Raw genomic sequence first — 288,358 nt, forward strand, 5'->3', positions numbered from 1 at the left:
AGAACTTGCTGATGTAAAAAAAAAAAAGAAAAAAGAAAAAAAAGCAGGAGTAAGGATATAAAACCTTGAGACAAGAGGATGCTCCTCTCTCAAACCCGCTGCCATCTCAGTGGTGGAAATGTTGGAGTTGGGGAGGGTCGACTTTGAGGTGACATTGACGCTATGTAGATGAGAGTGAGGATCCTGCGCTCCATGTTACGTCCCTGCTCGCTTCAACTCAGACGGCGGCAGCTCCTTTCCCCGTCTTCTCTCCCCTCCTCTCTTTCAGCACCACTCCTTTCAGGACAGCACCTCGCTCTCAAAGACGCATTTGTTCGCCATCCTCCCCTCTCAGGATCATATATTGGCTCGCTGTCGTCGGATGCAAAGTTTTCGCCCTGGTTTTATTGTGTAAAAGTGCAAGGAAGTAACTTTTTTTAAAATTCGGATTTTTCCCATCGGGGGAAAACATTCTGGAAAATAAAAGGATTTTACTGTAAGTATTCTATCACACGGTATGCATTTCATATAAATGAGGGATATATTTGTGTTTTTCACGCACTTATTACAAGCGGGGACCATTGTGGAATTCGGCAAATGCAGATGCGCTGTTTTTGGCAATGTGCACGGATGTGCGACTGCACTTCACTTGATGGCGACGCGAGAGACTCATCTCATGAGGGTCATTAGCGAATATGATCCTTCAGTCCTGCAGCCAGATATTTCAAATATGCCAATTGTAAATGTGTTATCTGCGTGGGGAAAAATGTGCACAGAGTTCTTTGTGCACTAAACCCCAATTTGTCTAAAGGGTCTGTGTCTCTTTGAAGTCAAATGTTGCATGAAAGTAGAATACTATTAATAGACTTTATTTTTGAAAATACATTATTATAATATTGTTGTATAAAACACAGATTTGTAACCGTGTTGCTTCATAATGTTTGTCACAATTACGCACGAGAGCCTATCCGCAGCATTAAAAAAATGCATTTTATAAAATTAAAATAAATAGAAGTAAATAACATATTTTGTGTAAAATGATGTTTGTTAAAACGGTGTTGTTTGCATTAATGTTGATTATTTGGTATATTAAGGAAAATACATTAACCCAGTCTTTGGGTTTTGATGAAAATCTCCATTCAAAAACTCCAGTGAGTTATGAGCCTCTCCAGGTGATTCATTAGACATTACCGTCGCGCCTGACTCCTAAATGTGTTTAATTGCTCTTCTCTTGTACCGGAGCAGTAGGAAGTGGGCCATTGAATTTAGAGCATAATGACTCAAGGACAAGAGCAGGCTCTAAATTTCTGCTAACATGCATTCACTCCAGGCAATTAAAAGTGATTCTTATTGCATGAGAAGTCTTTATTTGATCCCGTGGGGTTCACGGATCGTGGGGCACATTTATTTCCTCTCCACCCTTGAAGAAATGTCATGCAATTAGAATGGACGCATGTATAAAAATCGTGTAAAATGAACAGTAATGTAAAACTTCTTTTTCAGCACAGGCCAGTACAATATCTACCTTAATAAGCAATTTGGTTACATATTTAATATTAAAATTATTTTTATTTTTTGAATGGGGAAAATAATTCTTCTATTGAACTGAAATTCAGAATCACATATTTGTTTTTCTCCCTATAATGGTAAAATTAAACAATTAAGGCAGAATTACGCAAATCAATCCTCATTATTAAAGCCTGACATTCGACTGCACAAAAGATGTCAAACAAGTATTTACATGGGGAGCAATTAAAATAGTATCATCTAATTGATGAAAAAAATGTCCAGTTAATTTTTATATTTATATGAAAAAATATTTATGATGTTTTCAGGTTCGCTGGACCACTGCTGAGCAGCTCCTGATCACTCTCAATACCCCGGCCATTCGTCTCTGCTCGGCAGTCTTCTGGGAGCTGGGTGCACAAGACGGAGACGCTGTTTGCCTGGACCGGTGCTGAAGCCCCCTCCTCTCCCCTGGTCAGGACTATCCGACACGCACAGTGACCATGGCCACCAACGGGACCAAAGCCTCGGACGGACACGTCTTAACGGAGACGGTGAATGACGCGCCCACAACCACGCCAAACGACAAACCCAAAACCTTGGTGGTGAAAGTGCAGAAGACGAAAAATGAGTTACCCGAGAGAGAAACGTGGGGTGGAAAATTTGACTTTCTTCTCTCTTGTGTCGGATACGCAATCGGACTCGGGAATGTCTGGAGATTTCCTTATTTATGTGGAAAAAACGGAGGAGGTAATCAGGAATTCTTGGCATTTTTCCATTTATCCATACACCAAAAGGAGTTCAAAGATCTCGACATCAAAAGCTGACAGTTTGCTCCAGGAGGTGTTTAATTAAAATAAGGCTAGAGTGTATTTCCCCCCCATCTAAGCCGTGCGTAATTGCGCACAAGCGAAAGCCTGTGTGTTGATCTGGGGCGCAGAGTGAAACCAAATATCCCCTTTTACCAAATATCTTTTCTGGATTATGATGAATGTTGATAGTAAATAATTGAGCATCACTCACACACATTTACCTCTCACCTCTCATTCAGGGGCCTTCTTGATTCCCTACTTTTTGACCCTCATATTTGCTGGCATGCCCCTGTTCTTTCTGGAGACGGCTCTTGGTCAGTACACTTCTATTGGAGGGCTTGGAGTGTGGAAGCTGGCCCCCATATTCAAAGGTAAAAGACACCGATATGTTATCCCTAAGGCCTTAAACTATACGTTTTATATATATTGGCTGCTTTATGAAGGCCTGGTTGATTAACAGACACATGCAAAGGTGGAAATTGGGGCTCTTTGTAATTACATAACAGAGGTCAAAGGTTTATCCTCTCTGAGTGACCAAGAATTAAATGACATAATTATTGTATTTTCATTTTACCATAAATATTTCAGCACAATTTAACATCACGCCTGTACTCTCCGGTTGTTTCAGGTGTGGGTCTGGCTGCTGCTGTTCTCTCCTTCTGGTTAAATATCTATTACATTGTAATCATTTCCTGGGCTCTTTACTATCTGTACAACTCCTTCACTACTGTGAGTATTTGATATTTATATACATGCTGTCCCCAAATAAAACTGTGTAATAACAGGATTTGAATACTTAAATTTAGGTGAGAAAAAAAAAAGTTGTTTTCCTGATTCCTACCATCAACAAAAAAAGGATCTTTCACAAGTGTTCCTTTAAATCAGAACAAAGCAGTTTTCTTTTTTTTTGCCCAGGTTGTATTTTTTTTTTAAAACATAGTAACCCTTTAAGTTATGTGGCAGGTTCTTTTTGCCAGCACCTCTTATATAAGGGTGAACAGCCCTTAACAGAGTATGACATTTATTACTTCCTTTCCCACATAATTAGCGCCTTACACAAGGTATTGATAAATGCATTTGGCGATGAGGCTTTCACTCCTCTTAGAAAAGCATGAAATCTCAATGAGTATCATGGTCTTGGCTGCTCGACAGCCAGAGAGAATGGGACCCGACGGTGGGAGAGTGGTCCAAGTAAAAAGAGCTGTCTGAGTGATTTTTCTCTCCTTTTTTTCCTTTAATTTTCAGGAGCTGCCATGGTCGACTTGTGGCAATCCCTGGAACACAGAGCGCTGCTTCACCAACTACAGCATCCCAGACACCAGGAACCTCACCAGCGCTGTGGTGGAGTTCTGGGAGTAAGCTGCACACAAGGGTCTGCTTAGATCACAGGAATACTGCTCAGTTCTGAACAGATTTAAGGAAGATCATGCACCTGCTGTGCATAATGAAGTATCAGGGTTGGATTTTAATATGGCTATTTGGATCTGAGGATTCAGCAGTTAAGCAAATCCTTTAATATCCATCTATCCAGATACTTTCAGAAGAGGAAAAATTGTCCACATACAGTAAAAACCCTTAAACAAACATAAGAAAAATAGATGTGCAAGCATGACTTGACCCTTGACCATGGCGCCTTAAAAAAGCTTTAGGGGTGAGAAAAGAAAGCCAGGGAGAGGGCTTTTTGTGAGTACCAGACACGTGTGTGCATATTTGTTTGTGCACCCATGCGTGCTTCATGTATGACATCAAGGATGCATTTATGCGTTGTAGTAAGACCTCTTTACTCCTTCCCTGCAGACGCAACATGCACCAGATGACCGATGGTCTGGAGAAGCCTGGGGAGCTCAGGGTCCCACTGGCTATCACACTCGCCATTGCATGGGTGCTCGTCTATTTCTGTATCTGGAAGGGGGTCAGCTGGACTGGCAAAGTAAGTAACGGGAGAGGTCAAAGACACAACCTAAAATCTATGATTAATTTGCATCATGGTAATGCTCAGTTGTGTTATATTAGCAGTGACATGACATGACAACTACATACTAGTGTAGTAGGATGCTAAAATTTGAGTTCAAGTGATGTTTTCATGATTTCATAAGGTTTACTTTCATGAAACATCACATAAAACAGCATTACAACATTTTACATGCAACTTCCCTTTAATCCAAAGCACCCCAACTATGACTAGCACCTATGCTTTCCACAAAGAGATACAAAGGCCTAACTTTACTCCTGTGAACAAAAACGGCAGATTCATCCTTGGCTTTAATACACGGCAGTAAGTGTGGGAGAAAATAGTGAGTATTATATCAAGTGATAATGTATCAATTCTCAATAACACTTTAACCTTTTTTAGTTGATGGTGCAAAGATTCATAGCAGAAAGATTGCACTAAAGTAGCACTTTGATGTTGCAGAGACTGATAAATACAAATGCAGATCGCAATATTCTAATTGCATTGAAAAAGAAAATAATAATTTCAACTCAGATTTGATGTAAATGGAAGTATTTTCTTTACACTTCACAGTTGTCCTTACATTTGATTTAAAAATACTATCATGACACTCCAGATTCTTGTCAATACAAGGACGTACATGCAGCCACAGTGTCAATGACAGTATCTCTGTTAGTTCATTCCTTATTCATTACATTTCCTCATGAGTGATCTGAACTGTGCTGACTTTGATAGCACAGTGCAAAATTACTTCAGATAAGGAGGGAAACAAGTGCACCGACAGTGTGCTGAACCCAAGCGTTCTGGGGTCATCTTGCCTCCAGGGAACGGCTGACTAGGTCACTGTGCTGCACTGTGCTGTGAGGATGCTGCCACAGTGCTGTAACACTGATCATGATGGCTGGAACAACTTACTGAACAACGTTTTCTCTTCCAACACAGTTTTGTTGCCTTGCAGGACAAATATTTAAGTGAAATAATGCTCGCTAGCTATGCGATTTAACAAGCAAGTTCTGGTTTGTCTATATAGAGCATATTCGTTTTTTCAAACAATGACTTTGTGTCACACAGGTGGTGTACTTCTCTGCCACATACCCTTACTTCATGCTGTTCATCCTGTTTTGCCGTGGCCTGAGTCTCCCCGGTGCAATGGATGGGATCCTCTTCTATATCACACCAGACTTTGAGAAACTAAAGGAATCTGAGGTTTGTTCTCTGTTCTCAGCCTACATTTCTCTTCAGGAATACATATAGCTCTTTAGTGACCGCCATAATAAAGGTGGCGGCAGAAGATAAGCTGAGCCCTAGTGGGAGGTGGTTTTTCTTTTTCTGTTTATAGGTTACCATACACTGTAAACAAAACAAACAATAGCTACTCAATAAAATTGAGGCAACAGATTGCACGCAATATTATTACTTAAATCTAACTACGTTACAAGTTTGGTTAATAACAACTTAACAGGAAGTGCCTGTCATTTAAAAACGGACTAATTCTATTGTGTTGGATTCATTCAAAATTCTCTTGATTTAGAATTACATACACATAAAGATTATATTTAATGTGATCAAAATAAGTAGATTCCATCACAAACATTTTTATATTAAAGTTACTTAAACAACTGCCTCAAAATCAAGGACGCATTTATATTTAATACATTTTATCAAATATATTAAGTAAAATGAAATGACTACAGAGTAATTTATTACAGTGTATTACAGTTATATCTCTTACTGTACCTGCATTTAGGTCAAGACTACTGTACATAGTTATTAACCTCCTAAAAGCCACCTAGGAGTAGGGTTTGCGTTAGCGACCACAAAACATACTAACTTTGTTTAAACTTTAGTAGTTTCAGTTGTGTCTTAGCTTACATGCTAAACAACTGCAGTAACTATGAGATGCTAACCTTTAAATGAAGGCTCATATATGCATTTTGGCCTTAAAGTTCTCTATTATAACTTTTTTTGGTTGAACCCTAACCTGTCTCACCTGGCAGGGGGTTTTGTGTACAGCATACAATCTTATCCAAATAGATTCTCAGGGAATAGCTAGTATATAAACATATAATATTGATTACAATAAATGTATTATATAAATCTATAGTAGCACACAGTTTTAAAAAAAAAAGGCCCCTTCACTATCAGTGCACGTTCCAAATGTATTTTCCCCCTATGCAGCAGAGCAACAAGCTTATAACAAGTAAAACTCCTACAATAACCATGCATATTTGTATGTATTATGGTGATACAGGCTAATCATAAAGTATTCAGTAGGTCTAACGTGGCTGTTGAAAGGCTTAAGTGTGTCACAGGTATTTTAGATGAAGCAGAAAAATAAAACCCCACATGACAGTATTGATTGTTTTCATGATGTTGTTCTTCATTCTGTAATGATTGTGAATAACTTACTGAGCCACATCATTAAAGCTGTAGAAGAATGTGAGATGAAGCTAGATGAGGTGTGGAGGGACATCATTAGACAGGGCCAGGTCTAGCGGAGTTAAGTCGATCAAGATAGGAGGCTGCAATGATCAGAGTGGATCAGACAGGACCAAGTGTAACATGACAGCACTGCCATTACATCAGAGGTTTACAAGAGATGCATCCGTGCATGTGACTTTTTCAGCTCAGCCAGTAAAACTGACTGAAAATGACAAACAAGGTCAAAAATAAATCTGTAAAAAAATCTCTATTGACACATGTTTATTCCAACACTTTTTGTGTGTGTGTCAGGTGTGGCTGGATGCTGCCACTCAGATCTTCTTTTCCTATGGACTGGGATTAGGCTCTCTGATTGCTCTTGGCAGCTATAATCCCTTCAATAACAACGTATACAGGTAGGTGATTATAATGTGTTGCATTTCAGGTTCATTTTCCGCATGAATTAAATACCTGTTTCCACACCGGTCACTCACACAGGAGAGAGACTGTGCAGATGTCTCTTTCTGGGATTATTTTTGGTTTCCTGGCAACATAGTGTCTGCTGTACCTGCTATTTTGGGACTATTTGAGCCTCCAGCTGTATCAGGCGTTTCATTATTTTGGCTCTAGCCTCTGTTTTACACGCCGAGGCGCAGACGTTCGGTTTGCCTCAGCCTCTTGTCACATTGTCGGATAAACACCGGTCTGCAGCCCAAAGACGTGCATTTTATGCTTCAAACTATTTGGAACTGCTCAAGCTCATTGCCATTTCAAATGAACGGGTCAATAGAAATGTACTCAGCTGCTGTGTTACTGCAGGATGCAAAATGGCTCCCTGCTGTCCCTTCCCCCCACGCCTCTCGTCAATGTGTGACGGGTTGATAAGGAATTGATATAGGCATGACAATGGCCGCCTTGTGCTTTGTCTCTCCCCTCCAGAGATTCTATCATTGTCTGCTGCATCAACTCCTTCACCAGCATGTTCGCTGGCTTTGTCATCTTCTCTATCGTGGGATTCATGGCCAGTGTAACAAAGAGACCCATCGCTGATGTGGCAGCCTCAGGTAATTGCAATCAATGTTGAAACTCGATAGTGACAATCGGCACAGGCAAGAGATACTTGCGACTGTGCAAAAATAAGCCCTCGAAATTGCTAGATGTTATTTTTTCATTGAGAAAGGAAGGGTTTAAGCCTGTCACTGTATGTCAGTTCTAATTTCTGGGTTTATTAGAATGGAAAGTTACACAGTGATTGTGCAAAAACTCTCTGTCCTCTCTGTAAATACTCAAGTTTGACATTCAGCTTTTACTCTTCCAAGGACAATGTGGATTTATCCAATATCACAGCTACACCAATTGTGGTTCAGTATGTGTGTTAAAATGCTCTTCAATCAACTTAATAACAATTTTTTAGACTTTATTTTCATTTATCAGATGACATATTTTCTTATCTTTGATTAGTGTCCCATTGTCAGCACACATCACCGTATCTATAACATTTGTCTTGTGTTAGGACCTGGTCTGGCCTTCTTGGCTTATCCTGAGGCCGTGACCCAGCTGCCCATCTCTCCTCTCTGGGCCATTCTCTTCTTCTCCATGTTGCTGATGTTGGGAATTGACAGCCAGGTAAACATCACCCAACCAAAATTGTCTCTGTTGTGGTTTTTAAGTGTGAATGTTGAAGCTTCTGTCAAGCAATACTTTGATCAACATATTCTCAAGAACAGGTGCATAATATTTCTTACAAAAGAATACAACACTGTTTATATGATATCCTATGCCTATGAAATAAGGGTTGCTGTTGTAAACACTTTTACATTTTGGCAACTTTGTGATATGCAACTATTTGGTCAGGTTTAGGCACCAACATAATTGTTTAAGTTTAGGAAAAAAATAACAAGATTAATCTTTAAATAAGATAAGATAAGAATAAGATAAGAAATACTTTATTCATCCCAGCAGAGAAATGTAGGTGTTCCAGCAGCCAACATACACACAACACAACACAACACAACACAACACAACACATGTATACATACATATTCCACCTATACAGAACATGAGCCCACAATACATAGCCTAGGATAGAGGAAGTGGAATGGATGGTCCATGTGCATTAGTAGCTGTTACTCATAGATAACAGTTACAGCAAGTGTGCAAATAAATAGGTGTGTAAATACATAAACAGGTGTGCAAATATACATGTGCAGAAAACATGTGCAAAAATAACTACTTACGTGCAAAACTGCTGGAGAACGTTTAGCGTCTCCTGGGTCAAAGCCTCCACCTCCCCTCCTGTCCGTCCTCAATATGTTTGTGGTCTGTGTGTGACATAGAGGGACGAAATGAAATTCACGAAATTCAGTGTATTACTTTTAAGATAATAACTACAGACCATTCATGAGAACAGCCAAGAATGACAAACAAAACATATCAATGAGCTGAAAGATGCTAAAACACTTTGCATAAGACTAACTATGAATCATTCATGAGAATAGTTTGATCTGACAAATAAAAGCAACAGTGAAAGAAATGAATAAAAATTTGATTTCTTAGGGCCAGAAGTTTGTTTCATGGTGAAAAGCTTTGTGATGTGTCATTTCCGTAGAAAAACATTACTGAAACATAATGTTATATGTCTTGCTGTTACGTTTTTATTCATGAAAGTTAATTCTAAATATAAGAAATTGACCTAATTGTTTTATTGTGACAACAGTTTATTACTTAATACATTTTTCCCTCTGCAACCTCTTTAGTTCTGCACTGTGGAAGGCTTCATCACCGCGCTGGTTGATGAATTCCCTCACGTTCTCCGAAAACGCAGAGAGATCTTCATTGCAATCGTCTGCCTTATTTCTTACATCATTGGCCTGTCCAACATCACACAGGTAAGATCTTTTCTTATTGAATAAAACACCAACACATAGAGACATTCCACATCCATAAAGCCTTCCACTAAATGACAAGACTGATTTCTGTTGCCATATTTGGGTCAATATTGACTCTGTTGATAATATCTCCAATTTATCAAGAAAACCCACTATAGGGATTTGCCCTCCTTTCAAAATATTTGCAGAATCTAGTAAAAACACTGCACAAGTTCAACAAGTTCACAACTAATCAGCTAAGAAAATACTTAAAATATGCAGACATCAACAGGCATCTGTAAACCATTTCTGACTTTGGCATTGTCATAGGAAAAAAAAACATTTTCCACAGGCTTGTAACGTCCCACGGGACTCCAGTGGCGTAACCTCAGCAGCTGACCCAGTAAAATGCAAGACTGTTATCTCAGCTAGGTTGTTAACTCAGCTTGCCAAGAGGCCCTCACATGAAATCCAGAGAGTATCCAAGTAAAAAGGTCACAGGGTCATACTCCCTCTGAGACTGTAGTTCCAAGCCAAAGTGGTTCAGGCCATTTAGCATCATGTTATGTCTGCAAACATGAAACAGCAGAAAACAAAGGTTCACAGCCTTGATTTAATTTCACTTATGTACCCGCTAGCTGCTGGACAAAAAACATGATGACTCGGTCTGCTGGTTTGTCTTGACACTTGGGTCCAGAGGAAGATGTCTCACAACTATATGCCAGATTCCCATGATGCTTAGTATTTCTAGTAATGGTGCCCCGACAGCGAGCTATTGTCTAGCGCCACCATCATCCTTAACCAATACTTCTGTTTTCTTCTGTTGTTGGAGGTTGTAGCTGTTTTAACACTGGTAATGTTAATACTGGTTACTGCTACTCTTGTTTGGCATTTCACAAACATTATATTTCTCAAACTGTTACACTGAATACTTTTCACCCTCTTTCTGAAATGCTATGTTTTAGCGTCTGTCTCTTTAAGGCCCCCCTCTTGAAAAAGCCCAGTCTGCTGTGATTGGTCACTTTTTCCGGGTCTTCCATATCTTTACTCTCGGTGTCTCTGCACTGTCATTGCAGCCAGGGAATTACTCATGTTACAGCACTTTATATTATAGTTTTGACATCACAATCTTACAGATGGCTCATTTAAAGGCACAGTTTCTGAATACTGATTGTATGCATTTTTCAATGGATCGAGCATCTAGATACTTTCACAGTATTTATTTATTTATATATTCTTTAGAATGAAGAGAATGTCCAGAGAATGAATCCTAATGCTTGTTGCTAATTGGGCAATATTTAAAAATGGCTGGCATATATTCATATTTGTTTTGTTGACTAAAGTGCAGCAGGTCAAAAGAGATGTTTTAAGCATTTTGTTTATAAAAAATGTACTACTGGCTACTGCTGCACAAGGTACAATTGTAGATTTGTCAGAATTTGAAAGTAAAAGGCAAAAGAAAACAAGTAAAGGAGCCAAGAGTCAGCAAAAAGGCTTCTGCTTCAGACTACTTACAAGCTAAAAATGATAGAATCACTGCAGCCTCGGGTCATTTTTGCAAATGACACTGGAAGACCCTGCATTGTCCCTTTTCTTCTGCCAAAGTGGATATCCATCACGCCACACACACAGAATGAAGAAGTAACACTGGTCCTGCCTGTGCCGCACACTCACAATCATACAGTTTCCACAAGGAAGTCTTAGCACCAATTCTGTCCTCACCAATGAAACGTCACTAACGCTCACCAGCCACAGCCGCCGGTGCTCTCGCCCTTGATGTTATTCCACTTGACCGATTTAGTACTGTCCCGCACATCCAATACTATAATTGCTTCTTCAACGTTTTCTCCTTCGCCTTATCTCCTCTTCTTTTGTTTTTCTCATTTCACAGGGTGGACTGTATGTGTTCAAGCTATTTGACTATTACTCAGCCAGTGGAATGTGCCTGCTCTTCCTGGTCTTCTTTGAGTGCATCTCTATTTCCTGGTTTTATGGTGAGCCACCACTCTGTTGCAGTAATCTTATTAAAGCTGGGGTAGGCAGATATTTTTATCATTAAGATGGTGAAAGCATATTGAGAAAAAAAAATTGCCTTTTTACATTAAAACTTTAATGAGGATTCTAATATAATTATTTTATATATAATTGATCTTTTTCTTGTTTTTCTAAAGCATCTTTGAGCTATAGAAAAGCACAATATAAATTAAATGTATTATTATTATTATTATTATCATTATTATTATTATTATTATTATAATCATCTTATTAATTCAGAAAAACAGGGCAAATTTTTTTTTTGTACGACAAAGATGCAGAAAATGGTCTTTAAACAAATGCTGCCAATAGCTTTGACTAACTGCAGCCAAAGGCCCAGGGCTGCTGATAATTCAAGTTCATGTTTATGTTGCTAACTAGAGCCTCAAATCACAATATGTCATCTTAAAGAGCTTTACAGGACATGTTTGCAAAGAAATCAGGACAGTTATTGTCATAGAACTGCTGCCACATGTGACAGAATCGTGATCACTAAAGTTAATGACTAGTACTAGTACAGGTACAGACTGTCAGAAGTATGTGCATAAGCCTGTGCTGGTGTTTTTGTTTGCTTTTACCAGAAAAGTGCCCTCCCCAGCTTTAAGGATGTTTTTTTCAATCTTAAAACATTCCTGAGCTTTGCTGCAGACTTATTCAGAGCTAAAAATCTCAAAATCTAACATAAAATCCAGATAAGAAGCATATCTGCTATTTTGATTCATGGAGACATCTGTAGTCGCACAACAAAACAAATATAATTGTATTCATCATAATTTTTCTCTTGTTACAGGTGTGAACAAATTCTATGACAACATTGAGGAAATGGTTGGCTACAGGCCCTGCATGTGGTGGAAGTGTTGCTGGGTGGTTTTCACTCCGCTCATTGTGGCTGTAAGTGTTATCTGTGGCTAACATGCACATTGTTCCAGACACCAACAGGGAATATAACACCCCATCAAGGACAATATTTACGCTGACCTGTATCAGGTGAAGTTATATATTGAGAATGATTGCTACAGTATTAGTTTTGTCTTATATGCAAAACTATGCTGTTTTTTTCTTGTCACTTCAGCTTGATAGTTGCGTGCATTTAATTACTTTTACTTACCGTCAGTGATACATACTTGATTAGCATATTGTTATGTTTTGGACTTTTTCTGTCTGCTGTGTCCCTGCACCTCTCCAGAGGCTGTAATGTAAATGAATGGCCAAGGAAATTAACTCTTCTGAGGAGGAGAAGCAGCTAGATCATCCTTAAATTCCTCACTTAACCCACAAAGAAAACCCCTTGTAATGCTTTCTCTTCCTACCTGCTCTCAGCTGTAAGGAAGAAGGAAAGAAGCCAGTTCCTTGCTTCCTTACCTTGCAGCGGATCTTATTTACATCTTGGCTGTAAATAATTTAAAAGAGTGAAGCATTAGCCATGGCCACAGTCCAAGCCGATGTTTTCTCAGATAACAAGCTTCTAATACAAGCAAGCTAAGATTTGTTAGTGGAGTAAGTTAAAGGCTGCTGGTCTAACACTGGTGAATGAACTGACTGCATGACCCTAAGAGTCCAGAGTACCTGACAGGTGTGGGGTTGAAGGGTTCATGGGGATGGCTGGGCTGGGTGGTAGGAAAGGCCGGAGCTGGATTAGGAACTGGAGGATCCGGAGCATTGGCTGGAACTCTCAGTAAATGGTAAATGGGCCTGCACTTATATAGCGCTTTTCTAGTCGATTTTGCGACCACTCAAATCGCTTTACACTACAGACTGTGCTCATTCACCCTTTCACACACACATTCATACTGGTGGCAGGTGGGACAGTTTAGGGTAGCCTCTGCCACCAGTATGAATGTGTGTGAAAGGGTGAATGAGCACAGTGGGAATTGGGAATTCATTCACACACCGATGAACACAGCATCGGGAGCAATTTGGGGTTCAGTATCTTGCTCAAGGATACTTTGACATGTAGGCTGCGACGGTCAGGGATCGAACCACCAACCCTTCGGTTGGGCGCCAACCAACTCTACCAAATGAGCCACAGCCGCCCCAGTTTGGAGAGAAGGGTGGAGACCTTGTCCATGCGGCCGCTGAGCTGAGATTATCTGGCAGAGTAGGGGAGTGAAGAGTAAAGAGAGTAAAGAGTTTTTTTTGTCAGGTTGATGGTCTGAGTGGAAACCGGTGTCCAGCCCACACCCCTGTCACACACATGCCCTGCAGGAGAAGGAGAACAGAAAGAGGAAATTAAAAACCCCACAACAAAACCCAAGTCCAAACAGAATTCCATACACATCACTTTACAGAGTGCCAAGAATTTAAACTGTATTAGATAAAGGCCATAACATGCACTGCAAAAAAAGAAAAGTTGGGTGAACTCAAAATTTCAAGGCAACAAACTTCGATAAAATTTTAAGTTGGACAATTAAACTAAATATTTTAAGTTTTGTTTTTGAGTTTGCTCAACTCTGAATTCAGATATTTGCACTTGCAATGTGCTGAATTGGCACGATTGTAACGCAGCTATGAAATGTCAGCTAATGTTGCGACCACAATTTTGAGTTAGCATTGATACGCTAATGGCTACTCTTGTAGCTGTAACAAGCAGCGCTGCTAGCATCAGTTAGCCGCTAGCTTTCGCTAATGACCGATTTTCACAACAAAGAAATAAGAGTTAGCAGAACTATTGTCCCTTGTTGTGAACCCCAACTTAAAGATATAAGTAACAACAACTCACCAACTTGTTTTTGAGCAGACAACTGGCTTCCTTTGTTGTGCTAACTTACATTATTGCCCTAAATGTCAGTAATTTATATTTCCAAGTTTTACCAACTTAAATCACTGTGTTAGGGCAAAAAATACAAGTTGGCTTTTTTTGCAGTGTGCTGATGAAGGTACTGAGATCTATTTCTTTGTCCCTCTTGTCCAGGGAGTCTTCTTGTTCAGCGCCGTGCAAATGGTTCCCCTCACCTTGGGCGAATACGTGTTTCCAGCCTGGGGCCAGGGCGTCGGGTGGTGCATGGCCCTCTCCTCCATGACTCTCATCCCCGGCTACATGGTCTACATGTTCCTCAGACTCAAAGGCACATACAAAGAGGTAAGATCATAGTGGATTTAGTTGATGCAGTTTGCTTAATAATAGCGTTTGAGTAAACTGCAAACACAAAGCAAATGTTATGTTAATATTTGACTGGCTTGCTGCAAAGTTGTTAGTGCAAACTCTAGCAACAAATGTTAACGATGGTGAGGAAACTCTCTGAGGAAGATAATTACAAAGAAAGAAATAGTTAAGAAGCCTCGGGCAAACACTTAGATCAAAGAGTGTCATCCTAAGGAAATATAAATCGTGATTTTTTTTTGCCACATTTTTTTATTGGCATCCTTTATCTAAATTTAAGGGCAGAGCTAAGTGGTTCTATACAACCGGGTACTGATTCTCATAACAAGGAGTACAAATATCTGCATGATAAATCTAAATACATTCATCCACTTAAATAAAATGTTATCAAAGTTACACGTATGTATACTGGAACATTAATACTGAGAGATTTGGTTGGTGTAATGCAAATGCGATAGCTGTAGATTTCCCAGAGCATATGCATCGCTGCACAAACCTCTGAGCGTTTATAGCTGGTCTGAATTTTAATCTGCAGTCGGCAGTGAGGCAGGCTGTGTGTTAAGAGTTTCAAGTGGATTAATCGGTATGCCAGATTTTTGACTCAAATATATTATTACACAGCGTTTGCGATAGACCAATCCAGCATAGGAACACAGTGGTGTCTTTAGAGGGGGCTGATGTTTTGTGAGGATAATATCATGTCATATGAGCCATGAGGATTTTACAGTTTGATGGAAGTTTGAATGAACATTTAAGGTCACCCTGTAGATATTAAACCAACAGTCTTGCTCAAATATGTTTACCATAATATACCAATCCTAACTTAAACGATAACATTTGCATAATAGCTGCCAATTTAAATAGTACCTGAGATGTAATTTAGCAGCAAAAAGACTCTTCACACTGCATGTTAAAATGCTCAGCTAAGCCCAGTGTGATTTTGCCCTGTGCATTATAATTGCACTGTGATTCAATGTTTTTCTAATGGGCAAAGAAGACGTGATAAATTGCCATGAAGAGTGGAGCAGCGATAAAAGGATTAGTAAAATAGAGTTTCTAATTAGTTCTCTTAAACCATTTTAGATGTAGTGTTGCTATACCAGCCACTGAGTTCTGAGTAAATTACATTCATTTATGCAGCAGAATGGCACGCCGCATTATTATTGATCTGATGATGCTAATCAATGGCACATAATACCTTTTCCGGCATGCCATTTACATTAAGAGTGCTTTGATATGCAGTCATCCACAATGCACTGAACAATAACCTTACATCTATACAGTCGTTACTGACAGATATAGCTATAAAGCCACCGCTGACAGAGTAAATGGGCCATAATTGCAGGCAGTGCAACAGAGGCTGTCAGAGGCGATGTGCAGGTGTCAGATCCTGCAGTACCAGCTGATGGCTGATTGTCTAATTGTAGCAATCAGCCAGCTGATTAATGCTCTGCATCCATGCGGAAGCTGAGTTTCACAAACACTCTATATAAATGCCTTCTGGATCTAACGAGACCCACAGCTCGGAACATTTGGAGGATTTATAAGTTTGGGCTGGGCTGATTTAGTTTTATGGGTTCAGTTAAGTTTGTCCCATGAGGCATTATTTAGTGTCAAGAACATTGGCTTTGAATTCGCTTCATCAGTCTAATCTCGCACTGATTCACTCATATAACAGCCTGGTGTGCTAAAACTTAACGTCAATTATATTTCAAGAGAAACATATTTTCTTACATTTGTTGTCAGGGGTAGACTCAGGCTGTCTGAGGGGCAGGGGCAAATAAAAATAATAATAATAAAAGCATCAGCTGCATGCTGTGAGGCACCAGGATGCAGAAAGTGTTCCAGCATGTCAGCCAGCCAATCTTCACTCTAAGACCACCCTAGAAGGAATATTTTCTCCATTTAAGGGAAACTGAAAGGAACCTAGATTATGTTTTAGCTGCCATGGGAGTATCCATGTAGCGTTTTTGTCAAACAATTCTAATCAAAGTGTATGGGTATTCCTTGCAAGGATGACAAACACTGGACAAGTTCCCGTCGTGTGAAAGCAAATGTCAACCCAAATCATGATCTTTTACGAAGCCTAACCAAGGTGTTCTGGTGCAAAAACCTAACCAAACTGTGACTGTTTCACAACATTAACCTAGTGTTTAAAACTGCAGCTGCAAGACACAAATTTCCCTTGAAACAAAAACAAATATGCAGTTTTGTTGTATGTGAATAGGGCTGGGCGATATGGCCAAAATCTTCTGCTTTTTGTCCCAGCAACAATATAAATCATGATATAGCATGTTTTCTGGCTATTCAGTTAATAAATTGTCTATATGAAATAACTATATTTCCATACTCAGTGTTAGCAAAGCAGCAACCTCGATGGTTCACTCCAACTTTGCCCCCACAAGCAAGGATCAAAACGTAAAGCACAATCTATATGAAGTAAATCTTGCCATAACGCAATTGGGCTGCTGGTTTCTGACATTGCGATACAAACATAGAAAAAAGCATTTTTGTATTGTTTAGGTGTTATATATTCTCATATTGCCCAGCCCTAGTGCTTGTTATAATCAAATTACACAATGTAATTTTGTATCACGATATGATGCCAATGAAAGACAAAATTATTGGGTAACACTTTACAATAACCATCATTTATAAATGGTAAACAGATAGTTTACTAATGTTTAATCATAATTTATAAACAGTTTATAGGCCATTTAGAATGGTAAATACATAATTTATTACTATTTAACTAACTAAATTATGTATAAATGGCTAATAGATGGTATATTAATGTATATTTATAATTAATTTACCATTAACAAACAATTAAATTATAATTAATAGTTTTAGTTTCACTCATTATTACATTTTTAACACCATATTTAGTATGTTAATGATTTTGAAATGATTCATATACCTTTAAGAAATTGGTTGAAACCATTTAAAGATTAAATATGTATAGCAATTTGTAAATGTTTAATAATTGGTTTATAAACCATCTATAAACATAACTTAGATGGTTATTCTAAAGTGTTACCAATTATTGTATTGAATTATTACCCAGCCCTATATGACAACATACATTTTAAGGAGACAGGGTTGCATATAACCATATATCACAACCGGAAAACTGTTGAAACATATTTTCTGAGAGTATCTGGTGGAAAGTTCACACTCAGAGCCCGAGGCTGTGCACTCATCAAGCTCACAGCTGTGTAGCTGGTGTGTTTTGTTGCAGCTTAATGGTTTGATCGCAAACATTGCAGCTGTTTGGTCCCTACTAATGGTGTATGGCACTATATCATTGTCATTTTGACACTATCGGTGGATTTTTCAGTCGTGTGATATCTGCACTTCTCCTCTTCAGCGTCTGCGGATGATGTTCAAGCCTGTGGTGCTGGCGAAGGCTCAGGAAAACGGCCCAGACCAGCAGACAGAAAACCAGAATCAGAACCCTGCCAACGAGGAAGCCTACATCTAGAAGCTTCTGCCTGTCTCTTTGTCTCGGCGGCCAGACTGGCGACCTAAACAGAAAAAGCATAATCAAGGTTGGGAACGACCACCAGACTTCCATGTCTGCTTTTATTCACCTACCTCCTGGGGACACGTGAGACCAACCTGATTACACAGTTATTTTTAGGGGTTTTTCTGTTTGTTTATTTGTATAATACAGAGTTATAAAACGTATGAGGAAAAACAAACTACCCAGCAAAATTGTTGTGATATTATGAATTTCATTATGCAAAAAAGTTAGTCTTTTTAGAAAAGGAAATGTGACTTAGGAAATTACTGTATATTGAATATATAATTTAAATTTGGAGGCCCGCGTTGATTCAATAGTATTGTGCTACTTTGAAGATATTAATTAATCTACTAAACTACAATTACTGTACAAAGAAAAATATTGGTTAAATGCATTTTGCTTGTACATGAAATAAATACATTAAAATGAATGCAGTGTAGTAGGTGAAAAAAATGCAATTTGAAAGTTTGTAAAGTGAAAATTGACCAATTTATGGCAAAGACAATATGGGAATGTGCAACAGGTAAGGCCAAATCTGCTTGTATGTGTAAAATATTATTTAGCCCGACTATCACTCCCTTTGCAGGATCCTGCAGTTCGCCTGAAATGTTTACCACCCATATCTGGGGCTACCTTTGAAAAGCACAAGAACAGTATGGAATTTTGAAGCGTCCAACTTTTCTTTTTATCGGCTCGATTGAAACTTGCGACAACAGCAAAAATAACTTACATAGGATACATAGCAAGAGACTGTTATAATTGTTTCTTTGTTTTCTAAAGAACAATAACTTTGTATGTCGTCTGAATCTTTTTTGTAGAATCATTTTTAGGTCGTTTTCTATATGTGAGAGTGAGAAGGACCAAAATCATACTCTTGTTTGAAAGATTGGTGCAGACAGTTGACCCGCTGACTATATATGGATTAAATCAAGCATCTCCTCTTGTCTCTCAGAAGAGAGTACAGTAGCAAAAACAGCATCCACCTACAAGCACAATTTGGATCTGTAAACTACCACCTCTAACAATAAAGGAGTAGACAATACAGAAATCCCATATTTGCATGTGTGTACAATATTTCATCTTGAGATTATTAAGAAAACATTGTTAATTCTTCTCCTGATTATCAGTTACAGAAGTGGAGTTGTGTTGCAATAAGCCAATGCTTATTCAGATCTATATTTTAAGCTGTGAGAGTGAATAAGCTGCAGTGGCTGCTGTGTTGGAGACCTTAAGATGGATTTCTATGATAGCTACCACTATTCTGACTGAAACCGTTTACTTGTATATCTATTTAGTAATCCACTCCTCAGGAACAAAGGTGGACGTGACCAAATTCTCTCAGATACTACCATTATACAGTGAAACAAGTAATGCTGTATTTTAAAAAAAACACAACTATCATTCAATTTTTGCCATTTTATCCCATTAACCCAACATGCTACCTTAAGGGGCAACAAAGCATGAACACACAAACCAGTAAATATAAATACATAGTTGGGCACACTTGAAAAGCTGATCCAAATTGTTGCCTCTTTTCTGTGTGCGATTCAGCTAGCATCATTTCTTTCAGTGTAAATTAGTGCTCGAAACAGTCCAGTACTCACCAGTACTGAATACCATCAGTTCTGATTTTTATCCACATGAGTACCCTTCTAATTTTGTTTAACGGTATTATTAATAGGCTGATATTTATACCAAAATAGACTACATAGCATGATTTATTTGGAGTAACCAAGAAATTATATGACAAATCAGACATTCAGCACCCCCATAGAGCCCAAATGGAACAAACCTTTTGTTTTTTGACCACATTTTCTTGCCACTGTGACAATTTGACTGATGTTGGCAGTCAAATTATGCTCCTTAGATGCAACTGTGGACTATTCATCATCACCCCTACAAGATATTAATATAAATATATCCACATGCTATGATTATGCCATGCAGCTGCTCAATTAGGGTAGTGGGTGGCACCATTTTTGGTCCAATTCAGGCACTGGTGTAAATGAATTGTGATGGCCTTCACATATTCATTTAAGTAGAAGCCATAGTGTGTTTCTATCCTGAATCGAGAGCAGGTTTCCAATATCAGACTCGGAGAGAGAAACTTTGGCTCGGTCAGAGGACAGAGCCGGCAAAAGCACTGTTAACTCAACAGGACATAGCAAGATGCTATAAACTGTCGGCCAACACCACTGAAACTACTCCTTTTCATAGGGTGAAGAAAAACCTATTATTACATATCACTTTTGCGTGGCAATATGAAAACATATATGTAGAAACTGACTTTGAGACAGACCACAGTTATCACTGTATTACTATGAAGGAGGATCAAGAAAATTTGCTTCTGTGGCAGCTACATGCGACAGGAATCAGGTCGAATCAGTCCCGTTTATTATCGTTTATCTATGTTTTTCTTTTTCAAAGATATGTGAATTAAAATGTGCAATGACAAAGGGTTCCGTGAATTTTGTATAAAGTTACCATACTGCAGTTTTCTCTCTTGAACGATGTTGTAAACTGGACTGTGTAATACATGTATCTGTGAATGTCCGTACAACCTGAGTTTTTCTTTTCTTTTGTCTAAATGTTGAACAAAAAAAAGTATATTATTTGCTGTTTTCTGCAATAATATTATTATCTCAGAAACTAAAGCACATATCTCTCTCAACTGTAAAAATTATAATTACAATAACAGAATAGAGTAATAATAAAGATGATGATAATAATAAGAATAATGTAATAGAAATGTCTAGTCAGAGAATATTGTTTTGTATATTTCTAGCTGTTTCATGGGCCTAATGTAAAATATTATATGTAAAAAAAAATATAATAAATGTCTTTAGATGGTGTTATATGAAAAAGCATGATTGCAATATATGTTATCTGCAAAAATAAATAAAGACCTATAGATTATAATGTCTGTGTCATGTAATGCTTCTAATAGAAGAGAGACAATATTTGTGTTCATTTTTAAATGCATACAATATTTTTTTTTAATCCTTTGATGCACAACATATGGACAACCCTCCTAATGCACAACATGGGTCAAAAATGACTCATTCATCCGAATTTGATTTAAAATTAAATGACCTAATACTATAATAATAGTAATTTGTTTCAACTAGTTACTTTCCACACTCATATATTTAATATATTTAACATGTTTATGTATCATTTTGTCACACATACAGTGTATCTAGAAGGTATTCACAGTGCTTCACTTTTTCCACATTTTTTATGTTTCAGCCTCATTCCAAAATTGATTAAATTCATTTTTCCTTAAAATTATACACACAATACCCCATAATGCCTTTTTTGACCCATGTTGTGCATTAGAAGCGTAGTGATAACAAAAGGTTTTTTGTGCAAAACGTAAGAAATGAAAAACAAAAAATTAGGATGTATGATGATCAAAAACAAGTTGATTGAGGAAAACCTGCAATACTGAATGATGAAATACATTTATTGCAAAAATATAAAAATTAAAATCTCAGTCGGGTCACTTTAGACCAGGGGTCTCAAACTCAAATTACCTGGGGGCCACTGGAGGCAGAATCAAAACGACCAAAAAACAAAGACACAAAATGACAGAAAAAATACACAAAGTGACCAAAAAAAGACACTAAATTATGAAAAAAAGACACAAAACGACTGAAAAAACACTAAATTACTTTAAAAAGACATAAAATGACCAAAAAATTCACAATTACCAAAAAAAGACACAATTATTAAAAAAGGTACAAAATTATTAAGACACAGAATTATTTTTAAAAAAAAGACAAAATTACCAAAAAAAGTAAAGTGCCATTCATATAAAATTCATTCATTCATATATAATATAAAACTCACATTAAACTTTCATATCAAGGTGGGGGCCACAAAATATCTTCACGAGGGCCACAATTGGCCCGCGGGCCGCGAGTTTGAGACCCCTGCTTTAGACCCATGTTGTGCATCAAAGGGTTAAACCAGCCAATGGTGAAGATATACAATACGTTACATGTAGAAAAAGCACTTTTATTTGTTAAATGAATGTGAAGTGCTGGATTAAAAGGTGTGGACATACTCTTCAAATATGCTTTCTGCATTGAAGAGAGAAATGGTTTGGCATCATGGCACTGACCTGCCCAACATTATGGTAATTCTTGATTTATTACATAAGTAGAAATGAATATGCAATCAGCTTCATCACCGCAGGAGATGCCGTCTGTAAACTTGTCTGATAGTTTCTGACAAATGGATTTTGCCACAGCAATATCCTTGTGACACCTGCACTCAGGGCTGTGCCAGCACAGACACTATAGCTGTCCTGGCTGACAGCCAACCCCTCCCGGTCACAATGCTCCATCCATCTCCCTCCCTGCTGTTCAGCACATGTGTTAGACTCCAAACAGCCAAATCACCACAAACTACGCACCACCAAAGATGTACAGAATGTGTAGACGTCTTTATTTCAAAGAATTTATGAAAAGTGAATGACTACATTAAAATCCTGGCGTTGCACATGAGAAAGGAAAAGGAATGGATTAAAAAGCACGTCTTAAAATAACATGTCTGGATCAAGGTTATAATAGTTTTGGATTTTTCATTAGTTTTAGTTTTAATTTCGTTGTGAATTTTTGTTTTCAAATTCAGTTAGTTTTAATTCATTTTTAGAGTGAGTTTTCTAGTTTTGGTTTAGTTTTTATTTTTTGAAAATGCAAAAAGCATGTGTTAATGCACACTTGAAACACTTAAATGAAAACAGGGTAACGCTTTATATTAAGGTCCATTACTGTGTGTTTATAAGCCTATATAAGTGTTAATAATAGCATTATAATACAGCTAATAGCAGGCTATAAGAGATGTATAATAAGAACATTAATAAAAGCCTCATGAGTAATCTTATAATTCTTAATAATAGCATTACAAACACCCATAACCCACCCATTATGTCTTTGCCATGCCTTTATTAATCTTTTGTTTGCTTATTGATATTAAAATATACTTTATTGCTCATCTATTATAAGTTAACTATGCACTTGTTAACAGTTAACTATGGGTTTTGCAGCTAAAGGGATCTAAAGCGAGAACAATGCCTTATTACTTGTTAATTAATGGTTATTACAAGGACCTTAATATAAAGCGTTACCGAAAACAGTGTATTTCCAGTTTTGTTCTTAACCATGCAATGATTCTATTTTCAGAGAAAAATATCCAGCCATGTTAGAACTTATTTGGCAATAATGCTTTTTATATCCAGCGCTCTTCAACTTTTTTTTCAACAAAAGGCAAAGGCAAGTGAGCATTTTATCAAAATTTGTAATTTCCATAGAACTTTTCTAGTGCAACACTTCAAAATGTGCATAAAAATGGGAAACACAAATACTGTTTGTATGGCTTGGTCCTCTTGTAAATCTTTTCTTTGAGGCTCTATCATCCCCCGTCATCCCCCAAAGGGGCATCACAAACGCAACACAACAAAGACTGGGGAATGACAATATTGCATTTCCCACGTAAAAAGGTTTCAGGATGCTAACCTAACCTAAGTGCTTGTCAAATAGCATAACAGCGTCTGAAACCCTCTCTTCAGCCGTGGAATTGTGGCTGGCTGGATGTGACAATTTGTTCTTTTTCCAAAATTGACAATCTGACTATCAAGCCCACTCTTAGCAGCGACAGAGTCAGTGTGTAGAGGTGTGAAAGTATAGAGTTTGAATTTCTCTGTCAAGCTCTTTTTCCGTCTCCACAAAACCATTTCTATTGCTTTTTGGATATACAACTGAGTGCAATACCAGGAATTCCATCCCCATTTTCTTTTAGATTTATTACAGCTAGGGTACAAAGACACGCAAGAGACACAGATGTCTTGGAGGAGGCAGTAGGAAGAAGCCAGGAGGAGGTCAAAAATAAAAGAGAACAGGCTTTGGGATTGATTCTCCAAGGCTAAAAAGCCATTGAAGTGTAGTAACTAGAATGGGAAAGACTGTCATCCATCCCTCTCTACGACAGCAGACTTCTTTCCCAACCTTCAATTGTCGCCATTTAGAACAGTTCTAAAATCTTATTTTGTATGAAATACTCAATTTGAAGCATGCTGGGGCTGATGAAAGGCTGTAACAAGTGGGAAGTACTGCACATCATGTTGGAGTGGCAGCAGACTGGAGTTGTCTTCTTGGACTATCTCGGAGGCTTCACTGCATTTCAGTGAGCCTAATCACGTGGAACAGATTATTATGTGAGTGCAGAATATGTATGGAGTTTATAATTGGCATCTTGGCTCTTACATCATTATTCCTTGCATCCATACCAAGCTCAGCAAGGCAGAGATCGGGGAGTGACGATAATCACATCCCTCCAAAAAACGCATTAGACTCAGAGCCCAAGAGCAGATATTATATGGAATCTTTTATATGTGTGCAGCCACTGCAGCAATTTCCACAGACCACATATTGAGGGAGCACTGGTGCTGGTAGCTTCGTTGTACGCGTCGGCAAGGCGACATATGGCCGTTCTCCTGCCGGACAATTCAGAAAATGAATGAGGTGAACATACATATCAACAACAACTGAGATGAAAACAGCTAAACTTAGCTATCAAGTAGAAGCGATGAAGTTTAGCTGGAGTTCAGTATATATATATTGTAACGGACTGTTATTCATTGAGTTGTTCAGGTTTTATTCTGTTAGTGTGCTGCAGTGTACGGGGAGACGCCGGAAGGTGGCGTTGTTAGAGGCTGTAGAGCCTGTCAGTTATGGCCGTTGCCATGGCGACTGGAGAGTTGGTTCTTACGATAGCCTGTTGCTGTGTGTTTTATTGTGTTGGCGTTGGCTACGGCCCACAGTAGCCTGTGTTATCAAACTGAGAATAAAGGCAGAGAAAACCAGCTCCCGATCGTAGCTCCATTCTTCCGGGTCGCTACAATATATATATATATATATATATATATATATATATATATATATATATATATATATATATACAATTTACACCCCAGTGGCCATAATACATGTTAGTACCATAGATTGGTTTAATTTCTGAGCAGCTGTAAACTGTTCTCATTCCCAACACATCAAAGACCAATCAGGACCCCTTGGCGTCACATTTTGACACACTGGGTCTTAGTGCTAAACATGTAGCTAATGTTGTGAATTGGCACCAAAGCTGCTTGGATATGATAGGCAACAATACTCCCTGGTACGGTTAGGGAAAAGATCAGGGGTTGGGTTAAAATAACTACTTCAAGGATTATTATTATTTATTTTTTTTTAAATCAACTACTCGACGCAGTTATGTAGGTGACATAGAGCATGATGTGGAATCTATTAAGTTTGGATGTTAATTTACAGGTTAACTTAGATTACCTCCCCGACCTCCTCCCTCCGCAGACTGCGATTCTTGCTATACTACGACTCTAACTTATATTGCAGATGGATGTAGTTAACTGGAAGAATGGTGCATCTCGAAAAGGTTTCATTACTCTACTGTAAAATACATTGGCACCGTGTTTGTAACCAAAAAATGATGTAATATATATACAAGCATCACTGTAATTTTTGCATTTATTTTTTGTAAAAATACTTTTTCTCACTGTTAAATGTACTAAACACCATATCTCTAACAAAAATATATAACAAAGTTTCTTTTGATGGAAAATCTTTTTATTTTTTACGGAAAGTAAGGAGTAAAATGCCAATCTTAAACGTGAAATCAAAAGTGCTAATATAATTTTACCGTAATGTTAGAAAAAGTTGCACCGTATTTATTACGGTAAAGTTCTGGCAACCACAGCTGCCGGTTTTTTACTGTAAAAACAACAGTTTTTTTACAGTGTACGATGCCAGCAATTTTTTCAGAGCAACTGTACTCAAAAAGGATCATGTTTCTGGGAGCAAAAAATACCAAAGCTGTGGAAATATTTAATTGTTTGGTACCTCATCAAGCAGTAGTGCGTTTGTTGTCTTTGGTGTACCTCATGTCTTTATATGTCAGACACATCCTGAGTTTTACTACATTGGTGATGACTGTGTTTTTAAGAATGTGTGAGCCTCTGTGCATGCACATGATTCAGCATGTCCTCCTGAGTATGCATATATATATATATATATATATATATATATATATATGCATATAAGTCTGTGTCTGCTCATCTGAGCATGCGGCGGTAGTAGAAGTGTTAGTTGTGGCGATGACACAGACATGAGCGGAGCAGCTCTGACAGCTCCAGTCTAGCAGAGGTAGTAGCAGCTCAGAAGTCAGCTCGAGGGCCCCAACAACACACACACTGTGGAAATGGTAATCTGTTTTCCCTCCTTGCCAGCTTGGCCAAGGCTCCCAGTTGCATGCACACTCTCCAACTGCATCACAATCATTGGGTGCTGACATGCGCAGCACGGTGGGGCAAAAAAAGAGAGAGAAGAAAATACTCTGTTTACTCTACTTATAGCTGCAAGGCTGTATTTTTCCACAGTTGTTTCATGTGAATGACGCAGTGAGGTTATGCAACTGACTTTGCGATAGGAGACAGGATATAATATTTGATGGTTATATTAATGGGACTTTTTTTGGGGGGGAGGTCAGCCTGTCAAACACACAGACATCCTTTGCTTATAAAAAGATTATTGGAATAATAATAGTTATGTCTGCCTCAGCAAGTTTTTACAATTAGTTTAAAAATTCTACTGATTGCATTTAGAGCACTTAAAACTCCAGAAAGTCAACATTGTTTTTTATTTTAACAGCCTTAATTCCCTAACCTTCACCAAGTGGTTGTTATTGTAACCAACATTAGGACCCAAATTACAAAGTAGTTATATTAACCCAAAATCTAATCAAGTCGATTTTATGCCATCCAAACACCAGCCATGTCAGAAATATTTGTTATTTGTCTCAGTTTCGGAAGGGTCAGAGAGATTATGGTTTCCTGATGATACAGGCATTAGATCATACAAAGCTTCTGTGTGCCATTCTAGGGGACATGGACAAACAACACAAAATATTTTGTCATTTAATTTGAATGCATTTCATTTGCCTGCAGCTCTTGCAATGACCCCAAACGTTTGAAGGCTATCGAGTGAACACTGCCAGGCCTTTCCTTCACCTAGGATCCCTTTTTCTCCAGCTGACCAAAGCTGAATCAGAATATTAGTGAGCCTTCATGGCTTTCCCTCTGTTCACCTTTACAACAGACTACTGATAGCGTATCTGCTCCCAGCAGACTGACAGACAGACAGGCAGTGAGAGAAGCAAATGCCCTTATCACTGCCTGCCATATGATGGGATTAGCTTGAGTGTTGTCTAACAAAGCATTAATGAGCACTTTTAATTGCCTGCACGGCATACCCTGCCAAACCCTGCCTGAACTACACACACACACACACACACACACACACACACACACACACACACTACAACACAGGGCTGTGACGCATATTTGTCCCATCTGAAATGGCGTCCAAGTGATGGAGAATTTGTATTCATCACTGGAGTACAAACACACACATTATTGCCGTCATTCCAATACATTGGTGTACAATTTGAAAGAGAATATTGGTTTGAAGACGTCTATTTAAACTCCATTCACTCCCTCACACAATACAGACTTAATTAAAATCAATAGATGTTTTTGATTATCTTGTGGTGCCATATTACAGTGCAGGCCACAGGACTTTAGCACTGCCGTGACCTGAAAAGCTGTCTGATTACAGCAAGGCAGAGGGCAATGTCTTCCACTCGATTTTGATTAAATTCTACAAGAACGCCATCTGGATCTACAGGCGCCAACTTGGTTTACCTCTGCCCATCTTTCCACTTATGATGGAGGCCATTTCTTAATGTTGCAGTGGCTATGAGGGGAAGGAAGATTGGGTTAAGTTGGCACATTATTCACTCTGCCATTTCTATGGCTTAATTTATGCTAGAATATTTTAACCCTCTATGGTACGGTGTTGCCCTCAGGCAACATATCAATTTTGCATGTTGCATGAACCAATAACAATGCTTTACTTTGTCACATGACCTCCAGGAGGCCATATTGAAACCTTTTTTTGCAGACTTTTCCAAAGGAAACAGCTTTGCCATTTTGCGCGACAAAAAATTGCTCAAAACGTAATTTCCTGGCCCTTTTCCATCTGGAAAAAATATATTCCTACTGATAGGTGAGTTAAACCTTCATTTTTGATAGTTTCATGCACTTAGACTATTAAAGACAATCATTCCAATGGGTTGTTGGTTCAATGGTACAATGTTTCCTACAGGCAACATTCAGACAGGAAACCGGTTAAAAAAGTTCCTTTTATAATGTTTTTAAATTCAAAATGTTTTGTATTGTACCCTGTTGAAGCTACTGAATCTTTTACACATGTTTATTAGGTAAATTATGTTAATATTACTTGTGGTACAATGTTGCCTACGGGCAACAAACCCCAAAAACTTCCAAAAGAAAAAAAGAATTATAAAATTTCTTCAGATTATGTTTATTTAGTCTATTTTAAGACAAAAAAACTAACTTTTTCCTAACTGGCATCATAATGCGTGCCATAGAGGGTTAACCAGCAGCATAGAAGGGCTAAGGACCTCAGCTATGTTCTTTTTTTAAAATTAGGTGTTTTTGTGAATAAAGTAATGATGTGCATCTGTGCCAGTCAACACACAGGGATGGCTGGCACACTGATGAACCCAGGTTGTCCTATGTCTATAAACTAGAACTAAAAGTAACACAGTTACAACATTTTTTAATCACAGTTGTGTAATACACTTAGTCAACAAACCCCTTTTTTTTATTTTTTTTTACTTCCAATAAAATAAAACTGAACTTTTACTCTTGACCCCTGACTTTAAGATATTTCAACATAGATGATTACGGGTCAGGAATACACATTTTTGCTTCTACATCCTTCAAATGACCAGGAAATATGTGTGTGCCAACCAACTTCAGTTTTCTCTGCTCCACAGTAAACACTTCATTTCTGTTTTTAAAATAAATATTGTATGTTTAGAAAACCATTTTCTATTCATTCATTAATTATAATAATTCAAGAACACAATTCAAGAAGTCTTGTGCCTAGAGCTAAATGCTAATGTCTGGATGCTAACATTGTCACAATGACATGCTGATGTTAAATGGGCATAATGTTTATACCATTTTATTTTAGTATACTAAAATTCAATAATTAACTAAGTAGTTAAATTAGCAATTCACTAAAAGTGCAGCTGAGGCTGTTGGGGATGTCATTAGTTTTGCAGGTATTTGGTCATAAACTTAAGTACTGAACCAATCAGAAGCTTGACCTGATGGTAATTTAAGTTAACAATATAATGGCAATCCATCTAATAGCTGTTGAGATATTTCAGTTTGGACCAGGCGGCAATCTCCGTGCCTGAGCATGGAGGCCAACCAGGAAGTGCATTAAGCCTGCAATCCACCGAAAATTCCAGTAGGGGGTGCTAAGTTTGGCTGCAAAAAAAATCTGCCCATTCATTTCAGTGCAAAATTTGAAAACTTCTCACTTGATTTATTACCTCAGAAATTTTTTTCAGGACAACATTATGGTCTCAATCGCTAGTAAAAAATCTTCTTCAAGACAATTTGATGTCAATAGTTCTAATAATGGCCCCATTTAGAAGAAAATAGAAGATAAAGAATCGTATGATTTGGGGCGTTTCTAGCTTTGATTGACAGGTCACTAACAAGGCGAGCCGTCACCAGGAGAGAAGCAGAGCAATGCGTATCCACGGCAACGTGTCAATGAAGTTATATATAACGTTATATAGATAGAAAAGCCGATTGGTCTCATAACTTTGACCCTTTCACTGTATTTTCACTTAATGACAGTTTATTTGAACGTTTTGTTCAGTAAAAATGTCTTGTTCAGCGTTTGGTTGGACTAACAGACACTCCAAGGAGTCGCTGCTCAGTTTTCTGAGGTCAGAAAGATACATTTTGCTTTTGTTTTTTGCTAGCCAAAACTAACATCCCAGTTAATGCTCCAGTTAATGCTAACATGAATTAGCAGCAGCTTCTCTCAGTCGGGTTGAGGTGTAGAGAGGCTGTAGTCAGTGATCAGATCCCTCTCCTCCTCCACAGTCCAGATATGGTCTGCTCCGCATATCGGAAACAAGATGGCGACGCAAGATGGCGACGAGTATAACGCTGAACTCGAGGCTTCCAATGGGCCACAAACCAATGGGTGACGTCACGGTGACTACGTCCATTATTTATATACAGTCTATCGTTTGGACCGAAGGGGCCAACCACCTGACAGACCGACAAAATGTTTGGACAAAAGTCCCTCAACATGCTTGTCATGCAGTGAAAGGTTTAATCAAAGATTATGCATTCCCACCCAAGTCCTATGATCCCCAAGTGACAAGTTTGAACATGCAGAGTCAGGCAGGGAAGTGTACTGTAGTTTATCAGGATCAAACTATCCATTCGCTGCAGTACTTTTCTCATGGCTGCATTTTCCTTGTCAATCGCTTAAGGTGGCTCAGTCTGATAATGTGCAACTAGTCACTGTGACACAAACATCCCAGAATGGTCAGCAGCCGCTGCACTCCACCAATCATGCTAATAATTAAGCAGATGGTGGCAAACTATGCGGCTGGTCTTACTGCACAGCACAGGAAGACACAGCATGTCTCTGTAAAAGCACAGGCTGCACACTGACCCAGGAAGAGGCCAGAAGTACCCCACACTGCTCAATCAACACAAGGTTTAGCATAGCCATAGGTGAAGAAAAAGTGCCTAGAAGCAGTTATTTTGCAAGCAGGGATCTAACTTTACTGCTACCTAACAGCTTATGGAGAAAAAAAATCTGAGGAAGACCATCTGTGGCCAAAATGTGAAACACACAATGTCAAAACTGGGAACAAGAAAAGCAAAAACTGGATGAGAGTTACATGTATTATAGTGTTCAAATTGCAACAACTAGTTATGAAGTAGGCCTGGGTGATTATATGATCGTGATTACTGATCCCAAGAAATTTCAGGTCGATTACGGTGAGCATAGCTGTGAGCATATTTACGCAATCAAAAATGTCTGAAATGTGCATGACAACAGCCAATCAGAGTCGACCTTTTCCTGCTCGGCTTCTAAGTTGCCGGAGAAGTAAACAGAAAGACCAAACGTGGAGCTAAACGCGGAGCTGAGGAAAGCGAAATAGGTGTCAGTCATGAGCAATAAAACCAGGGAGGTACAGGTGAATGTTGTGAAAGAGCAAAGGAAATTACAATCTATCCACCGCTGTATCGAAAGAAAACTAACATTCAATAGCGTTGGAAAATCTGAACACTTACAGAGAAACAAGTTATTACTGAATGGAACTTAGTTCAACAAACAAGTTAGCAAAAATTTTAACAGTGTGGGCTTTCTAACAACAAATCACAATCACAATTTGTTTATTTTGGGTCTTGCATACCTGCAAAAACACTCAGGACTGCAAAGTAGTTCATTGTGTTATTTTATATTTTTCTACATTTGTTGTACTGTTGACTAAAAATTGTTTTAATATTTTTCTATGTTCATCTTATTTAATTTGCTTTGTAATTTACTTCTTATGTTAAAATATTTAACTTATCTCTAGTTTTCAATACAGATGCTTTAACCCATAAGAACCCACGGTGACACGGGTGTAACAAACACTTTAAATCTTCTAGAATCTCCCATATTCAGCCTTATGCTTCACCTTAACTCATTAAATCCCAAAGCAACACATACTTAACACCCTGGGTGTGACTGGAAACAGAAATCTAAAGAAGTAGTTTAAACCCATTTAACAATTCTAATCCGTTAGAGTGTCCTTTATTGCATTTAACCCTATTTGGTTTGTTTGTTATTTGTTTTTATTTATTTATAATTTATTATTATTTTGTTACTTAAAACCAAATCTGAAAAATTATTTGTTGTTACACTATTGCACTATTAATGTCACAATTTAAATATATGTTGTGGAGATGCAGAGAAAAAGGCAAATTTGTGTTTCTGTAAGCAGAAAAGGTGTGTGACATATATGTCACAATGTGACATATATGTCACATCGCAGATCTTTGACATTTAGGGGTAGTATTTTAAAAAACACAACATCATAAATGTTCACTTGGTCTGTGGTATATCCCCCATAATTTTTGTTCAAGGATAAATAGGTCTGGGTTCTTATGGGTTAAAACTGGAAGTTTAAAAACAATATAAAAAATCGTGATAATCGAGATATGAAAAACATGTATCGTGATCCTTTTTTTTTTTTGCCATACCGCCCAGCCCTATTATAAAGTAATAATCAGTTTTATGTGCAGGTAAGCAGCATTTTGAGGCTTGAACCAAATGGTGTTCTTCAGACCCTCTCTGTGTTTTGGTGATGAATGGAGACAGAGGAGGCCTGTGTGACAAAACAGGGAGCGTGACTTCCAGCTGGAAACAGCTCCTTTCTCCTGGCACAAAAGAGTAAAGAGCCCCAAACAGAGCCCAGCGCTCATTCTCTTTGCTCTCCTCCTCTCCTCCGTACTTGGTCTCAACTGCCTCTTCCCCATATATTTTGCTCTTCTCTTCTCTACGGTACTGTAGAGTGAGTGATTGCCATGCCAGAGCCTCAACCAATGAACCCATCCTATCCCTTCCAGTCTCTGGGGTCTTTTGCCACGCCACATTTATCACCAAATGTACCAGGAGTGCTGGCGTTTTGTTGCATCTCAAAGCTCAGAGGCAGCTCCTTTTCCTTGAGGCATCTTCTTCGACACTGAAGCGGAGAAAACAAAATTGAACACGTACAATATCAAGAAAGCGCATATTGAACCTGTGACGGAGACGGTAGAGTGGTAAAAGGCTGAGAGTGGAATTAAAATGTTGGTTTCCCTTTAATTTAGCAAAAGTTTTATAGTCATGCACATCAATTTGACAAAGCTCGGTGTCCCTCCAGTCCTGAAAAACAATGTTTCTGAGCCAATGTTGTTGGACACACCGTGCTAAAACCTCAGGAGGAGTGGAAACAGGAGGTTTTCACCGAATCTGAAAACCGTATCTTACTTACTAAAGGTAGGTAATTAATGTTCCCTTTGCTTTCAAGAGCCATCACCTCATCAGCCCAGCACTCTCTAACTCAGCCAGGTTGTTAATGGGCTTGTGTCTCTCAAGAAACATCATGCACTTGACACCATTTTCTGAAGAGTACTACCCACACAAATGACAAAAAGGCTAAAATGTAATCAAAAGTATGTCTGTTCACAGAGGAAAGGAGAAGCGAAATGGGAGAAACTAACAGTTTGTGCAATGAATGTGACAGCTGCTTGTTTGATATTTGGTCACAGTTGTCGCTGTGGGAACTCTGTGAAATCTACCTTCACATGTGTTTGCTTTCAGAAAAGGTTGCAGCACCACCTCACAGCAAGAAACAAGGACTGGTACATATTGTATCATTAACTTGGTGTGACAAAGGAGCTGTATACTTGAAGTTTCGAGGAGCCTCAGCACTCTGGTGGCCACTAAAATCCTTTAAATCACAGATAAAACAACATTTCAAGTTCAGCTCAAAGGACAAAAAACAATACATAAAACTCTAACTTCCTTTTGGGCAATGCACACATATTTAAATTGTAATCATGTTTTCCACTCTCTATGAAATCTGGCTTTTCAGTGTGGACATTTGGAAAAATTATGAACAGTTAGTTCTTTTTAAGCATACACGACCCCAGGAATCTACAGCCTTGATATGACCTCTTTGAGGCTGACATCAACATGCCAACAAGTTCACAGTGACAATGTTAACTTGATTTTGGTTTAGTAGGTTCAAATATTTTATCGTGTTAACGGGCTGTGGGTCTGATGGTAGAGGGGTCGTGGAGGTCGGTGGTTCGATCCCTGAACATGGCAGCTTTCATGTCGGAGTATCCTTGGGCAAGATACTGAACCCCGATGCTGTGTGTGAATGAATTTCTGATGGTGGCAGGGTAGCCTCAGCCACCAGTGTTTGAATGAATGTGTGAATGAGTGAATGAGCGCCTTCTGTAGTGTTAAAGCGCTTTGAGTGGTGCCGTCCATTTACCATCTTAGTTTATAGTGTGCTATCATCAGCGTTGGGCAAAGTACAATGTAAAATATTGCATATTTCACATACTCTATAATATTACTGTCTTTGAGTTAAACTACACTTGCTCTACTTCCACCAAAATAACCACAGAAGTACAACTATGCATTATTATATTACAAACCAATACATTTTTTGGTGAAGCGTGCATGTTTTGGGACTAGGCTCATTGGCTATTTCCAACCAAGTTAGTTAAGTCATATGCTCTGCCGTAGTGTACAGTATGTGGTTGCAGCTGTAAAATAGCTGTATTGTTCTGGGCATCACCACCCCTGAGACATGTCTTGGTCAGTTCGGTGAGATAAAATTTGGAAAGATAAGAAACGTAGCACAATTTTATTAGTTTATCCTCATTTCAAGCTAGCATATGATTAAAGCAAATGTAAACCAGCTTGGCCAATGGAATACCACTTCTTCTTCTTCGGGCTCCCAGATGCTTAAAGTCGCCACTGGCCATCCCCTCAAATAATATTTTCCACTGAAACTTCAACGCCTCAATTTAGTGTCCTCTCTACAGCCTTTGTGTTTTCATGTTTGTGATCAACCATCAAATGCCTCATTTCATTTCTATGCAGATGATACAGTCATTTATTGTTCATCCCCTTCCCTAGTTCAGACCCTTCAATACCTGCAATCTGCTTTAGATGTGGTTCAATCCAATCTAGCTGAACTCAGATTGGTATTGAATGCGGAGAAATCAAAACTTATTATCTTTTCAAATAGTAAAGACTTGACATCCAATTTGCCAAAGATAATTACAGCACAAGGTGAAGAAATTGAAAGGGTCACGGCTTATAAATATTTAGGGATCACTATTGATCAGAAGCTGTCATTTAAACCCCATATTGAAATATTTGATTTCTGCAACTTTACTCTACCTCTACTGGACTACGGTGATCTGCCTTTTATGAATGCAACTAATCAGAGCCTTTAGAAGTTGGACTGTGTTTATCATTGTGCTCTGCGTTTCATTACCGGCTTGGGAAATCGCACACATCATTGTACTCTGTATGCCATGGCTGAAGCGCCATCTTTGTATTTTTTCAGGCTCTCTCATTGGCTAGTTTTTATCTATTAATCTATTCTTGAGCTGCTTTCCTCATACTTGTGTGCATGGGTTGAAACAAAGCTCAACAAAGAAAAATTTGCAAAAGGACTTGAAACTGTCTGAACTGATCACAATCAGTGAATTTAAATTGATTCTAAAGAACAAAGAAACCGCTTCCCTTGGTCAGTGTGACTGCTCATACAGTAAGTCGGCTACTGAGGCTCCTTCAGTGTTGTTGTGATGGTTGTATTTGTATTTAATTGTTTATGATAACTGTGTTTAAATGTTGTAACTTGTCTCTTTTTATGCTACTTTCTTGGCCAGGTCTCTCTTGGAAAAAATATTTTTTTAATCTCAATGAGACTTTTTACCTGGTTAAATAAAGGATATATATATATTTGAAGTGACTGTGTCGCATATGAGGGCTAAAACAGATGCTAAAAGGATGTATCCTTGAATAAATGTCCTCTACGGTGCAACGATTCATTGCTCAACAGCACAGCATCCAACCAAGGATGCATCATATGTCAGCATCCCCCAATCTCTCTCTCTCTCTCTCTCTCTCTCTCTCTCTCTCTCTCTCTCTCTCTCTCTCTCTAATGCTGCTTATGCAGAAAGGAAGAAATCTGATGTCATGCCTGCCTGCCCTCGGCTGTCAAGCCCTCTGACACACACAAACACACATACATACACAGACAAACGTTATTTACAGTATAATTACTTCCATGACAGTTCAGATGCAAGCCCATCACTCAGTATTATCAAACTATTGAGGCGTGTAACAGTCTATATATAATACAGATGGGGGGGAAAAAAGAAGAGTTCTATTACAGATCCACACACACGACCAACGACACACCCACTGTAATCCACCACATTTCTACTAAATGTCTATGGGCATCTCCGGGAAAATAAATGTTGACTGTTTTTGTTTTCTTATAAATAAAACTATGAGGAGATACACAAAATCCTGCACTCATGAACCCTTGGGAGCCAAAATAACCCATCAAAACTGTATACTTTTCCTCATCCTATCCATTATTATTCAAATGCAGACTAGTGTGCAGAATTTGGCAGGAAGTTGCAGGCAAAGGATATACAGTTACTATGCAAATCCAGTGCAGATGACTGAGTGATTGCACAGAGACTCACCCATCCTGCTGCTCTCTTTCTTCCATTCCGCATAACCTGAGCCACCGGAGCAGAACATGCACTTGTCTTTGCTTCATGCTTCAATTTTAACGTTGCCGAGGGGCGTGCTGAGAGAAATCAGATGCAATTAGGTGGATGTTTGAGAGGCAGTTGGATATTAACATGGGTTTCACTACTCAACATGGTGTTGAATGCCAGGCGCACATCTCCTGCAGTCACTTTATGTTTGCAGACAGATGTTCTTTAAGGACCCCCGACCTATCATGAAATTGTGGCACGTAAGCACTAATCGTAGTTCTTGTACACATTTGTAACAGAGATAATGTAGTTTGGAAGGAAGTTTATGTCCTGTTGTTTCCTGCTTTGAGAGAAGCTTAATCATAAAACTATAGAAAACTACAAGTTTATGAGCTGCACTAATAATCCCATTTCCTATAAACTACACTTATATATTATCGAGCGATCTTAACTTGTCATGGGTTAAAAAAAAAAAAAGATGCAAAATAACGTCTTCTGTCAAGACATTTTTTAAATTCCAGCTTTAAAATTTCAATTTACAGTAAATTTTAGCATGAGGATGTATGTATAAACTCACCATAGAATAAATGTACTCTGCACTACAAAAGTAATGTAAGATAACACCAAAGCACACATTTTGTTGCACAATTTTGGTGTTCAAACTTCTCCTCTCTGGTACACTACGCCAAAACTACCAAACACAAATATATCAACTTTACCAGTAAATTATATAGGCTACAATGAACATTGCTGAAGTTATATGCCTCCCTCAAGTATATAAAGCAACCTGTTACATTAATTATTCCATACTATTCCAGCACCCATTGCACTACTGTATCATTTTTAACAAATGATACAAACATAAACATATATCACACACACACACACACACACACACACACACACACATAGGCTACTGTTTATAGATACTTTATACATCTGCACACAGTAGTCAATTGTTTACCCTTGTACAGTTTTGTTGTCCTTGGTTTTAGCTGTATGTATATTTCAGTACATTGACAGCAACAAAAAACGGCAGTTAAATGTCTTGTATGTTTGTGTAAACACTTTCTTGGCCATTAAAGCGGTTCAACAGAATTATTTAAAAAAATAAACTCATGAAACAGGCTTGGACAAAAATGATGGTACCCCCAGAAAAGACTGAAAATAATGTGACCAAAGGGACATGTTAGATCTAGGTGTGTCCACTAATTAGCATCAGATGTCTCTACAATATTGTAATCAGTCAGTGGGCCTATATATAGGGCTACAGGTAGTCACTGTGCTGTTTGGTGACATGGTGTGTACCACACTCAACATGGACCAGAGGAAGCAAAGGAAAGAGTTGTCTCAGGAGATTAAAAAAAAAATATAGACAAGCATGTTAAAGGTAAAGACTATAAGACCATCTCCAAGCAGCTTGATGTTCATGTGACTACAGTTGCACATAATATTCAGAAATTTAAGATCCATGGGACTGTAGCCAACCATCCCTTCAAGCTCAAGGAACATCAGTGTCAGATCGCACCATCTGTCATTGTTTGAGCCAAAGTGGGCTCAATGGGAGACGACCATGGAGGACACCATTGTTGAAAACAAGGCCCCGTTTACACGAGGACGCTTGCGGGTAAAAACGACAAAATATTTTATCGGAAGTGCCTTTCGTTTAGACGGTGACGCCGTTTTTGGGGCTTAAAGACGCAAAAATCTGAAACCACCTTCCAAAGTGGAAAAGTTGAATCCGCTCCGCTGTAGTGTGTCCGTCTACACTGACAAGACACAAAACTCTGATCTGATCTGCTCACGTCACGTATGTGTTTACGTCACATACATGCTCCAGTACAGGAAAATAAACAAACGTGGGATTATTTCTATCCGTCTGACCTTCAAGCTGCTCTGGCAGCTCTAATAAACTTACAGGAGTCTTTCCACCAAATGTACAGGATATGTAGAGATAGTATTAGTGAACAGAGAAGGATCTGGAATTACCTCCATCACATTTTGGATGCAGCAATTCGTCGGAGGCGAGCCAGACGGCTGTGAACGAGACCTGGGAGATCTAGTGATGGTGGAGAACTTTGTGGAAGGAGTAGCTGATGAAAATGTGTGGCGTGAAAACTTCTGCATGCCCAAAGATGCTCTTATCGCTTTAAGTGATGCCGCCTGGCTGCATACAATCGAATTCCACACACTTTTGCGTCACCGTGTGCACGCAGATTTCCTCCCGAAAATGCTCGTCTAAACGAGGAATAAAAAGTGAAGACGCGACGCCACTTTTGCGTCTTCTGTTCAGACCGTCCTCATGTAAACGTAGCCCAAATCATAAAAAAGCCAGACTGGAATTTGTTGACAAGCCACAAAGCTTCTGGGAGAATGTCCTATGGACAGATGAGACAAAAATGGCTATTTTTGCCAAGGCAGACGAAAAAATGAAGCATGTTAAGAAAAGAACACTGTCCCTACTGTGAAACATAGTGGAGGCTCTGTTATGTTCTGGCCTGGGGCTGCTTTGCTGCATCTGGCATAGGGTGTCTTGAATCTGCACAGGGAAATCTCAAGACAATCAAGGGATTCTAGAGAGAAATGTGCTGGCCAGTGTCAGAAAGCTTGGTCTCAGTCGCAGGTCATGGGTCTTGCAACAGGATAATGACCCAAAACACAGCTAGAAACACCCAAGAATGGCTAAGAGGAAAACACTGGACCATTCTAAAGTGGCCTTCTATGAGCCCCGACCTAAATCCTATTGAGCATCTTTGGAAGGAGCTGAAACATGCCGTCTGGAAAAGGCACCCTTCAAACCTGAGACAACTGGGGCAGTTTGCTCATAAGGAGTGGGCCAAAATACCTGCCGAGAGGTGCAGAAGTCTCATTGACAGTTACAGGGATCATTTGATTGCAGTGATTGCCTCAAAAGGTTGTGCAACAAAATATTAAGTTAAGGGTACCATCATTTTTGTCCAAGCCTGTTTCATGAGTTTATTTTTTAAAATAATTCTGTTGAAGCATGGTTGAAAAGCAATGTCTGACTTGCATTGGTTAATTTTCATAGAATTTTTATTTATTATTACTTTTGTCAGAATCAAGTTATTTCTGTGCCCATTATGAGTTTTTCTTTTATTAACCGAGGGGTACCAACAATTGATATTGCTGAAGTTTATTAAGATATGACTAATGACAAATCTGTAAAGGAATCTTTTGGTGTGAGAACAATGCCAAAATAGACTTTTCAGCAGTTTGTGTTAAGGTCTATTTTAAATGTCTGCATGTAGTGATTGGCAGGATAATATCAGTGATTTTTAGTAAAGGGCACCTCCTTAACTTTATTTAAAACTAGGGATTTATGAAGACGCATCCAAACCTCCTTCGAATATATATACACTACCGGTCAAAAGTTTTAGAACACCCCAATTTTTCCATTTTTTATTGAAATTCAAGCATTTCAAGTCAAATTAACAGCTTGAAAGGGTACAAAGGTAAGTGGTGAACTGCCAGAGGTAAATAAAAAAAGGCAAGGTTAACCAAAACTGAAAGATAATGTAGGCTACATTTCAGAATTATATAAGTAGGCCTTTTTTCAGGGAACAAGAAATGGGTTAACAACTTAACTCTATGGAGTCTTGGGCTATTTTGTCCATTTTTTAATTATTTTCATGTCTTTTTTGGTCATTTTGTGTCTTTTTTTGTCATTTTGTCTCTTTTTTTAGTCCTTTAGTTCAACATAAAATGTGATTTTGAATCAATTTTTTTATTTTCAAAACACTCATGCTCAATAAAGAATTTTAAATGTGCATTAATTTCAGAGTAGACTGAGACATTAAACTGCATCATTTTCAATTAAATTCTGGAAAAGTTGGTGTGTTCTAAAACTTTTGACCAGTAGTGTAATTTACAAAAAAATAAACAGTAAATACAGGCCTCCTCTCAATATACTAACATCACAGACTGCTACACTGGGGTCTCAAACAGTCCTTAAAATTGCAAAAATTGGGTCTGGAAAGCTGAGACTCTTGTTGATTGAACGAGTCCAATGGTATTCACTTGTGATGAGCCCAGAGTAGTCATTTCATTGTAGTGAAACCATTTTTTGAAACTTTACAACCACAGACATTCAGAATATGTATGTTGTATGTTATAATGGCTTTATTGGGGCTTCTCAGCAGTCTCCACCCACCTGCACCAATTATATACTACAGAGCCACATTTCGACTGGCCTTTAAGTATTCTTATTATGATTTAATGTAGTCTATAATTATGTGATTTTTAAGCTATATTTACCTTTGCAGACTGGTTGAAGACAACAATAATATTAGATTTACCATTTATCATATATGCCAGGCCCACAGTGACATGGCCTTAGTAAGAATATTATGTCTTTTATTCTTACTTGTACTACTTTAGAATAAGCTGAGCACTGTTGTTACTGATAGGAGTGCAACTGAGAAGAAAACAAGACTGACAACAACAACAAAAGAAAAGTGAATAGGACATGCTTCGAGGAAAAATGGCAGAGACAGATTACAGATTAAGCGTGCCACATCCAGCTCTCTAACTGTCCTCTCTGTCTCTTTTCTCATGGTAAATGCTTTCCTTTTCTCTGTTTGGAGAAAGTAGTGGGAAACAGTGAGTCAGGCTGGAGTGCTGAGAGCTGGACCGGACTGTTAATGCTTCCCAATGAATTAAGAGTCGGTTCTGCTAGTTTACCATTTGAATGACTGGGAGGCTTGGGAAGGTAGCGAGCTCTGGACACAAAGAGATGCTTCACAGCTCGAATGCACTTTGGTTCACATCTACATGTCTAAATATTTGTTTCCAGGGACACAGCATGTTGTGCATAAGTGGAAAGACATTACACTGTACAATAACACCAAAAGAAAAAAATACCTTTTTAATTTGTTCCCTAATTTGGATGTGCATGTGGGGTAATCATCATATATATGTATATTTTTTTAGGCCTAATCAGACATATGCATACATTTTTTTTCAAATAAACACATATTTTGACATGAAATTATGCAGTTCAGAACGACTGGTATGGGCCCAGCTGAAACGTCTGCCTTTAACTAACCAACATTATTATAAGCATTATTAAGCATTAATGCCTGGGAGACTTTCTTTCCCCTAAAGGTATTTTCTCAGGCAGCGCTTACTTCCAAGCTGTGTATCGCCTAATTATGTAGCCATCTATCAGAGCCCTGTTGCATGGCGAAGGTCCACCTAGTTCAGGAGGTGGAACTGTCCATCATGTCTCGGCTGTTAGCTGCTTACAGAGCGTTTCCGCTGTTACTCCTGCACGAGTGGATTGTGGTGATGGTTCACATAGTTTGACTTGGTTGAGGTTTTTTTTTTACAGTGTCCCAGTGGTCAGCCTACAGCTGTAAGTCAGGCTGTGGTGAAGTGTTAGTGCTCAGCTTTTTGTAAACTACCAGGTCAATCAGGGAGAAGCCTGTGAGAAATAGATCACAGGTGTCTTTAGTAACCCAAGAACTGGAGGTCTGTGTGAACTGGCAGGAAGCTCTGACCTTTCTGTCCTGGCGTTCCTCAAGGCATGGACCTCAGCACACCAGATTTGAGTCATTTATATATCTTTATATTATTATTTATATCTATTTAACCCTCCTGTTATGTTCATCTCTCAGGAACAGCAATAATGTTCCTGGGCCAATTTGACCCGGGGAATGTTTAATTATAACAAAAGTGTCAGAAACCAAAAAAATCCCAATAAACAGATTATATTTCAGATTCATACTCTTGTATTTCTGTGCGTTTTATAATTGTTATTGCAACTTTGAAAACTGTAGCTTTGTCCAACTTCAATCCAGAAATGTTTCACTCTTCGGTACATTAATTTGGACTCCTAGACACTAATGTAATGTTTTCTTGTTTGGCGATACTTTTAGTCAATATAAGAAAAAAGTAAGAAAATAATAATTGCAGCCGGGCTATACTGTGATGTAATGGTTAGCACTACAGCAAGCAACCCCCCGCAACCCGATAGCAGATAAGCAGTTAAGGATAATGAATGAATAATGAATGTTTACATTAAGAATTGACCCCAAAGCAGTTTACATTAATGTTCTTTAACATGAATACACAGCAGCTATATACCATGCAAATGCCTTCTCCACTGGGCATTGTTATGGATCAGACGTTCTTGCAGATTGCGTGTCATGGTGATATCTTCTTTTGTATTGGAGATTAGTGGTATATCAACAATATTTCACCTCCAATTTATACATCTTACATATGGTTTTGCTTTTGTCCAGCTCTTCTCTGTCTTTATTGTTAAATTGTTAAATCCACAACACAACCAAACATCTGCCTTTAGGCTTAGCGGTGCCTTCAGTGGAGCAGCTCACGGCATGTTTTCAGCTGAGATTCAGTCGTCTCTCACGTGGCCAGATATTGTTTGGCAGAGATGCAAAGGCTGGGCATGCGAGACTAACAGTGTTAAAGCTTCATGCATCCACATGAAAAGACAAACATTAAAAGTGTTTGGATTTTATGAATCGTTAACCGATCACTCAAATGAAGATCCAATTGAGTCAGTCAATATTTTAACTTTTTAAACCCATTCTTATTCATTTAATAGTCTATTTGTGCTCACAGGACACAATGTGTACCCACTTCTTTTTCTTTCTAGAGACTTTTTTTCCACGCTGATTATGGGTTGTAGGGAGTGGGATGGTTGTGTGACGGAAAAGTGAACAACTCAAAGCAGGTGAGCACTTTATTCCCCACCGAGAGCTTTCACAAGCCTTGTCATCAGTGAGGCGAGCCCATCAACCGAGTCCTGATTACAAAGAGAGCACTTTACTGCAGCCTTCCAGGAAACCCACTGAGGGTGCTATTTATAGAATACAAAAGTCATATTTCAAGAGCAACTTTTCAAAGTTTACAGGGAGAATCCAAAAGGCAGTTTGTGATGTAACCGTGGCCCATCTCCAAATAAACCACGGAGGCTCTAATCAACGTGATATCTTCGTGCTTTGTGAGAACAAGATCCTTAACACCTCAAAGAAGAAAATTGTAGTACTGTTTGGTATAAGATTATGCCCTACTGATTATATTAAAACACTAACCCTAACCCTCTATAAGGAGATGGAAATGCATCCTTCTTCTAAGCTTGAATAGAGATCATGGAATGATGGCGACTGCTACTCACTTATAAGAAAGGAGGCTGACATTAGAACAATTTAACCCTCTGGAGTCACCAAAAAGCACCAAAGCATGACATCTTCATGACATCCAGACGTAAAAACAAAGCAGCATCGAGCCCTACCATGAATTTACATTTACATTTAGTCATTTAGCAGACGCTTTTATCCAAAGTGACTTACAGGAAGAGTAAAAGCAGACAATGAAGGTATATTTACCTCTAAAGACTTGGCTTGAAACTCCATGCCAGTTTTAGTTTGATGATGATATACCAAGTAAAACTGGAGACAAGGACAAATATATTTTGTAAAAATTTAGAACTGGATGTAACCCTCTTGTATGATATATTTGCAAACTGTGTTCACATTTGCAACGTTTCAAACTCTTCATTGAGCAAGATAGTGTTTTGGAAGTTAAAAAAAAAAAAAAAAAAATTCATAATCACATTTTATGTTGTTTTTTCTTTGTTTCTTTTAGGTTCAAACTGTTGATCCAGTAAGTCAGGATGAAAAAAATAATTATCATGTCATATAGGTGAGGTTGTGCTGAAAAAAATTGACCAACATGGCATTTAAACATTTTTTTAAGTGGTGTATACAGGCAGGATGAAAACGATTAAAAAATGACGAAATAGCTCCGTAGAGTTAACACAAAGCAAGTAGATTTGTGCACCAAAAAAAACACAGATAAAATTCAATGATCTCCCTGCAATGTTTAACCCAGAAACCACAAAAACATAAAATGAAGACATTATGGATCAGCGTGATCCAAATAGCGTGGAACTGGTTGCATCTGCTAATGGCACAATTAATCATACAGGCCACCGCGTGTGTCACATACTAGAACAACACATTCTTTTCATTTCCACATGGCACGAAATTCCCCTCTCCCACCGACCTCGCTTCCTTGTCTGCAGCAGGAATATCTCCAGGCAGCCTTTGCAAGACAATGGCGCACAATTACCCGGAGCAGAAAGCACTGTGGCACTGACAAATGTAGTTTTTACTGAGCAGGAGACATTATGTCCTCACATCAGAGTTAAATACCTCCTATTTATCTCAGCCAAGGCGAGGGAGAGAAAAGAGCAAAATGGAAAAGGAAGGCAGGGAGAGAGACAGAGAGAGAGAGAGAGAGAAAGTCAGAGTGATCAAGACAGACAGGGAGAGGGGGAAGTAAGCCGTGGGCTGCCGAGACATTGCAAGACGTTCCATGACAACCGAGCAGGAGGATTCTGAAGCATTTCGTCCTATGTTCCTATTTGGAAAAGCACAGGGAGAAAGTGCAGCAGCGTAATGACCTATAGCTTATTTCTCACGCGAAGATAAATGGCACGGCCTATTTTGTGCAGCTCAACTGAATTGAAACTGAAGTAATTCAGACGTGTTGAAAGACATTTTTATTTGAGTCACATTGAAGGTTTTGGCGTAATGAAAAGTTTCACTCACAAAATGTTTAATCTCCTGCATTTAATTGCAAATTACACTGCTGCATGTGCTGTACACTGATTGAAATGTGTAGCTAAAGAGAAAGGAACATTTCTTTTTTTGGTAACACTTTACAATAACCATCATTTATAAATGGTAAAGAGATAGTTTATTAATAATAATCATTTATAAACTGTATAAAGGCATTTATAATGGTAAACAGAAAATGTATTAATGTTGAACTATAATTCATAAATGCCAAATAGATGGTATATTAATGTCAGTTGATAGTTACTTTACCATTAACAAACAATGCCATTATAATTATTAGTTTATTAATAGTTTTGCACTCATTTTAACCTTTTAAACACTATATTAAGTATGTTAATGATTTTGAAATCATTCATATACCTTGAAGAAATTGGTTTAAAACATTTAACGATTAAATATGTATGTAAATGGTTAATAATTGGTTTATAAACAATCTATAAACATAACGAGTATTGTTTTTTAAGAAACAAAAGTCAGTACATTTACTCTAGCAATGTACTGAAGTGAAATTTTGACGTACTTTACTTTATTTCATATTTCTATTTTCTGGGCCTTCAGACTTCCACTTCACTTGTCTGGAAGAAAATGTATAAAATACATATTATTTTTCCAATAAAGGCATTCGCAAAAATGTACGATGGGGGATACAATCTTTCATGTCCTATAACCCCTGACCCGCTCTCCCACAGATACTATCATACAAACAAACACTGATTTGACAATTAAATAAATCAAGAAAAGTCTTTGTCTTTGTATTAATTTGCATTTTTTCTATGATTGCCAAATAATAATACTACTAATAATTATGCCATCATCATAATTTGTTTCTTTTGTTTCTCCAGATGAAGCATTTTATTTATAGAAATCCAGCATCAGCGTTTGTTTAGTCAGTGAGAAATAAATGAGACATCATTTTACTTCCAACAGAAAGCAATCTTTTCTACAAGAGAAGTCAGTTACATGACGTCAGCATAACTATGTGTCACAGGGAAAAGGTCACAAGGTTCTAATGAGCATGCAAATCAAATTAACCTTACATCATAATGTAGAAGGATGTCAGGCTGTTCTCGTCAACGGATCGTCGTTTCTCCCACAAAAAGTAATGCACTAATGCCATAGCTATCATTCAGTTTATGCCAGATGTTTTGCCTTCACAGACAAATTAAGTGTAAGCAGAAACCCAGGATTTGATCCAGGAAAATGATGTTTGTGTCCCCTTGGAAATGTCACCAATATCATATATATATATATAATCCATTTTATTTATAAGCGCCTTTCAGAAAACCCAAGGTCACTTTACAAGAAAACATAAAATAATCTAAAAATATATATTAAGATCATAAAGCTAACTCAAGTGAGGTGATAAAGATGATATTAAGGAGTTTAATGTTTTATATTTTAGCCCCCGAAGAGGCATGAGGTTAGTTTTCACAGTAATCTTGCATATTTAAGTGTGTTTTGTGTTTAAATAAGTTTTGGATGAAATTAATCTCATGAATTCATGCTATTAAGGTTTGATTACGGTAAGGTAGTTTTGCTCAAATGAATACTCTTTTTATTTTTGTGTGTTTTATAATTGTTATTGCAACTTTCAGTTTGCAAACTAGCTTTATCCAACTTAATTCTCAGCTCTTTGGCTTATTCACATACGGCCGCAGAACTGAATGCTCAAACAGTTCATGAGTACTGATACATAGTCATAGATAAAAATTAAAATTCCACGTGATTGACCAACCTCCTAAACAACCATTAATCGATCCGTGATTCATTATTCCCATCCCTATCCTGTACGTCTGTATAAAATAAGTTATTTTAGGCCTTACCCTGCTGTTTTTTTTCCTAACCATAAACATGTAGTTTTGATGCCTAAACCTAACCAGGTAGTTCTGTATCACAATGTTACCAATGTGTTTAAAACAGCAACCAAATATCACATGAACCACGTTGCATAGATTTAAAAAAATAAATTATGCATGAAAATACATTTGTAAAAAGGCACAGATTAATGGAGAATTTTGGATCTAAGCAGTGTTGTAATGGAGGGTATGCTCAGTTTACAGTAAACCAATATATCAGCCAAAAAGCCTATGGAATATATAACAGAGTACACCCACTTCCTCCTCAGTAACCTACACTGTAAAGAATAATCTGTCAAATGTACGGTAAAATACCGGCAGCTGTGGTTGCCAGAACTTCACCGTAAAAAACACAGTGAGTGGGTTTTCTACTGTAAATTTAAATGTAAATATCTTTATGTAAATAACTTTACATAAAAATGTTATATTTTTACAGCAAATCTGTGTGTTCCTAAAGTTTATGACAGTAAAAGTTAAAGTTTTGTGCTATTCTTTGATTTACGGTAATTAAGAGTGTCTACTACGGTGATACGCAATTTTCAAATGTACGCCCTATTTCTCATGAAGTTTGACAATGTATTACTGTAATTTCTGCAAACATTTTTTACAGTGTACCCATCTTCACAGTAGTACATTTGTCTCATCAACTACCACTACACCACTGGGTCTAAGGTAAATCAGCTGTTCCACAGGTCTGTTTGACACAATTTGCATAAAGAAGCTGTTGGTAACTGTTTAGTTTCATACAGAACTCAAACATATATGAATAGATGAGTTGATGTTCTGTGCACCATGTTTTTAATGTTGCTGTATGTTGTTGCCGTGTTCTCTGAGGTGGATCTGTTGGGTGGAGCTACTGCCTCCTCCTTACTACCCACTGATTCATGTATCAAGGTGTTTGTGTTGATGGTGACCAGCCATTTGGAAAGAGGTCATTTTGGGGGTCAGGGTTATTACTGGCTGAGTGAATTATTGCTTTCTTTGCCTTCATTTGGACCAGTGCCTATATTTTGAGGTCATTCATATTAAAGAAGTGTGTTACATATATCATTAAAGCAATGAAAATGTGTTTTTAACTGGTTATGAAGCTGTGCCAGTTTAATACTGATGCCTCTATATGAGCTACATAAGCAAATGAGAGCATGAGCAATAAGACTGGCTATTTCATAGTTAATCTTAACACACCGGGTTATCTTGTCAGATTCCTCACAAAATCACAAAAACTATTTATAGCCCCTTTCAGACTGCCATTTCAAGCTGTGATATTAATGCCTCTGTGACTTTTTGTCTGCAATCTGAACACACAAGAGACGTGATGGAGGGATCAAGTGATCCCGGTTCTGTCCCGGCTTCAGAGCAACAGAGGCGGTGAACTGGCGAGACTGATCGAAGTGGGATCAATGTGAGCCTGTTCAGCCAGCAAGACGGAAAATATGCAGTGGTGGAAGGAGTATTCAGATCTTTTACTTAAGTAAAAGTACTAATACCACACTGTAAAATTACTCCACCACAAGAAAAAGTCCTGCATTCAAAAATTACTGAAGTAAAAGTACAAAAGTATCAGCACAAAAATGTACTTAAAGTATCAAAAGTAAAAGTACTCATCATGCAGAATGGACCCACTCAGATTGTTTTATATGTTCTAAATATTTTATTATACTATTTGTATTGATGCTTTTATGTAAGCAGTGCTTTAATTTTGCAAAGATGGGGCTCATTTTAACTATTTATTATACTGTTATGAGATTTAAGTTTTTTTTTTTAATTACAAAAACTACAAATTGATCATGTATTTTATGTTGAATCTCTATCTGTAAAGTAACTAAAGCTGGCAGCTAAATGTAGTGAAGTAAAAAGTTCAATATTTGCCTAAAAAGTGGAGTAGAATTAAAAAGTTACAAAAAATGGAAATACTCAAGTAAAGTACAAGTACCTAAAAATTGTACTTAAGTACAGTACTTGAGTATATGTACTTAGTTACTTCCCACCACTGCAAATATGTGAAGTATCATCAGAAACTCGCCTCACACTTGACATTAATCAAATCACGTTAATTAAAAGGCAGAAAAACTTTGCTTGGATTTGTAGAATCTCTACAGTGAGAAACAGCTTGACAGGCTATTTTTTTTCGTCACTATTGTTTTGAATGCTGCTGTTGCGTATTGTGCACAAACTGCTGCAGTATATACATACTGTACCATGCTACTGTGCAGCACTGTCACTGCTCTGTTTCACGCCACTACCGTCTCCTTCCACTTGGTTCCACGATGCCCGACTGCAATGTGAATGGACGCCAATATACAGTTGAAACCAGAAGTTTACATACACTATATAAAAAGATGCATATGCTTTTTTTCTCACTGTCTGACATGGAATCAGACAATCACTTTTCCTGTTTTAGGTCCGTTAGGATTACCAAAATTATTTCAATTTGCTAAATGCCAAAATAATGAGAGAAGGATTTTTTTAGACAATTTTTCATTGCTTTCTTCAAAGTCAGAAGTTTACATACACTAACATTATTATGCCTTGAAACAATTGGGGAAAGCCCAGATGCTGCTGTCATGTCGTATGTGTCTTTTTATATAGTGTATGTAAACTTCTGGTTTCAACTGTAAGGCCATTGAGAAATCAGAATGAATGTCCTAAGGCAAAAAGCCAGCACAGCTCATTAACCCTTTATCAGGCGAAGAACCGTATTTGGTCACAGATTTACGAGAAAGAAGTGGGGAAAAAAGCAACTTTTTTTCTCGTAGATTCACCACTTTAAATCTCATAAATCTTCGACTTTTTTTCTTGTAGATTTGCCACTTTAATCTAGTAAATGTGCAACTTTTTTCTCGACCCCATTTTGATATCCACTGAAGTTACCAAATAAAGTTCTTCGCCTTATAAAGGGTTAAGGCAATATAGCGTGATTTTTGCAGAAACTCAGTCTGAAAGGGGCTTATGGCACACACCAGAAGAGCTGACGTTTACATTTTCCCAGACAAAGTTTGGCTGTGAGTATGTTAATAAAGAGCTAAAACTTGTAGTGGCCAGTGTGTGGCCTAGAGGTTAGGAATGGGGCTTGTAACCGGAAGGTTGCCGGTTCCAGGACTGACAGGCCAAGGACTGAAGTGCCCCTGAGCAAGGCACCTAACGCAGAAATGTGCTCCTTAGCATGGTGTGTTCACTGATGTGTAGAAAAGGAGGGGTTTAATGCAGAGTTTGAATTTCCCCATTGTGGGACTAATAAGGCATTTGTTATCTTAAAACAAAGTTTACACTGTTTCATGATTGTTATATTACAGTTATCAATGTTACAGAGCCACAAATAGACACATTACCCAATCACAATAATATTAAAAAGATTTTGTGTCTTTCTTTTCAACCTGGTCTCACAGAAATCCGTGAAATAGCCACGGATTTTGCTTAACTCAAAATCCGTGGAATAGCCACGGAATCGCTCAAATTTCCGTGAAACTGACACGGATTTCGCTACAATGCAAGTTAAATGCATATCCCGTGGCTATTCCATGGATATTTTTTCCTATTGGTTTGTTCCAAGTCACGTGACTTTCAAGGTTCCAGCGGTCAGAACAAAAAACATGGCGGACAGTTTTTTATGTATGACATGACATTGACATTTTTAGCGAAAAAATCAATATTTTGACTTAGTTTCTGCATAAAAATGGATTTTGATCACATTTCTAGCGAGAAATATATGTTTTATTTTCTAAATATTCACTCAGTGAATGTACATAATCACTTTGTGGTGAAGATCTCGCCAGAAAAATATGACTGTCATTAACTTGCATTGTAGCGAAATCCGTGTCAGTTTCACGGAAATTTGAGCGATTCCGTGGCTATTTCACGGATTTCTGTGAGACCATGTTGTTCTTTCACTCACTTCCAAAACAAATGCATTCGCTAGCCAGGTCAAGATCTGCACGACATGAGGCGGTGCTCATGGAAACACTACCACTTTTGTCCACAGGAGGCGCCAAACTCAACACAGGATCAAAGTGCCTGGTAGTTGCTTTAAGCACAAATAAATAACTAGGAAAAACAAACACGTGTATGTACGTTTACTTTCACAAATTCAGCCACTTAAATTTCAGCGAACTGCAAGCACTTAACCAGATCCTGAAACATTATCTCCACATGGTGCCTTGACTCACTGGCCTGCAACATTATGATATTTATAAAGACATTTGATTCCAAAGGAAACTAAATGCATCTTGCTTTGTCTCCGAACAGGTGACATCAAATTGAATGTCACACTGTAAAGCGTGACTAGATTTTCTGGAGCAACCAATTTCACAGTGTAGCCTGGACGGCCTGTCTCTGTGGTCTTTCATTTGTGAAGGTTATCCAAATAAGACTGAGATGCTTCACAGGAATGGCTTCTGTTTGTGTGTTTGCTTGCTGGCTCTCCAGCAATCAGAGGTCCTCTCTCTGTTGTCTTGCTTTCATTTCAGGAGCCCAGCAGTGATTGTGTGAGTCTGGCCCCAGTAAATTACCAGGGATCATGGCAGGTTCAAGGTCACTTACAGCTTTGGGGGAGGTCGCATGGAGGGGGGAGGGTGGGGCAAAGGGGGGTCGGCGTCTACTGTATCTGTATCTTTGCCCATGGCTTCTGTTTTCTTAACAATATTTCTAGTATATGGCCTGTTTTCTCTACTTCACCAAATTATTTATTACTTATTTTATTTTTATATTGTTTATTATCTATTATTACATATTATATTATATATACTCCTATTATCATTATACCGGCCTTATTTATTATTATTATTATTATATATTTATATATTATATATATCATATTATATATTATATATCATATTATTGTATTTATAATTTATTTGTTTATTTTTATTTTATTTTATATTGTTACGATTTATTATTACATATTATATTATATATTATACACTGTACTATTATTACAATTATATACTGTCTAGTCACTATAGCATTGTTGCCATCATATCACCAGTCTAATTACATCATCTTGCCATCCTACCAACTGATCTTCTTTTTTTAACTTCCTAAGTGTCCTTGTTCTATTCTGTGTTTTTTTCTATTGTTGTTTTTATTTATTCTACCTCAGTATTTTATTCTATTGTATTTTATTGTACTTGAATACCGGACTGCTGTGACAACCGAATTTCCCTTCGGGGATGAATAAAGTAATCTATCTATCTATCTATCTATCTATCTATCTATCTATCTATCTATCTATCTATCTATCTATCTATCTATCTATCTATCTATCTATCTATCTATCTATCTATCTATCTATCTATCTATCTATCTATCTATCTATCTATCTATCTATCTATCTAAGGTCATTTCATCAGTTAAACATCATCATGTTTTTTTCCTTTAGCTGCAAACACTGTCAATACCATCATCATATACTGCTGCCTTTAGCCTCAATTTTCACCTTCCATCTCTGTTCCCACATGACTTCTAGGTCTATTAAATAGACTGTTCATTTAAATTGAATTTTCCTGCAGCATGATCTTTTGAAGCCCTTAATGGAAGAGGTGCGTATCAGCTCTACCTCAGGTTTTTTTCTCTCTTCGTGGTTGCCATTTTCATTTTTTCATTTAGCTATTATTATTTTTTGCAAATGCAGCTATATTTCAATTGTTCCTTGAGTGCGACTGTAAAAGAAAGCCCACAGCTACATACCAAACATACAGTAGTCTCTCCCAGAAAAACTGACATTTGGACAAGTCTTTTACACAACGGTCATCTTCAGTACAGAAACCCGTCTTTTATAATCTCTGTGTCACTGTGTCACAGATTGTAAGGCTCTCAGGGCTCTCGGTGAGCTGAGGCATAACGCGAAAGGGGCTGAGGGCGATGGGTATTTGAAAAGAAAGCTCTCATAGCATTCAGTCTTTAGCATTTACTGCATTTCATAGTGCAGTGGGCACCAGGGGGCTGGAGGAATTAATCCATGGCCCCTTTTCATAAAGTTAGTGAATGCCCTGAGTGGTGCTAGGAGAAAAGCACAAGGCCCGGCAGCGTTTGGAACTGATGATCCATGATGCCTTTATGCTATGCTGGTCTGCATCACTATTCCTCCTTCTTCATCCTCTTCATCGGCTGTAGCTGTATCTGCTGAGGGAGAAAACCTGACTGCACTCCATGAATACAGAGAAGCCGTCCAGAAAGCATCTGCTCAAAGACCCTCAAACCTGAACTTCTTTGTCTTTCTTTCTTTCTGTCTGGTGTTCACAGCTCACTAATGCACGGTGGTGTGAATGATTACAGTCAGGTACATTACCCTCACTGTAAACACTTCACTATACTTGAGCGGTAGCAATATTTGGTATGCTATAAGTTAGCAAAAAGAATTGTCTATTCACTACATCATGTCTGTAGGGGAACTGGGAGCACAATGAAGGTTGAAGACAGGTCTTTGTCTTTGTCTCTGTCCTTTACTGGAAGCAATTGTGACTGTTACATAAGTTGTGTTTCCATTAACTTCGAAGCGAAATTTGCAAAGAAATTTTGAAATGTTGCATTAAAAAAATTTGAATTACGGATGTTTCCACCAACTGGTTTAGAGAGAAAAAACAAAGCTGCATAAACATACTTGCTGTCAGAAGTCAGAACTGTCAGAAGATGGCAGTGTAATGTTAGCCTGGCTAACACCAGACTATTCTCAAATGAGGGCTAGTCTGGCAACGAGCAATGTATTTTTCCGTAGAGGAGGCGTGGTTTACGATCCTCCGGAGCCGTTTATTGGGCGCTTAGAATGTCTATCAAAAGCGTCTGTAGGTAGCTCTTAGCCAATCAGATCAGTTATACCAGATGACGTAGTAGAGCAACAGAAATGGATGTTTGTTGTGTGTGTGTCTGTGAGAGTGTTGCTTGCTGCTTTGCTTCTCCAGTTCTCGCTTTCTGCAAGATTATTTATTTTCACGCTTTATTCCCCCTCATGTCATTCAGCCACACACATCCACTGGTTTTATGGGCAATAAACAAGCTGCTGCGGGCCTCTCGGCGGCTCCGCTGTCCGCAGTAGCGGGGCTATTAGCCGCTAGCGGCTATTAGCCGCTAGCGACGCTAATAGCCACTAGCGACGCTAATAGCCCCGCTACCATAACGCCGGTGATCTCAGCGGAGCCGCCGAGAGACCTTTCGCCTTTCAACTTTCGCTCTAAACTATTTAAAACACCATCTACAGCTAAAGAGAGTTTCGTGTCTGCAGCAGCCATGTTGGATCCGGAAAACTACAAGCTTCCAAGTGCCGAGTAGTACGCGTCATCGTCTTGCCGTCCCTCCCCGCTCTGTGATTGGATCCCGAAAACAGGGCTAAGAATCCTTCCTGGATTCCAGACTCCGCCGCAGTTCGAAATTAAATTTGAGCGTGCAAGGCAGTCTGGGTATACCCAGGCTAGTGTAATGTATTGCTGTAGGCTAATCCGTCAGGAAACAGTAGAAAAAGTAAAGAGAAAAAACAAGAACAAAAAAGAGGATGCTAAGCGGACAACATTGGCCACCCACGGTAGAAAATGGAGAGAAGTCTTGGATTCAAGATTCAAATTCAAGATTCAAGAGAATTTGACTAAACTGGGCAACTTATAATTATTCTTGTGTCAGCTCGTCTTCACCGGCTGAGCAGAAACAGCTGATCAGTCACGTCAGTTAAATGTTCACAGAACTTACAAAAAAGATAAAAACCACCTCAAATGATTGCTAAAACCTTTATGTGCATTTCTGAAATCACAATTTTTATCATATTTCCATCAAGCTATTCTCATGCGAATCTTCAAAATGTGCACTATAGACTGTTGCACAATCAACACATCAGCTTGTATAATGGTTACCAAAACCTCAATCACAACACAGTTATAAAGAAAAAAAAGAGCTCACTGATTATACTCAAACAATGACATATTGCACATTTCCAGATGTGTTGTAGCTGGCTGCAATGGGATGCAGAAGTCTTGATTTTTTTTATGAACCAATGCCTTATAGAGCCATATCTTAATCCCCTTTGCCTGGTCCATACATAAAAATTAGCCAAGCTAGCATTAGTAGTAGAGAATAGTATTTCACTGAGCTGTGTGACTCTGTCAACCCTCCGCCACTTTACCTCTCTTCCATTGTTGCTTTTCTGATTTTTACAATTCTTTAGGCTTGCCATGTCGAGTTGCTCCTTTTCATTTCTCCTTTTCTTTCTCTCTCATGTTCTCCTGAGCACCAGGTGAACCTATTGCAACCTATTTTTATATGAACAACACAGCTGAGAGGATCACAATGGCTTTATTGCGAATGTGCATTTTGCAGCTCAGTGTGCTGCCCTAAACAGAGACACTTCTCCAAATTTCCCCATTTTTAGACCCATTGACCCAATGCTGCTGGATTCAGATAATACCAGCAACCTTTTCCAGGCTGAAAGGATTACAGTTACAGGAAGACAAAGTGTCCTCCAAAACAGTACGCTTGCAGTTATAGCCTCCATCGCAAAATACACAATAACAAAATGCTTCTTTTCACCAGCCGTGTCCATGTGCAGAATTAAGATGCTGTTCGATAAGAGTTCTTTGTGATGTGTTAGGCTCTGTGTAACTAAAGTCTATACCAGTCAACAGTGCTTCACTCAAGAAGGATTCACTTATTTTCTAATCCACAGAACACGATTTGAGTTTGGTGGAATTGTTAGCTGACATAAGCCATTTCCTTCATTTCAAAGGGTTTCTAAACGCTGCAAAGCCCCGAGATCCTCAAATGACCTAAATGTGGGAATGTGGAGAAATGTCACAGCAGTTGTTCAAATAATAGTCCTGACTTGGATGGAAATGTTTTGTTATCATGTCAGACAACTTTACATACCATGGATGAAATATAGTTTGGATGTTGATTCTGACAAAAGTGTCAGCAAGGTTTTTATTGTGATACATTACATAGAAATCTGTCTGCATACCAAAATGTGCTACAGCGAAGGCAGTTTTCTTTAAAAAAATAATTTCTTCTCGCTGGAGGACAAATCAATTAAAAGCCTGTTATATTCAAACAACACACATCAGTAAACCCCAGTCTGTTTTACTCAATAGTTTTGGCCCCATGGGATGAAAAGAACTGGATAACTGATACATTTTTCCATTATCACAAAATCATATCAAAATTGACAATTAAATTTTTCTAATATACAATGCCTAGACATAATCATGAAATCAGTAAACACGACCTCCCAATGCCTGAGGCACAGCAAGTGAGATAGCAGCACTGTTCATTTTAATGATCTCATGCTGCAGTTAACTCATTACTCTTATTACTGTTTGCAGGCTGCTGAATCTTCCAGGCTCACGGGACCTTTGCTTCAGGCCACTGTGCAGAAACGACAGTAGTTGTGAGCTAATTTACAGTAGGATGTGTCGCATATTGTAATGTACATATTTCCAGTTGGGAAGCTGACCTGTGCTGGTCAGGGCAGATGTTATCCCAGCTGCAAATGTTGTGAGTCAGTAAAGACTCTTGTTGGTCTCTGAGCAGACTATCTCCCTAAATCAGTGCAGCCTGGATCTAAATTAAATTAAAAGTTTCTTACGGAGTGACTTATGGGTCAGACGTGTAGTCAGGCAACAAGTGGCTAATCAGCTGTGACTCAACATTAGACCATGCTCTTTTCACTAGTAATTATAGGAGGAGAGGTGTTGGCGAGGCACCAAAATATGAGCCATGTCTGACAAATTCTGCGATGACATTTAAAGCAGAAGTCATGTATCGTCTGCAGAAGTCTATTTTTTCTCCATTGCATTAGCACTGTGCCTTTCATCAACTTCCCTACTGAAAGTCACACATAATATGCCAAGACATAACTCAACTCTGAGCAGCAGACATATACAGAGGATATACTGATGATAAATTAGGGGCAAATGCTACATAAATGAGTGGCGAGACAGGTCCTTCCACACAGTGCACAGTGGGTGAAAGAATAGTTTGGAAATGACGCTTTGGTGCCCAGTTTCATGGAGGTAGGAACCAAGGTTATAATAGTTTTGGATTTTTCATTAGTTTTAGTTTTAATTTTGTTGTGAATTTTTGTTTTCAAATTCAGTTAGTTTTTAGAGCGAGTTTTCCAGTTTTAGTTTAGTTTTTATTTTTTGAAAATGCTTAGTTTTAGTTTAGTTTTTATTAGTTTTAGTGTTAGTTTTAGTTTTTTTGTAATGGGGTATTTGTTGGGTGCGTGATTCAAAGAGGTCATAATAAATGTTTCCTTTATTGGGTGTTTTGAATTTTGGTTCTAGTGTAGACATCCCAGTCTCAGTAAACATATTTACCATGTGTTGCATGTTCAAATAGAAACACTGAATTATGAATGAAAAAAGCTGACAAAAACGAAAACTAAGGACATTTTCACTATAATTTTAGTTAGTTTTAGTTAGTTTTGTAACCACACAATACAGTTTTAGTTAGTTATCATTTTTTAAAAACTCTAGTTTTTATATTTAGTTTTTTACATTTAGTTAGTCTAGTTTTTATTTCAGTTAACGAAAATGTTTTTTCAATTCTAGTTTTCGTTATTTCGTTAGTTTTCGTTAACTATAATAACCTTGGTAGGAACTAGCAGCAAGACCAGCATTGGTTTAGTATGTGCAAAGTGATTAGTAACAGCTGTATTGTCGCTCTAATTGCCATCTCAGCCACTAGAGCTGCAAAGATTAGTTGATCAAGAGAAAAGGAATGGCCATCGATTAATCAGAAGTTGTAGTTGCACAGAAATGCTGTTTTCACCTTCTTGCATTGAGTGACCAGCCCCCATTGCAAAATTCTCCCTCAACTGGGTCCATTACACATCCAGAAAGGTCAACACTATTTTGCCCTCACCACAAACCGATGACCCCACCAGCTCTGGGGACAATCAGTCATGCTCCTCCAGAACCTAAGACACAGCAATATAGGTCATTTATTCCATGCATGTATTCTGATTAATATTATATAATATATTAGCATTAGACAACGGGACTAATGGAGGCTGTTGCCCTCAAACAATGCACTGTCTGATATTTGTGAATCTACTATGTGTTTGTCTGTGAACTGTACTAGAACATAGAGTCTGCTGGAACTGATTCAGTCTCCAGTGGACCAGAGGATCCAGACTAGCCTTACTGCCTCTGACTCACAGAGAGAGAGAGAATATGACCTCGAGTCTCCCCTCCATCCATCCCTCACCATTCATCCATCCATCCTTAATGGGATACTCTAACCTGGCTGTTTAACACACATTAACATCAAAGCTCCCCTCAGCTGGAAGTCTGGCTTTGGAAGCTTTGGGCTATAATGGCTTGTTTGGAAGTCATTACCATACATGTTTGGAACATTATTTTGTTGATTTGAAAAGGACGAAAAATTGCGTGGGTGTGATATGAATTCAGACGTATTTGTAGAAATGCATACTTGTGTGTTCATACACAGCTATGGTCTTATTCGATCATTTATTCATGTCTTTAAAGACAGTTCAGCACAAAATCCAAAACACATATTTTTGCCCTAAACGCATTCTTTCTAATGGCCAGTAGGAGGCGACTCCACTAGTTGCAAAAAGAAGTCCAATTGTATGTAAGTCAACAGGAAAATTATCCGACTTTTTACTTGATTTAGGAACTCAGTGAACATTTTCCTTATGAGTTCATGGTCTCTTCGGACTTTGACCTGTTTCCACTGTGATTTCAGTTCTTCAAAGTTCTTCAAACTGTGACATTTTGGTCTTTTTCAGTGGACTTGGACTAAAAGACTCTCCAAGCTCCTTGCTTACCAAGCTAACTAGCTAGCACTCATGTTAGCTGATGATGTAGAGTAATGCCAAACCAGTATTTGCTGGTTGCAACAAAACAATATGACAACAGACAAAATTCCAAACTACATAGGCATGATTACCTGTAGTCCTATTATCAGTCTATATGTTTTGGTGTGAGTTACCAAATGTTGAAGATATCAGCTATAGACTTTACTCTAATATAATGGAACTATATGACACAAAAAAATGTCTCTTTGCAGAAATCATGACCCGATTACTCAGAATAATCCACAGACCTTGTTGTGACCAGTTTCACCTCCTTTCTAGTATAGTTCCTACATGATAGTACTCATAATATTTGTATCTTCGTTGTCTTATTGGCTAGCTTCGTAGTACCATGTAGTTACATTATATTTGTGAGAAGGCAGGTATCTCTATGGCTTCAATCTCCAACACTCTGCAACTCACACCAGAACCATTTAGACAGATAAATAGAACTACAGGTAAGATGAAAATGGTTTTGGGGTCAACTATCCCTTTAACAACAGGACTTATGCAGAATAAAAGTTTGTCATAGGCAGCAAATACACGTTTCTCAAAGCAGACATTGTAAACTGTTAGATGCAGGTGAAACTAAGATATCAAAGGCTTTTTAAAATTAATACATTTATTGGAAAAAAGGCATATAAGAGGTTTATATTCAGGCACATAATAGGCAAAGAAATGTTGAAAACCAAATTTGCATACACATAAAACTTTGATACTAAAATATATAGCATGTAACACTTAAATGCTAAAAGTTTTCTATGGGTAAAAAAACGTCATGTTGGCATTATTGTGAATAGCTACAGTATGAACCAATTAACATTCCCATATAAAACACTACAAACCAGTGCAAGCAATGAGGCAAGACAAGTTCCCATGTTTGTTTATCTATTAATGATGAATATACATTTACTGAGGGCAGAATGAAATGAAGTGCTGCTTGACACAGAGTTCATTAATCTGTAACGAGAAACAGTGGGAGAGTGGTTATTGAGAACACGGCTCCCTGCTGTTAAGCTGTTCTGGTTGGCGGGCGTAATGATGTTAGTTTTACATTAACTTGATAATATTCTCTCCCAGAGGCATGACCGAATATGTTTCCATCAGGGAAGATTGTGATGAAACTAATTCTCACTGATGTTGACAGTGTGCTCGTTCATACTCCATTTTTTTCTTCTTCTTCTCCTTTTTGTTGAGATTTTGTTTTATAGTTGCATTTTTTGGGCATTTGGCTGCACGGATACAGGATTAAAAATCAACATCAACAACAGGCAAATTCAGTTATTTCCATCATTACTGTTGATGGTTTATTTCTAACATAAACCATACCCAAAACAGCAATGACATGCATAACATAAGGCTGGCTAACAACATTGTGTCTGATCCCAACCATGTCTTGAATAGTGAATATGAATTGTTACCATTAAATCAGAGATACAGGGTTCTACTTTTTATAAAGGTTCTCCTGAAGCACTCATTTGTGCACCATTCAATCCTGGAACCAAATATGGAGCTTAATCCCAGATCAAATGTACATTTAAGGGTCTTTAATATATCGTCTTCAGTGACTGTAGACTTATATTTAATGTATGTCTTAAAATTTTTCTTTGTCGAAAAGCATTTACATTGTCAAAAATGTTGATTAATACATGCTGTCCCTTTTCAAATTGAGAATTTAATTGAAAATTGCAAATGGAGCCTCTGTGATGCAAGAAAAAAAATTGAGACTAGATCTGACAGTGGTGGAAGAAGTATTTAGATCCTTTACTTACTTAAAAGTATTGATACATACAGCAGAATTACTTCACTACTACAAGTTAAAGTCCTGCATTCAAAACTTACTTCAGTAAAAATACAAAAGTATCAGTATCAAAGTGTACATAAGGTATTGAAAGTAAAAGTACTCATTATGCAGAATGGACCCACTCAGATTATTTTATTTATTCTGAATATATTATTATATTTTTATATTATGATTATTGATGCATTTATGTAAGCAGCGTTTTACCGTGGGCAAGGTAGGACTCATTTTAACTACTTAATATACTGTTATGTGTTTTAACTTATAAAAATTTGTCATCATTTAAATTGATCATGTTTTTCATGTTAAATCTTGAGCTGAAAAATAACTAAAGCTGTCAGCTTAATGGAGTGGAGTAAAAACTGTAATATTTGCCTCAAAATGTAGCGAAGTATAATGTACATACTGGCACAAGAACCTCAAAATTGTACCTAAGTACAGTACTTTTATTATTATTATTATTATTATTATTATTATTATTATTATTATTATTATTATTATTATTATTATTATTATATATACTGTTGCTGACATTACTATTATTATTATTACTATATACTGTAATATACTACTATTATTATTATACCGGCCTTATTTATTATTATTATTACTTTTACTATTATTATATATTTATATATTATATATCATATTATATATTATATATCATATTATTTTACTTATAATTATTTTATTTTTATTTTTTTATTTTATATTGTTACTATTTAATATTACATATTATATTATATATTATATACTGTACTATTATTACAATTATATACCATCTAGTCACTATAGCATTGTTGCCATCATATCATCAGTATAATTATAATTACCATCATCTTGCCAACCTACCAACTGATCTGCTTTTTTTAACTTCTTGTTTAACTTCTTGAACAAGTGTCCTTGTTCTATTCTGTGTTTTTTTCAATTGTTGTTTTTATTTATGCTACCTCAGTATTTTATTCTATTGTATTCTATTGTACTTTATCATACTTGAATACCGGACTGCTGTGACAAGGGTTAGAGTAACTTTAAAGTTAAAGTAATCTATCTATCTATCTATCTATCTATCTATCTATCTATCTATCTATCTATCTATCTATCTATCTATCTACTTGAGTAAATGTACTTAATTCCATTCTGACAATAAAGTATCGTCATCATCCTCTAGGAACATGCTGCTAGTAAAATGTAAAAACATTATAGTGTTTTTATGAAGCGTCTCAAACCTGTGGCCCAATGGACAAATTGCTTGACAAAACAATTAAGGGCAAAACGGAAAATCTCCATAAATCCACACCTCTCTTTATCCTCACATTTGTTCCCTTTTGTCCCTATAAATTACTGCCTCGTCTTTGTTGAATTTAGATCTTACAGTGGTTGTTTTTAATCCGTGCTGCCTCTCTCAGCTCGTGTTTGATTAATTTGAAACTTTGACTTCCACCACCCATGGGTACAGATACTCTGGTGTATTCAGGGCTGAGCAGAAACCAGCAATTAATCTGTCACTTTCAAAACAACTCCTTTGTGTATCAAAGGGGCCAGCGGGCTACCACAACACACCCCCAGTCCACACACACACACACACACACACACACAAATCCCTGTACTCCTTAGCGAGGTTACCTTCCACCAGCCCAGTGTTTAGTAATGTGTGTTATTGTTCCAGAGAGAGACAGGGGCTCCCCTGGTACTCCGGCTGAATGGCCCCCTTTGGTTTATAGCAGGTTGCTGCTCTCCTCTCAGGCCCTATGATTAATGGTTTACCACCATAAATGTAGGTCACCAATGACAGCGTTATTATAACATGATATGAATAGATTGCCATTATTTATTTAAGGAAAATGAGCTGTCTGTGTGGGAATATTGAGCATGTGGGCAGCAGACCGATCATGCAATTGTCAGGTTGTCACAGTCGCTCTATAAGTAATACTAAATGATGCCATATTTTATAATAAGAAGACAAAACAAAAGGGGGCCTTTTTGTCTGTGAGGTAAGTTAATGCCTTAATATATCCGTCATCTCAGTAATGTCACTTTAACGTCTCTCACCATCATTGAAGCTCCACAGTGAAGGTTTTTTATTTAGTATGTGATTAGGGGCATGGACTTAAGTCATTTTAAGGTGGATGGTTTTTCCTATCAGGAGTAATGTAACTAACTGACTGTACATTCAGTCATAAGTTAAAATGTTGGTATCAGTGATTTATTTGACTTCCGGTAAATATTTTAGGATGTATAGAAAAATATCCAGTTGTTTTCAATGTTTTCAATGTGCATACAACAGTTATCGTAACTGTGATTTTCTGTTGGTGGTTGCATTACTGTAATAGTCAGAAATTATGTTGTGTTTTTACCTGCATGAAGTATAGCTCGTCTGAAGTTGTTCACATTGTATAATCAAAAATGCCAGTAAGTCGGACATATTGTGTGAAATCGGAAAAATATTTGGTGAAGATCTAGAAATAGATCTAACATTTGATTTTGGGCCTCCCTGACTAGACAATTAGCTCACAAAAGATTATATAACATCCTCATATTTAAGCGTACCTTTAAAGTTAAAGTGTGTTTTGAAGCATGTTGGCTGCAGTGGTAAATTTAAGGAGAAACATAAATAATGAACATAATTTATACTGTTATTGTCATAGTTTAGCCTCTTCCCTACAATTGATGAATACATGGACACACTGGAAGTATAGACTGCTGCGATTCATTCCTGACTGTTGACACTTTATTTAGCTTAAACTTTGTCTTTATTACTGTTAGCCCTTAATAGGGCACTCATTGAAATACTTGCATATTCCAAATTTCAACCCTAGAGGATACTGGAGAATGTTACATGAAGCCAAAATGTGTAAAAAAAAAACAAACAAACAAACATACGGACCCGGGGCAGGGGGAATAATATTTTGAGAAAAAAGTTTACAAGATTAAAGTGGCAAATCTAGGAGAAAAAAATGTGCAGATTTATGAGATTTAAAGTAAAGTTTAGTAAGTAAGTAAGTAAAGAGTAAATTTGCAACTTTTTTCTCGAACTGTTCTCTCTTTTAACTGGGCTGAATATATAAAAATGAATTAATAAATACATAAAATCATGTGGTGGATTATCCTCTGACCTGTATAATGAAACAAAATGAATGCAGTGGTAATATAAAGTGGTAAAGGGCAATATGGCATAATCAGACTTAATATGCTTTTGCAGCTTTATTTAAGTTGTAGTAAGGGACCCTAAACATCAATGTTAAAGTTATAAAATGTTACTGTAAAAAAACAATATTACATAAACCTAATTACAGTTATTTCTGTTTTTGCCACAGTATTTTCTGGCAGCTCAGTTTACAGGATGAAAGACCAAAATGTTCAAAAGTGTGGCTATCCTTGTTGCCTGCTTACAATTAAAGATAATGTTAATAATTGTTTTTCCTTTGCTCCTATTTTTGCATAATTAAGCAAATAAGATTAAAGGTCAGGCTAGAAAAACAGTGGGTTTTTTTCTTTTTATAAGTCTTACGGTGCAATAGCTTGTGCCTTTTATTTTCATTTATGAAGAATTTACCCTTTTTTCTTTAAACGTCACATAGAAGCTGGATGCAATATGGAACTAACAATAAAATGCATGAAGAGGTTTGCAGCTTGCAAGGCCTAAAGGATCCTCACGAGACTTACAATGATGAGTTCGTTGCCTTGAGACATATATTAGGTCAGCCAACCCATGTGCATACCACTTCCCAAAAACGTCAGCATGGTTTTAAAAAAAAAAATCAGGCGCATAATACTAATGGTTTTCAATCATGTGCCATTGAGGCTCAAGAGTCTGCTGGTTTTCATTTCAGGCAACACTATAGCAGCTGATTTCACTGATTACAGTTTCAAACTGAGTCACAGAGCATTAGGGCTTCCAGTATGTGCATTTTGTAGCATTTTAAATAGATTTCTGATGTTGTTTTTTTAAAACTCAATTAACATTAAACATTGCTTATTCTGTATAAGTTGCATGTCATATAACAGTACATACTGATAGGATCTAACGCAGGTTTTAAATGCTTATAAGTTACTTACTTACTAACTTAAAAAAAAAAAAAAAAAAATCTAAATCTAAACCTCACACAATTAGCAATGCATGAATTGTACTGATAACACTTTACAATAACCATCTTTTATAAATGGTAAACAGATAGTTTATTAATGTTTAATCATCATTTATAAACCGTATATAGACCATTTAGAATGGTAAATACATCATTTATTAATGTTTAACTAACTTCATCATTTATAAATGGCAAATAGATGGTATATTAATGTAAGTTTATAGTTACTTTACCATTAACAAACAATTAAAGTATAATTAATAGTTTATAAATAGTTCTAGTTGCACTCATTTTAACATTTTTAACAACATATTAAGTATGTTAATTATTTTTAAATGATTCATATACCTTTAAGAAATTGGTTGAAAACATTTAAAGATTAAATATGTATAGCACTTTGTAAATGGTTAATAATTGGTCTATAAACCATCTATAAACATCACTTAGTTATTATTGTAAAGTGTTACCATTGTACTTTGCATTTGAGAAAACTAAAATGCATGGTTGCAAACTGTTTATACTCTTTTGACACAGGCTGTGATTGTATATCTTACAGCTAACAGGAAATCCCTCCTGCTTGCCCCGCAGGGTGGTGCTGAGTGCTCTTCTTTCTGTTTATCAGGCCATAAACGAGACAAGCTAGCCAGCGGACCCTGCAGTCCCTCCGCCTCACTCTCTGCTGCTGAAACTATTTTGCCCAGAGGAGAGCGGATGCCATCTCTGGGGAGTTTCAGTTATCACTGTTGCAACTTGATTTCAGCCAGCGCAAACCCCAGCATTGGAGGTCACGGAGGGCTGGCGGCCAGCGGCTGCGCTGGCTTATAATCTGTGTAACGGCAGCAACAGCAAGTTTGCTCATCAGAAGTTCGGGTGGTCTGGGATTAGACCCCCAGTGCTGCGGTTCGCTCTGGCTGAATTTGAGTTGTGACAGCCGCCCACAAACTGAAGGTCTGTATTTGTTTTTTGTCTTGTTTTGTTTTGGTTTTTTTGGCCCACCACCACCCCCCCACTTTTGGAGGACAACTTTATTTTTATTTACATAACAAAAGAAAGGTCAAACAACTTGAACAGAAAATCAGGTAAATAATTTTAAAAATAAAAATAAAGAGTTGATATTTACAACACCAGTTGTTGTTTACATTGATTTCTGACAGTTAGTAGGTATGAGGAGGGTTATTGTGTGGCCATACATATATGCTGATGAGCAAATCAGCAGACTGACAGACAGACAGACAGACAGACAGACAGACAGACCAATGGGGGGATTTTATGTAAATGCTACAGATGTGTGTGTGGGTGTGTGTGAAAGTGTGTGTGTACTTTGTATTTAAGAAAGTGTTTGTATATATATGTGGATTTTTCAGGGTGAAAGAAGGAGATGTGTTGAAAAGTTATGTGGAATTGGGATCAGGCATTTGTAGAGGTGAATTTTTTAATAAATGGAGACCAAGTTTTGTTGAATCGAGGTATATTGTGATTAATTGATGCTGACATTTTTTCCATTGAGATTTGGTCTATTAACAGATTCTTCCAGTGTGTGATGTTCAGTTTTTTTCTTGTTTTCCAGTTTAGGAGGATTGTTTTCTTGGCGACAGGTCTGTATTTGTGACTGTGGTGTTCCAATCCAAAACAGTAGGGGTGCCGAAATAACAAAAGGATTAATTATTGTGTAATGCTGCTAATGTTAATGATAAGATGAAAATTAGAAATACAATTTCCAATGTGTTCTTAGTTTGCAGTTGGAACAATGAAGTGCAGCAAATTGTGTGATATTGTACCCAAGAGGTTTCTTAAGTTGTACTATTAGACAAATAAAATGACGATAAGCTCACACACTTAAAAAAAACAAAGTTAATTTTGCTGTTGCTGAAACAACACACTGATCTGTAGTTAAGGTTAGGCAATTAGAACATGTGTTTAAGGCTTGGGAAACATGATTAAAGGTAACATATGTAGAAGAAGGCAACATGGTCTCACAGAAATCCGTGAAATAGCCACGGAATCACTCAAATTTCAGTGAAACTGACACGGATTTCGCTACAATGCAAGTTAATGTCAGTCATATATATTATGTACATTCACTGAGTGAATATTTAGAAAATAAAACATATATTTCTTGCTAGAAATGTGATCAAAATCTATTTTTATGCAGAAAGTCAAAATATTGATTTTTTCACTAAAAATGAGAGAACTGTCCGCCATGTTTTTTGTTCTGACCGCCGGAACCTTGAAAGTCACGTGACTTGGAACAAACCAATAGGAAAAAAAATCCAAGTCATTAACTTGCATTGTAGCGAAATCCGTGTCAGTTTCACGGAAATTTGAGTGATTCCGTGGCTATTCCACGGATTTTGAGTTAAGCGAATCCGTGGCTATTTCACGGATTCCTGTGAGACCAGGTTCAAGACAGGACACAAACGCTTTCAGATGCTTTGGACAACCATCCACTCTGCTCACATATCTGTGTGCTTTAATTGTATCACACTGTGTCCCACTTTGAACAAGTTTGTTCCTTTATTCTCCACTTTGACACCATCTCCTCCCGACCCTCCTGCAGAGAGAGCTCATGTGGTCCCTGACCTCGGGCCATGCAGACCAACAAACTATTTTGAAAGTAAGGTCAGGATGTTATTTCATACCCCTAAGTTCTCTGACTTTCTCTGTCAGCTGTCACTTTTGGTCTTATTTGTTTTTAAAGGAAATCTGCCTGCAGAAAGCATTTCTCATTGTCCTCTCTTTAAAAATAACAACATATCCAACCAGCGCCCTGAACAGTTACATCATTAGAGGAAGTTGTACTCGTCAGGCGCTGACTCATCACCTGGACATTCAGGGAGAAAGCCACCCTGAAGCAAAGTTGTTTGAAGGAGCCTCCTAATCTTTGAAAAGTGTCAATCCTTGGCTGTTACACAGCTTTTGAATGGGATACTGACTGATGGGATTTCATTGGAATTTTGGATTGTAATATCACAAGTGAAATGAGTATTCTTCAGTCTGTTGCACCAGCTGTGTGTAAGTTGAAACAAGTTAGCTTGATACTAAAGCAGTGCTGATGTTTGGTTGCACCACAGACACATAAAGTTAATCTTAGCTACTCTGGCATAAAGTCCACACAAACCAAATACTGTCACAGAAAATTATGTTTTAACTTCCTGTGGCCAATCAGTATAAATTCCATTAATGATGGAGGATACGGCTCAGTTTCCTGCTACTGTACAAAAATGAAGCCAAAATATCCCAGATACAGTAGCTGCCATCTTGCACATTTAGAGCCAGAATCTCTGCTGTAGTGAGCAGCCGGTAAAGCTGGTCACTACAGCATATAAAAGCGCCTTTCCAATCATGAGTCAATCACAGCTGTCAATCATGACGTGACACCATTATATAGCATTACATAACTAACTACAATCAAACTTAAGAAAATCGGAAAAATGAACACTTGGACATGTTTACATCATGAGCATGTTTAGAACTACCTAAAATGACAAAAATAACAATTTGGTAAAAAAAATAAAATAAATTAACATGTACTTTTAGAGAGCCATCATGTTGTCCATCTTTATGTACATTCTATGGCTACCAGGTTAAGTCATCCCAACTTTTAAAATAATGGGCTGCCATGCCAACTGCTACGTTACAGAGGCCTTTACACCTACTCAGGGCTAGGTGTAGCCTCAGTCTTGCTTATCCTGCAGTGGTTTAGAGAGTTGGTTGTGCATGTCCACAGAAATTTATGCTACGTGCCCGTGAGATGAAAAATGCATATAACCATTAGGAGCAGTGTAGGGTTGTATGCACCGGTATGTCCGTGCATGGTGGAAAATTATGGAAAAACAGACTGGGACTGTTGCTGATGTCATGTTTTGTCCACCAGTCATCAGATGCCTGAGCTAGCTTAGTGATTTTAGCTTTTACGCCGATGTCATCTGAGAATTAACATTAAATCAACCCCCTTGAGTGTCAGCATTGTTTGTTTATATTCGGAAGCTCTACTTCTGTGTTTCATTTGAGTCCTTACGCGGTCTCATTTATCTACTCCCAAGGCAAGAATGTGAACATTTCTGTTGACGATGCAGACAGTTGTCTCATGTAGGAGTAGTTCAAAATATATACACTACTGGTCAAAAGTTTTAGAACACCCCAATTTTTCCAGTTTTTTATTGAAATTCAAGCAGTTCAAGTCAAATGAACAGCTTGAAAGGGTACAAAGGTAAGTGGTGAACTGCCAGAGGTAAATAAAAAAAGGTAAGCTTAATCAAAACTGAAAAATAATGTACATTTCAGAATTATACAAGTAGGCCTTTTTCAGGGAACAAGAAATGGATTCATGAATTCTTTTCATGTCTTTGTAAGTCATTTTGTGTCTTTTTTTGTCATTTTGTGTCTTTTTTTAGTCCTTTAGTCCAACATAAAATGTGATTTTGAATCTTTTTTTTTACTTTCAAAACACTATCATGCTCAATCAAGAATTTTAAATGTTGCAAATGTGCATTAATTTCAGAGTACACTGAGACATTAAACTGCATAATTTTCAATTAAAATTTTGGAAAAGTTGGTGTGTTCTAAAACTTTTGACCAGTAGTGTATATTTGAGCTTTTAGGTTTAAGATAAATCTGATGCCTATGTCGCAACTTGTTTACCTGGTGCACCCTTTAAAATGTTAGCACATAAGCTAAGTTAGCAATTCCATTTGAACAACGTTATGTTTAGATGTAGGCATAGCTAGTGCAACCCAGTGCAGAGCCTTTTACTAAAAGTAGAAATACCACACTCTAAAAACTCACATGTAAAAATCCTGTCAAGTCCTTGATGTGGTTAGGTTTTTGTCTCTTGGCATCAATGATTATCTTTGTTCCCAGTCGTTTTTCATATTGAACTCATGCTGTTCACTTTTATGTCAAAATAGGTCACAGGTCTTGTTCTAAACACCCTGCGGTCTCTCCTCACACATTTTATCCTCTCTTCAGCTGCATATTTCTATATCGACCTATATAACACTCACATATGATAGAAAAATATGAAACAACTTGTGTTTTGCTTACAAATACAGCTGAGTTCTGTTCCTCTGCTACTGTATGCAAACCATCTCGATGTGTTCTTTACCTTTTTAACACAAGGTCAGAATGACAACCATCCATCATCCTCTTCATTATTATGATAAACAGTCAGTATAAAATATGCTGAGTGCTGTACTGAATAGCACAGGGGTGCCGTTTCAAGATGACAGAGCCATTGTTGATGTGGAATAAAGCCATAAAAGGTGATAATTGAGTGTTTCCTTCTTCTTCCTCAGCCAAGATCTGAGCTCAAACTGACGCACAACAAAACGTTATAAATCAAAGTGTCAATCTGTAGAACAAAGATGAATTTGATTGCACAGTAAGGATCACTGACTCTGGGTGTGTGACAGGAAGAGAGCGAGTGCGTTTGTGTGGAGATGATGGATATGTGTATATTTGTGTGAGCATGGGTGGGGGTCGTGTGATGTGTTTTGGTGTGTGTGTGTGTGTGTGTGTGTGTGTGTGTGTGTGTGTGTAGGTGGGTTGTTTCTTTATGTGTTTGATGAAGGGATTTCTATGCATCTCCACATTTGTATTTGATAGGTCAACATATTCTCATGAACTCTATGTATGATATATTATGAAATATGACCTGTCTATTTCACATGTGGTTAACGTTGTAAAACAGAACCTCGTGATTAATTTAAGGCAACAAAATTACTTGGTTAAGGTTAGGAAAAAAGATCATGCTTTGAGTTAAACTTATGTGCAAAACTAGTGGAATAAATGACATAGACATGCTGTAGAATGTGACATATTTACGTACAGAAGTTAATTAACAGGCTAGTTTAAAATAACAATGTTATAACATTGGGGACACAAACAGCTGTCTTATAGGTTACATATATATATATATAATATATATATATATATATATATATATATATATATATTAAAATTAAAAATGAATTATATATATTAAAGGTTATAGGTTTTTATTTTATTTTTGTATCTTTCGGTTTATATGAAATGTCGTCTCCCTTTCTGTTTTGAATCTGTACTAACCAGGCGGCAACCTCCTGGTCTGAGTAGGGAGGCAAACCAGGAAGTGCCTTAAGCTGCATTCTACCAACATTTCCAACAGGGGGCGCTGACGGCAGCTGCGGAAGCATTTGGGTCCATTCATTTCAATACAAAATGAGAAAACTTTTCACTTGATTTATTTCCTCAGAATTATTTTTTAGGACAAACTATGGTCTCAATCGCTAGTAAAAAATCTTCTTCAAGACAATTTGATCTTAATAGTGTAAATAATGGCCCCATTTAGAAGAAACAAGAAGATAAAGAATCCTATGATTTGGAGTGTGGCTACCTTTGATTGACAGGTCACTAACAAGGCAAGCCGTCATCAGAAGAATATATATATATATATGGACTTCACGCTGACTCAAATTTGCGTACACGAGCTGAGAGCAGACGTGAGATCTGATCCTCCGCTCACGTCCAAATTGATAAATGCCGTGCCTTGCGTAGAAATGATCTTACGCCCACTTTGAGGGCTAATGAAACCTTGAAAATACGGTCTCACCATGAGGTCCATCCATTGAGTCTTAGTCATATCACAATACTTTCATCAGCAAACAGGTTTTCCCAGTTATCATGGAGTCCACAGCTACTAATCCCAATCCCAATCCCAATTCAGCAACAAATCCACTTCAAGATCCCACTCATCACTTACAAAGCCCTCGATAATCTCGCCCCCCTGTACCTTAAGACCTCCTCCAGCATCACTCACCCGCTCGCCAACTCAGGTCTTCCGATGCCAACCTTCTGACCTCCATCACCAGGACCAAGCACCGCACCGTGGAGGACAGAGTCTTTGAGTTTCAACCCTGTGGAACTCCCTCCCTCCAAACATCTGAAATTTAGACTCACTCCACTCATTCAAAAACTGACGCAAAACCTTTTTAAGAAAGCCTAACCTAAACTGTCATAAACTATTAATTCTGTTTTTGTTCTTTGTATTTTATATTTGTATTTAATGTGCTTGCTTAGCATGTGGTTAAAACACGAACTAAACAAACAAACAAAAAGCTTCTTTTTTTTGTGTCTACCTCTAAGCCTACTGGGCACATATATTTACTACATCACTACTGACATACTTACAAACAAAATCATATTTTTTGTTAGATGTGAGCTATATGGAGGGTTGTTAGTTCCTCGTGAACACATTTTTCTATCCAAAAGAGAAATAACTAAAGACGTCTTGTGACAACTTTTCTGTCCACAAAACAATTTGTCTTGTAAATCTTTAATTAACAACTCAGACACACCTGCAAAGTAAATTCACATTGTCTGCTCATTATAGTTCATTGTCTCAGAAATGAAAGAAAAGACAAATAGAACAAAGTCAGCGCAATTAAATGAGAAATGAATGAAAAAAGCCACTGTCTTCCTCAACAAATGCACCAACAATAATCACTTCTTCTTTGCATATGCGCAGACAAAGAGAACGCACCATTCCTCGCTCCCTTCTTCTTCCTCTCCAGCAGGTCTTCAAACCATCAATAAAATTTGTTACGATCATCTGTCATTTTACAACATTTGTCACAGTGCTTTGCCAAAACAGTAGAAAAACACACAGAGCAAATCAGTTTTGTTTTTTCCCTTCAGTTTTCCCCTCCTTTTCAAACATTACTGTAATGAATTGGCATGAATGACAAGAAGGCAGTGTAGTGAGAAGCCTTTTCCTTGTCTCCATTAGCAGGTCCTGTGTTTCCAGAGAGGCATCAAAGAGAGGGGAGCAGGAGAACGCAGGGGGGGAGGCACGCTGTAAGCTTCAAGCTGCACACAGAGATAAAGACCAGACATATCTGCGAGTGTGTGTGCATGCGTGTGTGTGCATGCGTGCATGTGTGTGTGTGTGTGTGTGTGTGTGAGGGATTAGGCTGACTTTGACTGGCTCTGCTCCATTGTGACAGCAGCTCCTAAGAAGCTGCACACTGCCACATGACGGACAGGGCTTGAAATTGCACAGATAAAGTCTGCCTCTCTCTCTCTCTCTCTCCCTCTCTCTCTCTCTCTCCCTCTCTCTCTCTCTCTCTCTCTCTCTCTCTCTCTCTCTCTCTCTCTCTCTCTCTCTCTCTGTAGTGTCTGTGTGTGATAATGTCTCTTAGCCCCAGGACGCTTGAGCTTTACAAATCTGTGCGGCTGGAAAAACATGCAGTATGGGCACTGAAGGTTATTGGCTCTTTCAATTGTGCAATTACATACATTTAATTCTCTATTTGTGTGAGTGTTTGAGAAAGAAAGGAAGAAAGAAAGAAAGACAGTGTGCAGGAAAGGGTCAGTAAGACAGAGAGCATGCACGTCATGAGATAGAACTGAGGTAGTATTGTTTTATGTGTTTTTGCAAAGATGTTGTCTGTTGTAGCTGCATCCAGAGATTCCAATTCCAAATTCAGTAAATATCTGTCTGTTAGCTGTCTGTTTTGTTTGTGTGCCGAAAAAAAATCCAGTGTTCATACACAGCCTTGGCTCTGTAAATAGGAAACAAACAAAGTGACTCGGACCAAGCCACACAACACTAATCTAGCCAAGACAGGGGAAAGGTTATGGATGGTACATCAGAGCTTTTGAAGGAGGGGTGCATATGTTCTAATATCAACAATCTTGCATAAGAATCGCTGACACCACCTTTATAAAGTTGTAAAAAAAAGAAAAGAAAAAAAAAGCTTTTGCCTGCAGAGAGATGCTGCGCAATCAGGTGATGTCACTGGAGCGGTTGGGTTGGTTGGGTGTGAAGAAAAATCTGGGGGTGTGGAGTTAGGAAGAAATGAGCCAACTCCTTGTCCCCCTCCACTCAGAAATGTATTTCTTATGTTTATGTCAGCTAAAATCCTAACCCTAACCCTAACCTTGATTTTAATGCCTTTTGCTCCATGCAATGTGTCACTAGAGAGGCTGAAGGGGGAGATGTGACCGCACATTCAAACATTCACTGAGCCGGCTACATCGACGTCACTTCTTCAGAAAGCCAACCAAAAGCCAGAAAAGAAACCTGAAACTTTAGTGCAGAGCGGACTTACATAGAGCGAAAACACACTGTCACATGGTAGCAGATATTATTCACAACAACTAACGCTGTGTCAGCCACTGCCAGTTACAACATGACAAGCTAACAAACGACATCAGCGAATGAAAGATGCAAACTACATTTACCGTGACCGATATGACCAAGTTAGGTTTATCTGAGTCTGAAGGCTTAAACGTGTTTGACTAAATCTCAATTATGTTTCCTCTAACACAAGAAATCCTGAGATTGGTCTCCCCTCAAAAACGACAATATAGGAAGTTTGTGCAGGCAGCAAAATACGACTCATATTTCCATTTTAGACTTTCCTCCACGGCCATCATGCTGACGTAGTGGTAATGATTGACGGTGATGCAGAGTTTTAATGGCAGATGCCACAGTCAGGGTGGGAAGGGAGGTGGATGAGTCGAACAAATGACTTTCACCCAGGAGAACAGGGTTTATGTCCTGTATGAAAACAAAAGTAAACGTTTTTTTATATAACTTCAGTGGCTCACATTTTGTGAATCACATTTTCTTTTTTATGTACGTAGTCGCGTCACCCTTGTAACTAAATAATACACTGCATTTTCTGCAGGTAAGAGTTTTATACTGAAAAAAAAATGAAAAAGAATGACAGTAAAGTGTTTATTCTTCATGTCAGCTCGCTTGGAGCAGTTTCAACGACTTTACCATAAATATCACAATACGGGCGCACTACATGTATTATTATTATTATTATTATTATTATTATTATTATTATTATTATTGTTATTATTATTATATAGGGGCGGCTGGTTTGACTACAGAGAAGCGAATGACGGCTCACTTGACCGCAGTCAAACTTCCGGGTCACGTAAACCCGACCAATTAAATATTAAAATCAAATTCAGTCCCTGTGCCTGTTTTTCCATTTCATATTTTTGACCTGAGCCTAATATTGAAATATGTAAAAACAAGCATTTTTTTCATTTTTTTGTGTTATAATAAAAAAAAACAAATAACAAAATAACCACTCAATATTTCATTATTTGATTTTTGATTGCCAATTGAAAATGGAAAGAACAAATGATACACGGATTAAAAATTATGATATTTCTGGTTTTCAAACCATCCCTTGTGACTCAAACAATAATATAGTGCACTGCTAAATCAGTGGAGTCTTCTATTACACTGTATGTTGAGTAACAAAGTAAAAGAAGAAGACAAGAAAGACTATAAAAAGACGTAGAATGGGAAAAAGACGCAGCAGAGAGAGCGAGACGAGACACCGTTTGAAGTGTAATGAAATATAAGAGAAACAGACCAGACAAGAACTGAAAGGGTGATGCTTTAGACGTAAAACCAGCCCAAATAAAGCTCCTTCTTCTACTCTTCCTATTCTCTTCGCACAAGTGCATTAGACATTACTTTCAGAGTTTTCTTCAGTGCTTTAGTTGGAATGACATAAGCTCGTTTTACTGGTCAGAGTTTTAAATGTTTGACTATAAACCCTCTGCTAAGTCCTGCCACGCCTGACCCTCCTCATTACCTTCATCACTAAATGAAATCAACAGTGACACACAGTGTAATAATTCTGCAGCTGCCAGAGGGAGCGGATGCTGCTTTGGGCCTTTTTCCGCTTACATTACTTATCCCTAATAAAGTAGGAGATTTTCTGAATGTATCAGGTTTAACAAGACCAGGTGCCAATAAACAAATATCTTGGTGTTGTTTTTTAACTAGAATATACCGTCAAGAGTACTGCCACTAAATGCCAATGATTAGAGGGCATATGTAAAATTTGCCACTCTTGTGTGTCTTGCCAGTCTCATTTCAAATGATCCCACGATCAATGATCTGGGACATTCAGTCTTTTATTCCTCAATCTTATTCTTCAAAATCCCAAATTAATGAATGTATTATTTATCCACTATTATGTCTTTAACTGTAGAAAAAAGGAAACAAAACATACATGGAAGATGCATAATGATTCTTCCAAAGCAATGCTACACTGTAAACAATTGTCTTGTAAATTAACAGTAAAATACTGGCAGCAGGGTTGCCAGCATTCTACTGTTAATTTTAGAGTTCATCTACTGTTATTTACTTTACAGTATGTTACTGTGATAAAACCACATACTCAATTACAGTAAAATCCTGCATTTCATTGATTTTTACAGTAGACAAAAAACACAGTATAGCGTTGAAGCTAGTTGCAATATTGTTGCAGTAAACAATGCAGTCATTTTTTGTAAATAGAGCATATTACTGTCTGAAAGGCAATTACTACGAATTAAGCGCTGTCTTCACTGTAGCCTCAGTAATTTTAATAAACCATATACTAAATGAGTAAAATACAGCCATTAAAAAGAGAAGACAAAAAGAAAAAAGAAAAACAAGAAGAGCAGAAAAAAAAAGAATATATACATATATATATATATATATATATATATGTATATATATATATATACATATATATATAGATATGTATGTATGTATATATATATATATATATATATATATGTATATATATATATATATATATATATATATATATGTATATATATATATATATATATATATATATATATATATATATATATATATATATATATATATATATATATAGTATGGGAAACTGCAAGCTACCTACAAACATTGCCCGGAATGCATTGTTTTCTACAGTATAATACCTTTTTAATGAAAAACAGTATGTTACTGTCACAATTTGGCTGTTTTCTTACAGCAATCTGTTACAGTGTAGCTGTCACTTTAACTTGTACTTTTTTATGTTTTATATAAAAAGGTAACATAGTTTTGTATTTGTTGAGATGATGTAATAATCCCATATCTTACAAAATGTACATACAAATGCATTTTGCTTATTACAACCAATAATTTGTGATTACTGCACCTGTGGTTGAATTTGCTATCTGAAACACCATGCATAGATCATTGTTGTTTTATATACTGTATATATTGTGTTGTTTTGTGTCTAATGTTTTATTGCAATAGCTGTATCTATGTTTTTAATGTTTTGCACTGACTTGCTGTGTTTTATCATTGGAAAAAGTTCTTAATTGACTTATCTGGTTAATGAGGGTGAAAAAAAAATGTTATTTTATATGTAATGATATCAGTTTGACAATAAATTCATTATATAATCATTCAGAATACATAGAGGGGTTGTCATGCAGCATGATGCCGGTTGGAAATCATTAACTGGACTATCTCCCAGTGTCATTTCCGCTGTATCATCGTGACATCGTGCTTCCCCTCCAGAGCCTCATCATATGTGGCTTTATCAGTGGCGTTTGACATGCAGCGTACTACTGAGCTCAGAGCTGCAGCAGACTCTTCGCTTGAAAACACATTTCAGCCTGCCAGCGGTTGCGTGACAGTGAACTAGAGTCGACGGCATGCGAGTGACATCAGCACCACCAAATCATGGCGTCTTTCTGCTTTGATTTGGACATGCACAACAGTCAAATAATAATGAAAATAAAAAGCTATTATAAGATGGTTGTGTTGGATTAAATGTGCACTAAACTTCCAAAATAAAATCTCTTGTGAGCAAATTGTCACTTGTGACAACTACATTTGAACCAATGGAGACTTGATGAGGAAATGATTCCTTGTTTCATCCTGTTTCACTGAATTTTAACCTTCAAGATTTTTTTTTTCTGTGTAACCTGGAGCACAGAGTCAGGAACAGTCCTGTGGACACTTACAGCTGTCCAGTCCAATGAGACACTGAAGTGAAGATCTCTGAAGTCTCTCTGAAGGACGTTGGGAGCGTTTTCATTCCCTGGCACCATCTCTGCAGTGTGACAATGTTTAACCCTGAAAGAAATGACAAAGAAATGGCGCTTGTTATTTAAAATGGAATCATATCTATGTACATACAAGCACAACAATACAAATTCCTGCAAACAGAGTGATTTTCTTTTTCAAAATGTGTTCCGTTTTTTTTGTTTTCCTGCACAGTTTGATTGTTTATATATCTGGAAGAGACCTCAAAACATGAAACAATCATGCTACTCTTTGCATAGACATGTTTGTGCATATGCTTTGTGTGTAATGTTTGCCCTATGTGTGTGTGTGTGTGTGTGTGTGTGTGTGTGTGTGTGTGTGTGTGTGTGTGCGTGTGTGTGTGTGTCTGGAAAGCTGTGTGAGAGCCCAGAAACTGTTAATGGGGCCTGAAGGGTCTTGGGCATGTGTTAAAGGTGCATTTGTGTCTGTGTACAATGCACCAGTATGCATGCATGTTTGTCGTGTGTGTGTGTGTGTGTGTGTGTGTGTGTGTGTGTGTGGGCCTTTGTCTGTGTCCAGTGCAGTGCATTATTCTTCATTAGAAACAGATGAGTGACTCTGTCTATTCCAGGACTGCCCCTGGGTTCAAGTCAATCCACCACCCAGGCACCCACACACACACACAGACACACACACACACAAACACACACACTCACATTATACTCAATGTCTGTCTTGGACAACGAGAACTGAGTCATTCAATAGAAATTTGCATTTTAGAATTGTATCAGCCAGCATGGCAGATTCATCTGTGCATGTGAGGACAGACAGAGTGTAGTGAGGTACATCAGCATTTCAGTGAACTCCTTTTTTTCATTATGTAACAAATAAAAGAGGGAATGAAATGGTCAACCTTGTCTGCAGTTATTGTAGTTATTATTTAAAAACAATACAAATGACTGAATATGTGTCGAGAACCAACATGGTCTCACAGGAATCCGTGAAATAGCCACGGATTTGCTTAACTCAAAATCCGTGGAATAGCCACGGAATCACTCAAATTTCCGTGAAACTGACACGGATTTCGCTACAATGCAAGTTAATGACAGTCATATCCCGTGGCTATTCCAACATACAAAGTGATTATTCCCTGAGTGAATATTTAGAAAATAAAACATATATTTCTCGCTAGAAATGTGATCAAAACCAATTTTTATGCAGAAACTAAGTCAAAATATTGATTTTTTCACTAAAAATGAGAGAACTGTCCGCCATGTTTTTTGTTCTGACCGCCGGGACCTTAAAAGTCACGTGACTTGGAACAAACCAATAGGAAAAAATATTAACTTGCATTGTAGCGAAATCCGTGTCAGTTTCATGGAAATTTGAGTGATTCCGTGGCTATTCCACGGATTTTGAGTTAAGCGAATCCGTGGCTATTTCACGGATTGAACTGACATTTATAACGTATTCTATTAATTTTCTCAGATTAGATGCCATACTCTAAACACTCATTGATCTGGGTCTTGATTACTATTTCCACGCCATAAGCACATTCCTGACAGGCTGTACGTCTCTTCTGCCATTGTTAAGTGACTGTTGCACAGCTTATGCACAAAATTGTTGCATCTGTTTCTGTGAGGTGTGTATCTTATATTTGAAATATCAAACAAACTAGAAGAGCAATCAGAGAGTCCAGACCCCGCCATGGCCAAGTCACAATGTAAACAAAGATGAAACATAATTTGTGTATCCGCCCTGTGATTTGCATCAGCTCAGCTCAGAAGTTAAAGAGTTCTTCCTCGGCCCATGCTACACTCTTGCACAAACTTTCATAAAATCCTGGCCCAGTAATTTTTCTGTAATCCTGCTGACAAACAGACAAACAAACCAAACTGAGATAAGAAAAAAAAAAACAGTGACTGTATTCAGAGTATACGGTCGACCATAAAGTTGGAATGCTTTTGTTTTTAGACACAATCCTGAGAAGTGATTGATTAATAAAGTTGTAGGAAACTATACACTTTATCTGTCAATAATAAGTTACATTGTCACAATCATTTCATGGAAAGAAGTAAAAAATACACTACTGGTCAAAAGTTTTAGAACACACCAACGATAGTGTTTTGAAAGTTAAAAAAAGATTCAAAATCACATTTTATGTTGGACTAAAGGACTAAAAAAAGACACAAAATGACAAAAAAAGACACCAAAAGACACAAAATGACTAAAAAAAGACACAAAATGACTTACGAAGACATGAAAAGAATTCAAAAATGGACTTACCTTTGTACCCTTTCAAGCTGTTCATTTGACTTGAACTGCTTGAATTTCAATAAAAAACTAAAAATTGGGGTGTTCTAAAACTTTTGACCGGTAGTGTATTTTATTCTAACTTTATGGGCGACGGTGAACTACCAGTTACTTTGAGTAAAGCTACTCTTATTTGTAGTTTATATACATAATCCTGTTACTTATAGTCCATTTATCCCCAGTCTTGTTAGAATGAAAACATCTTGTGAAATGATCAGTTTGAATAAGTGAAGTGATGTGAAGTGATTTGTAGTAAGAAGTTTGATTATTATTATTATTTATTTATTTTTTTACATCATATCTAGGTTTGCATTATCTTCACATTTGGAGTCTCAATGATGAATCATCTCATATAAAAAAGGTGCTTCTGGCAAAAAAATACTAAAGTTAAATGCAATCTGTGCACTTTTGCAATTATTTATTTATTTACATACAATTCAGAATATCACATTCACACAATCTATAATACAATAATTCCCTATTTGGGGAGCTCATATGCTGAAATACCTTAAGTCCCCAGTCAGCCAGTTGTCATTCAGACCAAGTTTTCCTGAGATATAACTGGAGGAATATAAATTGAATTTTTAGTATGGATAGACGTGCATGATGAGCCTCTCTGCTATCTATCAGGCGGCTTTGACTGAATATTGCCTACCTCCACATTGCCGGCTACTTGGTGGGATGGAATTATCCAGTATGCTAACACCTCACTATTTTTGCTTACTCAGGACGGATAAAGCTTTCGCATTTGTTTGGGTTTTCTTTCCCCCAATATTGAGACATTTTTCAACTGTAAAAATGAATTTCAGCATAATATCTTATTCAAGCATAGGAGGAAATGAGACTGCACGTGTGTATGGGCAAATTATTTGGAATCATTTGACATTTAAAATATGTACTTTATGATATAAGAAACAGAAAAACAACACAAACAGATGACATGCATTACAGTCTGCATTTCCACATAAAGACAAGGGGTGAATTGTACTTTTGTAGCCCCGACTTTATTGTCAAATTAGCACCACAGAAAGACCGACAGAAATAAAAAGAGACAGTATGGAGAGAGCACATTACATAAGTCCTTCACCTCACATGCCTGACTATGTGACTGCAAAATGCCCAAGAGACTGAGGGATGGAGGAAGGCAGCGAGAGGAGAGGAGGTGGGGGAAGCGGAGTAAATTGGAGAAAATTAAGTGGAAGAGGGGAGAGAAGAGGGATTTGAGAGAGAGACGGGGCGAGCGAGAGGGAGAACGAGGGAGGGAGGCTGATGAGAGGTTTATAAAAAGGACAGTGAAGATGATGTAGAGGGCGTATGAAGTGGGCCTCTGTCATTCTAGTTAATGCCAGTCGCCTCGCCTCAACGACGGCAAAAAGACTGCCGCTAAAGAGGGCTCTGATATGCAGCCTGACAAAAGCACTTATCAGATCCAGCACAGCTTGGGAAATGCTGACATGCAGACAAAATGTTGAAATCAAGTCAACTGGGAGGTGGATTGATGACCTTATTTAAATTGTCTGGCTGATGCAATGTGTCAGGGAATATGTTGTTTTCCACATTTTCATTCAAAAATAATTCAAAAATTATATATATATATATATATATATATATATATATATATATATAGATAGATAGATAGATAGATAGATATACTTTATTTATCCCAAGCTGGGAAATTACAGTGTAGCAGCAGCATTACACACAGAGACAATGACAACACAATTAAATAAAAAGAACAACCTGGGCATACTTCAAGCAATAAAATATAAAAATACAATAAAATATAATAAAAAATAAAGTGTCTAAAGAAGGAGTATGTATTAAGGAGTAGAATAGAATTCCAGTGCAGAATAAATATGAATATACAGTATAAAAATGTTGGTGCTATGAAACAAATAAGGTGCAATGAACAGTGTGCATAAAAAACACATAAAGTGCATAGACAGTATGTAATGAACCAGACTATTATTTGTTATTGTAAAGTGTGATGGCATGTGGCATGTGGCATGTATATATATATATCATATAACATGACTAAGTCCTGAAATGAGATGTGAACGTGGTTTTCTCTTTTAAGAGATTTTGTTCATGCTGCACAGCTACACAGCCTCTGTTGCAAATCCAAATCACTGCTGAGGATTAAGTGTGTTGCTCAAGGACACTTCAGAAGGACAGATGTTTTTTTCAATTCCTCTGCATGAAGAAAGCTTCCCACCAAGTACCTTCACTCAAGTACTGTACTTAAATAGAAATTTGAGGTACTTGTACTTAAGCATTTCCATTTCATATTCCATATATTTATACTCGTACTGTTCAGGACAGATATAGATATTCGACTTTTTATATTACTGCAAGTTTAGCTACAATTACCAGTTACTAATTAGAATTTCACATATGAAACATATCAAGAGATCATAAAATACAATGCATTTTTATAGATTAAATAAGAAAAAAAGATGATCAGATTATACACAGTCGCCCAGAAAGTTGGAATAAAATATGTTTTACCTCTTTCCATGAAATGATTGTGACAATGTGATTTATTCTTGACAGATAAAGTATACGTATATCTTCTCTAAACTCTATTAATCAATCTCTTCCAAACATATACCAATGAAAATGAATCACGGTTAACAGAGAATTGTGTCTGAAAACAAAATTATTCTAACTTTATGGGCGACAGTATCTTTAAGTTCATATTTCTATTGTATATTAAGCATGGCTTCTATATCGACTTACTTTTTATTGTCTTACTTTTACATGTGAGTTCATATTTATAGATTTTATATTGAGTACTGCTGAAATTGGACTTACTTTTATATTGCATTACTTTTTAATGTTCTACTCTTATATTTAAGTTCATATTTATATGTTTTATATTGGTTAGCGTTCCTGTTTTGACTTAATTTTATACTTGAGTTGATATAAGTACTGCTCCTATCTTTGCTTATTTTTGGTATGGTAATGTTTTATTGTCTTACTTTTATATTTAAGTTTATGTTTGAGTTTATGATTGAGTTTCTATTTTGATTTCAGATTTTATATATACCTGGTTTGTTAAAAATCAATGTTCCCATGCAACTAAACAAGACTGTCAATTACATTTCTGAGGGAAACAAATTTTATCAAATTTTTTTAAGTTTGGGGTCGATGGGTCAAACAAACACTAACGCAAACCATGATCTTTTACTAAACCTAACCACATAGTGTTGCTGCCTAAACCTAACCAAACTGCAACTATTTCCGGGTATTAAAACTGTAGTTTTGTTTCAAATCTCAACGTTAACCATGCGGTTAAAACTGCAACTGCAATCCAGTTGAATATCTGCTTCTCTTGAAACATAACTCAGGCTGCAGTTTCACTGTATGGGGACATCATTTTTATAAGACTGGGTTAAAATGTCATGCTTTTTCTTGCCTAAAATGACAGTAAACATATTGGAGATTTTGACTCTTGATTGGATGAGACAAGCAAATCTGAAGATGTCACATTGCACTCTGGGTAATCATGACGAGCATTTCTCACTATTTTTGTGACGTCTTACAAACCAGACAATGAATCGACGAAACAATAAGCAGTTTAATACGTAATGAGAATAACCATAAATTGCAGCCCTATATAATAATTAGCTCTATCTCAACCAAGCCTGACAGAAAAAATGCTGCTTGGACATAATTGTGTAATAATAATAACAATAACATTCACAGGGGCCAATTTTGTCAATCAGGCTTAAATACTTTTATCTAAGCAACTATTTCAATGCAACATTTATTACAGTGTGGCATTAGATAAGATATTTTTACTTAAGTAAAGGATATGAATACTCCCACCATCATTGCCTCACTCTGCTGTGTCACTGCTATTATATTTGATTGCACGCTGGCTGAAACAATGTGACAATCTCTAATTTGTTTATGACGTTCTTGCAAATTCTTTCTGAGACTCTTCTTTTTTTTCATTCAAAGTGACAGAAAGAGAGTTGGACAGAAAGTAGCAGCTGCAGTGGAAGAAGTAAGGAGGTGTTGAAATTGGCAAGAGAAAACAGAAGAAGAAGAAGAGAGGGCTGGAGGGAAGAACATGTGAGGAGGAGTGAAGGATGGGGGAAATGAAGGTCACCTCCATTTTTTGCAGTATACACTGTAAAAAATGTTTGTAGAAAATACAGTAAAACACTGTCAAATTGCATCAGAAATACGGCAAAAAAATAAAAACTGAATATCACCGTAGTAGACGGTTTTAATTACTGTTAATTTAAGGAATAGTGCAATTTTTTTCATGTAAAATTAAAAGAGAAATACCATAATGTCACAAGGTCCCTAAAAATTAAGGTACTTTTCAGTCTAAATTAAAGTTTTCGCTAATATTTACATTTAAATTTACAGTTGAAAACCCACTCACTGTATTTTTTACGGTGAAGTTCTGGCAACCACAGCTGCCGGTATTTTACCGTAAATTAAACAGATTTTTTTTTACAGTGTATATATATTGTAAAAAAAAGAGGATGCACCACTGTCTCAGCGTAATGACTGGCAGTGTAAAGTTTACCTTTCTGTTCACCGTTGAGGGCTGAACAAAGGGGTTACAAAGTCAACTCACACTGCAAACAGGAGAGTAAATCCCACATGTGAAGGGAGATTAGCCTGAGATTTTCTCCTCTTATTATTTGCAGAGACACTGATCTACTGAGGACTGTGATTAATAGAGGAGATTATATGACTGGTCTTGAGTTTACAAAGGCTTTACTGAAGGTTGTGCCATTTCCACTGACTAAAGAGAGCTTTGATTTGTTTTGTGAACCTGTAAATGCCAAACACAATGATTGCTACATTGGCTTTTATGCTTTTATGGCAGCAGGTCCAGACTTGACCAGCAGATGTCAGTGTTGGCTTACAAAACACACGAAACACAGACACAGATGCATTGCTTTTTTCAAGCATAGAAAAGATATTGCCTAAAGTCTGACAAAAATGACCCAATCAAAAGCTTGTTAATGTTCATGGTAAATGTTTCTGTTTTAATCTGAGGTCTAAGAGGGGCTTGAATATTCAGTTAAGGCATATAATTTATGGAAATTAGTAGCATAAATAACAAAAATGATGTCGGTGACCAGCGATTGACTTCCATTAGAAACATCTGGCCTAAATTGAAAGATATAATTACCCCCACACTACAATGCACTGTAACTGGCCTGGTTCTTTCCTTACACTCTGTAATTATGGACTATTATAGATTCCCACTGTGCAGATTCACCTTAATGAAATTAGGAAGACCTCTGACGCACTCATTCACACACACATTCTCACATTCACGTGCACTGTGTAGTACACGGGCAGGTGTGTACACAAACGCACAAAAGAAATCAGATTACTCACCCACAGCTGTGGAGCAGAAATAGAAAAGCTGCAACACATTCATATCACAGTGTGTCAGTTTAAATCTGCAGTACAGTTTAGATCATGGTGACTACATTTTGCATAGACTTTATATGAATAATAGATTATATAAATATGGATTGATGCATATAAAATCCCTGGCAGATCATTTATTCCGCAGCTGTTGTCCTTCTCATAGAGGGAAACAATTTTTTTTATCTTTATCCAGAGGAGAAATGAGCACTCAGGCTGTTTGTAAACAATGGCTGGCTTCCTGCTTCATGAATTCATTGAAGCTGCCCAGTTTTTGGCCACAGAGCAGCTCTGCCAGACTACCTTGATGGTGTTTGTTGAAAAAGGATTTTTTTTCCCAAAGGGATGCAGGAGTTCAATATCTGGATATCTTGTGGTCATAAGGACATTTCTGACACCACCTACTGTTCCTTTCATGACAAATTTTTCAATTTAGGTCACCATTTCCTCCTCATCTTATCCTCTCTTCACTACACACACACAAACTGCTGCTTCCTTTCTTCAAGTCTTGCTTCCCCATTTCATCTAATCCTCCGTTTCTCCCTTTCACTCTACCCTTCCTCCCTCCCCCTCCCTTTCTCCCTTCCTTCCTTCCTTTCTTTCTTTTCATCACCTCTTCACCCGCAGCTTTTCCTGTAGGGGAGAACAGGGATGGTAGTAACACTTTATCCATTTTCCCCCAGTAATCCAAAAATAAATGTGTTAGTGCATCCAACCGTTCATAGCAAGACTAATATAATTCATTCTTACGACTCTCCTGCTTGAACAGGAGCAGGTGTGACACAATGTATACCTGGCAAATTAAATGTCCTGTTTGCTGTTACACACTGTTTCACCAACATATGTCAACTGTGACTTTCCGCCATATAACAGCTACACTTTGATTCCATTTTTACTTGTACAGCAGCTGTTCACACTTCATGTTTTATGCACGTAACTGTGACCAAGAGCCTCTATTAAACTTGTGTCATGCTACTTGTGTTCAGCAAGGTTGCCACAGTGCAGATTGTGCTATTGCAGTCAAGGTGTGCAGAGGGTCTGAGCACTGAGTGGTGCATCTTCAACATTTTCTAACAATGCATGTAGTTGCACAGACCGCATTGCAGTGATTGGCTAACTACAGGACCCCAAAGTGGGTTTAGTGCTTGTCTCGTCGATGTCATGCAATAAATTGTAGAATGAAATATATTGATGAAGTGACAGCTCCCCACAAGTGAGGCCAAAACATCTGGATTGCCCCCTGGTGGCCGGATGCAGTATAGGTGGTAACACTTTACAATAACCATCATTTATGAATGGTAAACAGATAGTTTATTAATGTTTAATCATCATTTATAAACCGTATATAGGCCAATAAATAAATGGCTAATAAATGGTATTTTAATGTAAGTTTATAGTTACTTTACCATTAACAAAGCAATACATTATAATGAATAGTTTATTAATAGTTTTAGTTGCACTCATTATAACATTTTTAACACCATATTAAGTATGTTAATAATTCTGAAATTATTCATATACCTTTAAGAAATTGGTTGGAAACATTTAAAGATTAAATATGTATATAGCAATTTGTAAATGGTTAACAATTGGTCTATAAACCATCTATAAACATCACTGAGTTGGTTATTGTAAAGTGTTACCGTATAGGTTATAAATGTGCTCCACTGTTTGAGTGAAGGGACATGAGCCACACTAAAAACTCATAGTAGAGCTCAAATACATTTTTTCCTGAAGATGTTTTTTTCTGTAGGTAGTTCTTATCACACTAATGTTTGTTTCAGTGAACTTGATACTGTCTCTCCACTCTTCGTCACGACTGTGCAGACTCTGGCTCCATGTGATGTCACCATCGCAAGATGGCAGAACCCTTATCCAGGATATTTTGGCTTCAACGTTGCACAGTGGGAGGATGTGGAGACACGCCATCCATTTTATACACAGCCTATGCTTGAAATCAAAACAACGCCATATTGGCAGGAAAGCTCTTGCAGACCAAATGACTGCTAGCACCCACTTTTTTTTAAATTGTGTTATTACCGGGATGCCAGAGCAATCCAGTACAAGTCAAATGGCAAGATGGCAAAATTTATCCTTGCAATAAAAAGAGCTGGAAGCGAACAAATAAAAACTGAGCTGTGGGACCTCACAAACAGCGACGGCCTGAAACGCATGCTTATTTTTCCTGCCAAAGTGGTAGTGTGAACAAAATGAACCACATGGCGTCTGGAGTTCTCTACCCCGTCGGTTCAAACTAGTCTACATCAAAAATGCAGGAATAAAGAAGAGGAGTCCGTTCTGTAATAAGTATAAGCAGCCGTCTGTGGGGACAATGTGTGCCACCTTGCCAACCGTTCTGACGCACGAAGAACGGAAACAGGCATTCCAGGTCTGACAGCAGACTCACAGCTGCTGCTGTTGTGCTGGTCACATGTTGCTTTCACAGCACAGCCTGTATGTAGAAAAGGTGTCAGGCTGAATGATTTAGAGATCCTGTCAGACTGAAGTTGGGCAGAGTGACAGTTACATTACAGGTTTGCTATGGTCGCCACACTCTTGACTCCTGAGGTGTTGATTTGTGTCGGATTCTAACAGGTGCAACAAAACAAGCAGGAGAGTGAGGATGGAGAGTCAATGAAGTGCAGCATGTACATGGAAAGGTGTATTCTGCAGACACTTGAAATATCCTATATCATTTTATTTATTTCATCAAAGTAAAGGGGCCAATGTTTGCCAAAATGTTCCATTTAGCTGTTGTGGCCTTGCCAAATGGTACATTTGCCATAAAAAACAACAATAAAACACCCATGTTTGACTTTTGGGAATAGTATGTCAAATAAAATAATGAAGCTTTAAAGCGTTTTCAATCTCATCTTAATGTCCCCTTCAGCCAGTGGGACAGGACGTGTTGTCCTGTCCCACCAGGACATGATCTATACTGGGTAAAAACAAATATCACAAGTTGTAGTTATTACTCATCAAATACCAACAGCTTGCACTATTTGATTGAGTGGAAGTGTTTTTTTAATTGTGATGGTATAAACAGACAAAAATAGAAAATGTATGATATATATATGATGTTAAAGATGTTGAGTGTGGATGAGATATCTAACATTTTCATGTCTACTACAGAGATTTACCCTTTCGTCATGATCAGGCAAAGCTCAGCATAACCAGTTATTTATTATGTCAAGTTAATAGAAAAATTAAGTCTGACCTCAAACTAATAGGCGAAGATGGAATTATGACAAACCACAGCTGCCCTCTGCTTCCTTGCTGTTCTGCGTCAAGGAGATGAAACGGTATGAAAATTTCACGATTATAGTGTCAAAAATGATCAAGGTTATTGCAGTTTTGTTAAATGTGCTGAAAAATGTTTAAGTGTTGCCCTCTTTTTCTTTCTGCTATGTTCTTCGAGCATGTTTTTTCTGCCGCATTCTCTTAAAAATCTGCTCTTAAAAGCCTGAGAATCCTTGAAGTGCTGTCACTTCCTTGGGCCATGTTTTCACTGACGCAAAACAAACCCACGTTGCATGCTGTGTCTGTCTGGCAGACAACTTCAAATCTTGGCTGATGATGCACGGTGGTAAATGTCAGTTTTTCAAAGTGCAGGAATCAAACACACACTGTTAAAAATCTTCGTAGAAATAACAGTAAAACACTGTCAAATACATCAGAAATAGGGCGTAAAATAAAAAATTGTATATCACCATATTAGACACTTTTAATTAATCAAAATCAAATCAAAGAATAGCACAAAACTTTTACTTTTTTCTGCCATAAAGTGGAAGAAACACACAGTTTTGCTGTAAAAATATAACATTTTCATGCAAAATTTATGGAGAAATACCATGATGTGTGAATGAATGACACAATTACCCTAAAAATAACAGGAATACTAAATTACAGTTTTTGCTGATATTTACATTTAAATTTAGAATAGAAAATCCACTCACTGTAATTTTTACGGTGAAGTTCTGGCAACCACAGCTGCCAGTATTTTACCGTAAATTAAACAGATTTTTTTTACAGTGCAGTTATAATGATAATTAAAATTTTAAGCTGTAAACTATCCGTTTGGAAAGCTTATGGTGAAATCGTTCAGTGTTTTATCTCTAGGTCAGTAATATTAGAACTATCCCAGTATGAACCTCAGGCTCTGCCAAGGAGATTTGTTTCGATATTGACTTTGGCCAGAGTGGCATAAAAACACAGTAAATACAGTCACACTGCCAAGCGAGGACTTCTGTGTCTTGTAACACCACCATTAGGCCAAAGTTTGTATTTTTCAATATTTCTGTTTCCTGACCTGTTGCTTTTATACAGACCAAAAAAAACAGCATCATAGTTCACACACCCAGCTGAAGAAACATGGGACATATTTAACAAACACAGGGTTAGGGTTTTTTCTCCCTAATTTTTCAAGACTATTGATTGTTTGTTTTTTGCTTGTTTGTTTGTTTTTTGCTGTCTAAAAATTTAAAACAACCCCTTATTACCCCACCCCCTACTTTTGTACTATACTGCACTGTAAACTCGTTTTATATTTTTGATGTCTATTGTCTATGTATGAAAACACTTTCTGCTGCTACACTTCTGTCCAATATAAATATCCTATTTTTACAGTTTTATATTTTTATATTTATACTTTATTCATCTTACATTACAGATTACAATCACTGTGAGCCAATTGCATTGCAATTCTGTTCAATGTGAATATTTGTATGTACAGTCATAGAAAAAAATGAACAATTTTAATGCCTGGTACAACTAAAGGTACATTTGTTTGAACAAATATGCTATAACAACAAAAATAGCTCATAAGAGTCATTTTCCATGGTTTTCTTGATAACGAATTTGGTTATTATCAAGAAAACCATGGAAAATGGCTAGATATCAGCTCTTAAATTAAACTCTTATAAGCCATTTTTGTTGTTATCATTATATTTGTCCAAACGAATGTACCTTTAGTCATACCAGGCATTAAAATGAACTTGAAATTAACTGTTGACCATGGCTGTATAATGCCATTTAAGTCTGTTTCTTTCCGTCTCTCTCAAAGGTTGTGCTGTTTTTTCCAAAGTATGTTTGTTTAAAATGTCAAGACTTGAGACCAACCAGAACAAATGCATTTTCATTATTATACTAAATATAAATAGTTGGGAATAAATGAGTGGAATCTTTAAGTGCTTATCTCCTGACACCTTAGCATAAATACTTGCAACAACAGGAAACAACTTGCGCTTTCTGACCTCATGAACTTTCCCCCACAGTCACCACGCTGCACACAGGAACACACATCACAATTCCCTTTTGGCAAAGTAATTATACAAAGGGTCAAAGCCCAGAGGAGCCCCTCCTCAGCAGCAGCAGCACATTAGCGGTAGCATCAGAAGCCCCATCACCCCACAGCTGTGTGTCTGCTCAATGCTATCAAACATACTTGATATTTTGTTGCAGCTCAGTGCCTTCAAGAGTTCACGTTCACACAGATTATCTGAAATAGCAGTTTAAAGCGTCCTCTGATTGGCCTTTTGGTAAACTGTTTAATCATCTGCTCAGAGACATGTGGACTGTGGAAGTAAGAGCTGTAACTCAACATCGTAAAGTTGAGTGCATCTTTATCTTTATTGCTCGAGGACCAAGCTGAGACTTAACGATTCTTTAAAGCTGCAGAAATTAACTTTGCATAAAAAAGGTGTTTAGATCAAATTTACAACTAATGTAGGCTGTAATTATTATAGGCATATTGAAATTCTAAGCAAAACCCTGTGGACAACCCACAAAAACAAGTAGGCTATAAATATTTATGACACAGTTTCTGCAATAAAACTTTAAAACAGGCTGCAATAAAAACGTTGGAGCATTAACAAGCCGTTCTCTCCAAACTTTCAAAACTACAAAACTACAGTCTACATAAATGATATGTAGACTGTAGTTTTGTAATATACATGGTAATTGTAGTTATGTTTATAATATTTATATATATATATAGTAATTTACAATATACATGTATAGGTATTTATAATGTAATATAAATTGTTTATAGTATGTATGTATATATATAATTGTTTATAATATTTGTATGTGACTATATTGATTATTCATATATATATATGTATATAGATATATATATCTATATACACACAATTGTTCATTATTTCATATACATATGCATTAATATAGCTTTTTACCATACTGACATGTTAATAACATAATACTAACTATCCAAGTCAAATTGATCTGTTAAGGGGTAGGAATAGATACATTTTTTTACTTCCTCCTACCCCCTTTGGAGCATGTAGAAAGTGTTTTTTTAATTTTTTTGCTTTTTTGTTTTGGTTTTTATTTATTCATCTATTAATATTTAAACTTGTTTTTTTTATTGCTTGCATGTTCGAAATAAAGACAATCAATCAATCAATCAATCAATCAATCAATCAATCAATCAATCAATCAATCAATCAATCAATCAATCAATCAATCAATCAATCAATCAATCACTTTCTACTTGTTAACACTGCAGCTTTGATTCATTAAATGTACATTTTAATTAATGAGAACTGATACCTTCTGAAGAAACTTTACAAAAGCCATACTTTCTTTATTAGCTGATCTGTGACTTAAGTTCAAAACAGACTGTTGACACACACCAAAGATAAACCAGTCATCCTTATGTGTGTGAACCCACACACTTCACGTGGGGAGACACAAGACAGCAGGTGAGCCGTATAGCTCGAGCGGTTAGCTCCTCAGGTGAAGGAATCAAGTGAAACAAAATACTCATGAAAGTGACTCAGCAGCAACCAGCATTCACGTAATACTGTAATATTGGGCTTGCTGAGTGAACCTGATGACACCAACAGCAGTGTGTTTTGGACTCGGCAGGAAGACGCTGCTTGGCACATTGTATTCTGATCATTGTGTGTTGTGATTGGAGGAATTCATGATGTTACCATGGTCCCCTGTTATTGCTGTCCTTAGCCGCCCCTACTAATAAATCATTTATGATCCTCACCTCATCTCTCACTGATACAAGACTAAGAAGTGTAAAAAAACGAATGTGTTTCACAAAACTACAGAGTTCAAACATTTAAACCCAATATCCATAATTATACCCATGTGTGTTATACAATAATGTCCAGATTTCCTCTTATTTTTTACCCTCTAACCCCAAAACCTGTCTGGCGGGTTTGAATGAAATCGTCAAAAATAAAGCATTTATCATAGAAATACACTGTAAAAACAGCCATTATTGTCTGATTTTCAACTTTCCAATGCTCCTTGAACAGATCTCGTGTGACTTCTGTCAGGAAAAAGTAACAAAACAGAAGCTTAAAATTGTGAAATTTAGGCATTCTATTCTCAGATGGCTTGAAAAAATGTGCATATAGCTGCTGTAAATAGGACGAAAATATCCCCAGACCCCCCTAAGTTTGGGCTAAGATCTGGGTTTTTACAACATCTGGATGTGTCCCTGTTCATGACATGGAAGAAGTTACATCCTCTGGCCGTATGATACCTTTATTGATACAGGGGTTGTGGTTCAGTATATGCCAATATATTGTGATATTGATAGCAAAGCGATATATTGTGATTTTTTAATATAATGTTAGAAAAAAGGTCATAGTATAAAGAACATACCACCATAAAGTCGGGAAATGTTAAGGGAACTGACATCATGATGGATGATGATATCATCTCTGTCCCAACTGATCGAATCATATGGGCACAAAATTCACTACCAGAGCTATATCAACCATTACATTACATAATAAGAGGATGTCTGTCATCTTATCAATTCTGTTGTTCTTTCATCCCAGATTGAGTGTGTTCCATATAGACTGTAAAAATAAGTGCATTGGAAAAGTGTTAACTGTTTTTCTTTCACAGTGGATTTGTTCTAATTTGATTTTGTGAAAAAGTGTCAGCCAGTTGGCTTGGACTATCAGTCTGCGCAACATTGTTAAAACCATAGACTGTATAAATAACGGATGTAGTGACGGTGACGTCATGCATTGGTTTGTGGACTGCCTGTTGGAAGCATCGAGTTCAGCTTTACACTGGTCGCCATCTTGCGTTGCCATCTTGTTTCCGATACAGGAAGCAGACCATATTTGGACTGTGGAGGAGGAGAGGGATCTGAAGACACTGACTACAGCCTCTCTACACCTCAACCTGACTGAGAGAAGCCTCAGCTAATCCACGTTAGCATTAACTGGGGTATTAATTTTGGCTAGCAAAAAACAAAAACAAAATGTATGTTAATTACCTCAGAAAAAATTAACAGCAACTCCTTGAATTCGCTGTTAGTTTGTTTACCAAATGCTGAACAAGACATTTTTAATGAACAAAACGTTCAAATAAACTGTCAAGCGAAAATACAGTGTGAAAGGGTTACAAAACCAAACCAGTAAACGTCCTTTTTCATATCTATATAATGTTATATATAACTTTATTGGCACGTTGCCGTGGATACACATTGTTCTGCTTCTCTCCTGATGACGGCTCGCCTTGTTAGTGACCTGTCAATCAAAGGTAGCCCCGCACCAAATCATACGATTCATTTCCTTCTAAATGGGGCCATTATTTGAACTATTAACATAAAATTGTCTTGAAGAAGATGTTTTACTAGCAATTGAGACCCTAGTGTCCTAACAAAAATTTCTGAGGTAATAAATCAAGTGAGAAGTTTTCTCATTTTGCATTGAAATGGATGGACAGAAATGTTTTTGCAGCCACACTTGGAATTTTCAGTAGAATGCAGCTTAAGGCACTTCCTGGTTTGCCTCCCTGCTCAGACCCGGAGTTTGCCGCCTGGTTAAAACAGAATAGCTACTTCTTTCAGCATACAATGAATGCCACCACAAACAAACCATAAACCATGAATCCGGTGTTGGTGTGGTCAGGGGGTGTGGCTTTGAAATTACGATATTGGGTGACGTTCTGTAACGTTCAGGATGATTTTGATGTTGATAGATACATTGATTCTTCACAGTGTAACTACACCACTTAGTAGAGGTTTAAGGAAAGCAGTCACTCAGCGAGACCGATACAAAAAGCATGCCTGTACCATAGACTGTATATAAATATTGGAAGTAGTCACCATGACGACATCCATTGGTTTGTGAACTGCCCATCTGAAGCATCAAGTTCGATGCTACGTCTGTCGCCATCTTTGTTTTTTGAAACCGGGAGAGAACATATTTGGACTGGAGAACCGAGAGGACGGGTGTATCTAAAAATAAAGTCTAAACACTAAAACAATATGTAGGTTAACTAACAGAAAAACTGAACAGCTGACTCCTTGGAGTGTCATTTAGTACAACCGAACGCTGAACAAGACATTTTTAAATGACCAGAATGTACAAATAAACTTTCATGAACTGAAAACAAACTGTGAAAGGGTGAAAGTGAAAGTTCTGAGAAGGAAACACGGACATCGACAACAGGTTTACGGATAATTAGATGTCCTCAGTGCCATGGATAAGCATTGTTTTGGCTTGGCTCCTATCCTGATTGACAGCTTGTTATTATCAACCTGTCAATCAAAGGTAGCCATGCCCAAATCATAATCTTCTTCATCATCTGTTTTCTTCTAAATGGGACGTTATTTACACATCATATTGTATTAGAGAAGACTTGAAACTTGCGACACCTGTTGGATTTTTTAAAGAATGCAGGCTTAATATAAGGACTGCTGCAAGTTAATAGTTTGTCTGGTTCTCTACCACTTGACAGAAACATTACACCATATGCCAAAATCTAACAAAGTAAAGCAATTTTCCTTTATGCGGTCCCAACCATGGTATCTTTCTTTGCCTTTATCACAGTGCCTTCAAAACCCAGCTGCTGTCTGATACAAGTATTTGCATGTAAACTGAATTAAATTCCATAGTGCTTTTTTTTTTGTTTGTTTAGAATTTTATCAGTATCTCAAACTCAACTGCATCACTATTCCCTCTACTGTTCACCGTCTGTATCTAACTTTACAGTGAGTCATCACCACCAATCACAACGCAACACTCCATCTGGTGAAACCATAGGGTGAAACCTATTCCTGTAATAAGGTAATATTTATGTCTGCAAACTCCAAAGTAGAGAGAGACACAGAGACAGAGACAGAAGGAGAGAGAGAGAAAGAGAGAGAGAGAGAGATAGACACAGACACACACACACACACACACACTGAAAGAGACAGAGAGAGAGAGAGAGAGAGAGAGAGAGAGACAGAGAGAGAGAGAGAGAGAGAGACAGAGAGAGACACAGAGAGAGAGAGAGAGAGAGAGAGAGAGAGAGAGAGAGAGAGAGGCAGGCTTTTTCTCTGCAAATCCAACCTCTGTCCTTTACTCGTTTCTGATGTCCAACAGGAATACAATACAAGCTGGATTTAAACGGTCTTTCCTGGAAATTCATAAACATGGCTGGTAAGAAATGTCTACCTTTGACATACATTCTGCAATAAGTCACAATGTTACAAACTTTTTTTCCTTAATTTTTTTTTTTGTATTAGCAGTTGACAAAAGCCATGTCATTATCCGCCTGTTAGAGAATATGTTTGTGTCCGGTGAAAAGTTTTCCTGCGGCGGCTCAACAGGTGGCTCCGCGCGCACTGACTTGTAGTATTTCGCACGAGAGCTATTATTCATTTTTGATGGATAGGCTCCATCAGGGCTCAACAGGACAAAGGATTAATGTGTGTTCCCGCTCTTTTGTAATGAAATCAGAGGGGCAGTGGTCATTACAGATAATCATATTGAACAATTAGTGTGGGATAAATATCCTGTCCTTTTGTGGTGCGATAAGACGAAGTGTGCTGCACAAAACGCGCAACGGTTCCTGACATTCATCCCCTATTTTATCTTGTTATTCTTTGCGAATTCGGTGAGTAATATGGTTGCTAAATATTTGTGTTGCGGAGGCAGTTATTGTATAAACACAGAGGATATGAACACAGCGAGGAAAAATGTTTACAATCGCACATTTCGCCTCAGATTTACAATCACAGCCAGAGAGATTGATGGAAGCTAATGATAAAGTGAGTGTCTTCAGTTAGAGTTTCATATGTCAGTTTCACATTCAGCTTTAAGTGTACACATACAAGGAATTTGTCCCTTCACTGCTCTCAATACACAGAAATAGACATAGCAGATAAGAGCAAGGATCACAAAGCTGAACAAATAAAGGAAGATAATAGACAAGACTATTATGTGCTTAAGTATGTGGGGAAATAGATAAATATATAGGTTAAATAAAGAACCAATGACCAACAGCAAATATAAAAATAAAAGGTCCATATACAAGTCAAGTATATATAGTCAAAGACATAAAATGTGTCCATAACATGTCATTTATATTCAGTATATACAGCATGCAGGTTTTATATTAAAAGAGATAATAAATGGTGCATTGTGAGGTGTAAAAATGTAGTTTTTCTAACTAATTGATTGATTGATTGTTGGTTGCCTGTACAAGAGTGTTTTAGTTTGTCCTGCCTTGTCTTTTTATTCTGCAATTATGCACTTGAATTAGTGTAAAATGTGAAAAAAACAACGAATTGAAGCTTTGACTGTTGGAATATACCCCTGTCAGTGTTTCCACCTGATGAATGATGAAGGTGGAAGTATCATCCATCAGCATCCGCAGGATAGAGTCACAGTTTATGAAATGCCTCTCATACTTTCAGTTTCCATGACATAGTTATTTATTTAACTGTTGAATCGGTGGGGACAAAGAGACGTCAATGGAGGCGTTGGAGACGCAACATTGCCCCATTTTAATATCAAAACCATGATGACAGTGAGACTGCGTCACTTACCGAGGATGCTAAATAACCTTTCAGCTAATCACTAGCCACTAGTGAACTCCTCCTGAGTGTGTCATCTGTGAGTAAGCAGACACACATAGGCACAGATTTAAAGATTAAACACAGAAAGAAAAAGATACAGACAGAAAGATATAGTCATATCCGCTGGATAAATAGAGAAGAAAAAAATTAAAAGGAATTATAACTTATGTAACATGATTAAATCAATAAGCAATATGTGTTTCCTTCCTCCCTCTCTCCTCTTTTACTTATAGCTTATGTTTGCATATAGATGTCATAGATGACGTGACATGACGTGCAACTTTTTATTGTTTTTCTAATTTATTTATTTAACTGGTTGGCTTTCACTTTACACCCAGCAATTTATAGTTGTTTTTTTTGTTTCTGTGAGGAATGATTCAGTATGAGTGGGATGTGTGTCTTACTGGCAAAATAGCACACATAATTACCGGTAGTCTATTCTGTTGGATAATAAAAACATTCAGATCATTTTTTCTACTTTAGTGTGAATTTGAGGGTCTTAAAACGGCCAAATTACATTTTAATTCACACATGTATCATAGAGACAAGTCTGCACAAGCCCACCTGCCTCCATGGCAACAGGCTGATTGCAGTCTACTTTCTATACACCAAATGGTCAAGCTAAGTGACAGTAGCATATGGATATAGTATTTTGTGCTTTACAGATTGAAAATTATCACACATGGTGCTGTGTAGGATTTTATAAATCCTACAGTATAGATTAAATTACGCAAAACCAGCAGTGTTTTAGTGCCTCCTTTTCTCCAATTGCACAGTTTGTCTACTGCTGTGTCGTTGATGGGATTTGCCACCCTCCCCTTTGTGTGAGTGTTAAAGAAAGCCAGCTGGACAGCGAAAGAGAAACAGCGAGAGAGACTCCAGTCAAATATTACTGTGCCGGCAAAGCAAAAAAGTAAAAAGATTACAGGAACGTGTTTTTGACATTTCATCCCTCACAGAAATAACTGGACTAAGCTACCTAACTTTAGCTACAACTAGCCACCACGAGCAGCTACACCTGTTGTTTGATATAATAATATATGAGATAATATATGAATATATGTTAAAATATAGGATGTTTATTTATCCTCTGAACCGCAAGCTGTTTCAGGGCTCTTTTTGCTCTTTTTACTCACTGTGGCCTTGTATTTCACTGCAATCTAGTATAATATACTGTAATATAAGTCCTGCACCTGTATGGAATCAGCACAATCATGCCTAGAAGTGGAAACAACTGACAAATGTATTTTATGCAGAATAACACAGCTTTATTGCCATACATCATAAAAAAGAAAAAGGCACGAGTTGAATTTCTTTGATGAATGATTTTGTAAAAATTGGAATAAAATGGAATCTATATTTAAAACACTTTACCAAGTGCCCACAAGTGTCATGAATATTGTGTGTGTGTGTGTGTGTGTGTGTGTGGGGGGGGGTCTCCACATGCTATACATAGTGAACTATTTGCAGTTTAACATCCTCTACTTGCAACATCTCCTGTCCTCTCCTCTCTGCTCTGTGTAAAGAGCCTGCAGGTCGGTCTGATTTTCAGTGAATATTTGTCAAGTGACGTTGGTCTCAGCAGAATCAATCATGGCTTCACAGTTGCACTGACGACCGCAGAATTTACTGTTTTTAACAGGATCTGGGTAGTAAAAACGCCTAAAATTTGGTGATGTTTTAAATGAGACATGTAGAATAAAGTGATTTTGACATTTTTAAGATTTGTTTTGGTTACTTTTTCGAATGAAAACTTTTAAAAGCTATGATCCGTTGAATGACCGTTGAAAAGTTAAAATTTCGACGTTAATGCCCGTTTTTCCTGTATTTTTCTACGTTAAACAATATAATTTTTGCGATCTGAGAAAGAAAAGCTACCAAAAGCTTTGAATAATGCATTAAACGCAAGTAAAAGTATTCCCTCCTTTTGTCTTAAACACTCCATTTCCGACAGTTTCTTCTCCTCTCAGGTCAACTCTTAATGGATTATTATGGTCATCTGCTCCAGACATGTTACTGCAGTGTTTACATTACAAACACTGCTACATGTAACTACTTGCTAATGTCAGCGAAACAAGTAATCCTGGCTGGATGTTGTTCATTTTTAATTTCTCCCCAATTTTGGATCACAGTCCTGCTGGAACATGTTTGATTGTTTAGTGTATGTTTAAGAAGCTTTTATTGGTGATTTGTCCTGGTAGAAAGTGCTGCTTTCCTCTGTCCTGTTAATCATAGCAGCTGAAAGAATGAGTGTAACAGACGGGACGTTACAGTGGAGTGTTTGGGTAAAGAGGTGCAGCAGCCTTGGGCAGTATGGGGGCGGAAATAATGTGTTTTTTGAACACAAAAGCCTGGAAAATTTGTTTTATTAGAATCCCAAAATCCAAGTTTGAATCTGAAAAAGAGCATAACAGGTCCCCTTTAAACTATATGACATATTTAATGTGTTTTTATTTGTTTTCCAGGTGATAACACTTTGGATGTATATAACAAATGGACTACGGGTCAAGACAATACTGATTAACACCTAAAGGATTACCTTTTTTAACATAAATGTGCACTGGTTGTTATGGTGAAAGTGCTGGATCCAAACTGACTAAATACACCTTCCTCAGCTCAATAAAACCTCCATACATGTTTTGGCCGACAGTTTAAGACACACTGATATGACTGGATCTAGAGGTGACCATCTCACCTACCATGATGGAATCTGGTCTGTCGACTCCCACAGACCCGCTCCACCTCAACACTGTCAATAGCAGCAACATCAGCTGGAGTGGCGTCCTGGATGCTGACTCGCTGCGCAGCAACAACACCCTGACCTTGCATGGCCAGCTCCACAACGCCCTGCTGGGGGTCTGTCTGGGACTTCTCTCTCTCCTCACCATCATGATGAACCTGCTCGTCCTCTACGCCGTGAAGAGAGAGAAGAGCCTCCACACCGTCGGGAACCTGTACATTGTGAGTCTGTCTGTGGCAGATCTGATCGTGGGGACCACAGTTATGCCTCTGAACCTGGTGTATTTGTTGGAGGATGAATGGAAGCTGGGGCGGGCTGTCTGCCAGTTTTGGCTTATTATGGACTATGTTGCTAGCACTGCCTCAATTTTCAGCTTGTTTATCCTTTGTTTGGATCGGTACCGCTCCGTCAGACAGCCACTTAAGTACCTGAAATATCGAACGCGGGGAAAAGCCAGTGTAATGATTTCTGGAGCCTGGCTGCTTTCGATGATGTGGATTATTCCAATTTTAGGATGGCGGTCTTTCACACATGTAGACCTTAAACCCGAGGAGGAGAACAAGTGTGACACGGATTTCCGCTTTGTCACGTGGTTCAAGGTTATTACTGCTGTCTTTAACTTCTATGTACCCTCAATTTTGATGCTGTGGTTTTACACACACATCTACTTGGCAGTAAGGCAACATCTCAGGGACAGAGAGAGAATCATTCATCCGACTGACTCATTTGGGGAAAACGAGAATGGACAAAATGCCCGAACGCCTGTGAAAAGTGACTCCAAATCATCCAAGAGGGAATGTGGCGTTCCAATAAAAAACTCTAAAAAACAACGTTTGTTGGACCAGAACACGCTGGACCAGCCATGTTCCCTCGAGGATGCTGATAAAACTAAAACGGCTTCATCCAGATCTCACAGAAAAATTGGCGTTAAGTGCCAGAAGACGTCATTGCTTGCCATGACAACAAAACGACTCCGAATGGCAAAAAAGGTCAAAAGGTGCTCGTTGTCTCCCGAGGAAAGGCAGACGAACATTGACATTCCGCTTAGTCGACCTTCGTTGCCACAAGACGTCATTTGCGCTGACGGCACTAATGACAACAAACTTCAAGCGTCTTTAAATGAATGTCACGTCACAGTGCCAAAGTCTGTGAGTGGTGTCTGTGACATCAGTCAGGTTTCAGACGTGCAGAGATACACCTCTGTGCTCTACAACAACTACGACTGCACTCATGCTCTGCCCTGGACTGAGGAAGGGGTCGAAGATGCAAAATTGGACCCGGCTAATGCAGTGACTCTGAGACAGACGTGGCAAAGGTTTATTGACCAATCACGTCAGCGCATTCAGAGCCTGAGGATCCATAAAGAGCACAAGGCGGCCAAGCAGTTGGGCTTCATCATCGCTGCATTCTTGTTGTGCTGGATACCGTACTTCATAGCTTTCATGGTAATGGCGTTCTGCAAAGAGTGTGTGCACCATGACCTTCACATGTTCACCATTTGGCTAGGCTACATCAACTCCACTCTAAACCCTTTTATATACCCACTCTGCAACGGGAACTTTAAACGCGTCTTTAAAAATATTCTCAATATTCATTTGTGACAGATAATGAAAGGCGGAGCAAAGAAGCAGAACAAAATCATGGGTGTCTAAACCCTGCTGATATTCACAGAGCCCCTCTACTTAAATAAAATGAATACATCTTATGCAATACTAGCCAATTTGAAAATACTTCATGGATGTTGCAGTGGCTATGGTGACTGCTTTACACTTCGAAAGATGATGAGATGTTGCACACTGTCAAGCCATGATTATGCACAGCAGATTAGCTGGTTAAATTTTGTGCAGCCGTCATCACACTGCTGTAAAATATTCACAGAGCCCCCTGTGCTGATGTGCATATCAAGCATGACTGTTTTATCCTTCACACTTCCTTCTTTACATCACCAGGCGTGTTGGAGCTGACACATTAGAAACATTTCCGCAGCTCCAAACACATCCGTTCCTACCATCTGGCATCTCCAATCTTAACTTGGGTAATGGCTGTGTGCTTCACCTTTTTATAAATGAGTAATGTCGCCTGATGATGTCGAAGGGATTGTTTCGGATTCAAAACTAAAGTTAAACAATAAATTCTGCCCCAAGTCCCTGTCAACAGTACGTTTCCTCTGAGGAAAAGTCCCTGCAGGATTTGCAAACTGCCTGTGAGTCATAATGGGGAGAGCTCTGTGATTAAAGGGAAGTAGTAGAGAATCTGATAAGCCTTGGCTGTCAGTCTTTAATGCACCCATCCGCTGTATATAAATGTGCTCTTACTGATCCTCATGTCCAAGTGCTAAGGGATCCTGGCAAAAGGGGGCGGAGTCATATGTTTTTGAAAATGTCCTTCGGTTTTTTTTTTTACAAATTGCACACTGGAGAGGGGACATCTGTTGCATTAATGAAAGCCCTGAAACACCCTTGCATGGGTGAGCGTATTAATTTCAAATTATACTGTAATTGTTTTTTAAAGCATTGGTTATTTCAGTTAATTTTAAATCTTATTTTGTATCTTGCTGCCGTCTGATTCAGACTCGTGGCAGCAATTAAGGATAATTTCTGACTTTAATGTTATTTATTTTGTCCGCGTTATGCTTATGATAGTACAGTGTGTCTAAGACCTCCAGAGTTCTTTGAACTCAAAAGAATTTGATCTCTCACCCTCTGTAAACAGGAACATTAATCTTGTATGTTGGCTGTGGTTCAGAACTGAGGCAAACTATGTTGAAAATGTGTCTTAAAGAAATATTTGTATTTATTTATTTTTTGCACTATCAATGTACAGACCCGAAGATTTAACATGATACAAAATATTGAACATTTTACAAACATGAGTTTGTGAGCATGTCACATTGTTTTCTCACAATTACAACAGGATATGGGAAATTAGTTGTGCTATCTGATGTCGGTCCAGGAAAAACACACATCTTGCCAACTGTCTGCTCAGCTGTGACTTGGCTGTTTTTGGATCTGTTGAGTTGTTTTTAAATTTTCAAATGATTTCATTGTGTTTTAACACATTAAAATTGCCATGTTATTAATCTGTTGAAATCTTCTGGTCTTGATTTACCTGTTTGAACTTTGGCAAGTCTTTACTATCAAGTTCAATATGTGTATCAACATAACGTGAAGAAAACAGAGTAACTATATCTACACACACTAATATAGTATATGCACTCACTCATCGACTGAATGTGTGAATCACATCTTCACACTGTCAATAAAAACAGTGGTGTGTTTGCATGGCAACCACTTCAATCCTTCTGACAAATTACAGAGGTAATTTATTTTGCTTTTTACTTTCATCTATTTTATGATGACGAGCAGCACCCACCACTTTTCATGCCATTAGCCAGAGAGCAACACATCTTATTCCACAATGCTGTGGCTAATCTAATGCACTCGTATTGATTAAATATTTGGGAAAAACACAAAGTGCATCAGCCTCTAGAGGCAAGGCATTACAGAACAATTATGTCCCATTAGAAAAGAATGTCTACCATTCTGTTGTTAAAAACAAAGTGAAACAGTTAACATGGTACCACTGCGAAAAAGTGTTCAGATGTCTGTCTTATGTCTTGTATCATGCCACGTATTACGGACCATTAATGTATTTATAATATGTGAATTATACAGTCTGACATAGGGTTGTTATGTATTAAACTGACATGACTTTGACAAAAGCTAGATCAAGACACGCTTCATGTTTCCTGTGTGTCCAGTGAACACAGACGGGTTCTGAGTCACTACTTTGCCAAATCAAACAAATCAGAGGGGAGTGGAACGGAGCAGGAAGAAGTGTGATTGCACCCTGTCATCTCTGCAGTGCATTTCTGTCAACAAGATGGAGGTGTCAGGATGCTGTTCAGGAAAAACAATGTTTTAGATGTTCTTTTTAAACTTTCTTTCACAAAAAATGTGAAAAAACAAACAAACTCCCTCACCGTCTACTAAGGTATCTGCATATTTTGTCCCGCTCATCATGTGACCACTTAACGTTTAGATCAGGGGTGTCAAACTCAAATACACAAAGGGCCAAAATTTAAAACTTCAATAAAATCGCGGGCCAACATTGAACAAATAAACCTTTTAATATATACCAAACATGTTTTGCTTTAACATTAAATATGGAACCAGCAACGCTTATAAAGATACAATATATAACTAAATAGTGCAGACATGCAAAATCAAATTTCAAATAAAAAACACATCAATGTCTTTAATTTATTAAATAAAAATCGTATGCCTCTTTTCTATTTGCATCCTTCTGATTTAAATATCAAAATAAACTTTTTCAACAGGTTAATACATTTAAAAATAATATTAGCAGTAAATGCGCTGTATAATACCGGTGGGTCAGCTTTCATAGTACAATAATAATATAACAATTTGGTATTGCCTCGCGGGCCAAATAAAATTACACTGCGGGCCAAATTTGGCCCGCGGGCCAGAGTTTGACACCCCTGGTTTAGATGTTCATCTAAATCATTAGGACATTCCTTCAAGTATTTTCAGTTTGGACACAAACACAAACTGCTGCATGGATTCATTTTATTCTCCCAGAGTTTTATTACTGACAACAGAGAGCAAAGGTCTCAGTCTCACTCTCTTGTTTTTAATAATGTTGCTTGTTATGACTACCAGAGCACATCTTTCATGGAGTGAGAGTTGATACTCACCCTACCCTTCAAAATAAGTCAATATATGGGCATATACTGTGTCTTTGAATACTCTATTATGCACATGAAGGTATTTTACATATACAGTCATGGAAAAATTATTAGACCATTGTTTTCTTCAATTTCTTGTTCATTTTAATGTCTGGTACAAATAAAGGTACATTTGTTTGGACAATGATAACAACAAGAATAGCTCATATGGGTTTAATTTAAGAGCTGATATCTAGCCATTTTCCATGGTTTTCTTGATAATAACCAAAATCATTATCAAGAAAACCATGGAAAATGGCTAGATATCACCTCTTTAATTAAAATCTTATGAGCTATTTTTGCTGTTATCATTATATTTGTCCAAACAAATGTACCTTTAGCTGTACCAGGCATTAAAATGAACAAGAAATTCAAGAAAACAAGGGTGGTCTTATCATTTTTTATGACTTTATGTCTGGACTAACCTCTCTGGGGAGACAATTTGATGTTGAGCCCCTGTTGCAGTCAAGTTCCCATTATAGACATTTTTTTTATTTTGACGCGATAACTACTTGAATTTAGATTTTCTTCATGGGAATTTATGTTAAATTAATTAAACACACTTTTATTAGGTAATATATGCGGCATGTGAGTGCAATATGAAAAAGGACAACTGAGCCTTTGGTAAGTCCCACCCCTTGAATGAAGACTGGCCAATCAGGGACGAAAGTCCTCTGGTTGCGTTGCATTGACAGAAGTGAAAGTATATACTGGCAACATATACAGAAATTCAGTAAAAAACCTATACTGACTGGGCAGTAAGAGTTTTTCAGCTGGGGTGGTCTGAATCTCTCCGAATCTTTTCTGTGATTAGCCTAAATCTGCATTCCTTTCTGAATTCTGAGAATTCATCTCTGTGAGGGCAAGTGAGCAATTAAGTGGCCATCTAGGGTTGGTAACAACCCCCAGGTGTGAGCAATTTTGCACTTCAATTGGAAATTCCAACCATTCACAGCTCTGGCAGAGGGTGGTCTACACCTGTCACAATCAGCATGAATGCGAGAACAGCCGCGTTCTATTCCAGTCACAGTATAATAACGGGCGTTTGCTGAAGCGGCAGCCGTCCTTGGCTAAGACGGACGAGGCTAAGACAAACAAGTTTACCTGTGCAAGTTAACTGAGCAAAGGGAACCAGTCCTATTCCCTCCCCAGTCTTACAATATGTGCCACTCCATTCCTGTTGTTGTCTCCGGTCTACGCAGAAATCTTGCCAAAAGGTGCAGAAATCTAACTAACCTTCGGCCCCTCAAACAGTCCTCACACACTGTCACTTCCTTTTCCATGGGCCTGTGGAACTGCCAATCCGCAGTTAACAAAATCGATTTTATTACGGCTTACACAAACCACCTCTCTCTTCAGCTCCTTGCTCTCACTGAGACCTGGATCAAACCTGAGAACACAGCCACCCCAGCTGCTCTCTCCACTAATTACACCCTCTCCCACACCCCCCGTCCTTCTGGGCGAGGAGGTGGACTGGCCTGCTAATTTCCAATAAATAGAAATTCACCCCTCTGCTACATTCCATCAGATATGACACTTTCGAATACCATGCCATTACAGTAACTGCTCCTGTTAAAGCCTACGTTGTTGTCATTTAGCGTCCACCAGGCCAGCTGGGTGGCTTTACAGATGAGCTAGATACCCTGCTCTCTTCCATACCTGATCATGACTGTCCGCTGCTTGTCCTGGGCGACATGAACATCCACTTCGACAGTCCAGACTCTAATAACTTCATGTCGTTAATTCATCCCTTTGACCTCCAGCTGGTCCACAGTCCTCCTACTCACAAAGCTGGCAAGAACCTTGACTTAATTCTCATCCGTAACTGTGCCACAGATGCACTGGTGGTAACGCCTCTCCACCTGTCAGATCACTTTTTTATCCAGTTTAATGTCACTCTATCAGAGCAACCCTCTGCTCCTGCACCAATGGTTACATTCTGCCGTAACCTCCGGAACTTATCCCCAGCCCACTTCTCCTCTATTGTCATCTCTGCCCTACCTCCGCTCAGCACATTCTCCTCTCTGAAGGCTAATGATGCCACTGACTCATTCTGCTCTACTCTGAGCTCATGTCTAAACAGGCTATGTCACTCATATATATGTCACTCAACTGAAACTGCTCTGTTGTCTGTGACAGAAGCCTTAAAAGAAGCAAGAACAGCAGCAAAGTCCTCAGTTCTCATTCTGCTTGACTTGTCAGCTGCGTTTGACATAGTTAACCATCGCATCCTCCTCTCTACTCTCTCTAAAATGGGCATCTCTGGCTTGGCTCTGTCCTGGTTTGATTCCTACCTGAAAGGACGCTCATTCAGTTGTCTACTTTGCATTGCCTCACCACAGGGGTTCCCCAGGGTTCAGTGCTGGGACCGCTGCTATTCGCTATCTACACCACCTCTCTGGGTGAGGTTATCCGCTCACATGGCTTTTCCTATCACTGCTATGCAGATGACACTCAGCTCTATCTGTTATTTCCTCCTGATGACACATCGGTCTCTGAACGGGTCTCTGACTGCCTCTCTGACATAGATGAAGGCACATCAACTCCAGCTGAACTGCTGGTCCTCCCTGCTTAACCTACAATACACCACAACATCAACATCAAAATTGACTCCCTGTGTCTTGCCCCCACCAAGGTGGTGCGAAACTTAGGGGTGATGATTGATGACCAACTCACTTTTTCCAGTCATGCCGCTTTGCACTTTACAACATCAGAAAAATCAGACCTTACCTAACTCAACATGCCACTCAACTCTTGACACAAGCTGTTGTCATGTCAAAACTTGACTACTGTAACGCCCTCCTGACAGGCCTGCCAGCCTGCACAATAAAACCGATTCAGATGATCCAGAACGCGGCGGCGCGCCTGGCCTACAACCAGCCAAAAAGGTCACATGTCACACTGCTGCTCATTGAGCTCCACTGGCTACCTGTTGCAGCCCAAAGCATCAAATTCAAATCTCTAATGCTGGCCTACAAAGTTGTCTCCGGTACTGCTCCTACCTACCTGAATGTCCTGATTCAGACATATGCTACCTCACAACTGTTGCGCTCTTCCAATGAACGGCGCCTGGCTCTGTCCCCCGTTGGTCCAAGGCAATCCAGACTCTTTGCATTTCTTGGAACACACTACCAGTTCCAACCAGAGCAGGGGCGTCCCTCTCTCCCTTTAAAAAACTCCTGAAGACCCAGCTCTTCAGAGAGCATCTTCTCTCCTAGCACCACACGATAATTCTACTGCTCAAAGAATTGTCACTAGCACTTATTGATGCACTAATAGTTCTTATTGCACTATACCTTGATTGTTTGTTTTTAGCTGCATTTGCTTTAAATGATTGTGCTTAAAGACCTACCCTACTTTACAGGTACAGTGTAGCTCCTTATGTAAAAGTCTGCTGTTACCGGTTGGTAAGTGGCACTGCAGCATGGTGTGATCTAAAAATCAGCAAAGTTTTCTTTAATGAGCAAAACTTTTCCTCCAAAGCATACTTCTCTCTAAATTGCCAGATGATGTGGTGACTCATTTAACACTGCAATCTGTATGCTATATTTTTTATCTTTATAATTTATCCCATTTTACCTGCAGATTCAATTTAACATCCTGAATTTGTCCGTCAAATGCATATTAGACAGTTTTCCAAAAATTAGAATTGAAATAATATTTCTCTGGGCAGTGCAGTTAGTGACAATGTGGGCTCCATGCTGCTGTAGCTTCAACTGCTTGTGGCCGACAACAATGGGGCTGGCCTTCATCAAGGGTCAATTAAGGTTTCGGAGATTTAAAGAGAACTAGACTTTGAGTCAGAGCTGTGCTACCAGAAGGAACAATATGATTTTGTTATAGTGCAGGTCTGGGGCAGCTGCCCAGTCAATCTAAATAGCCCAAAACCACAAATCACAACATACAGCACATTCTATTTTTAGACCCTTTATTTGAAGTGATTGTAGGCAATCCACACAAACCATCCGAACATATCAATGCAGAAAAGTGGCACAATTCTATGTTTTCAACCTTTGCTGGTTGTAACCATGGGAATAGTAAAAACTGGCACATTCACAGCTGATTCTGATAAACCTGACAGATCATATACTGTAGGTTGTAAAGGAAGCAAAGCACTCTGTTAGTTCTGCAAATACAGCTTGCAAGTGCACACTTGCCAAAACCAACACGAATGGTAATAAAAAACGTGGAAAGCTCAATGGCAATCTGAAACATGGTGTATATGCCCACTTGAACAACAAAATCAATTGTAAAACAATTTAATGTGATAAACGTGGTGAGCTTGGCATTCAGGCTATCTGCACCTCACAGTGCAGGAGTACATTGCTTGGCAGAGGGATGACATATATTTGACTTTTTTGGCAGAGAAACCACAGGCTGTTATTATGTCAAACAACCCGTACTACTAGCACTACATGTAGCATAGACGTGCAGAGCATAGAGGCCATAGCTCCAGCTCAAGCTCTCCTCTTGACCAAATAAACATAATCATAATTCATACTTTTGTGAATGTTATTGCAAGAAAGCATGCCAACCTCTGATCTGATGAAAGATAACATCATCACTTTTAGTGTCTGCCTCCATTTCTTTTAGTGAAGACCTTTGCACCCTTTCCCTCTTCATCTTTCTTTTTTTATGGATGAACAGGATGGAAGTGGTTCCTTATTATTGTGTGCTTTATTTATGGTAGGTGATTTATAGTTTTCATGTTTGCCAAACACTAAGGTGCTCATTAATCAAACAATTTTTCATGCGTTATGTATTAACAGCTAGGGACGGCACAAGACTAATTTAACTGAGACTTATTTTGAAGGATGCACCTTGATTGCAATCTTGATGCAAAATCAAGAGGAGTTATTCCACTGGCAGTGAAATAAAGAGAAAATACAACAGGACAATGAGTGTAAAGCACAAACTGACAATAAACTGGAGAGCCATGAAAAAAGTAGATCATATGATATCTTTGTGGAATTTATACGACAATTGCCATATTTGCTGGAGATCTGAAATAACTTGGTTTAGTTAAAATGAGATTTGGGAAATTACATTTTTTATTCTATGTCTTTGAGGATTGTAATTTAGAGTGACCAACTTCAGGCTCCCTTACAATAAGAAAAATAATGATTTGATCATTTAACCCTTTTCAAATCTTAAAAAGAAGTATTTGCTACTGAAAATAGTTCCTGCTATTGAAGCTGGTGCAGTCGACTCATAAGCATGAAGAAATGCATCTGAACGCGACACAATCAAGCTGGTTTGACCGGCACTTCTCGGTGTATATACCTACATGAAGCTCACTGTCTGATTTGTTGCTTTGTTTCACTCAACCAGTGAATATGGCTCACAGAAAGTCACTGAACTCAAAATGACCCAGCTGCGTTTCACAAGCTTCACTGTTCACATGCAAACTGAATAGTAAAACACATCTAAATTAATTTCAAAGCAATACTCAATAAAACTTCCTGCTACTTACTTACTAGAGTATTTGTCTGCTGAAATTGTAATAAGTTAGAGTGTGTATGCTGTACGAAAACATTTAGTTTTCATAATAATAGTGATTACATTAAGATACATTTTAAATTTCCACTATTAGACTTAAAAACACAAATATTTGGGGTTAAATGATGGGTATTATAGAAGCTGATCAGATTATTTTTAGACTCATTATTTCTGTATTATATTTGTGTTTGAGACTTTTAAGACTAATAAAAGAAAAAATATTTCTTTAAATGATTTTCTCTATCAGAATGCTGTGCTCATGTTAAGAGGGCTTTGATCAGCATTTAGACCTGGGACATAATATGAAATACAACTGAATAGGTATATTTAAAAAAAGATATATAGAAAAAAAGACGTGTTTGTGAAATCATGACCTCTGTATCTCATAAATATTTGCTTCAGCCCTATGGCTATAACTTTTTTTATTTTGGAAAAAAATAAATAATAATAATACAGGATGACCACAGCGCCACCTGGCTTGATCTTTGATAAGCAGCTGGAAGCTGTTTTATTTTTTTATTGTTCTGTTTTTAATGCCATACTGTGATGCACTTTGAGCTGTATTTTATGTATGAAAGGTTCTATACAAATAAAGTGATTGTTATTAATATATGTTGTTTTTCACTTTATTGAGCTTTCATCAAACGTACCTGAAGAATAACTGAAAGCTCAATTAAGTTAATCACTGCATTATTCTAAGTAGCTATCTATTTATTTATAAAAATCAAAAACCTATCAATCGCCTCAAAAAAAAAAAATCCATGCTCAACTCCCTAAAATAATGGCTGATGTTATATATTAACCAAAATTATTATTATTATTTTGCCTAAATCATCTCCTCATGATGCTGGCCACCAGTTTTTGGTGTTTTTTGAAAAACCTAAAAATATACATATGACTTTGGTCTGGGATGGGACAACTACATGCATTTGAGCATGAAATATTAATAGTGCAGTGCAAAAATGCACAAAATAACTTCTTGCATTTAATGTTGGTCTGCTGTTCTTGCACTTAAAAAAAGATATTCACAGCAAGTGGTTCTTTTTTATTTGCGTCAAACCTTTTGTATTCCTATTTATACTGTTATGATGCATTTGAGCATGAAATATGTTAAGTTACTGCACTGTAAACATATTTAAAATTGCAGTTTCATCATATCTGGTGAAGTGCACGGTCCTATATGTGGCCCTGTGGTAGTGTCGATGAAAAATTGTGGCCCCCTCCAGCATTTAAGTTTCCCATCTCTGACTTAGGTTATTATTTTAACCCTATAAAGCCAAGTGTATCATATTTGATACATAAGTTTTTGAGACCTCTACATCATCAGTGTGATATTTTTTTCCTGGAAAACCTGATGAATACATGAATTGATGATTAAAAAAACTGAGCAACACATTTCACAAAAATACCAGATGTAACAAAAATGATTTGCTGGTTCCACTGGTGGATCTGTCATTGCTGTGTGAAAACTTCATATCAGCAGATGTATGATGTTGTTTTATATGGAAAAAAATATTTTGTATGTTTGAGGAAAATGTAAAAAGGAAAGTCAAAGTTTTATTTGGTTAAAAATATTAGGTTTTATGTGATTATGTGAGTTCAAGAAAAGCAAATTGTGAGCAAAAAATTGCACAAAAAGACCTGATGTATCAAATATGATCCAAATTAAATTCATATATGAAAATTGATATTGAATTTAAAAAAATGTTAGCCGGTTCAACAAACAATTATTTCACGGTTCAGGCTTTATAGGGTTAAGAGGGTGTCGATATCTGAACTTGGACTGATCATAAACTGTGCGTTTATTCCCAGCTGTGTAACTGGGAGACGGCCCCTAACTCATTGTCTCACAGTCCGGTTTCCGGGTGCAGACAATTTCTCATTTTACGGCATCATTCTGATAAAAAAATAAGCTTGTAACTTTTTTCCCCTACATTTCTGGTTATGCGGACTTCTTCCTGTTTGGGTTGTGACTTGCCTTGTTATAAACCGGTTTTACTGATGTAACAAACAGACATAACTACATTACTCCTGGGCGGCTCGCAGCTATAACGTCCGCACATATCTGTTCAATCCGACATGAAAAGAAACGGCACCTACAAGTTTTTGTCAGTTTTCTCGTTTTTCATCGTTTGTGCATTTTTGTTTTTATTTTGGTACTTTGTTTTTTACTCAATGATACTTGCACCATAGGACACTTCACGTTAGCAGCTAAGCTAACCTCGACTGGCTACTTACCCACAGTGCACCGCTTTATTGACAAAAAATCCCGCGATCACATGATCAACCGCACCAGGAAGTGAAGGATTTCTGGTAAGTGAACAAACCTCAACGTTTTGCAGTTTGACACACCACTGTGTGTTTAATGGTAGCCCCGATTTATCTGCTGAGAAAGACAGTAATAGCGTAACATTAAGGGTTGTTTCCATGGAGACGCTCTTCGTGTTTAAAACCGTTAGAGCAGTTGCAACACACAGTAAAGCAGCTGACTGTGTGGTTACAGTGAAAAACTGTCTGATTAAATCACAAATGTAATTTAATCAGACATTAACTTACCTGTGAAGCTTCAAAGTCCTGAAGAAGATCCTTAAGGGTGTTTAGGGTTAGATGTCTTCATGTTTGCTAAGAATATATATGCTAAATAACACAAGACTGGTTTCAGTTTGCATGTTTTGTTCATAAAAAACAACAGAATATACCATTTGTCATACATATGTTAACATTAGTGGTGTTATCAGGTGGCATAAGTGTATGATGTGCAGGTAGTAGACTATCCATTGTAGCTTAATCAATATGTCATTTGAATTAAACCAGAATCAGAAGTGATCCCTGGAGGGAAATTTGCTTTTAGTTACTCCAGCCACAAATAGATATAAATAGAATGGATATATAGTAGCAAAGTATACAGACTTAAGAAAATATATATAGATTCACCTGAGCACAAAGAAATGTGTCTGAATTGTTCATTTCTTTTGGCCAATAGTCACAAAGCGAACCAATAATGTCATATCGTAACTTACCTGTGAAGCTTTAAAATCCTGAAAAAGATTCCAAGGGTTGGAGGTCTTGGTGCTGCACTATAGGATGTGCAAGAAGTAGGCTCTATTGTAGATTAATCAACGTGTGGACTGATTTTAAATTTATTCTGCAATAGGCAATGACAAATGCCCAGCCCTAGTTACCACAGAGCACAAAGAATATGTCTGAATAGCTAATTAATTTATTATTCCTATGGTCTAAATATTAATAGAAAACTCTCACAAATCCAAAAAGAGTGTCAAAACCAAATTTTTATATGTCATTAAGTATAACCTGTGGGACTGCTCCTTTGACAATTAATTCATAAAGATATTATAATTAACACTGGGAGCACCCGGGTCAATGACCTGAGTATATGAGTATATTTTCTGTTTCTGTTACTTTTATGTGCCATCAGTTGATTTAGGTTAATGATAAATATTCAATAGTCAGCACAACTGCATTATAAAGATATCTAAGCTTGGGGTTGACTTCTTTCAGGATACAGTTTGTCAAATCATTTATCTGCATTCTTCTAAATTTTATTGCAAATGGCTTAACACTCTATACAGCATATAACACCCTCTATTTTTCCCTGTTTAATGATTTGAATATGTATTTTGATTAGAGTACAACTGTAATTTGATTTTCTTTGACATCCTGAATGGTTTCCAGAGAATTTAAAATATTTTTCATATTTCCATGTTTCCTCTTTCCTTAGAAAATGAGATGATTGAAGCTGCTGATCCTCTATACATTATAGAATAGTATAATTACATTATACCGAGAAATGTTACTAATCAGGTCAGGGAACAAAGAGTAAAAAAAAGCTGGAATGGCACATGAACAGCGTGACCCAAACTGCACCTCAACAGCTCATATCTGAGATTGATGAGCTGCCAGCCGACCAAAGTTAAATAAGTTCAACACTGAGATCAAGCCAGAATCACAAAATGACTTCACCGACCACTCTGACCTTGATAAACTGCAAAGCAAAACACCCTTAAAGTACATAAATAAATCAAAGTTGATTTACTACTGGAGGTTGACTGATAAGAGTATGAATAAAGACACTCTTAGAGACTCACAGTTAAATCAATTCAACTTTATTTGTACAGCCCTGAATCACAGATTTGCTGCAAAAGGCTTCGCAATCTGTACAGCATGTAACAACCTCTATTTTTATCCTTTTGAATGATTTATTTAATTTGCCAAAGAGAGATGCACGCCGTAAATAGGGTCATTTTCTATTATACAATGCACTGGTGGATGCAGCTGTTATTCATTTTGTGTTTTACAAATTGACCGATTGGTGAACTGACTGGATTAGCTCACTTAGTGTGCCTTTACTGTTTACAACACTGGGTTGTGTATTAAACAACAAGCTCCGCAGCTCAGAAGTTATACTATTATTATTATTTATCTGCTAGTTACAACCAAGGTTATTATAGTTAACGAAAACTAACGAGAGTTTTTAAAAAAACTATAACTAGCTGAAACTGTATTGCGTGGTTACAAAACTAACTAAAATTATAGTGAAAATGTCCTTAGTTTTCGTTTTTGTCAACTTTTTTCATTCATAATTCAGTGTTTCTATTTGAACATGCAACACATGGTAAATATGTTTACTGAGACTGGGATGTCTACTAGAACCAAAATTCAAAACACCTGGAACTGTAAGACATAATGACCTTATTGGGGCTGAGATGGATAAACCAAAGGAAATAAAGGCAAAATGTATTATGATCTATTTGAATCTCGCACCCAACACATAGCCCATTACAAAAAAACTAAAACTAACACTAAAACTAATAAAAACTAAACTAAAACTAAGCATTTTCAAAAAATAAAAACTAAACCAAAACTAGAAAACTCACTCTAAAAACTAATTAGAACTAACTGAATTTGAAAGCAAAAATTCACAACGAAATTAAAACTAAAACTAATGAAAAATCCAAAACTATTATAACCTTGGTTACAACATGAGTGTAAATGTATCTGTTAAAAGTGTGTAGACGTTATGACAGATTATGGAGCCTGCAACTGTTTTGTAACCTGCAACTGTTTCATTTCCCAGCTTGTTTCAGTACTTGTCTGTGCATCCTGTTGGTGAAGTTGTGATGGCGTCTGACAGCAGTGAAGCAGCGTCCTCCTCTCCAGACCTCAAGCTGCAGTTTGCTCCCTTCAGCAGCGCTCTGGAAGCCGGCTTCTGGCACCAGCTCACCCAGAAGAAACTCAACGACTACAGATTGGACGAAAGCCCGAAATGTATCAAAGGATATTACTACAATGGTGAGTGTGGAGGTCAGACGGTGTCATTTGTAACGACTATTCAGTCCCAGTTTTTTGACAGTTCTAGACGTTATATAATGTAAATAGATAGATAGATAGATAGATAGATAGATAGATAGATAGATATACTTTATTTATCCCAAGCTGGGAAATTACAGTGTAGCAGCAGCGTTACACACAGAGACAATAACACAATTAAATAGAAAGAACAACCTAGGCATACTTCAAGCAATAAAATATAAAAATACAATAAATTACAATAAAATACAATAAAATGTAATGTAAAAATAAAAATAAAGTGTCTAAAGAAAGAGTAAATTCCAGTGCAGAATAAATATGAATATGCAGTATAAAAAGTATAAAAATAAAAATGTTGGTGCTATGAAACAAATAAGGTGCAATGAACAATGTTATTCATGCATAGTCACATTAAGAAATGATATCTCACTATGGTTGTCAAGGTTGTTACATTTTTACAATGTAAAAATGTAAACTTTGATACAATACTATGCTTTTGTCTGCTTTGTCATTTATTTTCTGTGTTGTTCCTGTTTTTTAATATCTGTCTCCTATGGACCCTGAGTCTTGAATAAAATTTGATTGATTGATTGACTAGTATCATAAAAAAAACATACTAAATACCTCTTGTGATACTATCACAAAAATGAAACGGATAATTATTATTATTGTTACGATTATTATTATTATTGCTTGCAGCTTTGGGTTGAAAATATGATTGTAGGTCTGTTTTTTTATAGCTTTGGCACTTTCAATACGATAATTATTGAAGATTATTGTTGAAGAAGGTTTTTTTTTTACGCATGGTATTGAAAAAGTATCAATACTTTTGATGACTTAATGTTGCACAGTTGAGGACTATTAGCTAATATAGTGATCAGTATGTTTTAAATAACACCTTTGAAATATTGATAACTGCTCTATTCACATTTCTGTCCCACAGGTGATCCTCTTGGTTTGCCCACCCGCCTGACGTTGGAGTTCAGTGCATTTGAAGTGTAAGTGTGATGAGTCATTCAAACTTAGATAAAAGAGTTGAGCCACCAGCAAAAACACAATTTGAAACCTGCTGCCAGTCTCATAGTGATCAAGAACTCTTTTAATACAATAGACCAGTAGTTTTCAACCTTGGGGTCCGGGCCCCAATTGGGGTCGCGAGATGATTTCTGGGGGTCGCCAAATCATTTTGGAAGTCAGCTCTGTCTCCACTGTGTTAAAGTGTTCATGTGTTAATGTGTTTTAGTCATTTAATGTCTTTTTTTTTGGGTCATTTTGTGTCTTTTTTTTGTCATTTTGTGTCTTTTTTTTGTCATTTTGTGTCTTTTTTTAGTCATTTTGTGTCTTTTTTTGTCATTTTGTGTCTTTTTTAGTCATTTTGTGTCTTTTTTTTGTCATTTTGTGTCTTTATTTTGTCATTTTGTGTCTTTTTTTGTGTCATTTTGTGTCTTTTTTGTGTCATTTTGTGTCTTTTTTTTGGTCATTTTGTGTCTTTTTTTTGTCATTTCGTGTCTTTTTTTAGTCATTCTGTGTCTTTTTTTAGTCATTTTGTGTCTTTCTTTAGTCATTTTGTGTCTTTTTTTGGTCATTTTGTGTCTTTCTTTAGTCATTTTGTGTCTTTTTTTTGGTCATTTTGTGTCTTTTTTTGGTCATTTTGTGTCTTTCTTTGTCTTTCTTTGTGTCTTTTTTGTGTCATTTTGTGTCTTTATTGGTCATTTTTTTTCCTTTTTTTTGGTCATTTCGTGTCTTTTTTGGTCATTTTGTGTCTTTTTTTGGTCAATTTGTGTCTTTTGGTCATTTTGTGTCTTTTCTGGTCATTTTGTGTCTTTTTTGGTCATTTTGTTTCCTTTTTTTGGTCATTTTGTTTGTTTTTTGGGTGATCTGAACTGTGCGTGTGAGATTGTGTTCAGTGAGCGGGGGTCGCAGACAACATGCATGTTAAATTGGGGGTCGTGACTCAAAAAGGTTGAGAACTACTGCAATAGACAACAAGTAGCTATTATGAATGGTTTGTTGTGTTGGTAAAGGCTGCTTCTAAATAATTCATTTTGATCACTGCTGTTCAGAAATATATATATATAATATATCAGCAATTGTTTTTTTCATGTATATGTCTAAATAAATTAAAGTCAAGTTATATACAATACCAGTCAAAGGCTTGGACACACTTCACATTCATTTTCTTTATATTTACAGATGTGCCTTATTAGGAGTTAATTTGTAGAATTTCTTTCTTACTTAATATGTTTGAGACCATCAAAGCAAAAGGTGGCTACTTTGAATCTAAAATCTAAAGAGGAATCGAAATATAAAACATATTCCAGTTTGTTTAACACTTTTTTGTTTACTACATAATTCCATATGTGTTCCCTCATAGTTTTAATGCCATCAATATTAATTTACAATGTGAAAGATTGACTAAAGAAAACCATTGAATGAGAAGGTGTGTCCGAACTTTTGACTGGTATTGTATTCAAATATGTCTCAAAATGATGCGGTCACAAATGAAAAATGATATCTTTTGTTAATCTACACAATGTGCGGTAGACTACATGTTTATGAAAACAGTTAACAATTGTTAAAACTTTCTAAAGAAACACAAGAATAGAAATCAAGCTGCAGCTACTGTGGTGGTTTCCTTTCTTCGGCTTCTGAACAGTGTTTATAAAAGTTCAGTGAAGTTCTCATTGTTATGAAATAATTAATGGGCCAACTTCCTTTTGAAGTTTATCTGCCAGGTCAGTTTCGGGTTCAACTGAGTTTGGATCAGCTCTCGAGTTTGCTGTCATTTGTCCTAAAGCAAAATTTCCAGTTAGTACGTGTACTGACTAATTCCTAAAAGAAGTCTAGTACTGGTTGCTAATAAAGATGATTTAGTTTAGACGTGCGCCCAGTGCGCTCCGAACATATAAAAACAGAAAGTGCAATAATGTTTACAAAATATCTCGCTGATTTATTTTCCCGTCATACAGCGGCAATGACTTTAACTCATAATATACAAATGTAACAAAAACAACAAACCGAATTGTTTCTTATATCAAAGACCAAAAATACTAATAAATACTAGGCACAAACTGGCCATAAACTGGGCACGAACTGGGCACAGTCGAAAACTGTTTGGGTACGGTCGAATAGTCAAAAAAATCAGCTCCTAAGTCCTTTCCTAACCACTTTTCATTAACCTCAATGGAAAACGTCACGAGGTCAAGGAAAGATGAGAAGGAGAATTCATGAGGAGTTAGGAGAAGACGATCGCGGTGTTTAGAGAATCCGACTGCACTTACACTTAGTCTACGTCATCACGCCACGGCGAATGTTGATGACGTCGTTTCTTCTCGTGACCGGTCGGCCTTATATGCTGCTACCGCAAGGAATTGTGGGACGGCATTACCTCCTTTCCTTTCGTAAAGGATGGTCCGGTGTATCCTATGCTAAAGGAGATACTAAAGGAAGCATTGAAGCTCCTTTCCTTAACAGTTCGAGAATTCGAACAGCTCTTATCATGGTGGCTACGATAATACTTCCGGGTCATTTCACTCAGTTAGGAAGGTTCCTAAGCAAAATTGACTATTCGACCGCAGCCTTTGCTTCCCAAATCAGCAACACCGGTGTCTGGGTTACCCCAGGTTAAATGGCCCAACCCAGCTGACCCGAGGTCAGCTGAGCCACACAGCAAGCACAGCTCCCCCCAGTGGCATGGAGCCACATTGAAGTGAACATGACATGACAGGACATGAAATACAAAAATGAATATGGCTCATACAGTACGTACAGTTCAATGCAAATGCGTGCTGTGTTTTGCTGTCAGGGACGGTCCGACACCAGCTCGCTGCTGTCCAGCTGTTGGGACGCTGTATAACACCAACACACTGGACGCCTTTAAGACCACCGATAAGAAGGCTCTGCTGGAGAAAGAGGCCAAGGAGGTAAAAGACATACAACAGGAATATTCTAGGTTACACACACATATTTAGATACAGACACCTGGAAGGAAATGTCTGTGAAATAGACTCCAAGTCAGTAATTTGTGCAGCTGAGACCTAAACCCTTCAAAGAAAGCCATTTTTCACCTCCTGTTGTTTTGTAGATATGGGATGCTATCCAGTCTGGGGCTGCGGTGAGGGACCCATCCGTCCTCTGCAGATTCATTCTGCTGACCTTTGCAGTGCGTATGAACTATAAATGTGTTACTTTTGTATATAAATAATTTAATGTGTGACTATCTTTCACTGTTTTTGACATTTTTCTAAATTCCATTTTCTCACCATCTTATTTTCAGGATTTGAAGAAGTATCATTTCTACTATTGGTTCTGTTTCCCTGCACTCTGTTTCCCAGAGGCAATAAAGATTGTTCAACAGCCGGCTGCCCTGGAGCAAGTTTTCTCAGCAAAACAGGTAATTCTTTTTAAAGATAATCATTATTCAACTGTATATACACTACCGGTCAAAAGTTTTAGAACACCCCAATTTTTCAATTTTTTTATTGAAATTCAAGCAGTTCAAGTCAAATGAACAGCTTGAAAGGGTACAAAGGTAAGTGGTGAACTGCCAGAGGTAAATAAAAAAAGGTAAGCTCAACCAAAACTGAAAAATAATGTACATTTCAGAATTATACAAGTAGGCCTTTTTCAGGGAACAAGAAATGGGTTAACAACTTAACTCTATGGAGTCTTGGGCTATTTTGTCCATTTTTTAATTATTTTCATGTCTTTGTAAGTCATTTTGTTTCTTCTTTTAGTCATTTTGTCTTAAAACAGAATTTTAAATGTTGCAAATGTGCATTAATTTCAGAGTACACTGAGACATTAAACTGCATCATTTTCAATTAAATTCTGAAAAGTTGGTGTGTTCTAAAACTTTTGACCAGTAGTGTATATGTATATATATTTCGTAGTAATGATGATCTACATACACATACAGTTGCAACAACAAGTATGTGAACCCTTTGAAATTTAGTTTTCTGCATTAATTTGTCATAAAATGTGAGCTGATCTGCATCTAAGTCTTAACCTAATACCATGCAAACAATTATAATATTCCATGTTTTTATTGAATACAACCATTAAACATTCATAGTGATGGTGGAAAAGGTAAGTGAACTAGTCGAGCCTCCATTGGCAGCAATACCCTCAACCAAATGCTTGTGATAGCTGCTGATCAGACCTGCACAATGTTCAGGAGGACCATTTGGAATGTATTAGGTTAAGTGCGTTGTGTTTGTCAATACTTGGCAGTAAAATGCAGATCAGATCCAATTTTATGACAAATTAATGCAGAAAACTAGGTCATTTCAAAGGGTTCACATACTGTTTCTTGCAACTGTAGGTCATACGCATATGATACATACAGATATTTTAATTCCAGTGGAAGAAAATGAAATAAAATGAAACAGTTGATTCAGTTACTTCTATACAAATGCTTATATACATATACACTACTGGTCAAAAGTTTTAGAACACACCAACTTTTCCAGAATTTAATTGAAAATTATGCAGTTTAATGTCTCAGTGTACTCTGAAATTAATGCACATTTGCAACATTTAAAATTCTTTATTGAGCATGATAGTGTTTTGAAAGTAAAAAAAAGATTCAAAATCACATTTTATGTTGAACTAAAGGACTAAAAAAAGACACAAAATGACTAAAAAAAGACACAAAATGACCAAAAAAGACACAAAATGACTTACAAAGACATGAAAAGAATTAAAAAATGGACAAAATAGCCCAAGACTCCATAGAGTTAAGTTGTTAACCCATTTCTTGTTCCCTGAAAAAAGGCCTACTTGTATAATTCTGAAATGTACATTATTTTTCAGTTTTGGTTAAGCTTACCTTTTTTTATTTACCTCTGGCAGTTCACCACTTACCTTTGTACCCTTTCAAGCTGTTCATTTGACTTGAACTGCTTGAATTTCAATAAAAAACTGGAAAAATTGGGGTGTTCTAAAACTTTTGACCGGTAGTGTACATATAGGCTTTAGTTTAGAGTGGGAATGAGATTATGTGCAATAACGTGCAAAACCTAAAGTTCCACGTTATCCTCTAAATTTGTAAGGTATTTGACACAATGCATGTGGATTTCCAAAATGTTGATACTCATTACAAATGCTAGACATAAAAAAGAAATAAATTTGAATTACTGTATGATGTTCATGGTGAGTGCAACTGCAAGCTGATGATTTTCTATGACACATGTTGGCCTTAAAATGATTTAATATTTCCACATAATTTCCCCCTTTCCTTAGAAAAGATGATTGCAGCCCTTGATCCTCTATACGTTCTATATTAGGATGATTAAATTATACTGTGAAATGTTTCTAATCAGGTCAGTGACCAAAGAGTAAAAATGCCTCATTAAGAAAGAGCTGGAATGACGCATGAACAGTGTGATTCCAACTGTGCAGGACACAGTGACGGCATTTCCTCCATTTTTTTTTTTTTGGTCTCTCTCCCATATAAACATAAATTATCAGTATTATGTAACACCTCGACAGTTCATATCTCAGATTCATGAGCTGCCAACCTACCAAAAATCACTAAGATCAAGCCAGAATCACAATATGACTTCACTGACCACTGTCTCTGGCAGTCTGACTTTGATAAATCTATATATCTGTCAGTGGTTAATGTTAGGTGTTGGGCTTATTATATTTTTTGGGGGGTTTATTTAAATATTTTTCGTTTATTTTGGTTGAAAGGACGCTACTCTTTATAGAAGCGATGTTTGCCTGGATTCATGATGTCCAGGATTACAATCAATGATACTGGTTAAAGCTGTATTTTTTTTTTTTTTTTTTTCTTGTATTTTATTTGTTTTCTGATCAAATGCATTTGACCAATTATTCCTAAACATTTAATCCAAATGGCTATAATTCAATGGTTTGATTCTACAAACTGTCTTTTAAATTTGTGCTGCATTTTGTAATGAACTTTCGTGCTGCACTTTTCTAATGTATTTTGGAATGTATTTTTACTGTTAAAGTTGTTGTAGGACTGTTGAGTATTACTTGTTGGAATGTGGACCCCAGGAAGACTAGCGAACTGCCACGGCACAAGCTAATGGGGATCCTTTAATAAAACATAAAACATAAAACATAAAAAGCAAAGCAAAACACCCAAAAGTAAATAATTTAACACAATTTATTTTTTTCATCTTAGAGCGCACACGTTGTTGTCTTTATTGAGAATTGATAGAAATGGTCAACGATCCCTCCAAAATACCAAATTAAGATGCCAAGACCTTGAGGAACACCATAGTAAAATCCATGCTGTGATTTCATGACCTGGTTTATACCAGTGGATTCCCCAGGCCTGTTGTAGGTATCATACTGTGATTGCTGGTGTTCTCGCAGGTCCCAGAGTGCTAAAGAGTTACACAGCATGTGTTTATAATCACACAACTACTTCTTACAGCAGCAGTTGTCCATGTAATTGGTGCCATAATTCGCTTTCAGAGTTATAATAATAGTTACAGGAAAAGAATTCAGCTGACAATTATGCTTCAGAAAGCCTCTTGTGTGTTCTCACATCGGTGAGACTGTGAGTACAAGATTACACTTACAAGTGATTTGGAGGCTCGTTCTCAGAGAGGTTAAGGAGCTCTGAGTAAAGCCACTGCTTGCTTTTGCATTGAAAGGAGACAATTGAGGTGCTTTGGGCATCTGATCAGGATTCCTCCTGGGCAGCTTCCCTTTTGAGCTTTTCCCAGAGTAGAACCAGAGCCAGAACATGCTGGAGCGATTGTATGTCCTCACTGTCCATTTTTAAAAGTCATCTTAAAACCTATTTTTATTCCTTGGCTTTTAACCATGCATGAGACTCTGCTCTTGTTTTTAGTGTTTTATGGTTTGCTTTTATTTATTGTTTTTCAAATTGTCTTTTAAAAAGCAATGAATCTATTTATTTTAGTGTTTATTTCCTGTTTTATTTATTTTATTGTCTCTTGTTCTGTTTGTTTATGTACAGCACTTTGTTGCGGCTATTGTTGTTTTAAAGTGCTTTACAAATAAAGTTGAGTTGAGTATATCTGGTCTCTGGGAACGCTTCAGGAAGAGTACCTGGGCGACCTTACTAAGCCTGTTTCCCCTGTGATCTGCGATGGATGGATATTGTATATGATTGCCCTTTAAAAGTCCTATAAACAGTAAATGTTCGGTGCTGTCAAAGTACAACACAGAGCTTTCTATAACTATAGCTAACTCCGTATTATTTCTGTGTCAGATCGCAGCCCTGCAGGAGGCCTATGATGACCTGTGTGTAAAAGGAGGGACCACTGCAGTGCCTTACTTCCTAATGAAGTACACAGCTGACACTGTCAAGATGGCTCCACTTAGGGACTGGGACACATTCTTCACTGATACTAAGAAGGTACTACTTGAGTTATTGTGGGATCTTTTATAGTCTAATAAAATGTATTTTCTGAGATTAAGGTACTGTAAGATTGTTTTGTGCTTTACTTTTTGTGGCTCATCCCTACTGTCAGATTCAATTCTACTGCATTACACTCAGTCTCACACACACACACACACACACACACACACACACACTTTGGTAATGTAAATACACCTTGTTTGGGTTTTCTAGGTTACTGTGGGCGTCTATGATCCGTGTACTCTGTCTCAACATCCGGGCTGGCCTCTGAGAAATCTGCTGGTCCTCTTAGCTAACCAATGGTAAGCCCTACTTCTGTGTGTGTGTGTGTGTGTGTGTGTGTTTCATAACACATGTTATGTTTTTTTATTTTGCTATGAATGTTTTTCAGCATACACCGTCCAGTTCATTTAGGCACAAAGCCACAGAGTAAAAGACAGGAAGTCTCTGCTTAACTAATTTCCTGACTGTGGAGTGCAGGGAGCAGGCCACAAACATCACTGTGATTACGAATGCTGATATGGACTTCCAACGTTTGGGGCGTTCCTCGGATAGCTCTGTAGCATTACAAAAAATCTTGAAAAAGAAATAAAAGCTTTTCTTTCATCTTCAGAGTGATAAACAACTCTTCGGCTGTTGCTTAGCCACGATGGTGTCCTTAGAGTTTAACAAGGGTGAAATAAACTTGATGAATCACTTGTTCCTCAATGGGAACACAAGCTTCTAAAACATAACTGCTGCTGTTAAGATTGTGCAATTGTTCCTGAGAGACATGGTCCCCTTTTTTTCTGTATCTTGCATGTCGCACACCATGCTCTTAAAATAAAAGTAAGACTCTCTGCAACATTTATTTTGTGATCATGTCATCCCTCACATTTTAGTGTGAGGAATGCATTGCTATCCACCCAAAAATGTCAATTATTATCCCAAATTCAACAAAAAGGGACATTTCCCTGGAGTATTACACATGCTGTACATTTCTGCATATATTCTGCATAAAATCCAGGCTGTGGTTTGTTTTTTTGAGATTTCTGCAAGAATTCTGCATTTTTTTGTTGTTGCATTTTTAGGTGATTGGATGTTGAGCACTTCTGTTCCAGAAACAGTTGAGAAGGGTTTACTGACCCTTTTGTCAGTAAACCCAGAAAAGTTATATATTCTAAAAATACTCTAAGTCTCTAGTTTGTTATTGGAAATTTTCACAAGGCTGTGATTATCTTAGAGGTCCCAGCAGGTCATTTAATACGAAGAGCACACTATAATGAAATGGCAACTATGAGGACTGTTTGTTTGACCCTAGTATGCAGACATATTCAAATAAAAAATAAAAGGGAAGTACAAGCCAAACAATAATATTTGTCTTGAGTTTATTTTTTTAACAAAATAGATGGTGCTGGTGCAAACCTCAAACCAGCATGATGGGGTTCTATATTTTTGCAGCAGGACTGAATGCTCTATTGCAAAATTTTCAGTGATGGTTGTTTTGAGAAATCAAAGTCAAAGTTCTATGATAATGAAGCTGTAACACTACACTGCAAAAAAAAGAAAAGTTGGGTGAACTCAAAATTTCAAGGCAACAAACTTCGATAACATTTTAAGTTGGACAATTCAACAAAATATTTTTAGTTTTGTTTTTGAGTTTGCTCAACTCTGAATTTCTCTGGCACGATTGTAACGCCGCTATGAAATGTCAGTTAATGTTGTAACCACAATTTTGAGTTAGCATTGATACGCTAATGGCTACTCTTGTAGCTGTAAAAAGCAGCGCCGCTAGCATTAGTTAGCCGCTAGCTTTCGCTAATGACCGAATTTCACAACAAAGAAATAAGAGTTAGCAGAACTATTGTCCCTTATTGTGAACCCCAACTTAAAGATATAAGTAACAACAACTCACCAACTTGTTTTTGGGCAGACAACTGGCTTCCTTTGTTGTGCTAACTTACATTATTGCCCTAAATGTCAGTAATTTATATTTCCAAGTTTTACCAACTTAAATCACTGTTTTAGGCCAAAAAACACAAGTTGGCTTTTTTGCAGTGTAGGCATGGTGATAAATGTGATGGATAACTAATCTTAAAAAACAACAAACAACTTTAATTTTCTCTTCAAATCAATCTTAATAATGTCTGAAAATTATAAAAACATTGTCACATCACATCATCATATTGCATCATCATCTGACAATGTGAGTTGCTGCAGTTTCAGATTCAAATTCTGTCATTCTTTTGCCCCACTTTTCCCTAGAGATCTTAGTTCTATTTCATTCTTACTCTTGTTTTTCCTGGACCTTGTCTTGCTATTTCAGAAAATATTTTTATTGCATAATTATTTTTCATTTAAACAAGAAACTCCCATTGGGCCAGTTTAGCAACAGTGCCCTGTGGTACCAGTGGCTTATCAGCAGCAGATACCAGAAGACAGTTAAGCCCTCACACTGTGTAGTCAGAGGCAGTTTTTATCCAATACAAACCTCATCAATCTTGCACTTGACTACACTTTCTCTCCCTGTTAAACATAAACTGTTGATACTGGCTAAGATGGGTGAAGATAGAATTACAATGTAGCCGCGATGTCTCGCTTATTCAGTTGTTCCTCTGCAGTTTGATTGTGTTATGTGACTCTGGTCATTTAGGACCATATTAGGGGAAAAGTGTTGCCATGACGATACGTGTTGATGATATTGTTGTGAGTGCTCAATAATCTGTGTGTTGTTTCTTGTATTAGAGAGGGAGAGAGAGCACATTCCATGTTTAGTTTTATTTGTGAGACTTTCATAGTTAGCATTTTTTTTCTAGTCAGAGTCAGACCGATGGCTCTCTATCATTGGCTAATATTGGCCTATCACAGACATCAGTATTTATTGGTATTGGCATACGATTTATGATTTCCGATATGCATGAATATCCCACAACAAGTAATGCAGAATTCAAGGCTTGGGGTAATTTAGAAATTGTTCCACATAGCTATTTATTTTATTTGTATTTATTATTTATTTAAATGGTCAGCAATAGTGATACAGAACACACTACTGTGCTTCATATAATATATAACCATTTTTAACATTAACTCATAAAGTTAAAGAGTTACCTGAACTCCCTCTGGCAAAAACGTGTAGTCCAGAAAGCCAGACAGGTCATGGGCAATCCTGACCATATTCTTAGCCAGGAGTTTCGCTTAATGCCTTCCGGACGGCGGTATCTTGCCCCTCCAAGGAGAACAAATAGATACGCCAGTTATTTTATTCCCTCAGATATCAAGCTGCTAAATGCTACCGATAGCAGTAATTAGTCATTTATTTATTTATTCCAGTCATAAGGTGGAAATATATTTATTTATTACTCTTCCCCTCATTTTGTCCTGAGATTGTTTGCACTGTGGTCCATTGGGGACTGGATATTGCTGCTACCCTCACACTGATTTGTTGCCGCTGACAGAGGGAATTGTTTGGTTTATGTGCTGTCCTGCTTTTCTTTTGTTTGTTTGTTTTGTTTGTTGTTTTGTTTTTGCTTTGTCTCGTGCGCTGTCTGACTGGAGAATGCAAACTGAATTGCCCTATTTGGGATAAATAAAGTTGTTTGAATTGAATTGAATTGAGTTACCTTCTGTATAGTCGTAAGGCGTGTTCTGCTGAGTACTTTTTGGAAAGCGGCCGACTGTTTTGGCTCCACCCACTAGTTAGTTCCCCTCTGCCTCTGTTCCCATACAGGTACTTTTATATAGTTTAAATAGTTCTGCGACACTGATTATTCAGCGACAGCTTTGACTGTGACGTCAGTGACGCGGCAAGTCCAAACAGTCAGTCTTCTTTTTCTTTGTCCATCGTCTTCTCCTTTTTGGTTTCTTGTTCTCCATTCTCTTGTCTCAGTCTGCTCTGCTTATTTCTTTTGAAAATGGCGCTGTTATGTTGTGGTTGTGTCGATTTCTACTCACGTTCTGTCCCGCCTCAACCGTATCCAATCAGCATCGACTAATTAATAGCGGCTCAGAAAAGTAGTTGGCCGGATCCTCTCTCCCAAGCCACACCCACAGCGGCTCACTAGAGGGAGAAGAACCTGATAGAAATGTTCCTATAGAGAAGGTCTATTGTCCTTCTAACTTAAGAATATCTTATATCAGCCACAATATCCAATACCCAATCCAATCCCCCTTTATTTGTATAGCACATTTAAACAACACAAACGTTTCCAAAGTGCTGTACATAAAATCAACAATAAAACAAACAATTCCATATACCAATCAGCAATAAATAATAGGTGTATAAATCTAAAATGATGCCATAAATAAAACAATACAATCAAACAGATAAACATAGTAAAATAAAATAAAAGACGTAGTTAAAAGTAGTAAAAGAAATAAAAGAAATAAAAGACACAGAGGACCACAAAACTCACGCAGTGTTAAAAAGCCAAGGAATAAAAATGGGTCTTGAGACGAGACTTAAAACACTCCACTGTGGGGGCTGTTCGGACATGGAGGGGGAGGGCGTTCCAGAGTCTGGGGCCCACCACAGAGAAAGCCCTGTCCCCCCTGGTTTTAAGTCTCGCTCTAGGGACCACGAGCTGGAGCTGGCCCTCGGACCTCAATTCACGCGCTGGAGTATAAATTTGGATGAGGTCCTTGATATCAGTAATTTGTGATTTTCTTTTTCCTTTCCAAAATGGGTATCAGCCTCAAAAATCCCTTAAGGGTCAGGCTGTAATTCAAGTGTAGACTTTATATTGTGTCATCAGTAATCTGTGCATTATCCTGTTATTTTCATTGTTTGACTTTTGCACTTCCATTATTTACTTGTGCATGTGTGTTTGTGTCTCAGGGGCTCTAAGCTGGACACAGTGGAGGTGCTGTCTTTCAGGGACAGAACTCTGCAGGGAAGTCGCTCTATTCAGCACAGCGTCATCTTCCAGATAAAACTGCCTGAGCTTCCCCTCAACTCAGGTAATATCTGTGTGTGTGGCTGTATCTGTGCATGCAGAAGTACATCACATGCATGTGTGTTGGTATTTCTCATGTCTTTGTCTGTATATGCATTTGTTCTCGTCTCATCTGAATGTGTGTGTATGTTGTAACAGATAGGAGCCTTCAGTCTGAGCTTACTTTCCACTGAGACGTTCTAATCTCACACAGTTTCTCCATTATTCCTTTATCTGTTGAATAAGGGATGAAAGTAATTTAAATGGTAATAGCATGGTGGGAAAGGCTGCGAAGGTTTTTGTCGAGTTCAGACAAGGTGTCTTTTATTTTCCGCTGTCTAACACTTCAGCACATCAAGGCTTTTAATTAACTCGCAGAGGATGTATTCATGCAACAAAAATTGATTCAGATATTCTGTTTGGCTTTGCTTGGACAAATTTGGTATTGTTTGGAAAGGGATTAATCAATCTACTGAAGCCCGACTTTTCAGATACACCAGCTTTTGCAGCAACCAAAAAATGTTTCATCATTCAGAAAGGTGACATAAGCTTGTTTAACTGTAATCAACCCACACAATCTACAGTCTTTTTTTGCCGTGAATTACAGAAGGAAATTTTTGCATCTAGCAGCCAAAGCTGAACAGTAAAGAATTAACAGTGTGAAACTGTGTCCGATGTAGCATCAAAACTGTTTGAGAAAGAGAGAGCTGTGTTGACAATAATGGTGTTAAATTTAGCAAATAATATTGAAAAGTTTTAGTGCAGCTCTACGCTAAAAAAAGGCAGTTAGCCTTTAACACTCTGCTCCTCTCTGACTCACCAGTTCTGTGACACATCATACTGCTACAGCAAAGAAAATGAAAGAAATAATTTAAATGCATGATTTGATTTATTCAGAGCTTTGGTGGAATCACACATTCATGTGAAAATAAAAATATTAACCAGTCTTCATAGTTAATTATTGCTATTGTTAAACATTGCTGTCACATTTTTAAAATGTGTTTTCAATACTGTGAAAAAGTTCTATTTACCTCAACTATGTTTGGATGGAGGCAGAAATGTCAGAGATCGATTTAGATTTGAGCAGTTAAAAGCAAACATTTCTACAATTTATGCAAACTGTGTTTTGTTTGTTTGTTTTTTATTGTCGTTTGCACTTACAAACATACAATCATAAAGAAAAATCAGTACAAGAAACAGTCAAAATGTGCAGGAAAATCAAAAATCAAATCAAAAATCAAATCAAAAATCAAATCAAAAATCAAATCAAAAATCAAATCAAAAATCAAATCAAAAAGGGCTTATAAGCGACCCTCCCTTTTAAACCTATAACTACTATACTAGATGAAAAAAAATACAAATAAAACACTATGATATAAAGGTGATAAGAACATCTGTAGGGATTTTTTGAGCTTTGTCTTAAATGTATTTAAAGAGGAACATTATTCTGTTAGATTTTTTTTATGTCATTCCACAGCACCGCGCCTTGATAGACAAATGTTTTTAATTTTGAATCCCTCACTTTGTTTTTTTTTGTTTTTTTTAAATACATATTTTACATTGTTAATGTGTGTTTTCACAGCATGTCCTAAGAGTGTCGGTTGGGAGAAGAACCCAAAGGGGGCCATGGGACCCAGGATGGTCAACCTCAGTGAATGCATGGACCCTAAAAGGTAATATATATAGTCAGGGCTATACATGTATGTAGCAAACTATCTTTATTTAATTTACTAGTATTATCATTTGAGTTGATGTTGCTCTTGTCATCAATGTTATCACCCCATGAAAAGGTTCTGTTTGCAGAATAAAACATGGATGAAGGAAGGTTTACATCGGGCAGATAAACTCACTATTATTAAGGCTGTTATTGTGATTTTCGAATTATCATTATTATCATTATTTAATTTTTTCTGATTTTCAAGTTGCCTATCAATTTAGGTATAAGTATGTCTTTGTAAGAGTATTGTGATGGAGTTTAAATGCTTTTGCAAGGATGTGATTTTGATTTTATTTATATTATGTTGTTTATTTTTATTTTTTAAAACCATTTCTTTCTTTTTATGTTTTGATGAAAAGACTTGACATGTTTACAAGATGTAGAGCAACATGTATGTGCTGTTTTATTTTTCTTCAAATGAAAAGTTTAATAACAAAAGGTAATATATACAACACAGATGTGTTGAGGTGCAACTGGACAATGTCAGCTTACTTTGGCACTTTATGTTGTGGGATGTTTATGTAAAACTAAAACTTTGCAATGGAAACAAATATAATTTTTCTTGGCGTTACCTCTGTCATGCATGCTCTATCATCTGTTGCTGACAGTTAAAGTAAGCCCTTTGTGAACAAAGAGGTTCTTCAGTTGTCTCCATTGACTGTCTGCAGGCTTGCAGAGTCCTCGGTGGACCTGAACCTGAAGCTCATGAGGTGGAGGCTGGTTCCTTCCCTGGACCTGGACAAGGTGGTCGCCACAAAGTGTCTTCTACTGGGCGCTGGGACTCTGGGCTGCAATGTAGCCAGGACTCTCATGGTAAGGCTGCAAGCATACACTACTGGTCAAAAGTTTTAGAACACTCCTATTTTTCCATTTTTTTATTGAAAATCAAGCAGTTCAAGTCAAATCAACAGCTTGAAAGGGTACAAAGGTAAGTGGTGAACTGCCAGAGGTAAATAAAAAAAGGTAAAATATAACGTACATTTCAGAATTATATAAGTAGGCCTTTTTTCAGGGAACAAGAAGTGGGTTAACAACTTAACTCTATGGAGTCTTGGGCTATTTTGTCCATTTTTTAATTCTTTTCATGTCTTTGTAAGTCATTTTGTGTCTTTTTTTGGTCATTTTGTGTCTTTTTTTAGTCATTTTGTGTCTTTTGGTGTCTTTTTTGTCATTTTGTGTCTTTTTTTAGTCCTTTAATCCAACATAAAATGTGATTTTGAATCTTTTTTTTACTTTCAAAACACTATCATGCTCAATAAAGAATTTTAAATGTTGTAAATGTGCATTAATTTCAGAGTACACTGTGACATTAAACTGCATCATTTTCAATTAAATTCTGGAAAAGTTGGTGTGTTCTAAAACTTTTGACCAGTAGTGTACATGGATGGAAAGACAGAGAAACAGATTTATTATTCAAGTATGCAGGAATTTGACACTTGCAGGCGATTTCACCAAAGAATTGCCCAGCTTTTTCAGCTGTTAAACCTGCACAAATTAGTCAAATAGAAACAGCGTAATCCTCAAAGCACCTGCGAAAGGTGAAATGCACCCCGAACTGTGCTGCCAGGCAAAAGGAACTCCACGCTTGTATGTATTTAAATGAGGTAATATGCATATATGTTTCACAAAATTGGCTCCTCTCAAAGCAAATGAGCCTCTCTGCAAAATTCACAAAGATCGGCTCTAATAGACACATGTGGTTAGAGTGACATTATGAGCATCTTCAGAGAGTTGGTGGTAACTGAAGTGCATATATAAGGGTCATTAGCTCAAACTCAATTATTTTGGGATGAGTTAAGCCCTCATGCATTCAATAAAAAAAAAAAACATTAGGAAAAAGAGAAAAAATCTTGAAAAATAAGGTTGACATTACTAAATAAAAAGATATTTAATCTCTCTTCCTCCGTTCCCAAATCCTGCTGTTTTTATTTTCCCTTCCCTCTCTCTGAACTTCCTTTGGGAGGTTTGGATTAAAGTGGCAAGCGTCTCCTGACAAGACTCTGGCTTAAAATGACTCCCTCAAAACTGATGCATATTTTGTCACATGGATAATTGCAACCAGATACAAAACTGTGTGTTTGTTCTGATATCACCAGCGAAGTATCTTTAGTGATCCGGACTTTGAGACGGGGCAGATAGTGTCAATTCATGTCGTCTCAGCATCTGCCCCTGTTTTAAATGATTCGAAAATGGTGTAAAATTGACATACATATGAGTGTAATGTGACTTTTGCTTTTAATGGAACATGTTTTGTTCTCCAAAAACTCATTTGGTGTCTTTTATCAGTGAGCCCGGTCAACATGACATGACTTGACAGTATTTAAATGGGTAGCTACCTCTGAATGACACTTTAATTTCCTCCACATTCTATAAAACTGAACATGCAAATTGTTTTGATTAAAATGGGAGCTCAACCTGTTGGAATTGTCTTGGTTTTGAATTTACCTAAAGATAGGGTCCAAACTGTACTCTGTAAGAGACCAAATTTCAGATCGCATAGTCTGTTTCAACAGAAATTAGATTAGATTAGATTAGATTTTATTGATCCCACAACTGGGAAATTCACCTGTCACAGCAGCAAAAACTGAAGCAAAATGTGTGAATATAAATTAAAGGAGAAAAAAAAAGTTGTAGTTTGAATGAAAAATTTAAAATGTAAATACAGATCAAGATTATATAAAAGCTAGTCGTAATGATAAGTGCTAACAAAGGTGTGGTGGTGATCTGGAAAGAAACTACAACATGATCAGGTGTTGTAGAGTCTGACAGTGGCAGGAATAAAAGACCTGTGGAACCTCTGCTTCTTACACCGTGGGTGTAGCAATCTGCTGCTGAAGGAGCACCTCAGGGACCCCACAGCGTCATGTAGGGGGTGAGAGGTGTTGTCCATGATGGATGTCAGCTTCACTAACATCCTCCTCTCACCCACTTCCTCTCAACTCCCACTTCCAATGCAGAATAGATGTGAAAAATACCCCTGTGTAATGTTACTGATATTGTGGCTAGACATTTTGTTAACAGAGAGTGATATGAATGAAAAACAGCTAGCATAACTTAGGGTTACATAAGGTTGTGTTGTATGCACAATGGTGAGTCCATTATTACAAAATGAGAGTGGATTTGCAAGTATTAATTTGGATAAACACCGGGTACACAACCTCCCACTCAGGCTGCTTACAGATCGCTGCTAAGGACAACGTTCATGTTAATGAATGGAGGTTAAGTACTTGAAATGAATGTGATTAAACGTTTAAATTATGTTTCTCCTTTGTTCTCCAGGGATGGGGAGTGAGACACATTACATTTGTAGACAATGCAAAGATCTCGTACTCCAATCCAGTCCGGCAGCCGCTCTATGAGTTTGAAGACTGTCTGGGAGGAGGAAAGGCCAAAGCGATGGCAGCTGTTGACCGACTCACCAAAATCTTTCCTGGTGTGGTGAGTAGATAAAGCTGCGGGCATGATCTCGCTTTGTATTTGAGGTTCCAACAGGTACTCCCTCTCTGCAGATCGTATCATACACACTGCAAAAAAAGAAAAGTTGAACTCAAAATTTCAAGGCAACAAACTTCGATAACATTTTAAGTTGGACAATTAAACTAAATATTTTAAGTTTTGTTTTTTAAGTTTGCTCAACTCTGATTTCAGATTTTTATCAACTCAACTGTAAGTTGTACTAACTTATAATTTTACATTGTAATAACTTTTAATCCTTACTTCCGCTAACTTCTGCAATGTGCTGAAGTGGCAAGATTGTAACGCCGCTATGAAATGTCAATTTTGAGTTAGCATTGATACGCTAATGGCTACTCATGTAGCTGTAACAAGCAGCGCCGCTAGCATCAGTGAGCCGCTAGCATCAGTGAGCCGCTAGCATCAGTTAGCCGATTTCTCTAATGAATTTCACCGATTTCCCGAATTTCACAACAAAGAAATAAGAGTTAGCAGAACTATTGTCCCTTGTTGTGAACCCCAACTTAAAGATATAAGTAACAACAACTCACAAACTTGTTTTTGAGCAGACAACTGGCTTCCTTTGTTGTGCTAACTTACATTAATACCCTAAAAGTCAATCATTTATATTTCCAAGTTTTACCAACTTAAATCACTGTTTTAGGCCAAAAAATACAAGTTGGCTTTTTTGCAGTGCAGGAATATGTCTTTTGTCTTTGTTTCTAAAGTTGACATATTATGTTGATGAGTGCAGCGACTTCTGCAAAAGTTCACTGCTGTACAACTGCATGATAATCAGAATATAGTTTATGTTCATAATCATATTCTTGTATAATCATATTCCTGTTTGATTGGCCGCATCTGAGATGAGATGGCCAAACCATGCAGAAAATGAAGAGTCATGCTAATTGTATATTAATGCCGGCGGTTTCATTACTTTGTTAATGAATGAGTTCAGTCTCAGGGGGATAGATTTCGCTACATCACTAAATGAAAAAGCAGCCAAACACTCACAGCAGGGCATTGTTTTGCTGCAAAAGAACCCATCTCTTATTAAGCTACTTGGAGAAGCAGACTGCATGCATATATATTTATGATATTAAGTGATTCATGTGTACACCTTTGTGGTGACACATGCATGTTTATTTCTGCAAGAAGTTGTAGGCGGCTCACAAGAGGATGATTCATTTTTGTTTTGCCCTCAAATGTCATGTAATGCTGGGGTTCAGGAGGTCACGAGGATAATAATCAATAATGTTTTTCTAAGTTGTTTCCAATTTTTGTAAAGTTACAGCCCTTAGCATGTTGTTAGCAGTCTTTATATCCTCTAACTCAGTGCTTCTGTGCCTTTTTTAGTGCCTTCAAGTGATTTTTCTTTCTGAAATGGTTTAATGTGATTGATTTTTAGGGGCCTGGTGAGAGAATACAGTATATCTCTAGGGGGGGAAAAGGAGGAATTTAATAAAATCATAATGTTTTGTGTAAACCATAGGCGTTCTCAGGCTGTGGGTCTGTTGTGAAGTGGTAAAAGGAACTAAGTGCATGTAATCAACTACAAGTTTTACGTACTTCTGAATCTCTTATTCCATTAGATATAAATATTATAGTCTCACTTAGCGACTTTTGTATGCGACAGCTGTATTCACTTAGAGTTAAAATTTTACATGCAACACATAAAATCAGTTTATAGAATGCATTAATATGTAATGTATATTTATAGAGTCCCCCTCTGGACATGTTTTGTATGTAAAAATACTCAGCAGTACTTAATATTTTGTATAACATGGTTTCCCCACATAAAAAGTAAAAACAGATAAAAACCAGCCCTGGTGACACTAGGTTGGCTTTAAATATGTTTTTAGTATGTTTTGTTGACTTATACTTCAGTACTGCACATTTTAATATAGACATAGAATATAGACATTTTACTGTTGAGCATATTGCTAATTAACTAGATCATTGGAGTTAGACTGCCGTGTGATGCCAGAAGGATTTATTCTGGCTAAAAGTTGCTAACCGTGAAGTCAGCAGTTTTACAGGTGTTTGATCTTGTGAATCTTTTAAAGCTTTACTTTGAAGTCCTATGAACCTATCTTTTTTTTTTTCCAGATTTCAGATATTAATCTTTAAATGCTTATCGAGAGTCCTGTATCAGGAAAGTAGAGGACAGTCTGTGTAATGAAACATTTTTTACCCTCTGGGCTTCGAGGCGACTTGTGAGTTTTGACTAAAGTGAGTTAGACTCGCACTCTGCCTGACCAGGAAGTTGTTATGTCATTTGCCTTGAGCTTAAAATCACAATTCGATAATAGGATGTTCCTACCAGGAGACTAAATATCTAAATATTTTTGATAATCTCTATTATAAATATTCCCATTGCATCTATAAATGAGCTCCGAAGGCATCTTATTAGGGCTGGGCGATATGGCCCGAAAAGAATATCACGATATTTCAGGCTATTTTTGCGATAACGATTATTCTTCACGATATTAAGAAATACTTAAAAAGATATAGAAAATATGTTTTTTTAGTCTGTATTAATAAATAAAAATCTAAAATGTAGTGTGAAGTGCAAATCTCAACAGTTGCCGAATACAAAAAAGTTACTCTTGACTCTTGAGTATGAGCAAATATTAAAAAATTACCATTTAGGGTATCTTATTTTGACAGTCTTCTTGTAAGTTCTGTGGTGGATTCTGTTAACACTGTGCTCTTATTTTGAAAGCTGCATGTGTTTAGCGACAGAGAGTAAGAAGCTTTTTGTGATTAAAACAACTTTAATTGTTAGCTAATATTAACCTTACGCCACCACATCAAGAAGTAGGAATGTTGCCAATATCATGATATGCATTTTTTTTAACCATAAAAAAAAATATACCGATTATTATTATCGTGATCGATATGATATGGCACACCCTTGCATTTTATTTTATCTTATGAGACACAAAGGGCCAACACACAAATAACTGGCGTGCCATCTTGTCATCAGTTTTATATTCCAGTCTGGTTGTCTGACCTCTGTCTTTCTCTACCTCCCTCCTATTCTTCTGGGAATCAAATAAAAAAGTGAAGAACTAGATAGATGACCCTGTGCTGTCTTGTTGTCTGGTTTTCTAGACAATCGTCCAACCCCTACATCCTTTCCCGACCTCCTATTTTTATCACTGTTGCTGTGGGCCTGCTTCTCTCTATTCCCGGCTTGTTTTCCTGCAAACACAGGGCCATCATGTGCCAGTCTGAAAGGTAGAAAGAAACAAGAGAAGAAAGTAAACCAGTTGAACCGAGAGGAGTCGGTTCACAGCAGGTCAAGCTGTTGAAAAGGTCTTAAGCAGATTTCATATTTTGTCTGTGGACAAACGCTGTCACCTGACATTTACAGGATACTTTGCCATGTTGGCACCAACTGCTTTCTTCTCTCTCTTTTTAAATTTTGTCAACAGTGAGGTCAGAGCTGGCTGAAATGATCAACAGTGGCATTGTTGGATTGTCATGAAATGGTGTTTATCTTTTCAGAAAAGGGTTTTTCCACATTCATAATACATTTTTTTTTGTATTTCTTGGCTGCAAGCGTGTGCAAATGGAAATCAAAATTTGATTACCATCTCTGGAGGCTGAAATCAACTCCTCAATGCTTAGCAACACTTACGTCAAAGTGACATGTAAATTCAAGACTTGGTTGACAGCTCCCACTCTTATAACTTAGAGAGCGAACGCAGTAGATCTTCTGCCTGGGTAAAAGTGGCCTTTTTTCCTCTTGTTAAGATCTCACACTTCGACTTTGCCCTTTTCTGTCCTTCACTTGACTATGAAATTACTCTTGACATTTCCATTTGCCTCGCTGTGATGTCTGCGTCCTCCAGAGACAGTCACGGTCATAAAAGTTTGGCAGTGGACCACAAAAATCTTGTTTGAAGTTTGTTTGTGGAGCTGGAAGTGGCCATTGAAGGTTTTGCTTTTCATTCTATAGCATCGACTGTGACAGGAGAGTCCAGTACACACTGGCCTCAGGTCAGCTGTGGCTATTATGTGATGACACTTTCCACAGAGGGACTGTATTTGTTAATCTCTCACTTAACTGACTGTCTAGACCAGGGGTGTCAAACTCTGGCCCGCGGGCCAAATTTGGCCCGCAGTGTAATTTTATTTGGCCCGCGAGGCAATACCAAATTATTATATTATTATTGTCCTATTAAAAGCTGACCTGCCGGTATTATACGGCGCATTTACCGCTAATACTACAAATCCCACAATGCCCTGCTGTTGTTTTGGCGCGTCAATCAGGACAGGACCCAGAAACGCTCCTCTGTGACAGTCGTCATAGCAACCTCAAGCTAGAGCTGTCTCCGAGATATTTATTTAATAAATTAATGACATTAATGTGTTTTTTATTTGAAATTTGATTTTGCATGCCTGCACCATTTAGTTATATATTGTATGTTTATAAGCGTTGCTGGTTCCATATTTAATGTTAAAGCAAAACATGTTTGGTATATATTAAAAGGTTTATTTGTTCAATGTTGGCCCGCGATTTTATTCAAGTTTTAAATTTTGGCCCATTGTGTATTTGAGTTTGACACCCCTGGTCTAGACCATAGACTGTATATAAATAATGGCCGTAGTCACCGTGACGTCACCCATTGGTTTGTGGCCCGTTGGAAGCCTCGTGTTCATCGTTATACTCGTCGCCATCTTGCGTCGCCATCTTGTTTCCGATACAGGAAGCATGACCATATTTGGACTGTGGAGGAGGAGAGGGATCTGATCACTGACTACAGCCTCTCTACACCTCAACCTGACTGAGAGAAGCTGCTGCTAATTCATGTTAGCATTAACTGGAGCATTAACTGGGATGTTAGTTTTGGCTAGCAAAAAAACAACAACAAAATGTATCTTTCTGACCTCAGAAAACTGAGAAGCGACTCCTTGGAGTGTCTGTTAGTCCAACCAAACACTGAACAAGACAGTTTATTTGAACGTTTTGTTCAGTAAATGTCATTAAGTGAAAATACAGTGAAAGGCTCAAAGTTATGAGACCAAATCGGTAAACGTCCTCTTTTCTATCTATATAACGTTATATATAACTTTATTGACACGTTGCCGTGGCTACGCATTGCTCTGCTTCTCTCCTGGTGACAGCTCGCCTTGTCAGTGACCTGTCAATCAAAGCTAGAAAGATTTGTTAGTTTTTAGTTACATTTTCAGGCCCTGGCTACTTGTACAGCAGCTGATGAGATCTTGAAGTTCTACTGAAGAAATGCATTTCAAGATTTTTCTGTAGCTTCTCTGTAACTTCTCTATAACTCAATTCTATGTCTCATCTCTTTTGAATCAAGACTGAAGACTTTTCTGTTTGCCACTGCCTTTCAGTAATTGCTAATACTGCACGGTAACTTCTATTTCTTTGATATTTGATTTCTTTCTAAAATTATATCTGCTCATTCTCAATTTTAAAATTTTATATTTGAATGTAATTTCATAAAGGTCTCTTTCCAATGCTTTTAAATCAAGAATGTAGACTTTTATTCGATATTTTTTATCTGCTTGTTTTCAATTTAAAAAAATATTTTAATGTAATTTTATATAGCACGTTGAATTGCCTTGTTGAATGTATGGCAAGGCAAGGAAAGTTTATTTGTATAGCACCAAAGACCCTTTGGGACATAAGGTAGGGAAGTAAAGCTAGCACCAAAACACATGTCATTGCCTGTTAAACGCTGTTTAAAATCACCTTGATTCATGCATTTACTGATTTTTGCATTAAACCCATGTTGTATCTACAAGAAAGCAGCTGTTTGGACCTGGTTTAGATGTAGAGATGCTGACGTGCACCATCTAGAGGCAAAGAAAATAAACACTTGTCACCCACAAGTGATGAGATGTTGATTTGATCACTGTGTGAATTTCTTAAAATACCCAAACTTTATCATCTGGATGTGTTCATTTTAAGTTGTTCTTGAGTTAAAATGTATGTGATACTCATTGTAATTTAACCCATTGAAGCCTGAAAAGCGGATACGTCATTTTGTAGTATTTGTATAAGCTCTCAAATACTTACTGAATTTCATTTCTATCTGCTACAGAGGCTGAAAAATCTATTATTTAGTAGAAGCGTTGACACTTCTGTTGAATTTCCAGAAAAACTTCAGGTTTTAGTGGCTTATTTTAAAATCGCCCAGAGGTTTTACAGGCGTTTCAGGCCTCAATGGGTTGAATTAAGTGATGTCATTTTTCAACCAGAGAACATTATTGAAAGTTGAATACAAAAAGGACCCTCAATACTACAGTCATGGAAAAAATTATTAGACCACCCTTGTTTTCTCTTTGCATTCTTGTTCATTTAAAGCCTGGTACAACTAAAGGCACATTTGTTTGGACAAATATAATGATAACAACAAAAATAGCTCATAAGAGTTTAATTTAAGAGCTGGTTTCTAGTATGTTTCTATGGTTTTGTTGATAATGAGTTAGGTTTTATCAAGTAAACCATGGGAAATGGCTTGATATCAACTCTATGGTCGAATCATTTTTTTCCATGACTGTACATCACTGTAGTATGGGGTCAGTTTTTTTTAGCAGTTTTCTCTTCTTTGTCTCTGTCTCCTCCTCCAGAATGCAGAGGGTTACAATATGAGCATCCCCATGCCCGGTCACCCCGTCAACTTCTCCCAGGCCACTCTCTCCCAGGCCCAGAGGGATGTGGAGCAGCTGGAGAAGCTCATTTCAGAACACGATGTGGTTTTCTTGCTCATGGACACGAGGGAGAGCCGCTGGCTGCCGACAGTGATCGCTGCCAGCAAGAGGAAGGTATGAAGACACTGACCAGCATCATGTTAACAGTTACCAAACAATAGTGATGTCAACAATAATCGATTCGGCGATGCATCGCAATGCGGGGCATGCACGATTCAGCATCGATGCGGCAAAGTGCCATAATCGATTATGTTTATTTCCTGTCCTCCAGTGGAAAGTTGTGGGGGCCAGGGTGGGAATTTCACACTCTGGCCTTGATGCCCTGTGAAAAAATGTTCAATTTACGGCCAAGGTGGCCTCTGCGCCCCTGTCAAAGTTCCAGTAAACACAACGCTAACCCGACTCACTCCCCGTCCTTCGAGACATTTGAATATTCAAATGAGCCATGTGTTGATGCGCAGCACAGGTAAGCTAGCGGGACAAGCTGTTTTGATATGTTGTGACTGAAGTATGTGGTAGTATTTGACAGAACTTAACATTTACGTTTTTATAGAAAGTACTATTGATAGGTAATTACCATTGTATTTGCCTATTTAAAGTCGACTCCTTAACGTTACATTTTTGCGTCATGAAAACTAGCGATAGCTAGCTAGGTGGGATAGCGCTAACGTCTTCCCTACCTCAGGGACAAGGGCTCGACATTTAGCTGATGTAAATTTCACCTCAGCAGGTTCCTTTTTATGGCAGGAGGAGGCATTTCTCTTTCCTTACTTTTAGATGAACTCAGGCAGGAGATTCATTTTGCCATCTTTTCAAAATATAGCCAATAAAATCTATTGTTATTAGGCCTATCTGACTGCTTGTATTGCCTCATGACTGAGGAAAAATGTCCCTTGTTGTGTGCAGTATAATTGTGATGCATCGCAATGCATCGTAGAATCGAATCGAATTGTGAGGGCAGTGCCAATGCACACCCCTACCAAACTACAGTGTGCATTATCAAAGTAGGCACTTTCATTGATGAATGCACAGAGAATCATCACTGAACTCACCAAATCTGAGCTTTTCAGCCTCTTTTAGTGCATTGTTTTGTTTTGCACTTTAACTGTATAGTACTGTGTCACCTCCCCATTTACTACTTTTCCAGCTGCAGAAGAAAAAAACTCTGATAAGTCCAGTGTCCAGCACCAAATGGCAGATAAGACAGATAAGACAGATTAGTCTTTAATTCCCGAGCTCCCATCCCTTGTGTACTGTTTTTGTCGTTCTTCCCTCAGCCAAAGTGAGTTATCACCTTCACCTTTTAGATTGCTAGAAATTAACCAAACTCTATAAAGCTCCTTTCACACTGCAGCCTTCGACCACGCTTTTATGTGTAATTGTATGATTTCCCCCACAGTGGTACTTTCAAGGAATAAAGACTGAGGCTTTCAAAAGATCCATTTGCTCTGAAGTTTCAATGGAGCTCGAGGCACAATGTGGCACTCTGGCAGGAGACATTCATGACTTGTAACATTTTTCATGTTTAATGTATGATCCTGGTGGGATTTTTGACCTTTTTTATTCATTCTCGATATGAAAAAATCACTAAATTTGGCACTAAAACTGTGTAACAAATGTTGTCAACCCATTTTATGAGACATAATTGAGCATGAAAGTGGACTTCAAACACATATCATGATGTTCTAAGCCTTTATACACCTTAAAAATAGGAATTAAATGATTAATTAACTAATATTACAGATTTATGACTGAAAAGACTTGACACACAGTGGTGGTGATATACACCCCTACTGCTATATCCTGCTATATAAAGACCTTTTTCCCCCAGTTCTCTATAAAAGGGGACACTAAAGGGTTAAGCTGCAACTTGAAATTTGGAAACAGCTTCACTTGTCTTTCAGGAAAGTGAAATGGCTCGATAACGTTGGCCAAACTTTTTGTTTACCGGTTGGAATTCTATTAGTCGCCATGCAACAATAGATTATTGAACATTGTGTCATTAATTTGTATTGGCTGAAGTGCTATAACTGATGCAACTCCTGTATTGCTGAATGCAGTTAAGTGTTTTTTGGACTGCTGATTAGCTTTTCGTGGTCTGCTCAGCTGAGAGGTTATTTGTCCATTTGTGCTGTGGGGTTGTTTCAGACTTCACTGCAAATTGGCTTCAGAATTTATTTCCATTGCTCCTCTCGTAACGTCTAGACCATTTGTAGAGAGCCTATAAATGTTTAATTTCATTGCTCTTTTGAAATGATTCAAGACATTGCAACCTCATCGGGCCATTTAGTTAATTTAATTTTGTTAAATCGTGCTTCGTCTGTGTTTGGGAGAAATGGGAAATGCCCCAAATCAAGCGACAGCCATTTCAGATCTTCCCTTGCCACTGCTTTGTAAAAAAAAAAAAAACCCTTTGCTACCATGATTGTTTTCTTTCACTCTCCAGCTTGTGGTTAACGCCGCTCTCGGCTTTGACACATTTGTTGTGATGCGCCACGGCCTGAAGAAACCCCCCGTCAGTCAGAGTGTCTCCGCGGGGACAGACTCCTCCACTTCCTGCTCTTCTGCCTCCTCTTCGTCCTCCACACCAGCCGGCTCTGCGCCCTCCGTCCCAGGATCCTCTCTGTTCTCCAACATCCCGGGGCACAAGCTGGGATGCTACTTCTGCAACGATGTCGTGGCTCCAGGAGATGTGAGGAGACAGATAACAAGCATGCACTCAAGTCATTAAGTGAAATAATGCACTTAGAGCAAACACACAGGCAAATAAATATTTTCAGCAAAACATGCTCTGATAAACCAGCTGAACACTCCCTCATCAGCACCAAATGGTTTATAGACACAGGTAGCGACTTGCTGGGGAACATGGTGGAGAATTAACCCTTTGATGCACAACATATTTTAACCCCTTCTAATGCACAACATGGGTCAAAAATGACCCTCATTCATTTCCCATGTTATTAATGCTGCTGTGTGTTTCTGTGCTCTATCTTTTGATATCAACTTATTTTATGATTGAATATTCTAAGTATTCTTTAAATATCTTGTTTTTGATAAAAACAGATCATTATTTTCATTTTGCTTCTAATAATTTATGAAGAAAAAAAGTTTTTGTATTATTACATAGCTAACTACTTGGCTAAGTAGCTTGCTAAGCTAACTACTTAGCCAAGAATTTAGCTAAGTAGTTAGCTTAGCAAGCTATTTAGCTAAATACTTAGCCAAGAAGTTAGCTAAGAAGTTAGCTTAACAAGCTACTTAGCTAAAAAATGGATATGGCTAATTTTTCACCCATGTTGTGTATTAGAAGAGTAGTGACAGAAAAAGGGATTCTATTCAAAATAAATAAAGGAAAACATAAAAATGAGGATGTATGATGATCAAAAACAAACTAATTGAGGCAAACCTGGAATACTGAATGATGAATTATTGCAAAGATATAGAACATAAAAACTCTGTCGGGTCACTTTAGACCCATGTTGTGCATCAAAGGGTTAAGTGAAATAATGCACTTAGAGCAAACACGCAGACAAATAAATGTTTTCAGCAAAACATGCTCTGATAAACCAGCTGAACACTCCCTCATCAGCACCAAATGGTTTATAGACACAGGTAGCGACTTGCTGGGGAACATGGTGGAGAATTAAGCCAAAAGATGTCTGACAGCGCCTTTTCTTTTCTCTCACATTCTTCCTGTGTCCATTTTCTGTACCCTTAACACTCTTTGTTTCTCTCTTTTGTCTTTTTCTGCTTCATGACCTTTTGATATGAGTATTTTATGAAAGCACTTTAGAGCTACTTAAAGGCCAACTTCTCGAAGCTCTGCTATCAGCTCCGACTTCCTCTATAAATCCCATGTGGCTCCAGCTCCTGCAGTCACAAGTTAAAGTGATGTTAAAATTTCAATTCCAGGCACAGCCAAGTTGGGTTTGCTAAATTAATAAAATAGATTAGATTCCATTAGATTAGAATAAACATTATTGATCCCGCAACGGGGAAATTCACCTGTCACAGCAGTAAAAACAGAAGCAAAAGGATATAAAATTGTGGATATGTGGATATAAATTACAGGGCAAAAAAGTGGCAGTTTGAATGAAAAATGAAAAATATAAATACAGATAATGATTATACAAAAGCCACGGTGAGTAGTGCTAACAAAGGTGTGGTGGTGATCTGAACAGAAACTACAACATGATCAGGTGGTGCAGGTGTTGTAGAGGGATAAAAAAAGACCTGTGGAACCTCTTTACACCGAACATTAATGAATAGAAAGTTGTAGATAATGTGATGAGGATACAAGTGGCTCTTGTGCTGTGAATGGAAGCGACATTTTGTTAAAATCATGCCGTCTGTCACTCCAGTGACACTGATCAGCTGTTATGACAAAGCTAAAACAATCTCAGAGTGAAATTAACATTTTGACATATTTTTTTCATTTTACTAATAGTTATAATTTTATAGCTGTATGGATCTAAGCTGGTAAGTGGGTCCATCCACTCATGCTTCCATCTGTGGCTGTTTGTTGATGCAGCCACTTGGTCCAGAGTGTAATATGCAGACTATTAGATGAGATCCCATGCAGTTTAGTACAGACAATGATGGGCCCATTTATGAACATAAAATGGCTTAATCAAAAAGCTACTTCAGGGACTCCTTTATCAGCCATTGCACAATCAAGACATTTAGCTAATAATAATAATTCACTTTGTATAACCGCATAATCCTAACCTGTTGGAGATAAAATGGAAGAATTTTCTGCCTTCTAAAACACATTTAGTGTTTAGCTCATTGCCCAAACTTATGTTTTCTTCTTTCCTAAGATCAGAAGAAGGAACCTGATCTCATTGCTGTTTTTATGGTACTTTGCCAGTTGTTTACTTTAGGTTTTTGTTTTTTTCCTTGTAAACAGTCAACCAGGGATCGGACTCTGGATCAGCAGTGCACAGTGAGCCGACCAGGCCTGGCCATGATAGCTGGAGCCCTGGCTGTGGAGATGATGGTGTCCATTCTGCAGCACAGTGAAGGGTAAGCACAGCAGACTTCCACAAGTTATGGAGACTAATTATTAGGAATTATAGTAGGAGTAATAATAGGCATACAGTCTGCTCATGCATTAGTAGTATGAGGTCTTGAGCTGCAGTGAGTACTGTATGTGCTTGTTCTGATTCAGCAACTAATAAAGAAGGAAGGTAACTCCTTACATCTATAGATCAGTTGCATACTGATCGGAATGTTGGTGGTATGAAGGAAATGTGGTGTCTCCTGCATGGTGGGACATGAAGTAGGCGGCGACCTACTTGGTATTCAAGACACAAAGCCTTCTGGGAACTCACGCTTTGAACTCAACTCTTCTAACACCATGACTGAGGGGAACGTGTTGACCAGTGGGGTCTGTCCTGATGTGATGTATAGGGCAGGAAGATAGGGCCACATTGAGTCTTGCTGTAGAGCCAATGTTGAAAAGTGCAACAGTCATAAGTCGAGCGGTGTACGGGGCTTTGTTGTACTGTAAAATAGCCATTCGGAATTGCGCGGTGTATGGAATATGAATGTGCTAATAAATCTTGCTGAACAGAGTATTGAGTGCTTTGTGTTTGGCCAGCTCACCCATTAACTTAATGCAGTTTTTAAAATTGCCACGACAGTGGTCCGATACCCGACCGTGGCAGCCTACATGTTGAAGTATCCTTGAGCAAGATACTGAACCCCAAATTGCTCCCGATGATGCGTTCATGTGGTGTGTGAATGAATTCTCAATGGTGGCAGGTGGCACCAGTGTGCCCTGGTAGCCTCTAACACCAGTATGAGTGTGTGTGAATGGGTGAATGAGCGTAGTGTGTAGTGTAAAGCGCTTTGGTGATCCATTTACTATTTACCATATCTGTAACGATACAGCAAAATCTAATTTATCTTGCTCTTTTTGCTTGATTGACAAAGTCGTTGTCATCGTTGCACTTTGATTAAAGGTTCTCCTTTTTATTAATACTGCTTATACTGCTTATTTCCAATAATACATTTAAAGTTATATACATACAATCTTCAGTTCTGTGTTATCAGGAAAACATTTTTAAGTGCAGGTCATTTCTGGTGAGCCTCAGCCTTCTCTGTTTGTGTTGCTGTCAGGAAACACCCCACTGCTCACCTGTTGTTCTGGATGGTCCCTTATCACCGCTTGAGTTTACTTTTGCAGCATATCGATCCTCACCTCTTGTGCATCTTGCCTCAGGCTCCCCTATTGTAAGCCGGGGATATACACCACTCAGCATGGTGACGAAAAATGCCAAATCCTCATCCAATAGAGATTCGGTTCTAAAAGGTTTGTTTTTGTTTTTTCAACTAAAACACTAAAATTAGAATCCAATAAAGGATGCCATCTCTGCAGGACATCTACCACCGCAGAGTCCATAGAAGGTTTTTCACACTTCCCTCAGGCCAAAAACAAGAGTACAAAAGTAAAAAAAAAACTACCATCAGGGTACAAAACAAAACACTTACTTAAGCACTTAAGCACCTCCGCTTAATGCGTTTCCTGCAACACGCTCCAGCACCAGGCACAGTCTTTCATCTTTGCTTCTCTATTTGTGGTTAAATGAGTGAAATGACCTTCATGTGCGGCAGGAAATGTTGAGGTTTTGAAATTGCCCAAGGACTCGATTCCAAGAAACTTCTGTGAACATCTCCGGTAAACAGAAGCTAGTAGAAACTAGTAGATTTCATCAACTAATCAATAACTTTACAAAATTGTTGACTAAGAACCCACCACTCTCCATCCCCCCCCCCCCCCCCACACACACACACACACACACACTCAGACATTTACCAACTGTCTCCATAGAATTTTGCACCATCATTTCTCTATTATTCTTTCTATTGTAGATGATACATTGTGTTCTTTATTTATTTCTTTATATGCTGTGCTTCCATCGGAAACACATTCAGAGTGGAAGGCAGAAAAAGAAATTAATTTTACAGGAAAACTATATGACAATAAGAAATGCCATATACATCATTTACAGTCTGTACAGAATGCAACATCCTCTGTCCTTCGACCGTCAATACAGATACGGAAAAGCTACTTAAAGAAATAGTTAAAAAGAAAGAAAAAAAGGGCTTCATGCTGGTACCTCGCTCCAGGCTTAAAGCTAAAAGCAGATTGTGTTTTAAGGTTATGGCTCCTAAACTTTCACTAAGTCTTGCTTGCTTACTTTTTCTTTTTGCTGCAGCAGCATGTAGTGTGCTACGCCGCAGGTAGTATCCTTAATTTGGTTGTAGGACAGCTAGACACATTTCACATGAGCCCAAAAACTAATGTTCACTGTTGAAGCTTTGTTGCAATTTATAATCCATCGTTCACTTATATGCTTGAAAAGCTCTCAAGTACACTCTGCAATCTGCGCTTGCTCGATATTTTTAACTCATAAAGTTTTTTTTTAAAAATTGAAAAACACTGATGGGGATGTTTTCATGCATATTAAGTGTGCACAGATGTGTCTTTGTGTAAATGTAATTGTGTGTGCCTGTTTGGGTGAAAGTCGTACTGAAGTGGCCGCTTGCCGGGCCCGATAAGACAGCCATTTTCTCTCAGAGTGTTCTGAGATGTTATAAGCCGTTACAGAGCTGCTCTGCCTTTCCTGGATAAAAAGCTTAGAAAGCAAAAAAGAGAAGGAGAGTGTTTATGTACCTCTGTGGTTGTGTAACTCCTTCCTTTACAACAAGATCTCCTTCTCCTACATCTGCCCTCTCTGCGTCCTTGTTTTTCCCTTCAGAGCTGTGTTTATTCCTTTCTTTTAAACCCCCCTGTCCTCCATCTTTTATCCCTTTTTTAAGGCCCTCACACTGGCGTTCACATGAACAACCACGGGCTTTAGGAAATTGTCACATACGGATTAATGTTGCGGCAGTTTGACAGACATTTCTTACTTCGCAGACTTACCCTGAGCTCAGTATAAGACTTGATATTTTCCTTATTGTTATCCACTAAGAGTCAAATCTTTTAAACCTGGCTAGATTTACTGGTGCAGATCATATTCAGTGGAAAATGTAAAACTTTCAAAGCAAACAGAATATCTTATGTTTCAAAAATAGACCAAATTCCTAGTTTATGAACCTGGTCTCACAGGAATCCGTGAAATAGCCACGGATTCGCTTAACTCAAAATCTGTGGAATAGCCACGGAATAACTCAAATTTCCGTGAAACTGACACGGATTTCGCTACAATGCAAGTTAATGACAGTCATATCCCGTGGCTATTGGTTTGTTCCAAGTCACGTGACTTTCAAGGTCCCGTCGGTCAGAACAAAAAACATGGCGGACAGTTCTCTCATTTTTGGTGAAAAAAATCAATATTTTGACTTAGTTTCTGCATAAAAATGGATTTTGATCACATTTCTAGCGAGAAATATATGTTTAATTTTCTAAATATTTTCTCAGTGAATGTACATAATCACTTTGTATGTTGGAATAGCCACGGGATATGACTGTCATTAACTTGCATTGTAGCGAAATCCGTGTCAGTTTCACGGAAATTTGAGTGATTCCGTGGCTATTCCACGGATTTTGAGTTAAGCAAATCCGTGGCTATTTCACGGATTTCTGTGAGACCAGGTTGTTTATGACATGGTATTTTCTTATATAATGTATATTTGCTACAATGAATCGCCCTGCATTAGGGTTATGTGTTAGGCTCGTACCTGACATGTTTAGGGAGATTTACTGCTTTTTCTCTCAAATTTTCATTCTAGTTTTAAAAGGCATGCAGGAAAAATGTTGCCATAGTTACCCAAATTATGGTTGCATTCATGTACAAAAAGAAAATGGCAAATGAAGGAAAAGGGTCAAGTGTATAATTTTCTCCCTCTCTTTTCCTCTTTCAGAGGCTACGCAGTAGCCAGCAGCAGTGATGACAGGATGAACGAACCTCCCACCTCTCTGGGTCTAGTACCACATCAGGTCAGACACACACACACACACACCCACACACACACACACACACACACACACACATTCTTGTACTTCTATCTTTGTGAGGACCCTTATTGTAATCGTGAATTCCCTTGCAAGGTTATAATAGTTTTGGATTTTTCATTAGTTTTAGTTTCATTTTGTTGTGAATTTTTGTTATTAAATTCAGTTAGTTTTAATTAGTTTTTAGAGTGAGTTTGCTAGTTTTAGTTTTAGTTAAGTATTTATTATTTTCAAATGCTTTAGTTTTAGTTTAGTTTTTGTTAGTTTTAGTTTTTTGTAATGGGGTATTTGTTGGGTGGGAGATTAAAAGAGGTCACAGTAAATTTTGCCTTTATTTCCTTTGCCTTATCCATCTCCATTATGTATGAAAAAAGTTGACAAAGACAAAAACGAAGGACATTTTCACTACAATTTTAGTTAGTTTTGTAACCACACAATACAGTTTCAGTTAATTATCATTATCATGTAACCTTTAACCCTTAAAACAAAGTCTGAAATCTAAAAAAAACCTTTTAAAGAAGTGAGGACCGGCCGAAATGTCCTCACTTTGCAAAAATGTCCTCACTCTGTTGGTTAAAAACGTGTTCCGGTCCCCACTATGTAGGAAGTACAAGAACACACACACTCCAACTCCCTCACATGCAGCCACACGTCTTTATATTCCATTCACCTCCACCAGCTTGCTGCTCCAATATGCCTGTGTTGAAATTCTCTCTCTTCTTTCTGTTCTTTTATATTTCTTCTTTTCTCAGTGTGTTTTATAGTGTGTGTGTGTGTGTGTGTGTGTGTGTGTGTGTGTGTGTCTTTGTTACAGTAGCTACCTTGACCTAACCATTCTCAGAGGTCTGACGAGCCACTGTGAACAACCTTGTTGTTCCAGACTTAACGTTAAGTTGCATCTGCCACAAAGAATAAGAATTCAGGTTATGTATTGAAGGATAAGGTGAATATAATGTAGTGCAGCTTCTTTAAAAGAGTGCCAAACATTCTGGATGGAAGTTTGATTTAGTCGTTTTGAAAGTCCTTGAAAAAAAAAACATAAAAGCAGTGGCCATGTAAACCAGTATCTACAACAAAATGCAACAGTTAACCAATAAAAAACAATTTCAGGCTTCTGAAACAATAAATAACTCAAGATAAATGACTGCATAAAGCAATGCAGTGTGCACAAGAAGACGGGTACATTTAAGTGCTTGTTTTTTTATATTCATTGTACAAGTACAATAAAATGCCGTAGGAGCTCAATTGTAGATGCAACAGAAATATTCACAATAGTGTATATATAAAACAATATTTAGAAATGCTATATACAGAATACAAGGTCACCCATAAAGTTTGAATAAAATATTTTCTTTAACTCTTTCCATGAAATGATTGTGACAATGTGATTTATGTTTGGCAGATAAAGTGTATATCTTCTCAAAACAATATTAATCAATCTCTTACAAACACATCACAATGAAATTGAAACCACTATTAACAGAGGATTGTGTCTGAAAAACGAAGTTATTCCAACTTTATGGGCCACCGTGTACTATAAAACAATACTAAAAAATACTAGTAAGACACATACTATAATACACAAAATGATAGAATATAAATAAGACAGAAAGTGACATTATCCCTGAGTAAGAAGTATAAAAGAATGCAGTGTTGACAGTATGTAATGTGAGTATCAGTGTTGTAATAGACAATGATGGCAGTAGGTAAAAGAGTATTAAAATGTACACTACTGGTCAAAAGTTTTAGAACACACCAACTTTTCCAGAATTGAATTGAAAATTATGCAGTTTAATGTCTCAGTGTACTCTGAAATTAATGCACATTTGCAACATTTAAAATTCTTTATTGAGCATGATAGTGTTTTGAAAGTAAAAAAAAGATACAAAATCACATTTTATGTGTGACTTAAGGATTAAAAAAAAGACACAAAATGACCAAAAAAAGACACAAAATGACAAAAAAAAGAAACAAAATGACCAAAAAAAGACACAAAATGACTTACAAAGACATGAAAATAATTAAAAAATGGACAAAATAGCCTCCAGACTCCATAGAGTTAAGTTGTTAACCCATTTCTTGTTCCCTGAAAAAAGGCCTACTTGCATAATTCTGAAATGTACATTTTTTTCCAGTTTTGGTTAGGCTTACCTTTTTTTATTTACCTCTGGCAGTTCACCACTTACCTTTGTACCCTTTCCTGTTTACCTGTTCATTTGACTTGAACTGCTTGAATTCAATGAAAAACTGGAAAAATTGGGGTGTTCTAAAACTTTTGACCGGTAGTGTATTTTTTACACATGAAAAACATTTCTTAAACAACGAAGAGATTATCCTCTCTGATGGATACTGACAGTGCTTTTCCTTCTATAAAATTGGAAAAGACAAGAGTGTACATCCTGTGATCAGCAGACTCTTAACGACATATATGGCAACAAGTGGTGAATTAAACGCCTGTTATGTGTTCAGCCAGCTCGTGTTGGAGGACGCTTGAATGTTCTGGCCTCGATGACATGTCTTGCCTCAGCATGAAGTACAAGTTGTATTCTAGCAACACTAGTATGGAGTTTAGCTGTGGGTCGATACAGAGAGAGAGAGAGAGAGAGATCTTAGTGATGTACCATCAGCTTTTTTTCTAAGAATGCTCAGCTTTCACTCTCGTCTCAGTGAAGTATTTCTCCTGAACAACATGATCACTGAGTGCTTTTAAAGGGTGCTTACAAGTCCATTATCTCATTTCAGAGAATCACTTCATCTGTACAGTTGCCTCAGTTAGCTTAGCATTAGCACATGGCATTGACCCTACACAGTCACAGCACCTAGCTAGCTTGAAATTCATAAAAAACAACCTGCTGATTTAATCCATCAATTTTATTTATTTTTTTTTACAGATGTCGCACTTAAAGTCACATATTTTTCAGAGTCGATCCATAATTAACACTTCAGAGCTGTTAGCAAAAGTGAAACACACTCTATGCTGCACTATGATTGACTTTTAATCGTGTTGTTTATGAATGTGTGCATGAATAGCTGAATGATATCTTGTGCTGTAAAGAGCTATATAAAAACACTCCATTTGCAAATTACCTACCAGTTGAAAGAGCTAATTTAACCATTTTAACAAGAGTTAGTAATGTGGATGTGTGAAAATGTTTTTCTGTTGAACAAAGAGGATGGTTAATGACAAACTTTTTAAAACTTTTTTTGACAACCCTGTGCCAATATTGTCTTGTGTTTGCACTGCTGTCACTTTATGCACGGAAACATGATTCCAAAATCCCAGAATCCATCATTCTAGCAACACCTTTTAAACTAAGCTAGCTCAACATCTCTCTGACAGCGTCAACAACATTTAAAAACTATTGGAAGGATTCACAAAGGTGATATTATTTTAACTACAGTTGTTCTGTATGACATTGATGTGCACAGGGGGTTTATTCTTGAAATTTTAATGGTCACTCGATGTGTTCAAAGTGAAACATCAGACACAAATTTGAGAAAAAAAATCTTTGTTTGGATTGTTTGGATCTTTTGGGTACTATCCATATTAAGTTGTGTGTTTTTAAAGGGTTAGTTCAGATTCACCAAAGTCGAACAATTATACAAACAAAAAAATGAAGTCAATGGAGTCTGGTGACTTTAAAGAAAGCATAGCTGAAAATGACAGCTTCCGGTACACGTCAGAAAGACCTGTCTAACAGCAAAGTAAAGCAGTGAAAATATTGTAGATATAGCAGACACGCTATAGATTTTTTTTTTAGTTGGCTAAATTTAGCTACTGCCCCGCCCACTGCAGTGTTTAGCTACCATCTCAGTTCTTTTACCTGCTTCTCTAAACTGATCATGTGCTGTCCGCCTTCTACTTCAGGTAACTCACTGACTATGGATAAATACCTCATACAACCCCACTTCAATAAATCCAAACCAGCCCTTTAATTAAGAGACTGCAAGTACTGTAAAAGCTTCACAATGAAGAGAAGATAGAGCTCTTTGCATTGTCTCACCAACAACATGAATCCTATCGTCTGTGAGAGAAAGACGTTTTATAATATTCACTGCAGCTATGCATGTATTATCTTTTGGACTAAATCTTTTTCTTTGTATTATCAGTGAGGATGCTCAAAAGAAGAAATGGGCCGAGGATAGAGCCTTGTGGCTCACCATAACAAACCATGATTAGATCTGAAGTGCTGCTGTTGTGGAGAACAAAATTAATTCAGTTCAGAGATGAAGGAGCAGGGGAGCTGAGGTCAGTTTAAATTCGACTGGAAGAAGTGGTTCTTTTTTTAGTTCTTTAGTGAGGTAAATATAGGCCTCAATATATAAACATAATATGTGGTAATAGGCACAGAGTTGGCCAGCTGAGACTTTGGAGAAGAAAGGGAATTTCATTTGTGTGTGTTACCTCTGCATGACTGAATGTGTGCCCTTCTGAAGCCATTTTACTATAATCTGTCCTTTGTTCAGTGTTTTTTGATAGATAGAAGGAGTATGTATATGTGTATTTTGTGTATAACTATTGATGAAATATTATTATTTTTTTAATGATACGTACCGTGTCCTTTCTCTAAACTCTGGATGAGATGAGATTGGATTTATACATTTAGTGATTTAAAGATCAAACTCCATCAACTGGTTTGACAGATAACATGTGTGTGAATAATAGTATGAGGTCAGAGATGTAAAAGAAAAAAAAAAGACCAGTTAAAACAGTAAAACATATAATATTAAAAAAAAAAATCATTTTCTTATCTGACCAAGACCTGAAGGGCAATCTGTCTTAAAAACATTGATAAATGATTCCTTAGTTCACATTAAATTAGTATTTTTCCAAGAATGCTCTTCTGTATACAAAAACTTTTCTAAGCATAACTGAAATATTGATTATATACTTTAGACTTGGGGGGGTTGTCACCAAATAGAGGAAGAGCATTTAATCTGCAGCTATCCAAGCTGTGCCCTTTTGCTCACTGACTGTTGTCACATACTCAAGTATCTCACCACCTCCATTTGCATCATCATCAGTATTCATCACCCTGACAATCTGAATTCCTGCCATTTGCTTGACGCTTCCACCGCTCGTGGTATTTCAACCAAATAATCCAGAGAAAAGTGGCATGCTAATGGGTTGTTTTGTAGAGCGAGAGAGAGGGTGAAGGCGAGGGAATAAGATAATAATGACCATAGAGAGAGAAATACAGGGAGATAATGTGCATGAGGGTGTATATCCTTGCTTCTGTGTGGGTGTGTGTGTATAGTTTTGTATATAATATGAAGCGGAATGCCTGTTAATCCAGCTGTTTACTGCTAATACAACACTGCAGATGTTTTGAAGCTGCAGGCTATCTTTTCCATAGTACCACAGTGACAGCTAGTGGTGGTTTACAGGAACTACGTGATTTGTTTTTTCTTACTTTTATCCGAACAGGGAAATGCCAACATTTGTCAGTGCTGTAACCCTTTTTTTTTAATTGATTGTCTTTTATTTCGAACATGCAAGCAATAAAAAAAAAACAAGTTTAAATATTAATAGATGAATAAATGAAAAACAAAACAAAAAAGCAAAAAAATTGAAAAAACAGACACTTTCTGCAAGCTCGAAAGGGGGTAGGAAGAAGTAAAAAAACTAGTCCTACCCCTTAACGGGTCAGTATATAAATACATATATGAATAATCAATATAGTCACATACAAATATTATAAATAATTATATATATACATATACTATAAACAATTTATATTACATTGTGAATACCTATACATGTATATTGTTTTTTATTTGTTAAGGTATTTATGGCACCAAGTTTTGATCTGATATTTGTTGTGCAGTCTTAAAACATTTCTAAACATCTCTAAAACTCATAAATCAGCGTTTTCTCGGACCATCTCTAAAACCCAAAGAGATCCTCTGTGCCTGTTTTGGTGTAAGTTTGTGTATCTGAGCCCAAGTCAGGTCAAATAATCCACATTATGCAGAAACTTGAAAGTAGAGGTGGGAATCATTTCACACCGTTTTGCGATATGGTGATTACTGCGATACAATATATTGCGATTTAACTGTTTAACTGCATTTTGTGTCCACAAAAATGAAATTCAATCAAAAATTGTTCTGTCAAATAAGAGAAAATTCTTCATCTCAATCAGTCTTTTTATTTCTCTACACTGAGAGCCAAACCCACAGACTGACCAACAAAGTATTCAGTCATCAAACGTATGGATTGCTGCATTTTCTCAAACTTTCCTCACTTTAAGATTCACTGCTTGGGATTTTTTTGAATGAAACATAAAATAAAGCCTAACTTTGAAGCGTTATTTCGACAACTTCCCGACACAAAATCCTGATGCACATGGTGCCCATAGATTCCTTAGATCTTCTGGATTTATTTGATACCAGTATCTCCATTATATTCTGAATACATGTCTAAAAGAGAGCTTAATATCCATACTCGGTGGCCATGAATCGATATAATATTGCCTGCAAACTATCACGATACTATGCTGTATCCATTTTTTTATTATTATTATTTTTTTTATTATTTTATTTGATAGGGACAATGCAGTTAGCATAGATACAGGGCATGCATCTGATGTGCTGCATACAGAGATATAGCTTCAGCTAATTTTCAACTCCTGTCCCTAGTTGGGCTTTTACAACTACATACAAAATCACAATACTATAAAAATCCAATATATAGTTACCCCATCTACAAAATAGAATAAAATAACAAACAATTACAATATACATTTACCCTGAGGAAAAATAAATAAAAAATAAACCCTGTATAAATATTGCTTAGAGTTTAAAATCATCATAAATCTATACAAGAATAAGGAGAAAAGAAAGAAATAAGAGAGAAAAACGAAACAAAGAAAAAAAAAAAATCTAATGGTGCAATGGTTAATCAGAGCCCCGATTCCAAAACACTTGAAACTAAAAACAAACAAACAGTATGAATCAAATTCAGAATTCTAGCATCTATACATTTCTAAGAACAAATCAGTTTGGACGTTAAATATATTGTCTTTGTACAGTTTTAAAATTGAAAATATGTCAAAACAGGGTTAGTAAATTACAGCATCCTGTTTACATTACACTATTAAACTGGTGTGTTTTTGGAATCGGGGTGTCTGATATTCACACAATACACTACTAGTTCAAAGTTTGGACACACCTTTTCATTCAATGGTTTATGAATTTATTCCAATGGTAGATATTTATTTTTAATATTTTCAACATTATAGATTAATACTGAGGACATCAAAACTATGAAAGAACACATTATGCAGAACACAAATTATGTAGCAAACAAAAAAGTGTTAAACAAACCAGAATTTGTTTTATATTTTAGGTTCTTCGAAAGTATCCACCTATTATTTAGATGACAGCTTTGCACACTTCTGTTATTCTCTCAGTCAGATCAATGAGCTGCTCACCTGGACGGTTTACAATTAAGAGGTGCATCTTGTCAAATTGAATTTGTGGAATTTTTTGCCTTCTTAATGTGTCTAAGACTATCAAAGCGAAAAGTGGCTACTTTGAAGAATCTAAAATCTAAAACATATTCTGGTTTGTTTAACACTATTTTGTTCAGTACATAATTCCATATGTGTTCCATCATAGTTCTGATTTTCTATATTACAGAAAATATTTAAAATAAATAAATAAATAAAAAACATTGAATGAGAAAGTCTGTCCAAACGTTTGACTGGTACTGTACATTTGACAGTAGCAATAACTGGTCTTTATTCCAGTCCTCTAAATCAGCTATTCTCAACCTTAGGGTCCAGACCCCAATTGGGGGTCACGAGATGATTTCTGGGGGTCGCCAAATCATTTTGGAAGTCAGCTCTGTCTCCACTGTGTTAAAGTGTTCATGTGTTTTAGTCTTTTTGGTCATTTCATGTCTTTTTTTTTTTTGTCATTTTGTGTCATTTTTTTGTAATTTTGTGTCTTTTTTGGTCATTTTGTGGGTTTTTTTTGGTAATTTTGTGTCTTTTTTATCATTTTGTGGTCAATTTGTGTCTTTTTTTATCATTTTGTTTTCTTTTTTTGGTAATTTTGTGTCTTTTTTGGTAATTTTGTGGGGTTTTTTTTGGTAATTTTGTGTCTTTTTTTTTATAATTTTGTGGTCAATTTGTGTCTTTTTTTATCATTTTGTTTTCTTTTTTTGGTGATTTTGTGTCTTTTTGTGGTCATTTTGTTTCTTTTTTGTATGATCTGAACTGTGACATTGTGTTCAGTGAGATTTAACATGCATGTTAAATTGGGGGTCGTGCCTCAAAAAGGTTGAGAACTACTGCTCTAAATGAGTAAAGCAACATTGTCGTTCCTTTTAAAATCAGCACTTTATGAAGCAGCTACTGATTTTCGGCTTCTAAAATGTCACAAGTCTGACATGCAGAGCCTCAACCACTATTATTAATGTTCTTGTATTACCATACGCTGTTAAAATGAAAGCTACTGCCAGTGATAAAAGCAGGAAGCAGCAGGCACTAGCTGGAAGCAGTTCATTTCTTCGCAATACCTACATAAACTTGGACCTTCTTTTCTATATTCTCTCTGTAAAGGTTGTGCAGTTTTAAGTAGAGCTGCTGTTCAAGTCCATCTCACTTGCCCACGCTCACCCACTGCTCTGACTCACTCGTCCACTCACATCATTGGTTCATTCATACACTGGACATGTTTGTGCCGCCTCTTGTCTTCTCACATTCATGTTACATTTGTGCTGCCGGTTGCCGTGACATTTTTCAATCCCTCTGTGCCTTTTTATTCCTCTTTGTACATCATTGAATGTGACATTTTGGTTGAGAAAATCAGCGCACAGATGTGAAGATATAAAACACAAGAAGGAAAAGGAATGAACTGTAAAAGTAAATCTGATTGAATTGAAATGTCTTCCGAGATGAAGCGCCGTGAAGCGAAATTGTATTTGATTTTCACTCACAAATTTAGAAATGTACATCTTATCCTAATAGCCTAAGATTGCCACACATTTGGCCTCATGAAGAGTAATTGAAATGAGGTCGCATGAAGATGTGATGGAGAATGAACCAGGATCTAAAAGCTGAAAGCCTCTCATTTCTGCTTCTGTTCACTTGCTTTTTTCACAAATGTTCGCAAAAGTTTGTCAGTTTTACCAATATAATATTAATAATAATCATAGTCAGGAAGTTATTTAATGATTTGGTCTACATGCGACACCAGAAAAACATAATGGATGATGTTTTTTTGTTTAATTTTTTAAAACGGGAGGATGTGGGTTTAAGAGAGGAGGAGGGAAGTGATGAAAGGAATATATTGGTGACGAGTGTTTCAACATGTGTCACTAAAGAGTTGTTGGTCTATGTGTGTGTGTGTGTGTGTGTGTGTGTGTGTGTGTGTGTGTGTGTGTGTGGAGGGGTTCTATAGACACTAATGGAGGTAATTAGCCATAATTACTGTATCCATAAATAGGAGTGAAAGCTTTCAGTAGTTTTCAGTAGAGATTTGCTGAAAATGTTTTACTTAAAAACATGTCTGTAGCCTCTGTGGCACCAGAGGGCGCTCTCTGCATGATTTTAAAATGCAGAAAGTCAAAATGCCTCCAAAACATTGAAGCTGCAGCTTTAATCTTTACTGCTTTACAGTTTACATTCACTTACAAAGAATGAAGGTATCAGGGCTGCCTCATTCTTTCAAAGTGAATAAGTCACTTTAATCTTCAATAAACTCATATGCTGCTTATTTTTCTCCTTAGCAATCATGTTTGTCATCTCTTTAAGAGTTTTCATTGTTTATGAACTTGGTTGTAAAAGTAGTGTGCCATTTTTGAGTGCTGCCGTGCTATTTTACTCCTCTGTTTTATGTCACTTTCTGACGTGTTGACTTCTCCTCCACAGATCCGAGGCTTCCTCTCCAGGTTTGACAACGTCCTGCCTGCAAGCCTGGCCTTCGACAAATGCACTGCCTGCTCTCCCATCGTAAGTCACATATATTGTAACCGAACAGTGCAAAAATGACGTGCCTTCAAATCCAGCTCCAAATGCAGAGAAGCTGGTTATGATTTACTTATCAGATTAGATTCTGTTACTATGTAACAACATTGTTTTGAAACACAAATTGCAGCCTTAGCAGAAATCGGGGGATTCCCATCTCTCCCATTTCCACATTGTTAAGTCAGTGGCTCTGTGTTGAAATGTTGCTCCTTGAGGAATACTGAAGGCAGACACACACACACACACACATACTGAGGAGCTTGTTGAACCATATGGTAACAATCAGGCAGCAGTTGCTCATTGATGTCAGTGCCTGTCGTATGAGTGGAATTAGCTCCCACCACTGCAGTTTGAAGATGGCTTGTTGAAGGGTCCACATATCCCAAATAAGCCAAACGGGGTGGGAAGAAATTGCCTTCGTGTCTTTTTACCGCACCGTCATTGGTGCTGAGCCAACCGGCCAATCACTGCCCCATGTGGCCCAGTGGTTAGCAGCGTCCAGCCACTTGATTGGTTGGTGAACATTAGTGTAAAACCAGTGTAAGTAAGAGAGGGGGAAAGTAAAAAAAAAAAAAAGATGAAGAAAGGGTGTTGTGATGAGTGGAAGGCTGGTTCTCTCTCTCTTTCTACCCTGATCTCAATGCAGTCTTTGTGTCTATAAAGAGGTCATAAAGCCCTAGATCTATCACTTTCATGTGAAGACAGAGAGACACACACACACACAGAGGGAGAAACCAAGAGGCAGCAGAGGGGAGAAAGAGGGGGGGAGGGAGGGAGGGAGCTGGCTGGCTTGGACTCTAAAAGTTTAAAGTTTTTCTCCACCTACGCTGCTTCTGGCAACAAAAAAAAAAAAAAAAAAGAGTATGAAGTTCCCCTCCATCTTTAGGTGTCATGTTTCTGCCTGTGTGACTGATGAGATTATTCGGTCCGTGTGGAGGGTTCATAAGGTTTGATAGTTTGGGAGTAAAGCCTGTGTAGTGGGGAACAATGGACAACATGAGTTTGGAAAGACGATCCTTTGCTGAGGCAGGGATAAAGGTTATGTAGTGAAATTGTTGAATATGTTTTGATTCTGTTAATCCCACCCACACACATTTTCCCTCTCTGTTCTGCATTTGCTTATCTGCCTTTCACTCTTTTCTTTTCTACCAAGCTACTCCCATTTCACTTCCCCTCTTTTCCTCTCCTGTCTTACCTTCTCTCCCTTCCTGTTCTCCCTCCCCCATATCTCTCCTCCCTTTGTGTGTTCCACTGTCCATCCATCAGTCCATTCACTGTAGTGTGTGTGTGTGTGTGTGTGTGTGTGTGTGTGTGTGTGTGTGTGTGTGTGTGTGTGTGTGTGTGTCTGTCTGTGTGTATTCCTGCCGCAGTCAGCTGTGTGCTGCCAGGTCACTATGGAAACAAAACAATTCAGCCCCTGTCTGGGCTGGAGCAGTTCCTGTAGAGTTGGGGCTTTTTACTCTGTGTGTGTGCTTGCGTGCGTGTGTGTGTGTGTGTGTGTGTGTGTGTGTGTGTGTGTTTCCTAACTCTTTCTGGGGCTGCAAGCCAATAAAACGACACGCCAGAGAGTAAATCACAGCTGACGTGGCTTTGTCTTAAACCATGCCAGACACTTCTTACTACAACTACTTGTACTTACACTAGCAAATATGTTCCCACTATTATTAAAACACTTAAAACACTTTTTACATTTGTAGAACAAAGTGTTGAGAAGACACTGATCTGGTCCCTCCCACAGCTCCAGAGTCTTTTACTCTCTGTTTTATCCTTAAAATAAATAATCCTTCCTTGTGTAGAGTAACATCTGATCTTATTGTGCAGGTATGCTTCTGTTGTATTTTGATTTTGTGTCCAGCATCTAATGTTTTATGTTCCAACCGGCCATCGTCAGCCCAGCAACTGGGGATTGCAGATATATCCACACAGGTGTGTGTGTGTGTGTGTGTGTGTGTGTGTGTGTGTGTGTGTGTGTGCCCCCACTAACGATCCCCCAACCCCCGCCTTATCAGCTGGGAGATGTTTGAGTGGCAAATGTGCTACACTGTAAAAAATGTTTGTAGAAATTACAGTAAAACACTGTCAAATTACATCAGAAATAGGTCGTAAAATTGAACATTGTACATCACCGTAGTAGATACTTTTAATTACTGTAAATCAAAGAATAGCATAAAACTTTAAATTCTACTGTCATAAACTGTAGAAAACACACAGTTGTGCTGTAAAAATAAACAATTTTCATGTATAATTAATGGAGAAATACCATGATGACACAATTATCCTGAAAGTAATGGGATTATTCAGTATAAATTACAGTTTTTTTGCTGATATTTACATTTACATACGCTCACTGTATTTCTTACGGTGAAGTTCTGGCAACCACAGCTGCCGGTATTTTACCGTAAATTAAACAGATTTTTTTTTACAGTGTATGTTCCACAAGCTCTCTTAGCCATTTTGGTCCAATAAATACATAAAAATAAATTACAAAATGTCAAGAAAAGACCTCATCTCATCACTACTTTCCTATTAAAAAGAAAAATACAGCTTACACCTTATGAATGAGTGCTTCTCTCTTTAATTGAACTTGAAGATTAGCTTCATTGCCTCGTTAACTCATGGTTAAAAACACTTTATTCAAACTCAACAGAAACAAAATAAAAGTCACCCAACCCTTTTTCATTAGTTAATCTTTCCACAGGTCCAACAATCACCAAACTCTAGTTTGGTCTAAATATACCCTTAATATGAGATTCAAAAATGTGCTATCATCTCATCGCCAAAGCTCGGTGAAAACTCTCCGCAAAGATTAAAACTCTTCAGAGAAACTAAAATATGCAGGATGTGTAAGACTACATTTAAACCATTGCTTAAAATTATATGTGTTCTAAAAGTAAAGATTTATTAAAATAAATTTAGTGGCCCTCTAGTTTTGCTCATTTTAAATCTGAAATAATGATTTCAAATAGTCATTTAATTGATTAGTCAAATGCAGTTTGATAGTTTGATAGTATAAGTCAATGATCAGGAAAAAAGCACAACAAAAATGCAAAACACTTTCTTATTTAAGCTTTCCAGATGTGAGGACTTTTTCTCCATGTTAAATAACTTTAAGCTCTCTTTGGGTCTGAGGCAGCTAGTTGGACCAAAACAAGTGATTTAAAGAGCTCACATTATACTGTGGGATATATTTTATATTTGCATTTATACCAGCAATTATTTTCACACTACACTCAAAAGTTTAGTTAGTTTAAGAAGTGTAACCTAAAATGTATTAATTTACTCTCCTGTCCTTCCCTTCAACCCAAAAAGAATGAGTTTCAGTTTTCCAATTCTATGTTTTTAGGTTGAACGAACACAATTTCTTTATTTTAGCTCTCCTTGACATAAATGAGTTGAGGTAACTCAATTTAAATACAATGCATACATGTTTTTAATTTGAGTTCGACCAAATGTAAAAATGTGAGCTACATTAACTCAAATACATTATATTGCATCGATGCACTTGTTTTGAGTTTGGGCTACATATATTTGTTGGATGGAAATTCTGCCCACAATTGAATTGAGTTCATCCAATGAGTTATTTTTTTGAGTGTAGGCGTTGCACATTCTGCAAATGTCATGTCTGATTTTAGAATAAATACCTCTTAATGGTGTATTTAAGTGTGTGCTGTTTTTACCTATACTTTCGACACATATTTGTTGTCGGGCAACCACAGAGCGTTAACTACACACAATTTATGAGCTGTGCTTCCTGTAAATGGCGCTGATTCCATAAGGCCTGAGTGGTTACTCAATGAGTCAGGATGGAGTTTGTGTGTTTTCAAGGCAAGTGTCTAGCCCGGTGTGTTGACCATACACGTTAACGGGGAAGTCAAAGACATTGACTCACCAGGAAATGTTTACTCATAGTGAGCCGTAAGTGTCACATCATGGCAAAGCCGCTAACCAAGAACCTCCAAGAAGCTTATTGATCGTTATGCATCAGTCACCGATTTGTACTGACAGGTCACGCAGTTTAATTTTATGTGACTGTCAATGCAAACGCTCTATGTACTTTGAAGCGTAATAGTCAACTCTGTTCTTTATGTTTACAACCGAAGTTAAAGCTCCTCTGAACCAAGGTTATTATAGTTAACGAAAACTAACGAAATAACAAAAACTAGAATTGAAAAAACATTTTCGTTAACTGAAATAAAAATAAAAACGGGAGTTTTTTAAAAAAAACGATACTTAACTGAAACTGTATTGTGTGGTTACAAAACTAACTAAAACTAACTGAAATTATAGTGAAAATGTCCTTAGTTTTCGTCTTTGACAACTTTTTTCATACATAAACCTTTTTGGTTGATATGAAATCTATTTCATCTATCTGGTTTTATGACTTAGTATATTTACTGGGGCTGAGATGGATAAGACAAAGGAAATAAAGGAAACATTTATTGTGACCCAAAAAATACCCCATTACAAAAAACTAAAACTAATACTAAAACTAATAAAAACTAAACTAAAACTAAGCATTTTCCCAAAAATAAAACTAATCAAAACTAGCAAACTCACTCTAAAAACGAATTAAAACTAACTGGATTTGAAAACAAAAATTGACAACGAAATTAAAACTAAAACTAATGAAAAATCCAAAACTATTATAACCTTGCTCTGAACCACCAGGACCACCCAATGTATGTTTGTCAACTTCACACACGTCTCCACAGTATGGATCCACAAACAACTTCAAAAAGAAGTCATCATCTTTGTCAAATAAAGCTGCAGGGTAGAGATTAATGTGGTTCCATAAGGAAGGAAGCTGGAGAACAAGTGCACATGTACATCTGTGTATACACATGTGTAGCACACCGTCTAATCCAGATGTTGATGTTGACTCTCTGTGTCTTAATTGGGGCTATCAATCAACAGCATGTAGTCGCTAACTGAAACCCATCAGCGTCTGATTAACACTGCAAAACCTTGTAAACGTTTCAAGTATCTTCTGTTCTGTGCGTCTACATATGGTAATGTTTTATGTCGTAATTTTTTGCCACAATGCTTTTGTCACACCTTGAATTAGTCAGATATTAGATGCTTCACTTGCTATCAAGTTTTATAATCCTCTTAAAAGTTTAAATATTTTTATATTTATGTATATAAAAATACTTTTCTGCATTAAAATGTATAGAAATGACTACTTCTATCCAACAATTTTCAGATGCATTCGTTTTAACCCATTAAAGCCGGGGAAGCAGATACGTCGTTTTGTAGTATTTGTATAAGCTCATTTCTATCTGCTACAGAGGCTTAAAAATCTATTATTTAGTAGAAGAGTTGACACTTCTGTTGAATTTCCAGAAAACTTCAGGTTTTAGGGGGTTATTTTAAAATTGCAGGCATTTACAGGCATTTTTTTTACAGGCGTTTTAGGCCTAAATGGGTTAATCAAGGTAGCAGTCTGTCAGTCTGACTTCATATCAATTTTTTTTTTTGCTCCATTTTTATTCATTCGTCATGATCTTGGATTTTTAGTCTTTTTAGTTGCCTGGATCAAACTGTGAGATGTGAGCAGCTGCTGTCTGCTGAAGAGCGGAGAAAAACTGATATTTAACGCAAAATTGCTTCAATTAGTGTTTTTACCAGTTTTAATCACTGGGTTTGTTTGTTTTGGAGAAGAAGAGACCTCTGTGGACCATTCGGCTCCCAGTACAAACCTCCTGAATGATGAACACTGAAGGAATCCTAACTGGAAGAAACTGAGTGCAGGTGGTACGGGCCGCAGCTGGACCAAATTGAAACTCTGTCTTTTGTTATCATTTTGATAGAAACTCCTTGCGGCAGAGAATTCCATTTCCTGTCCTTTATCAAGCTGTATCGTTTGTATTAGAAAGTAAAAGTTAAAAGCACTATTTTTTTTATAAGCTGAGACTCTCTAACTCCATAGAGCATTTGATGTTGGTGCAACTATGGTCACAATAATTGACAACCTAACCTTTCAAAATAAAACCGTGCCAAATGGCTGGATACTGAAGTCATCTGAGTTTATAAGTGCACTTTTATTATGGACATCAGTGAAGGGTGTAAGTGTGTGCCTGTGTGTGCGTAACTGTGTGTCTGACTGTGTCCATTGCTTGGAGTGACTATTAAGTTTATCACAAGATCATCACAGTTATCAAGTTGCTTTCTGTGTCATGAGCATCTATATTTCAACAAAGTGGGTTTTGGCCGTTGGCGGCTCACGTAACAGATCCCGTGGATGGAAGTGGAGAATCAAAGAAATAAAAGAGAAGGAAGGAAAGAAAAGAGAGGTTGAAAAGATGAACGAGGGGCACGTCAGTGTGCATTGTGTGCGGCGCGTCTGGCTCCAAGACTAGACGCCAGGTCAGTCTGCAAACACACACACATGCACAGGCGTTGATGCACACAGTGTGTTGATGTCTGAGGCAGAGGTAACTCTACACCTGCACAGGAGGGTCTGTGGGCGTCCATGAAAGGCCCGGCCAAGCTCAGGAAGGTAGTCGAGAGGGCAGAGGGTGTGTGTGTGTGTGTGTGTGTGTGTGTGTGTGTGTGAGTGTGAGTGTGTGAGTGTGTGTTTTGGAAAGTAGGTGTGGGTATTTGAAGTCAGTACTGGGAGGAGATCAAGGTAAACCTGTCAGTATGATTGCAGAGGTGCTGAGTTGAGGTGTATCACAGCTTCTGTCTATGGACATGAGTGCAGTTTTTCTTTTACCATTATCAGATTGTTTTTATCGTCTTTTGAGAGAAAGTTGCTCCTTACCATCTCATAAAGTTTTTTTTTTTTTTTTAGAATTTTATTTTATTCATTTCTGTGGGTCATCATATTAGGTACCAGGAAGGACATAAGAACAAAATAAATAAATACATAAACAAATAGCAGTTTCAGAATTTCATCAATATCAGTTTCATAGTATTTCATCAAAATCAAAGTTACTTCAGAATTTATCTGTCTTATAATGTTCAATGCTTCCCTCAATACTAATAATTGGCTGTACCGACCCACCCTTACCAACCCACAACCCCTGCCCCCCCCCCATCCCACCCAACCATAACTTCCACAACCCTCACCTATTACTCCCCACACCCCTTAACCCACCCAGCCGCACCGGATAGAGCTGACAACACCTAGTGCACAAGACTTCTCTATCTCAGTGCTGCATACACTAAGCTACACATATACATACACATACATACACATGCATACACATACACAAACGTATATACACATACATAAAAAAAAAAAAAAAAAAAAAAAAGGAAAGGGGGGTTCTGAGGACATGCTCTAGACCGTCTCATCAAGTTTTTGGACATGTCATGATGCATTAGCATGACTGAGCCCTCCACGTAGAGTGCACACGTCAGACTCAAAATGGACTTTTACCAAGCATTTAATGTTTGGTGAAGAAAATACACCTTTAGAAATGTCTTGGACAATATCTAGTGTTTAACCTGTAATTGCAGTAAAAGTTGAAGAAATGCATTCACGAAAATCATTTTTACAGAACCTATAGTGCAGAAAATGATGCTTGGTATAATTTATTTTAGTTTTATTAAGTCTTTATCTAAATACTCAGAAATTGACTAATACTGAACATTGCATTGATGTTTTTTTAGGATTTATTTTATGTTTATGTATTCTTTATTTTCTCAGTTTTATGTCTGGAATTGGTTGACAATGTAATACATTATCTGTATAGTGTGTAAAAATTTATAAAGATGTTACATATTTAAAAAAATGTTTTAATATATCCTATTTTAAATGTTAAAGTTATTTGTTTAAGAAAGCAGCCTTCTAAGTACTTTTGCATGGTTAAATTGGCACAAAATCAGTGCAAGGCCCATATAGAAAAGGTTCATTTGATTCCAGCTCAAAAATGTACTTTATAATCTGCCTCTGTAAAATAGGTATCGGGTTTGATCTCCAAAATCCCATATTGATTGGACTTAAATTAATAGGCAGCTACTTGTTTTTCTCTCTTTTTTTCAATTTAGAAAACCACTCCATAGGTCCCAAATCAGTACAAAATTGATGTTTATATTGGTCTAATAACTGTTGTTGTTGTACAGTGATATCATTTTCTGTAGAAGTGGAACTGTTTGTATGAGAATGGCTGCATTGTTACCCTATCAATAGGCATTGCATTTCCTTTTAAATCATTTGGAATTTTCTCTTTGTTCATGTTGTTCTTTTGTCCAGGTCCTGGATCACTATGAGAGGGAAGGCTTCAACTTCCTGTCCAAGGTTTTTAATTCTTCCCACTCATTCCTGGAGGATCTGACGGGGCTGACGCTGCTGCACCAGGAGACACAGGCTGCAGAGGTGAATCACACTCATGTACACCTGCACCAACGAGTACAGACACGCACACACAACCTGCTGCAGTAAGAGACACAGGCCACAGTGTCAACATGTACACTACCGGTCAAAAGTTTTAGAACACCCCAATTTTTCCAGTTTTTTATTGAAATTCAAGCAGTTCAAGTCAAATGAACAGCTTGCAAGGGTACAAAGGTAAGTGGTGAACTGCCAGAGGTAAATAAAAAAAGGTAAAATATAATGTACATTTCAGAATTATACAAGTAGGCCTTTTTCAGGGAACAAGAAATGGGTTAACAACTTAACTCTATGAAGTCTTGGGCTATGTTGTCAATTTTTAAATTCTTTTCATGTCTTTGTAAGTCATTTTGTGTTTTTTTGTGTCTTTTTTGTCATTTTGTGTCTTTTTTTGGTCATTTTGTGTCTTTTTTTAGTCCTTTAGTCCAACATAAAATGTGATTTTGAATCTTTTTTTTACTTTCAAAACACTATCATGCTCAATAAAGAATTTTAAATGTTGCAAATATGCATTAATTTCAGAGTACACTGAGACATTAAACTGCATCATTTTCAATGCAATTCTGGAAAAGTTGGTGTGTTCTAAAACTTTTGACCAGTAGTGTATATGGATGAAAACACAACGTCCCATATTTGATGGCCAGTTTGTTTGGTGTTTTTGGTGAAAGAGAAATGTCGTCCATAATAGGGCCGGAGCTGCCGACCCTGACCTTGGTCACTATTAAACATAGAAGGAACTCTGGATTTTTATATGAAAATTGTGTCCGAGTTGCCTGTTATCTTGCACACAGCTGGATTCTCCTGCTGGCAATATCACAACATCACACCAGAATTGTGAGATCATGAGATCACATCGAAAGTCCATCGTGTCAGGTTTCAAATAATGTGTTTCTGTCTGAACCGTCAGTGGTTTGGACCAATCAGCGTCCTGTGAGGAGCTACTGGCAGCCACAGGCACGATTTAGTGTGAGTGCAACATGCAGCAGTGACACAATGGAAGTCCTGAAGAGGTTAGCCCAGATGTTGCAGTAGGATCAACTAGAGAGTATTTTTTCTGATGAAAGAAGAGCAAAACGGCACTGAAAACTTGATAGAAACACTTAAATTGGATAATACTTCAGTGGGTGATGGATCCATTTAACTCATATGACTGATCAGCTGTTTCCGCTCTGCCGGTCGAGATGATCTGACATGAAAGAACAATTATAAGTTGCGCAATTGAATCCAATTACTGAAGACTTCTCTCCGTTTTCTCTCGTGGGCGGCCAAAGTTATCTGATTACCAACCTCTTTTTTATTGCTGTTTCTCTTTCGCACAATCTCTACTTCTCCTTCTCTTTACTGACAGATTAGCCTCCAGCAATACATTACACTGCCATCTTCTGACCAAAGTACGTTTATGCAGCTTAGTTTAGTCGCTCTAAACCAGTAGATATTATACAAATATAGCTTCGAAATTTGTTTTGACTTTATTGGAAACACGGGAATGGAAAATATGTTTTGCTCTTCTTCTGACTGGCTTTGGCAAAAGTTTGACTACTGTGATGGTTCATCCAAATACCTGCCAGGCATTATTTAAGGTTCCAGTTATTGGAATATCTAGGCCTGTCACGGTAGTCAGTATATCGACTTATTGTTCAATATATAAAATTGTCAACATGGTCTCACAGGAATCCGTGAAATAGCCACAGATTCGCTTAACTCAAAATCCGTGGAATAGCCACGGAATCACTCAAATTTCCGTGAAACTGACACGGATTTCGCTACAATGCAAGTTAATGACAGTCATATCCCGTGGCTATTCCAACATACAAAGTCATTATGTACATTCACTGAGTGAATATTTAGAAAATAAAACATATATTTCTCGCTAGAAATGTGATCAAAATCCATTTTTATGCAGAAACTAAGTCAAAATATTGATTTTTTCACTAAAAATGAGAGAACTGTCCTCCATGTTTTTTGTTCTGACCGCCGGGACCTTGAAAGTCACGTGACTTGGAACAAACCAATAGCCACGGGATATGACTGTCATTAACTTGCATTGTAGCGAAATCCGTGTCAGTTTCACGGAAATTTGAGCGATTCCGTGGCTATTCCACGGATTTTGAGTTAAGCGAATCCGTGGCTATTTCACGGATTCCTGTGAGACCAGGTTCAAAAATGTACGCAATAGTTTTTGTGGACTCAATAATTGCTGTTTACATAAGCCATCAACATTTTTGCCAGTCACGCTGCTTCTGTCCCTCTCCTGTCACTCAACCTGCTCACACACACACACACACACACAAAATGCACAGTTCGGACACTAGCCAGCTGAAGCATAGTGAGTGTGTTACTCGAAGCCAAGAGTCTATTTTATTTGTTTTGATAGTACTTTATTTATTTCTGTTGTATTTATCTAGGATGTTTTCATATTTATTTCGCATTTCAATTCCAATGTTTAATATTCTTGAGATTTAAAAATGAATTGCTGTGGAAAAGGATGTACTCCACAATATTATCGTTTATCGTGATAGTTTCTGGGAAAATATATCGTCCTAAAAAATCTGTTATCGTGACAGGCAGGAATATCACACTGCTGTTTCTTTATGTTGGAAATGAGTTTGCAGCTGATTGTGAAGCTCAGATTGAGCAGCAGAAACAAGCAGCTCTTCACTCCTGCTAGCATCCTTTATAGATCCTTGTCTACTTTGTATAACAACACGCCCACTCACTTGCTGTGAATTCTGCGGACAATGACCTGCTCTATTCACACATGCGGGCTCAATCGGACATTACCCTGACTTTGAACTAGGAAGCTGGCAGGGTAAAGTCGGTTTAATGTCCTGTTTAACTGGTTTGGACGTTTGCATTCTCGTAAACAGCTCCTCCGGGTAATGTCTGGATAAGTTCAGAGCTGCAGAGCATGTGTGAAAAGGGACTTACGGGGCAGAAAATGAATGGCGAAAGCTTACCACGTAGCTGACTTTATGACAGTGGGAAATTCATCTTTGTCCTCTGGTGGAAAACTTAAACCTTTTGTTAGCATTTCATTAGTAAAGTTTCTCAAATGAAATGTTTAATAGGAGCTGCAGTGTTTTAATTAAAAAAGGCAGAGAAAGGTTTGTCCCATAGCCTTGTTCTAATTATTCTGTTGCCATGGCAGCACACAGTTGATGTCTATGGAACAACGAGGAAAAAGTTCAGACAGATATCCAGAAAAACTTGGTGGAGGAATATGGGTGGTTTTCTTCAAGACTCCCCTCTGACATGAGACAGAGGGGAGTGGAGGGAGAGACAGAAAATAAGTGTGTGTGCATGTTTGTACGTGTGTGTGTGTGTGTGTGTGTGTGTGTGTGCGTGCGTGGGGGGGTTGGGTCTGGTCATGCCGAGCTGTGGGAAAATCCCACGTACTTTCTCCCCAACTCCTACTCATAACACACAGATGGAGGAGGGGAGAAGAGAAAAGCAAGAACGAACGAGGGGAAAAGGGAGATAAGAGGAACGGGGGGAGGGAGAAGAAAGAGCGGAAAACAAAATTGGACCAAACATGAAAGAGAAACAGTAAAAACTACAGTGAAGATACAAATATATAGTGTTAGTTTTCTCCCTTTCTCTCACTCTGCGAATCACTCCTTCCCTCTCCTGCTATCAATCGTTACTTCATCCTCTATCATTCTCTCTATCTCCTGCGATTGTTCCTTCCCTCTCCCTTGATGAAGTGTGTTGAAGAGTCTGGCGCAGGTCCCTCTCTCCTCAATCAGAAGATGGAGAGATTGTTTTGATTGCTCAGCCCACTAGCGCCAGAAGTCTTAGCGCCTGTTTCCTGTACACAGATTAGCTATTCCAAAAAACTACTGCACTTGGAGGACGTCCCTTCAACTTTTTTTTCCTTTTTTTTCCTATTCCAGGAAGGGACAGAAGTTCTTCTCCCGCTCCTGAAAGCATATTATTACTTATTTCATGCGGGAACCCACTAGAAACAGGCCTGTGGCTCATTCTGGATCTTGACCCATATTTTAAGAAGTACAAGCCTGAAATAATGATCATTCTCAATGTAAAAATTAAGGGTTTAAAGGGTCCTTGTGGGATACCTTTTTTTGTGTGTGTGCGTATTGCAGTTGTACACAGCTATGAGTCATCAGTGGATGATGATTATCGTTTGCAGTGGTTTATTTACTGACTTTTAGTAGGTTTTCCTTTATCCTTTGTTTAAGTCTGTGAGGTTTAAACCGTGTCAGCCTAATGACTGATTAGGAACACAATGGAGTTAGTCATATGTTACAAAATGTTAGTGCTTGGATTACTGGGGATTTAAATGACCAATTTCTGAATATTAAGTTGTTATTTTTACAGTGCTCTCTTCTTTCCCTCAAGCATGGTACTGAATTCATTACAGGCCGTGTGTATTTGTGTGTGGCTGTCTTTTGCACGTTTTAGTGTGTGTAACCATTCTAAACTATAATCTACGTCACCAGATAGCAGTACTATGTACTTATGGCCTATTTTAGTCGAGTTTGTAACCTGAGAACTGCTTTTTATGCGGTCACCACAGGGTTTTGGGGGAGTTCAAGTTCGGTAAAAGTTTAGACTGACTGAAACGTGTGTGTGTGTGTGTGTGTGTGTGTGTGTGTGTGTGTGTGTGTGTGTGTGTGTGTGTGTGTGTGTGTGTGTGTGTGTGTGTGTGTGTGTGTGTGTGTGAGCTTGCACAAGTCAGCGTGAATGGCTTCTTTGTGAGATCAGCTCCATTGGGGTTTCAAACTCTGGTAGGAGCACGGTGGAGTGGAAAATGTTCTATGTATCTGCCGTCTGGCAAATTACTTACATGTATTTTAAAGTTCAGTATGCAACATGGTGTATCTTTAGTTTCACGAGTGCTCCAAGTAAAAACAAACATGGCAAACCATTTTTAAATATTCATGACATGATCCGAACGCGGGCAGTATTTTTCTCCCTTTTCCTTCTACTATTTGGTCGGGCCAATTTCCCTTGTATACCTCAGTAATTGTAGCTGCCAGTCTCATTCCCCAGAATGCCACAATGTGAATAACACAATGTGCAACCAAGTATGTCAAAGGGTTAATTTTGCACCCTGTATCTACCAGAGGGAGGACTAGTGAGCTGTTATTAAGCTAATGTTAGATATGTGTTAGCTAGCTAAGCCCCTTTCAAACATAATACAGCATGCGTTTACATATAGTCAAGTTGATTTATCTTAACTTACAGAAATATTGTTAGCCTAAAACTAACATTTAGATTTTTGGCTTATTGACAAAATGCTTGCTACACTCATAAAGGCAAGCATACTAAGAGTTTTTCTCATTCTTTCTGCTAATGCATCATGTTTCATTGCCTACTCTTGCCTACTTTTGAATTTTTCAGTTTGTTGCTTGCAAATAAAATCGACAAGGCCCATTCACAAAATACAAAGTCGCTGGAGAGCAATTAATTATTTAATTTAATTAGTGTCTGTGGGACCTAATTGTGCTCTGTCTCTATGAGTAAATTACCTTTAGCACGGTTCTTTGTGGTGTTTTTGTATTATATAGCTTGTTGTTTATTTTCTAGGTGTTTCACTATGTTGTGTTGCTTTTATTTTGAAGTGACGTGTAACTGAAAGTGAAGCGGTATATAAATAATGGACGTAGTGACCGTGAAGTCATCCATTGGTTTGTGGACTGCCCGTTGGAAGCCTCGAGTTCAGCGTTACACTCGTCGCCATCTTGTTTCCAATACGGGGAGCAGACCATATTTGGACTGTGGAGGAGCGAGAGGGATCTGATCACTGACTACAGCCTGGCTCAGACCTGGAGGTTGCCACCTGGTCTGAAGCCTCCTTAACATCGGCATTATTTTTGGTACTTTCCAAAACAGACAATCTAAGACCTCCAAGAAAAACGCCAAACTATAGCTGTTTCAAAAAATGCCCCAAAAACACATACGTTTAAAGTCCAGTGAGAAAGCTTTCTCATTGCTGCAGTAATTACAAGTCTATGTAATGGTTTTGAAGGCACAGAAAAAAATGTTGTCCTGCCAATCGTTGTTTAACCCATTGAAGCCTGGAAAGCGTATACGTCGTTTTGTAGTATTTGTATAAGCTCTCAAATACTTTTTGAATTTCATTTCTATCTGCTACAGAGGCTGAAAAATCTATTATTTAGTAGAAGCGTTGACACTTCTGTTGAATTTCCAGAAAAACTTCAGGTTTTAGGGGCTTATTTTAAAATCGCCCAGAGGTTTTACAGGCGTTTCAGGCGTCAATGGGTTAATTTTGGCCAGGAGGAGGCTATGTGGCAGGCTCCCAGTGTGGCTTTTACAAGACATAAACTCATCGTACATTCCAGTTTGGTTGAAGTAAACTCAGGCCTTTAGATCATCCATATAAAAACACCTGTTAGCCAAAGCTAAACAGCGCTCAGCTGACACAGTCTGGAAGGACGAGAACAATTAAGATCGACACCCGATGTGTTCAACCATAAAATTGTTGGTTACCTGAACTGAACTTGAGCCCATTTTTCTTGGCTTTCAAACACATGTTTAACCAGGTATCTGTGTGAAAGTGCAGATACGTGTTAGCATGTCAGAACAGGGTGTTGTGTTGGCTGATTAGCCTTCCTGAGAGTAACCTCACTGTGGAGGGCTGGGTCGGACAAATCAACACACGCAAACGCTCAAAGAGCCTGAAAGGAAATGAGTGTCTGTACAGGATGTTGTACCTCTCCTCTGACGCACCCAACCGCTGACTTTTGGCAGATTAAATTCTATAAAATACCAACTATATATATATTCACCCATAAGGACACATAAAGGGATCCGGCTGCTCCTTATAATTTAAGAGGAAAGAGGACAAAGGAGATGGATTTTCTCCATACATAGCCCTTTTATATTATCAGCACATTATTAAAGGGCTACACACAGTATTAAAACCTACACAGAATAATGATGTGGTGCATTTGTTTCAATACAAATGGTAAACTGTGGTGTGTGAGTATAGTAGGGTTGTTTTCTATGGAATTATACATTAATGGTAGAAAGGTAAATGTTAAATCATAATCTTCTAAGTATAAACACTACTGGTCAAAAGTTTTAGAACACACCAACTTTTCCAGAATTTAATTGAAAATGATGCAGTTTAATGTCTCAGTGTACTCTGAAATTAATGCACATTTGCAACATTTAAAATTCTTTATTGAGCATGATAGTGTTTTGAAAGTAAAAAAAAGATTCAAAATCACATTTTATGTTGGACTAAAGGACTAAAAAAATACACAAAATGACCAAAAAAAGACACAAAATGACAAAAAAGACACCAAAAGACACAAAATGACAAAAAAAGACACAAAATGACTAAAAAAAGACACAAAATGACAAAAAAAGACACAAAATGACTTACAAAGACATGAAAAGAATTAAAAAATTGACAAAATAGCCCAAGACTCCATAGAGTTAAGTTGTTAACCCACTTCTTGTTCCCTGAAAAAAGGCCTACTTGTATAATTCTGAAATGTACATTATTTTCCAGTTTTGGTTAAGCTTACCTTTTTTTATTTACCTCTGGCAGTTCACCACTTACCTTTGTACCCTTTCAAGCTGTTCATTTGACTTGAACTGCTTGAATTTCAATAAAAAACTGGAAAAATTGGGGTGTTGTAAAACTTTTGACCGGTAGTATATATATTTTATATTTTAAGGTAAAATACTATCTGGAGTTCAACACATTAAATTTGTTAGATGAAGTTGATTTGTTTCCAGTTTTTTAGTAGTTAAAATCCAACTGAAAAAAAAAACACCACTGAAAAAGAATGTGTAATCACTGTATCTTCCCAATGCCACCATACTTGAATACTCATGTGATATCAAAGAAAGCCCATCAAAGCCCATCATCATTGCTCATGCTTCGTGTTACATATTCCTATCATCACTTTCAGTAAGTGGTGCCCTTCGCTCGTGTGTTCCCGCTCACATTAATCTGTCTAAATGTGAATGCGGCGTTCAGAGGATGTGTGACCCTCTGGACACAAAGGGCCTTTCTGCAGAGTTCACGCTCCACTCCCTTCCACCTACTCCAACTGTGCACTGCCAGTAAGTCACAAGATAAAGACATTTGCATTGAACTTAGAGAAGAATGTGTCACTTGTCACTTTTTTTTGGTTCGATCTTGTGACATGATTTTTTTCGTTAGTCACATTTGAATAAAATGACTCGCTCTCACTCTCCTACAAAGTGATTAACATGAAATCGTTAAACGGGTGTTAAACAAACTCATCATATTTACCTCCACCAAGAGGGTTTCAGCTCTGTTTGTCAGCAGATTACAGAAAACTACCGGCCTGATTTTTCATGAAATTTGGTGGAAGGATGAAGCATGGGCCAAGGAAGAAGCCAAAAAAAAATTGGTGTAGATGTGAATCACGGGGCGGATACACAAATTGTTTTTCACTTTTGTTAACATTGTCAGGTAGGGCATTTGTGTTGCACTCTGTGGTGTCAGAATCATTTAAAAAATGAGTCCCTGACTGGTAAAATTCACATGAACATCCCCTCAAGTTGGCATGTTAACATTGCGAGATAGGGCATCCAATCCAATCCAATCCACTTTATTTGTATAGTACATTTAAACAACACAAACGTCTCCAAAGTGCTGTACATAAAATCAACAATAAAACAAACAATTCCATATACCAATCAGCAATAAATAATAAGTGTATAAATCTAAAATGATGCCATAAATAAAACAATACAATCAAACAGATAAACATAGTAAAATAAAATAAAAGACGCAGTTAAAAGTAGTAAAATAAAAAAAAGGGCATGCCAATTTTATGACGGAAATCCCTTATAGTTTACACGCATGGAGCTCTGTGCTTTATATGATTGTGTCCAACAGGATTAAGGATAGAACTAGTAACAATGAGTAGGGGTGGGAGATATGGTCAAAATCATGGTATATAACAGTATACTTTCTATCATGGTAATGAAATAATTGTTCTGTAAATTCTTTTTTTTCAACAATATTTTTTATTGAAGTTTCAAGTGCATATCAAACTTTATGTCGAATATACAAACATTTTCATTTATATCCCCTCGAACATACATTCATTCACACAGACAAAGAAAATTAGTAAATAAAATGGACAGTGACAACAAACATCAATCTAATGCAAAATAAGTACTAAAATGAAATAAATAAGACTAAAGTGGAGCAAAAGAAAAAATAAATAAATAAAAATAAAATAAAAGGCAGGATCATTTCATAACCTATTGTTCAGTCAGTGTTATCCATTCCATTGGTCAAGAATGACATAATTGATTCCCAAATCCAAGCAAACTCCTTCTGTTTACCTTTAACTGCTCTGTAAATTCTATTAAAAATGGTATAAAATATCCACACTGTACTTCAGATTTCCTTATTTTTGTATTTGGAACGTCTATAGGCTGCAAACAAAAACAACTACCTCAAATGACGTGAATCATGTGAGATTAGCTACGACGATAGAAACAGTATTGCCAAATCTCTACCGGTGGACACATTTCTACTGTTGCACGGTAAATACCATCTATAACCCAAACCTAACACACAGAGCGGGTTTATATTGTGTTTTACTATAATAGTTTTAGTTACGCAACAACACTGTTGAGGGTGTAACCTGTGTTTGTGCAACAACACCGTCATCTCACTGTCGTATTTTGAAATGATATCATTGTCAAATTACCTCAAAATCTACTTATTAATATGAGACCTTCCTGGAAGTTTCCAGGTCCAGGACTCCCTGGGGTCTGGGGCCCCAATTTGTTTTTGGGCTGATAGTCCAGATATCCAGGGCAACTTATTATGAGATCAGGGTCTTGCTCAAGATCAATTCGACATGAAACACTTACAGTTGGGAGTATCATATACACGTTGATTTAGTTTCAGGGCAATGTCTCCCACAATACACGCCTAATCTTTTGCTTTAACAAGATGGTGCCCCGAGTTTGAACCGTGCTCGACTTTTAAGTAACATTTTCTAAATAATCTGTGTGTTGATAAAAATCCTAAACCTTGACACTGTCGTCTCTTTTGGCTCGATTCCAGTACGCAGAGGCCGAGTTTAGTAAAATATAGACACTTCTGTTACTCAAGATCTGTGCGTGTGGCTGTTTAAAAGCACTCTGTACGCCATCAGATGCCACATATCATCACCTTGAGTCACACTAATGCCCCGAAGGAGCAGAAGTTACCCAACCGCCCACGTCCTGCCCCGCTCCACTCTGCGCTTCTCTACGTAAAACAGTGCGCTGATGATAAAGTTGATTTAGTTATGTTGGCTCATTACCCAGCAGCTTGGAAAACACACAAGCGCGGGCATGTCTGCATACACGCAGTAACACAGTCTCTCAGCAGTCACATGCTCCTTTCCTCCTTTCTCTCTCTTTTTCACCCACACATAAACACACACATACACACACTCGAGCGTCAGAGGGCCCCATGTATGTCAGAGCTTTATCCAAACACAGCTACGGTTGCTACATGCTGCAATTATTACCAGATGGACTCTGAGAAAATGTATTAAGCCTGCTTTTTCATTAGCACACTGCACTCTCCCTCCTGTGAGACTGAGAGGTGGAGAACAAAGGAGAGAGTACACTTATTCACTTCACATTTCAAATCATGCGCATTTCCCCCCTTCTCGACCTTCAGGGTTTGTGTTTTAATTTTTATTTCTTGCTGTTATTTTAAAGTCTCATCCCAAATTATTTGTTTTTTATGTTGCAATGTTGCTAAAACATCCAACTTTATGTCTGTCAAACTCCCACCTTTCTTTGTAATCTTACACTCGAGAGAGTTTAAAGAAATTCTGTTGATGACAGAATGTCTTCCAGCCACTCAAACGACCAAAACTACAGCTTTACCTTTGTCACTGAAACAAGCATGAGTTGGAGATACTGGGATGAAAAAATATCAAAAGTATTTGTTGTGCAGCTGAAGATTTTATCCCCCCGGAAAAACACAGGATAAGGACTAAATAACTAATATGCAGTCATGGAAAAAAATATGAGACCATTGTTTTATCATTTTAATACCTGGTACAACTAAAGGTGCATTTGTTTGGACAAATATAATGATAACAGCAGAAATAGCTGATAAGAGTTTAATAAAAGAGCTGATATCTAGCCATTTTCCATGGTTTTCTTCAAAATCATTATCAAGAAAACCATAAAAATGGCTAAATATCAGCTCCTATTTTTGTTGTTATCTTGATATTGATGTCCAAACAAATGTACCTTTAGTTGTACCAGGCATTAAAATGAACAAGAAATGTAAGAAAACAACGGTGGTCTGATAATTTTTTCCATGACTGTATATTCGAACACACCTTAAATTGTGGCGAAGATGACAGCTGAATCCTCAGGATGCTTTAAAGATAAACACTTCAAAAGCGGCAAAAATCAGACAAATGCCTTTAGTTGTGGTTGACAAAACTAGACGATGGGATCACACCAGCCGTGCCGCCAATTTGTGCCTGGGGGGTAAAAAAAAAGGGGTGCGGCCCCTTTTTTTTTTTACTACCCCACTACTTCATTCTACTTCACTTTTCATTTTGATCTCAACTACACACCTGTAAAGTTTAGTGAGGGCACCTTGCACTGCTATTGCGTATAAACACCTGGCAGAGGTCTCAGAATCACTTCTGGGGTAGTTTCCGCTACAGTAGGCGTCTCCAAGACCACATCTTACCATGATGACACAAACACAGACTCACAGGAAGAAAAAAACAATACCAGACACACACTGTCAGAGCTGGTAATTAATCGCTTAGTTAACTTACAAAAATGTTGTTCAGGCCATTTATCAAGACAAAATGCCTCACAAATCCAGTCTCACAAATATTAGGGTTACATGTTTTTCTTTGTGTTACATGATATAAAATTAGAGTAAATATCAACTATTGCTTGGCTAAGACAATAAATATGATCCCACATTAGCTGCATTTTTACTATTTAATGTCGTTTTCTCGATGATTAACAATACTAGCAATATTGTTTGTGAGTCAACTTGACCTGATGCATGTTTAAATATCAAAAGTGTCAGAAACTTAAAAAAAATCCCAATAAACAATGTTAATATTTAATTAATAACTCTATTACGAACCATTTCAATCAATATTTAATGCAATGGTGTTCTTTACCTCTCACAGATCATGGTTCAATAGGATAATGATCATTTTTTTAAATAAAAAAAATGTTAAAACTGATTTTATGTACATTGGAAAGACCTACATATAAAATACAATGGTTTTACATGACAATGATTTAAAAACTTTTTTTTTTTTACATTTTTATATTTTTTCTTTGATAAAAATACTTTTAACTATTTTTTTTTTTTAATTTTTAAACTTTTAAATGGGTCAATTTCACCCGCGACGTAACAGGAGGATTAAACAATTAAGGCCTTATAAAAATATCACTATTAGCTGCCCAAACACTGAGTTATCAGCTCTAGAGGGACATGAATTCCAACAACATCTCTTTCAAGTAGAAAATTGTCAAACCACACAAGAAGTTGTAATGTGAGCACTAATTCTAAGGACCTTTAATCAATTTATCTGCATGCTGGAGAAGGACATGTTGAAAAGAGAAGTTTCATTTTCAATTTACTGCACATAAACTGGCAGCTTTCATGTGTAAGTATCCTGTTTGATTGGCTTCTAATTATAGATGAAATAAAGATAAGCTATTTTAGCAATTTAGCTATATATATAACATATGCCAGTTTCATTATATATACTGGGCCGAAGCACGTGTGTATTTATGTCCTGTATGCATGCTCGCTATGGACTGCTAATTATAAATGTGTGCTCTACTTGCAGCAATGCATGTCAGCTATGTCCAGACACATCACACCTTCTGTGCTTCCTTTCTGGACATAGTTACTTTCTCCGCTGTCTATCTCACACAAACATGCACATACATGTTCAGTACTATACATAGTTGGTCTAAATCTCACCGGTTCTTAACAGGCTAAATTCAGAAGCTTTATGTCAGTCCGAGGCTTGACTTATAACCTCACTTGTTAACTTTCCTCAGCCTCTCCTGGGTGTTTGAAGGTTTTTCCCCTTCATGAATGCATCAAAGTATCTTTGGTAAACCAGATTCCTGGGTATCTGAGAAATTTGTGAATTACTGTCCTTACTCTTAAATCTCTAGATGTTAACAAATCTCTCTCAGGTTACAAATTATTCGGAATTTGTGAAAAAATTTTCTGCAAAATGTTTCGGACTCCCAGTGTTGACATATATGCAATTTCTGCCGCAGGCTCAAGACCTATCTCTTCCAACAATACCTCGGTTAAGTCATGGTCACCTGACATATATATAAAAAAAATAAATAAAAAAAATGCGCTTCCTTTTTTCTCTTCTTCTTTTCTTCTTTGACATATAGCACTCCTGCAGCAATGACAGTTGGCTCTTAAAGTTGTGTACTTTCTTGATTCCTATGGTCTATGTCTAGTACCATCAGGTTGAATACACTTATTGTAAGTCGCTTTGGACAAAAGCTTTAGCTAAATGACATGTAATGTAATGTAATGTTATGTAATGTAATGTAATTTTGCATGCACTACACAGTGCATACTGGCAGTCATAGTAGATCTTCTTAATGTCTTTTATCCCACTTTTTCAACTTTCTAAAGCACATTTCTTCATGAGTTTGCACTACATGTATGCAAAGCTTGTCAGAATGAGCCAAACACATACAAACAGAATTGAAAACATTATAAATAAAAGTAGTAACAAACTCAGAGAAACTTGTGAGAGAAGTTCCTAATTTTATCCTATTTCATGCATCCCAATTATTTGAGCTGTGAAGTGATTTACATCAGTGCCAAAAATATTGGGGGCATGTCATAAACATAAATAAAACAGACTGTGACAACTTGCTAATCCTTTTGGGCATGTATTCAATTGGAAACTGTACAAAGACAGCGTCACAACTTACCTAAAATACTCACTACAGTTTCTAATTGTAATTAGATCTTGAAATCGCTGAACAGAAACACGAGATATGTCTTCCAATTAAGGTTCAGAATAGGTCAGTTTTACCCCTTTGTTTTTGTTTTTTTTACCATTGTATAAAAATCTAGTGGATATTGCTGCTGTACAACAGAGAGACAGCATCGTATTAAAATAACACACATTCTGTGTCAGGGTTGGAACTCATTCAGGACTTCTGTCAGGTGCGTCAGCTATGTCATCCTTCCTTTAATCCCCCCCTTTCCATTTCTGTAGCTGAGGTAATATGAGTTGCCGCTCAGTGTTTCCCTTCTTACACGGTGCTATCTTAAGCAAAATACAAGCCACATACCCACCATACATCCAGGATATATTGAAAAAATATTATGCACATACAGAGTCTGTGATGTGTCCTGTTTTTTTGTCTCATTTTGTCACCATAAGCAGCAAAACTCTCACTGCGTATTATTCCCTTTCACACTTTTTGGTCGTTTAATGTTTTTTTGTTCATTTTGTGTATTTTTTTTGGTCATTTTGTGTCTTTTTGGTCATTTTGTGTCTTATCTGGTAATTTTATGTCTTTTTTTTTTATCATTTTGTGGTCAATTTGTGTCTTTTTGGTCATTTTGTTCCCTTTTTTTGGTCATTTTGCGTATTTTTTTAGTCATTTTGTGTCTTTTTTGGGTCATTTTTGGTCATTTGGGGGTCAATTTGAGTCCATTTTTGCTTAATTTTATGTAATTTTTTGGTCATTTTGTGTCTTTTTTGATCATTTTGTGTCATTTTGTGGTCAATTTGATTCTTCCCAAAGTATCAAGTTATTACTTTCCAAGGAGTCTCTGGCTTAAAGCTGACTGTTACACACTCAGGAGGTCAGAATGGACCTTTAAACTTATAGCAAAGGACTTAATTAGAGATTAAAAGTAACAATAAAAGATAAAGTGAGCGGGGGTCGCGGACAACATGCATGTGAAATTGGGGGTCGCGACTCAAAAAGGTTGAGAACTACTGCCATACAGTATTGGGATAACAGAGATTAATCAGCAGAATGGTGTAGTGTGAAAAATAGCCGGTGATAAGATGTGAACCCCTTTGGCCAGCACATTACTCCACTCCTGAGGGATTCCACTCTGGTGGGCTGTGTATTATTAATACACAGGGCTGGAGAGGTGCACTGCAGGTTTGGGGGCAAAGGGGACCCATGGCACCCACGGCAGCTGTCTCACATCTCCAGCCCAAAGGGGCCCATTAAGAATTACCAATCATTAATCATAGAGGAGTTATTTTCATAAGTCATAAATAGGGACCCCATAAAGCCTGCTTTTCCTTCACTACGTGGGAAACCTAACGGCGGCCCTGCTCCTATACATGGCTCTCCTCGCCGGCGCCAGTCAGTCCAGAGTGATGCCTTCTTCTGTCCTGGCAGCTGGCTGTATGCACGGACAGACAGACAGACAGACAGACAGACAGATGAGACAGACTGAGTAGTAGTCTAGTCGTCCCTGTTTAGCTCCTACTCTTTTTCCTCTTCGGTAGCTTTTAATGACTATTTCTGTATCTGTGTCGGCTTTGCACTTTTAGAGTAGACTTTCACCCCCCACACACTCACTCACACACTCACACACTCACATCATGGAGATCGTTTTGCTTCAGAGCTGCAGAGACTCCTCACCAAAAGTATGCAGCTCAAGATCAAAATGCATTCTTCAACATGGATGTTTTTATATAAGATATAAAAAAATGTTTTATATTCACATTTTATTTTTTAAAAATAGCTCCCTTTTTGCCAAATGTATTCATATTTACCTAGTTTACAAATAGAGAACAAGGTAAACATGTGTACTGACACACATTGAATTATTAAATTTATCAAGCGACTGTTTTGTCTTTTCATGAGTCCTATCAGAGAGCAGGATGGTTGATTTGTCGGTTCCCGGTTCTTTGATACAGAAAAACTCTCCAGCTGCATCAAAGACCCAGATAAGAGCTGGTCCTGTGTGTGTGTGTGTCTGTGTGTGTGTGAGTGTGAGTGTGAGTGTGAGAGTGTGAGTGTGTGTGTGTGTGTCTGAATCTTGTATCGCTGCTTCTAGCCTGCCTGGCTGGTCACAGGTAATCTGCCCTGGAGCTCTGGCCTGAAAAAGAAATACACACACACACACGCACAAACGCAGACACACATTTATGTACATCTGGCCACAGTGCCAGTTCTTATCTCTTTCCCCTGATGCTGTTCTGTCCAGCACATGGAAGACAGTGATAGCATCAAGCCTCTGGTTCAGATAATTACTCTCTCACACACACACAGAGAAAAAAAATACACGTACATGTACGCACATGTGTGTGTTTGTGCCCCTGTTTCTCAGACCAACTAACACTTTTGTTCATGAATGCACACGTCCATGACTGGCATCATTTCCTCTGACCTAATTTTCAAGTGAAAACACAATCACCGTAATGACGCACTTCAATTAAGGGGGGTTCACATTATGGCCAGTGTGAAGTACAAAAGCTGATGTCTGTATGCGTTGAAGACACACTGCAAAAAAAGAAAAGTTGGGTGAACTCAAAATTTCAAGGCAACAATCTTTGATAAAATTTGAAGTTGGACAATTAAACTAAATATTTTAAGTTTTGAGTTTGCTCAACTCTGAATTCAGATTTTTGTCAACTCAACTGTAAGTTGTACTAACTTATAATTTTACATTATACATTATAATAACTTTTAATCCTTACTTCTGCTAACTTCTGCAGTGTGCTGAATTGGCACGATTGTAACACCGCTATGAAATGTCAGCTAATGTTGCGACCACAATTTTGAGTTAGCATTGATACGCTAATGGCTACTCTTGTAGCTGTAACAAGCAGCGCCGCTAGCATCAGTTAGCCGCTAGCATCAGTTAACCGCTAGTATCAGTTAGCCGCTAGCATCTGTTAGCCACTAGCTTTCGCTAATGACCGAATTTCACCGCTTTCCCGCATTTCACAACAAAGAAATAAGAGTTAACAGAACTATTGTCCCTTGTTGTGAACCCCAACTTAAAGATATAAGTAACAACAACTCACCAACTTGTTTGTGAGCAGACAACTGGCTTCCTTTGTTGTGCTAACTTACATTATTGCCCTAAATGTCAATCATTTATATTTCCAAGTTTTACCAACTTAAATCACTGTTTTAGGCCAAAAAATACAAGTTGGCTTTTTTGCAGTGTAGTTTTGGTTGGTTAGATCAACTGATGAACCAGGATTACATTTCCTAGTCAGTTTTTTAACCACAGACTGTATGAAAAAAGTGAACGTAACCACTGTAGCATTGCTCAATTTAAGTTGTTGTGGACTACAGTTTTAAAGCCTTGAGGTCACCATGTTGTTTTTTGGAGCCAGAAGTGACCATATTTGAGCCAGAGGGTGAAGCTGGGCAGGTTACACAGGATACCTGCTTCACCAGCTCGTTAGCTCGCTAATCAGTCCTGCAGATCACAAGATAACACCGACCGAAAGAATATCCTTTTTATCATGTATTTTACTGTAAATGGGACCATAGTTTACTAAATTAACATCATGATGTTTTGAAAAGACTTGAAACTAAGGATTGAGACCATAAAGTCATTAGGAAACGTTAACTCAGGTTATAAATTAAGTGAGAAGCAGGGTCGTTTTCTTAGACTTTAATACAATCTTTCTTCCTTCACGTTTTATGCTCAGAGGTTATTGCTGGGTTTTATTTTATACCCTCTATGGTTTTAACACTTTCTGATGTGTCAAAGAGTTTTGTTGATTCTGTAAAGAAAGAAGAAGTTGTCAGTGATTGATTCACATAGTGAAGAAGTCTTTTTAATGAAAGACTGTGACTGTCTGGTGCTCAGATCAAAAGATTGCCTCGACTGTGGTACACCAGGCACTTTGCTGTCTTTTCTCCTGTGAAGTCCCGTGTGTGTGTGTGTGTGTGTATGTGTCGGGGCTTGTTGCTTCATGAAGACTGGTGAATTTGAATTTGAATGTTGCTCTCTGTCCCTTTTGAGTATTCAGATCTTTTAAAACAACAGAGAAACAAAGTTAACAAACTGTTATTTCTTAATTTTTTCATTCTCTAGAAAGAAATTGCTACATATGAGAGTGTGTGTGTGTGTGTGTGTGTGTGTGTGTGTGTGTGCCCATGGGGCCCCTACTAGAGTTTGATTGCTCCTCTGACCACACGTGAGTTGGCTTTGACTCACTGTTCTAATTAAACCTAGGGCAGGTCTGAACTGGCAACACACACACACACAGACACACACACACACACACACACACAGACACACACACCGCCTCTGATGTTGATCTGTTATTGCCATTTGGTTAGTTGCATGCACAAAACGGTTCATTAGGTAGAGTTTAAAGTGGTTGCGCGCACACACACACACACACACACACACACACACACACACACTAATGCTTTACCAGAGGCATTGAACTAAATGGAGGCTTCAAGCTGTTCAGGACTTTTATTTTATATTTTATGGCAAGTGTGATGCAAAGAAATAAGTCATCATCCTCATTATGGTCAGAAATAAGATTCAATAAAAGAAGCTTTAAAAATGTCATACTTAATAATTTAGAAAATGATATAAATTTACATTACTTACACTATGTTTCGGCATGTAGTATATTTTGTGACGTTTTTACAATTTCTTTGTTTATTTTTAACGTGTTTGAGAAACTGGTGTTATGAAACACTCGTATGACTCAGACAATGTGTTGATAACCTCTTGTAGTATACAGGAAATGTGTCAGAGGGAAATGGGGGCCAGGCAGAGATAGAGCGGGAGAGAGGAAGAGCGAGATGGGGACTGACAGATTAAGTGGGAGAAAGAACAGAAAAAGCCAAACTTTTGCGAGAGGAGTGAAGGGATAATCAGTTGTTTGACAAAGACCGTTTTAGAGCAGTACCTGGAAAAAAAGTGAGGGATTATTTCTGAGAAAGTCGGAGAAAAGCAGATAAGAGTTGTGTCTAGGAGAACGGCAACCCTGAGAGAGCAAAAATAGGCTAAATATTTAAGAAAAAGTTAAGGACACGGAGGGAGAGCTGTCCTGAAAGAGAGGCCGAGCAGTTAGTCCCAGGAGAAACAACAGGACCCAGCTGTTGCTCTGCAGGCCACCACACCCAGCCGAGAGAGACTCCATTTGTTGTTGTAGCTGGCCTTTATGACTCTGAGAGAGGAGAGGGGAAAAGGGGAGGTGGTGGCAGCAGAGTGTGACCGACTTAGAGTAAAGTTCCCTTAAAAAAAAGTAGGGAAGAGGAGCAGGCTTCCGCCCTTTATTAGGAAATGGGAAGAGCAGGAAAAAGAGAGGAGGATGCTGCATCACGTCCTGGTTTGGCGTTTCTTTGTTATGAGGTTTGGTTCCAAGGTTTGCTATCTGGGCCGAGCGATGCGAGTACCGGTGCTTTGTTTGATTACCCCGAGACTCAGGAGTTTATGAAAACACAGCCAGGGGACGTGACCTCAGCTGGGACCTACAAACTAACCCTGTTCCCACCAGAGCTCTTCTAAACCATGTCTTTCCTCTTTTATCAGACAACTTTCACTCCCAGAAAGTCCTTCACTTTCCCTCTGATGACCCCTCTCTGTGCCTACCTCCAACCTTCTGCTCCTCTCAGGCTCCATCCCTCCTGTCCACTGTCAGTCCCCCTCTCAATTCAATTCAATTCAAGCATCAGAAAAAAAGATAACAAGATAAGGAAAGCAATATTTACAATAAATTATTATATTTAAAAGAAAAGAAAAACTAATAACAATAAAAGAAAGCAATATTTACAATCATTGAATTACAATCAACATATAATTTATACAATCCAACTGTCCCAGCAAAAAAAGAAGAAAAAATAAAATAAAAACAAAAAAAACAAAACAACCAACAGCTATGTGTCACTCGCTGTCTCTGTGTGTGGAAATTTTTGGAAATATGTTTCTCTAATTGGTTCATATTTTTTACATCTCCCTCACAGTATCTCACTCTATTACCTGCCCATTTTTGATTTTTAAACTAAAATTGAATAACTGAAATGTTCATGTCAGATCAGCACTAGACAGTAGTTTCGAGTTTGCTTCACTTATATTCTGCCCTACAAAGCAAAAAAGCCGGAACTGCATTTTTGGTCAAAAATGAGTTATTATCATTTTCATGACATTCAAGTCATCCTTTGTTATGTGACAAAACATCTTCTCTCAAATGTGTGTCGTTTTGGAGAAAAATGGTAGTCGTTTGTACAGTAACTACAAAAAGCCCTAGTGAAACAAAGCAAGAGTACAGTAACATCCATTACTGTATTCTTGTTATGATTTACCTGACAAAAAAATAAGATGTTGCTGCGCATTGAAGTTACTGTTTCCATGGTGAACACACACAGCTGATTTCGTGGCATACTCACGAAAAATTATTTAGTTTATTGTTTGTTTTATTTTGGAGAATCTACTGCCTTTTTCCATGACATGGTGCCACGTTTTTGGTAAGTAATACAAAGCAAGAATACAGTTACTGCAAAATAGAGGTAAAATATAAAATTAAATATGAAGATTGATATGTACAAAGAATAAGCTAATATAAAGTAACAAAACAGCCACATGTCCAATAATCTACCTAGATTACAGGATAACTTTAAAGTCATTTTTCTCAGTTCTGCACTCTGCGTAGTTACTGCCTTTTTGCTTTGTAGGGCAGTATACTTTTTTTTTTTTTTATTGGTGAAATGATGTAACAAACAGGTGACATGAGAAACAAATACACTACACCATGTGGACCACAAGTAGAGACAGCAGACATACAGCGCAAACAACAACAAAGAAAAACATAAATGATAAACGATTTGCACAGAGGCATCACAGGTGTATGTGTGCGTGTGTGTGTGTGTGTGTGTGTGTCTGTGTGTGTGTGTGTGTGTATGTGTGCGTGTGTGTGTGTGTGTCTGTGTGTGTGTAGGTGTCTGTGTGTGTGTGTGTGTGTGTGTGTGTGTGTGTGTGTCTGTGTGTGTGTGTGTGTGCGTGTGTGTATATGGATGAGGGGCAGATGCTACGACATTTATATAAAAATATATAACATGGCTCATTTATATGTATCACACAATGAAAATAAATAGGCAAACAAAGCAAGAAGCGCGAACGAGAGAAAACAAATAAACAAGAATAAATAAAATAACCAATTAAATAAATTAAAAAAAAATAATAATAATAACAAAAATAATATTAAAAATAATAATACTTATATATATATACCAACATACATACATATATAAAAATATAAAAATAAATAAACAACATATAATATAATATATAATATAATAACACGGGGGGATGGGAGACATCACCACATAATATAGTTTGATGCGATATAGAACAACATCTTACACAATGACAAGATGTGCGAGATCAGACACATAATTGTAATTGACCCAATATAAAGGGTAGTATACTTGTCATAACCCCAGCTTTATCCTTTAAAGTTCTAGTGGTGTTTCCAGTTCTTAACTCAGTACTATATTTGAGCATATCCATATATACACTCTGTCAGAGCTGCCGACACCTGTCCAATGTCAGACAAGACAAGGATGTGATCGCATCGACCATTCCTGTACCTTTCTAAACCTGATGAACGGACATTCACACCCTCTCCTCACTATTATAGTTCAGCAGTGTGAAAAAAGAGCCAGAGTTTGAACTTCTGTGTCCAGGTCTGTTTTCTCTTTTTTTCTTGATCCATGATTCTTCTTTTCTTGTAAAGGATGTGTCACCAATGGATGGTGTTGCACCATTCACAATGGACGGAAACATTCATAGCAAGATGGCAGATCGCATCAAGTTTTTTGTTCTGTTAATACAGATATTTGTTTTTAACCTAAATACTAGCTATTAAGTCCACTGTGGGCTTTTTCCCCCCGACAATTTCTCACTTGATTTGACTCTATTGTTCAGAGTATCCGCAGGGTCTTAAAAAGTCTTAAAACATCTAAAATCCAATAATTTGAATTTAAAATGTATAAAAATTCTCATAAAATTTCATAAAAGGTCTAAAATATGATTTTAAAAAGTCTTAAAAATGCATTAACTTTACTTCTATTTAAAACAAAAGCATAAACTTCAGTCTCACTTTTAAATGTTTTGATTTTTAAAGGACGCTATAACATAACTACAAAACAGAACTAAGTACCTGTGCAGCTTGGTCAGAATTTGAGCCGTGAATAAATATACTTTGCAAGTAATTCTAGGCGTCCCATTTTCCTTGTTGTCTTTTGTACTTTTTTTCCAGTTTGGATGTGAAATGGGTCTTAAATTGTATTTATTATGGTCTAAAAAAATATTTTAAAAAGTCTTAAATTTGACTTGTTGAAACCTGCAGAGACCCTGATTGTTGCCTTCTCTATTCTCTCTTTCCACCCTGTAGAATATGACACACCCACTTTTATTATGATGGCTGGAAATTCAGGTCATGGAAAACCAGCTATAACCTTTTGGGTCCCAAACCATTATATCTATTTTTCTGGTTGAAATGCTCCAAATGTTTTGAAAGTAGTCGCACAAATTTAAAAAAAAATAAAAACAGGTAACTGTGTCTGCAGCCTGCTCATCGCTGTCATGTCAGGAAAATAAAAACGTTTAAAAAGGCATTTAAAAAAAACATTTATTCAGCAGTACAGTCAATACCTAATATGTGGTATGTAATTAGGATGAAGGTTTTAAGAGGTGATGGTTAATTATTTTTAGGTGTGTCTGATTCATGTGAAGTCATGGTACATTTAGTGTTAAATGTGGGTGTAAGTTCAGTTTTGTGTCTGAACCAGAGGACAGGACATGTGCTGCTGAGGGGGTAGGTGAGGTTAGTAGGTGACCCTCCTCTTCCTGTTTCCACCCACCTCGTCTTCCTCTTCCTGTCTCCAGTCCCGATGAACACAACATGTACTCATACATGCACACATAAGCACACGTAAGCACACACACACACACACAGACACACACACAGGGGCATACCCAGCGTGTTGCCTGTTCTCTGTGTTCCCCCCTGAGAGCTGCAGGTCTGGAACAAAAAGGACGCAAGAGAGAGCGCTACAGGAAATGGAGGAGCACACAGTGATTATTTAAAACACAGAAGGGGAAAAAGATACCTAAATATATGTGATCTCAGTCCAGACATGCTGTAGTACGACGGTTGTTCCATTTCAAAATCAAAGCCACTTCCCGAGCAATAGAAGAGTCACTTTAACACCTTTGTTGTTAATCCAGGTCCCCAGTAACTACGGTGTGGCCACTTTTCCTTGACCTGAAGCAAAGCGAGTGTGGTGAAACGTGACACAAGGGTCTGTTATGTAGAGGTCTGAGTTATTGAGGCTTTCAGCTGTTGAAATTGGATTACAATGTTTTTTGGCAGGAAAGGGAACATAAAGTGTAATTTTAGGCTCTACAGAATCACTTGTGTAGTAGTTTGACTGGAAAGTGGAGACGTTGTCCCTCAGGCGAGGCCACACAGTACGATTGTTGAAGAGATTGTGTTTTGGGCGTCACGACTGATCGGACCAAGATGGACAAAGTCTGGTCCTATCTGGGCAGATTTATGAGTATTCACAAAATTTTAAACCCCTTGTGCCCCTTTTTTTACTGTAGAGACTTAAGTGAACATTGGTGGAAATAGCTGCCATGTGTGGGATATTTAGACTTTCTGGTTTAAACAATCTTAAGATCTTCAACATCCAAATCAGACACACCTCTGACTTCAAATCTGGATCGCACAGTCCCAGCATCTCGTATCCACTGAGCCATCTGGAACTACTTTATCAAATAAGTTGTCCTTACTGGCAAGCAATATTAGCCAAAGCTCTGCTTATTGTGTGGAACTATATGCGCTGCCTGGAGACATTATTTTATTAAACAGAAGGTATTAGGAGCTTTAGAGTCCTGCAGTAGTACGTTTTTACTGTTACATGACTTTGAATAGCCTGAAGTGGCAATGAATAGAAAATGAAGGCCTTAAAAAAAAGCAACATAGAAAGAAAATGACGGCCCGAGTCCAGACATGTGATTTAAAAAGTGTCACAATGGGAATTATTTATAAATGAGTCCTATTTAAGAGGAGAGAGGAGGATGAAACACTCTTTGTTTTAAACACGTCTCTTATGGTGATCATCAAAAACATTATAATGTAGTGTTTTTTTGGTGAGATTTTCTTTAAGCCCTTAACTTTCTTTAGATGCTACACAGAAGTGGTGAGATGCAGCTCAGAACTGAGTGTCAATCTGTTAGAATCTGTAATATTGATTAATGAATTAACTAATAAAAAATTGTGAGGGGAGAGTCAAAGGTCAAGGGACCCCTTTTGAAAATGGCAATGTAACTTTTTTCCTTTGCTAAAATGTACCCTGACTTTCCCCCTTCCCAACAAGATATCACAACAATTGCTTGGTACCAATGGTTTCCTTAGGTCCTTTAGTTTCTATAGTGTTGGAGAATAAAAACGGTACAGCATCTGAAATTTTAAAAAAGAGGGTCATTGCAATAAATCACCACCCCTGGGTGTCTGGTACGATCTGCTCCTATTATAATTAATTCAAATTGTGCTCTATTCTGGACTACATCACTAGTACAGTGTGTATAGTAGGACTGCAAAACATAAAATAAATTCTCACATGCAACACATGACAGCTGGTTTAAATGAACCGGGTTGATCCACTATGATGTGCTTTAAATAATTTGCATCTTGACATCCTCTCATTAAAATTTGATCCTATTTTAATTCTGCTGTACTGTGCCCTTTACTTAAATTTATTTTTTAACTGCAGTAAACTAAAAATTTCACACGAGATTAGCGTCTGCTTTTTTTATCTGCCTGTTGCATTGTCTGATTTGTTTGGGATTAAAGGCATGTGTTCGTTTTTTAAAGAGATGAGAGAGACACATTTACAACTTCCCCTTTAAACAGCTCGACTAAAGACAGACTGACCTCGGAGGCGCAGACTGGCTCAGATTTGAATGTACCACCCGGAAACCAAGTCATGAATTTTTTATGCTCTAAATTTATGAATGCTCTTCTTTTTTTTTACACACATTCTGCCAGTATGTTATACCCTCCAATATTCTCCAGGGTTGAAATTTGGAATTTGCAAGTATTTCAATGAGTGTCCTATTAAGGGTTAAAGTGGTGAGTCTGGGTGAAAAAAGTTTCTTTTTTCCCACTTTTTTCTCGTAAATCTGCGACTTTTTTTCGCGCAAATTTGCCACTTTAAATCTCTTAAATCTGTGACTTTTTTTCTTGTAGATGAGAGAGACACATTTACAACTTCTTCTTTAAACAGCTCAACTAAAGACAGACTGACCTCGGAGGAGCAGACTGGCTCAGATTTGAATGTACCACCCGGAAACCAAAAAGTCAAGTGCCCGTACAGGACAAGTCTCAATATGGCAAACTTCCCCCTCCAATCTTTTTGTCCTGAAGGTTGTTCTTAAGCAACCCTGTCTAAATGCAGCATAGTATCCTGCAGACACCATCATGCTTTGGTTGTTTTTATGCTCTAAATTTATGAATGCTCTGTGCTTATTTTTGCACCATAGACAGTAAAAGTGACAAATTAAAGGGACCCAATGGAGAAACAACAAATGCAGACGCCTCCATTCAGCAGCCGAGAGATTTCTTTTAGTATCTTATTCTGTCCTAGTCTTGCTGTGAGACTCAGGTCACAGCTTCTCTTATTTTCCTCACTTTTTAAGCGATTTGACCTTTTTACCTTTTCACCCTACTTTAAACTGCCTCTGTACCGGTGAAACCACCACGCTGCAGATTCCCGCCACATTGTGCAGGAATGTCTGAGGGGAATTCAGGAATGTAGCTGGGAATGCAGCGTGCTCCAGCAGCAGTTGGAGTAGCGTTGGGCCGCATGAGGTCATTTTCTCTGCCTAAAGTGGGTATGCATGTGCACTCATCAGCATCTGTTGCTGAAGGTGCTTGCACGTGTGTGTGTGTGTGTGTGTGTGTGTGTGTGTGTGATCATTCAAGGGTGTTACTGGAAGACAAATTTGGGTTTAACACTCTTAATCCTACTTGATCTTTTTACGGGAACATGACATATTGTCTTCCCAGACCGAGATTAAGTCTGTATATTTATTTAACCAATTACATTTCCTGCAGTGTTTTTTTCCTATAAATTGCACAAGAGCCGTAATAGATCAGAAATGGAAGCCCTACTGAATAATTAGGGACTTTAAATAGACTTGTTGCCAGCCTGTTGTGCAACCAGCAACGACAGAAAGATGTTCCCTCAATTTGGAATGACCTAGAACACTGAGATTCTCTGTTTTCTAAAGATGGCTGATTGTCTTACCATGTTCTCCTAACAGTTAATGTCCTGGTGCAGACATATTCTTCAGATGAGTGTCTTTCTTAATGCATGAACAGCAGCATAAACCTTTTAAACATGTGGATGCATTTTGGATACTAATTCACAGTATATTCTCTTCTTTAGCTGCTATTAGACTATTGCACAACCTCCTGCAAAATGTGCACTTAAGATGATGAAAAGAAAAATCTACATATTAATACTAACCAAAGATCCATCTTACACAGGATGTAATATTTTTAAGAGATTAGTATGGCACATGGACGATGCCAAGATATTATATAAATTTGTAAATCTGCTGAGCTTAGAGGCCTCATGCAGCTTGTGTTTGCTCATGTACTTGGATAAAATTGGCCTCCTGCGTGTCCCATGATGAGTTAAATCTCTGCTAATAAACCACTAACACCATTGTTTATTACCAGTTGTATTTAAGATCATATTTGCTACCTAGCACTAAACACAAAACTCAGCTGAGGCTCAGTGATATTTTATTTCAACCCTCGTATTTGACAAACAAAACTTTTAAAATTAACAGTGCTCACAACAGAATAAAGGGAAACATCTGTCTGGCACATGAAAATGACAGGTGGAAGATTCTCAACAAATCCAATCTTCAGTGAAGTGACTCCTGTAATCCTCAGAGCTCACATTGAATACATAAAACTCAAGTTCTCGCTTTTTTTATCTGCCTTATTTTCACACACCATTAGATAGTTTGACCTGAACAAAAAGTTAAGATTTTGTTTTTTAACCCTTTATCAGGCAAAGAACTATATTTGGTAACTTCAGGTAATATTTTGAGAAAGAAGTTGCAAATTTGCTAGATTAAAGTGGCAAATCTACAAGAAAAAAAGTCGCAGATTTAAGAGATTTAAAGTGGCAAATCTGCGCGAAAAAAGTCGCGGATTTATGAGAAAAAAGTGGGAAAAAAGCAGCTTTTTTCCCCAGATTCACCACTTTAAATCTCATAAATCTGCACATTTTTTCTCGTAGATTTGCCACTTTGATCTCGTATACCTTTTTCTCAAAATATTATTTTCATATGTTTTTTTTACACATTCTGGCTGTATGTAATATCCTCCAATATTCTCTAGGGTTGAAATTTGGAATTTGCAAGTATTTCAATGAGTGCCCTATTAAGGGTTAAAGTGGTGAATCTGGGAGAAAAAATTTGCTTTTTTCCCCACTTTTTTTTTCTCGTAAATCTGCGACTTTTTTTCGTGCAGATTTGCCACTTTAAATCTCTTAAATCTGTGACTTTTTTCTGGTAGATTTGTCACTTTAATCTAGTAAATTTGCAACTTTTTTTCTCGAAATATTACCTGAAGTTACCAAATATAGTTCTTTGCCTGATAAAGGGATAAAAGCTGGAAGTTTTTTCTTTTTCCTTTTCTCCAGATAAAGGCTCAGGTTCCAGCTCAGCCAGATAAAGGTTGTTCCCCCAGTCGCCCCTCAGGTGATTGTAGACCTTATCATGTCTTTTGTACATCAAAGTGCTGTCGTTTCACAGCTGAATACTCCTCCATGGACCCTCAGAAAGGCAACACCCAAACAGCATTATTTATTTACACCAACCACCCTGAACCCACTAGTTCAATTGCCTGTGTGTGTGTATGTGTGGCAGATTCATGTGTCAGTGTCAGTGTGTGCAACCCTGATTCCAAAAAAGTTGGGATAAGTGGTAAAACCTAATTAAAAACAGGATGCTTTAATATCACAATGGGCATATAAGAAAAACAAAAGTTTCTCAATTTTAGCATTAAAGCATCTTCTGTTTATATATAGGTCAGAGAGGATTTCCTTGTTTTTATAATGTTTTTATAACATTTTCCTCAGCATCTCATCTTTTTTGTAACACAAGGTTGTATGTGGTGTACACATGTGGATGAGTATACATCTTTTTAACGTTATGAGGTAAACGCCAACCGGCAGCCTCCAGGTCTGAAAAGTGAAGCCAATGTAGCCAAAATAATTATTTCTAATGGCCAACTAATGGGCAACTTCACTGGTTGCAAAGAAGTCAGTTTGTATAGAAGTCTATGAGAAAACGACCCTACTTCTGACTTGATTTATTACCTCAGTAAACATTTTCCTAATGAGTTTTAGTAGTTACAAGTCTTCTTTTATACAGCATGAGCTTTATTTTGTAAACTATGATCTCATTCAGATTAAAATAGATGATACGGTATTCTTTAGGACGTGGCTACCTTGTGATTGACATGTTGCAACAATGGCAGTCCCTGCTCCACTCCCTCATCCAAATATGGTCACTTCTGGCTCCAAAAAAAACAAGCAGATGGCCAAAATGCCAAGCTTTAAGCTTTGGAACAGTAGTCACACAAACCAATGGGTGATGTCATAGTGGCTGTGTCTACTTCTTTTATACAGTCTGTGGTCAACACACACACACCTGCTGTTGTTCTTGTTTGGGTGATTTCCAGTTCAGTGTTCCCGGCGCATTGTGAGATTCTCCATGACGACAGGTTTGTGGTTAGACAGGGCAGAGGGGAAAGAAAGAGGCTGTGGAGGAAAGAATAGATGCACAAAGTAACTTTTTCCTCCAAACTTGTATGGTCAGTTACTGTATGGAGCTGTGAGAGGGTGTGGCAATCAAACCAGTCCGAGCAGAAAACACTAGTGGCTCGACTACTTTTATTGACTTCCGAACAACTTCATCTCTCTTTGATTGTAGCTGTGTGGGTCTGCCTCCCTTCTTCTGGGTGTAAAACTTGCCCTCGGGGGGCGTTATGAGTCGGGATGAAAGGGGAAGTATCCCCCCTCATTAACATAAATCATCAGATGTATTCCCCTGGCTAGCAGATGTTAGATCGTTTGTTAGAGGAAACAAGAATTTCCATTCCTGACACCCCTTTGTGAAGAAGTAACCTCCTGGTGCTTCTACATGCTGAAGGATTAATCAGGATTCACTTGTAGATCAGGAATAAAGATTTAACACAGTCTCTCTGAAGAGAAGGATTTTAAAGGATCAGACAGTAAAGCTGTGGTGTGAAACTATTTGCTAATTTAATCATGACTTGCATGCATTACTTCTTGAGCCTTAAATACATTTATTGATGCTGAATATGAGCTATACCTGCCAGAACTTCAATTAGTGAAATTGAGAATGAGCAGTTTCTGGACTGGCTCTAGACACAGTGTCTGTTTGAGCCTTTACCTCTGTGGGAGTTTTAATTCACCGTAGTGCTGAATAAAGCCATTTTCAGACATGCAGTCCATTGTGTACTGTAATTGTGATGGGAAATTTTAATTTAGAAGTCCAATTGACATTTCCAATATGGCACCAGTCTGAATTAGATGCTTCCTCATTACTGTCAAGGCTACAGCAGCTCGAGGTTAAACAAACAGAGAGATTGAATGTGCATCTTGTTTTATTTATTAAATTATATAATAAAAATGAATTTTAGGAGATTCATTTTTAATGAAAATGCGTTGCAGTTATGTTTAACCTTTGCAGTGCTGAGCAAAATAATGTTCAGACCCACATAGTATTTTTTATTTTCATTCATGGTAACTGAATAGATTAATTGATAAATGACTGAATAGATTAATTAATATACAGCCACACATTTTACACACAGAAAAAAAGTAAATATAAATTCACTGCACGTTAACGGTCCAGTACAACGCCCGTGTTTTACCGGACTGTCGTGGTGAAGAAGGAGCTGAGCCAGAAGGCAAAGCTCTTGATTTACTGCTCCATCTACGTTCCAACCCTCACCTATGGTCATGAGCTTTGGGTAGTGACCGAAAGAACAAGATTACTCAAAATTACTATAAAAAGACACAAAATTACCAAGAAAAACATACAAAATTACGAAAAAAGGGTCGCTAGGCTCAGCCTTAGAGATAGGGTGAGGAGCTCAGACATCCGGAGGGAGCTCAGAGTAGAGCCGCTTCTCCTTCTCCTCTAAAGGAGCCAGCTGAGGTGGTTTGGGCATCTGGTAAGGATCCTCCCGGACTCAAAATTACTATAAAAAGACAGAAAATTACCCAAAAAGACAGAAAATTACCAAGAAAAAGATACAAAATTACCAAAAAAGGATGGCTGGGCTCAGCCTTAGAGATAGGGGGAGGAGCTCAGACATCCGAAGGGAGCTCGGAGTAGAGCCGCTGCTCCTTCGCGTCGAAAAAGAGCCAGTTGAGGTGGTTTGGGCATCTGGTAAGGATCCTCCCTGCGCCTCCCGTTAGAGGAGTTCCAGGTCCAACTGGTAGGAGGCCCCGGGGAAGACCCAGAACACGGTGGAGGGATTATATCTCTCTCCTGGCCTGGGAACGCCTCGGGCTCCCCCAGGAGGAGCTGGACGTTGTGGCTGGGGAGAGGGGCGCCTGGAATGCCCTGCTTAGCATGCTGCCCCCGCGACCCGGCCCCGGATAAGCGGACGAGAATGGATGGATGGATTAACCGGTTTTTAAGCTGCAGCCACAAAACTAGCTGTAATGCAACCCTTCGGGAAATTTACATCAACTAAAAGTGCTTATGTTTGCCACTGATAGGCTCCAATTGTTTTTATAAATGTCTGACAACATTCTGTAAAGGACCCCACAAAGAAATTAGGCTTTATTGCCCCATCGGTTTGATTTTCGTGTCTAACTAAGTCTCGCTCAAGCAGAAGTCTTGTTCTGAATTCTCGTGTGGTCAGCCCTGAAAATCACACTGAGCAACACTTTCAGTACTCCAACACAACAAACTTTCCCAATTTCAGCGTTTCACAATTCAGCATTGTCTACCGTAACAAGTCACCTTGTGAGATTTCAAAACAAGACTCTTGAGCGAGACCTGGTTTGACACACTAACAAACAGACAGAATCCAACTGAAGGTCTCTCTGTCAGGTCCTTTCAATAATGTTTTCATAAAACTTTGTTTGGAGGGAAAAAATGAGTTCTATTAGTCATTTTTGTTGTGGTGGAAGAAGTATTCAGATCCCTACAAATACAAATACCACACTGTGAAATTACTCCACAACAAGGAAAACTTCCTGAATTCAAAACTTCCTGAAGTAAAAGTACAAAAGTATCAGCATCAAAATGTACTTAATGCATAAAAAGTAAGAATAATTGTTTTGCAGAATGGACCCATGCAAATTATTTTAGATATTCCAAATGTATTATTAGATTATTATTATTATTGATGCATTAATGTTAGCAGCGTTTGCATTTTCTCAAGATAGGGCTCATTAATATACTGTTATCAGGTTACATTTGAAATTGAAATGTTTCATAATTTTAAATTTATCATTTTTTTGATTTTAAATCTCAACCTGAAAAGTAACTAAACCTGTCATCTAAATGTAGTGGGATAAAAAATACAATATTTGCCTCGAAATGTAGTGAAGTAGAAGTATAAAGTTACGTAAAATGGGAATACTCAAGTAAAGTACAAGTACCTCAACATTTTACCTCAAAAGTACAGTACTTGAGTAAATGTACTTAGTTACACTCCACCACTGCAAAATAGGGTTGAATAACATGGTTCTTTTACGTGTCTTTAAGTTAGGAATCCATCTTTAATGCAGCCTGTGAAAACTGAAAACACTGGCAACATATTTTGGCAGAAGGTTTTTAAACATTTTACCAAAGCAATTTGGCAGAGAGTAGGAAACAGAACGTTAAGAACAGTCAGAAAGAGTTTTTTTGCTCTCAAGGATTACATACATTTACTGCATTATCTTAATCTTTGGCCACATTTAACATGAACAGCCGTACACTAACTTTATACCACAGAAGATAAGGCATATAAGGTCCCCTTTAACCCTATAAAGCCTGAACCATGAAATAATTGCCAGAAAATTCTATTTTTTTTTAAAACCTGCTGACAAATAAAAAATATATATATATGAATTTGCATATATTAATTCTAATTTGTATCATATTTGATACATCGGGTTTTTTGTGCAATTTGTTGCTCACAGTTTGTTTTTCTTGAACTAACAAAAACATATAAAACTTATATTTTTAACCAATTAAAACTTTGACTTTCCTTTTAACATTTTCCTAAAACATACAAAATATATTTTTTTCCATATAACACAACATCATACATCTGCTGATATGAAGTTTTCATGCAGCAATGACAGATCCACCAGTGGAACCAGCATTTAATTTTTGCTACATCTGTTATTTTTGTGCAATTTGTTGCTCAGTTTGTTTATCTCCAACACATCATCAATGCTCAATTTTCTTGCCATCTAAAAATACACACCAAAAAAATTGTTTACCTAAATGAGAAAAGACTGTATGTTGCTTTATTTAATGCATAATGTATGAAATGCAATAAAATGACAACTAACACATTTTCAAATAAGTTATTGTGTAACAAATATGACACATTTGGCTTTATAGGGTTAAGTAGCAACATCTCCCAGTGGGGTGACAGATATTGGTCACAGCCGACATAATCTCTTAAGCTTTGTAAAAACTCATAAACTGCCCAAAGTCGCAAGAAGAAAGAACAGTAAATGCAGTTGTGTTGACTGGATTTCTTCCTGCACCGGCAGAACACAGCCACTGTTGTATCCAGCAGCCATAAACCACGTCACTCTGTGTGGTCCACTAATTGCGCATCAGATGGAGCCAGTCTCCATGATGAAAGCTTGACTTTGCTCTTTGTGCTTTGGTGTCAGTTCTAATATGTAGAGCAGATGTGTGTTTAATATCAAAGCCCATCAGTGGTTGTGTAGCGCTGCCTAGTTGAGTGTCTTTAGAGGTTGGAGTCCCGCTGGGGCCACCCGCACTTAGGATGTGTTCCTGTAAGTAGGCTCAGGATTTTGGTATCCACAATCCTGAGTGGTAATGTTGTTAAAATCACCAGGAAAGTTGCTTCTTGCTCGTCTGTGATGCCCGGGCAGAAAACATATGGATGGATGGATGGATGGATGGATGGATGGATGGATGGATGGATGGATGGATGGATGGATGGATGGATGGATGGATGGATGGATGGATGGATGGATGGATGGATGGATAGATAGATAGATAGATAGATAGATAGATAGATAGATAGATAGATAGATAGATAGATAGATAGATAGATAGATAGATAGATAGATAGATAGATAGATAGATAGATAGATAGATAGATAGATAGATAGATAGATAGATAGATAGATAGATAGATAGATAGATAGATAGATAGATAGATAGATAGATGGATGGATAGATGGATAGATAGATAGATATTAAATAAAGAATTAAATAAAAAGAACAACCTAGGCATACTTCAAGCAATAAAATATAAAAATACAATAAAATACAATAAAAAATAAAGTGTCTAAAGAAGGAGTATGTATTAAGGAGTAGAATAGAATTCCAGTGCAGAATAAATATGAATATGTATATATATATAAAAATGTTGGTGCTATGAAACAAATAAGGTGCAATGAACACTATTATTGTAGTGGTGGTGTTACTTTTCCAGAAGCGGTGCTCTGACCCAGAGCTGCAGAATGATAAATATTGCTAAAGACCCTCATGCTGAGGCTTGTGTTGTATTTGTGGTGGAACAATAATCAGCGGCAGCAGAGAGTTGGCTGACTGCACCGGCCTCAGCTTCCAGCTAAAAACCTCCTCTATCTGATCAGGTCCCAGCCTCGTTTCACCAACTAGCCTGGATTATAGTTGTCATATCAGCCGGAGCCCAACTGATTACAAACACAAGCACATTCGCACAATGATTACATGCAGCTTACTGTAGGACTCTATGAAACGTCCAGCAATCCTCTTTTTAACCTGCAGTGACTCAAGGTCCTGCAGCGATAAGGCTGCTTCAAAGTTAGAGATGTGTGTTGTTGATTGTGTTGCTGCCAATCCCTTTCAGATGCTGTCATTGTGTGTGTTTATGTGTGTTTGTTTATGTGTGTGTGTGTGTGTGGTGCGGGGGTCAACCAGTTAAGAGAATAGAAGCTAGGGTTACAACTTTTTCTGTATTTTTTATATATATATATATATATATATATATATATATTTCAAAAGCAATTAGATAAATTGCATCATATGTAAATTAATTAATTAATTAAAATACACAGGGAAAAAAATCCTTTATATGCAATAAATAAAAACTTTTAAAAATACTGAATTAAATATTTACAGAAATAATTGAACAAATTAAATGCTTTTTATCCTATTATATATATATATATATTTTTTTTTTTTTCTTATTCTTTTCCAGATATGATCAGGATGATGTATATATATATTGCAAAAGCAATAAGTAAATATAAAGCAATACAATTAGATAAATTGCATCATATGTAAATTAATTAATTAATTAAAATACACAGGGGAAAAAATCCTTTATATGCAATAAATAAAAACTTTTTAAAATACTGAATTAAATATTTACAGAAATAATTGAACAAATTAAATGCTTTTTATCCTTTTATATTTTGTCATTTGCCTCTGTATATATATTATTTTATACCTCTTTATATTTCAGTATTTATTTTCTTATTCTTTTCCAGATATGATCAGGTTTGACAGTTGATCGTCCATAATAGCTTCTTTCCTCGAGATATCACCACCGTAAACATCCACACACAACCTTCTGTATCTGCTGCGTCCTATTCTTTACCGTCTAAGTGCAATAATATTGAAGTGCAATAAATTCTATTCATTTTATCTAATAACTACCTCTACATGCTACCACTACTCCTCATTCGCCTTTATTCTATATTCAATATTTTTATGCCATTCAATTATTTATTCTTGTTGTGATATTTTATACCTTTTATACCTTATTGCCCTAGAGTGTTTGTTTTATGCACTTTGGGAGTTACACTCTAATTTCAATGTGCAATGTACAATGACAATAAAGGCTATTCTATTCTATAACAACATGTAAGATTTCATCATTATCTCTAATTTACATATTTGAATACAACAGACGTAACATGTACGCTTCACTGTTCATATTATATATTTCTATGTAGTACAGAAACAGATAAAGCATCTTTTATGGCCCAGAAAACCAGATTATTTTGTCATTTAATGGAACATTAACTCTCTCAAATTATCACTTACTTTTACCTTTTACTTCACCAAAATAAAATAGAATAAAAATAATAACAGACTAAATAAGTTAAAAGAGAAAATACTAGACTAAGTTACTGATTTCAGTGAGCTCCCTAATTGGAGGAATAGTTTATTTTGATCAGGGATTTACTGAAATCTACTTATGTGTTGCAGCAACAGAGGTCAATGGTTGAGAAACATCCCAAGTACTCAGCCGTGTTTGAAAGAGTGTAGTAAAGTTGTTGGCTTCAGTTTGCCCAAGCTATTCACGTTACATAAGGTCTCTCCCCCTTCTGATCGCCTCCTTCCCCCCTCTCTCTTTCATTTTGCACAAAAGATTTCTCAAAACACACACACACACACACACACACACACACACACACACACACACACACACAGCATCAGTGCGGCATGGCAGCGGTCCAGAGAGGGGCTCCAGTGTCGCTCCGTTTCAAAGAGCTCTTTGCTTGTTGTCCTTTTGATGCTCGCTCCCCAGCAGCAGTGGAGCAGAAATGCTGAACGTCCAGCTTTGATATGAATTTGTCCCTCATTCTCCACACTGCCCTCCAGCTCTCCAACACTACTCTGTAAAAGGCCTGCTGAAGGTACAAAAAGTGAAACCAATAACACAAAGCACGTATGCACAGAAACACAGTTCACTGTCCAGGTTAACATGCTGCACAACAGGTTAGACAACTTTTTGCACAAATGATTTTTGGCCACATGGGTACCAGTATATGTTTTTTATGAGCTGCTTCCTTCCTGGTAAACTGAGATGGACAAACAGTACCAGTCAAAAGTTTGGACACACCTTCTCATTCAAACTTTTTTTTATTATTTTCAACATTGTTTATTTATACTGAAGACATCAAAACAATAAAAGAACACATGTGGAATTATGTAGTAAAAAAAACAAACCAGAAAATGTCTTATATTTTGGATTCTTCAAAGTAGCTGCCTTTTGCTTCAATTAACAGGTGCACCTCGTCAAAAGTTAATAAGTGGAATTTCTTAAAGTGACCAACAAAGAGGTGGCTACTTTGAAGAATCTAAAATATAAAACATATTCTGGTTTGTTTAAGACTTTTTGTTTGCTACATAATTTCCTCTGTGTTCCATCATGTCTCTAATATTAGTCTACAATGTCTACAAGAACAACCATTGAATGACAAGGTGGGTCCAAACTTTTGACTGGTACTGTACACGTAAGCTACGACTACAAACATTCATTCATCCGTTATCCTTAACCGCTTATCCAAACTTCCCAGCTGACATGGGGCGAGAGGCGGGGTACACCCTGGACAGGTCACCAGACTATCACAGGGCCGACACATAGAGACAGACAATCATGCTCTCATTCACTCCTACGGGCAATTTAGAGTCACCAATTAAACCTAAGCTGCATGTTTTTGGACTGTGGGAGGAAACCGGAGTACCCGGTGATAACCTACGACTACAAACATGACAAAGCTCCAAAAAAAAAAATAGTTCCAAATGTGTTAAATAAGCTACCAGAGGTGAGGACTCGAGTCAAACTGGAGTCACAAATCTGATGAGTTAACTTGAGAAGATCAAGCAAAGACTTACAACTCCACCTGGACTTTAAAAGCACAATGTGTAATTACTGTCCGCATGCTCCAAAGCATAGGGGGCAGTATCTTACATTGTGGAAGAATCAATTTACTGATGATGATGATTTACTAAACGCAGCGATGCAATGCCCTCAGAAATATATAAAGAACTTTCCACACTAAGATTAGGAACTAAGATTCTGCGTAAAAAGGTGTCAGGGACAGCACCCTGCAGAGAGATTACAGTCAATCAGTCAATCCTGACCATTTAAATCAGAGGTGTCAAACTCAAATACACAATGAGCCAAAATTTAAAACTTGAATAAAATCGCGGGCCAACATTGAACAAATAAACCTTTTAATATATACCAAACATGTTTTGCTTTAACATTAAATATGGAACCAGCAACGCTTATAAACATACAATATATAACTAAATAGTGCAGACATGCAAAATCATATTTCAAATAAAAAAACACATCAATGTCATTAATTTACAATAATAATATAATAATTTGGTATTGCCTCGCGGGCCAAATAAAATTACACTGCGGGCCAAATTTGGCCCGCGGGCCAGAGTTTGACACCCCTGATTTAAATAAAGAATACATGAAACAAATAGTTAACATAATTTCTGAATCAACAAACATTCATTTATGCATTGTATGTTCTGTAAAAATCAATGCATATTGGGAAACATATACTCTGATACCTATAGAAGCCAATCTGCCTTTTATGGGCTAATATCAGCGGATAATATCGGTCAACTAAAGTACCAATAAGAGTGGTATTGATCTGCACTTTTCAGTTCAAGTTCCAAATTTGCATGAAATGGACTGTAAAATCAATAATTCTTGTATGAATTAATAACTGAAGATTTAATAACTGAGAAAACTTTTAGTTTTTGTAGCCTTTCCTGTGAAACATATTTTTCCTTCCTAGAGCACAATCTCTTTTCAGAATGTATAATAGGTTGAGCTCTGTTTTTAATGAGGTTGGCATTCAGTGAGGTTTGAGCTGTTTATGTGGAATTGATGTGTTACATTGATTGTTTCACATGAACCTGCCAAATCTGGATCCACAGTATAAATAACTGCGAGCTGTTGAGCTGCTGAGGACTTGTGCTGTGCTTTCAGCAGATTACAATTTAGTTCACTGTGAGGCCTCAGCACACTTCATCTATTGTAACAATGTGTACAGATAGTCTCTTCTTTCTCTAAATAGCCTGATGTCTGTTATTAACTGACCATTTCCTCTCAAGTCTCCAGGAAAACGAAGGTGTTTGGTAATTAATTTTTCACCCAAAGAATGGTTTCGCGGAAACTGATGTCAACATTCAATCATTATTCATTTATTATTGGAAACTTTCTTTTCCATAATGGTGAATTTTATGTTTGCCTGGAGATGAATTTCACTTTTTTTGCACGTTCAGCTGTCTAGCTGTACACTGACCAGGAAACCTCCTGTGGAAATAATTTGGTAGATTACAGACCAAGATTTAAAACTGAAGTATGAGTCATTAGAAATCAATCACCTGCTAATTGATTCACCGTTTAAATCTATTTTGTAGCAAAATAATGCCAACTTGAATGATATGATTGCTGTTTTCTTCACTTTATATCACTAATGAATACATATGTTTTGGTTCTGGACAGTAAGTAAGATGCATTTCATTTTGTAATCTTCAGCGCTGAAAGTTTAATCAAATTATAGCTCAATTAACCTAGCAAATAATCTGCATATTAATCAATAATCATCAGCTGCTGCCCTGCCTACTTTGGTAGGTTGTTTAGATGGTTTCTAATGTTTTCAGAAATTAGCCACTTTTTCTTGGTTTCTTTCAGATTATATCTACATATTATGAATTTTCTTTAGGTTCCTAATGATACACTGGGTCTGTATGTGTGCACAGTATTCCCTGTTGGTACTCACCGCACACAAAGAAAAAAAACAGCTGAAGGTTAATTACATTTCTTTCAGTTTCACTGGGTTTCAGTTGTTTCACTGGAATTCTCATTTCAGCTTTGAGTTGCAACCAGCACATTGAAAGGAATGCAGCGTGTATGTGTCAAACTGAGTGTGTGTGTGTGTGTGTGTGTCTGTGTGTGTATCTGTGTATGTGTGTGTGTGTGTGTGTGTGTAGACGCTCAGAGCCATGTGTGTGTAACATTCCAGACAGTGTTAGAGGTATGTGAATTACGTCTTACAGAGAGAGAATTTGAAGAATCTGCTGCCATGAGAAGGCTGCTGTTGTGTACTGACAGAGTAGTGTAAAGGAGGTGTGTGTGTGTGTGTGTGTGTGTGTGTGTGTGTGTGTGTGTGTGTGTGTGTGTGTGTGTGTGTGTGTGTGAGTCACATGCTGCTGTCACTTCCTGGTAAGAAACTTCTTAGCAGTGATTGTGAGTAATTAATATCAAAGCTGTTATACAGTTAGTGCATGAAGCCAAGAAATAAGCACTGCAGACTCCCTGCAGTTGTATGTTCTCTAAAGTGCATTTTGTTGAGACTTCCAAGTCACTTGTTTAGACAGAGATCTGTATGTTTATCTGCAGCCTCCTGTTTTTATCATTAAATCAAACCGTCATGCCTATTAGTAGAGGTGTATTAAATCAGTGAGGCTTCTTTGGTTCAAACACTTTGACCTAAATCTGGAGCTGTTAGAGGCCTTCTAGCTCTATTGGACTGGATTATCATGCACTGGGGTTTGTGCTTACTAGGTGGATGTGAACATAAGGTAAAGTATGGAGTTTTTTGAAGCAGGGTTGTAGTACGTATGCGTAGTGACAGTAAACAATGGTTTACCTACAGTAAAAGCAGACAGGACTTTCAACACGGAAGCTAAGAACAGACGGAGGCAGCGACAAAACATATTACCTAAAATAAAAAAAAATAAAAAAAGGTTTAAGTGTATGCCATATTTTGAATATTTTCGCTGCTTTACATTGCCGTCAAACAGGCCTTTCTACTGGGAAACCCAAGCTGTAAGCTATGTTCTCATTAAACCACCAGACTCCACTGACAAACACAGCAATTTTACCACACACAACATGAGAGTTATTAGTCTACTGCTGCCTCGTTCATTCATTGTTATTGTGTGACTTTGGTAAATCTGAACTAACCTTTTAACACACCAACGCACAGTAACACAAACTGGCACACATTGTGGCAGAGTTAGACCAGCAACTCATGTTCTGCAAGGTAAAAATAATGGTTTTGTCAAAGGAGTCTGGTGGCTTTGAAGAAAGCCAAAACTTTTTGAGTCGCGACCTCCAATTTAACATGCATGTTGTCCGCGACCCCCGCCCACTGAACACAATCTCACATGCACAGTTCAGATCACCCAAAAAAGAAACAAAATTACCAAAAAAAGACACAAAATTACCAAAAAAGACACAAAATTACCAAAAAAAGACACAAAATCACCAAAAAAAGACACAAAATCACCAAAAAAGACAAAAAATTACTAAAAAAAGACAAAATCACCAAAAAAGACAAAATCACCAAAAAAAGACACAAAATCACAAAAAAAAAAGACACAAAATCACAAAAAAAGACACAAAATCACAAAAAAAAGACATTAAATGACCAAAAAGACTAAAACACATTAACACATGAACACTTTAACACAGTGGAGACAGAGCTGACTTCCAAAATGATTTGGCGACCCCCAGAAATCATCTCGCGACCCCAATTGGGGTCCCGACCCCAATTGGGGTCCCGACCCCAAGATTGAAAATAGCTGCTCTAAGATACCACTGGGAATTTTTTAAAATTATTGGTCCTATGGACCTTTTTTTTTAGAAGAAGACGCACATTATTAATTATCATTCCTGCCGCCAGTTTCAAGCCGTTCCATTGATGGACAGTTGGTGGCGCGAACATCCAAAGGAACGCTGCAATGCGGCTTGAGTGGCAGCAAAAACACTGCAAGCTAGCAAACAATGCATGTGTTAAGGTATTTTTAACAAAGTGGCTTGTTTTATGAGAAAGGAAATGCATTCAACATATAACAACACATTGGTATTGGTTTTTTCTTAAATTCCTTGTTTATTGTGTAGTTGTTTTGCTGATTGTGTTTTAGAAACTGTTTATATTTCTCAGGTCTCTCTTGGGGAAAAGAAAACTGTTAATCTCAATGAGACTGCATAAAAGAATAAAGATTGAAGATAAAAAATAGACTTTCTTTGTCTGCATTCACAAAGGGGACCTTTCAGGCCCAATTGGAAGCTTTTTCTAGTGTTTCAACCTCAAATTCACTGATGGCTATAAAAGGCAGCAACCCCTTGAGTTAAGCTATTTTAGTGGAACATTGTTGTGTAGGCAAAATAATGACTTTCATGTTAATTATATATTTTTCTGTCTTTTCCTTTTAGATTTGGGATATGAGTGATGACGAGAGCATCTGAAGGACTGAAAGGACCATCTGAGCTTTTGAAGGACTCAACGCTCCAATCCATCTGTTTCTGTCTGCTTTGGTTTTTAAAGAAATCTCACATTTATAAAGGAAAAGGGCTTTACAGGCCAATACAGTACATTACGGAATCGGATTTACTGCAAAAATATTGAGTGAATGTCTGTTTTCCACTGTGGTCACAATAAAAACAGGACCAGTTAATTTCCCACATTGTGTGTGTCTGTGTGTGTGTGTGTGTGTGTGTGTGTGTGTGTGTGTGTGTGTGTGTGTGTGTGAAGCTGTTGTGTTTAAGGGAAAATGTACCTGTTCCCATCACTGCATGATGTGTTATGAGTCACAATCACTCAGTGTTTGGAGTCAGTTCACATCCCTGAGACCAAACACTCAGCACTCGCTTTAAGGGACTTTTTTAAGGGACTATTTTTGTCCAAAAAAGCCGAACTGAATGGTCACAGGCTCAATCCCTCCCACAGTCCCTCCATCAACACATTTAATGGGCTTGCTGAGTCCTTTGGCAAGACATTGACTAACTACATCTGCTCACTTATTCAGTTTTTGCTTCAGATAAATTATGAAATTGCAAAAACACAGTTGACAACTCAGCAAATCCATCAATCTCCCTGTGTGTTTACTGGAGACTGTGATACATACAGTACAGTTAATACCTAAACCAGCTTTGATGCTTTGAAAAGAGGAAAGCAGCCCACAGATGTTACTGTGTCTTCTGATATGGAAACGATTTACTGTTACTGTAGACAACCTGGAAGCTACAACTGCACGGTTTGATCTAAAAGAGCTGACGAACAAACAAAAGATGGTCTTAATGGTGTGTTTATGTTGACACATGCATGTTTGTCTGCCGTTTACGTTGCTTTTCTTACTCCACAGTGTGCTATTTGTCTGTATTGCTAATATGTACAATATTTTCAATGTAATGAAATGTAAATTTCAACAGCCGCTGAGATTTATTTCTGAATTTAAATCAGAATTGTGAGGAAAAATGCATCATTCCAAGATAAACTCCAGAATCCAGGCTTCTCCCCCAGATTTTATTCTTAAAATGAACATAAAACTCATAATTCTGACTATTCTCAGACCTGTTTTATCACACTTTTCTCTTCTGTATCTAACCAAAAACTGGAATAAAAAATCTCTTTATGATTTGTTTACATCTGTGGTATTTATATTGCTGTGAAAAAAAACTTTATGGGGTTTATGCATCTTTCCAAAACCCATTCACCCTTTTCTTAACCATCACACTATAAACAAATAGAGACACACAGTCAGACGGTGGTTTAAAAGCACTTTATTGTTCATCAAGGCTACTTTACGTACAAAAAGGTGGCCTGCCAAAACCTTTTTAGTAGGAGACACAGAGCCACAAATTGACTGTATTCTGGATACATTTTTTTTTTTTTTTTCTTTACAGTTCAGAGTATTACTACCACTAAGTACATGCTACTTCCACTTCAAAAAGGACCTGGAAAATGTGGTACAGTCAGAGTAAAGACCAACTCCTCTTTGATTTATCTGCACAATTTTCATGTTGTTTACTTGATTAAAGATGCTAAATGGCCTTAACGGATGGGAACGGTGACATCAGATACAAGAGTGATGACCCAAAGCCCGTTTGCTGCTCACAACTCAGCCTCACTGACTGATGGCAGAGATGAAGCAGATGAACTTGGGCACAGAAATTGCTGTCAGGTTTTTATCAGTTCAGCTTTAGTGTTCTGATTTCAGTGACCAGAGAAGTGTTCTCAAAGGACTGGTGGTTTTACTTGTAGCTCAGTTCCCATCTGTAGATCATCAAAAGACCTTCCAAACCAAGAATTTATATTCCCTGTGGAAATTTTGCACGCCTGCTAGCACATGACTAATGCTGATTTTCTTTTTCTTTTTAAAAGTTAAATGGGATTGATTTTGGCCGGCAGGACTCACTGGGCTAGTGGCAAAATTATTATGTTCCATCACTGCAAAACTTGCAACTTGCTCAAGAGGCCTCTAAAAGAAGCTCTTTTGTTCAGAAGTCTCAGACGTCACATGATCGAACACAAGCTGAATGACTGCAGAACATCGGGGACCAATGGAAGTAGCGATTGTCACCGACACACCAGTGGCCTTACTGTGGTTTCATACGTTTACTGTGTTCCTGCACTTGAACCTTTACTCTAACAAGACAAACTCTATAAACAAAAAAGATCAACTTTTTTCACAAAAAGAAAATGCAATGATTACAATATAAGGACAGGGAAAAACAACAATTAAATAGCTACATATCATTAACAAATTAATTGTTCCTCAAAAAATACCTACGATTTTTTTCTCTGTACATTCGTTACGCACAGCGTAATGATGGTCTTATAGTTACCTATTATAAAAAAGTATTTTTTTTTTATTAAGTGATTTTCCTACAGTGTGTAGGGAGTGTGTGCCGAAGCAGAAAGAGAGCCTCCTACCTACAGGGTGGTAGTGAAATGATAATGAGAAAGAATAATAACAGAAAAACTCAATCCTCTGGACACTGAGCCCTTTTCCCTCGTGTTTTCTAGCATGACGCTCAATAAATCTATTCTTAAATCAGGGTCAACTGAATGTGAGAGGAGGGGGAGGCATCGCTGTGAGACTTTCCGAAGACTTTCAGTGGCAGCTGAACGTCTCCTGACTCGCAGCTCGTGCTTACAGAAGCTCAGCTCCTGAAGCTCTGCTCCCCACAAAACCTGCCTGCTTAAAACTCACCATCCAAACCGCTCTGAACCGGTCACACAAAGCACATGAGGGGTCTTATCTGTTTTGGGGATCTGGCAGCTTCGTTCTGATAGAAGATACTGCATTATCAGAAGATTCTAGAACTTTCACCATCGGATCTGGTTCTGTTCAGTTGAAGATGGAATGTGTGGACATTCTAGAACACTGAGAAAGCGTTCCATTTAGAGAACTGTGGTTCAGGGCATTTTGATCAAATACAATGAGTGCTTCCATCACAAAGAAATAGGAGTAGAACGGACATTGCGCGGTTTGCCATGGTCGGTTCGGCTGGTACGTAACAAAAGGGTGACCAGTAACTAATTTAGCATTGTTGCTAACTAGCTAGCTTGTTTAATCTGCCATTCTGTCACACTGTACTGTTAAAAATGAGCGGAACTGAGTTCCTGTAGCAATAGCCAATTTGCTTTGCAATGGGTGGATGAAGCATTTAGTTGTTAAATTTGACTAATTTAGTGGCCCGCTCTGCTTAGTACCACTTCACTGCTTGATTGGTCATAATTACAAAATGTCACCTAAGTGAATCTGTGACTTACAGTAAGTCGGTTAGTCACTACAGCGGTCACCAGTGGCAATGGTACAAATAAAAATGGCCACCGCTCTGACCATCCTGCTACATTGATCAGAATGGCAATGCCCGTTCTCCTCTTATTCTTTTTTTATGATCAATCACACACAAATATGAACCTCGTCACCCTTTAAACTCTGCTCAGACACATGAAATTATTCTGTTCTTTTGCCCAAGCATGACTTAATCACTGGCAGTTCTCTAAATTCTATGCTCCGAATGTTCAAATATGTTTTGTGTGTTCATGGCATGAATGCTAGTTTGTTCCTTTCGCATATGGTATGAATATATGTCAAATTTGCTTGATGCAAAGACAAAATAAGCTAACTTGGACACCTTGTAAATCCAGTAAAGACACACAGAACAGCCCTGTTGACAGGGAACTCAGGGACAGTTGTCCCTGGCTGGTTATGAGCTCTGTCTGTTGATATGGAGATACTGAGTGTATATGAGGCCTGTACAAAGTTCCCTATAGGAGGAATGTATGCCACCTTGGCGCAGGCTCTTTAACAGAGTAAAATTCATCTTCTCAGACTGCAGCTGTCTGGCTTAACTTCAGCAACGATACAATGGTGTTCAAAAAAAGAAAGCACTGAAGTATAAAAACAAATAAGGCTGGACACCAAAGAAGGACACAAAAAGTCACCTGATGAAGGCTGAATAAGCAGTGACATCACCAACATTATGTGATTTGTTTGTCAAAATCTCTCTCAGTTTTCCATGGCTCTTATAGGCCAACAAGATGTTGAAGAGCCTTCGTGACTAGCTCTTACCATAAATAATACCTTGCTTCCCAAAAGCATCAGAAGAATACAGACTCTTTTATGTCAGGCTATAAATGCTATTCAGGAAAACAAGGTACTTCTGACTATTTGTGCCAATTTGGTGTCTCAGCTCAGTCATGCTGAAGGTTGAAGCATCCTGTACCACCGATGGATCAATATCTTAAGAAACCCTTTACAGGCTGCGTATCCCGAAGCAACCTCAACACTGGAACGATCACTGCTCTGCTGCAGGAACCAGCTAATCCATTTCTGTGCTGAGGTGGTTAGGAGAAACACAGCTCTCATTGTTAAACAGAGCCTGTCCGGAGGCTGTCCCGCTATAGATGTTTGTTACCATACTGATATTAATGGAAAACAAAAAATACAAAATTGTAATAATAACAATAACAATAATAATATGGAGTACGACTGACCCAGCAGTGAGTGTATAGTGTCTATGTCTGTTACTGACAACGAAAAAAGTAACAACTAACGTCCGAATGAAAAGGCTAATAGTAGTTAAGATTGAAATGCTGCTAAAAAAAAACATTAATAGATACCAGCTATTAAAAACAAAACAACAAAAACATGCATTTGTAAAAGCATTAGTTTACCCTTCAAACCTTGTAGAAATCTACCAAACCACAGTGTGTAGGAGAGGGAGGGGCAGCAGGGTGTAAGCCAAATATAATTACAACACCCATGTTCAAAGAGATACAAAAACACAGGCGTGTTTGAAGAGATCTGAATAATCTTCTCTCCCCCGGTCGAGAAACCAGACTTTTTTTTTTTTCAACCACAAAGTGACATGCAGCGTCATCTATCCCCCCCCCCCCCCCATCGCTGTCAGCAGTTAAGCCTGTGAAACACATCAAAGCACATTGTTGGGCACCACACTGCAGCTCCTACAGCTGTGTTTCCAGCCCCGATCTCCTCTCAGCTGATTTGATAACCCGACTGTGCTTGTAACATTAAATGCAACAATTTGGCACTATTTAAAGGGATAGTTTAGATTTTTTGAAGTGGGATTGTATGAGGTACTTATCAACCACCAGTGTAATACCTGCAGTAGATCACAGTCGGCATGCTTTTTTTTAAAGGAATATTTTACTTAAAATGTTCCTTTTCTTGTCAGTACTCCTGCCTGCTTCTCAAAACCAGCCATCGTCTACTGTAGGTAATATGACTATGGATAACTACCTCATAAATCCCCCAAAAAGTGGGGTTGTAAACTTTCCCTTTGGGCTTGTTAAGTAGTTCAGACCCGACAGTGGTTGCCATGGGTGGCAATCTTACCATGCAGGCATGTGTGTGTTTGTATCAACAGCTGCACTAACCAAAATTTAAAAAAACACTTTATATTAGACAACTTGTATCCAAATCTCTTAACATTTTGCCCAGCCCTATTGGCATTTTCCATTTTTCCAAAATGCATTCAAAAGAAATATGAAAATGTGGCTAAGGACTCTTCTGTCAAGGCCACGATGGATTTTAGCCAGAATGATTTTGAATAACAGTTAATGGCATCAAATAGAGGTTCCAAAAAAAACAAACAAAAATCAGCTTTATCAGTCCCAGTGTGTGCAGTGCCAGATTACAATATTGACATGCCACCCTTTACCCTCTACGGCAGTAGTGCAAATCCGACCAAGTCGATCACCCAAATACACACGTTCATTAACAAAACCACCAGAACACGTACACATGAGCGAGAGGGAGACAGAAGGAAGGTGAAGAACGGTACAAGATAAATGGAGGGAGATTACAAAGATGGCTTTTTGTTGTTTTGTTTTCAAGGTGGGCGTTGATGAACATCAGTGTCTGAGGTTTCTTTGGTAACACAGTCAGGTGGTTTGTGATCATTTTCTCCAAAGTGTTTCTCACTTATCTCTTCTTTCAAATGTCGGGCATCTCATAACGCAAAAGCAGTACACAAAACTACTGTTAAAGAAACAAACAAAAAGAAAACAAAAGAAGAAAAATTAATAATTAAAACAACACCTCTCCTCTCTCTCGTTATGTACATATAACTACAGACACTTTGCTCAGCTCCAAGCTTGACATGCAGGGATGGTGAATGATTGGAAGGAGCAGCTTGATGCTCCAGTCGAGTCCCAAAGTCAAACCCTTATCACTGGTTACTGATTACTGTCTGGCATAACCATACCAGAGGACAGAAGGGAAACACAAAACGAAACATGTTGTTATTGCTTGATTGATCCTCTATGAGTGCATAGAGAGAGAGCAAGCTTGAGGGTTTTAGATGGTTTTAGCAGACCAGCAGGCAGGCGTTCCCTCTGGGATGCTGGTGACAGACCAAAGTGACGAGGGCGTGGCTGTTTGAGCCGGGGTGATTGGGGGGGGGCTGGGGAAACGGGGGCAAATCCCTCTTAAACACCTCTTTCTTCAGGAGACCACAGAAGGGGAGTGGTTGTGATTGACCATGTGACTGTCGGGGGAGGAGTTTGGGCTGCTGCCGGACGACGAGGGACTCCCCTTGTTTTTAATCTGCAGCCAGGTCTCGCCCAGCGCCTTGGCGAAGTGGTCGTCCACCGAGCCTGTGATGGACACCGAGTTGGTGGCGGTGGGCTCGGGCTCCTTGTAGTTCTTCCCGAGACTGCGGCGGAAGTGCTCCTCAATCACCGGGTCGCAGGCTGTGTTGGCTAGAACAGGGAGGAGAGGAGACAGAGGTTTTAGTTCCCACAATGAAAAGAGAACCTTCTCTAAAATACACTTATATAAAGTTCAGTGGGCAATTTATTGCCTAATATCAGTTCAAACATTGGTAATGTGCATTTTAGGCCAATGGAAAAATACTAACTCCGACATCTACTTCATTTTTTCATTGCAGTTTTTTTTTTTTAAATTAAATCACTGTTTTAAATTTCACTGTTAACCTCAATGAGATCATTGGGATTTCACTGGGATCATAAAAATGGCCACAGTTAAGTTATCAACCCACAGAAAACATGACCGACACTAACAGACAGGACGAATAAAACAGACATGTGTTTGGCTGAAGCCTTAAGTGACTTTTACAGAACAGAGATAACAGACAAGGTAGTAAATAAACCATGTTGAGTCCTCGGAGACTCACTGACAGAAAACAGGGATGTTGGGTTTTTTTAGCATCATCAGTTATATAACAATGTGGAGAGTATGAGCGGTTGTGTTTTCTCTGGAGGGAAACTCAGAGAGGTTTCCCACAAATTGCACTGTATGGGGAACTACTTTTTCCAAAATTGTATCCACTGTAAGGGACAAATGTGTTACTAGGTTACAATTGGTATTAGTTTATTGTTAAGATATGTTCATCTGTCACTGTTCCTTCTACCATCAACTTAAGCCTAACCTAATAATAATAATAATAATACATTTTATTTCTAATGCACTTTTTATCAGCAGATCTCAAAGTGCTTAACAAGTAAAATAATTTTAAAAACAACTCAATAGAGGTAGGTTAAAAAGTCGGTTTCAAGTTTATCATTTGTAGGCCTTTCTGAATAAAAAACCTAAAGAACTGGACCGTCCTGTGTCTGATCCTGAGCACTCACTGTTGATTCTTCTGTAGTTGTTAGCAAGGCTTGCACAGCCGTTGTGGGAGACGGGACAGTGAGACAGGTTGCAGTTGCGGTTGTTGGCTGGAGCGCATGTGATCACTGAAGGACGATTCTGAAACACAAAAACACAAATGCAACATTTAGGAAAAACAACATTAACAATTGTTTCAAGAGTGAGTGTAAAGAGAGTGAATAATGAGAACAAAATTCTAAAAAAGTGGGAAATATTCAAGTAAAAAAAAGACAGAGCAAAGAGAGTTCTGAAGCTTGAGAGAGGGAGAATGATTTAATGACCACCAGGGTTTTAAAACATTTTTGGCTAACAAGCCAAATAGGAAATTTATTCTCTCCATCATCCAGGGAGACTGGCTAATGAAAGCGTGTTAGTCACATCATGTGGGGGGACCTACCAGAGTTGAGGTTTAACCATAGACTGTATAAAATGGGTTTAACACAGCAATTTGCAAAAAAATGTAGCCAATGCTGGAACCAAAGAAACAGGAAGTGCAGGTTACCTGCTGGCGCTCCACGGAGCTGACTGTGTGCGGCACTGAGGCCATAGCTGCTGTGCTGCCACGTGCAGACTCCACCATGCTGTTTTTGGTGAGTGCCAGTGGCTGGTCCATGCTGGCTAAGCTAGCCAGGTGGTGGTGGTGGTGGTGGTGGGTGTGGCTGTACAGGTGGTTGCCGTGGACTCCCAGAGCGCTCGGCACCACCACACGTTCAATGGGGCTCCGGCTCCGGTCCTTGGAGAGGGGAGAGCTGCGATAGTCTCCACTGGGTTTCCTGGGCAACAGAAAGACAGGAAGAGAAAGAGAGAGCCACAAAAAATTAGTCCAGACATTGGCTTGTGTATATATTTTTTACATTACATTACATTACATGTCATTTAGCAGAGGCTTTTGTCCAAAGCGACTTACAATAAGTGTATTCAACCTGATGGTACTAGACATAGACCATAGGAATCAAGTAAGTACATAACTTCAAGAGCTAACTGTCATCGCTAAAGGAGTGCTATATGTTAAAGAAGAAAAGAAGAGAAAAGAATAAGAGTTTTTTTTTTTTTTTTTTAGTATATCTGTTAGGTGACCATGATTTAACCGAGGTATTGTTGGAAGAGATAGGTCTTCAGCCTGCGGCGGAAGATGTACAGGCTGACTCAGGTCCTGATGTCGGTAGGGAGCTCGTTCCACCATTTGGGATATTTTAATTTACCATCATATACCATATACCCCATAGAGGAAAAAGCAGATATCGCCTGAGCCTGATTAAAAGTCTGAGCTGAGCTCCAAAAAAAAAAAGAAGAGGGAAAACTGGTGGCAGATGGTGAAAATGGAGAGAGAAAATAGATGAGCAGTGGAGAGTGGAATAAAGACAGAGAGGTTAAATGGGGCTCAGAGAGAGAGAGAGTTGAGAGAGGGAGAAAAGAGGGAAGATAAACAAAAGAACGATTGTAAATGGGGCTCTGTGTCAAACACTGCAGGACCAGCAGAAGCTATTAATACTGGCCTCACAAACACACTCAAACACATACTCATACTTCTCAGATTGCTGGGGGGTTTGATTTAATACCGTTTTCTTCAAGCACATGCTTTCACACACTCTCTTTTGCTGTTGAGTCTAGAAAGGAGGAAGGAACACTCTCCTAACTTTATCCAACATGGATGGACTCCAAACTTATCCCTGCACAGAGGGGTGAACGGGCACAAAGTTCAAAGCTCTAAAGTGGTTTCCTCAGTGCAGCAAATCAACCTTATCTCTCCAGTGAGCCTGGAGCCAGCTGCACTCACTGCTGTCTGATGAAAACTTGGAAAATCCTGCAGTGCTAATGCAGCACTGATGCAAGCTGAGGAGTCGTCTCTAAGTGTAACACTGTATTTAATCTGCTATGGTTGTCGTTGGCATCCCTCTTCATATGTGTTTCTATTTAGGGACGCCATCAACACTCACAACCATGAGCTAAATACTAAAAATGAAATAAGAACGTATGCTGGCCACACACTTTTCTATATCAAAGAGAATTACTTCCCACCCCACTTAAATCTCTCTGTTCTCTCCAAAATTTGAGCTCACAGTCATTGAGAAAACAGCGATAAGGATAAGGGACTAAAGTAACAACAGTTTGACACAACACAGGTTTTGGCTTTTTTTTTTCTTTTCTTTTTTTTTTTACAGCTCCCAGCTTTGATGATAATGACTTTGAAACTTTTCATATGCAGTGAAGTGGTGGTGCCTGATACTGTGCACACTTGTTTGCAGTTTAACAGGTAGCAATTACTTTTGCTCAGTGCGTCAAATGTGGTCTGTGTTCTGTGTGTGTGTGCTCAACTGTGTATTACAGCCTTACTGCAGCTCCACTCCCCTCCTACAGTTTGAGGCCCAGTTACAGGGAGCAAGATTTACTGTACTCGCCTCTTGCTATCTCTTTTCTCTTCAACTCCACAGCCGTATATATTAAACCATTCACAAATTAAACTGTAACTCATAGACTTCCTCCTGCCTTCACTGACATATACACTATACATACACTACCGGTCAAAAGTTTTAGAACACCCCAATTTTTCCAGTTTTTTATTGAAATTCAAGCAGTTCAAGTCAAATGAACAGCTTGAAAGGGTACAAAGGTAAGTGGTGAACTGCCAGAGGTAAATAAAAAAAAGGTAAGGTTAACCAAAACTGAAAAATAATGTACATTTCAGAATTATACAAGTAGGCCTTTTTCAGGGAACAAGAAATGGGTTAACAACTTAACTCTATGGAGTCTTGGGCTATTTTGTCCATTTTTGAATTCTTTTCATGTCTTTGTAAGTCAATTTTTTTTTTTTTTGTAAGTCTTTTTTGGTAATTGTGTGTCTTTTTTTAGTCATTTTGTGTCTTTTTTTGTCATTTTGTGTCTTTTTATGGTCATTTTGTGTCTTTTTTTAGTCCTTTAGTCCAACATAAAATGTGATTTTGAATCTTTTTTTTACTTTCAAAACACTATCATGCTCAATCAAGAATTTTAAATGTTGCAAATGTGCATTAATTTCAGAGTACACTGAGACATTAAACTGCATCATTTTCAATTAAATTCTGGAAAAGTCGGTGTGTTCTAAAACTTTTGACCAGTAGTGTAGACACTGGAAAAAAAATACCATTTACTGTAAATAAGCTGCACTTAGACATTGGTAGACTGAATCAAACTTGAAATGCCCACTTTATCACTTTATTCTTCACTACCATGTGGAGGGATTTCTCCAGGAAAAAAAAAGTCTGAATGAGAATACAAAACAGGCAAAGTGAAAAAGCTGCAGCAGCCCTTTAAGGTTTTGTTTGGATGCAAAACAAGTTCAGACAAACAGTTGTAGATGCATGTGACCAGGCAACCTGACTGCTGGGTCAAGCATCTGGAGCCAACAGCAGCGTCCTCCACAAACAAATAGTCTGCACAGAATACAGAGAGGGAGAGAGGAAGAGCGAGGAGGGGGGGCTGCATGTGAATGGTCCGGACCTCCACTATAAGAAAGAGTGAGGTCGGTAGTTTCCTTCGTTTGTGCCGAGAGCTTACATTAGCAGACCCCCCTTTTTCTTTTTTTCTCTCTTTGTCTTTCTTTCTCTTTTTTTTCCTCACAATCGGCAGCAAACTTCCTGAGGGTTAAAGAGGTAGAGACCTGGCAGCGCTTTTATAAACCCTGGCCGACAGCTCACCAACAAGCTTTTATGTTGTCCCATGGTGGCATTAGTTTTCTGTTTCATTCTTCATCAAAATGTATTAAAAAAAAAAAAACTGTATCGTGGAGTTCGGGTGAAAATAATGAATATAATCTTGCAATTATTTCTACAGGAAAAATCAATGTTTAATCAAATGCTACAAACTGAAGTCCTCCTGCGAACTCGCTTATCTTCAAACATAAACAATCAGCAGATTAGCTTGGAGGCAAACAGATAATAAAGCTCTGCCTCTCTCATCCCCTCCCAGCTGCTGGGTCTTGAGTTGGGTTGTGGAAGTTGTTCCAAACTTTAATCATTGCCAAAGAGCAGGCATGCCCACATCCTCACACAAGAGGGGCCGCTGCAGGAGCCAGCGAACGGGATCAACAAATCCCACCAATGAATGGCGTAGCTGTCCAATCCACCGCCGCCCCCGCCTTCCGCTCGCCTGATTGCCCACCAAACCCGGGACCGCATTTCATGCCAGGGATCAGGCATTCAAAACCCAGCCCGTGTCTTTGTCTCTCTTACTCACCTCTCAATTATCGTTAGGGTCGCAGCTGGGGAGAGAGGGAGAGGATGCAAAGGATGGACAGCGAGAGCTACACATGAGACACGGGCACGGGGGGGGGGCAACCAGGGCTAGAGCTGAAGAAAGAGGGTTGCCAGGTCTGGGGCTAGAGGAGAGGATGAGAGCTAAAAGTGAGAGAGAAAGTGGAAATGAGGGAAAGAGAGAGAGGGACAGCCTTTGAAAAGTAGAGGACTCTGGGACTTGGCACCTACAAGAGGTTCGGGTTACAAAGTGAATTTAAAAAAAAGAGGCAAGAGGAGTGAAAATGGGAAGTTGGGGACGCAGCCTAATCTTATTTCACAATAAATGTTCCCTGGTTTACTTTTCACTCTCGGTTCGAGCGTGAATGTGGAGTTAACACCACACAGCAGCTTGCACTGAGGTGGGAGAGACAGAGAAGCTCAGTAATAATAATACATGGAAGTGACAGAAAGCACTTCATTACACGAAAAGTGAGCTATCACTTCCAGCATTTTAACTGCAAACACACAGATAATTGGTTTTATCCCCTGATTCACATTCATTCATGTTTTCAAATAATTTTGATAACTGAAACTGAAAGCTAGTTTCTAAATATCAATATGTCTATATCTGTGGTGTTTTTGAGGAACACATTTACACACTAAGAATTCAGAAGCTTAAAAAAGATGGCGGACAGTAAATATAGTACACTTTACTGTAAATAGGTGGTGATTTTGTACACAGCCTTAGTCTTACAGATTTGGGTTAATTATAAATGGATAATAGGGTGTAGGATAGATTCAAATTAATGATATGTGAACACGGTGAAGTGTGAGGATCAAATATAGATAAATATAATATCTGTTCAAGTAATGCTTTGTTTTCCTCACCCTATTCTGTATTAATTTAAGACATATGTCAACACACAATCATTCTCACATTTATGTACAAAGAGTGAAAAGGGGTGATTCTTTATACCTGTCATTTTTGTTGTTGTTGTTGTTCTTTAAAAGAAACATGTGACTGACATCAGAATGGATATCTTCAAACAATAAAAAAGAAAGCAGATATCTATTTGATTCTATTTTACCAGAGCCTGGGTTATGTGTAGCCTGGCATTAGTGGCAGTCACTGTGGTGGCCATTCACTGGAAGATCCCTTCATTTAAAACCCAGAGAGTCCAACCCTCAATACATAAATGATATAGTCATATATCTTGAACAATATTACACCACTCACATCTGTCATTAAGTACATCCTTTTAAGTAACCATTCACATGACACACTGTCTTCAAGTTAACCTCAAGTTAAAGATCAATCACGACTGTGATCATGCGTTTGAATGACTTAAAAAAAAAAAAAAAACAGTCACAAGGACTGTATTCCTGTAAAATCTGAAAACTTATAATTTCTTCTTGCTGGCTTAACAAGCAGCTTTGTATGAGCTAACTTGCCTAATTGTCACAATGGAAAAAACTAAATAAAAAACCAATATAAATGTATGAACTGAAGACTTTAAAATATGGTTTAGTTTTCCGGGTTTAGCTTTGTAGTAGACTGCCAATTTGGTGAGTTAGCTATATTTTACTTTGAGGCAAAGATACAGGAGCTATAAAAGTTCTACACTTTTTCTCACAATTGTGCTCCAGAGTCTTCAGAGAAAACCTCACAATAAATCTTTGGTTGGGCAGAGGTTCATATCCTACTCCTTTAAGAAATAAATAAAGAGCGAGAACAGAGAGAGAGAGACAGAGAGAGAGAGAGAGAGATACACACAGGAAACATCTGGGAAGAATCAGGGCGTAGAGAGAAGACGAGAAAAAAAGCAGAGGAGGATGAAGGCTCAACCACAGGTTACAACCGGGCCCAAGCTCTGCGAGGCCAGCACAAACCCACAAAATGGATATATATACACACACATACACACACGGTCAGTAAGTGAGCCACAGGGCCTACCCAAGCTATGTATATAAACTATACAAACATCTCAACATAGTTTACTCTGCTCAGCCCAGGTTTTAGTAGCAGATCTGAGCGGAAGTTAACAATAATATTTGTATCCTTTAATAAAGTCATTTACAGACTACTATTGGAACAGTATAAATCAAATCACCCATGTCAAACAGGGAGTATAAAACATTACATGGAATTCTTTAAACGGCATGTTAAATCCTGCTTAACATCTAAAACAGGTGAGAAAAACTTTTCCAAACAAGTCTTTACACAGCCGTTTTTAAATCTTTTTCAGATTTCCACTCGTGCAAAAATACTGATAATAATCAGGCGTATATTTAACAGTGAACTGATTGCGGAGAAAGAGAACTGGAGAAAATCCTTTGTTATCAAAGCTGGGACAGATCGGATATGGGAACAACCACAACAAGAAGGCAAAGAAAACAACATGAGAGCGCACACACACACTGAAAAAAAAACACCCACACTATCCCTCCTTTCCTCACAGGCTCACACACTAAATAAATAGTCCAGTCCCATGTAAAACAAGAGGGTAACAATGACTTCACCTGGCTTAGACACACTCTCTTGCTTTCTCTCACAAGCACACACAGACACACAAACACCAACTCCTCCTCTTTCTTATTTTCTCCCCATTTGGCCTATGGGGAAACTTCCATGAGAACAACTAGCTGATGAAGTTCCCAGTAGAAAGCAGCTGCAGTTTCTGTATGCTACAGTACTTACTACAGCAAGCTGATTTAATTAGATTTTGCTTTTAGCTCCTATATCTAAGGAATTACCTTTCAGAGTAACATAGCATGAATGTGAAAGACGTATTAGGTGCTGCTGTGAAAGATGTGGCTGGATTTCCAACCTCTGAATCATTTTCCATATGTCCAATTTGTTTTTCAGCCATTCAAATAATGCAGTAAAAAGAAACGGCAATTCAGCCTGATTTTCAGGCAGAAGAGCATGACCAAGAACAAGAATGGGAACATTGGCTCCAAGCAATGAAAATGGGCCTCGTGCAAGAACAACTCGTAAAAAAAAAAAAAAAAGTGGCTTGTTCAAGTGATTTAGGAGGACTTGCAGCTTTCACCAACCTTCTCACGTTTTGAAATTTGAATTTTCACACAAACACAATTCACGAGTGGTCGAGACCTGTTGTAGGACACGTGCAGTTTTTCACTAATGGCTTGTATATTTTATTATTTTGGAGCTATTTTGATTTAGACAATCCTATATAAATTATAAAGTAAAAGAAAGTGAAGACAAGAATATGATAATGTTACTGCATGAGGCCTATTGTTTGCGGAGAATGACAAATCACATAATGTGGTTACAATGAAAGACAATAAACTCTGAGTTTTGATATACTTCCCAGCTTTATAGTCTCAAGAAATAAACTAACTTAGTGGCCATTGAGTCACATGTAACTAGGCTGCTGCAAATACACTTTCCTGGAGTTATATTCCCCAATTAAAAGCTTATACAAAACCTTACTATGTGTCTGGTTCTTATTCTGAGGGAGGAATGAAACAGCTGAGCAAAAGGACTTTTATACTGGCGGGACTACAACTGCAGAGTGGCGAGCAGGCGAACAGGCAGCAGCAAGCTTCCAGCCCGCAGGCTCCAGTGGACAGGATAAGGCTTCTTTGTTTAAGACTCCTCCTACTCCTCAGAGAAAATGAGAAAGTAGCCCCTGCTGCCTGACAAGGAGCCCTCTCACAACACACACCACACACACACACACACACACACGCATGTTTGGACAGCGCACACTACAACACATGTGCATACCTGCACAGACACATGCAGACTCAGCACAGACGTATAGTTTGCATTCACATATCATCCTGAAACGAGAACTGCAAATGGTTTCAATCAAACATTTATATGCAGAATTTACTACTGCAATTGTGACTTTGCTCTTAAAACACTAAGATGGCTAAGTGTTAACAAACTCACACCACATTCTCAAATTCAGAAGCTGTTTACAAAAAATGCCTGTTAAAATAGTCCCACATAAAAAAAGCTCGAGTCTGTTCAGAAAGTTTATTTCTCTCCCCCCAGTCTGCCTCCAGCTGACTTCACCTTGTGATTGAACAAAAGAAACCTGAGCTTCCTCCTTCATAGCCTCGCCTCAAGTCTAAGGTGTCAGGTGTCTGTGTGAGTACACTCACTAAAAAAATATCACTGAACTTACAGACAAAAGAGAGCAAACGACATGTTGCTCGATAAAAACAATCATTTAGCAGCTGATACAGTCAGCACATGGTGCCGACTGTATCAGCTGCTATTCAAGCCAGTTCAAGCCAAACAGAGAACATTTCTTTTTTTAAAGAGGAGAATGAACACAAAAGCTTCTAAACATGCAGGAACAGTCAACACTGAGCAGAGCAATCAGTGCAGACAAAAAACAAGCTACACAGACAGAAGCAGCCAGCAAAATCCAACAGCTAGAATGGTGTCAGATAACCATCTCTGGACATTTGAACTGAGTGTGTGTGTGTGTGTGTGTGTGTGTGTGTGTGTGTGTGTGTGTGTGCAGGGTTCATTTTCTGGTTTTATGTCTCGCTTTTTCCCAAGAACCAAGTCCATCATTTTCAAATTAAAGCTAATCACTGTTCCAACAATGGACGGATGAGTTAAACGAAGCAGAAAGCTCATGTGTGTCAAATAAAGAGTAGCTGACGGTAAAGTACCCTACAGTGTTTTCTATAGAAGCTGTTTTTACCAGCTATTTTTAACTAGACTTTTTCTGTAACAACAACAACCCATCATTCTCCACTTTCCTGTAATCACTGTTCTTTGGACAGGCAGAACAGTTCAAACAGGGAGGAAAACTTTTCAGAGACTGACTCTGACTGCAGGTTTCAACAAGTCACTCTGCAGTTACCTTTGCCAGGGAAAGAATGCCCTCAGAGAAACCTCAAATTAAATGACTAAAAATAAAGACACATTTAGGATGGCCCTGGGGCAAATAAATTATATCTTGATAAAGTTAAATCCAGGGCTTTCTTCAAAGCTTTGAGGTGCAGCAAGTCAACTAGCAATTGACTTTGCTTGGGCAGAGATTAACCTACAGCACCTAGAGCCAATTGGCTTCAAGGTCATAATTAAAGTGAAGATTAAATAAAGGGATTATGGCTTATCACGGGTTACTTCTAGGAAATAATCATGGTACAATGAGCAGTTTGAAAAGTCATAAAACATCCCAGACTTTCTAGATCAGTTGTTCTTTTGCAGAACTTAAGTTTAACTCAAAATAGTAACAACAAACTGGTTGTATTTAGAAACTGTGGCAAGGAGTTGAGACACCAACTGAAAGCTGACATGACAATAAGTCCCATTGTACTTTGTCAGACCGACTTACGAAATAAAACCCAACTCGTGATACACAAGTAGGAGCATTTGCTTATCAATGTATGCAGAAGTTAACCGCATCGTGCATGAAAAAAATATCTTGTACAGAGTAAAAAACAACCATAGACAACAGTGGGAAGATGGATTTACTGCCTGGTTAAAGAGTATAATGTTAATTCTCCCACCACTGGCACATCCATAACAGAAAACCAGATGACTCTGCACAAATGTCAAGACACACAAGCTAATCCTTTGTTATGTGAGCCCAGACGGTCACAAGATGAAGGAACAAAGACCCTTCCCCTTGTGCCCCGAGAACACTTGATTCAAAAGTTACACGTTTCCTAACATAAGACGCATCAAAATAACGCAGTCCTCTTACACAAGCAAGTCAAAATATACATGTTTTGGTATTACTTTAGTTATGGTGAGACTCAAGAGGGTGAAAACCATTAAAAAACAATATCCTCTTGGATTTATTTGCAAATTGTTATCTCTATCCTACTCAGTATGTTCTAAATTTAACCATTGCTTTACTTTTAATTGTATATAATAATTGTCTTGCAATATGCTACTGTCAGAAAAGCATGCCGGCATTGATAAAAATGTATAAATAGATCAAGTCAGAGGGATATAGTTCCAATGGATTGGAAAATTTGAAACTGGTTCTTGATTCCCATCACTATGACTGTTCCTTCAACGTTAATTTCAATTCAGCTATTTCCTCAATGTGCAAATGTGCAGCAAGTGTTTGTGCAAGCGTGCACAACTGACAGTTTGTACTGGGTGTGCATCCACACATGCGTCTGTGTGTTTGCACATACTTAACTGCATAAATACACTGCCAGTTACTGTGCTCTGGTCTTAATCCAGGGCTTCCAGTATATCTAGCATATCATTTACTGTGTTCCATTGTGTCACCTCACAGCCATGTTGACTGATAGCATAACTGCGATCAGACAAGTGACATAAAAACAGCTGTCATTGATTCATATTATAACTTGTATTTTCAGCAACAGGACAAATTAAAGAATTAACAAGTAAGCAGAACTGCAGAGCGCAAGCTAACATCTCCTTGACTGCTGTTGCAATAAATAGCAATGGCTGGAGTCCCATGACTGACTCAGTCAAACCGAGAAAGAAAGGGGGGGGTTGCTCTGACTCCATTGCCCCTAACCCCAGCAGTTCTTCACAGCCAATCGGTGCTCCAGAATCTCTGGAATCTCTGGAAGTGGGAATGTGGGAACGTTGGAGATGTGAGTAATCTTTCTGTTGTGTAGTCCCTGTTTCCAAGCTTCCAGAAATCTGCGGCTATAAGAAGAACACTCTGGAGCCAGCTAAACATGGCATAGCACCCTGGAGTCCAAACTGGGACTACTGAGAAAGCCTGCCTGTGCACAGCTTTACCAGGCCAGGAGGCTGCAAACACACGTGGCCAACAGAAACACTGGCACACACACACACAAAAAAAATTGACTCCTTTAAATACAGCAAGTTTTTTATGTGTGCATATGTAGCTTCTAGGCAGTGAGGTGGCCTCTTTCACACAGCATGTGCTTGTTTGTGTGTGTGTGTGTGTGTGTGTGTGTGTGTGTGTGTTCTTGTATTTCCTACACAGTGAGGACCGGAACACGTTTTTGACCAACAGAGTGGGGACATTTTTGCAAAGTGAGGACATTTTGGCCGGTCCTCACTTCTTTAAAGGCTTTTTTGATATTTAAGACTTTGTTTTACGGTTAAGGTTACAAAAAAAATGATAATTAACTGACACTGTATTTTGTGGTTACAAAACTAACTAAAATTATAGTGAAAATGTCCTTCGTTTTCGTCTTTGTCAACTTTTTTCATACATAATGAAGATGGATAAGACTAAGGAAATATGGGCAAAATTTACTGTGACCTCTTTTAATCTCCCACCCAACAAATACCCCATTACAAAAAACTAAAACTAACACTAAAACTAATAAAAAACTAAACTAAAACTAGCAAACTCACTCTAAAAACTCATTAAAACTAACTCAATTTGAAAACAAAAATTCACAACAAAATTAAAACTAAAACTAATGAAAAATCCAAAACTATTATAACCTTGCATGGGAATTCACTGTTCCAATGAGGGTCCTCACAAAGATAGAAGTACAAGAATGTGTGTGTGTGTGTATGTTTTTCACTGGCACCTCAGGAATTGAGTATTTAGGAAAAAGATTTTAAGGTTGTCATAATGGATTTTATTCTTAAGTGTCCAAGTGCGTGTTCACTCATCCAACAAGTAATGAGTGCTCCTCAGTGTGGCTACTCACAGCTGTGTAGCAAACAGCCGGCTGATCTTGGCCACATGCTCGTTGTCGTCCATGTCGCTGTCCCCCTGGTCTCCGCTCAGCTTCCTCTTGGTGGGGCTGATGGGAGGAGGTCCTGTCCTGTGGTTGGAGATGGAGGAGGAAGATGAGGACGACGACGACGAAGAGGAGGATGAGGAGGAAGAAGACGAGGACAGAGACAAGGACTGGAGTCTGGGGTCGCCCCTCAAAGCTGCTTCACCTGAGGAGGAGGGGCAAAAAAGATAAAGGAGAGGCATAGAGTTATTAGTGATGTTGAACCTGTATTACAAAGTTAAAGAATTTAAACAATTATATGAAGCAGGTGAGCTCCAACTACTTCAAACCCCTGAAAGAGTTAAAGAAAATAAATGTTAAACAAGGGTTGACAATAACTCTGGTTATTTCAAACTAGGGCTGGGCGATATGGCCCTAAAAGAACATCATGATATTTCAGGCTATTTTTGCGATAACGATATTCTTGATGATATTAGGAAATACTTAAAAAGATATAGAAAATATGATAATTTTTTTTAGACTGTATAAATAAATAAACATCTAAAATGTAGTGTGAAGTGCAAATCTCAACAGTTGCCAAATACAAAAAAGTTACTCTTGACTCTTGTGTATAAGCAAATAACAAAAATAACCATTTAGGGGTTCCGGGGGCATATTTTAATGACATTTTGTAAAGGGGAATAAAGGTTCTTATATGTTTTATTCAAAGCATCTTATTTTGACAGTCTTCTTGTAAATTCTGTGTTGGATTCTGCGAACACATCCATGTGCTCTTATTTTGAAAGCTGCATGTGTTTAGCGACAGGGAGTAAGTAGCTTTTTTGTGATTAAAACAACTTTAACCACCACATCAAGAAGTAGGAACGTTGCCAATATCATGATATGCATTTTTTTAACCATAAAAAAAATATATCGATATTATCATGAACGATACGATATGGCACACCCCTATTTCAAACATGACTTGTGCCGTTGCTGTCAACTGATGTGCTTACACTTCCAAAAGGACGCGAAGCCATGGATGTAAATTATGGTAATTAGTTAAAATGATGGTATTTTCAAGTCGAAGGCAACTGTTTTATTGCCACTTTAAACAAGCCGACCACAAAAACTACTTCATAACAGTGTTACTATACATGCTGCGCTCCAGCTCAAACTTTGGATTTTGTTGACTTATACAGTTTGCTGAGTGAGGCACAAACCTCTGGCATAAGCTGAGGAGTATCTGGTTAGGAATGTTTTGGAAGAAATAGTTGTGGATGGGTTCTGCATACGTTTGTGTGTGTGGTGTGAACTATTTCTCTCTGTGTCTCTGACTCTTTCCTGCGAACCTCCAGTCTTGTCCTGGTACAGAAGGCCCACAGAGACATCAGTGAGTGGGAGTAAGAGCGAGAGAGAATCAGGAAAACTACCACTGGCTCTGCCTCAGCACGGGGACTTTCCACTGCTTCAGCCTCATGTATCTGTCTGACTTTTCCCAAACAAAACATAAAGCGCAGACTGAAACTCCTATTCCTACGTGCAGCTTTCTCCATAACTACTGTGAAATAAAACAGCTAGTTACCAACACTATCTCTTGCAATAAAACAACAATTTTATGCTACAAACAATATTCAATTCCAGTGTTGATTATGTTTTGGAGAATTTGCTATTGTACTGAGCTTTGCATGGCAGAATTAAATAAAAATAAATCCTAAATCAACGATTTTGTTTGTCACATGAAATCATATTCAGTGAACATTTTCTGAGGAGTGATGTGAGAGGAAGTTTCATGCAAACTACAGTGGACAGTATTATACGGAGGAGGAAACAGTCACGTTTGGATGCATGAGGCTGTAAAGTGAAAACCATCTGAATCCGATCTGAAAACAATTATATCATTAAGTAAGCTGAAAACACACTGAAAAGGGCTTTGTAATGTAATAAAATGTGTGCTCAATTGCTGCACTCTTCCTCCATGTATGTTACGTTTTAGCATGGCCTCCCAAACACAGCAGCAGCTCCTCCCCCCTCTCTCTCTCTCTCTCTCTGGCATGTTCCTGCTCGCCCCACTGTGTACCATGGCAACAAGAGTGACATCATTGTTTTTGGCAGGACAGAGGGATGGCAATAAAAGAAGGGAGACTGTGACACCACACTGTCCAATCAGGATCCAGGACATATAATAGCTTGTCAGAGGTTCAGGAGTGAAGCGCTAAACAAGGGCTGAGTGTTTCCCCTGCTAACAAATAAGACATTTGACCGTATAGAGTCAAACACGGCTGACCTCACGGCTGCTCAAAAGTAAACCTGAAACAACATTGCACTCAGTTAACAGTTATAATAAGAGCTAAAATCAATGCAGCTGGACAATAACTCTTACATTCATGACAGTAATTATCTTCAGTTATTGTTAACAGTGATTTAAATAGATAAAGATTCAACTCACATTATTTACTTTAAAAACGAACCTGTAAGAGGCATGCTTAAAAACCCACCTCTTTTCTCTTTCGCCTTCGATTAAAGTTTTTTTTTCCTCTGGCAAGTGCTAGGGAATAGTGTACCCTAGTAATCCCACAGTGCTTTTAAAAAATATCCCATCTTTTTTTAATTTATTTTAATTTTTTTGTTTTTTTTTTGTTTTCTTTGTTACCTTTGTCAATTTTGTCAATTCTGTATTTTATTGCACTTTCTTGCACTTTTATGTGAAGCACTTTGGTGCGGCTCAGCCGTCTGTAAATGCGCTATATAAATAAATCTGACTTGACTTGACTTGACCATGACACTTTTAATAGTTAAACGTGAGGTGGTTGTGAAATATAGCCAAATTATATTTAGCCAAATAAAATTCAGAATTATAGGCAGAAGAACAGTATGACAGACAATGCAAGACATGACTCTCAACTTCACAATCCTATCTATCTAATCTATGTACATTTTCAGTACATAAAGAACAAATCAATATTACAAGAAAATGCTCTTTGCATACAATCGGTGGAAGGAGGGCTTTAAACAGTAAAACTCCACTCCTTCCTTCCTTTCCCCTCTCTGCTCTCTCAGTTCATTAGGTCCAAATGATCAAAGCCCGTTTCTCTTGACAGAACTTCAAACAGCTTGGAATCAGGATGAGATTGGATTACAAACAGAGGTGAACCCCTCTATCTCTTCATTTCCCTCCCTCTGTCTCCCTCTCTCCTTTCCCCCTGAAGATATTTTAAAAAGGATGAGTCCAAGCATGCCCCCTTCTCTGTCTGCAAAACAGCAAAGTGATTATTTTTGGCTGAGTTCCTCAGTAACCTGAACTTGGCCCTCTGGGTTACCTTTATTTTCTGAGCACATAGAGGTTTTAGGCTTTAAATACTTTAAAGGACACACAAAAAAAAGCTCTCTTTCACAGAAGTTCTTGTCTGTGTGAGGTGAACTTTCAAACCGGATGTTAGATTGGTTTGATCTCTGACAGAGAGAGGAAGATGGAGCAAGACAATCAGACAAAAGGGGAGAGAAGTTGACAAAACTACATGGCTTTGAGGAGGTTTTTCAACTTTGTTTATTTCCTACTGCTCAGCAGCAAAATAGGACAGTCAGCATTCCTCTGCAGCCCTCTCTGACAGGCCTACAACTGGTAGCAGCTTTACAGAAAAAGAAAGGGAGAGTTGGAGAGAGAGATTGATGAATGGACAGACGAACAGAAAGAGAGGGACAGAGGGAGAACACATGGCATGTAGTGCATCCTCCCACAGAGTCTGAGAGCAAATCAATCACACAACTGGCAAAAACCAATCATTTCTAAAAAGCAAATATAATGAACAACAAAGTGTAATATGGTTGAAAATAAAATTATTTGAAATTAAATGGAAACAATCAGCTGGTGTGGTTTCAGGAGATTGGAGCAACTGTTTACAATGCTGCACATGTAGGCAACTTGGCATTGCTGATCAGCTAATCTAAGGACTCCTTTTGTGATATTCTGCATGATACAGTAGGTCCTAAAAAGCATACAGGGAATGATCAAGATTCAAGGTTTGACTTGTCATCACATCTGGCTGCCAGCACCTGAAGCCAACTCCAATACATGACTTCATGACTTAAATCCCAGAACTGGTTCTCATTCAAAACCGGTTTTAAATATGCAAACTGAATCCAACTAGCCACCAAGGACTGCAATACAGGAAGACAATCCACTTTCTATTATATGAACTCAAGTTTGTCAGTCAAATTAAGGTAAGAATCAATGTGACCATAACCAGATTGGCACATCTGTAACTGCTATCAATGTTACCTTTCGCAATAGCACATACACATTGATTGTCTGATTCTATTTTTCATTTAATTGTAAACCTATGCACAGAGAAAACTTGATTGACATCAATGTTGAGGATGCAGAATATGTTTTGGTACCGACAACATATCGGTGAAAAACTTTTTTTTGAAGTTTTTGGAGTAAAAGATTAGCCGTCTTTGCTCTTTACATCTTAGCCTTGCATAAACTGTAAAAGTGTGAAATTGTCAGTTATCTTAACGGCATCATGAGACATTGGCCCCCAAACAACAAACGTAAATTAAATTGTTCAATATATTTAGTTTCTTTCTTTTTTTAATGGCATTGACAAGTTGCTTGTCTTAGGTCACTTGATATCCTTTTCAAAATCAATGTGATGCTCAAACAGATTCTTGAGCCCACCATAGTAGAACTATAACATCAATATGACTGTTGAAAGGCATGAGATTGTGTTTGATTTTCACACACTGTAACACACCAAACACTCTTGATCAGTGTACAGGTACATGTACACTACTGGTCAAAAGTTTTAGAACACCCCAATTTTTCCATTTTTTTATTGAAATTCAAGCAGTTCAAGTCAAATGAACAGCTTGAAAGGGTACAAAGGTAAGTGGTGAACTGCCAGAGGTAAATAAAAAAAGGTAAGGTTAACCAAAACTGAAAAATAATGTACATTTCAGAATTATACAAGTAGGCCTTTTTCAGGGAACAAGAAATGGGTTAACAACTTAACTCTATGGAGTCTTGGGCTATTTTGTCCATTTTTGAATTCTTTTCATGTCTTTGTAAGTCATTTTGTGTCTTTTTTTGGTTATTTTGTTTCTTTTTTTAGTCATTTTGTGTCATTTTGTGTCTTTTTTTGTCATTTTGTGTCTTTTTTTGGTCATTTTGTGTCTTTTTTTAGTCCTTTAGTCCAACATAAAATGTGATTTTGAATCTTTTTTTTACTTTCAAAACACTATCATGCTCAATAAAGAATTTTAACTGTTGCAAATGTGCACTGAGACATTAAACTGCATAATTTTCAATTAAATTCTGGAAAAGTTGGTGTGTTCTAAAACTTTTGACCAGTAGTGTATATGTATATGTATATGAAGTACCTCACATCTGCACCTGCTAATAAATGTTGATAACGACAAGAGAGTGAAAGCTTCAAAATAGAGATGAAGCTCTTGGGATAAAGTACCAGTCTATTTAAGCGATTAAGTGAACATTTGCCATGGACTGTATTTCATGTATGAATGCTCAAGCATACAACAACATGTCAGCACACCCACATTATCACAAAGCTCCTCCAACCCCTACTTGGCTCAGCATGTTTGAACACGAAGGGATTTCTTTCCTTCTTTTCACTGGTTGGTTCTTTTCCCTCTTCTTTTATCTTTGTTTTCTTATCATGAGGCACATGATGGAGTCAAATTTTAGCCCAGTCAGCCAAAAGCAACACACATACACACTCAGACATACACACACAAAACAGAAAAACCAATAGATGGGCTAACCCTGCAGGGATGTGCTTCCAGAGACAGAAATAAAGCATTGTGTCTCAACACGTCACATACATGAAGAACCCACAGGATATACAAGTATAAAAATACCACTAAAAAGAAGTAATCTCCCTTCCTCACTCCTGTAATTTCCTTCACTCAGATAGGAAGGATGAAACCTGAGAAAGATTAAGCTTTGCAGTGACACAGACAACCCTTCTTTATTGGCTTCAACCCCAGGCCAGAGGCAGTCTTATCTGCTACACCATCACTGCACTGAAGAGTTTCACAGCCACTGAAATTTCACAAAAATGTTGTCCTAAGCAAAACTTGAAAAGTCAAATGCCTAAAAGCAAGAATTCTGGGTCATACATTTTGTCAAACACTAATAACAACAGTCTTTTTTCCCCACAAAGCATAAGAAACAGACAAAACTACTGTTGACAGACACCATAATCACATCCATACCATTTAAAACACAACATGTTATCTCTACCTGCTCTTAGAAAATGGCACTTGGCCATGTGCCAAACTGCCTCTCTGACCTTCCCTTCGAATTTGCAAAATGGTTTTCAGTCGCACACTCCTAATAGGAGTGCTATTAAAAGTTCATTATATGTTACATGTAGAAAGGAGCTGCTAACTGTGGCACAGCAGCAGCAGCAGGGGAAAAGTGGGCTGATGCACAGCAGAGAGGAAGAGAGATGAAACGAGAGCATGCTGATCAGTTTATCAGGAAAACGTTTTCTTTGGCTTTTCTGTAGAGAATAATTATTAGTAACCACCTTAACCACGTGTTTTTTTTTCTTTTCTTTTCAAAGCTGGAGTTGATTGTGCATGTTGCAGTAGAAATCAGTGGCAGAGGGACAGAGAACAGAGGAAGGAACTTGTATTTAGCCCCCAGAAAAACTGGATGATATTGCAACGCCTGACACGCAGAGCACGAACTGCACAGCACAGGACAGGAGTTAGAAACACTACTCCAAAGTCAGTCACTTTGCTGCTCTGTGCGTTCATGACATAACATGAAATCCTACACTGCTCATGCTAGAAATAACCTGTAGTCTACACTGGCAAGGCAGAGAGAAGATATCCCAGCTCTTATCAAAAAGGAACTGGGTCAAATCCATTAACAACACAGTGTCAATCCTGGAGACTTTGTCATAATCTGATTCAACTGAAGGCAGACCATTAAACCACAAATATCACAGCTAGGAATGCAAGAGTGCGGTGTGAATAATAGAGGCCAGAAAGTCAGAATAACTGAGCTACTAGTAATACAAAGTGAGTCAGCCATAGGAGAAGAGACGTGGAATCCACGCACTTGCAGTCTATTAGTCAATATTTGAACTCATCCCAAAAACAGACATATAACATTAAACGCTACTTTTATTAGCTTAACCCATAAGAACCCAGACCTATTTATCCTTAAAGGAAACTTATGGGGGATATACCACAGACCAAGTGGACCACATAGAACACATTTATGATGTTTTTTCAGAAAATACTACCCCTAAATGTCAAAGATCTGTGGTGTGACGTATATGTTAAATTGGGCTTTTATAGAATTTATGTTTATGATATTTCTTATTTGCCTTTTTCTTTGCATCTCCACAATATATAGCCTATCAAAATTGTGACAGGATAGGATAGGAATATTTTTTGTTTATATTAGGTCAAATGTACTTTAAATTGAACAGCAGAACATATATTAATTTAATAAGTAATAATTAAATAATAATAATAAATAATTTAAACGGTTAAAATATTTGAGTGGCCTATTACCATTTTTGTTATTGTGACAAATACATCACATCAATATTTTTGTTACTTCTTTTATATTGATTTGTTCAGGAAATATGGTCAAAACACGTTGAATGCAATACTTTTTCACATTTCTGTTTCCAGTCACAGCAACATTTTGGAAAAGTCACTTCTTGTCACAGTATGTCACAGTCACATAAAAATGACTAAAAAAAAGACACAACATTACTAAAAAAAAAAAAAGACACAAAATGACAGAAAAAAAACTACATTACTTAAAAAAGACACAAAATGACCCAAAAAAAGACAAAATTATAAAAAAAAAAAAGAAACAAATTATTATAAAAAGACACAAAATTACAGCCATTCATAAAAAACTCACATTAAACTTTCATTTCAAGGTGGGGGCCTCAAAATATTGTCACAAGGGCCGCAATTGGCCCGCGGGCCGCGTGTTTGAAACCCAAGATTTAAAGTGTATGTTACACGCGTGTCACCATGGGTTCTTATGGGTTAATTTTGAAATTTAAAACTAACGTTAATTACGTTGCTAACGGTTAGATACGTTCCAAGAAAAAAACTGACGTTAACGTCAATTCTAAAACGTTTAAAAGTGTTATAAACAGTCGTAATTAACAAGTCATGTAGCAAGTCAGTTAACTATTATGTCTATCAAAGCTAACGTTATTAACAACTTTTCTTTAAAAGGCTTTAAGTGTGGAAACTAAAAGCCAACGTTAAATAAAAGTGAGTTGAGTGAAAACTTGGATCAGCGTCGCTGACGTTAAGTCGCAGTGTTATTAACGGACAAACACAAACAGTCCAAACTTTCCGCTTTACCTTCGTAGCACAGAATGCCAATGTTGTTGTTCATTTTGTCCAGGTACTGGTAGTTCAACAGGTCCATTTTCGTTAGTAGCATTTATCGAGTTTTTACAACAACCAAAAAAAAAAAAAAAAAAAAAAAAGACCAGCTTTTTTTTTTCTCTTCTTCTCCTCTGAAGCGACGGTCAAAAAGCTAAAGGCCCAGCCTCCAACTTTTCTACAAACCACCTTTTAATAAAATAAAACCCGACTGAGAGGATTGACACTGATATTTTAGATACTTTTGTGTATTATGGGTAAACGTATCGCGGTAATAAAGAGCAAAAAAAAAAGAGTAGCGCCAGTTCTCCTCACAGCCAGCTGTAAGTCGACTGCACTGACACGCAGGCTATGCTTGGTATGACTCCTATGCTGCACCAGTGGTTTCCTCTGTTGCTGAGAGGCGCACTGGGCATGCTCGTTAAATCCCTGGAGCGCCTCAAATATCAGGGATGTTTTACGCTCAAGATCAGCCTCTCCAAACACATCCTAGACACCCAAAGAGCTGCAGTAGTCCCATTTTACTTTTGCATGGAGGTATACTGTATAAAGTATAACAAGAATGCTGCCACGGAATATTAAACATGCCCAAGATAGTTGAGGTCGCAGCAAAAAAGTACCTCTAGGAATGTAGAAGTGATTTCAGAAGTGCCATAAAAGCAGCAGGGCCGGTTCTAGGCGGCATATATGAGGGGGCCGTCAGAAATGTGAAGGGGGCATCATGTTTACACATCATGCTACAGGACTTTTTTTTTCTTCCTGTGCTTATAGTAACGATGCTTTCTTTATTGAAAGGGGTTGGATTGCACTTAGGTGTACAATAAGGTGGCAATCCCTCAGGGGGGGGAACTGAAAAAAATAAAAAAATAAATAAATGAATTAAATAAAACATCCTTCATCCAAATTTCAACCAACTAGCAATTTTTCCGCTATTGCAGGTAATTTTGTCAAATTGTAATGTATATTAATTTTGTGAGTATATTAAAATGTGCTTTCTCAACTTCTAAATTTTTGATTTGAAGGGGCAAGACATTTATTTAAGTACAGCCAGCTTCGTCTCAGACACCCAAGAGCTGCAGTAATCCCATTTTATGTTTTTTGCATGGAGGTATACTGTATTAAAGTATAATAAGAATGCTGCCACGGAATATTAAACATGCCCAAGATAGTTGAGGTCGCAGCAAAAAAGTACCTCTAGGAATGTAGAAGTGATTTCAGAAGTGCCATAAAAGCAGCAGGGCCGGTTCTAGGCAGCATATATGAGGGGGCCGTCAGAAATGTGAAGGGGGCATCATGTTTACACATCATGCTCCAGCACTTTTTTTTCCCTGTGCTTATATTAACGATGCTTTCGTCATTGAAATCAATCAATCAATCAATCAAACTTTATTTATATAGCGCTTTTCATACATATAAATGCAACTCAAAGTGCTGAAAGGGGTCTATGTGTCCAACCCCAACCTGGAGAAGTGGATTACACTTAGGTGGACAATAAGGTGGCAACCCCTTAGGGGGGGGGGGGGGGCTGAAAATTAAAAAAATAATAATATTAAATAAAATATCCTTCATCCAAATTTCAACCAACTAGCGATTCTTCCGCTATTGCAGATCATTTTCTAAAATTGTAAGGTATATTCATTTTGTGAGTATATTAAAATGTGCTTTCTCAACTTCTAAATTTTTGATTTGAAGGGGCAAGACATTTATTTAAGTACAGCCAGCTTCGTCCCAGACACCCAAAGAGCTGCAGTAGTCCCATTTGACTTTTGCATGGAGGTATACTGTATAAAGTATAACAAGAATGCTGCCACGGAATATTAAACATGCCCAAGATAGTTGAGGTCGCAGCAAAAAGTCCCTCTAGGAATGTAGAAGTGATTTCAGAAGTGCCATAAAAGCAGCAGGGCCGGTTCTAGGCAGCATATATGAGGGGGCCGTCAGAAATGTGAAGGGGGCATCATGTTTACACATCATGCTCCAGCACTTTTTTTATTCTGTGCTTATAGTAACGATGCTTTCTTCATTGAAAGGGGTCTATGTGTCCAACCCCAACCTGGAGAAGTGGATTACATTTAGGTGTACAATAAAGTGGCAATCCCACTTTTTTTTTTTTTTTTTTTTTGTTTTTGGTCGTCTGTCTGTTTTCGCCGTGTGGCTTTGTACTGGTGTATCGTTGTTTTCATTTTTGTTGTTGTGGTTATCCTTTATATTATTCTTTGTATGTTATTTGTGTGTACATTGTCTAATTTGTAAATATGTTTGAGTCTTTGTTGTCTAGAATTGTGTTTTAGTGTTTTGTTTTCATATTGTGGCTCCTAAAAAGTAATCCACTGTTCTTTTCTTTGTTTCTTCGTTAATAAAATTAATTAAAAAAAAAAAATAATAACAAAAATAAATATAAAAATAAAAATAAAGTGGCAATCCCTCGGGGGGGGAACTGAAAAAAAAAAAAAAAGAATTAAATAAAACATCCTTCATCCAAATTTCAACCGACTAGCGATTTTTCTGCTATTGCAGATAATTTTGTCAAATTGTAATGTATATTAATTTTGTGAGTATATTAAAATGTGCTTTCTCAACTTCTAAGATTTTGATTTGAGTGGGCAAGACATTTATTTAAGGGCCTGCATAGAGCCAGCTTCGTCCCAGACACCCAAAGAGCTGCAGTAATCCCATTTTATGTTTGCTTTATTTTTATACTGTATAAAGTATAACAAGAATGCTGTCACTGAATATTAAACATGCCCAAGATAGTTGAGGTTGCAGCAAAAAGTCCCTCTAGGAATGTAGAAGTGATTCAGAAGTGCCATAAAAGTATGTTAAGATTGTTCTAACCTTATCACAGAGTGTGCAGGAATATTATACATGCATGTTATAAAGTGTGATAAGGCAGTGCATGAATGGGAATAATGCAGTGATTGTTTATAGAGACAGGGAGCTGAGCAAGGGGAAAAGGACAGCTGAAAACTTTAAAAGTGACATTCTACATTGTTTTTTATGTGTCAGGCCTGTTAAAACCGAACAGAATACATAGATTAAATAGTTTTCTTTATACCAAGAAGACCCATATGGTGGCTACATGGACAGTTATGCATATATAAAAAACAAAAAAGTAGATTTATGTAATATCACTGCAAATATGCTTAACATTTTATTTAGTTGTCTGATTAATGGAGGGAAAACTTCCATGTTGCTGGATGTAAAAAGTTACCCAGGCTCAGTAGAGTCTCCACAGTTTCAGAGTGGTTCTCTGCTGCCCTCTGGTGGTGAATGTGGGATATATCCAGGTTTTGTCTTTAATAAAAGGCCACTGATGTGGCAGGAAATAGGTATAATCACCACAGATGAATAGAATGTGAATGTGACTGCAATTATATTATATGGTTCGTGTAGAGAACAGTTTCCTCTGGTCATATGAGTAAGAACATAATGAGCAGGGTGTGATTGTGCTTTAGAGCAAGAGTTTACACACAAACACACATTTGCCATGTGCGTGCATTTGTGTGACACATACCCACAAAACACACAGACTGGGAAATGAGAGGCATCATGAAAAGCTCAGACAAAATACCTGCAAAATCACTGCGAACTCAATGGGTAATACCCTCAAAATGAAATATATACAGTCAAATAAATCCTGAAAGAAAAATCTGTAATACAAGGAAACAAAGGGAGATAATAAATTATAAGAAACCCAAAGGAAGAGATAAAGCCTTCAAGCGGGTGGATTTACATTTATATCCTGGGCTCCATGCAGGTTGAACTCGCTTTATCAGGACTAAAAACACTATTGTTTACTGCAGCGTACTCTTAACTTTAACACTTATCTGCTCTACTCTACTGCCCTTACTTTTAACCCTTTGATGCACAACATATGGACAACACTTCTAATGCACAACATGGGTCAGAAATGACTCATTCATCCAAATTTGATTTAAAATTAAATGACCTAATACTATAATAATAGTAATTTGTTTCAAATAGTTACTTTCCACACTCATATATTTAATATATTTAACATGTTTATGTATCATTTTGTCACACATACAGTGTATCTGGAAGGTTTTCACAGCGCTTCACTCTTCCACATTTTTTATGTTTCAGTCTTATTCTAAAATTGATTAAATTCATTTTCCCTTAAAATTATACACGCAATACCCCCATAATGAATTTTTTTTAACCATGTTGTACATAAGAAGCGTAGTGATACAAAAAGGGTTTTTATTCAAAAAGTAAGAAATGAAAAACAAAACATTAGGATATATGATGATCAAAAATAAGTTGGTTGAGGAAAACCTGGAATACTGAATGATAAAATTAATTTATTGCAAAAATATAGAAAATTAAAACCTCAGTCGGGTCACTTTAGACCCATGTTGTGCATCAAAGGGTGAACTATGCAATGTTTGACTTGTACTTTTTATTATTTTATCTCTTTTCTTATCCTGCTGTATCTTATTTATATTTTTATTTCTATTTCCCTGTTTTAATTGACTGTTTTTACTGTTTTCAATTGTGTCTTGCTGTTTTAATGTGTATGTAAAGCACTTTGAATTACCTTGTGTTGAATTGTGCTATACAAATAAACTTGCAACTTGCAACTTGCAAATTGCAACTTGCAACTAACAGGAATTGTTGTGGATGCTTCGCTGTCTCAGGCCTTTCCTAACTCCTAACAAGGCTCAAAACTGGATTACAGAGGACTTTAACCCTCCTCTATTCTATACAACTAAGCCACCGCTACAATCCAAACACAAAGACAGTATATCTACATCAACACTCACACATCTAACCTACCCCTAAAACCTCCCCCTTTCTTTCTCGTACGCTTACAAGCACACTAATACACACAAAAGGCCTCTCCACTCCTCCTCCACCTCCCCGACGGTGGCTCAGAACTAAGGAACATGGCCCTCGTCTCGTTGGATACCCATTGTTTCCAGTTCCACACACACAACAAGGCTCAGTGCAGACAGAGAGGCCATTCAGTGCCACTGCTTCTACTACAGCTGGTGCTGGAGGTTACAACTAACAAAGAAGTGCATCTAAAATGTATAAAAATAAAGTTGCTGCAGGAAGTAAAAATCAAATTGTTAAAGGCTTTATAAGATACTTTTCACGAAGTGTAAACCACAAAACGGTGATATGACATGTTAAATATTCCAGTTGGCAGCAGAGTGAAGCCCATGCAAACAAACTCAAAACCTACTGTATGTGACGTGAATAACTTCACACATCTGCAAACTGTTGGAAAAAAGAAGTCATCTATTTTAATGGAGCGGGAAGTCAAAGACAGGTTCTAACAGACCAGTGCCCCCATATGGCCATCAGACCAATTTGCAGACAAATAATGAATATGTTGTACGTTTATGCGGAAAAGTTTACAAAAGCATGCACATCCAGACAATAAATACACGTTGCTGGACAGAAGAACTTATTAAAAATGGATAAAATAGAGTATACACACTGCATACATCTCCCATTAATATCCATTTAATTATCACCAAGTGTGTAACCACGTGTCAAGTTTTTTTGTTGTTTGTTTTTTATTGCCAAATTCCCAACCAGAAGCAGAAAGTAGGAGGCTGAAGCAACTCTGACATAATAACATAATATATTTCTGCTTTATTTTAGACAAAACCATGTAATTAAAAGTATTTTCTCACAAGGGAAAGTTTAATACTGGTTTCACAACTGTGTTACAATCACAAACACTTGACTTCAAATATACTTAAAATAAGGAAACGGTCTCCAACACAGTGTCTTTGTTCTGGTCTGGCGTGCTGTAAGATTGAACTACACTAAGGAGATTAAAGGTTACACAACAAGTTAGTGAAATTCCACTTTTTTTTCTCCCATAGTGACAAGTTGTTGTACATAACCGTTGTAATAATTACCTTTTCTCCTCACCGTTTTCCCCAACTTGTTTTTTACAGCATGACTCAGAAGTGAAGATCTCACTGGTGACCTATAGTGATGTCAGCTGTAGGAAAAAGCCAGCTGTGGCATCCATGTTTTTTGAAAACCTGAAGTATTCACGTGAAACTCACTTAATCTAATTCTACCTATGAATATTTAAACTACGACAGACATGAGCTGGTTTGTAATATTCTCCAGCCTACAAAATAAGTCCTGCCTACACTGTAAAAAATATCTGTTAAATTTACGGTAAAATACCGGCAGCTCTGGTTGCCAGAATTTCACCGTAAAAAATACAGTGAGTGGGTTTTCCACTGTAAAATTAAAATGTAAGTATTATAAAAAACTGTAATTTTGATTAAATATTTCCCTTTATTTTTAGGGTAACTGTGTCCTAGTGAAAATATGGCAATTCTCCTTAGATTTTACATGAAAGAAACTGTGTGTTTTCTAGAACCTGGTCTCATAGAAATCCGTGAAATAGCCACGGATTTCGCTTAATTCAAAATCCGTGGAATAGCCACGGAATCGCTCAAATTTCCGTGAAATAGCCACGGATTTCGCTTAATTCAAAATCCGTGGAATAGCCACGGAATCGCTCAAATTTCCGTGAAACTGACACGGATTTCGCTACAATGCAAGTTAAAGACAGTCATATCCCATGGCCATCCCATTGATATTTTTTCCTATTGGTTTGTTCCAAGTCACGTGACTTTCAAGGTCCCGGCGGTCAGAACAAAAAACATGGCGGACAGTTCTCTCATTTTTAGTGAAAAAAATAATATTTTGACTTAGTTTCTGCATAAAAAATGGATTTTGATCACATTTCTAGCGAGAAATATATGTTTTATTTTCTAAATATTCACTCAGTGAATGTACATAATCACTTTGTGGTGAAGATCTCGCCAGAAAAATATTACTGTCATTAACTTGCATTGTAGCGAAATCCGTGTCAGTTTCACGGAAATTTGAGCAATTCCGTGGCTATTTCACGGATTTCAGTGAGACCATGTTGGTTTTCTACAGTTTAAAAGTTTTTTTTTTTTTTTTTTTTTTTTTTTTTTACTATTCCTTAATTTACAGTAGTTAAAAGCATCTACTACAGTGTTATTCAATTTTTAATTTTACGTCTACACTGTAAAAAAAAAAAAAATCTGTTTAACTTACGGTAAAATACCGGCAGCTGTGGTTGCCAGAACTTCACTGTAAAAAATTACAGTGTACATGTGGACAGCTTGAGCCCTTCAGTGTAGTTTCTAAATGAAACGGGTACTGGATCCATCAGTGCACCCACCCATTCAACCATCTTTCATTCAGTGTTGTGGGTACACAACTGCCCTTCATCTCCAGCTGAGAATTCCTGTCATTATCCCCCTTTCTTCCTTCCTGCCTGTCTATTTATTTATCTAATCTACCATGCCAAGGAGCTACCACACCTACTTAATCTCCTGCGGTGTTGTGTGTCTCTCTGAACAGGTCTGGGCTTCTCTGGAGAGTGGGTGTGTCACGATAACAACACCGCACAGGCCAGGTGGTGATTCATCCTAATGCTTTATTAACACGCTCCGGTGTTGTGACACAAACACTGACTGAATAAAAGGCTGGAGCATGATGGTGGAGTGTAAAAAAAAAAAAAAAAAAAAAAAAAAAAGAGTTGCTTCTGCCCTTTCTGCTCCCTTCTTTGAATTAAGTTGTTAAATTAAGTTGTTGTTAAAAATGAATAAAAGAGGAAAAAGTGTGTTGTAGGTTTCTAAAGTTGGCCTTAAAGCCAGGGTGGAAGAACAACTTTCACACTGGCAGAGATCAAAGGTCAAATTCGATTACTTTATGGCGCCCTCTGTTGAAATACCAACAGAGCATTACCGCCTTTGTTTACATGGTGACATAATGCATTTAAGACGTTTCTCCCCTCTGAAATGTGTCGTCTCAGCTCTTTGTATCTGTTACTTAACTGTGACTTTGACACAAACCTTGAGGCTGTAAAAGGTTGATTACAGACTTAATGTCTACAAACACCCGAGTAGGACAGACCAGTACTACAAGTTATCAGAGTGAATAACCATCTAGAAGTCAAACTTTCTACAAATACTATCAGGATAAAATGTGATTGCACCTTTAAATGTCTCAAAAGCCAGCAGGTGAAACAAACAGAAGACCAGCTTTCTGTGAAGACATTTAATTCTTCTTCATACCATTTAAAAGGCAAAATTACACAGCAGCAAAGAGAGGTACTATTAGAGAAGGTTCCCTGGAAGAGTTTGAATCAAAAAAGATCCCCAACACACACTCACAGAGGAGGAAATATCAGGTTGCTGTACCGAAACAATGAAAACAACAGGTGATTGTGTGGAAGTGAAGCTATTCGTCATTTCCCACCTTTGTGTTGGGGGTGTGTGTGTGTTTGTGTGTGTGTGTGTGTGTGTGTGTGTGTGTGGCAGATGGCGAGAGGTGTAAACTGTCAGAAGTCGTTAAGAAATCAGTTCAGTTCAGTTCAGTTTTGTTTAACATTAACTATTATGTCATTGTTTTTTCCCTTTTAACCCTTTATCAGGCGAAGAACTATATTTGGTAACTTCAGTGGATATCAAAATGGGGTCGAGAAAAAAGTTGCAAATTTAAGAGATTTAAAGTGGCAAATCTGTGCAAAAAAAGTTGCATATTTAAGAGATTTAAAATGGCAAATCTGTGCAAAAAAAGTTGCATATTTAAGAGATTTAAAATGGCAAACCTGTGCGAAAAAAGTTGCAGATTTACGAGATTTAAAGTGGTGAATCTGCAAGAAAAGTTGCTTTTTTTCCCACTTCTTTCTCATAAATCTGTGACTTTTTTCCACGCAGATTTGCTACTTTAAATCTCTTAAATCTGCGACTTTTTTTCTTTTAGATCTGCCACTTTAATCTAGTAAATTTGCAACTTTTTTCTCATTTAATATATTTTATTTTACTTTATTTATTGTTTGGTTTGTATTGTTTTAATTTAATTATTCATTATTAATTTAGTATATTTTATCATTATTTAACATTCCAATTCAATTGTCTGAATATTCATAAGAATTAAAAGTCTGGAGCTCTTTGAAAGGGTGTAGTTGCATTATGATGCTATGATATTATCTTTATATCAGTGGCATAAAATGGTCCTAAAAATGACAATAATATAATTTATTTCTGGGATAATATTTATTTCCAACAAAGTAGGAATTATGACAGACCTTACCTACTGCAATGCTAAAGGTCTTATTTCATGTTCTAGCACATCTTAAATATTAGTAATGTTGTTTTTATAATGTTAAAATGCTTTATATTTTTGAGTTTTCTAGATAGAAGAGGATTATCAGAAATTAATCTTTGATATAGTCTATTTTTTAAAACATTATTCATGATAACTTTGCAGGTTGTTGCACAGCAAACAGTGTAGATATACAGTACAGGCCAAAAGTTTGGACACACCTTCTCATTCAATGTGTTTCCTTTATTTTCATGACTATTTACATTGTAGATTCATCAAAACTATTAATGAACACATGTGGGATTATGTACTTAACAAAAAAGTGTGAAATAACTGAAAACATGTCTTATATTCTAGTAAGCAAAGGGTGGCTACTTTGAGGAATCTAAAATACAAGACATGTTTTCAGTTATTTCACACTTTTTTGTAAAGTACATAATTCCATATGTGTTCATTCATAGTTTTGATGCTTTCAGTGAGAATCTACAATGTAAATAGTCATGAAAATAAAGAAAACGCATTGAATGAGAAGGTGTGTGTCCAAACTTTTGCCATGTACTGTATATCAATGTCATAATAAAATTCTTCAAAGTCTTAATAAAGTCCTGATCAGTGTAGAGCAGCTTTTAGCCACCAATCCACACGTTGTCTCCAGCTGGAATACGGACCACAAGGACACATGGCAACGTGTTCCCTCGCAGCCAAGACATCCAAGTCATCCGTGTCCTTCCCTTCCTTCTCGCCCATCTGTCTCTTGAGCAAACTGCCTCGCTCTTCTTTCTACCTCACCTGCTGTTGAACTGCTCTTTTTCTCTGTCCTCTTATGCACCCATTGCGCAATCAATTCAACAACGCTCTTCTCTCACAATGTAACAACAAGCCTTGGCAGCCTTTGTTAAATGTCCATCCTGAACCTTTTTTCCCTCCAAATCTTTTTTTTTCTCTCTCATTTCATTTATTTAACAGGGACAGTGCATGGCTCTCAGCCGTACCAGAATTAGCTACGAGCTAAATTTCATCTGTAGTCCCTGGGCAGGAACAAATAACATAAATCTAACACGAACAAACAAGCCTTTCAAAAAGCAACGACAACGTTTCACACTCTTAAAACAGAATACAACACAGAACAACAGCAAGAGTAAAGTCACAGTATTAAGACACAACATGAAACAATGTTAAAATGCAACACTTAAGAGATTGCAAAATAGTGAGCTAATGTTTGAGTTTATAGTTGGTGGGTGCATGATTGAGTGGATTTAAGCCAGTATTTTATTTTAGATTTAAAACCAACGAATGTGCTGATGTCTCTGATCTCATTTGGTACTGACTTCCAATAATTAGTGGCTCTTATAGAAAAAGCTGCACAGTGACCTCTACTGGTGGTCCTAGTTGTTCTCCTGTTGTCTGGGCGCAGAGATATAAACTCCTTTAACGGAGGAGCAGCCAGACTATGAATCACCCTATACACTAAGCTAACATCGGCAAGACACACAAAATTTTCAAAAGTCAAGAGTTTGTGCTTTTGAATGATATTGCAGTGATGATGACTTGATGGCTTTTTGTCATAGACTGTATATAAATAATGGACGTAGTCACCGTGACGTCACCCATTGGTTTGTGGCCCGTTGGAAGCCTCGAGTTCAGCGTTATACTCGTCGCCATCTTGCGTCGCCATCTTGTTTCCGATACACGGAGCAGACCATATTTGGACTGTGGAGGAGCACGAGGGATCTGATCACTGACTACAGCCTCTCTACACCTCAACCTGACTGAGAGAAGCTGCTGCTAATTCATGTTAGCATTAATTGGAGCATTAACTGGGATGTTAGTTTTGGCTAGCAAAAAAACAAAAACAAAATGTATCTTTCTTACCTCAGAAAACTGAGCAGCGACTCCTTGGAGTGTCTGTTAGTCCAACCAAACACTGAACAAGACATTTTACTGAACAAAATGTTCAAATAATTAAGTGAAAATACAGTGAAAGGGTCAAAGTAATGAGACCAAATCGCTAAACGTCCTTTTTTCTATCTATATAACGTTATATATAACTTTATTGACACGTTTCCATGGATACGCATTGCTCTGCTTCTCTCCTAGTGACGGCTCGCCTTGTTAGTGACCTGTCAATCAAAGGTAGCCCCACCCCAAATCATACGATTCTTTATCTTTTATTTTCTTCTAAATGGGGCCATTATTAGAACTATTGACATCAAATTTTCTTGAAGAAGATTTTTTACTAGCGATTGAGACCATAATGTTGTCCCTGAAATTTTTTTCTGAGGTAATAAATCAAGTGAGAAGTTTTCAAATTTAGCACTGAAATGAATGGGCAGATTTTTTTTGCAGCCAAACTTAGCACCCCTTACTGGAATTTTCAGTGGATTGCAGGCTTTATGCACTTCCTGGTTGGCCTCCATGCTCAGACACGGAGATTGCCGCCTGCATACCTTGAGAGTTTGTTTATAGAGCGTTTGTAGTGGAGCAAGTGTTGTTTTTCCTCTCTCTCAATCTCTGATCAGAAGCGCTCTTCCTCCTCCCACCTCTTACCTTGCCTGCCAAAGTTTGTTTACAACAAAAACAAAACAAAAACGAGGCAGACAGTGGCTGCGCTCACACACATGGGTGATGCAAGGTTAGATATTTAGTGTGTGCTATTACAAGTATGCAACTGCCTGGAACACAACTCTGATCAGACTGTGAGAGGCGAAACAGGAAAGGTGTAAAGGATTTCTTGTGCATGTGATGCTTGTTTCCCACAGAACTTTCACTCTTTCAAACTAAAATTTGGAAAAATAATAGGTCATCCAAAATTTGAGGTGTCTGATGAGTGTTGCAAATTGTATGAAGATGAAACATTGAAAATACAGTACAGGCCAAAAGTTTGGACACACCTTCTCATTCAATGCATTTCCTTTATTTTCATGACTATTGACATTGTAGATTCATCAAAACTATTAATGAACACATGTGGAATTATGTACTTAACAAAAAAGTGTGAAATAACTGAAAACATGTTTTATATTCTAGTAAGCAAAGGGTGGTTACTTTGAGGAATCTAAAATACAAGACATGTTTTCACTTATTTCACACTTTTTTTGTTAAGTGCATAATTCCATATGTGTTCATTCATAGTTTTGATGCCTTCAGTGTATGTAAATAGTCATGAAAATAAAGAAAAACGCATTGAATGAGAAGGTCTGTGTCCAAACTTTTGGCCTGTACTGTATATTGAACGAAGATGACGGATTTTGAATATATAACACCAAACAGATCTTATTTCTGGTAATAGAAAATGATCTGTGCTTCCATATGCCACTGGGACCTCTGACAACATTCTTGCCGTGCTAACAATTAGCTGGTAACAAACTGACCCCAGGGGCTTATCATTTATTGGCCAAGACTGCTCCTACGTGGGACAGCAGGCTCTGTGCCACCACTCATGTTCTGCATCTGCGCCTGGATTACAGCCTCAGCATGCTCACATGTCGTCAACACAACCTTATCGCTGGATGCCGAGACTACAAATACAATACATACTTTTCTGAGAGGAGTATGTTCACAGGCTATCTGGTATTACCATGTACCACTCCAGCTTCTACAGAGGAATGCATATTCTTGGACAAAATCACCTTGAAAATGAATACTCTAAATCTCTTTTTATGCTTTGTACTAACATTTCTTTCTGAATACCTGCACACATGTGAGATAAATACAACTGTGACTCATTAATCACACCAAATTAGTTCATTCATCACAAAGAAAACTCAGTACGTCTCAGCAGGAGCACACTTTTAACACTATAAAAAAGGTTAACTTTTTCTTTGTGAGAGGCTTTGCAATCCTGTTTCATTTCATTCTCAGTAACTATGGCGAATGCTATCAAAAAGAGAGGAATGTAAAGTATGTGTGGTCAGCACGGCTCTGAGAAAAAGTTCTCTCGCTAAGAAAGCAGAGCTGGTATGGGACCAGCAAGCGTGGCATTTACTGAGAGCAAATGTGGGATATGAACCTTCTACTTCTTGAACGTTCGAGCCCTTATCAAGAACAAAAAAAAGAGGCCTGAGCCTCAAACTCAACAACACAGAACAACCTTTGGATTAAAGACATTTTGATGTACAGGTGGGAGAGAGAAGACATGAAAAGTGGTGACTAAAAAAAACTAGCTTAAACTTAATACAAGTAAAAGCATTGCATTTAAGGCATCCCATCAGGATTCACTCACTACATTCATTTGGTCACTTTCTGACCTCAACCCTTTCCTATCACCCCAGTTCCCAAAAGGTTGGGATGCTGTCTATATCTAAGGGTCAAACCGATTTTTTGAAACTTTTATTTGTATTAAGACTTTCTTTTACATCTGTTTTACACAGTGTCCCAACTTTTTTGGGGGTTGTACATGTTAACATAAGTGAGAGAGTGTTACACTGTGGTTTGATTATCCAACAAGAGCAACCATACAGCAGACAGGAGCAGATGACTTTCAGGTGCATCTCAATACATTGGAATATTATGGAAAAGTCCATTTCCAGTAGTTCAAGTCAAATAGTCTTTTGTAATATTGAAATTTTTCGAGACACTGAATTTTAGGTCTCTATTAAATGTAAACCATAATCATCATAATTAGAAGAAATTAAATAAATTAAGACATCAAATGTTTCATTCTGTGTGTCATGGATCTATATAATGTGTTATTTCCCCTTTTTGCAGCTGATCATAAACAAAGCAGCATGGCTAATTATGCACAGCGTCTCCGCTGATCATAAAAATTGTGCACAGAGTGCCCGGTGCTTGTTGTAAACAAACAGAGATCGCTAAGTGAACACCTCCTGCAGCAGCAGCACATACACACTGTACTGCTGCAGAGCTAACTGTTAGCCTATTAGCAATTTGCAGACTGGACGCTAAGGTTAATGCTGCGTTCGATTGCACTCGGAACTCGGAAAAATATGACCTCCAAGTCGTAAAAATGCAATAGAACGGCCCTTGAACTCGGGATTCCGACTCAGGAATTCGGGTAGGATCCAAGCAGCCCGAGTAGGTCAGAAATATGTGGAAAATGTCAAAGCAAAATGGCGCCACACAAGAGGTAAACAGACACTTTATCTTCAACATTTAGCCTGTTATGTGTCGTTTAATTTAGCATTTGTGTTACTAAAAGTGTAGGATTACTTTGTAGTGGTATTTGCACTCCCACTCTGTTAATTTAAGAGTTTGTGTGAGCGTAGTAGGGACGAAAAAGCACAGTAAAAGTGTAACAAAATATTATGGTTTTTCCCATATTTAAACTACATTAGTCTATAAGGTGTAATACTGCACTTCTTTTTATTATATCCAGGAAATTGATTAGATTTAATTATATTTTTGTCTCTTAAGTATTTGCAGACCACAATTCCACCCTATATTTGGACCCAAAGAGGACACAACCATTTCTCTTTCTCTTTCTCTCTCTCTCATAGAGTAGCTGATGTACTTCTCCAGAATCATTTTTAAATGCTGGAAAGACATCCAAACAAACATCAGTTCGCTGTGGCCGGCCAAGTTTTCCGAGGTTGAGCAATGAAACGCATTTACCTCGGAAGTCTGAATTTCCAACTTGGATCTTTCTGAGTTCCGAGTGCAATTGAACGCAGCATAACATCCCCTCCAGCTCTGTGACGGCAATAGAGACAAACAACCATTCACAGCCTCAGTTACACCTACAGTTAAAAGTCACTAATTAAACCTAAGCTGCATGTTTTTTAGACTGTGGGATGAAGCCGGAGGAGCCTATACATAAATATAATTTCTTTAATAATTTTTAATATGTATAAGATAGAAACTTTTTTACATCTACTGAAGTTTTCATATTGTGCTGCTGTCAGTTGAGCACCAGCCGAAGACTAAGTATTTGTTGAGTAGATCAGTCTGATAATTTTCTGTTTTACCTCGAAAAGTTTCTTCAGTTTTCAAACTGGTTTACCAGAGGAGACATATGGATCTCTGCACCCTCCCACGGAGTTCACAGAGACAAGGAAGGCATTAGAAGGGAATATAACCACCAATCAAATTTGTGAGAAAAAGTATCACTTACTGTTTATATCTAAACATAAATGAGACAATGAACAGCTGGTGAAAGTAAATCACTTAAACCACATATTTTCTAGCTTCACATAACTACACTTAGTGTGTCCACAAGTGAAAAAACCTGTTGTCTTGTTGTCTAGAAAGAAAAACAGCAAACCATAAAAAAATTATTATTGTTACGTAAATGTCACTGTGAAATAAAAAAAAATCTTAATTTTTTTAAAGGCAAAGAGCGAAACAGAAATTGTTGAAGAACAAGGGTCAATCGTATTTAACCTTGTGAGTTGCAACTGTGACCCTTTGACACTTGACCTTTGTCCCTGTCACCATGGTAACCCCTTGCTCCCTTTATTCTTAATGGCTGCCCACTGAACTACGACACTAACAAAGCAGGGACAATGACGTAAGTATGATGGTGTATGTGTGTGTGTGTGTGTGTGTGTGTATCGGTGAACAGACGAGTAGGTTAAAACGCAGAGGGAAGTCTATTAGAGGCACAGAGAGATGAATGTGGAGGAGGGTAAGACAACAAGAGATGGTGAGGAGGAGTTACTCCTCACAACCATCTTTTCATTTATCCTAAACAAGATGGACTGAACTGATTTATTTATACACAGTTTATAGTTGCGTGAGTGACTTTCATGTGAAAAAAACTTGGAGGCTGTGTTCGGTCCCGGGCCCACCATGTTGGGAGCTCACTTTATCATGAAACAGCTAGCAGAGTGCTATTTTATTTCACATATCGTTAGCCTCATAGCATAATTTCCTAAGTCATTTTTTGGCCAAATTGTGATATCTGCCTAACTTTACTCTCCTACCACTGCTGCATCTTTCTGCCTTATTGCCTATGTTCTCAGCTTATCAGAACACTTGTTAGAGTCCAAAATCACTTTCTGCCTTAGTCATCTCTTTGACTTAGGCATTTTTGCGGCTACATACAAACCAAACTACATTATTTATATGTAAGAGAAAAATTGTCTTAGTCAGTGCATATTCTGCCTAAGTCACTTTTATCTGTTATGAAATCGATGTGTTTAATTTTTTATGCAAACTTGTTCATACTTCTATTTGAACTTACTGTTACAATATCAATTAAGAATACCAATGGGCTTACTAAAAATTTTGTATTTTCTTGTTTCCCGAAAACGTTCAAATATGACTTAGGCAAATATGCTATGAGGCTAACGATATATAGTTGTTGTGCATTATGTCTAGGTTACATCTCGCTGCCACGCACCTACTGTTAGCAGTCCTATTAACAGACTGCTCAGACTCAAAACTCCAACATGACTGGACCAGGAACCAACTCAGTGATTAGGCTAACCAAGCTAATTAACTACCGATCTCCAGATTGCATAGTTTTACTCAATATGCGCCAGAAAGAATTAGGCAGATCAATCAGGACATTGTTCCTTGTTATAGTGGTTGAATTTGTTAATAAATGCACTTTCTTGCCAAGAGTGAGAGAGATGATACAACACTCATGTCTGCTCAGTATGAAGCTACAGCTATCAGCCAGTTAGCGTAGCTTAGCATACAAACTGGAAACATGCCGAAAAACAGCTAGTATGGCTCTTTCCAAATGTAACAAAATCTACCTACAGGCAACTCTAAAGATCACTAATTCACAATAAACCCAATCAAATGTTAATCAAAGGGTTTCTAGGGCCAGCACAGTAACTCAGTAACTCCCATACTGTATACCATACTTCAGTCTTTATGCTAAGCTAGGCTAACTGGCTGCTGGCTCCAGCTTCATATTGAACAAACAGATATGAGAGTGGTATCAATCTTTCATCTAACTCCATGCAAGAAACTTTGTTTGGAACTGAGCAAAAAGTCATTATAATAAAAACAAACACATTATGATGGAATACTATCAAAAGGAAATCCAGATAAACTTCTTTGTCAGAGTGTAATAAAAAATCTTTGGCACATTAACAAAGCAGTGTGCCTCTGCCTTTTGGAGGAAAGTCCACTAGCTGCCTTGCGGACTGTATTCGTCCCTCGTTTTCTATTACACCATGACAGACTTTTTTTTAACTATGTCCATCACAGTGCTAATTAGTGCGACCTCTGATATACTTTATCATCTGACCCACCAATAACATTCAGAGCAGTGGGGTGGATCCACAGCTCACCAACGCCTGTTTTTGAGGCAAGTGCCTCAGTCATGGGCAGGATTCCTACAGTAATACCTCACATACTGTAAATGTCCTCTGTGATGACATAAAAAAGAGATAAAGGTCAGGCATGAGAGAACAAGAGTAGCAGTGAAACAATGAAGTCAGCATTAAAGTAGGACGAGTTACTGCACATCGTCTGTACATCACTTTGACTTAGTTATCCATGACATTGTTATAGCACTCATAAAATCTTTGCTGATAACCAAGATTTATCTACTGTAGACTCCTTGACCCACACACACTGATAGCAGGCAACAGCTCAAACACTTTAAACAGTTAATGACATCATAGTACTTCATTTATCAGCAAAACAGCAACAGGTACTGACTGGGGAGCTGATAGGAAAATAGGTAATAAAACACTTGTGGTGTTTGAGACAATAGACCATGCAGTCTTTCATACACACACCTCTGTTTTCAACTTTTATGGCATGCACACACACAACCTGCAGCATGCACCACTAAACGCCAGTGTTCTATAAACTGTCCCAAACCCTTTTTTCTGTTATTCATTATTTATTCTTTATTTGCTGAAGAACTCTACAACTTATTTTAGTCATACATTATACACACACGCCATAATAAAACAAAGGTGGTGGAGCCTTGGTACCACCCACATACAGGTGCATCTCAATACATTAGAATATTATCATCAGAAAAGTCAATTTCCAGTTGTTCAAGTCAAATAGCCCCAACCAAGTATTGAGCGCATACAGATGGACATACTTTTCAGAGGCCAACATTTCCATATTAAACATACTTTTTAAAATTAGTCTTTTGTAATATTACATTTTTTGACACTGAATTTGAGCTCTTTATTAAATGTAAGCCATATTCATTATGATTATAAGAAAATGAGTAAATTAAGACATGAAATGTTTCATGCTGTGTGTAATGGATCTATATAATGTGTTATTTCCACTTTTTGAATTGATTTACTGACATAAATAACCTTTTCTATGATATTTTAATTAATTGAGATGCAGCTGCTACACAAAGCAAGAGCGCTCCCAGCCTTCTGTGGCGTTTGCATGTTCCCCCGTGTCATCGTGGGTTCTCACCGGGTACTCCGGCTTCCTCCCACAGTCCAAAAACATGCGCTTAGGTTTGATTGGTAACTCTAAATTGCCCGTTTCAGAAACTCCAAATACTTACTGTTCATGACATCAATATTTCTCAAATATGTGTTTTTATTTTTAAGGTATATTCAGATCATGAAAACTTTCCAAAGCACTTTAAGACTTATTTTAAATTTAATTCTCAGATTCACTCTTATTCAACGCGTCAATCTTTAGATCTTCATCCTCCACGATTTCTGACATGCAGAGGTCAATTTATTGTTCAATTTAGGGACCAAATTATGGAATACCTTTTCCCATCTGGCAAAGGACTCCATCTCTGTAAAATGCTTCAAAAGATGTCTAAAAGCTCATTTAACTGCTGTTTTAAAATTCTAATTTACACACAAATACACTTTATTAACATGTTCATTTTTGTTTTTGTTTTTGTTATTGTCATTATAACTATATTATACATTATACATGTGTTTTTTTTATTATCATTTTACTTATTTCTAATAACTATGAAATTTTAGGTGGAGGCTTTAAATAAGCCCATCTGGGTTTTCTGCCTCCCCCTGCACTTTACATTATATGTTATCTTTGTCATTTTATGTAATTCTAACTGTGCAAATAAATAAAACCTAAAAAAAAAACCTAAACCCGTTCCATTCACTAACATGGAGGGGGCGGGGCTTATGACCTGTATTGCAGATAGCTACGAGATGTTCTGGCTTCACTTTTGGGGAGCTGTCAGGTTGTCCATCTTTATATACAGTCCATGGTTACAATAGACATGATCAGAGCTTTGTGTGAAGCTTTTCTATTTTATAGAAAATGTACCCATTCCTATCACAAAGACAGGTGGTCTTACGTCTGTACGGGCCATTTTACTTTAAGAATGTCTTTAATATTTACAGTTAATACTCGTCATGTCTTTAAGAAGTAAAAGTACCACAGCTGCTTTATTCTGTTTAAGGAAGGTTTGACATTTTGAGGAATATTTGAATTTGCTTCGTTCCTGAGAGTTAAATGACAAGATTGATCACCCTTTCATATCTGTATGGTATACACAGAGCTACTGCCAGAGGGAATATTAGCTTGGCTGAGCATAAAGACTAGAAGTAAGGGGAAACAGCTAGCCTAGCTCTGTCCAAAGGCTAAAATATTTAAACTGTACAAAAACCAATGAATAAAAAAGACAAGTTACATTTTTACAGGTGTAGTCTTGTTGTCATTGTGAGGATGCCAACTGAGACTCTCAGGAACTATCACACTATTCCTTTACCACTGTTGAACAGGTGGCTAAATAAACACACTCACACTGGTTTTGCCGATCGTGCCAAAAGAGATCAATGGCTGCCGAAAGAGCATGAAAGCTCACCTTGTTTTTGTTATAACTAGCTGAGTTATTAAAGCGTTCGAAGAGAACATAATTTGTTAAAGTTTAAGCTCTTTTAACCACAAAACACCTCCACATGCCCTGCCTGCAGGGCGGATGAGTTACAGATATGGTGGTATGCTGCTCATCATCTGTATGCTGACACCATTATGTCTGTCTGCTTAACACCTGTGTCATGTTACACAGGAAGCACTGTCAGAATCATGGACGGGCTGGAGGGTAAACCCACTCCTTGGAAAAGCTCCACACACACACACCCAAAAACCCAACCCATCACACTCACAAGCATGAGTCTCCGATCAAATTACCCCCACTGAGAATACTGCTTGCCTCCAGCAAGGTTAAGACAAAGTGCCATGATGCAACCGCTCAGATTTCACTTTCAGCGATGATCCGACTTTACACCACAGAGCATCAACAAGCTCCGACTAGTCTTGATTGCGCACTTATTTGGAGCACTAACACACCGCCTTTAAAGAGTTTAAATGTCTGATTAACCAACTTTACAGTAGTTCAATCATAAAGAACTTGAAATGAGGACATCATAGACAAAGACAGGATGAGCTAGTCTGGTCCAACACAGTGCGGACCTGCAGTACTTTGATGCTGATTGAATTACAGTTTTCCTGCCTGCCTGGTGTAAAATCATTTCATGAAATCTATTCTATACACATAAAAAGTAGCTCTTTTTTGTTCATAAATCAACTTATTGAAAAACACAAAATTGACCTAGTTAAACTTGCCACATCAGTAGCCATTTTTAAAAACAGATTAAAAATCTTTTCTCTACAGCATTTGGTTGAATTGTGTGCATGTGTGGTTGTGGGAGTGGGTGCACATGTGTGAGTAAGTAAGTGTGTATGTGGTGAAAATGGAATAGCTTGTCTACCTGCACTCTTCAATTAATTTGTAATCGATTTTTGTTTGTTTGTTTTGTTTTTTCTGTTTTGTTTTTTTTTAACTGTAATTATGTGTATACATTGTGAAGCACATTGAGTCTGCCTTGTGCATGAAATTAAAAGTCAGCAGATCATCAAAGTCTCTAGGAATCATCCTCTGGGGACCATAAATGTGGTTTCAAACTTTTATAGCAATCCTCATCAAACAGAGATAGTTCAGTGGTCAACTCATGACAGACCGACACTGCTATCCGCTCAGCCATGCTGCTTTCATGCCTAAAAAACAATACAAAATGAATGTGTGGATACATTTTACACCACATATCCCATCTTTGTAATGCTGAGTTATACGGTTGATCTCTATGTCAATGTAGTGTTCAGCATATTTAGACAGTGAAGATCAAATATTTACTACACCCACTTACACCCACTGAAGAGCAGATATTTAAACTGTAGATGGACACAATAACTGGAACAACTGGCAAAAGCCACACAATGAAACATAGCTTTGTAATGAATACGACCACTTAAGCTCGGAATGCTCCGTATTTGTTGAGATTGATATGTTGATTTTTGCTGCTACAGTACATAATACCCACTACCCACTATACTTAAAGTGATTTTCAGCACCAGAATGAGGCAGAACATTATGGAAGCGTACATTTCACCGGACAGCTTCCCTACACCAAGAGTGAGGAAAAGACTGGGGGTGTTTGAACAAACCATGGAAACTATAACAATGAAGGGGGGATTCTGGAAGTGCGTTTGTGTGTGCATGTGTCCTTTTCTCCAAACAAACAAGCGGGATCTTAGAGTACAGCCTGTGTATCTATGCGTGTGCAGAAGTGGAGCAGAGGGCACTGTTCAGATCTCAGCCAACCACCTTCTCTTGGCACTGGTTCTTCTTTTGTTGTGGTTCCTGTCAGAAACAAAAGGTCCATATTCCATGTCTTCAGTCAGGCCCTAAACCTCCAGCCCTGATTGGAAAAAACTGGCTTTGATTTAACATCCAAGACCCGAGCAAGCACAGTCAGAGCCTGCTGACAGCCGATGTCTCCGAATTCATACTGAAGCCAAATAAGTCACTCTAAAAACAGCCATATTCTAGAAAACACTGAGCTACAAACAAAAATATTTGGAAGTGTCCTTGGAGCTGGGCCTGGAGTGCAGTCCAGACTGTTTAAGGTTGATCTCAAGTACAGGTTTGCTTCCAGGAAGGGTGGAGCGCACTGCAACATCTTCCAAGTAGCCACCAAAATTGCTATGAAGGAGTGACAACAAGTATTAAGCATTTTCCCACATTCACCATTAAATATAAGGCACAGATTACTTCACTGCTTTTTTAGTGCGGGTGTAATTACTGTATTTTCAACGTCAGGACTACTTGACTTAAGACCTGTGATTAGTGTTGTTCACAGACAGCTTGTCCTCCAGCCGGAAGGTGGGAGTTTAAACCCACTGATGGAAAGGATGAGGCCTTCTCAACTGGTTGCATACACGTGTGGAAGTAATGGTGTTTGGAGGTATATGTGTACTAAAAACACCTATGATAAGGACCAATTCAAAGCATCACTGCATTACAAGTAAAGGAGTGAGAATATGGAATAACTGCAGTGATGAAATGAAAAAAAGTTAAAAAGGCTTATGAAAAATTATATGCTAAAAAAGTACAGCTGGATACTGGACTACTAGTACTGGATGAGGACGTTCTTGTAACTGCCTTCAGTGTTTTGATTTGTTTGTTGTTTTTTTGTTCGTTTGTTTTCTTTGCGGGAGTAATAGAAATTCTCAGATCTAAGTTGTTTGATATACTATGGTTGACTAATAAGAAAATAAGTAAATAAATAATGATAATAATAATAATAATAATAATAATAATAATAATAATAATAATACATATTTATTTGACATTAAGTGGCTATATATAGAGATATAATTTCTTATTTTTGAAGTGTTGAGTATCAGGGGATAGGCCTAGATAAGTATTTTATACTTCAGCCTACTCCCTTTTTTTCCGAACCAAAATAATATAGGGAAATGCATATTGAATATTAATTATTTCTATCTTATTACTTAAAACAGGGCAGATGCATGTATATGCATAGGGCTTTATATACTGTGTGTGTGTAAATGTTTATATGTTTATGTACATCTGTTTAATGGTGTCTATGTGAGTATGTGTATGAATATGTATCTGCATCTAGCCTACGCTGTTGTAGTTTATGTTGTTTATTTTTTTCAGTTCGAAAAGAAGAATTATTAAAATGAAAAAAATGAAAATGAAATGAAGTGGAGGTCACCTAGATGTGCAATTTGCTATTTTCTTCCACTGAGGGTCTCTCCGACAGACCATTAATCAGTGAGCATCTTTCTGCTCAGAATCTGTCAGTGTTTATCAGTCAGGAGGATTTTACAAGGAGACGAATTACTCCCAGAAGTCTCCTTCTCTCCAAAGCCAATTATGGACCAAGTTGATAAGAATCATCAAAAACACTGAATAATTTAGCTTAACCCTTTATCAGGCGAAGAACTATATTTGGTAACTTCAGTGGATATGAAAATGGGGTCGAGAAAAAAGTTGCAAATTTACTAGATTAAAGTGGCAAATCTACAAGAAAAAAAGTCGCAGATTTAAGAGATTTAAAGTGGTGAATCAACACAAAAAAAGCTGCAGTTTTACGAGAAAAAAGTGGGGAAAAGCAACTTTCTTCTTGCAGATTCAACACTTTAAATCTCATAAATCTGCGCATTTTTTTCTCGTATATTTGCCACTTTAATCTCGTAAACTTTTTTTCTCAAAATATTACCCCCCTCCCCGGGTCCGTATGTTTTTTTTTACAAATTCTGGCTGTATGTAATATCCTCCAATATTCTCTAGGGTTGAAATTTTGAATTTTCAAGTATTTCAATGAGTGCCCTATTAAGGGTTAAATCAGTGTTTCTTCGCTGCTGTTCAACACAACAATATATGATATTTAATGACTTAATGGCCATACGGTTGATGACTAAAATCCTTCATCCAGTTAAAATATATTATTAAAAATATATTTTTAAAAAGTGTGTTGTAAAAATTTGGCTTAAAAGTGAATACAATTTTTTTAAAGCTTCTGGAAGGCAGCCATAATGCTGATGGTGATATTTACCACAACACTGTCCATTGGTGCGTGTTTTTGAAAATTAACCCAGGGCAAAACAGTCTGCAAAGCACTCATTGGATCTCTCTGCTGAGGCTTTATTCCTATCAGCACATGGGAATAATAATGAATATATCTATCACCTCCTCTTCCCTTATATGGATTCAACAACATGGTCTCACAGGAATCCGTGAAATAGCCACGGATTCGCATATTCCAACATACAAAGTGATTATGTACATTCACTGAGTGAATATTTAGAAAATAAAACATATATTTCTCGCTAGAAATGTGATCAAAATCCATTTTTATGCAGAAACTAAGTCAAAATATTGATTTTTTTCACAAACAGCAATATGCAAGGAAAAAAAAACCCCAAAGGTTTAGCAAAGTCAAAATTTAGAAAGTGTAGAGAAGATTTTCTTCTAGATATGCACTCATATTCAAGCAGCCTTAATTAATCTGGGCCAAAGCCCACAATTATATTTTCAGATATACACTAGTGTTCAAAATAATAGCAGTCCAATGTGACTAACCAGATTAATCCAGGTTTTTAGTATATTTTTTATTGCTACATGGTAAAAAAGGTACCAGTAGGTGCAGTAGATTCTCAGAAAACCAACAAGACCCAGCATTAGTGATATGCAGCTCTTAAGGCTGTGCAATTGGGCAATTAGTTGAAAAGGGTGTGTTCAAAAAAATAACTAAACTGTAACTGTCGAATATTTTCCACTTTGAAGCCAAGCAGAGCGACCTCAGACCAATACATTATTCATGGACTGTAATTTCATTTTCTCAAGACAGCATTTGTGCTTTTTTTCACGAGTTCCAACAGAGATGGGTTTAAAGAAATTAAACTATGCTTTTTCAAATCAAATCAAATAGTCTTTATTGTCATTGTATAGTTCACTATACAATGAAATTGAAAGTGCCACTGCATAAGGTGCATAGTTATGACAATCAAAACACAAAACAACATGAGTAAAAACATTTGAAAAAATACTGAGCTGAACAAGGACAAAAACAAGAACAAGGACATGTGATGTAATAAATAAGTATAAAAATAAATAAATGGCTACTTAAAATGCTATAATTTATTCTTGAGGGTACTGAAAAGGAAACTATGCTTTTTAACCCATTGAGGCCTGAAAAATCGCTGGGCGATTTTAAAATAAGCCTCGAATTTTCTGGAAATTCTGGGGAAAAAAAAGTGTCAACTCTTCTACTAAATAATAGATTTTTCAGCCTCTGAAGCAGATAGAAATGAAATTCAAAAAAGGTATTTGAGAGCTTATACAAATACTACAAAACGACGTATCCGCTTTCCAGGCTTCAATGGGTTAATAAATGCTCTAAATAAAAGTAAAAGTTCAGCACCAGCACTGACAGGCCGCACTCGGTGCTCCTGGAGGCAGGCCCAGCCTCTCCCTGTTCTCTGGTATCAACTGGCATCACAAAGGCTTGTCATAAATGCAAACAAGTAGGCAGAGGTTATTGACTTAACCGCCTGTTGACCTGGTTGGCCGGCTGCTAGTTTGGCAGACTAGCTGGTTGGTTAACCAGCTCAGTAGGTTGGCCGGCTCGCCCATTTCTCCTGCACTATTGTGGAAACAGGTCGAGTGCATTGTCTTTGGACAAAGAGGCCATGCACGACCCACAACAAAAAGTGACATCAGCGCAGAGGGAAAAAACAAAAACACTGCAGGGGAGCGAGGGAGCAGAGGAGGAGGGGCGGAGGGCTCCCATGCCATTTCACTCAGAAGTGCAGGGAAGCTGATATTCAGCTCATTTAAGCCGAAGCATTATGGGAACAAACCAGTGACACGGGAGACGTTACAGCTGAAGCTCTTTCTGAATATTCCCAGTCTAATTACACCAACGAACACAAGTTATTACCTCAAACATTCTAGTTTTACAGCTGAAAAGATTAATCGATTACTTATCAACCTTAATCCATTTTTAAAACTCATCTTAAAACCTATTTTTATTCCTTGGCTTTTAACCACGCATGAGACTCAGCTCTTGTTTTCAGTGTTTTATGGTTTGCTTTTATTTATTGTTTTTTAAATTGTTTTTTAAAAAGCAATGAATCTATTTATTTTAGTGTTTATTCCTGTTTTATTTATTTTATTGTCTCTTGTTCTGTTTGTTTATGTACAGCACTTTGTTGCGGTTATTGTTGTTTTAAAGTGCTTTACAAATAAAGTTGAGTTGAGTTGAGAGTTAATTAATTAACTATTTTGATAAACGCATTAGTTTGAGATATTTTTTTTTTCAAGAAAAAGTAAAAATTTCTTGCATTCTTACTTGCATGTGAATATTTTCTGGCTTCTTTACTTGTCTATGACAGTAAACTATAAGTGTATTTTCGATATGGACAAAACAAAACATTTTCATCTTGGGCTTTGGGAAACATGGTACATTACATAGACTAACCAACTAATCAATTAATTGAGAGAATAATCGACTGATTGATTAACAGAAAATCTGTAGTTGCAGTTTGGCAAGGCAATATGAAAAAATGTAATATTGCAATGACAAATCGTCACCGATATTGCAACAGTATTGTAGAGGTGACTAAAATATTTTCCCCCAATAAGATTATTGATTATCATATGTTGTGTGGTTCTAATCTCTAACATAGTAAATGCAACATATACAACAGCTGAAAAGTTTGATAAATTCAGAAAGTGACATCACTGAACTGTAATGAAGCTTTTAAAACGAGCAAAGCACAACATTTTTGCCATATTATGATATCCTAAAATCTAAGACGATACATGTATCATAACTATATCATAATAGTTGACGCCCTGTTTGGTATATATACTGAATATTCCAAGGTGATCAAATCACATGCATCTCTGAAAAGAAAGCGAGGAACTTGTTGCAGCTAGATAACACTGCAACCAAATTATAATATTAATTTCTCCTAATAGAGCCGAGAACATTATTTGGCCTCTTGAGGCTTTATTCCTATCAGCACATGGGAATAATAATGAATATATCTATCACCTCCTCTTCCCTTATATGGATTCAAGTGGTTGGTTAGACAAGATTAGAGATTCTCAGTGAACCAATCATGAGTGTAAGATGTGTAAACAGCAATATGCAAGCAAAAAAAATCCCAAAGGTTTAGCAAAGTCAAAATTTAGAAAGTGTAGAGAAGATTTTCTTTTAGATATGCACTCATATTCAAGCAGCCTTAATTAATCTGGGCCAAAGCCCACAATTCTATTTTCAGAACTTGTTGCAGCTAGATAACACTGCAACCAAATTATGATATGAATTTCTCCTAATAGAGTTGAGAACATTATTTGGCCTCTGAGAGCAAATATTAAAAATCTGACACACAATCTGCTAAGCTGTCAAAGAGAAAACAAAATAAAACTTCCAGCTCCAAACAGATCAATTATCAGTGGCTTCCCCTGAATGTTAAGTGTCCTCATAGATTGCACTCTGCTGGCTGTGGAGAGGCCTGCTAACAAGGATTTCTCCTTAATCTCGGAAGGAATTTTTTTTTTAGCAACACCGAATAGTGCTCAGACACGATTAGGAGAAAGGGAAAGACTCAAATAAGGGAATAAAAGACACAAAGTGAGAGTTAACAGAGATAGAAAGACAATGAAATGGAGGTAGAAATAGATAATGACACAGAGATTCACCCCACCCTGATTCCAGTGAAAGCAGGTTAACACAAGCAGGCAGCTGAGTTAAACAGCAGTGCTGATGGCAGTTGAGTGCGGTTAGTCTTATTTGCCTGTGTATCTGCAACTGCAAGCTTGCACAGCACAAAGACGCCTATTGTCTGGCGGCAGAAAACAGGGCCGAGGCTTATGGGTGAACATAATGTTGCACTTCATCGATATGTAACTCAACTCTAATCGTGCAGATCAGCTGTCCAGGGGGCACCTTTTAACCAACATGGTCTCACAGAAATCTGTGAAATAGCCACGGATTTTGCTTAACTCAAAATCCGTGGAATAGCCACGGAATCGCTCAAATTTCCGTGAAACTGACACAGATTTCGCTACAATGCAAGTTAATGACAGTCATATATTCCATGGCTATTCCAACATACAAAGTGATTATGTACATTCACTGAGTGAATATTTAGAAAATAAAACATATATTTCTCGCTAGAAATGTGATCAAAATCCATTTTTATGCAGAAACAAAGTCAAAATATTAATTTTTTTCACTAAAAATGAGAGAACTGTCCGCCATGTTTTTTGTTCTGACCGCCGGGACCTTGAAAGTCACGTGACTTGGAACAAACCAATAGGAAAAAATATCAATGGAATAGCCACGGGGTATGACTGACTTTAACTTGCATTGTAGCGAAATCCGTGTCAGTTTCACGGAAATTTGAGTGATTTCCGTGGCTATTTCACGGATTTCTGTGAGCCCAGGTTCCTTTTAACAGCAAGACAGAAAGACAGGGAGCAAAACTTTTCTCTGACACACAAACACAAGAGAAACTAATATTCTGATTGCACTTACTCTCCTCTTCATTTGCGTGAACAAACGATGCTGCTCTTGACAGAACATCCAGTGGTGTCTCCATGCTTGGAAGCCTGTGGGACAGAGAGGAGGGCACAGTGCTGAATAGTGAGAGCAGTTTGGCTTTCATCTCTATGTAGCATTTAATACAAAAGCTAAGTTAATGTGTGACAGACGCCAAGTCGTTTGGAGCTCAACAGGTTTGTCTAAATCACTAATATTCCCTTAAAGCAAGAACATTTGAAATCTGTCAACAACAAAACCAATATGAAACCTCAGTTTTGGTACAGACACTAACTTACAATTTGTTTTTGTGGCATAGTTTGAAAAATATAAATGCTTTTCTGCAACATATGCTAAACCTCTGTGTCTTCACACAAGCAGCTGAACATGAAACTTCTCCAGTTAAATACAGTCTTCGCTGATTTATATTTGCCCATATCAGATACAACATTAATGCTGGAACTAGTAATCATTAATCTGCATATTAATGTCTTCGTTGAATAATCGCTTGGTCTATAAAATGTCATAATCATGACATAATTCTCCAGAGCCAAAGGTGACAAGAGATGGAAGCTATATATTTGGGCGCTTTTTGCTTATTACTTGAACATTTAATAAAGTAGTTTAGAGCTGACTCACTGATTAGTGGGTCAGAAGGGGAAAATAATCAATTTTAATAAATTGATTAATTGCTAAAATCTTTTTTTTAATGCAAAAATAGCAGGAAATGCAGTTTTCAGCATCTAGAAAAGGAGATCTCCTGCTTTTCTCTGCTGCATATCATATTAAACTTAATTTCTTTAGGTTTTGGACTGACAAAAGCTACAAGACATTTAAATACATCACCTTTGACTTTGAGAAACTGAGATTTTTCATTATAATTCATCAAGAAAGGCATCAGCAGGCTGATCAAGAATGAAAATAATCTGTACGTGCAAATAAATAATATTCTGTTGATCAACTAATCCTTTAATCTGTTATTTATGGCAGTTTTAATTGGCCTGTAGAGTTTATTATAAGGGTCTAGTATGGATGCATTCTGCTTGAGTACTTCTACTTATTATTACACAAAAATACTCTTGTTTATTAAAGTTTGAATGCAGGAACATTAGCCTACTTATATTTTGGTATAGCTCCCTTTAAAAGATATGAATAGGCTACTTATTCATCATTATTGCACATTTGTTTATTAAATATGAAATCTGTAGCTCAAAACATGAGTTTGTAAGCATTTTCTTGGTATTTTCGTCCTCCAGTGAGGCTTCAGTGTAGCTGCTGAGAGGTATTTGTGGAGAAAAACTCTCCAGCGCGCTTCTCTTCCCTCTTTCTGCATTCCTGAGATACCTTTCCCTCATTTCTCCAGGAAAACAGCGTTTAGAGGAAGATTATAAATAAAAACCGATTCATGCAGCTCCAGACTAAACTGCACACATGTCAGGCGTGTTGTCCCGTACCTCGCTGCAACACAGCCTAACTTTTCACAAGTCGGCAAAAATGAAAGCGATTATTATTATCATGATCATCATCTTTATTATTATTATTATTAGCAGCAGCAAGTGCGTCCACCTTTATTCCCGGCAGTGCTGTATTTATATCGGCCTGACTCACTGCTTCCTTATCGGGGCTTTAAGAGGCTGAATAAAAACATATCGATACTGGTTGGAGGTTCAACTAAATGTCCCCAGAAAGCATGCGACTGAAGGAGGTTTCTTGACATAAGAAAGTTTGGGAACCCGCCAGTTCCGCTTCATATCGTGAATGAAATTTCAATCTTCCTTCCTGTAACGACTTGAGCCCTTTCTTATGTGTGTTTACAACACTGACTTACTTCATTTACACGCTGAATGTTTCTCTACAAAATACTTTAATTTGAAGCCTTAGGAACGACATCTCAGTGAGACACAACTTCATGTTTCAGCAGCACTTACCTCCTTCAAGCGCCACTTTGGTATCTTCCAGTATGATAATATCCACAGAGAAATAAACAAGAAAGATTGATATATTCCAGCGAGACAGGAAACAAAACGCGGCGGTTAAACTGTGCTGCTCTACGAGTGGAGACAATAGTAGCAGAGCTGTCGGGAGAAACTTGGTTGTAGGCTAAACGAGGAAGAGGAGGAGGAGGAGGAGGAGGGAGGGAGGAGGAGGAGGAGGAGGAGGGCAGGAATGCCTGGAATGATGGAATTCAGTTCCTAGCAGGTGGTGAAAGTGGAGCGCGCTGATTGGTGGAGGAGCGGAGCGATGATATCAGCATATATTATGATAATGAGCTATTGCATCACATCCTCTGAAGGTTAGGCTGCTGTCAGTGTTTACTACTCACACTGGCTGGTCTGATGAAACATTTAGTAGATAATTAAGGAGCTCCCTTAACAGTTTTGTAGGTGGATGTTATTGTTTATTGTTTATTATTATAGAAGAATCAGAATCATCTTTATTGGCAAGGTACGTGTAGACATACTAAGAATTAGACTCTGGTTTGTCTCTTTCTCTCTCTTACAAAAACACAGAAAGAAAATACTCTGTTGTTGTTTTTCTTTTTTTATTTATTCTTATTATTACAATTAATTATTATTATTATTATTATTTACAATCAGATAGGATGAGTTGGGGGGGGGTTATCTTATTTATTATTTGGTATTATTTTGTATTATGTATTCAAGAATCTTTAAAACTCAATAAAGAGATGCTTTAAAAAAAGAAAAAGTAGTAATATCTTGCATTTAAAGTCTTATAAAGTCTAAATAGTAGAAACAAAATATACTTAGAGAAGTAGTGTGGAGGATTTAGGGAGATTTATTGGCAGAAATGGAAAATATAAATAGGAATTTTGCTGTTAATAGTGTAGAATCGCCTGGAATTAAGACTCATTAGCTTAGAATGAACCCTGCATATGTACATAGGGTTGTACAAGAAGACACACAGGTTCAAATACCTGCACCTACAGGTACAAATAAGGTGCAGGTATTCGAACCTGAATATATATATATATATATAAACTGTGTGATCACCTTTCACCCTATAAGGTTGGAAAGGCCAAATCGGGCCAGGCGTGTAGAGTGGCCTGATGATTTATTGGTAATCGACATACAGTATTATCTGATCAAAATGACAATTGAATTGTCTGTATTGTTACAAAATTTTAACTCATAATTATCTCAGCCTGTAACCCTGATTGGTAGGGTACTGTACATATTTTTTTAGTCTTTTAGTTTAGCAGAAAATATTCTTGTGTAATTGTTTATTGTGTGTGCAGTCTTGCCGCTCTTTGTCTCTACTCTGCTCTCTGGTTAGACGCCATTGTTTGCATGAGAGCGAGGCTGAGTTCTTTCACTCGGCAACACACACACACACACACACACACACACACACACACGCACATACACACACACTGAACTGATGTGATTACATTTTACTCAAGTTGAGTCATTGTGATCTCAACAATACATCAATTTTCAACAAGCCTATTGTAAAACATTTACAAATCCACTTTTAATGTGAAGTCTAACAGGACAGACGGGAAGTTTGATTGTTCAGTTGTTACACGATTACACTCCTGTTGTATAATGTTACTGCACGCCCTCAATCCTCTTTAATTAATTAGGTTCATATCAAAGAATTATTCTTGCAAATATATTAGCAGTTTAGGGAACTGCTGGTAGGATAAAGATGTAGACATTATCTGTGACTTTATATTATGGTATAAAATATGATGTGCTAAACTGACTGTAATAGAGTTAGTTAGTTAGTTAGTTAGTTAGTTAGTTAGTTAGTTAGTTCGTTAGAGATATGCATACTTCTCCCACCACTGAGAAAAATGTTTTTTTATTGTCGACAGATTGACCTGAGTCAGCTTCCAACTGATGCATCACTGTCTAGGAAGCTTTTTTATGTTGTAGTTGGTCTCAGTAAAGCTCATTTCTGCTACTTTATATGCTGTGATTTCATCCACATCAGTACCAGAACATTTTATTTAAGAGACTTTAACTAAAAACTATTGAAATTTAGACATTTTCCATCATTCCAGCAGCAGTGGTTGGTTGTGGTTGGACTGTGAGTGGATAGCACAAATGTTGGACTGAATTATGTTAATAACAGCTGAGTGGTCAGTAAATGGTGCTTAAGGACGAACACATTATTTTTTTAAAAGATGCAGTAGGTTACCAGTGGAAAAGAGAAGCAGATAACAAATCATATGATGCAATGTGAGTACGATGATTCATGTGTCCATAACTGAAGTGAGTGCCAAGTGTGACTCATGATGTTGTGGTGGATAAAAAGGTGGATGATAAAAACAAGTGACAGTACCAGGAAGTAACTGGTGATTTCACTGCTGACTGCATTAAGATGGAATGAAGCACCAGTACAACTTACAGCACTGGTTACACTTAAATGTTATTAATTTAAGATGGAAAATGCAAGCAAAAATTATGTGTTGTTTACTGGTCAAATACTACATACATTCAGATCCCTTTTTTGTATTTAATGCATTATTTTCATTTAACCCTCTATGGTACGGTGTTGCCCTCAGACAACATCACCATTTTTGGCCTGTCAGATTTCTACAATGCATGTTTTTGCAAGAAACCGGTTAAAAAAGCTTGTTTTATAATGTTTTTAAATTTAAAATGTTATGTATTGGACCCTGTTGAAGTGACTGAATCTTTTACACATGTTTATTAAATAAAAGATGTTAAAATTAATTCAAAAAACTTTCTTTTTCAATTGTGCACTGTTATGGTACAATGTTGCCTACGGGCAACAAACCCCAAAAACTTCCACAAAAAAAAAAAAAATTATAAAATTTCTTCAGATTTTTTTTAATTTAGTCTATTTTAAGACAAAAAAACATACTCATTTCCTAACTGACATCACAATGCGTACCATAGAGGGTTAATGCATTTAATGCATTTTTTTGCTCTGTACTTTGTTTTGCTGCCTGATCAGAGCAGAAACTTTGAATTGCAGTTACAGTTGTCCACAATAATATTCAAGATGGCTTTGTTCTATTTTCCATTATCCCATTACATCATGCCCTTGAGCCAGTACGCATACTAGCAGGACCCTATAACTGTAACTAAATGAACTGCAGTTATACAACGGAACATAATGGGGGCTCTCTATCAGAGTGCAAAACTGAAAACTGAGGCTGAAAGAGAAGCTGATATCTAGTGTGTGATCATTTTACATTTTGTCATATTTTTAGTATGATGTTTAACCCTTTATCAGGCGAAGAACCGTATTTGGTAACTTCAGCAGATATCCAAAATAAAGTGGCAGGTCTACAAGAAAAAAAAAAAGTCAGATTTACGAGAAAGAAATGGGGAAAAAAACAACTTTTTTCTCGCAGATTCACCACTTTAAATCTCATAAATCTGCAACTTTTTTTCTGGTAGATTTGCCACTTTAATCTAGTAAATTTGCAACTTTTTTCTCAACCCCATTTTGATATCCACTGAAGTTAGCAAATATAGTTCTTTGCCTGATAAAGGGTTCATATTCCCTAAATGAAAGGAATACTTCACTTGCAAAATGGGCATCTGTATATTAATTTTCAAAATTAATATACAGATTTATAGACAGATTTTTCAAAAGATTTCCTTACATTTTGGACTGGGATTGTTTTGGACTTTAAATATGTAAAAACAGCCACATTATGCAGCTGAAAAAGTAATCAAAGATGCGGTTTTATTAAAATGTTTATTCAGCCTAGTTGTTATAACTGAATTAGACTCCAGCAATATGTCAATGTGACCATTTCATAACAACAAGATGGCAAAGAGATAAACTGTTAACAATGAGGAACATTTTGTATCATAAATAAATGTGATTCTATCATTCTAACATCGAGACTGCTGTCAAAACAAGAAGAGATGAACGATTTGGAATCTTCTGCTAGTTGGGAGGTGGAAAGAAGTGTGTCCATATGTGGAGAGAGTTCAATAAAGCCCTCTCTCATCACTGAGATGAAAATAACCCACAGGAAATATCATTCTGGATCTCCTAGCTGCCCGTCAACTAACTGTTCACACAGAAAATGCACTGACCCAACCCTCCCATAATTCAACAGATGACAGAAGACACCAAAGTCTCTCCCTCACTATACTTGTGGTACTTGATGCATGCCGTGCTCACACTGATTTAGTGCTGTGGCTCTAGAGATACTACCCACTGTAGTCATTATGCAGAAAGGTCCGGTCTGTAGTAGCCTTGCACTAAATGTCAGCCATGATTTGGTCAGGCTTGTGAAATGTCACTGTTTTTACTTCAGCTCTTATGAATTGCATGATAAAGGGCAGTTGTACAGACACTTCTACACTCTTGAAACAGACTCACACCTGCTCAGTGATAGCGTCCATAGACGATATGCAGCGATACACCGAGAGGCGAGTGAGTCTTCCAGCCACAGTTTTAAGGGGGTCAATTGTCTGTCTGACAGTTAATAGAGAGAGACAGGTTCCTGGTCAATAGACGGCATCAGGACATCTGTGAGACAGACGGCTTCCTCCTCCAACCCTTCCACATCTTTATCAGCTTCTTGGAGCTGTAGGACACAGACTTCCACAAACCTGGAGAGGACACAGAGTGCACTGAACATTAACAATCAACTTAACACATAAGAACCCAGACCTACACTACCGGTCAAAAGTTTTAGAACACCCCAATTTTTCCAGTTTTTTATTGAAATTCAAGCAGTTCAAGTCAAATGAACAGCTTGAAAGGGTACAAAGGTAAGTGGTGAACTGCCAGAGGTAAATAAAAAAAGGGAAGGTTAACCAAAACTGAAAAATAATGTACATTTCAGAATTATACAAGTAGGCCTTTTTCAGGGAACAAGAAATGGGTTAACAACTTAACTCTATGGAGTCTTGGGCTATTTTGTCCATTTTTGAATTCTTTTCATGTCTTTGTAAGTCATTTTGTGTCTTTTTGTGTCTTTTTTTAGTCATTTTGTGTCTTTTTTTGGTCATTTTGTGTCTTTTTTTAGTCCTTTAGTCCAACATAAAATGTGATTTTGAATCTTTTTTTTTTACTTTCAAAACATAAATGCTTAATAAAGAATTTTAAATGTTGCAAATGTGCATTAATTTCAGAGTACACTGAGACATTAAACTGCATCATTTTCAATTAAATTCTGGAAAAGTTGGTGTGTTCTAAAACTTTTGACCAGTAGTGTGTTTATCCTTGAAGGAAAGTTACAGGGGATATACCATAGACCAAGTGGACCACATAGAACACAGTTATGATGTTTTTAAATACTATCCCTAAATGTCAAAGATCTGTGATGTGACATATATATGTTACATTGGGCATTTACGGTATTTATGTTTATGATATTTCTTATTTTAAAATAAAAAAAACTTGACACCTTTTCTGCTTACATAAACACAAACTTGCCTTTTTCTCTGCATCTCCACAACATTTACTAAAATTGTGACATTATGCAGAAGTCACTTCTTGTCAAAGTCACATGACCACCACACCAGGGTGTTGAGTATACGTCGCTTAGGGATTTAATGAGTTAATGTGAAGCATAAAGCTGAATTTCGGAGATTATAGAAAATTTAAAGTGTTTGTCACTGTGGGTTCTTATGGGTTAAAACATTTTTTTTTTAAAAACAGTATTGGACCGGTGAATTCTACATGTAATGAGTGTTGGACTGGTAGAGTAAAGGGGACCTACAATTCCCTTATGGTCCTAGGAGGAAACATATAGGAGATATTCCATAATGGCTGAACTGATGTTAAGATCACCATGTCTGTTATACATTTATGGACTGAACATCTCTTTTTTTTTTACCAGTTATATGACACATATTTTCTTGTTTTTGTACATGTGTGCATTTTATCTGACTGAAATGAATATGGCAGCTTTGAAACAAATGTCAAGTTAAAGAAAATCAACACTATTCATACATTAAAACAGTTTTAATACACAGTGTAAGGTTAAATGCTGAAAACCCACCAAGTAGCAGCTCAATGCATTGAACTGCCTGTCAATTAAAATCTGCCGCTGTTTAATCTGCAGTGAAGTGCGGCCAATTTAAAGTTGGAAACAGAAGTTTTAGCAGCAAATTGTGACCTGAGAATACCCGAAGCTAATCAGTTAACGGAAGTCTGTGCCTCGTGTGTTACAAAGACTTTCTCACCGCCTGAAACACAGGAACATATCTAAGAGCCGCAGAAAATTATTGTATTATTATGGGATGTTGCACCACCCGGCTGCTAAGTGTGTTTTTGGCGTGAGAACATACTGTACAGGTGTCAAGTTAAACGGTCATGTTAAAAGACTAGTTGGACATTTTGGGAAATAAGCTAATTGGCCAATGCTAAGAGTTAGATAAGAAGATTAGTAGTCGCTTATATATCTACAGCAAGCAAACCAGTTAGCTAAGCTTAGCACAAAGACTGGAAACAGGGTTTGATGTGTGTCTTGTTTAGTTTTGATGTGTTAAGGTTCTTGTTTATTATTGTGGTTTTATTTATTTATTTGGGTTGGTTTTGTGATTTTGTTGTTGTTGTGTTTTTTGTTTTGTTTTTGTTTTTCTCTCTGTGTTTGTCCATTGGTGATTTGTGTTGTGTTTTGTCTAAATTAATAAAAAAATTAAGAAATAAAATAAAAAAAAGACTGGAAACAGGGAAACATCTGGCCTGACCCTGTCCAAAGGGAACAAAATATACCAAACTTTCCAAAATATTCACAAATTTGTTTTGGTAAACAAATGCAATATAATGTAAATAAGTTAGCATACACAGAGTGGTATCGATCAGCTTACGTATCTCTTGGGAAGAAAGCAAATACGTACATTTCCAAAAAACTATTCCTTAAAGGATCTGAAGCACTAAATCGTCCTTTTCTAACAAAACCTGACAATCTAATGTATAATGTAGGATTTTTACCCAAAACATCAAACAACAAAGAAAAGAGTGCTTACCAGCTGTAACAATGCCTTTGATACTCTGTGTTATACTGGAGGATTTCACAATAGATGAAATACCTGAGGAGGAACAAAAACATGTTCAAACATGCAATTATTCAACAACTAATATCCATCACTCTGAAATAAGATTTTATTATATGCTACTTATGGGTGGAGACCGTATAATCACACAAATTCAACAAAAGAATCAAGTGAGGATTAAAAATCTAAGTTTTTTCAGGTCCTGTCCCAAGTGTTTTGATGTCTTGCACAAATCTTGGTCTCAGGCCTTGTTGGACTTGGACTTGTCTTGGTCTTGACTCTCTTATTAGTCAAGTTATTCCTGGCTGCTGATTCAGGATCAGCTGTACAGAACGCTGCCTGATTAGCTTATTCTAACAGCATGATTCTAGATAAATTATTTCTGTCCATCTTTACTCCTTAATGCTCCTGTTATGTCAAATTGACCCATTTTAAAGTTGAAAAATAAAAATAATAGTTAAAATATTTTTTTTCATAAAAAGAAAAACCCATTGTATTGTATATGCAGGTCTTTGCAATGTAAAAAAAAAGTTTTGAAATGCATTTTTTTTAAAATGAAAAAACAAAGTTATCCTCATTGAACCATGACCTGTGAGAGGTAAAGAACACCATTGCACTAAATATTGAAGGAAATGGTTACTAATGGAGTTATTAATTAAATATTAAACATGCCCCGAGTCAAACTGACCCACCCATTATTGCTGTTCCTGAGAAACAAACATAACAGTAGGGTTAATCACTATAATAACATTTAAAAGAAACTATTGCCTATTTTGTCTGCATTGCACTTTACTTTGCTTTGTTGTTTTATTGTAATTTTTTCTGTCTTCCACTATGTTTTTATTTCTTGCATGTAAAGCACTTTGTAACTTTGTTAAGAAAAGTGCTATACAAATAAAGTTTATTATTATTATTATTATTATTATTATTATTTTGGTCTTGAAGGCGATTCGATTTGCTCTTGACTTGGTTTTGAGTAGACCTGGTCTTAAACTTGAACTCAGACTGGATTAAGTTTGGTCTTCATTACAGCCATGTGAGACACTGTATCCCAGACAAAAACACTTTTATTTTGTCTAAATTTTGGACACCTTTAGAGGAACGTGTTCCACTACTTAATGTCTTGTCTAATGTCAGTGGAGTGATGAGGCATCGTAGAAGTGATGAGCTTTACGTGCAGAAGGAAGACATTTTTATTTGATTCATTACTTGTTTACTTTTCCTGTCCATCACATCACATTTAATCTGGGCATGTGTTGAGATATATTAGCTTTGTTAAAATGTCTGTATAATTTATTCCTAACATAATCCATTTGTAGCATCATTATAGCCTCGTTTAATATTCACCACACACACGATATTAGCCTTGATCTGTACAACCAACGTGCACTGTATATAGATTGCATTAAGTTAATTTTAATGAAGTATCTGACATATTTTCCCTCATCCATCTATCCCATCTCTCTGCCTGCCTATCCCTCTATTCTACATCCCTAAATTAGTTCTTTAGTCCAGTAGTTCTCAACCTTTTTGAGTTGCGACCCCCAATTTAACATGCATGTTGTCCGTGACCCCCGCTCACTGAACAGAATCTCACATGCACAGTTCGTATCACCCAAAACAGAAACAAGATGACCAAAAAAAGGAAACAAAATGACCAAAAAAGACAGAAAATGACCAAAAAAGGAAACAAAATTACCAAAAAAGACACAAATTGACCACAAAATGATAAAAGGAAGACGCAAAATGATCAAAAAAAGACACAAAATGACAAAAAAACAAAACACAAAATGACCAAAAAAAGACATTAAGTGACCAAAAACACATGAACACATGAACACTTTAACACAGTGGAGACAGATCTGACTCCCAAAATGATTTGGCGACCCCCAGAAATCATCTCGCGACCCCAATTGGGGTCTCGACCCCAAGGTTGAGAATAGCTGCTTTAGTCCGAACCTTGTTGCACAACCGCTCCACAGTCGGGGTCCTGGGCGACCTGCAGCAGGATCTCCTCCACGTCTCGGTTTTTCCCCGGAGGATCCACCAGCTTTGTGATCCGTTGCTGGAGGGTCCGAGGCAGCGCCATCAGCTGGATAAACTGGCCCTCTGGGCTTTTGTCAACCTGCAGGCACAAAAAAGACAAATAAACACACACATACAGGAGAGTGAATACCAGCAGCAGCAGCAACTATCACATCCACAGCATCCACATGTCTCAGAGACACAGAAGTAGATCAATAAATAAGAGTGATTGAAAAAACGTAATTAATGCATCTCAAGATATAAAACTCCTATGTTAAATAGGGATTATTAGAGAGGGTGAAACTACAAATGACAACATTTAAAACTGCAATCACAGCCTCGCAATGACGAGAAAACATTTAGGCAACACGCTGTATGAAGTCTAGAGCTGTGTGACTTCTGCTGTTAACGGAAAAATGTGTTACTCACTCACATAAAACACTCCGAACCACTTATTCCTGTTATTCCAGGATGTTGTATGACGAGTATCTCCTTGGTATAATGGGGTGTGGTGGTGACATTAAATAATAATAAAGAAGAAGCAACCTTACACCAATAGAAATGGGAAGGAATATGTATTTATGCCATTAATGTGCAAACATTGACACATACACACATTTTCCATGCTGAACTTCTTAATATTGTGTGTAAGGCAGGTGACAGGGCTGAGTGCCAGCTCAGTCACACCCTACTTAAAGTTTACTACCATGACTGTGAGTACACTGTGTACTATTCAGGTCAAAGCTGTGTTCCTGTTAGTGTAAACTTATGTTTGCCAGTTTCACTGAAAAGGTAATCTGTATGTACACTACTGGTCAAAAGTTTTAGAACACACCAACTTTTCCAGAATTTAATTGAAAATGATGCAGTTTAATGTCTCAGTGTACTCTGAAATTAATGCACATTTGCAACATTTAAAATTCTTTATTGAGCATGATAGTGTTTTGAAAGTAAAAAAAAGATTCAAAATCACATTTTATGTTGGACTAAAGGACTAAAAAAAGACACAAAATGACCAAAAAAAGACACAAAATGACAAAAAAAGACACAAAAAGACACAAAATGACTTACAAAGACATGAAAAGAATTCAAAAATGGACAAAATAGCCCAAGACTCCATAGAGTTAAGTTGTTAACCCATTTCTTGTTCCCTGAAAAAAGGCCTACTTGTATAATTCTGAAATGTACATTATTTTTCAGTTTTGGTTAAGCTTACCTTTTTTTATTTACCTCTGGCAGTTCACCACTTACCTTTGTACCCTTTCAAGCTGTTCATTTGACTTGAACTGCTTGAATTTCAATAAAAAACTGGAAAAATTGGGGTGTTCTAAAACTTTTGACCGGTAGTGTATGTTTTTAGGAAGTATTTTCCGTTCCATTTTTATTATTTATATTTTTTTTTTTAGTTCGTCAATTTTTATATAATTGCTTTATTTTTTAAGTAGCGTATGTACAACGCAGGAACATACTAACAGTGCAAAAATGTTCACTGTACATTACAGATGTCTCACTTATAAATCAACCGGCAATAAAATTAAGATGTAAAAAATTAAAGTAAAAAATTAGACAAAATAAATAGACGAGTCTTTTATAACAGTAATGTGGTGATAATAAAGAGACTTTGCAGACAAAATACAATTATGCAAGTTGAGAGATTCTCCACATATTTGATAAAAAGGTCGTACTTTATGTATATTTGTAAACAAAATTGTATCTGTAAGCAAGTTATCTTCCAGGGATATGCAACTGTTCACTTTCATTTCCTTTTTTCAGCCATTTATAGCATTTATACACATTCAAATATTAAACAAATAAATCAAAACAACAAGAAAAGTAAATACATATATTCTCCCCCAAAAAAAAGTCAGGATAAGGCTCCATCACTTACTAAATGTGGCTTTTGGAGCCTCAATAAAGATGTATTATGATCCGTGGATTGTGTGTGTGTGTGTGTGTGTGTGTGGAGGGGAGGGGCTCAAAGTTTTGATGCAAGAGTCATCGTTTGATGATGCAGCACACAATAAACTCTTGTGTTGCTCACATATCCAGTGAGATAATTAAAGTGGTTGTGTGTTTAGTGTATTTGTATGTTTGCATGTTTTACCTCCAGTTTCCCTTGATGAGGCTTGTAGACGACTTGAGGACAGTCCCGTAGGATGTTGCTGTACAGAATCCGGAAGTGCTGAACATTGTCTTTGACGATATTTGCCACCTTGGCTTTATCTTCTCCGATCACCATTCTGAAGTCCCCTGAAGAGGCACAGACAAAATGTTTTCCCTTAACTGTAATGTATTAGATTTACAGATTTTAATCTTCACTGCAGTAAGATGAGATAAGCTTTTTACTGATCCCAAGATAGAAAAATCAGGTGCTGCAGCAGCACAAGGACAGAAGTAGCACCGTGGCAGTAATACATTCTGAGATATTAAACTCTGTATGTATTATTTATTGTATAAATTATATGTTGCTTGTAATTCAATGATTGTAAATATTGCTTTCTTTTATTGTTATTAGTTTTTCTTTTCTTTTAAAATGAATAACAGAATTATAATAATTTATTGTAAATATTGCTTTCCTTATCTCGTTATCTTTTTTTCTGATGCTTGCTTTGGCAATACATACATTGTTACGTTATGCCAATGAAGCCAATTGAATTGAATTGAATATTAAACTCCTTCTGGTGTGAATTTACAAAAAAAAATGTTTCCACACATGCATGCATCTTCTAGATGTGTACGTTTTCAATTTATTCTGGCTTTTGTAGCTGTGCAGGATTTTTACCGGCATACGAAAGACCAGCTATCTGCAGGAAGAGGTCCTCCTCTGTGAAGCTCTCTGGCAGCATGAGGAAGGAGGCTGTCACTGCACTCTTCAGGTTGGCCACCAGGGCGGCGCGGAGCTTCCCATTCTCATTCTGCACCAGCATTTTCACCTGCGTGGAAACACGTAAAAACATGCATGTGCAACAAAAAACGGCCGTGCAACACATTTAAAAACTATGTACACTACTGGTCAAAAGTTTTAGAACACCCCAACTTTTCCAGAATTTTATTGAAAATGATGCAGTTTAATGTCTCAGTGTACTCTGAAATGAATGCATATAACAAATAAACAATTGAAGTTAAAAAAGAAATCAGAGAATAAATTTAGAAAGGAAAATGTATTCTAAACTGTTGACTCATGGAAGTATCCACCTTAACAGATAGAACAGCTGAACACACTCAATGGAAATCAAATATTATTCAGAAAATTCTTCCCAACTCTGTTGCAGAAGTTCCCTTAAATGTGGAGCAACGTGTAGGTTGTAAGTGATCAAGAAAAGTTGGGACATCTGTAGGAATTGGTAGCAACTTAGCAACTTTCAAGGCTTGATCAACCTCCGTTGCTGCAGAACTGCTTTAAATTTTTAACCCATTTCTTGTTCCCTGAAAAGGCCTTTTTCTATAATTCTGAAATGTACATTATTTTTCAATTTTGGTTAACCTTACCTTTTTAATTTACCTCTGGCAGTTCATCACTTACCTTTGTACCCTTTCAAGCTGTTCATTGGACTTGAAATTGTGGTGTTCTAAAACTTTTGACCGGTAGTGTACATCAACATATTTTAAATAAGTTTGTCAAAAGATAGGAAAACAATTGACAATAAGTCCTACAGTTCAGTTTTTGCGATTGATCCAAAACAGTTATTCATAATACTGACATACTGGTTTGTGAAGACGTCCAGCAACATACATGGTCTTCCAGTGCATCAGGTCATCTATGAGAGATTCTGTACTAATCACACCATATTTGATAATCTGAGAAGAAGAGGAAAAAGTCATTAAAGTATGTAGGAAATCACGTGTAGACAGACAAACAAATAATAAATCAAATTAAAGATTGATTTAAGGAGTCAGAGATGAAGTGTATTCCTGTTATCCATAAGTTTTGTGTACTTTTTTTAATTATATGCATTTTGATTTAAAGACAAATGCTGTCCAGCTTCACACTCAGCACTATTATTTCTGCTGATGGAGGTTATTGCAGATGAAACCAAACACTAAAATCAGACCAAATGGATTCCTGAAGAAACAAACATAGAAAACTATGACTGCATAAGAAAAACATGAGGAGATTTCAGTATCAATTGAGAACTGGACATAGTCATGTTGGCCTCATAATATTGGGCCTCATTCACCAATATCTTCTTAAGAATCTTCTTAGATTCTTTCTTAAGTCCTTCTTAAGAAGATTTCTAAGAAGACCCTACGCCAGATTCATCAACGTGTTCTTCAGCCGCTGAATTGTTCGCAGCCGTGTTCTTAAATTGATGAATGCCACAATCTTCATAAAATCTTCGTAAGTAGGACTTAAGAACAAATTTGTTCTTAAGAACGGTTCGTGAATGAGGCCCATTGTTCTTTACCTTCCCATCCACTGGCACCAGTGTGTTGTAGTATACTGAGGCCCCATGTTCATTCTGCACAGAGCTGATCTTGGTGGGCCCCAGCAGCTTCAGGATGGAGTAGTGTTTGCGATTCTGCAGCAGGTTCATGGTGTGCCACGTCACTGGGTCGTCCACCGCAAACACAAAGTCCAGCATGTTCTTCTGCACATATCACAAGGTAAACATCCTCACATTTTCTTATAAAATGTCAAATATTCGTCCACATTCGTATTATATCTACCCGGCGTACCCCCTTCAGAACATTGTTAGAAAGTGCAGATATGCTTCGGACTGGAGTAAACCCATCAGCCCCAAGGTGAATTATTGGAATTCCCTTTTCTTTCTTTTTCTCCATTCTTCAGAGAGAGGAGGAAGAATATAGTGGTAGATAAGAACAGGTGATACAGACAGAGCAGGGCCTGGAGATTTAGTTGAAAGATGAGGTGACAGTCATAACCCTTGCAAGTTTGTGTTTTTTTTTAATTACTGTGTGTGTTTGCTTTTGTTACAAAGATATTTTTTATTATGATGATTATGATATTGTTGTTATATTTATAATAATAATAATAATAATAATAATTATTATTATTATTATCTTCTTGTTATTGCTGATAATGTAATGGAACTTAGTTGTTAAATGTTATTTGTAATGGTAAAAAAAGTCAAATAATAATATCCACTTATTTCCAATATCCATGCCAATATGGTGATAATGACTTCGGCCACATTGCACATCTCTTAATGTACTAAGTCTGAGCCTAGCTCCTAACAATATGCAATTTTAACTTTTTGAGTTTGAGGCTGTAATCTGCAAACCCCTGTCAGAACAGAAAAATGAAAAAAAAAAAAAAAAAAAAAAAGAGGACAGGACAAGAAAAACAATGTCAAGTGTCTCTGTTTAGGAAAAGTCTGACAATTATCTTGTCTTAATATAGTCTCGAGATGTCACTGATGTGAACCTTTGTTGTGCAGTTAACTCACGGTGCAAGTTTAATGTCATGAGCAGAGTTTGTGGTCTGGCAGGTCAGCTGTCACTTACCTCCATTTGACCTTGGTTGGTGCCGTGTTGTTTGAAAACGCCGGATCCATAGGCAAAAGCTAAACTGATGTCCTGCGGAAACTGTGATAAAATCCGCCTGTAAAGCACGCCGGTGTTGTGCAAAGCCGAAAGACTCATTTTTAAGCAGCTAGGATAGCTTTCCAGCAACAACACGAGCTGCTTTATGAGTGGGAAAAGCGACTAATTAAGGTGTAGAAAGAAAGTTCGACGGCATTAAATGAACGACACATTTCAGACTGAGAAGCTCAGTGACACTAAATTCACCCTTAGCCTCTGAGTAGCACTAACATTGAGACTTTTATCGTTAAAATGCGTCCATCAGGTCTGTTTTGGGTCAGCTGTTCGTTTGACAGTCGATTAAAATGTACGTCACATAGTGCGCCGCGGACTGGAGACTCACGGGAAATGGAGTCAGACATGGAAGGTAAGCAAACTGAGCCGTTAAAGCCGATAATAATGACTATTGTACGGGTTATTTTGCACATAGCGTCGTCTGTGGGTGAATACAGTTTTGAATTTGAACTGGGCAACATCCTGCAGCATTTCAGTGCCTCTGTAGTGATTTTAACAGCTCTAAGTTTAACCAGCAGAGGGTGGTTTTATACAGTCTATGTTTTCTACAAAGTTTATCCAGGTGGCCATGAGGTAATGCTCCATTGTCATGAGTCAGGTGAGAAGGTACCTGCAATATCGTCACCTGTTAAAATAATCGCCTAACTCATTTTTTCAAGTTTTGCAGGAAACACAAAAAAAAATCACCAAAAGTGTAACATTATGACAATTATTGATCATTTCACTCAAAAAGGATGTAACAAAGGATGTCTATTGGCATAGTAATTACACTGTGTGAATTATTTAACTTAAGAGAAATAAATGACTTAGGCAATTTTTTGAACATGCCTTTGTGACTTAAGCAAGATATGGGAACACTTTATTTTGAAGGGCTCTACATAAGAGTCACACAAGCCTGTCAGAAACATGACATGACAAGTATCATGAGCATTAATGTTACTTCAAAGTGTCATGTCATCCCATGTCATGTTTATGACACACTCATGTCACTCTTATGTAGACACCTTCAAAATAAAGTGTTACCATATCTTGCTTAAGTCACAAAGGCATGTTCAAAAAAGTGCCTAAGTCACATTTTATTTTGACTTAGGCATAATAAATCAGCTTAAGTCACACATTTGACATAGGCCATTATCTTAAAGGGGTAAAATCACATGATCTGATCAACTGAGGATGGAGGCGATTTTACCATAGGTGGCTATGAGGAGATGATTTAGGCAAAAAAAAATGTTTTGTCATATCTTATCTTATCCTATATGTGTCAAAATACCATTCTGAATGAAGTGTTATGGTGCTACAGAGATATCTGGACCAAAGCTCTTTGTTTTGCATAAAATCTTGCAAAACAACAACAACAACAACAACAACCAAAAAACACACCATGATAATTTTAATATATTTTTTTATATAAAAATAAAAATATTGATGCAAAAATGATTGTTCCCTCTAATATATTGAATCATATATTGCAATATCAGTCAAAATAATTGCAATAAATAAAAATAAAAAATTCCAAATAATTCCGCCCCACACACTGATACATTTTGCTTACATAAAGTATAGCAGCTGCATGAAAAGTGCTAACCTGAACGAGCCTTTGTTTAAGGTTGTATTTCAATTAGATTCGATTTTTCTTTCCACAAGTTTTATTTTATTTTGTGTTTAAATTTCAAATAGCATTACCCATCTTGTAAAAAAAAAAAAATCCATGACAATTGAATCATCCTGAAGTGGTAACAGTGATACTCTCAGGATCCAGTCACATTGTCAACACACTTGAACTGCTGGAGATTAAATAAAACCTTTGAAAGCACATGAAAGTAAAAACTGCATTCAAACCGGCATCTTCCTGTTTTTGACAGCCTGAAAAATCTCACTTTGCTTAAAACCAAGTACCGGCTTAAAATCGAAGACACCAAACACATTTGTTAAAGTAGAATTCCTCTTGACTTTGAAATTCATGAGAAAATATTGCAGCAGTAAAAACCAAATAGCTTTTCAGGCCATCATCATCTTCCCCTCTGCAGTAGTCACAAGTAGTTTTGGGTCTAATGCTCACATTTATTTAAATGAATTAATATTGAATGTAGAGTCATGATAGTCCGTGATCTGTCTGCGGCTCATTATGGGCTTGTCAAGAGCAGGACAAATATTATCTCATCTGAATTGCCGTGAGCCCTCTTTTCAGTCAAATGAATATTGATAAGGTCACTGAATCATGACTAACTGTTACCGTTCTGTGGAAGTGCCTTAATTCAGGGACAGGGAAGCACCAGTAGGAATACATATTTTTCAATTTGTCCATAACTATCATGTGAATTAATGCTCGGAGAAGGATGCCTCCAGCTATTCCTCCTGTGTTTTATAATCAGTGTGGCTGTTTTACCTTCGGAATCTGTATTAACATCCTCATAGGAATCTCTTATTTTCAAGGTAAAACCTTGAAACTCCATTTATATTTATGGTTTAAGAGCTGGTTCAGTTGTTTGTTTTTGTGAAGTAACGTGTTGAGAGGAAACTGAAATGGCTGATTAAAGCTGCATTAGCTGATTTAATTATTTATTTGTTGCTTCGGGGCAGCATAATGAGCAGTCATCACAACACTGACATACAGGAAATATGTTAGCCAGCAGTTAACTTGGCAGTTATTTGGAGTTGTCTGGCTTCAAGTCCAATATTAACCCTCTATGGTATGCATTATGATGCCAGTTAGGAAAAAAATGTTGAAGTTTTTGGGTTTTGATGCCCATAGGCAACATTGTAATGGTGTACAAGTGAAAAAGAAAGTTTTTAAAATTAATTTTAACATATTTTTTAAATAAACATGTGTAAAAGATTCAGTAGCTTCAACAGGGTACAATACATAACATTTAAAATGTAAATAACATTATAAAATAAACTTTTTTAACCGGTTTCTTGTCTGAATGTTGCCTGTAGGACACATTGTACCATTGAACCAACGACCCATTTAAATGTCTTGAACAGTCCAAGTGTATAAAACCATCAAAAATGAAGGTTTACCCACCTATCAGTAGAAATATTTTTTTCCAGATGGAAAAGGGCCAGGACATGACGTTTTGAGTGATTTTTGTGGTGCAAAATGGCAAAGATGTTTCCTTTGGAAAAGTCTGCAAAACAGGGTTTCAATATGGCCTCCTGGAGGTCATGTGACAAATTAAAGCATTGCTATTGGTTCCCTATACTCTTCTCTCTTTTTTTAAAGTATTGCATCACTCAAAAACATGCATTGTAGAAATTTGACAGGCCAAAAATGAGTATATACACTGTACCATAGAAGGTTAACTCTGCTATTCTCTCTGGACAACTCTCCACTATGCTCTTGGAATTATCTGACTTTTTAGCAACTACATTCACCAGTTATTCTCTAACTTGTGTGTCAGCTATTTTGGTGCCATTTGGTGAGAGTCGACAAAAACAGGCCGTAAAACAAAAACGAGCTGCTGTAACGCACAAAAAGTAGTAGTGTAGTGTTTCATCTACGTTTTTATTATCCAGTAGGTGAAAGGGGTTTGTGTTGGACCACTAACCTGATCACTGACAAATGAGTAAACTTTCTGTTGCTGCAAAAAAATCTGTAGTGCAGTTTTTAAACTTGCAAAACACATTTCTTTGGCCCCTGGGGGGCAGTAGAAGCAAGTTGTGAATACAACACTGACATATCATCATGTTATAAGTTGATCACTTACAGTAATCACTTTCATGCTACAATTATTTCTGAATAACTATGCTCACATTGATTTCACAGTTTTTTCAGTCTTTAATCATCTGAAACTGAAACGTGTTTTCTTCAAATGATTGCTAAAATACACAGTTTATTGGAGAAAGAAACTGTAAAAACAGGCATTATCGTCATAATTTGAACAGATCATTTTGAAGAAGTAACCAAAACCAAAGCTTCACATTGTGATATTTCCATCAAAATCACTTTATTCTTCATTTAAATCATCACTTAAAACATACCATTTGGAATAATTAGATCCTCTTAAAATTATAAAAGTCTGCACTCCTCAACGACAGTGTGAAACCATTATCGATTTTGCTGAAAATCAGACAGAACATTAGGTTGTTTACACAGAGTAGAGAGGAGAGGACAGGGGAAGTGGCAGAGGTTGTAAAAATGCAAATAGTTCAATATGCATAGCATGTGGAGACACTCCCCCCCCCCCCAATCTTAACCTCCTGAGACCCAAGCTTTTGTTTGGTATGTATTGTTAGTTTCTCCTAGATATTTTGGATTTGTAGGACCTGATAAATACAAAAACTAAGCATTGTCTTTGAACAGGAATTAGTTTTTGAAAAAAAATAATGGGTTCATTTTACTGTATAATGCAATTAATTCACCAGTAAAATAATATAACTAATATAATAATAAAACTTTTTATTTCCTTACATTTACACCTTCTCATTTGAAGAATGATAGTAAAAGTCTATTCGTTTTCAAATGAATACTTCCTGATTAGCAGAGTTGGAACTTGTTGCTAATGCTAAAAATAGTCAAACTTGCACAGAACATCAAACTACAAACATTATTAAGCACAAATACACAAGTTTTAGCCATAACATCTGATCAGCTTTTGTACCTGGTCCACTTTTGTCTGGGTAAAAGCTGTTAATTGACTTTACCAAGATGCTGCCAGCTGAGTTTTACACTGATTAATGTATTGTTCTTATTCTAGAGTGCACAGTTCTAGTTAAGCAGAATTAAGTATAAGGTCCAGAAAACCTAAAATGAAATGTCCACATATGAGGACGCAGGGTCACAGGAGGTTAATGACACTTTTGGGCACTTGGAAAAGTACATAATATAAAGTTTATTCCATTTTATTACAGTTAAAAACATTTTGTTCACACTTCTAGTCTCGATTGTGCTGATGCCACAGAGGTGCAGGAAACAAATATTGCACTGAAATACAAGGCCACAGTGAGTAAAATGTTAAAAGAGCCACAAATGTTTGGGGTTCAGAGGGTTAAAATGGAGCCCACCACTTGTCTAATTTTATAGAGCTTGTGAAACAACATCAAAGTGGTTGCAAGCAAGTAGAGCGGAACAAAGGCTTGTAAATAATAGTGCTAACCACCCTGAGAAGCCTCCCATCCTCCCAACACCTCAATCTTCACAGTGTTCGTGTGGGCCAGTGTGAAAATTAAAAACAGAAGGGACTAGAATGAAAGAGCAGGCTTGTTTCTGTAACTTTTTGTTTGGAACAAGAACGGCTAATTAAACGGAATCAATGTCCGTGATAATTACACATTGATGCTATAGTCTGAAGTGATTTGGCTGGTTGATTGCATCCTGTGGATCAGTCTGAAAGTGGCACATGATTTCCAGTTTTTTATGGCACGGCCGTAAGGACCCAGCCTGCAGTTTAAACATCAACATCAGAAATTTAACAGGTATATTATAATAACAGAGTGAGGATTATAGTGAATGGTGCAAACCCTCAGAGGCACTTTAAAGCTCACCTGATAGTAATACACCAGCTTGTGGTATACACATATCAGGCGTGTGTTGCACTACAAACACGATACACACACACACACACACACACAGATATGCTCTAACTAGGGGAATCTTTTCAGCTTTGCCTGTTGCCATGGAGATTGCCATTGCTGCCCATGCCTAGTGAAGGAACATCAAAAGAAAATGCACCATTAACCACACAAACACTCACACACACACACACACACAAACACTCTCTCTCACACACACACACACACACACACACACACACACACACACACACACACTGTAGATGCACAGCTGCTCCGGGCTCCCAACAAGAAGAGACAAACGGAAGCAGCCACTTTTATCTTATTCCACTGAAGGGTTACAGTGTCACCGAGCAAGGACAATTTTCATAATAAGGGAATCAGAAGACAAACTGAAATGCACATTACCTCGAGTGACAGTGTTAATATTAATTGTGCCCTTGGGTGTTGCAATTTAAGTTTGAAAATATGAAGTAGATTATGTATAAAAAACATTATGTAGGTAAACTGTGTGCTCGTATTATTATTTTCTGTAATCAGTTAATTTATTCATTGACTGGAAAGCAGCCAGAGCGCAGGTTTTTAAATTCTATGGAAATGTGCTTGTTGCATTTCAAAGCACATGGCAACAAAGTCACTGACACTGCGGCATGGGGGATTAAATGTTCTGCTGTTTGTATGTGTGTAATGCTTGGATGTGCAGATATTTTTAGTTGTGTTGTATATGCAGCAGCAAACCTTTTGCAATATGCTGTTGTATCTAAGCTCAGCTGCTGCTGCACTGTTGACCTTAAAGCATTGCCGTATTGCTGCTGCAAATCACTAGCTGCCACCATTACAGCTGTTAATAAACCCTGCACCTCCACTCCAGCACCCACCTGTAGGTCTGTTCTCCCTGGGGGGAAGTTATCACTCCACTC

The 288,358-nt window shown here is 37.5% G+C and overlaps 5 protein-coding genes and 1 pseudogene across 6 annotated transcripts; 4 read left to right on the forward strand and 2 right to left on the reverse strand.

Annotated features, from left to right (window-relative positions):
• Positions 1–111: 111 nt before the first annotated feature.
• On the forward strand, positions 112–20,784 carry slc6a1b (solute carrier family 6 member 1b). The gene is made up of 15 exons (XM_059330184.1): positions 112–475; positions 1,815–2,235; positions 2,537–2,668; positions 2,926–3,026; positions 3,543–3,652; positions 4,095–4,227; positions 5,320–5,454; positions 6,982–7,085; positions 7,609–7,733; positions 8,183–8,295; positions 9,426–9,557; positions 11,428–11,530; positions 12,361–12,461; positions 14,482–14,649; positions 18,041–20,784. Exons 2-15 carry the CDS (start codon positions 1,989–1,991, stop codon positions 18,152–18,154), a joined length of 1,818 nt encoding a protein of 605 aa, XP_059186167.1. The 5' UTR covers positions 112–475; positions 1,815–1,988; the 3' UTR covers positions 18,155–20,784.
• A 74,721-nt stretch (positions 20,785–95,505) lies between these two features.
• hrh1 (histamine receptor H1) lies at positions 95,506–103,035 on the forward strand. 2 transcript variants are annotated; one of them, XM_059327418.1, is made up of 2 exons: positions 95,506–95,593; positions 99,480–103,035. In XM_059327418.1, exon 2 carries the CDS (start codon positions 99,715–99,717, stop codon positions 101,353–101,355), a length of 1,641 nt encoding a protein of 546 aa, XP_059183401.1. In that variant the 5' UTR covers positions 95,506–95,593; positions 99,480–99,714; the 3' UTR covers positions 101,356–103,035. The 2 variants fall into 2 exon arrangements, with proteins under 2 accessions (XP_059183401.1, XP_059183399.1); XM_059327416.1 differs by lacking the exon at positions 95,506–95,593 and adding an exon at positions 95,921–96,050.
• A 3,160-nt stretch (positions 103,036–106,195) lies between these two features.
• On the forward strand, positions 106,196–107,552 carry LOC131968119 (uncharacterized; annotated as a pseudogene).
• A 4,262-nt stretch (positions 107,553–111,814) lies between these two features.
• On the forward strand, positions 111,815–209,286 carry atg7 (ATG7 autophagy related 7 homolog (S. cerevisiae)). Its single transcript, XM_059327379.1, has 19 exons — positions 111,815–112,313; positions 115,096–115,310; positions 116,272–116,326; positions 119,134–119,251; positions 119,413–119,490; positions 119,605–119,721; positions 123,547–123,693; positions 123,910–123,998; positions 128,510–128,631; positions 130,189–130,279; positions 130,992–131,136; positions 133,603–133,761; positions 140,386–140,580; positions 142,913–143,158; positions 145,376–145,491; positions 149,341–149,416; positions 159,310–159,390; positions 167,606–167,728; positions 209,038–209,286. The coding sequence occupies exons 2-19, from the start codon at positions 115,139–115,141 to the stop codon at positions 209,068–209,070; spliced, it is 2,163 nt and encodes a 720-aa protein (XP_059183362.1). The 5' UTR covers positions 111,815–112,313; positions 115,096–115,138; the 3' UTR covers positions 209,071–209,286.
• Positions 209,287–210,368: 1,082 nt separating this feature from the next.
• On the reverse strand, positions 210,369–237,458 carry vgll4b (vestigial-like family member 4b). Its single transcript, XM_059327479.1, has 5 exons — positions 236,966–237,458; positions 228,581–228,818; positions 217,252–217,522; positions 216,731–216,848; positions 210,369–215,839 (listed from the first exon to the last, which is right to left on the reverse strand). Exons 1-5 carry the CDS (start codon positions 237,045–237,047, stop codon positions 215,583–215,585), a joined length of 966 nt encoding a protein of 321 aa, XP_059183462.1. The 5' UTR covers positions 237,048–237,458; the 3' UTR covers positions 210,369–215,582.
• Positions 237,459–271,302: 33,844 nt separating this feature from the next.
• On the reverse strand, positions 271,303–282,239 carry tamm41 (TAM41 mitochondrial translocator assembly and maintenance homolog). Its single transcript, XM_059327467.1, has 8 exons — positions 281,835–282,239; positions 280,775–280,957; positions 280,074–280,166; positions 279,151–279,301; positions 278,473–278,618; positions 276,303–276,468; positions 274,317–274,379; positions 271,303–271,949 (listed from the first exon to the last, which is right to left on the reverse strand). The coding sequence occupies exons 1-8, from the start codon at positions 281,970–281,972 to the stop codon at positions 271,858–271,860; spliced, it is 1,032 nt and encodes a 343-aa protein (XP_059183450.1). The 5' UTR covers positions 281,973–282,239; the 3' UTR covers positions 271,303–271,857.
• Between the last annotated feature and the right edge of the window lie 6,119 nt (positions 282,240–288,358).

This window comes from Centropristis striata, chromosome 3 (assembly GCF_030273125.1).
Source record: "Centropristis striata isolate RG_2023a ecotype Rhode Island chromosome 3, C.striata_1.0, whole genome shotgun sequence".
NCBI classification, from domain to species: domain Eukaryota; kingdom Metazoa; phylum Chordata; class Actinopteri; order Perciformes; family Serranidae; genus Centropristis; species Centropristis striata.

Excerpts from the sequence above, each read along its gene's own strand:
- slc6a1b (XM_059330184.1), top strand. The coding sequence starts at position 1,989 with ATGGCCACCAACGGGACCAAAGCCTCGGACGGACACGTCTTAACGGAG. Across the intron at positions 5,455-6,981 it reads AGAAACTAAAGGAATCTGAG|GTGTGGCTGGATGCTGCCAC; the intron begins GTTTGTTCTCTG and ends TGTGTGTGTCAG. Across the intron at positions 8,296-9,425 it reads TGTTGGGAATTGACAGCCAG|TTCTGCACTGTGGAAGGCTT; the intron begins GTAAACATCACC and ends CAACCTCTTTAG.
- hrh1 (XM_059327418.1), top strand. The coding sequence starts at position 99,715 with ATGATGGAATCTGGTCTGTCGACTCCCACAGACCCGCTCCACCTCAAC.
- atg7 (XM_059327379.1), top strand. The coding sequence starts at position 115,139 with ATGGCGTCTGACAGCAGTGAAGCAGCGTCCTCCTCTCCAGACCTCAAG. Across the intron at positions 119,722-123,546 it reads AAGTTTTCTCAGCAAAACAG|ATCGCAGCCCTGCAGGAGGC; the intron begins GTAATTCTTTTT and ends TTTCTGTGTCAG. Across the intron at positions 167,729-209,037 it reads AGGAGACACAGGCTGCAGAG|ATTTGGGATATGAGTGATGA; the intron begins GTGAATCACACT and ends TTTTCCTTTTAG.
- vgll4b (XM_059327479.1), bottom strand. The coding sequence starts at position 237,047 with ATGCTACTAACGAAAATGGACCTGTTGAACTACCAGTACCTGGACAAA. Across the intron at positions 216,849-217,251 it reads GCTCCGTGGAGCGCCAGCAG|AATCGTCCTTCAGTGATCAC; the intron begins GTAACCTGCACT and ends TTTGTGTTTCAG. Across the intron at positions 215,840-216,730 it reads CAACTACAGAAGAATCAACA|CCAACACAGCCTGCGACCCG; the intron begins GTGAGTGCTCAG and ends TCCCTGTTCTAG.
- tamm41 (XM_059327467.1), bottom strand. The coding sequence starts at position 281,972 with ATGAGTCTTTCGGCTTTGCACAACACCGGCGTGCTTTACAGGCGGATT. Across the intron at positions 279,302-280,073 it reads CTGGACGTCTTCACAAACCA|GTGAAAATGCTGGTGCAGAA; the intron begins GTATGTCAGTAT and ends GTTTCCACGCAG. Across the intron at positions 274,380-276,302 it reads TGGAGCGGTTGTGCAACAAG|GTATTTCATCTATTGTGAAA; the intron begins GTTCGGACTAAA and ends GTTCCTCCTCAG.